The sequence below is a fragment of the Poecile atricapillus genome, chromosome 2 (genome assembly GCF_030490865.1).
Source record: "Poecile atricapillus isolate bPoeAtr1 chromosome 2, bPoeAtr1.hap1, whole genome shotgun sequence".
Classification (NCBI taxonomy): Eukaryota; Metazoa; Chordata; class Aves; order Passeriformes; family Paridae; genus Poecile; species Poecile atricapillus.
In genome coordinates this window covers 98,153,386-98,441,743 of record NC_081250.1, presented here as the reverse complement: position 1 = coordinate 98,441,743, position 288,358 = coordinate 98,153,386, and the positions used below count along the sequence as shown (strand labels likewise).

At 35.3% G+C, this 288,358-nt stretch overlaps 2 protein-coding genes across 2 annotated transcripts; one reads left to right on the top strand and one right to left on the bottom strand.

The window, feature by feature from the left end:
* Positions 1 to 88,739: 88,739 nt before the first annotated feature.
* On the bottom strand, positions 88,740 to 117,866 carry TMX3 (thioredoxin related transmembrane protein 3). Its single transcript, XM_058831862.1, has 16 exons — positions 117,790 to 117,866; positions 117,516 to 117,570; positions 113,074 to 113,113; positions 111,925 to 112,048; positions 108,418 to 108,463; positions 107,347 to 107,427; positions 106,393 to 106,492; positions 106,060 to 106,137; positions 104,104 to 104,170; positions 102,020 to 102,118; positions 100,028 to 100,085; positions 99,275 to 99,328; positions 98,896 to 98,952; positions 95,386 to 95,515; positions 93,155 to 93,223; positions 88,740 to 91,773 (listed from the first exon to the last, which is right to left on the bottom strand). Exons 1-16 carry the CDS (start codon positions 117,836 to 117,838, stop codon positions 91,507 to 91,509), a joined length of 1,374 nt encoding a protein of 457 aa, XP_058687845.1. The 5' UTR covers positions 117,839 to 117,866; the 3' UTR covers positions 88,740 to 91,506.
* A 32,951-nt stretch (positions 117,867 to 150,817) lies between these two features.
* Positions 150,818 to 287,428, top strand: CCDC102B (coiled-coil domain containing 102B). The gene is made up of 7 exons (XM_058831864.1): positions 150,818 to 150,895; positions 163,980 to 164,107; positions 166,304 to 166,924; positions 168,760 to 168,968; positions 173,504 to 173,612; positions 192,730 to 192,834; positions 286,847 to 287,428. The coding sequence occupies exons 3-7, from the start codon at positions 166,319 to 166,321 to the stop codon at positions 286,934 to 286,936; spliced, it is 1,119 nt and encodes a 372-aa protein (XP_058687847.1). The 5' UTR covers positions 150,818 to 150,895; positions 163,980 to 164,107; positions 166,304 to 166,318; the 3' UTR covers positions 286,937 to 287,428.
* The last annotated feature ends 930 nt before the right edge of the window (positions 287,429 to 288,358 follow it).

Below are 288,358 nucleotides of genomic sequence, written 5' to 3'. Positions count from 1 at the left end.
AAACCATCTGTTTCCTTTTGCTAGGAAGGTGACAGTAATCCCTCTTTGCTGACCAGGGTACCCTGTGAAGTTTTATTTACAAATTCAGCCCCTGGTTAATGAAACAAAAGAGCTATATTTATATCACTCTCATCTGAGATTCCTGATCTGTGACTTAACAATTTCAACACTCCCAGAGAGGATAGTGGCTAAAGTGATCTGTCTTTTTCGTTGTATAACAGAGGCTTGCAACTGCAAAATGTTCAGAGCCAGCCTTTTACAAGTACCCTGGTATCCAACTATCACCCATTTCAACATCAGAATTCTTTGGTAATTTGAGATATGAATGGGAAGAAAACTGCACAGGGATCAGTGCAAGTATATTCTTCACACTTGTAGAAGATTTCATAGTAAGTAACACAGACAGAAAAGGACTTTTTCTGTTTGGCACTGAGAAGATGAGTCTAATAGTCACCACAGTTGTCAGATTTTAATACTAAGATTTTTTTGTACATATGCTAAATTACTAAAAAAGTCTTAATTTCTTAAGCAAATATCTAAATGTCAGGATCTTCGGAGTACTTGAAAAAGCTTAAAAACAAAAGGTCTGGTTTTTTTTAAAGAAAAGGTTATCTTCTCCTCAGAGGAGAGAACAGGAACATGAGAAATTGAGTATTTGAGAAAAAAACTGAAACAGGAATTGTTGCACTTTGTTAGTAGCAAAACCATAAGACATTTTCCAAACACATTAACACCTTTGGCATTTTATGTTCTAAATGCCTAAGAAAACAATAAATTGATTTTGTGTTGTATTACTGCTGCTCAGCTGTAGGGGATGGCATTAAATCTCATTACAGATAAAATAAAATCGAAGTAATCTGTTTAAAATGTGGACCACTTAGTTGAAAGGGGAAAGAAAAATAAGTCCTAGAAGGCCCTGATGTCAGATACAAATCCTGCACCGGACATTTTACTATACGTTTGTTGTTGATGTAAACAATCTCTTTCCAAAGCTGTTCAGTTGGAAAATTATGTTCAGGGTCCAGCGAGACAGAAGTATGCTTTTTAGTCAACCATTTCAGTGGAGGAAATGGGCAGTGCATCCATATTCCTGACATGCTGATTTCTGCACATACTGATCAAAAATGGGACATCTGTTTCTGTATTTGTTCCAATATTGTTCCCAGGTAAATACAAAGTCCATGGTAATGAATTGATTTGGAACAAATACCATGCCTTTCAATTTGTCCTTCCCAGTTACATTGATGATATGTTGTTTTAAGATTAAGACAGTTCAGGATGAAATTTTCAGTCTCAATTTCATCATAAAGCAGAAAAACCCAATAGTGACTCCAACATAAGTCTCTGGTTTTTCATTATAAAAAAGATCAAATGACAGATACTTGGAACTTTAGTTTCAAGGTATTAACTATTTTACTTGCTTGGAGGAAGAATCTCAACTGACCTCCAATGCTTTAAACTAAGAACTGTCATATACAACCTGCCTTGGACCAGTGCCATTTAGTGCCTTATTAACAACCTAGATAATGTAATAAAGTGTCAACTACAAGGACAGCATCAGAATTCAAAGTTGTCTTGATACACAACAGAGTGATCAATGAGATAAACTTTGATATAGTTACTGTATTTTACCTTAGGTAGGAGGTGAAAACCAAAGCATAGGTAAGGAGGAAGCAGCACAGCAGGAAAGAAGCTATTGTAATGAGTGACAAGGGAAAGTCACTATCATCCCCTTTTCTAAACCTGCTAATTAATACTTCAGCATGATAACTACATATCCACTTAAAGGAATATCTAGAGGAGGTGATAAACACCTACATGAGCCACAAAAATTTAAGAGAACAAAGTGCAGGGATATTATCAGGTTGTTTGATTTTTTTGTGATGGCTATTTCACAAGCTATCTAGCAAAAAAAATAGAGAAATATGATTTCACAAAATAAACCCTAAACATAGTGGATAAAAAAGCTCTTACTTTTGTTCCACATCTCTTTGTCCAGTAGTAATTTAGTTTTGCATAAAGTAATTTCATGGTGAAGATTTTACTAGATATTTTAATAACGTCCTAATTATTAAAATAAGGTTAAATAATAGACAAGCTGTGGAATTCCCTTTACTGCAGAGTTGTTTTTTGGTTTTTGTTTTTTTTAAAGGAATAGGTTGTTTATTTGAAGAACTTAATTATAAGCTATTAAGACAACTAAAATAAAGCTTCAGCTCATTCCTGACACAATATACTTTCTGAATTCAACCAAGCCAGTTGAGGAAAAGTTTACCATGGAAGCCAAACCTCCCTTTCTTGCCCTGAATGGACTATAAGACCAAAGACCAGAATCCCTGGTTTCAATAAACCTAAGAATACCTTCTGAAGCTTCTGTCTAACTTCTCAAAAGTAAAAATCAGAATCTGACTAGTAACAGACACTTTTGTTTAATCCGTACTTTAAATACCCATAAAACTAATCCTTATGGACAAAGATATGCATCCTTAATGTTTGATTTGATTATTCAACTCTATTGCAAGAGAGAGTAGGACTTGACATAATGCCTAAAAATAAATCAATTTTTTGCTACTTGCAGATATTTCCAAGAGGACAGTTTAATAAGTTAAAGGAAGCTGTAAACCCAGACAAAGCAAAGTAAGTGATTTATTCACTCCTTCACCTTGGCAGAAAGATGCTCAACCACTTTCTGTAGAGCAGGGCCCCAGCAGCTATCATGGTTACTTGCAAAGACAAACTTCATATCTTCAAATGCCTTCATTTCCTCTTCCTTTGGCCAAGCCTGTCATGAAGCACATATCATGTGATATGGAATATCCCTTTGGTCAGTTCAAGCTGGCTGTACTGAAATCATACTTCCAGCCTTTGTGATGTTGGGACCACCTACCTGATATTGGGACAGAGCGAGAAAAACAAACAAACAAATAAACAAAGAATGCCTTGGTGAAGTCCAAGCACTATCCAGCAGCAGCAAAAACAGCAGTGTGTTATCATTACTGTATCAATCCCAAATTAAAAACACGGAACTACAGCACCAAACAGATGGCTATGAAGAAAATCTGCTTCGCCCAGACAGACTCAGTAGACTGTCACAAATAATTTTTAAAGCATTTGGACAAAGTCTATTTGGGATTTCGTAAAGATCTAGTATTTTTTAAATGTCCAATTCTCTTAAATTTCCACAAGCAATCTGAGCAAAATTAACTCTAGGTAAGATATCCAACTTGTATGAAAAAATGCCTCCAGCTCATTCTAACCAAGCTCTGGGACTTATTTGTTCCTAAAAGAATCAGGCCCCAAACATTGAACAGTTTCACATTATATGAAATCCAGCAATAAAAAAGTCTCACATCAAAGAGATAAGCGACTTAGGTTTTCGATATTGGCATTCATCACGTGCTTTTCAGGACAGAATAACTCATTAATAGTTTGACTGTGTGTAAATGGCCTAGAACAACATGTCCAAGGGCTTGCCTGTTGTGTTTCAGTAGTGTATACTGATGGTCAGATAATATGATGCACCCAGTGTGCTTCCATATCCTATTCATGTTGTTTTCTTATTCATGGTCAGAAACATGTGTTTTCTTCATCATTAAAGTGAAAGATTGCCTCTTAACCAAGGAAAACGGAAATGATGGTTCCAGTGTGTAGTCTAGATTTATTTATTTTACTAAGTCTGCAATTGTTAATGCCCATAGTCTCAAATCTACAGAATTCACCTCAGAAAAATACAGACAAAAACATAGAAAGAAAACCAGGAGAATCAGAATGCTAATATTCTTTGGTCAAATAAAGCACAGATTATTTACTACCACACATCATGTTTCATAATATATCTTCTATTCTATTTTCTCTCTAAATTTAAGCAGCTGATTTCTTTTTGAAAGTGTAAAAATCAGATCTATGGAAAGGGAAGTCTGCTGTTAAAGCTTTTTCTTATCACAAGAACACATTTGACAATGTATTGTCTGTTGCGATTACTATAAAGGTCATCTGCTACCACATACTTTGAACCCCAGATACCCTGCAGTAGGCTGAAAAAATATAAGCACTGCTATATTCAGACAACAAAATTAAATCATTGCAGCCATGAAAATCAGATAACATGTGATAAGTTTTTATGAGGATAATTTTTGTTGTTTTACTTCTTTTAGAAGTTTCAGATTGCTATCATTTTGTAACAAGCTGACCCATGAAGTTATCAAATGTGGTTAAGGTCCACTTCTTCTGAAAAAGTCTTACTAATTACAGCTTTTATCAAGTGTCCAAAAAGTATAATTTTTTTAGTAACAAAAAAAAAAAAAAGACAAAAAAAAACCCCTATAAAATGGCAATTACTTATATTTTCCTTTTTTGTAGTTCTATCATTTGTCTTCTGGGTTTCTTTGGCTCTTTTACAATTATTGCAATTGTCAGTTCTCTCACTTCAGAACATTCCTATAATTCAGAAAATTACTCTTCACTGTAGTGGCAATTATTCTTCTCTGGTTGATTTCTTCTCATTTGAGTAAATTTTAGTAGGTCAGCAAAGTTTCAGATTTCTGAAATTACAACTCATATAAACACCATTTGTTATCGTCATATTTGAAGACATTGGCTCATCCAGGCAAACATACACCATTAACAGCAACTCCAAAACACCAGATTAAGTAGTTCACAAATACAATAAAGGCTGTAAAAACTTCCTTTAAGATACACTTCAGGTATTTTGAAAACCTGTGTTTCTAGACAGTAAGCTTGTCAATCAAAATCAAATGCGTACATTGCAAATTATTAAAATTATAATAATATATAAAAAAATAATTTCATTTTCAGAAACATCTTCATCCAAAGAGCCTTTGCAAAAGAAATAGTTACTATTAACAAAAAATCATGAGAAATATTCTGTATGCTCAATAGTTTCATGAGATATCCTCTCAGCTTTGTGATGTATGGCAATTTTCTTGTCACAATGATTGTTCACAGCTGTGCTGTGAGTTTTCTACTTTAAAAAAGTACGATACTTTATTTCTTACACCACACTTCAATATCCAAATTTGGATCATGTAAATCTTTCCATTTTTGCCTTGGAAACCATCTCATTTCTATATATTTCCCAAACACATATTCACTCTTCATCTGGTGATATTTTTTCAATAATATTTATGGAAGTATGACTATTTTAATATTTTTATATTACACTGAATATATAAACTTTTTCAAACATTTTAATAAAAATATAAATTAATAGTGATAGACCAGTGTTAAAGTCCATCTAAATTTCACGATCTCATGTCGATGATGACAGTCATTATGAATCATCTTGCTGAAGGATGCATTTAATAGAAAATCCAAGGAAACAGTGGGTATGGAATAGAAAAGACTGTGGGGAACTATGTAGTTGGGAAACCAAGCATCCAGAAAAGTAAAGCATCTGGAACTATTAAATCACAGATTTACTTTAAAATATAGTAAATACATTTTGGAATAATAATGCTGCTTTTTACTTTGAGGGATGTCATTATCTGTAAAGCTATTGAAGGGAAAAAAATGAAAGTTCTTGTAAAGAAGGTATACTGGCATAAACACAAACCAGAACTGATGCCAAGTGTTGCCATATTTTTTGTCCTATTTTTTCTTTTATAGTTATTTTTCCAGTTTACTCACATCACAAATCCCATTTTTGGGCTGCCAGCTACTTAGATCTGTTACCATCAATCCAAGAGCCATAAACTATATGTGGGGAATACACAGTCCTGCCTATAGTGGACTTTCTTGTCCCAAACTATGCTCCTGCTACTAGAACAAACTCCCCAGTGACAGGGTACACCTGTATTGAGTAACAGACGCAGAAAGATCTCAAATGTTTCTCTCTTCTCCTAACTTTCCAGAACTACTGATGGCCATAGCAAACATATGATCCAATATGAAATTATTTTAAATCACTGCTTTCAAGATCCAAATGCAAATACAATACTTTACAATGCACAGATACTTGGGTTCATATCCGTGAAATGCATTTCCATATTCTGCCAGTTCTAGTTTACTCTTTCTACCAGAATGAAGGACCTGATCATGCAGCAATGGCTCATCTAACTGGGTCTTGAAGAGTGAGACACAACTGAAATCATTTGTAGTTTGCAATCCCATGAGAAGGAGGCTGGAAGAGCTTGTGACTTACTCACAAATGGATGATGCCAATCCATTATGCATAGTTCATATATTACCTCTTCATTGCAATATTTGTGGTTAAAACAGAAGTGGTGATGGAATTGGTACCATCAGGGTGTGTTCCCTGCAGATCACAGTTGTTGGTGCATTCCAGAAATGGCTGGCCTGGAGCCACATTGGCACATATCAAAAACTAGGACTGGTGCCTCCAAAATGTAGACTTAATAAGATAAACCCAAGAGAGCCCATAAAACTGGTTGCAACTCTATCCCAAGTAAGCTGATATTGTTTTGTTTGCAGTATGTCTAAAGATAAGAACCTCAACTGCCTAAGGAAGATTTAAGAGAATACAAACAAGGAGATAAAGATCTCAGTCAAGCAATATTTCTAGTCTATATTAGAATTAGAAAGAATGAAATGGAGCTGCCCTGAAGGCAGTAAAAATGAGATCTTTAGATATCAACAGATGTTAGAACACGTAATGGCTTTTTTATGATGCATTCTTTAGCACACATTAAATACTTCTACATAGCATTCAATTAAAACAGTGGAAAACTGAATATGCCAAAGCATGGGGTAATTACCTTGATGTAGCCAAAAGTCATTATTCTGCCCATAATAACGTTGAAATCAATGCAAATATAGGAAAAAAGTTAGTCAAAACTTAGTTGAGGCTCTTTTTATTTAGTAAAACCAGTTTCAAACTATATTTTTATTTCTCAACAGCTGACAAGAAGAATTTGCAGCTTACCATTCTATATCCAAGGCAAAAGTGATAGAGCCTAATAATAACCTGGGATGAAACAGTAACAGATAACAACGGGATGTGTGATATGTAAATTACAAGGATGACTGGAATTAAGATGTATTCTCCAACTAGCACTCAGATTTTGTTTTGAGAGATAGTGTGACAACACCTTTATGTGTAACCAGAGCAGAAATAGAAGTTATTTGGAAGTGATAAAGTAAATTCCTGAAAATGAAAAAGTAATACAGGTAGTCTTTGGCCTAGATAAGACATAGGATGATAATTGGTTTAGGATTTTAAAAGTGAAAAATAGAGATACTCACAGAATATATTTCAGGTGGCAGGAACACTGTACTACATCATTAATACAACATCAGAAAAGATAGCTTGAATTAGAAGGCAACTTCCACTTCTCTGCACTCTTGTAATTTATCTTTTGTCAATCAGGCCAAAACCCATTAAAATGCTGGCAATCTGGGAGATGACAAATATCTCTTCATTTTTAATTTTCTCCCTAACCCAGGTAGCAAAGAATTCAGTAGCAGAGATGAAAATAAAACCTGGATGATCAAATAAAAACTAGTTATGAGACACCACAGCTATGTCATGAGCTGTCTAGGAAAACAGATTTGTAATATGACCTTTAAATTAAAAAAAAAAAAAAAAAAAAAAAAAAAAAAAAAGTAAGACATTTTAATTATTGAGGTTTTTATGGGTTTACTATTTTTTAGACTTTTTTTTTAGAACTTTCATAACTTCTCTGCTGGAAAAGAAATTGCCCAATAATGCAAATGAGGAAAAAGACTAGAGGTTTGGTAGAAGCAAGAGGATGGGGAAAAGGCTGAATGTTGCAAGGTGCTGACACTGGGTAGGAAAAGAGAAGCTTCATAGACATGAAGCAACTCATGAGATTCAAAAATTTATCTGTCACTAAAAAAGGCTTTCAGGATTGAAACCCCCATGATCAGATCCATTCAGTGTCCAGGAGAAGGTGTTCTTTATACAGAATTTTAGCAGAATTTTGTCTTTAGGAGACGGAGCTACAAATGGGCCTTTAGTCCCACTAGTTTTTGAGGAAAATCTGCATTGCTCCTGAAAAAGCAAGAAGGTGAAGCCCTTAAAGCTGAGGTCCTCACAGTACAAAGATTTCTGCATTCACTAAATGGCATTCACTTGCAACTCAATTGCATTTATACAAGATAAAAATATATTAAAAGGTAGGAAGGAATATGATTGCTTCATGTAGATCTAAACCTAATTAGGCTAAATATGTATTGTTCTGAGCAGACAACAAATCCTTTCTGCTGGCCTGTATTCTGAAAAAATCAAAGCAGCAATATTTACATTTTCCATTATAATTTCTATTGCAATAGAAATGACAGAATCTATTAAGTGTGTTATACTGCTTATTCCACTACAGAAATAGACTCTGAATCCAGAAACAGAAGGAAATTTCAGAACTTCATTTCAGGATGCTGTAATGTCAGTTTTGCAGTATAGTGCTTTTTTTAAAGCAAAATTCTTTTCCCGTAAAAATATTGCAGGTGAATTATCTCTATCTCTTCCCTGAAAAGATCAGTTACAGAAGCCTTATTGATCTATGAGATTTTTTTGTATTTATCTGTTGCTTGGAGATTATGTCATCCTGATGTTATTTATTTAATTAATGACTGTGTTATCATGACAGGTGTTACTCCTAATTTCAATAAAATTGAAATAGGAACACTCAGCCAAGATTTCAACTCTGAAATACCAGCTGGCCATAACTGGGTAACACTGCTTCAGGTTTTTTAGAGAAGCGTCAAGTAAACCTGATAAACATTGAGTCAATACAACCTATTTCCCCACTGGTCAGAATTGACTGCTGTAAGATATTTTTAATATTGACTGGTGTAAGATATTATAATACCTTTTGTACAAGAATGGTGTGATACCAAAATCCTCAAGTATCCATGGCATTTAATTTACAGCTACATAACTTAATATTTCTTGTTGATGCTATGAGTTCTATGTTTAAGAAGTGAACAGCCTCTACTGGTTATCTGTACATGTCAACTGATTTTACTGTGTAACAGGTAAACCACAAAAGGAAGAAAAAGAACCTTCTTATTAGTCTAGAAAACATCAGAAACACTGAGCTGGGTGTGTTGTCATAGGAACAGCAAGACACCTAAATCTTTGTCTGTGGTTCTAAATGGGCGAAATGCAAATCTGTATTTTACATTAAAACTAAGAGTTAAAAAAACAGTAAAAAAGAACATAGGATTCAAAATTAAGACCTTTGTTAAGAATTGTCAGAACTGATATTGATAGAGTTCTTAAATTCATAAGGTTTTAAAACATTTGCAACTGTAGCCTGAAATCCTGTTTTGCACACTATCTATTTTCCTTCTATCATTCAATGCTAGGAGCAGCAAAGTGTAGACATAATCAGTTGTGCATTCATTTCTGGGTTTTGAAGGTGAATTTTCTGCAAAGATCAACAACGCTTCAACCTACCCCACAGCCTTCTGCACTGCCCTTTGTCTCTGCTCTGTCTCTAGCACTTGTCCCCACGCAGATTTGCTCTCCTCCTCCCACAGCCCCATCCAAGGTCCTGAGTCTTCTCTGCTTCAGGTCTGGTCAGCTCTCAGCCTCGTACTGTTTTATACCACACTTCACCATTTATGCTCATTTACTTCCTGACTCTTTTCCTTGCAATTTTTTTTCTCCCTTTTACTCACAAATCTGTCCTTTACTCCTTTACACCTTTTCTATCACATCCATCCTCTTACTCTTCATGCTCAGTAGCTATCAACAGCAGATGTTTAACGAAGACAGACTCTTACCAAGCCTTTTCAGCTCTTTTCCTCCCCAGCTTAGATGTTAAGAGGTCAGATGAAGAACTAGAAGGAAAAGGAACAAAAAGTCCTGGAAATGCCATGCAAGTCTTCTACATTCCTATCAACACTTATAAAATTATATTTTCTTGTAACTTAGATAAGTTATAAAATGATCTTTGTATGGGTAACAAATAAAAATTGTATTTTTATTATGTGACTAGAGTTGGGAAAGTCACATTATTTCTAATAAAACAATGTTTATTTTTGAGTTAAAAAAACTTTTTAAATGTAAATGTAAATTTTAAAAGTGAACTATTTTTTGTTTTTTCAGACTTGAATATAAGAATACTATTATCTTAACCTGCTCCTCAGAAATGTCAATTATTTTAATCTGAACTATTCCTTGAAATGTTCTGCAGATTTTAGAAATCTCCTCTTCAAAATGTCTGCTTGAATTGATTAAACTGTCAAAAAGTTGTAAGGAACTGAGAACAGATATCTATAGAGAGCATCAGAAAAATTCAGATATAAACTTTAAACAATTCATATACACCTTAATATATTAGAAATGGTCAGATAGCAAACAAATATCAACCTGGGAGTTACTTTCCTGTTATATTAGTTAGAAATATGATCAACAGCAAATAATGAACTTTGTCCAAAATTTTTGCGTGTTAAGAATTTATTAAAACTGACAGCTTTCCATGAGCCAAGAGGGGAAAGAAAACAACTCTGTGGTATTTTAATTTTGTCTATATAAACTTTTCATGAAGGCAGTGCAACACTTGAGAATTTATTAAGAGCAAAGAAGGAAGACTGCAATGGTATATTTCAAATCTGAGCAAAGTTCATTTGCTTCATATAGTTCATAAAGTTTCATTCAATTAACTAAACGGACTGCCTCTTGCACTGACAACAGAAGACTAGAATATGCTTGTGTTGACATGGATGGAAATGGTAAAGTATTATTAAATCTTAGTGTTTGGAGTTAGGCAGATGTCCTGTTATCTTTGCTATTCAATATTGATAATTTTTCTGTTGATTCTTTCTCTGGGATTACTGCTGCATGGCTGACCGATATTTTATTGTGTTCCTGTCCCCGGCACCTGATCAGCCCTAGACTTTTCATGTATCTGGGAAGAATAAAACAGGCTATGCTTAAATGGTTTGGAAGGGCAGATTATCCCCTGCTTCTGCTGAGGGCCAGAGAACTTCCTCTTTATGCCTTAAGCAGAGTTATCTATTTCTGAGTGCAGCCTCACAGGCAGGGTAGGAAATTCAATGCTCTTAGCTGAGTTACCAGAGAATCCCATACTCATTCCTCCCCTCCTCATTCCAAGTGGAGCACTAATTGACGTCCCACATGCTGGAAGTAACCAGGCTGTTACCAAAAGTGCTGAAATTCTTCAGCAGCTTTCAGAAATATTAGAAGTGTTAAGGAAAAGTCACGTAACAATGTGGTCATTCGGAAGGTGGCACATTTCACTTCAAACCACATAAATGATTACCAACACATGCACGTCATCTACTCTCTATTATGGTTCATTTAGCTAATGAAATGCTTTGGCAGCTAGTCATAGATTTGCAAGACAGAACATACTAACAGAATATATATTATAGAATAATGAGACGTTTTAGCACATAACAGATCAGCTGCACGTTGCATTTAATCCACGGGGGTTTCTTTTTACTATAATCTTATCTTATTGAACGGCAGAGGGTTCTATAAATATCTAAATGTCATCACTGCTAATTCTTTTATTGACAACCATTTTGCTAAGAAACACCACAGGTATTTATAAACTAATTTACAAAATAGCAAATGCCACAGACACCATGTGGTATTCATAATGTACTGTTATGAAAGCAGAACAAATTTGATTTCTTTAGCAGATGAAAAGCTGGCGGTGATAAGTAACTTTTGAAAAAAAGGAACCCAAAAATGCTAGTTTAAGTCATGAAAGATTTAAAGAAATATAGCTGCTATAAAATTAGCCTTTCTGGTGCCAAAAACCATTTAAAAAAAAAAAAATAGTTGCAATCACATGAAAAACAGAGTTTCCTGTTCTGTTTTCTACTTTCTAAACCCTCACTGTACCTGTGAAAATGAGCACAGGAAGACAGAGGGTTCTTCAGGAACCAGAAGTAGGTTTAAATCAGAGTTATTCCATGAGAGCATGGTCTCAACATGAGGAATGAGTTACAGTCTACAGCTGAAGCTCTGCAGCTCTTCAGCTCCCCTTTCAAAGTTTTACACCCTTTTAGGAGGCTTTTACCAGATCTGAGAGTCCTGGAGTGAGGATCTGTGTTGACAAGATAAAGACTTCTGATAGTGGAGACAGTGGCTCTTGGGAGTGGGCTTCTGGATCAAAAACTTAATATAGATGTTGTGAATCTCACAATGGATGAAACTACAATTGCTCTGACCTGTGCCATTATCCTATATTTATTTGTATCTGTCCCCAGCAAGTCTCAACAACATTTAAAGGAAGATCAATGCTGATTTCTGAAGAGGTAGATGAATTTATATTTAAGACACTCTCAGCCCAGAAATTGATGGTGCAGAGCCATGAAGGCACAGAAAGTATTATAAATATAATCTTCCTGTAAATATACTATTATTTTTTTATTATATACAAAATCATCAAAATAACTTTCCAATAAGGTATTTTGCCATTTAAGGAGAAATTAGCTATTTTGAAATTGTTTTTGTGTTGAATTTGTGTTGCCTTGTAACGAGATGCACAGTCTCATGTGGTCTGTCCTTTATCATCCAAACTCTCCGCATGGGAACACAAAAGATCTTGGATAAAGTCCAGGCTAAAGCTAGTGAAATCCACAGGGCATATTTTTATTAAAGTTCAAATTTTCCAAGTGAAGTCCACACTAATTTTCCTTGGTTGGAGTCTAAATCCTTGTGGGAATACATGAGCTAAGAAAACATACTCAGTCTTATGAATCCAGGACAGATTAAAAAGTTTAATATTATCTATAAATGAAAAAAAAAACCCAAAAAACCAATTGTTTAAAAAAAAATATAAAGCAAGGGTAGATGCATTTTGTTGACAGAGGTTACAATTCAGTGCAACAGTTCAAATGAATGAAGATACAATACTTAAATAGAAGTAATCAGAAAAATCACAGGCCAATATGTGACCTAAGAACACACCAGTGCCACTGTTGCCCCTTAAAGTAGTTGTTACTGGGAGAAGATTCTGGACACTGTATCTCCAGAGTGACCACATTTATGTTACAGTACATACAGTGGTATAAAGCAAATTTCTGGGAAAAAAACTTCAGGTGTCACACTGAATTATCCCTTCCAGTTAAGATGCAATATTAAAAAACAAACCTATTGTTCTCATAGTCAGTGTATTACTTTTTTAAATAAATATCTTCTGCCACCTTTATTTAAGAATATCAACTTTATTTCACATATCAAAACTCATTATATGCTAGTATTGTCATCTCAAATAAAAACGCTTCTATGATATCTTAGTCTGTTAGTTCATGTTTCATTTCACTTGAAAGGTAATTAATTATTATTTCAAATAAAATTTTTATTTTAGTTTGTTTTGCTCCAGAGAGAGAAAAACTAGGCACTGTTATGCGATGATCCAAGTTTGAATACCTTGTAAGATCCCTGCATTCTCAAGTGGAATAAATAGATAGTTCTCTCTGTAGGTTGCTGAGAAGAGAAAATAAAATCTAAAACCACATTTGGATTTCAAAATACTTTGAAATTTAAAGACCTAGCTACCAATTTAAAATATTTTGTCCCATGCAGTTCTGTGGAGTGAATAGAGCTGTACCCCTGCTCCAAGTTAATACCATGAAAGAAAATTAAAAATGGGAGTGGTCCAGCCTTTCAAACAAAATCTACAATAGTTTCCAGGCAACTCTTTAAATTCTACTGATTCTTGTACCAAGTAGTAAGAATACAATTTTGAAGTAGCACTTAAAATTTCAAAGGTTAAAAAAGATCAGAGAAACTTTGTTTTTCCTCCAGAAATGGGTACATATCTGATTTAGCATAAGTTCCAGGAAATGGAAGAAAACATCTAAGGAGCCCTATTAATATACTAGCAGGAGTGTTTGAAGGACAGTGTGATGATATGGAAATGGAGAATTTTTGGATGCCAGACACAAAGCTTGAAAATCTGCTCTGTGTCAGAAGCTGATCAAGACATTGTATGTGAGGCAAAAATACATTAAAATTAATTCTGCACCTAAAGAGCCATGTGAAAATCATTTTAGAGAAATAAAATGCATCTGTTGGTAGAGAGGGAGACTTTGTATCTATATTCGTCATAGTATCTTCTCTATCTCATTCATTAGTTAAAGAGTGTTCCACTATTTTAGGTCTGTACTGACATAGCTGTCTTCCAGTTCTAAGAAATATAAAATTTTACTTTTTACCATTTTACCCTGAAAGAAAGAAGATACATTCCTATTGTACTTTTGACAAAGTTAACAAAAGTTAACCAAATTTTGGCTGCCTCAGTGAACTATACTTCTTATGGACTTTGTTAAGTGCTTGATCATTTGTTTTAGAAAGATTGGTTTATTGGGGTTTTTTTTTTTCTTTTTTTTTTGTCATAACAATACAGTTCTGTCTTCACAAATCAAAGAATATTATTGTGTGGGATTTTGAAATCAGTTAGAGGGAAAATAGAATAAGATCTTAGGAAGCCAACACACCTTCTTCATACCTTTAAAATATCAAACAGGTTTTGAAAATTTCTCAGTAAATTTGAGTTATATTTTGTACATAGAAACATCAAAGAAATGTAACAGTGGAATCACTTATTATGTGGCTATGGCCTTGAGCATCCTAATTTACCTTTGAAGTTAGACAAGTTTGGACTAGATGATCCATAATATCTCTTTTCCCTCTTTGAACTCTTTTTTTCCTATGAACAGAAGCAGCAAAGAATATAACCAGAGATGGAAAACAACTTTCACATTTACAACATCTGAAGCCATTTTAATCTAAAAGTGTCATTTTTATTGCATAGGTGACTTAATAGAGTGAGGTTACTTTTTTTCAGATGAAACAGAATATTTGGTATTATTATTTGACTTATATGTGGGGATAGGTTAAGGGGTGATTAGGATGGTCTTAGGCTGACAGCTGAACTTGATGATTCTGTGACATTTAAAAGAAAATTAGAACTTTTTTAATGGGTAACACAGATCTTAAATGCCATAGGGTCTAAAGCTTTCAGCCATGTCCCTACAGGAAATAATGTAATTGTAAGGAATTGTAAGGAATTTCTGTAAGCATGCAGGAAGAACATAACCCAAAACCCAAGTGAAATTATGCATCTCACTGAGATACATATTGTTCTTACACCTCATCTTAAAGCTAAAGGCAAGCTCAAAGTAAATTAATTAAGATATATTTAACTGAAATGAGAATTTAATGCAAAAAAATCTAGGCTTCTGAGATTATAGTTATTTGAGAGTTTGGAGAGTGCAGGGATGTTTGCTTTGTTTTAAATACCTAAGAAATATCTTCATCTATGTCCTGATTCCACACATACACAAACATATTTACAGCTGTAGAAAACTCACTGGCAAGTGAAGCTTGTTCAATTGTATTACATGCACTCAATGTTATTCCAAACCCACAAAATAGTTTTTCCTCTCTACACAGGGTGACATGACCTACATTCTCCCAAGACATTAGTCCTTCTGATGCTGAGCACCTCCGAATAGCCACAAGCCTTAAGCAGAGCAGTGACACCTCATTTTGTGCACAAACCTGTGTGCATTTCATCTCCTTTTGCATTTGTATACTTTAAACCTTACTTTGTACATTCTAAACCACTTCAAGCTTTTCTTGATTAGCATTGATCAGAAAGGAGCATTACCTCCTGTGTGACTAACCTTTAATTTAGAAACATAAAATTAGTTGGGCATGCTCACCTTCTGAAAGCTTCCAAAGGCATTCACATCTATCAACTACTTAGGAAATTTCAGCATTATTTTGGATATAACCCTGGATCCTTGAAATTCAAGATGACATCTCTTTACTTGAGCTATGTAGACTAGATTTCCATTATAAATGCCTGAATCACATTTTAGAAAATCTCTTTTTGTTCCATTTAGCATACAGGTGATAAAAAGAGATTAGCTCTGTAACTCTGTTTCCTGTAAATTTGATAGTGGGCTTGTTCCTTCATTATCTTCAGTGTTTGTAATCATGATCTCAGATTAATAAGAGGCAATCAGTGTCCCCTCATAGACTGTCAATGGCAGGGCCAGAGTGTGGGATCCCTTCTATTCTGAAAATGAAAGGTCTGAAAAATCAGTGGGAAAAAATTCAGCTATACTTTCTGAGACAGAAACTTGCTCAACACAGCACTCAATGTCTGTAAACACATGTGCAGCTCCAAACAACTGCAAGAAAACCTTCCCTGAGGAATTAAACTTCTTGAGATTCAACATTATGGGATTTAGTATGTTCTGTGAGCACTGGCTGCTGAACTTCACATTCTGATCCTATGTCCTTCAAAACAGTTAAATCTTCTTATCTAAATATAATCATTTTATTCAGTGAATAAAAATTGAACAGGTGGCAAAATCCTTTGTGCAATATCAGCACAGATGAATAACACATCAGAATGCTTGGTTGTTAATGGCCACCAGATGTCCAGCGAAAGAAAAAAGCCAAAGACAAAAAATTATCAGCTCTGTAGTACTGAAGTCCTGTAAGAAAAACTTGCTGTTGTATCTGATAGACAAAAGAAAAAGAAAAAAAAAAAACAAATGAAGAAAAAAAAGTGGAAGTCTAATATCTAACAGGATCACAACAGTTGTTCAGTCTCATAGATTTTTGAATTAGGGGTAAACAGAACATTCCAATGCTGTAGGAAGCATGCATACTTATGTGTTTCACTCATAATCAGAAGCAAATAATTTGAAGTCAGTCTGATGGGAAGGAATCATTGAAAGGTAGAGCATTCACTCTTATTTTCTGTTCTTTCTGAACATCTGAGTCACACATTAAATAATCAACAAATATTTATATTAAAAAAAAGTTTAAAATGTGATTTTTTAAAATTACATCAGACAGAAATACTCTAAAACAACTGGTGATATTTATACAGAACAACCAGATCTCATTATAAGATCCCAAAAGACTGTGTGTATAGGACATGCTGAAATGGTGTGACACAGAACATGATTCAGGTAAAAGCTTTTCTTTTTATTTTCCCACACAGATATAAGAAAAAAAATAAAAATCTAATGTCTAATGTATTCAGGTTTCTTCCAGATGTCTAATTATCTAGCTATTAATAACTAAAATGGTCTCTAGAAACTGGTACTATGAAGCTGGGAATTTGACTTTATCTACAGAATTCCAAATTAAATAGTTAGGATGCTATAACAGGGATGTCCTAATAGGCTGAAAAGACTGATTTTTCTTTACTGTTTTCTATTCTTTCTTTCCTCAGGTAAAGATCTGAAAGGCTCTAGAGTAATACCAAAAGCCTGTGTGCTACTCTGCTTGCTATATAACATTAATACCTACACTTACACGTAAATCAGATAGAGGCAGCACCTCAATAGCATCCTCTGAGGAGCTCCTCTACTTAATTATATGTATTTGTAACCACTGATGTGAAGCTGAATGGGTTCAGCTGTGTGGACTCTGTGTGTTTTTTCCCTGAAAAGGCAGGGCTAGAGAACATTTGGCTCTATGTAGCAGAGTCTGTAAAATAGCTCTTTCTAAAAAACAGTATGAGATCATCTTAATTCCACTGGATGCTTTCCCTGAACCAATATTTAAGTAGACCATCTTTACCAACAGATACTTCAAATTCCTTTTTTTAAAAAATACTTTGGGTTTGCTCAGGAATTCAGAATCAAAAAGGAGTAAAAAGATTTAAGATGACATAGTTTCCAGACTACCAGTAGGTTGACAACTCTCTTAATTTCTCTCCCCTTCTGCAAGAAAACACAAATTGATTAGAACCTGATTTTGTTTCAGTAGCTCCCAGAGTTTAACTACAGGAGTGTATGAACTTTACATGAGTGATAACTCAAAAGATCCAAAATTTTAAATACCGTTTATTCCTTTTATTAATAAATGTTTTTATATTCTGAAAGATTACCCCAGCTGCAAGCAACAGCAGAAAAAATCCACTGTTAAAAATTACTTTGCAACCAGAAGCAATAAAATAAGAGTTTTCTTCCTGAGTTTTCTTTTTGAATGCAGTTCAGTCCTCAAGCATCTAAAAAAGTACTTTTAAATCAATAAAGAAATCCTTTATACTCATAAAATCAGGTTACAAGGCTCCCAAGAGTTCAATAGCATTAATTCCACACTCAGTTTTAGTATGTTCATACCATAGTACTCACCCAATATATACAAGTAATGCAAAAATGAAGTGTATTTTTAGGCTTTCTAAAAGTCATCTTCTCCTGATTTAGAATTACATGTATGGAAATGATTTTCAAAAAGGGTATTTCTAGATATATGATTGGTAATAGGTCACAATTTAAACTATAAAAGGGTTTGGTTTTTTTTAAATACACATCCAAGTAACATGGAAAGAAGACTATGAGAACGGAGATAAAATTCAGACCTTGCTTTCATAGCAACGTCGCTGCAGTAATAAAGGCATTTTAAGCTCTTTGTTCTGCTCAGATTTCTCTGCTGTTTGCAAGTATAAAGGACTATTTAAGCAAACTCTGCTATCAAAAATAAATGATGTATCTTCCACAGTGGGTGAGTGCTGAAGTACCACAATGCTGCTGTGGCTAAAGATTGCTGTCCTTAAGAACATAATTAAATTAAATGTGAATAGAGTAGTTAAATGGTTAGATAAGCTATGAAGATAAATCAGGTTAAAATTAACAGATAAAATTCTGCCTTTCCTAAAACACTTAGCTGACACCAAGGACATGAGCATCCCTTGTTTTGTGTTGTTCTTTACTGTCTCTTCTGCCTGATGTTAGTGAAAAGAAAGACCTTTCTTTAAAGACATAATTTAAAAAGTACCCAGTGGGACTAAACAGACTGTCTAGAATGGAAAAATCACAATGACTGCAACGATATCTCATATTCAGAAGCAAGATAAATTGTCAACAACAATGAGAAAGAGGAAAGACATGACACACAAAGATAGCAGGATTTTTGTCTTCCCTGATCCAAGTCCAATCATGCAAGTGTGGAGGGGAAAAATGACAACCAAGAAAACAGGCAGACTAGAACTAAAGTAAATAATATTTTTTTAAAGAAAAATTTAAAAAAAATATCTATAGCAGTCAAAATATATCCAGCTTTCTCCAAACCAGCATGAATTACACACAATAAAGCCATTTTTCCTCTTGGCTTTGGAGATTCACTTGAAAGAGAATCTGGACACAGCTAAAGGTACCAATTGCCTAAATTCAAGCAAGTTTTAAAAGAATTCACTTGTCAGTCTTCCTTCTCTGTCCTTTCATATCTAATTAAAAATCTTTCATGTAAGAACCTTTTCTTTGTGAACAGTTTGACTTTGACACTACAAGGATTTAATTTTTTTTGACTTCAAAGGACTTCACATGCTGACTTGCAATGTAAAGCCTAGTTTTATCCATAAACTACTAATATATCTTATCCACTGAACTCTGAGGATTTATACTTCTTTGTCTTTTGCTATACAAACAGCTGTTTTTGAAATGGAGCATGACCTGCTTTAGATTAATCTAATTGGGTACATTTTCATTTACTGTAGACTAATTTAAAGGGACTTCAAGGGTCCAGTTTCTCAGCTGCTTAATATCGGAGAGTTTTCAATGGAAATATGCAAATTATCTGTGTCTACACCCATATCTATAATAGAATTTATTTTTCACAACAGTTGGATTTTAAAGTAGTTATTTATTATACAAATGTTTTAAAATAGGACAGAGTTAAAATGAGTAAGATTTAAGTTGCAAGTATGTTATAAATTAGAAAGTATTTATCTCAACATTCATGTAGCTTTTTATAATTCAAACTTGAATAGCATTAGCTTGTTCTTCAGTGTGTTTAGGTCTTATGTTAATTATTAGAACAAGCTTCTCTGTAAATAAGGCTTATGGGAAAGTGCTATAAGTAGTAAGACACAGAGAAGTATTTCTTGTAAGCAAACACAAAGTTGAAAAAGTACATTTTGTATTGTTTTATTCTCATTTTCCTTATCATAGGTTTTTACGTATATGTTTATTTACCAAATTCCAAAATTCCGTAAAGAATGGGAAATGCAGTAATTAGTATGAATATCTATTTTAATGCTATAATTAAGCAAAACTGTAAAAAAAAATACACAAAAGAGCTGAATTCCCTTCTGATGGGTTTAAAGGGTAGGTTGATCTTTGTACAAGGATCACAGAACCACAGAATGTCCTGAGCTGGAAGAGACCCACAAGGATAAGCATGTCCAACTTCTAACTTCAAAAAGGGTAAAATAAAAGTTAAAACATATGTCTAAGAGCATCTCCCAATTGCTTCTTGAACACTGACAGGCTTGGGGCCATAACCATGCTCCAGGGGAATTTGTTCCATCCTCTCAGTAAAGAATATTTATCTAGTATCTAATCTGAACTTCTAACTGCAAATTTAGGCCATTCCATCATGTGACCAGACAGTAGAGATCAGCACCCCACTTCTGTCCCCATCATGAAGGAATTGTCAACAACAAGGTCACCCCTCCATCCCTCCAAAGTGAAGAAACCCAGCATCCTCAACCACCCGTACAATGTCCTCCACTCCTTTCACCATTGCTGCCCACATGGGGTCACCTCATTATATTCTTATATCCTACTTAGATTGTGGAGCCCAAAACTGTACAGAATACTCCAGCTGAGGCCACAGCAGTGCTGTGGTTTAGCAGGACAACCAGTTCTTTTGACCCATTCTCTGTATCTTCAGGATACAGTTGGCCCTTCTAGCTACCAGGGAAGGCTCACGCTTCATAATGAAATTCCCATCATGCAAAATCTCCAGATCACTTTCTACAGGGCTGCATGCATGTCTGGTATCCCTCAGTCTATATTTATATCCATATAAGTATACTTAGATACTTTGATAGAAGATAGATAGATAGATAGATAGATAGATAGATAGATAGATAGATAGATAGAGATATATAGATATACATACACAGATAAAGATATAGATAATATAATATAATATATGATATATAATATATAATATATGATATATAATATATGATATATGATATACAATATATAATATATAATATATAATATATAATATATAATATATAATATATAATATATAATATATAATATATAATATATAATATATAATATATAATATATAATATATAATATATAATATATAATGTATAATGTATAATATATAATGTATAATGTATAAATTTTATATATATATACAAATACTTATATATTACCAGAATTACACTGTCTCAGGTGCAGAATTCAGCATTTGTCCTTGTTTCACATGGTTATACTGTGAGGAAAAAGCTAATGTTGCTTTTAATTAAGGAGAAACCTGAGAGAATAGTATTTTCAATTACAGGTCATTCAAAACTATTATTACAAAGCAATTAAAGGCAAATTCTTTGAGTTCTTTCATGCACTTATCAATGGGAAATATTTCTCCACTGAAATCCAAGCTGAGGATTGCATTATCATGTCAGCCAGACAACTTCCTCTCTCAGGGGAGAAACTAGTAGCAGATAAAAAATAGGTAATAAGACAGGATAGATGGCTGCTTAGAGTGGGAAGCCTTCAGAAAATGTTAGAACCATTCCCCTTTTAATGCAATGAGTATTTTGCTAGGCAACAAACCCTTGTTACTCCTGTGGATATGTTAGGGACTTGGGGCACTCTCTGTCTGCAATTAACCATCCTACTTTCTGGCCACAAAATGGCTAAGCCAAAAGATGTTTGTAGTACTCTTGAGAGATACTTTTTAAAGGAGCTAGTTAATGAACCGTGATATGAAAAACAGTCTGAAAATTGCTGTGAGGTAAAAATAAAACAAATAAAAACCCTGACCAAACCAAACCAATCAACCAATTAAGAAAGCCCCAAACATGATAAGCTGAAAAATTCCTTGTGTTCTTGGCTAAAGCTCTTGCTTTCACATTCTTTCTCAGGAAATTATTACAATTTAGACAGCACCTATGTCCACAAATGTGATAGGGGTTACTGGTCAGAGGAATTTGTTTAGTATCTAAAGGCAATAGAGTCTATAGGGGCTTAACCCCAAATGAATCTTTAGACTACCGCATAAGCAGTGCAAAAATAAGAGCAGAAGAAGGAATTACTTTTTCACAGAGGTGAAAATGGGTTTTAGGTTTAACAGCTTGCAACAAAACCCAAGTCAGTGAAGAAAGTATCAAATGGTAATATTCTGGCTACTGGAAACTGAAATGGCCCTTGGTCACATGCAGCTTCTGTCAGCATTGAAGTCCAACATATGGTAGGCCAGATACAAGTGAAGATAAACAAGTTACTGCTTACATTTTCTTTAGGAAAAATCTCTTTCTAGCAGTTCATTGTTTGATAAACTGAAAGAATAATCTGAAGCATAATATAAGAGTTTGGAAGATCTTAATATGTCTAATATGACAGAAAGCCCTCAACAGAATGCTATTTTCATTCCTTGTTATTTTTCCCTTTTTGTTAAAGACAAAACAAGGCTCCATTTTACAACCATAAGGCGAAATTCACAATTTGGGTTCATATGCTGTGTGTAACTATTGAGTTCATCTGTAATTTTAGAAAAAGTTATGCACCTCTAAGAAGATTAATAAAGCATTAGAGTTTTTAAAAACACTGAAGAAACTGAAGTGACTTGCATTTCTTCACTCTTTTAGGATGAAAATTAGAGGACTTCATACACCACTTTAAGATTCATAAACACCTAGACATTTTTGCTTCAAATGTGTTTTTTGGCAGAAGAGATGAGATTGTACCTTCATTTATAAAGCAGTTGAGAGGAGAGTTTGATGGAAATAGTGCGGTACCTCACAAGGATTCTACTGAGCAGCACTATTCTCAACCCAAAGGCAGTCAGACCCATATTATCATCCTCTGGTGACTGTCTTAGACTCCTGTTTATGGATGATTCTGCTTCTCTCTTCCATTCAAATTTTGCTGTACTGGAAAGAAAAAGAAAGAAAAAGAAAAAGAAAAAGAAAAAGAAAAAGAAAAAGAAAAAGAAAAAGAAAAAGAAAAAGAAAAAGAAAAAGAAAAAGAAAAAGAAAAAGAAAAAGAAAAAGAAAAAGAAAAAGAAAAAGAAAAAGAAAAAGAAAAAGAAAAAGAAAAAGAAAAAGAAAAAGAAAAAGAAAAAAAAGAAAAAGAAAAAGAAAAAGAATCTGTAAAAGGATAAATATTGTATCAGAAGAAAGGAGCACAAGGTTCGTCAGTCTTTTTAATATCTAGCCTGATAACACAAAGGGTTAAAAATTAGATTCCCAGAGAGAACACCCATGTTAGCATGTAGTGCTGTATCAGGGTTATGGCTGTGAAGTGAAACCCTCCACTGACTCCCTTAGTCTCTTAGGTTCATCCCTGGAGCCATCCCTGGCACATGAGCTGGGCTCCTTTTGAGTCACTCTAAAGATCTGCTCCTGTTCTGCTGTGCTGCTTGCTAATGAAGACATAGCCAAATGCAACTCAAAAGCCAGATTAAATATTTATTTGGAGAATAGCTTTAATTCCAGCCTTTTAGGGAGGAAATCCCCTTAGAGATGGAAGGTGTGTGTTTGAACTACTCAAGATGAGGTAGTATTTAATCTGAATTCCTTTACAGCCTTACTCACTCTTACATTTCCCTTGTCAAAGGAAAGCAGCACTTCTTCAAAGGAAAGCAGTGGGGAGTACTGTGTTTCAGTGAAATTTAACTCTGCTGGCTTGCCCTGGTATCATCCTCCTCCCTCCACAACAGACACAGCAGAGCCAAAGCACTGCAGTACCAGGCCACATCAAAGCTCCTCACAGCCCAGCATCCTGTCCCCAACAGAAGCCCATAGGAAATGCTTTGGGAAGGGCATAATTATAGGACAGAAAGTAGTTCTTTACCCACTTGAAGCTATTTCATTCCTTTGATCATTATTACTGCCCTTTCCTGAACACTTTGAAAGTGTAATACTTTTCAGGAGATAAAAATACAAGAAAGGCACAGTTTAATATATTTCAGTGTTTTGAAATGAAGACATGGGGGTGTTTTTATCTTGATTCTTTTCCTAATTTTTAATCTCATATCTGCTTCCTGTGGCTACTGGACATGGAGTTTTACAAAAACTATTGATTACAATTCTAAGATCAGATTCTCAAATGGCTGGTTAAACTGCATCACTGCACAGGTGAAGCTAGGTTTTGGGACTGGAGTTCTCTTTACATCATTTCACACTCATCTACATTGACTTTCTTCTGCCATTTTGCCCCCAGCTAACTCAGGTAGACCTTCCACTGGTTCTCACAGTCTTACTCTCACTTTGAATACTTTACATTGTCAGGATACCTTTTCACCTTTTTTGCCATATTTCCCAAATAATAGCTGAATATTCTGAAAAGCATAGGCTCAGTGCAAATCTCTCTCTTGGAAAGCATGAACATTTATTCCTATGCATTTATTCCTATTTCACAGGTTTGCATGCTATTATTGACACAGGTAAGAACCTTTACTTTCAATCCAAGAATCTCATGTTTCTAGCTGTTAGTAGCTCCCACCAAGACAACTTTATGTTGCTTTACTTTCTTTATTAAGATTAATCCATTCTTTAGCTTTATGCACAGAAGAAGAAGTTTGGGCATTTAAAATACTTTCAGGACTGGCTGTAGACACAGCTGAAGTAATAAACTGTGTTTGTCACCAGACCTAGCTCACTTTCACCAAGGGCAGAAAGCTGGAAGCACAGCAGGTGGTGGCTGCCATCACAGGCTGCTGAGGCAGTGCCAGAGCAGAACAGAAACTGTGTTGGGATAGGAGCGATAGATCTGTCTGTCAGTGGCAGTATAATTCATACCAGGGATACATTGCTCTGAGATTTCTTCTGATTCATCTCTTAGAGGTCCCGCAAACAGCTGGACTAGAGGATCCTTGTAGGTTTCTTCCACTGAAATTATTCTATTCTATTCTATTCTATTCTATTCTATTCTATTCTATTCTATTCTATTCTATTCTATTCTATTCTATTCTATTCTATTCTATTCTATTCTATTCTATTCTATTCTATTCTATTCTATTCTATTCTATTCTATTCTATTCTATTCTATTCTATTCTATTCTATTCTATTCTCCCTTAGTGGTTGCACATTTTTGCATCAATGCAGCAAAGCACTGATGCCAAATTCTTTGGCAGAAAAATTAAATTTTACTGAACCTGCCTATGACTTTCAAGCTACTTCTTAGGCCACAGGAAAACAAAAACAAACAAATAAAAAAAAAAACCCAAAAAAAACCCACAAAGAAACAAAAACAAAAAAGAAGGAAAGATTGACTCTGTGATCACTTTTGGCATTTGTACAAACCTGTCTGTCTCAACATCTCATGTCAGACTTTGCAAAAGACTGTGTCTCTCAGTTTATCTAGAGAGCTCAGTATTATCAGCACAAACTCCATTTCCTACCTGTGCTTCCGAAATTTCATTTCCCTTGACCAGAAATCCTTTTCCGTAAGAATACACATCTGAGAATAAAAGGAAAAGCCAGAATCCCTGGAGAATTCAGTTTGGTTCAAATACCAAAAAATACTTTGAATCTTAGTATGGTCTTAAACTAAAAAGGATTTTTCAGTCCTCCATGCAGAAAGGATTTTTTTATTTCAAAGAGAAATAGAGTTTTTTGTCACATAATTTTTCAGAGCATCCAGACTCATCAGTTCCTTAGTATCTAACTTGCCTGTCAGTCTGTATCATACTCATCAAGAGCATCTGCTCCCACACTGCACAGAGAGAGCTACAGATTTCATGAACAGGTGTTTATTCAGTACTGAATTTATTAAAAAGGTGTTCTGTTATCAATTGATATGCTTCCAGCAACACCAAGATGTTTCAGGAATAAAAATACCAAGAACTTAATGAGAATTCTGTCTATAAGAGGTGAGAAGACTATGAAATGGGTCAAATTCAATCCTTGGCAACACTGGTTAAAAAGTATTCCTAGCAAATACCCAAAACCAGGGCAACAAAAGTTCTATTTGCTAATAATAATAATAACCCTTTGTTGCACAGTGTCTCAACCTACCTCATACATTAAGAATGCCAAGGGAAAATCCAAAGCCTTTCAAGGGTGCAAGAAAACTAGAGGAAGCCAAAATTATTATCATCCTTTCTGTAACACTTCTTATGAATGACAGTGGTAAATATGTAAGAGGTGTATAACTGGATGAAATTTGCAGATTAAATGACTCAAAATAAAAAGGGAAAACATAAACTGTATACCTGAAATTTTAGGTCAGGTATCTTCAGAATCCCACATGCTTATGCCCCCCCTTTTTAAGACAGAGTTTACTTTATACTTCCCTTAACCTGATGAAATAATAATATACATTTCACATAATACAATTACAAGAAAATGTGTATTTGTTGTCAGGATAAGAAAACTGCTTTTTTTTTTAGCACAGCAGGTCATGTTTATATTAATGACATGCAAAATAAATGAAATATTATTCCTTTTTTTTACATATACTCTAGAGCTCAAACCTAAACTACAAGAGATCTCCACCTTATATGGATCTGTGCAAAAGTCTGCAATCATGTTGATTCACAAAGAGCCTGAATTAAAGGCAAGAATATTAATCTTTGTATATTTAAATTTCCTTTGATGTGTAAAACAACATCCTTTTTTTTTTTTTTTCTGGCAAAAGACTGATACCTGTGGCAACAAAAAAATATGAAGTTACTACAACTGATAGAATCTCATGGAATTCTTGAGCAATTTTTTAATGAAAATATAGACACAAAGGTCTGTAGTTAATTGTAACTGTAATGAATATCCATTACAAAAATTCCTGTTGTGTCCTAACCACGTATTTGTTAGAAAGAGGATGTAAGGAGGACAGTAAAGACAGGAATAATTTTAATATGCCCACTTTTTGCATCTTCCCCTTTTTCTAACCGTATTTCTTCTTCTCCTTGTTTTTCTCTCACATTCATTTCCTTGTATAACTTTTCTCCCTGCCAGCCCAGAAGATATGCAGTAGCTAGCTTCCTTGAAGCAGGAATATTGTTCATAATTTATAATCTATTGGCATTGGAAGGTACGGAGAAAAAGAAAAGAGGAAGAGGAAGGGAGAGGGAAAGAGAGAGAGAACAGAAACACAGAAAAGTGAATGGTAGCCTACAATAAAACCAGTCATTTTTCTCAAGCTAAGGGAGAAAGCACAAGCCATCCAATAATGATGGGTCTTGTAGCCCATTTGTTGACCTTTTGAAATAGGGTGTAGTAAGCACTAGCAGGATAATTTAAAATATTAATTGTAATTTGGGGCTTGAAGCAGAGGAGAAGATGGAGGAGAGAGAGTGGCTCAGGTGTGACTGGTGGTCCTGACAACTGACACGGGGACTGAGAAATACCCAAGCCACATCAGTGCAGCCAGCTCCGAAATGAAACTCCTGTCATCTTCGTTTCATCTCCACCAGAGACAGCACTGCACTCCCTCCATTATTACAGTTCCCTTCTATCTCCTTCCAGATTGCTATTGCAGTTCATACCTCAGGGAATAATGCCACATTATTTTTCACTTTGTGGATAATCACCTGTCTCTTTAAATCAACATCAGGTGTCAGCTCAGGACCTTCACAACTTAAAAAAAGACCTTTTACTGAGTTGGTGGAAAGTAAGACTCATATCCTAGTGCTTAATCAGTTTTTTTAGCACCTGCTTTATGAAAGCAGCCTCACAGAAGAATCACATTTTCACCTGTTTTTATTGTCCTGACACCACATTTTTGTGTGGGGAAGCATCCTCCTCTGGCTCAGTTTGCTTTACTAGGACACACTGCACTGGGGCATTCACAGCTGCTGTTGATTTGCAAAACAATTACTTACAATGACAGCAAGGCCATATTTCTGTGGGGTTTTCTTTTCCCCAGTGATGTAGGGACAATTCTGGTTGGGATAATCCCAACATTTTATGGTTGAACATGTCTAATCAGAAACACAAAAAACCCAACAAAAAAACAAAAACAGGTGAAAATAACATCACTCCATTTTAAAATAATATTTACATGGCTATTATTCCTTCTAAAAAGAAGAAAAGTCTAGGAAGATGAAATCTGACCATTGAGGAAATACAAAATGAAGCTCTGTAGATGCAGCTAGGTAATTAGAGGGCAGACAGGAACCAAGTTCTGCTGGTTGGAGCATCTAATGGTTTAAGCCAAAACCAGCACAGAGAGCATTAGTTTTCAGGCACTGCCCCTGCCTGAGGCAACTCAGTGAGACCCAGGATCTGGCCACAGCAACAGAAGTTCATCCAAGAAGTCACACACTCATGTGAAGTGACGAACCAAGGTCAAAATGCTTATTTTCTCCAGGAAGGCAGACAGTGGAACCTCCTCTAGATCTGTATTTCACATCCTTTTTCCCTCTGATTTTACTGGTTGACAGAAATCCTTCTAGTCAACCCAGATAGATAAGAAAGGTGTAAGAGTGTGATTTCTGCCTTTATTTTATTAGAAATCACAGAGATTCATTGAGACAAAAAAAAAAAAAAAAAAAAAGAGAAGGAGAAAGAAGAAGGAATAAGGAGCAAGACAAATTATTAAGAGCAGGTTCAGCAATCACTGTATCCCTTTTGAATGGCTCATGATGAGCTGCACCTGTCCCATTTTCAGCTAAGAAGTATTTGAGATGTCTAAGAAAATGAAAAGACTGATAATGAGTGTATTGTAAAAAGGGGGGGGGGCATCATTTCAACAGATATGAGAAAGAGGAATTGGTGGATGACCTGTGAAAGGAGGGAACAGAAAAATTATAGGTGGTACAGATCAAGGGGTAGAAATCTGCAGATAGAGAAGAGAATTGAGGATAAAAAAAAATAAAGAAGAAACGGTAGATGAAACAGGCTAAGTGGTAAGACATGAGGAGTGGAAAAATGGGAAGATTATGTCACAACATGCCTTTGCTGGAGAGAAAAACATCTGTTGAGGTAATCAGAGCAGTTGTTGGCCACAGACACCTTGTTCTGCCAGATGCTAGGATGGTTCCAAGGGGTCTGTGGTGACACAGAAGAGGCTTGTGAGGGTCAAAGTACAACCCTTAGAGAAAGCACACTAAATCCTGCTTCATCACAGGGACAGATATAAACTAGAGAAATTAACTCAGCTTTTTTAACAGAGAAACTATTGGCATCTTTTGTGGCATTTTTCCTTTGGGTCCTATCTTTTCTGCTGTCTTTAGGGACAACAAAGGAAATTTACTTAATTTAATATACTTACAGTTGGAACAAACTTTTGATGATTTATTTTGGTATTAAGAAAAACTCAAACAATTAAACAAGTGCTTAGGGAAAAATCCTTTGTCTACCTTCCTCCTGTTAACTTCATTCCAACACCTCTCCTTGTGTACAAAAAACCCCTACTTTTCACAGTCAAATTTGAAATCAAGAAGCCTTTTATATTCCTATACATAGTCTGCTGTTAATTACCAGACTAAAATTGTTATCAATGAAAAGACTCATTAATTCCAACAATAAAGACTAAATTGAATGTTTTGCTGTATATAAGCAATAAATATCTATTGTTGCAGACCATACCTCTGTCCTATGTTTAACCTGCCAATTAACTACAGTAATTATGATTGATTTCAACACCCACCTTTCCTCTACAATTAGAATTAATCCTACTATAGAGCAGCTCATTAGTGAGTAACTTAGTGTGCCTGGAAATAATTCCCTTTTTGCTTACCTGAGTCTGCCTTGACGGCCAAGAAGAGAATTCCTTGTTATATTTTTAAAATGTAAAACTACACTTTTGGCCATATAGGTCAGTTTTGGAGGTGTTGCTTTGGGGGATTAGGACATCATCATTAAATTCCCTTTGGCACAAACAGCCTCAAAAACCTTTTAGACCTTTCACCCCTGCATTTATTTCTCAGAGTTTTAGGACTGAAATAATGAGAAAATAACAGTTTCTGTAAGATATATATGTATATAAGAAAAAAAGTCCAAACTACTGACTTTATTTTATTCGCTTACTAAATAATTGAAGAAGAGAAGGTAGTACTAGACCCACAAAGGCATAGACTCTGAGAAGAAATTAGATAGTTTTGGATGCTTAACAAGAGCATGAGAGCCTTTAAAGGAAGAAAATGTTTCCTAAGCAGGTGCCTTTAAACCAGTCTTGACCACAGGACAACTAATGTCAATAAAAGTCCAACTTCTGGAAAAGGTTGGTTGTTTTCCAAATTTCATGTGAAATGTTAATTTTCATTGAATTAGTTCAGTTTCTCTCCCTTTACCTTTTGATTTCCATAGCTGTTAACATACAGCAAGAGAGGGCAGATGTGAAAAGGAAGAGCGATTTCTGAAGGAACACTTTTTAATGCTGTGCAGTGCAGTTCAGTGCAATGTATGCACTTGTTTCCTTATCAAGGAAAACAAGACATCTGAATAGTAACAGAAATGTAGAAAAGCAAACAAACAAGTAAAAAACCTACTCCCTGCTATCCTGGGGCCCTGCTAGCGTTTGGAAGAAATAGATTTATTTGAAAAAATGTTGATGAACTTCCTTGGAAACAGACACCTGAGCCGAGAGGGAAGGGATTATACATAAACCAGAGCAAAGGAGGTGAAGAAGAAGGATTAGCAGAACTGAGCATAACCAAAGCAATTTACCCCTGACTGAATTTACTTTGAGCTACTTCGGAGAGAAACGCCATTGTGCTAACATTTAAGCCTTAAAGGGACAAGGTGTGCTTTTAAGCTAAAGTACTGTACAGATGCACTTAAAGGCTGTTTGCCAGTCAATTGCTGTTTAACCAGCTTGTTCCCTACATCACACAGTGAGTGCAAAAAACCTGACATATTGCCATGAAAAGGGCAGCCAGGCATTCTCTGGATATAACATATAAAACATAACCTTGGCTATAGAAACATAATAGTATTGTCTTTTGGTACATAGCTTCTACTATTAGTGGTCTTTTTGGTATCAGAATTACTCCTTGATGCACTGTTTTGAAAAGGTACATTCACCCACACACAGAACATAAAGTTAAAAAAATTCTTTAAAGTTTTATGATGTCCTGCTGACTAACAGTACAAGTCATCCTTATTTGCTAAATGACCAGGTTAGCTGCTAAATGACCTGCTGATTGAATTAGTTGTAATTTTGTTTTAAAAGCTGACATGCCACTGTTGCCCTTTAATTGTCTTAACACAAATTGCAGATGTTTTAATTACAAATGTCATAACAGCTGTCCTTCACCTTAGCTGCCCTACCCTTGTTTGACTATCTGCAGCCACCAAATAGTGAAATTCCTCACAGCCTCCACTGATTCCCTTACTCTGTTTATTCCAGTCCTCCAATTCTTCATTAACAGTCACTTTGACTACCTTAAAATAAGTCCAGGTTCTGCATTTTCACATGTAACAACTTATTTAAAATAACATGCTACCTTCTGCATGAGTTAAAGCCTTTCATTTCTACTTGGAGCACGATTAACAAAACTAAACACATACTTTTCAGTGTTGATAAGCAGGACAAAAGAGAAGACAAATAAGAAAGAGAAGAGGGGGTTTTAGGGATTTTTTTGTTGTTGGTTTTGTTTTGTTTGCTTGTTTGTTTGTTTGTTGGTAGGGAAACATATTCTGTGACATATGTTTATAACCCAGACCTGATGAACAACAAAACCGAAGAAAGATAAAAACATCTCTCACACATGTACACAGAGAGACTCACACCCAGTTTTAATAACAGGTGCCTCTGCTCCCATACGTTGCTCCTGGCTTTTTTTTATAATGCACAACATTGACTGTCCATCTTAAGTCATTCTTCATGAAGAGGAAATAATACAACTTCTTTTTATTTGTCATAGAAAGTCTTGCAAAATGACAATGGAAAGAGAATATGAAAGGTTTTCAGAGTCTGCAGTGGCATTTTCAGAGAGCATTTGTAAGTTTTTTCAGCTACAATCTAGGCTTTGATTCCTCATCCTTTTGGCAGTAGGGAAATTTCCCTCTTCTCAGGCTTCATGAGCACCTGCACTCCTGGCTTTCACAAACTATGGTATATATTGGAAATTTCAACTGTTAAAAATAAGGTAACACTACGCAAAAGAATATTGTTCTACATCTTTCCACTGAGATGTCTTTGGTCCACTATGGCCAGTTCTGGAAAATTTTAAAGTTACAGCATTACTTTCAAAGAGTACTGGAGAACTTTTCTATTTTTTGTTTTTCACCTCAGATTTTCAGAGGAAGCACATTTACTGGTAAGAAGAATTGATGCATTCACATTTATGATAAACACTGATATCTAGATTTTTCAAGTAGCTAATGCCTTTGATTTAAGCTTATCAACTTGACAACCAAGAAACAAATTTTCACAATTCTCTCTTAAAAATTTTCCTTAAAGCTGGTCTAAGGTATATAGTCAGCTATTTGGATCTCCACATGAGCTTGCCGAATTTTAAGCTCCAAAAATTTGGATCATATTACAACATACTAAATCTCAGCATTATTTGTCCTTCTATAATATATCTTTACCTACAAAATGTGTGTGTGTGTATATATATATATATATATATATGTATAATGGTGTAATATTGTCTTTAATCATGCTATGAATAGCCTCTAAGAAAATGCATTCACAAAAATAATTGTGATCTGTAAGAAACTCATGGAACAAACTTTTTGCTCTTTATTAGAGTAAAATAATATTCTTATCATATTGTTTTTTGATTAACTCTTAAAATTAGTCTGTGTGAAACTATTTATGCATTTTAATGACTTTTTTCCCTATGGCTATTCTTATTCAGAACAGGCAGAATATTTTAATTGTTTCCTAAATTTTTTTCTTATTATTTGTCCTATAAATTACATAACTAGAATAACAAATATTCTTTACTTCTGTTCTTTGTCTGCCTGTATTTTATTTAACATATTTCTTTAAAGAACAGTTTACATATAACTTTCATAGACTCTTATTACAGGGAGACAAAAATCACATAAATCTCTTCTCTAGTGAATTATAAATAATGTATAAATACTTTTATTTTCTATTTGGTTTGGTTTTTTGGTTTTTTTGTTTTTTTTGAAGGCTTGGCCCTATCAACTTTGTATGAGATGGCTTCTGCTGAAGCTTGATTTTTGAAAATATCATCATTGCTAAACCAAGCACACATATATCCACAAAATTCAGTAACTGTCAAAGTTTTGCCTAATTACAAAGGACCATCCAGATGCCAAAGCACTGGAACAGAGTCTACTAGAGGCAGCATCTGGTACTTTGGCAAACTAGGCTGGCAGATGGTTTTACATTTGCTTTTGTTACTATTTTTTTTACTGACATATCCTCTTTTTTCTTTCTTGACAGAACTTCATTTTAGAAAACTAGCCACTGTTTGAGTAGCCATTCTATTCTATACAAATATTTCATTGCTTTCAAATAAGTACTAAAAATAAAAGAAAGACAGAATGAAACAAAAAATACTGTGGTTCTGCATCTGTATTGTAATTACAGTGAACTCACCCGTGTAGTATGCATTTCTTTGTCTGTAGATATTGAATTCTGAATTCAGACATCATGATGATTTTTTTAAGCAGATAAGACGTATGTCTTCTTACAAACTATCTCACAATAAATTTGTATCTGAGAAGCAAGAGTAAGGTTCTAAAATGGGGAAATTTTATAAATTTCTATTTGCGTAAGAATTAAAAAAAAAGACATACTTTTATTTTTATTTTGAAAAATAAGCTCATTTATAGCTATGATGAACAGCTCCACACTACTGAGTTTAAATATGTCCAGTATTTTAGAGTGAAAACACTACATACTTCTGTTATTCATGTTCCTGAGCAAAAAGCTCAGGCCTTGATACTGACTAAAAAAACAAAAAAAAATATTGGATCTGGATTTGAAATCCAAAGCCTCACAGTGAATTTCTGCCTTTTCCAAGGAAGAAACAGCTAAGAGAGACTCCAGGGAGGAAGGAAGTCTGTTTAAGTGATTACAGGCCTATGTCAATATCTGAGATTTGCAAGAATCTTTAATGCCAACCTATTACTAACAGTGTTTGGCATCTGCAGTGCGGTGTGACATTTGCTGGTGGACATTGGTTTATCAAAAGTCATTTCATGATGCCTAAATACACAACTTTACTACTCAAATAGTAGTTACGTGCTCTACCAGCTATGTCATTAAATGTGTGTCTCTACTGCCACCTACCTGTGCCAGCACATTTAAAAATACCTTTAGAAACAATGAAAGCAGAAATAAGAGAAATGCCAGAGATCACCCAAAACTGCACAAAAAGACAGTGTTTTCCTGTTTCCTGCCAGGCAAAAAGGATCTGAATCTAGTCACATTGTTGCACAGAGGTAAAGCTTTCTGCACTGGCTTACCCTAAGTCTTCTTCAGTGGTTTTCATCTCAAGTCTTCATCTCATTTATTTCTCAGTCTTTCAGCAAAATCACAGCACTATACATTAAAAAAAAAGAGTTACTATACATAGATTTTATGTACTTATACATATGAGTAAAAGGTGATCTTAAAAAACAATGTAAAACAGAAAATAAAAAACCTAAGTGCAAATAATGATGAACCAAGTGAAAGGTGTAGGCAATTCTTATCCTTTCTTGAAAACAGAAAGCTTGAAAGAACATAGCAAACTATTATAGTAAGGGCAACATGAAGAAGGAAGCCACTTGAGAAGATAAAGTAAAATTCAGGACACAACGTGGCAAAAAAAGTGGAGAAAGCAAGTGAGGAAGCCCTCAAACTTGAGAGGAGTTACTGCCCTGATAATGATAGGACTTGGATTCACTACAGGACTGATTCACTTTGACTCATAAGGTCATTGCCAAGAGACCAAGCACTGGAGCAGTGCAGTGTGAATGATGTGGTAAGGTCTACAAACACAATGTGGTCATTTGCCAAGGCCAATGTCAGTACATTATGCTTGCTCACTGTTTGCAGAAGAGACATTTTGTTGCCTTCGGAATTTAAACTTCTTTTATGTAGGTTGATCAGCTCTGGGTCTCGAAAAGTTGAATATGTGTGAGAGTTTTGCCACCACTGTCCAAACATGATGACTGTTATACTGACGCTTCTCTTAATATTTTTCTTGTAAATAGCTGATAGAAAATGCACTATTTCAAAGCACAGCCAGAACAGCTATAGTTACTATTATTTTTTTTCCTTTACAATGTTTTTTTTCCACTGTCTTTTCATTTCAATGGAGAACCAATTCAAGCACTCTACTAAAGAAGAAAGAAAACATGAGAGAGAAACCATACCAGGTCCTGAGAACATTGCAAGTGGCTGCAGACTTTTCCATGCATGTATGAGGCCCTACAGTCTTTATGTCATCAGATAGGTGCCACATTTAAAACAATATTCCTGTATTACTTAACATATTATAATAATGTTGGCTGCAATTTACTTCCTAATGTACTTGCAATTGAGGTGTGAAAGGCTCCTGGCGAATGCATGTATTTGTTTGTGTGAGCTAAAGTTACCATGCAGATTTTGTCTGAGAAGATCCATATGAGAAAGGGGACGAAAACTTCTTGATCTCATGCCTGGAACATGTTGACAGTGAATGCCAATGACACAGTCAGAACTGTGAGCTTTTATTGTCACTGACTATTGACTGGGACAAAAATGACCTCCACTAGCCAGGAAAGTGACACTGCTTGGCAAGGATCACCAGACAGGCACTGTAAGGGGTGGCAGAGAGCACACCAGCCAGCATGGACCTGAGACAGAGCTCTGAAGCAGGAACTCACCGTGAGAAAGAGGGTGGATAATGCCTGTGTGGAACTGAGTGTCTGCCAGACGTTATCCCCATGGACTGTAGACAGACAGCAGTTCAGCCGCGTTGGATGATGTGAAGCAAATGCGGCCTTTCCGGGAGACATTCCCAGAGCAAGGCCAGGGCTACCCCATCTCCACAGATATATTAGGTTTGCGTGGCAAAGTTTCAGTTGTGGGACTGGGGAGGACTAAAGAGGTGGCTTCTGTGGGAGGCTGGCAGAAGCTTCCCCCGTGCCCAATGGAACCAATGCCAGCCAGCTCCAAGACAGGCCCACCACTTGGCAAGGCCGGCCAACATCAGCAGTAGTGTTTCTGGGATAACATAGATAAGAGGGAGAAAAAAGACGCAGTGCAGTAATCATTGGCGCCAAAGAGAAGAATCAGGGTACGTGAGAGGAACAGCTCTGCGGACACCAAGGTCAGCGAAGAGGGAAGGAGCTGCTCCAGGCACCAGAGCAGAGAATCCCCTGAAGCCCATGGAGACCATGGTGAGGCAGCTGTGCCCCTGCAGCCCATGGAGGACAGCAGGGATTCAGAGATCCACCTGCAGCCCACGGACTAACCCACACCAGAGCAGGTGGGTGTTAGGAGGAGGCTGTAGCCCCGTGGGAAGCCTGGACTGGAGAAGACTTCTGTTAGGACCTTGGCCTCTTGGAGAGAGGGGGCCATGCTGGACCAGGTTTGGTGGCAGGGCTTATGACCCCATGGAGAATCCACACTGTTCCTGAAGGACTGTACCCCATGAGAGAGACCCACACCAGAGCAGTTCATGGAGGTAATTGTCTTATGGGAATGATCCCATGTTGGAGCAGGAGAGGAGTGTGAGGAGTCCTCCCTTAGGAGGAGCAAAAGCAATGTGTGATGACCTGACCAGAACCCCCACTCCCTTTTCTTCTGCACCATTCAGATGTTCCAAGGTTACAGCTGTATCATCTCTGAGCCCAGTTTGTACACAGGCTTCAAACTCCCTAAGGGGTTTTGGGAGAGGTTGCAGAGGCAGAGACTTTAAAAGAAGGACATTGCAGACCATTCAGAGCAATTAGAACCTCTGATGCCTCCAAAACTCTGGATATTACCTTATATATTTACAAGTAAGCGTGAGGAGGAAGGTGGAAATCACAAGATATGTGCAGCACAGTCAAAGCGGGGTGAACTGATTGCTGTGAGATCTTTTGGGACACGTGGATTTCTGAACAGTCAGGTAGTCAGGTGACACCCTCTCTAGGCTGGACACAGGGAATTTAGGATGCTGCAGTTTGGACAAAAAATAAAATTCAAGAGTTCCAGAATGAGCAACACCATTTGGAAAACACACATGGCATAATAGGTGAATGAGAGCAGCTAATTGTGCAGAGCTGTAAGGTAAACTTGTTATTGTCTTCTTACTGGGAAAAAAAAATCTAACAAAAGCATAAAAAGAAAACAACTATGCCTCCATATTGTTTAAAAGCTATCATTTGAGATATGAAATACAGCATAAAAATTCATAAAGGTTTATTTGGGATATGCCTATTCCTCAAGGTATTTCTGTAATATTACTTTCAGTTCTCCTGGATGGCCAAGGGTGGTCCCCTGCAAAAGTCAGACACAATATTTGTGATTATTTGTGGGCTACACTTTGTGGAAATCCCAGCCTCCAAAAGCATCATCCAAGACTTCCTGAGGAAAAGGTTTATCTCTGTTCTAAGCCATTCACCTCAGGAGGTACAGCCCAGCACCAGCAGGGACACTGCAAACATGGCCATCCGTTGTAACTGAATGTTAGAATTAATCTCTAAGGGAAAAAGTCAAGCAACAGTATGATATATGTCATGTGCAGTATGATATATGTCTAAAAATTCAGAAATTAAATGGTATACAAAAAGAATATAAGATTTTTAGTCAAGTGTAAAAGGCTTCACCTTTAATACCGTACTATTAAAGCAATATACTTTTGAATGTTGTGTGTCTTTAAAATAAAAAATAAAAAAATTGAGCCTTTTACAAGGATTGAAAGTCCAGTTAGCTTTGACTTCAAATTATTCTGTTAGGTGTGTTAGCTGTCTGTTAGCTTCCTCACCCCACTGAAGTATGTAGAAAAGACAGAATATAAAAGGATCTCATATTACAATTTCCAGATTCTATATCAAATACCATATCAGCTTAAACAATATTATTATTCAGTACAAATAAAAAGCTCTTGCTTACTACTACATTATATCAACAACATATATCAACAGACAGAAATTCCAAGCTGCAGAAATGAGTAAGACTCCTACAAACCACATTATCACAAAAACACCATGGTTAAATCACCACCATTGTTAAAAACACCCAGGTTAAATCAGCAATTTCAATTCCATTCTTAGCTATGTTCCACCAAGGCATTCCCTTCACACCAAATGCGCAGAAATGCAGTGAACACTGGGACTATTGCACTTTGAAAAACTCAGCTAAACCCTGAATAACTATCTGAGCAGATGTTCTTGTTTATCCCACAGTATTTTACTGATTTAAAGCTTCACAGGGCTAGAAATCTGTTGATTAAGGCCATACTGAGTGGCCCCAGCAAGGGGGGAAATCTTAACAGATGCAGAATAACTCATCTGACCTCCTTATTACAAGGGATGCATGAGTAATACTGCAAGCGTATTGGAGAACGGAAGCATGGAATTCAGGCTTTCTCTGGCTGATGAGCAGTGCCTTGCTGAATCTGCCAGCTGGTGTGAGCTATAGGAATGAGAACAGGAAATATAGAAATATTCTAAACAACACTGCAGATCTTCCATCAGAACTGGACAACCACAACAGACCCTAAAGACCTTCCTGCAGGATTTCTTTTAGTCCTAATTAAATGTTTTTGGAATGCAGACCCAAAACTGTTAGTACTTCTCTGATTTTTATTTTTTTTTTCCCCCCATCTGCAACAATTTGTTTGTACATTTGTCCTACATTTGGCCAATCATGCAATTTTTGGTTGAGAATGGCATGGCAGCTGTGGCTAAAAAGACAAACTCCACTACTAACCTGTAGAAAGCATATGGACATTATAGAGGAAAGGGTGATGTATTGTCACCTAACTCACTTTAATATTAGCCAATATGTAGCAAAAAGTTCCCACCTAGTGCCAAGAGGAATGTACTCCCACCTTGTTGAACAGCTAGATATATAAAGCTGTTACAGATGGTAGGCAAACATCTGTCATGATGCCTTACCTACCCATTGTCCCAGCTCAGTCATTCTTTTCCTTTCTGTTCACATAGTGGCATTTGTCAGCATGAGAAGATAAAGTGCACAGAAGGGAAGGGCTGCAGAAGCAAATTTAATCTGTTCCTTCATCAGAAGAAAAGGAGATTTTAGGAACAGAATTATAGGAGGGAAGTTTCCACGGTTAAAGCTTTCATAATTAAAAGTTTCCATAGTAAAACCTGGATATTTATATGCTGACATTTGGAGAGTTCTGTCAGTTACAGAACACAGGAAGTCTATTTGATCTCGACCAACAGCCTGGTTTATGTAAAAATCAGATCTATGTTTTTTCATTATTGGGTAAGCTGAAAGATCAAGTCCTGTGTGTTTACTAGGTGGAGCTACTTTTCAAAATTAGCATATATTCCTGAAATGAAACCAATTTATAGCACCACAAAACAAACATGTACAGATTGCATGTGCAATTGTGCACTGTGTGGTGTGTAAACCCCATTTCTCACAAACCACAAGAGAGAAGCCAATTCCAGAGCTCCCAGCTGGGTCCTCACTCCCTCAGGCGACCTTGTTAGCAGCCTTCCTGCCAACTCAGTCCCACACTGCACACTCCCCAGTCCTTCTCCCTCTATTAAATACCAGGTATCCTAATGAAACACGGATTGCCCGTCAGCAGGGAATGTGAAGCATTGCTTGTCTTCATTTTATGCTTTAAACACATCATTTGTTTCGTTGCTTTCCTTCCCCTTCCCAGTCATTACCTGCTGTCATGTCATCCTGTCTCAATTCTTCCCTGATGCTTTATGTTTCATTGCTTTTCTTTCACCTTCTCTCCATGCTCTGTTAAGCACCTTGGCTGCAGCCAGCTAGAGGAGATACTCTCCCTCATTTTGTAGCTTAACCATCATCATGCCAAACCCCGTTCAGTTCCACTGGGTGCATTGGGATTAATAACCATTTGTTGTCTCCATGCCTTTTTTACTCTGCCACTGATTTAATGGAGAAAAAAATATGCTTTTACTGGAAGAAAAAATCCACAGCAAATTACATAATTTTGGGGTATATCAAATCCATTTTACTCTATTAATTGCAAAATATATTTTCATATCATTTCACATCTGTGCAAACTGCTCTGTTTAAAGGTGCTTAAAAATCTACATTGGTCTTAGGCTGAAATATCTAGAAAATCAGGGATGAACATGATAAATGTGGGAACTGTTTTAAGAGGATAGGAAATAGATTTTTCCTATATACATGGAAAGGCAAAAAATGAGAATACAATATATCACTTTTTTCCTTCCATCATGCTTCCACCCTCACCTTCTCTTGGCATGACATTATACTCAAAGCAGGACATGCAGTAGGTTCAGTTTCTCTGTAGTTGTAGGTGACCTCCTGTTTGATGATTCAACTCAGCTGCCAGTCTCAGTGGTATTTACATTCCAAAACAGAAGACTCTTAATATATGTCATGTCCATAAAATGGAAATATTTAGGGTGACGCTACACCCTGTAATTCCTGATGCTTATAAACTTGCCTGGGAAAGCTATATTAACTCCAGCTGTGCCTTTCTGGTGAAGCATGAAGGGGATTTTTGGCATGGATTGTTTATGTGTTGACAGGGAGTTCCCAGTGACTTAGATATGTGATCTTGACCTTAATAGTTTTTTGACCTAATTGTATAGGTTTAAGTGGTAAAGAAATGTAAGCCATATGGGTTTTTCCAAGTTTGCAGTAAAATGGTGTATATATGAAATACTTAGGTTCTTTCAGGTTCTTTCTCCTAAAATTCAGTTAGGGTAAGGAATTAATCTTGACAAAAATCACACAGGTTTGTGTGTCTCAGGAATTATTGTGATTGATAGGCCCTTAACTTGACTGAAATTATTTTTTCTCGCTGGAGTGTGAGTTCAATGCATGGCATATGTGGTGTTTCCAGTTGGTGAATGAATAAGTTTGTATCATTTTTCCACTGCACGCTGAGAGCACACAGCATGACATAGCCTGGTATGTAAGGAATTGATAAGGAAAAATCATGCCTATTCAAGCAATCACAAACAATTGCTTCTGCAGTTGCAGGCAGGGGAAGAACCTGGAAAGCATTAATGGAAAGATGTATTTCATTCATCTCATATTTTACCATGTGAAAGGGACGGTGAAACCAAATACAGAAAAAGAACAGCCCAGCTGACTGGGCAGAGGCCTTCAGGAATGTAGTGCTCAGGAGTGAGCACAATGCTCAAAAGTACAAGATCACTGTGTGACACATACACGTATGTTTACAGTGTGTGCATTTGCACTAGAATTATGGGACAGAGATGTGCTTTTAAAGCTAACCTCTCAAATCTCCATTATGCGCTTTGCTTTATATTCCAAAGTCATCTTGGAACACATGAACAACATTTCTTTTGTGCAAGATGACCTGGAAAATCAGCTCCACCCAGTCACATATACTATTGAAGCACATATTATTGGGATATTGGATTCTCAGCATCAAATACTCAGCTTTACCATTTCACTTGCATTTCCACACAGGCATACTTTTAAGAGCCAAGAGGAAAGTTTAGTGGGCACAAAAAAATGGTCCATATGTACTGTATTCAGTGAAACCTTTTCAGAAGTAGGGAGGCTAGACTGCCTCTTAGAAGGCAGCTCCTATTTCCTGATACTCCAGTACAGGTTTACCTGGAAAAGGAAGAATGTAAAGCATCAGTCATTTTATTCCTTGGGATTTTGTTTTGGTTTTTTTTTAATTCAAAATTACATAAACATATTTCGGTAAAATAGTTTGAGTAATTTTTATCTTACTGTTTTGTGTATTCTTTATTTGTCTTAATTAAATAGCATTTTTCCTGTACTGGGCAACTGCAATTTTTATTAGCAGAGGAAGGGCATTGGAAAGATTCAAAGATGGACGCACAGACATCTGGACTAAGTTCTTAATGACAGGGACATCCACAAACAAGTCCTTCTTAAAAACAGCAGGGATTAAAATTTGCTTGCATTGTGGATTTTTTTCCCCCTTCTTTCTGTATTTGTTTAAGGAAAATGGTTGCAAATGTTATCCAAGTGACTCAGACTCACTTATTCAAATAAACATTTGCAAATACTTCCTGCTCTCACTTGTTCTATGCATTTTGTTAGCAAAAGCATTCAGATTAGTCTGACTACTTGCCTGAGCACAGAAAAAATAAGCACTTCTGAGTTTTTTCTGAGTTTTCAAAAACATTTTTTGATGGTTTTGTACATTCTATGCAGTAAAACAGGTATATAAGTTTACATCCTCATATTTGCAATGAAACCTCTTATTTGTAATTCCTCGAGGGGAAGAATGGCTTTGTATTTCTTATTTTTGTAAGGAACTCTCCTGTATGGTTTGGGCAAAAATAACTAGACTCAGAGGAATGTTCAAATACATGTTATGGTGGTAAACACACCCTGTAGACTCTCCAAAGCACAGAGGAGGCACTACCAATAAAATGATCTTCATGAAGAGGGACTGTAACTAACCCCATAGGTATCCTGCCAGCAAAAATTAAAGCTCTAAGTTTGAATGAGAAGTTCTGTTGAAGTCACAGAAATCAAAAGAGTGCAATTATTTGCCTTCCTGAGTTTCATTTTATTTCATCTCCTCATGTATATATGTCTATTTGCCAAAATCCATTCAGAAATAAGTAATAGTGGGAACATTTTAGTAGCAACTCTGTTCATCTAAATGCTTTCCCCTACCTTTCCTGGTTTTACTCATTACTACTGTGCAAATTACAGAACTTACAGAGAATTTCTATAAATTATAAAGATCCTGACTATCGTGTTTAAATGGAGTAGCTTTACACTGCAGTTTCATAACCAGTTTAATATGCCATAAGCTAGCTCAATCATCAGAGTCATCCCACCACCCCCTCATTCCTGGGTGATTATTTCTCCACCCATAACCGCAGGCACATGGAGTCATACGGCCTTGCCATGAACTACCTCAGGGAAGTCATCTGAGATAATTAACCTGGGGAAAAAAAGCCAACAGCAAAAAAAAATAAAAAAAACTGTATTTAAACCTCCTCCTCCTTAAAGAATCTTCTTCAGCTGCCTGGTAGTGTTGGGTTTTTTCATTTTTTACAGCACAAGGGACAGTATTTGGGTCAAGAAAACACTGACAAGAATTTCAGGTAGTAGTGCCACCTTATGCAGACCTAAACTAACATGAAATGATGTCATCATCCTTCAGTCATTTGGAGTGCACTCCAAGGAGATATCAGCTAAAATGAATACTATGCTACTTAAAGCAAAATTAAAATAATCTGCTTAAAGAAAACCAATGAAATATGAAGTAAAAAAGCATATCACATAGACTGCATTTTATGAAGAAATGTTAAAGAGCAATGCCAGCATTTTTATCTATGGCTTAAAAAAAGAAGCAAGAATCTGTGAATTTTTCACATATTAAAAAATGTAATTAACTGTATTATTTCACAACCCAGATACTGTTTCCTGCATAAGTAAGAAAATACACAGGTACCTTGCACCATCAGAATTCACCTTAGCATTTGTGATTTTTTTTAATGAAATAAAGGTGAATTTCACAGTGGGTTAAAGTTCATAAAGTGAGACACTGACAAATGCAGGCACATACATGCAGAGTTCTGAGGACTTCTGCTTGGAGGCACTGTAATTCTGTATGTGCCCCAGTTTATTTCTTCAAACTAGTCAAACTTTGGATCTTGCACATCCCACTTGTCCTCTCTGAGCAGTGTGAGCAGCTGATTTGTACCAAAGCCAGGTCAAGATCCACAAGCTAAACATTCTTTAGCACACTTGGTACTGATAGCATTGATATTCTTGTAAAGTGCAGCTTCTGTTTTCTTTTAAGGGGGAGGAGATGATGTTAGCTTTTGTACTCTACACACTGTTGAATAGCTCATCCTCACAGGAGAGGGAAATATCCTTAAATAGCAAAATGATATACCACTTCATCCTAGTCTATTTTGTGCAACATATCTAACATATCTTTCACTTCTCAGTTTGAACCTCTGCTGCTGAACTGAGAGAAGTGTACAGGTCATGAAATTTTTGAGCTACAGAGAAGTGAATGTCTGAGCTGCCAAATGTTTAAGGTATTAGCCTAGGAAGAGAAAACCCCTGTTTTCCTCTCTGCACTCCAAAATTATCTTCTGTTTTTTCTTTTCTTAGACACTTTTTCAGTTACTGGGTAAAATATAGATGTGGTGCTTAGAATCAATGCTCCCTCCACCTTCTGGTCTATTCTGTATAAAACATCTATACTGTGAAATCATACTGTTTCTCAGCCTGAGTCACCTACAGCCCTCCATAATTTGTTCTTCTGATCCATAATCCCTGCTCTAGATAGTTCCAGAGTCCTTTGGCATGGTGAGTTGGATAGGATAATTTTGAGTCAGACAATTTCCTTTGTTCTCTGTGTGGGAATTTGTATTTATTGGTGTTTTTGGTTACATTTGGTGGATCTGAACACTAAAAATTCAGCACTGAGGCAATCTGTCTAACTGGAAAGGGTCTGCCCTTTCTCTTGCTGATTTCTGTAAATTATTTATACTGTACATAGGGGGCCTAAAAATCAGGACCATAGTAATTAATAATAATGTTTACTAAATAATTAATAATAATAATAATCACTATTGATACAGCCATAACAATAGAAGTGTCAAATAATTCAGAGTTTAAAAGGCAAATTATAGAATAAAGTTATGAGGAAGAGAAAACAAGGTTTATTTAAGAACTTCTGCCTTTCAAGCAGATAACTTCTTCAACAGAAAATGTTTTTTGAACACGTGAAGTATAAAATAAACTTCTTATTTTACCTCAAGTTCATCCTTCCAGAAGTTCCATTATATATTTTTTTCCTTGAGACACATTTTCTCTCTCAGTGTTTATTATGAGTAAGGCTGTGATATTTGTTCTTCACAGGCACACGTTAAGGTTGAAAATTTATTGGAGATAGAGATGTTAACATCTCAATGCCAAAGCTCTATGTTATCCAAATTTTCCATGGATTTTGTCAGTAATTAGTATTCTTCTGTGTCAATAAATCATTTATATTTTCATTCTCAAGCATAATTTTAGCCCAGAGAGAAACTGTAATAAATACTTATTATGCACATGATATATTACTAATGAAGAAGATGATAAATTGCTAATGGGAAAAAAAAAAGTATTATGAAAGCCTTGCTGAAATATAGGTAATAAATTACTACTATAATACTTAGAATACAATTTTCAGGTGATCAAACATTCTGATTAGATTTCATATGCCCTTTCTAGACACAGTGCTCATCCAGTAAAATTCTACAGGTTTCTTCCTGCTCCACTGAATACAGCAGGACTTCGGACACTGATATCTGTAAGAACCATGTCAAGCTGGGAATTAGTCAAGGAAGAAAGACATTTTATGCATTAGCAGGTTGTCCCATTGTCCCACACAATATCAGGTCTGAAATAAAAGAAAATTGTCCAAGGAATATTTAGCAAAATCAGTCCTAGGAAAAAAAAAAATGTGAGGAATGAAAATTCTGACTGGAGGTCAGCAGGCTTGTCAGGAAGCTGCTCCACGGAGGAAGCTGAGAGCCAAGTGTGACAGTGCTACCCGCAGGGCACGGACCTCACCAGCATGGGATCTGCTCCCATGGCTCCAGAGCAGGGAGGGCAGAGCAGGGCCTGAGCAGGGTCACAGCCACAGGATGGGCTGGCAGGGACATGGGGACAGGGATGAGCTGAAGCTAGGCTGGGGCAGTGGTCAGGGTCAGGAGTGAAGAAGTAGGAGGCTCAGGGATATCTGGCACCCAGCTCTGGCAAGAACAAGCTCTGCAGCTTCAGAGAAGACCAGGGTGCAGAAAGGGAGGACCTTGCCTCTCTCAGCCACTTGCACACAGCTCGGCTGCATGGATGCATGGTTGCATGGTTGCGTAGATGCACCAGGCTGGGCCCCAGCGCACAACCAGCCTTACAAGTGGGTGGGTGGATGAGAGAAGATTTGCACACAGGAAGGCCTTGAAATGTTATGCTGCTCCTTCTTGGGGTTTTAATCACACAGTCATCAGCTACACGGTAACATTTCCAGAGTGAAAGATCAGATATCAAAGCAATTAGAAGATGTCAGACAAGTAGAATCATCTCTCATATATATAAAATACAAATTCAAATTTCTTATCATCTCAAAAAGGAGAAATATTCCCAGTGAACCTGTCAAATACCTGTCAAAGAAAGAGTTTGACATTCAGTTCAACGATCTTGGATATAAGTAATACAAATTGGAGAAAGACTCACATTTTAATGCAAAAGCTTTAGTCCAGAAAAAAAAAAAAAAAGAAAGAAAGGCAAGGATTTTAACATTGAGATGTTAGGCAAGGTCAAAACTTGGAGTACAAGCTCTGCATTTCTAGAAAGCTCAAGTAGATTTCCTTAATAGCAAACCAAGTATATTCAATGCAAATCTTTACACTTTTGAGAGTATGTATATTCTACCAGACGTTAGAAAGTAGATGTCAGAATTTCTTCATTAAAAGAGGATATTTTAGCATCATTATATACTGACTTTAGACACTAGGAATGTCTACAGCAGGATACCAATTATTTCTTCCAAATAACTTACTTCAATGCTTTGATGAAGTTTGATTTTAAGGTACTTCACATTCAAGCTCTAAATACTTCATTATTTTAGTGTTATCCCTCAAAATCTTTTTTTAGACAAAAACACACATTTTGGTCCTGCTCCACAAGTCACTTGAGCTATTGAATCAACATACAGGATGTTTTCTATTTGGAGAAAAATAAAAAATACTTACATTAGTAAGTACGTTACATTACCTCTTTTGCCGTTTAGTATTACTTTAATCAAATTTTTTGTTATAAAAAAAATCTCACTTGTGTACTATTCTATATTGTTTTTAAACAAAAACAAGTAATTATTTTCTTCCAATCCAATATCACAAACCACCTAGTAGTTTTCCTTCTTTAAGCATCTGAGACATATGGTTTAGAATGAAAATGCTCATATTTCACTCTATTATCTTTTGGATATAACATTCACAGCTTATTAGCTAGGGATTCATTAAGCCATATGGTGAAAAGTAGTTTCACATCAGGTACAACTCAGTCAAATAATTAAACAGTTGCTTTGTTTTAAATGCACTTTTCTGTCCCAATGAGACAGGTGAAGATAATGCTTACTTAAACATTATTCTACTTAAGTACACTTAAAATAGATTCATATCCTGATTTGTAGTAGCAACTCAAATCCAAATAGATGTGTGCCCAATGTCATAATCTTTTAATCAAACACAACATTCTGCCAAATAATGAAGCAGAGCTCAGATGCCTCATTAAGGAAGAGCTCCTTTTCTTTTTCAAAATAATAATAGGGGTTTATCAGCTGCAATTTACACTTAAATAGTTTCTGACAAAACTCTTGTGCTCTCATAAATGCTTAGCAAAAGCATCTTAAAATTTGCAATCCAAATTGAGTTTGGCTCTTCAAGTTTGTTTTATTGATGCAAAAAAGTCTAGCTGTGTTAAGTATAGGTTGTCAAATTTTAAGTCCTAAGTGTCTGAGTCCTAAGATGATAAACAATTTGCACTATATCCAACATATATTGATGAAAATTCCCATGTTCTTAGCTCTGAAGGGCTTGAAAATTAAATGAAAATAAAAAGTACACCCTCCTTTCCATTATTTGCTTTTATATTGCAACAAAAATATTTGATGTTTTTATTCTTATTTTCAGATGTTTGCTGATTCACACAAAGAAAACCCCAGGTAATTTCACAATTTAAAATACTCTACAATTTTAAGAGGAGTTGAACTGTTTGGGAAATTCTCCACTCTAGAGATGTTAAGGAATTATTTACATTACAACTGAAAGTATAATCTTTTCACTTTTTAAGATTTATACACAAGAGATTTTAGATCCAGTATACCAATACATGTTTGTCTACACCTGTGAAAGGAAGAGCAGCCTTATCTCTATTGTAGCTTATTTTTAAACACAAGACAAAATTGAGTAGAAAAAAAACTTTTTTAATGAAAACACAGTCAATAAATCATGACCTTTAAAAGTTGCAGAACAGTATCATCCACACATTCAGAAGTTGTTTTATCTTACTCTTATTAGTACTATTAACATTCATTTACTAATACTTGTAGTATTAGTAGTTGTTCTACTGAAGTAAAAAAAAGGAAAAAACAAGTCAAAGCTACTCTGCTGTTCTATATAATCAAAATAATACAAATGTAAACTATTTAATATTTCCGCCACTTGACTTTGCATAGATATTCCCAGATTATTTCAAATTTGCTTTTTCTCCAGATATGTATCCTCTCTATTCAGAATACCTGTGTGTCCTAATCCTTTAGTCATGGCAGCAGTAGGCCCCATGGAGCTGGGGGCATCTGTATATGACTGAGATTCTACTGCACTGACTGAAAGACTGCAGACTGCTCCTGTGAAGAAATTTTATACACAATTAACATTTTTCTACTTAATATTACTTATGCAGATGGAAAGATATACATTTTGATAAGTATATTTCTAACTATAAAAATCGAAGGCAATACCTGACACAAGTTTTTTGCAAATATTTTCCCCTGTAAGAGGAATTCGAGAGCTCTGTTGGCCAAGATATAGAAGATAAAGATGATATTTACAAGCAACTCAAGTAATTTACATCTTTACAAATTAAATCTCCTTGTAGATAGCCACTTGCTAAACAGCAGCACACAGGCCAAGCTTTGAAAGAAAGCAACTGAGATGAATACATTTAAGACAGAAGAGGTTGAACCAGAAACTTTTACTGAGTAAACAATGCCTTTTCTACATAATCTCTGTAAAGACTAATGTTTAGGAGCCTTCTCCCTCATTAATACATTCATTTCCCTCTAAAATAAATGAGGAATATGATGTTATCTGTATGAAAAGTTTGTTAGTGGTCCAGACAAGGAACCAGGAAATCTTAGCAGGTAGTTTTCCTTCAGTTTTCCAGAGACACCCTAGAAAAAATCATTTAGCAAAGGAGTAGGTGGAGAAACTTTATGTTACGGGGATTATGGACACCACTCAAAGCAAGAGTTATATCCATCCCTCTGGGTGGGAATCAGAAGAACAAAGTTAAACCTTTCTTTTAGAGCACAACCAGCATCAAGTACCTGGGAAATTTATACCAAGACGTAGCTTCCTATCTGACTCTGCTTACTGAAACTGAATATGTCCTTTGCCTCCAGAAATGCCCTTCCCAGACAGACAGAGAAAATTACTGTCTCCTCTGTAATGGGAAACAGAAAGACAGCACCCTTCTGTTACAGATGGGAAAAAAGATTATATCATGGGAGAAACATAAGGAAAGCAAATCCTTTGGGATATTGATAATACACTTAACTGTGTCCTAGAATTTTGGTCTAGCCTGGAACTGTACTTGCATTTGGCGTTAAAGATGAGCATTAAAGTGTAGCTAAAATACAAATGATGTGGGATATTTATAAAATTTGCAGATATGAGTGTGTTGTATTCATTCTGAGCACATCAAGGATTAGATGATTAGATTAAAGGAATTTGGCCTGGAAATACCTAGCTTCTGGACCTTGAATTGGCTTAAGACTAATGAGATGTACACCGGCTTCAATGCAGATCTAACTAGCTCAAAAGTTGATATATATTGGGACATAAATCTTGGTGCCTCAAGACTTTAAAAAGAAGCATCAAGGCTCCTGCAGAGTTTGCATATCAACAGAATTAAGCAGTACCCATCACAAAAACTTGTTTGGGTCATTTAATGTCTAAATTTTGCCTTGTATGAAATAACCTTTCTATACCTTATTTCTGTCTGACCCATGGTCTTCAAATAAACTTCCTATCTAGTTTTAAAAGAGCACATGAAGTTTCACTGCAAAGTTTTTATAAACCAGGTCTCAATGAATCCTGTTTGTCATTCCTTCTGCATCAATGCTGTCCTTGGAAAATGGCCTCAGTCAGTGAGGCGGAGAAGTGCACTTTTAGTATTCAGCTAATATACAGTTGGGACCTCTAATGACTCATGCTATTATAAAATTGACTGAGATCACCTAAAAGAAAGAAACAAGATCATTAGAAAAACTTCAGTATTCTCCAATTCTTGTAATGCTTGTGCTCAGAAGACTGAATTCCCTATTAGGTACTCTGAAATGTCTAATGAAGGCTGTTGTAGCAATTTGGATGATATTTGCAGTTGAGGAGTCTCTAGCTATTCTAATTGTTCCACCTGTTTGAAAAAGAGATGAAGGGCAAAAAAAGATCAGAATGAAATTAACAGATAAGTAAAAATTTGAGATGAAGATGCTACATTTGGCTCTGTCAGAATTATAGAGTATTTCTAGGTCAGGGTTAATAGTAAGTATTCAGTTCTCTACTCAGAAACTGCTGTAGGTGACGGATTAAGTTTACTGGTATATTTTAATAGATTGGAACAGCAAGGATTCCTGGTAATATTTATCTCAAAGACCAGCAGTTTCTTATTTCTGATTACTCTAAAGCCAACTTGACATGTAGTCATAGTTCTAATGAAATTTGAGGTTTGATATTCAGAAAGAGGAATCAGAGAAAAAAAGAACCACAGACCATATTTTTTAAAAGGAAATGGTGTATATTGGTGGCATTTATTTACACATGAAGATTTTCCCTACTTTACACATAACTCCTGGTTTTCTAGATATTTATTTTTGTTGTTGTTTTTTCCAACTAAATCATATGCAGTAGTAAATGCCCTTTATCCAAACCCTGCAGCAACGATAGAATGTGCGCACTAAACATGTCTTATGGAGAAAATACCCATGCAATTCCAATATATGATGGCTAGCGAGCACACAGAAAGGTTCAGGTTGTTCAAATAAATAAAGCCATCTACTGAACACCATCAACAGCAAGTTTTCTCAGGAAAGAAGAAAAAGTTATTGTTAGTTGAAAAGTTAGACTTGTGTGACCAGCTAGAATATTACAAAACATAATTTAAAATCCAAATTAATGTGGTAGCAGACTTAATTATTTCTATAAACAAGTAACAGGATTGTAATGAGGGTTCAGCTGTTCACGTATGCTGTAATTGATCCTTGGGTTGGGAACAGTTTCTGCTTCCAGCTCTGCATTGGTATCTTGTATTAAACTTTTATTCTGATGTTACTCAGAGAAAGTTACTCAATCCAAATAAGCATAAAAGTACATTATGTAACATACATGACAGTTCAAAGACAAAGAAGAAGGAAGAACATATAAAGGCGTGGAAGAAATTCCACCCATCTAAGGCACTGAAGGAAAGAAAGAGCAGGGATACCTGTAAAGTACTTGAATAGGATTTCCTTCTACAAATAAAGACTTTTCCTTATAAAAACACTTCTGAAAATGCAGCATGAAGAAATCAATTTTTGAAAAGTCAGATATAATGGAAGTATACAATAGATGACATAGATTTGCTGCATAACAAATAAATAAATCCTTGTTTTCTTTTACATTTTGAATATTTTCATGTTTTCCTGGTCAGCATATTTAATTGCTTTATTTCTATACAATTCAAAGTATATATTCCAAAATACTTTGTTTTACTTTAACACTAAATAAAATTACTACAGTGTTTCCCTAATTTAATCTTCTTGTCTGATACAATATATAAAATTTAATTTACCTCTATAACTAATGCCTGGTAGGAAATTTGTTCATTGAGTTATACCTTTCAACATTTTTCTTGCAGGTAATAGAATATATAAAAATAAATCTCATTTAACTCAAGCACTTTATGGTATGCTGCCAGCAAATGTCCAAAGAAACACAAACCTAAAGCATTAAAAGTGAATCCATTAACTTGCAGATAAATCATAGGAACTTCTCATTTAAAAAATGATTTGTAAAGGTCTAATGAACTGTTGGGGATAAGAACTGAAAATTACCACATATTAGAGTCTTCCTCGTCTCTAAAATAAATACAATCTTATTTCAGTTGGACACAAAAATAAATTTCACTAGTTCCATTTATACTTTTAAATCACAGAAAGGGTAACTGTAACAATGCATGAACACCTTCTTTCACCTTCATCACTCAGGTAAAAATGTGAATACATTTCCCTCACTTAAATAAAATCCATGCCTGAACTGAGATTAAAATTAGAAATTTATTTCTGAACACATAAATATGACAGTACTGTATTTAATTTCTGGTGACTATAACTGTCATGCTTGAGTTGCCTTTTCATTCTCTAAAATAGGCTTCTTTATGTATCACACCACATTACTGAATACTGTTAATCTTCAGTATAGTTAATACATTAGGCAAAAAAAAAAAAAAAATTAATTTCTTGTGGGTTTTACTGCAAGAAAGTATATTTGAGACAGCCATTTTAGTCTGACTTTGCCAGTCATGGAAAAGAAAAATCACAAACAAACCAAGCCACCACAAAACAAACCGGAAATTTTGTGGAAATCTGAACCATGTTTCCTGACAAAGGAGCTAACTTATAAAATAAGTGAAGCCTTCCTTCCATAAACACTGAAGGAGATAATTTAAATTCTGTTGTTTTGTGGGCTTTTTGTCATTATTGGTTTGGGTGCTCTTTTTCTTTATTTGTCCATATGTTGTCCGCTCCCTGTGCCCTCGCAATGAGTAAGAGACTGTACAATGGACTTTGAAAGGAAACTACAAGCTACCTTTTGTTAATGCCATGCTGTATCAGACAACAACAGCCTCAGTATCATTTATTCAGTATTAGAATCATTTTGAACTGAAATGTTATTTGAGAATTATGTAGCTACCATGTACTATTAACACTTCTTCCCCCAAAAAAATCCTTTTTTTTTTTTTTTTCTTAAGTAAATACTGCCAGTATCTTTTCTATCACTTCCTCTGCCATCCAAAAGTTTGTTCATTTTGGCATTTCTGTAGATTGAGAGTTTTACAGAGCAAAGGAAAAGCTCACGCAACAAGTGGAAAGGTTTATTGAGAGTAGAGAGGATGGCTTCATTTTTCCTCTAATATCAAACTGAGTATTTCAGGTAATGTAAGAAATCTATAGATTTTCCCTAACTTCAGATCTTATTCTGAAGCCTTGTTTTCAGACCTTAAGGAAAAGAACAGGAAATTTAACAGAAATGGAGTGGAGGAAAGATTTCTCAAAGCAGTTCACTTGCAGAGATTCAGTCCTCACTTTTTAAGAAGTCTTACGGAAAAACAACAAAAAAAATGAAACCAAAATAATAGAATGACAGGTGGTTTTTAAATTTCTGTTTTTATTGTCAGTCAGGCAAAGAAATTCTCAGCACATATCTAACACAGACTATTGAAACTGCGTAAAAAAATCAAGTCACTGAGTTATGATCACTCAGCTACAATATCCAGACAAATCTTTCTTCTACCATACTCAGAATTACTATGCAGTTGATAGTGTTGGCATGTTCATAGCTACCATCGGACACCACACCTTTTCAAAATCCTCAGGAGGTTACTCAATCTCATCACATAGGGGCAGGAACTACAGTGATACTACTGAAATACTATTTATTGCTACATGGCTGAAGATTCTGCAGCACCAGCAAACTTACCTTACCACAAAACCCCACTAACACTTGCTACTAAAATTAATGGACTACTAGAGGAAAATAATGGAGGGATGGGAGGGGTTGTCAGTAACTCCTGACTCCTCATAAAATTCTTATGAGCAAATACAAAATTCAGGGATAGTTTCATTATGACAATGTGTAATTTCAACACCTAAAACACCTGGAGAAGGTTAACACTGCAACAGTACCGTCATCTGAGAAGACACAGTGCATTCTATTCACCTTCTTAACCTTTCATCTGGGAGGGTTGGGTGCTGGAAAGAAAGGATACCATCATACTTCCTTTTCTAAGTTCAGGTCTAGTGACAGACTTTTCCTAGCTATACTCAATCAAAAAGGCACAGCCGTGGAATTAGAGTTTTTCCTAGTGACCTAAGTGCTTACAAGGAATGCGAGAAAATTTTTGAAATATGCTATATGAAAAACAGTCAGTTGTGATAGCCAATATATTGTATTAATTATTCATCGAGCTTTGCAGAGTTTCTAACCTAACCCCTGGATTCCTGACACTAGGTCAAGAGTAGTAAAACTAAAATTATTATAAAAAAAAAGAAAAAAGGATAAAAAAAAAGACACAGGTAAACTCTTCAGCTGATTTGTAGAGATTCAGTTGCTCTGAGACCTCCACAGTTTTCAGTACTACACAACTAGAGAAGCAGAGTGCACGCAGAACTGACCTAAGCCACAGCAACGCTGGGGCTCAGGGGCCCAGTGTCTGCTAGGCGAGACATTAAGGCACGTCTGCTGTCACCTCTGCAGCATCCCAAGGACAGCACATTTCATGCAGGGAGAGAGAGATTTGCTACTAGTGCCGTAGCCCAGGGAGATCTAAGAAATGTGCATTGCAAAAAATCAAGAGAAGAGAGAGTGAAGGCACATCATTTATAAAACAGCTTGACTGAGCAAGTAAGTCTGATTTACCTGCACCGTGCCGCTATTGTCACGACGGCTCAGCAGGGAGCACATTCATTCGTCATTTCCACCGTACCATATCTCAAGACATACAAGTATTACATCGAATGCATCCCTCAGCAGTTGGCTCGCAGCCTGCTTTCTGGCACAACTCAAATCCATAGATAAATGCTCAGGAGCAGCACGCTGCTCTTCATCACCCTATTTCTAACCTCTTGTAAAGCATCTGCACGCAGGCTTTATTTCACCGGCTTTAGGTTTTCCCAGGTTACTCTCCATTACAGATATTTGCGTCTGAAATAGGTGAGAGTGCTCCTTGTGGGACTCCAGGGCCTGCGGGACCCTGCCAGAGCCAGGGTACTGCCCGAGGGGCACGACCCGGAGCGAGTCAGCGTGGCATAGGGAGAGGGAGAGGTGGAGCGGGGTAGGGTGCTGTAGCCAGAGCGGGACAAGGTGTAGGAGGAGCGGTTCAAGGAGCTGTACGGAGGGCGTGTAAGTGTGCCGTAGGTGGCACGGGTCGAGGAGTAGCCGGGGCGCCCCTCGGGGCTCCACAGCGATCGGGAGGTGGGAGCCCAGGTGGAGCCCAGCCGAGTGGTGGTGTCATAGGAAGGGCTCCACTGAGAGCCGCACAAGGAGCGAGACCCGGCGGTGCCCACAAGCTGGGAGATGGAGCGAGAGGTGGGGGCACAGAGGGAGCGGGCTGTGGCTCCTGCCAGGGGGCGAGGGGATGGGGAGCACGGGAGGCAGGCAGCAGCCGGCGAGTCCAAGGGCTGAGCGGCGGGCGAGCTGGCAGGGCGGGCCCCCGCGGCCACCAGCGAGGCGGAGGTGGGCGAGCACAGGGAGTGGGCTGCGGGGGGCCCGACTGGGCGGGGGGCTGGAGAGCACAGCGAGTGGGACGCCGGGGGGCCCACGGGCCGGGGGGCCGGGGAGCACAGCGGGTGGGATGCAGAGGCGCTGCCCACCTGCAGCACTGTCGGGGTGCTGCTACGGTCAGCGGCACGGGGCACTGGGGAAGGCACTGGGGAGCACATGCCGTGGGCCACCGCGGCACTCAGGGGTTGGGTGGACACGGTGGCCGCTGGGCCGCACGGAGGCTGGGCGGTGGGGGAGGGTGTGGAGCCGCAAACCACGTGTGAGATGGAGGCACCGGGCGCTGAAAGGGGAGTTGGAGGCTGCATGGGATTACCGATGGTGTGGACTACTGGGGAGCACATGGAGTAGGATGGCGGAGCAGACATAGGGACCGCCTGGGCGGCCCCACTGGGACTGGGGCCAGCCATGAAGTGGGTCAGCAACGCACTCACCGCATTATTCGCGGGGACAGAGACAGAATAGGACATCGGCCCCCCTCCACCTCCAGAGGGGTGTGTGGGAGCAGGACCTGTCTCAAACACCACATGAGGCATAGGCGTGCAAACAGGGTTGGATGCTGGGGCCGGCATGGAGCTGTACATGGATGGAGGCATTGGGGCACACGTAGCAGGAGGTACAGTCTCGCATACGACACGGAAGCCAGGATCGCATCCCATCTCAAAACCGGGATTGATGCTTGGATTGAAGCCTTGGTTGCAGATGGAATTGCATAAAGGATGGCCTGCAGGGAGGTACACAAAATCGTACACAGGCTGCCCCCCTGCGCTGCAGTTTGGGTTGCACACTGGGATACAGATATATTCACACATGGAGTTGAATGCAGGGTCTGCCACAGGGACAGGCCCAGAGCCGTTCATGGGGACGGAGCCGTTCTCACACACTGGGAGTGACCCGTTCTGGCCGATGGACTGGACACCATTGTGGCCTGCGGAGCAACACACTTCAGCTTTGGCACATCCCTTGCAGTAGGCAAACTTGTGGCACCCAAGGTTGGCCAGGAGCCGGTGACTGCCAAGCCTGTAAGGTGTGAACTCCACGATGGTCCGTGCCTGTTGGTTGGATGCCAGCGTTCCCAAACTGGAGTAAGACAAAGAAAAGAATTAGGATCCTAATCCTTAGTACTCAGAGACCTAAGCACTACAAGATGAGTGCACAAAATTAAGTTTGATTTGTTATGACATATTTTAGAAACTAACTGTTATGACAACTTTGTTATTCTTGTCTTCTTCCAAAAAATCCCATATTCTCTGTTGTGAAAAGTATGTTAAAAACTTTTGTCCCAAAAGATTTGGAAGACTCCCATAGTCAGTTCTGTAATTGGAACTGGAAAATCATTTGTGATACTGACTTGAATTCTTAAAAAATGTCGCACCCTTCTGCCTAAAAGGTGTATTTATTGCTTACCATTTCCAGCAGTTTGACAGGGCAGCTTTGTGGAATCCAGTTCATTACTATTCAGTGAGAACAATTCTTAACTTCTTGCCCTCAAAACTAGTCATACTTTTGTCAGTTCTCCTTGTCGTGAAGAGAAGCAATGCATATTAATGAACATCTACTTTTCCTAGAATGTTACAGCATCCTGGAAGTTTCCAGTTTCCTGTGATTAACGTGTTATGAGCTTAGAATGCATATTGTTATTTCTCACTGTCGTTCACTAATTGTTCCTATATGTGGTTAGTGCCAGTTCATGAATATTTAGAAGAATTTTATTATAAACTCAATAGGAATATAAGAGATGAGGGACCCAGCTAGTACTTCTTGTAAAGACAAGTGTGCAGACAGATATTTGATGCACCCACTTAAATTAAATCTTGAGAAAAATGAAGCAGTGTCATTCCTTGCCAGCTTTAAATTATGATCAGTTTTAAGAGGAGTGAGGCTTTTAATGGAATCTCAAAGTAATAAGAGGCAAAACGTCTTGTTCATGTGCTAAACGCCAAAAATATCAGAACTACTGTCTCTCTCAAAACCTATCCTGAACTTGCACACCTCAGTCACCCCCAATATTATCCCCATTTCAAGAACTGATGAACTTACTCAATGGTCATTGGCTCTTTGAATAAACCACAGCCTTCTAATGTCATTACACAATTCTTCATATCTTCCTGCAGAGGATTACAGAAGGAGATCTCTGCAGTACATGGTACTTTCAGTCTGGGTTGGCTCAGTAGCTATTTTTAAAAGAAACAAACACATTTTATGTTTTTTAATCCTTACAAAATTGACAATGAGGTAAATAAATGGAAGGAAACAAAATTTTAAAATAATTAATAATACACATTTCTTTCTGACTTGCTTCTATGATCTTGATACATTACTAAGTAAACTGTTTTACTTTAAAAGTCACACCAATCTTGCTATTAAAAAAAAGCAATAAGATAAAAGAAAAATGTAAAGTATTTCAAATTTATTGGCATTGTACTTAGGAAGTGGCAAATAAGAGTCCCCAGGTCTGTTCCTTAGATACCAAATTCCATAAAGTTTCTTACCTTTACAATAACAGGTGGTCTGTTGACCACAATATCCCTGCTCACCATCAGAACTTCTCCACATTCTGGGTCTGAGACAGCGACCACTTTCATAATGTTGTGATCACAGAGATAAGGTCCATATTGATTATATGATATACACAGCGGAATTTTTTTCACTGTAAAACAAATTTATTTATTTATTTTTCTGAATTTTTTTATTAATACTCTCACTTTCCTTCCTCATAAAGTTTAACTCACTCTTACAATGGCTTAATTAAATATTAAGTTATCATGGCATCTTTGAAAATAGACAGAAGTTTTCCTGACTTAGGGTGATTCATTGTTATCTTCAGCAATCAGTTTCACAGTTTTCAATTCATCTATCAGTGAATTTGCAAGATTAGTGGGTGGTGGTGATGATGATGATAATTATTAAGCAAAATTTGGAAATTGTTCCCTCCAGTGGAAATCTTAAAGCAATAATTAAAATATAGGCAAATTAAAGCCTCATAAAATAGAATTTTAATATCAGTATGAAATTTTGTCTTATGTAGTTTAGTTAAAGGGATCCTGTTTCTTCCAGAAAAAGACATTAACCATGGAAACAGGTTTTTATATTCTGCTACACATCTGCACTTCCCAGCATATGGTATGTCTAGGTGGTCTAAGCAAGTGTTTTACACTGGCTGATATCTCTTGGTCAAAGAAAGCAACAAAGCAACTGCTTTGTTGTTCTGATAGAGAATTGCAGATTTGCAGCTTTATCTTTGTATTGAGTATAGGGTCCAGAACTGAAATTTTAATGAAAGAATTTTTTAAACTATCATAAGAATCTCTAAACCTTGAGAAATTAAGGAAAGACTACAATTTACCTGTCACCATACATGTAGTATTGACATTGTGTTGATTTTTGAGTGATCACCCTAAAGGGAATTCAGCTGTCAATACTTAACACTGTACACATTTCACTTCCCACCACTGTTAGGAAGTCTCCACAAATCCTGAAAACTAACTATCTCCTAAAAAGAACAGGGTATTATAGAATTTCACCCTCTTACCTTCCCTTGGACCCAATGTGACATTCACACAGTCTTTCCAAAATTGATCCATTGGGCAACCGCTGTAGGTTATAATTTGTGCGCACAAATTAAACTTCAGGGTTTTGGTCTCATTACGCAAATTTTCAAGCAGCCAGTTCAGTTGGACATCTTCACCATACATTGGGCAGTTAGCCATCTTTAACCTCATGTTAACTCCAGAGTCACTCAGAAATGGATTTTTCAGAGATGATAACTCTCTGTCGATATGACAGTTTGAAGCATTGCAATACCCTGGGTGAATTCTTCTGTAAGCCCGGTAATAGGCTTCTTTGTTTTTCACAGAACCTGTTGAAGAAGATATATGATAATGAATCTGCTGGAGGCACAAGAACCCTATTATTATTCTACCCAAATAATAAAGATAATTAAATTTATTGCTTCTTCTTCCTGGAACCCAAAGTAGCAGGTTGTTGTAGAACAAATGTAGAACAGATAATGAAATACGAGATACAGCAGACTGAATGCACAGAAGAAAATAAACACCTCAGGGGGAAAAAAATTTAAAACCTTATTTTACTTTTAAGTAGTTAAATATAAAAATGGTCATGTAAATCTTAAAATGTATAGTTAGTACAAAACTCAAAATATAATTCTTTAAAAGGATAAGGGTGAATATTAGATGCTACTGTTCTCTCAAAAGACAAAATATACCATTAAAACAAAGAAACTATCGTTTTCCAACCGAGCAACCAAAAATAAACTTTAAAAAACCCACAGAGCTTGCAAATGTACAATCAGCTGTGATCTACTGTCCATTCCCTAATGCAATTTTGATGGTTGAACTCCTCCCATCTACTGGAATATGAAAATCAGTAATCCATGGCCCAAAGTAAGAACAGCAGAATATGCTAATACATGAATTTAGTAAGTTGGCATATTTTCTGACAGACCTACTACAAGAAGCAACAAGTAAGGTGTTAGTCCTAGGTTTAGAAGAATTTGTGGGGTTTTTTTTCAGATTATCTTGAGTCTGCCAATATTTTAAATTTCTTTAAAGGTGAGATCAAAACATCTCACATGATCAAAACATCAAAACATATTACTTAAAGGGCTGGAATGCATGTCCTGTGAGGAGCAGCTAAGAGTTTTGGCTTTGTCTAGTTTGGAGAAAAGGAGGCTGAGCAGTGACCTCATTGTTCTTCCTGTCTTCCTGAGAAGAGGAAGTGGAAGCGGAGGTGCTGAGTTCTTTTTCCTGGTGTACAGTCACAGGAAGCATGGGAATGGTTCAAACTTGTGCTAGGGAAGTTTTAGACTAGACATTAGGAACAATTTCTTTATTATGAGGCTGGTCAAACACTAGAACAGGCATCCTAGAGAGGTGGTTGATGGGCCATGGTTGTCAGTGCCTTAAGAAGAGGTATTTAATAGCATGTTTCAACTTTCAGTCCGTCCTGACATGTGAGGCAGTTGGATGAGATGGTCACTGTCGGCTCTTCCAGCTAAAATATTGTATCATATCATATCGTATCCTATCCTATCTTATCCTATCCTATCTCCTATCCTATCCTAATTAGTATGTGCTTTGTTCTAATCGTCTAAATATATTTAAAAGTTTTAAAATCTAAATCTTTAAAGAGAAAAGCATCTGCCTCTTTCTCAAAAATGAAAACACAATTTCAGATTGTTTTGCACATTTAAACACAGGAGAGATTACTTTGATACTTCCTCTAACCCATTTAATATGTTTTCAACATACCTAGTTCATACTTGTAAGCTCCAGTGATGTCTTCAAATTGCTCACTGCCAACACTCTTGGTGATTAGACGTTGTCCACATGGCCATGTGTCACAGAAAAATTTTGTTCTTTTGGCATTGTTTTGGGAAAGCCAGCCGACGTAGTTTGAATTTACTCGAGAAAACATATGATGACCATCATAATCCAAGTCCAGTTCCCCTTCCCTGATGCTTCGAACCCATGTAGGACCGCTGCAAGCTGAACCTAAACCAGAGAACAAAAATGTTATCACACATAATAACCCGAGTAGTAGGGAATCTCAGCAACATAATCGGAGGAAAGTGATTCCAACTATAGTAAAGTTACCTCTGCCTGTTTCCAGAGGTGTTGGATCCAGACACTGCCAGTCACCGCAGCACTGATTAATATCTCTGCGAGCCATCCAAGACTCATTCCAGCAGTGGTATCGCCTGTAGAATGAAGGAATATATGATTAAAGATGTCCCTTGGATTACCAAGGTTAATGCCTATGACTGAGGAAAACCATGCCCGTGATAATCTTTTAATCAACTGAAGATTTTGTATGTCTTAACACTGTTAATGATGTTTATGACAGGAGTGGTTTTGTTTGCTTTATATCACTCAGATTGGAAATATGTTCCAGAAGCCCACAGACCTGATTGCAAAATATGTTTCCTTGAGATGATAACATGACACCGCAGTTCTTTGTTTAACAGGAGTTAAAAGGTTTATAAGAATGAACCAATCCATTACAAGGAACATCAGGAGGACAACAGAAGATAAAAGTCCAAATTAATGATAAATTTTCCCTAGCATTTCATAATCTAATTTGCACTTTTGCAGCTTCTAAGTTTGATGGCCTTATTCTTTTTGGCTGAGAAGGACAAGTAGGAAGCATGGATTCTCACAAGAGGTGTTGATTTTTTCTTTTTTGAAAATCTACATTGAGTAGACAGCCTCTTTAGTAATTTCATGGTTTTGAAATGCATTATTAGGAAACTGAAGACCATAACCCCACTAAAGAAAGACATACACCAAAGAGAGACGCTGATCTGCTAAATTCATACCAGTTTTCCTATGAAATAACTTTTTAAAAGGGCAAAAGAGCTTTATATTTTTTCTTACTTACCATAGCTTGTCTTTGCCGCATAGGTTTTTACCAGTAGAGTCAAAAATCTCATTGATTCCAAGGGGATTCTCAATTGAGCAAGGAAAACAGAAGCTTGTGACAACACGGCTTGGAATTCCCAAACACCTCATCACTGTAAGAAAAAATTATGAATGAGTCACTACAAATCACAATTAATCAGGCAAATCCTTCACTTCTTTTATAAATAATTATCTAATATTCTAATTTGCAGTTATAGAAACACAGTGGACAGGAAGCAATATTTGGGATGCAGTATCTTCAAAATTCTTTTTTAGTTCTTGAAAAGCAGTTTGAAAAAAAGCCTAGCAGAAAGGAATGGTTATTTACTCTTTCATCTTAAAATAAAACAACCACAAAACCAGATGTTTTAAGTTCAAAAATCATTAACCTGATTCTGCATTAATAAAACATAATTTATTTTTTTTTAATAAATATTGTGGTACATATAGATTCATCGACAGGACTTAAACTTTCTTCACTCAATGTAGAAGCAGGTTCAATAGATAAATGAAGTTGGGACTCAGATCTTCTGTCTGTAGAGTTTAGTGCACTATTATCTAATCTTTTGCATTAAAAGGAAAATATAGCCTAATGCTTTTGTGTTTTGGAGGAGACGTTACTAGAGGTCTTCCTGTTCATAACTTAGTGTTTTTTCTCATCCTTCAAACATCACCCAAAGCATACATTTTGGCTCCACAAATGGGGTTGTACTAGATGACCTTTAAAGGTCCCTTCCGACCCCAACTATTCTGTGATTCAGTGATGCTGCACTTGCTCTGTGTTTTAACAGAAATTTCAATATTGATAACTGCATAATATGAAGGTCACAGAGAAGATGGAGCTACTTTTTTTCTTGCTCTTCAGCCTGTATAGGAATGCAAAATGTTGATAATAAAGACTGTATCTGGAGCATATTCTTTTCCAGTAAAATGCTTACAAGTTAAATACTTCAAGTAGTTTTTAAGGTCAGGGGCTTTTGATCCTTGTTTTCTCTCTTCTTTTATCTATAAACAAGGTAAGGGCAAACTGAAATATCATACCTGTGCACATTACTGAAGCAAGAGATCCACAGTACCCATATCTGACCGGCCTGCATCTGCCACTGTACCACTGCTGTAGAATAGGGACGCTTCCATTCCAGGAAAATGGCTTTGTTCCTTTCAGGTAATCATTGTTTTCTGGAATCTTCATGATACTATTAGTGGTATGGCTGCTTATCTAAAAAGAGAAAAGAAAAACAAACTTTTCAAATAGCCAACCATATGTTCATGTCCTAAGCATGTCTCAAAATCAGCAGAGATTAGCATTACAAGTTTAACTTTCCTGTGAATCTGAGCACAGGAAGGATTTTCCCTGCTCCTCTGCTGTGTTAGATTAATGTGCAGTTCATCCTTCTACAGTATAATGTAGTGTGACCTTATCTATTCAGAGGTCTCACACCCCACAGATCTTACCATGTGATTCACCACCATGCTGACATGCACAGGGTCATTACGCCAACAGTGGTCACGATCAGAGCCGTGATGGTAACTTGCACCCATATCTAAAATCTTCAAGCAGATATCCAGAATCCCATCTTCAAACTGAGGAAAAAGAGGTTAACATAGGCATCATGGTATGCTGACATTGCTAAAGTACCTTTCTTATCAATAATCTAGTCTTTTTCACTTAAATGAGCTGCCCTCTCTCCTCTCCTGCCCTTTTTTCTTTTATTCTTTTTTTTTTTCCTTTTGTTAAATCAAGCACACTGGTCTGCATGGTGTTGCCTATCTGCCCGAAGGAAAACCAAAGGCAAAACCATGAAATTTTTACTTATGTTTAACCAATGGAATAATTTTCCTTCAGAAGCACAATATTTGTTTCACCTGTTCCCAGAACATTCTGCAATTTCCCTCATTTTACTAGATAAAACTTTGTTCCGGTTATTTGGACTACAGTGAAATTCTCAGGCATTTTGGTTTGTGTGTGCATAGTCTGCACTGATCCTAAAAAGCTTTGCACTACAAATAGAGCATACATTTCTGAAAAAATACAAAAATACAGACAAAACTTCATTTTTGAGTATATGGATGACACCTATTTCTGAGCAAGTGTTAAAAAGTACCTGTCCAAAGTGCCACGGTCGAGAGGTTATGTGCTTGTGAACTCCTTCATACAGTATTCCATGTTCATTCAGAATGTATTCTTCTCTATGGGCCTGACTGTCCAAATACACAGGATCATCTGGAAAAGATGAAGAGCTTTCATTCAGACAAAATGTACCTTAATAGTACTTCTGTGTTTCTGCATCACTGGATCCCTCTTTCCTTTCCTACCCATTTTTGATTTATACTTTTAAGTATGTTGAAGGCTATGGGCTCTTCAAGCATTCACAGACAATTCATTCCTACTTAGGCCAGATAATATCTTTAAGTCTCTCCCTGCTGCAGAACATGTGAATGGAAGAGCTTGCAATTTATCTTCACACTAAGCTGTTCTACAAGTCAAACACTCAGCACATAAAGTTGTGTATCTGACTTAGATCAAATCAGCACAGACAATGTGAATATTTGTCATGTAATGATTTTGGAGAGGCCATACAGACTCCAGAATTCCTTGCTACCAGAGCCAGATCTACAGAATTTATTTTGTATTTGTACTACATTATTTTATAATGATAACATAGTATTAACAGAATTACAAAGTGGTTGAGGCTGGAAAGGTGCCTCTGGAGGTGATCTGGTCCAACCTGCAGCCAGTTTCCCAGCCCACATCCAGATGGCTTTTGAATATCCCCTAGGATGGAGACCACAACTTCTCGGGACACCTGTGCTAGTGCTCAGTCACTCTCACAGCAAAAATGTGTTTCTGATGAACAGAGAAAACTTCCCGATGCTTTCTATCCTGTCAAGACACTGTAAAAGTTGTGGGAAAAAATTATACTCCACCCCTACTACCACTAAGAAAACAAATCAAAACAATGGCTTGAGACAGTCTTGAACTTGGAGGAAAAAAATTAAAAATAACAAAATTAAATCTCTCCTTGATTCTCATTCTTTCTGTAACTACATCTTTTACGTAGCAGCTAAATAATAAATACGTTCAACAGCTTTACTCTTTTTCTTAAAACAATTAACAATCTTAAAACATCTATTTTTCTTAAAACAATATGATTATCACTAGAGTTCTTACCTGCACACCAAGGGTTAAAAAGGACATAAAAATCTCCAAGACACCGCTGATATGTGTGACCACAAGATGTGATTTGCATATTGAGAATATAGCGGCCAATGCAGACATTGGAGGGAGGAAACACACTGATACTGATGCATTTTGGCTGATGAACTTTGTAGGAAGCACTCCAACAGGTTTGATCCAGACATCTGCCCATTGGGAAGGTACATTTCGTCTCATTTGATTCACAGGGTCTGAGGCCTGTTCAGGAAAGTAAAAACCACTTCCATCAGACTACGAAACCAAGTACATGTAAAAGGGGAGTAATTTGCTTAAGGCATCATTTGCAAGGCGAAGCTCCCAAGGGTGGATTTCTTTTCCACTTGTCACTTCTCTAGCAGAGTGAGAAAACTTTGCATATTGGAAGAACTGCCTGATTTAGGGGTAGTCTTTTCACATGGAACATGAGTAGGTTATGGGAATATGAAGATTATGAAAGAAGTCTTTTGAAGACTATGGGAAATATTATTAACCAGCAAAGGGCTAGGAAAGACTACAGAGTGTTTGGGAGTGACTACCCTACCTGTCTCCACGGTGAAAACAGCCTGGTCCACGGAGTCATCCCATTCCCGATTTTGGAAACGAGCATAAAAGCTGAAGGCTTGCCCTCTCCTTATTATCTGTCTGTCAGTTCCGAAGAAATGGGTATTATGTATTTGACAGTTGGAAGGACAGTTCAAGTCGACTTCTCCCAGCTCAATAACTGCAGGAGAGAGAAAGGAGCACAAAGAAAAAGCCCCATATAATTAACTTCCCAACTCTGACTGTGGTTAAGATTAGGTGAAAGAAGAGACAATGATGAAAGACAGAGAAAACTCTTTCAAAATGCATTCAAGACTGCTCAAAATTCAGCAAGACTGAAATTGAGGCATACATCCATAAAAGTTCCTTTACAAGTTCAACACTTTCCTAGCTTGCAGATGGAAACTTGTCTAACTCTTTGATTTTAAAAGCTGTGCTACAAGTTCCATTTCTTTTAAATAGTGCCTGATTGTATTATAAATACCTGATGCTAAAGGACAATATTAGTGTCTCTACTTGAAAAGTTGACTTTGCATTGTAATATTCTCTCTGCACAATGCAACATACTGTCTACAGACAGTTACAGTTTTGCACATGTTATCATTTGAAATGTCTGGGTTTGTTTTATAAAATAAATCAAAAAGTCAATTGAAAAAATAAAAAACTTGATAACATGTGCATGTGTTTGAAAGCTTAAGTGGCACTCTAAATGATTTATGAAAAAAAGAGATATGTATAAATATCTACCCAAAACTTTAAATAATTTTAAAGATGCATGCAAATGTCTCAGTCTGTACTCCCAAAGTCATAAAAAAGTTTGCAGATATCTTTGAGGAACTTAATGGAAAAGGAAATATTCACAAATTGTGACATTTTAAAATGCTGACAATCCAGGTGCTGTGATTAGCTTGACAAAAATCTTGGCTGATTCCCCCTTAGGCATCCTGCCTGCATATCAGTCATTTCATAGGAGTAATTATGACACTGGTGCCAGAAGGATGGGTGGCAACATTCATCTTCATTTATTTGCATACAACTTTTTATTTTCCAAAGTTCTTCACTCTAATTGAAGACGATGGGAGCTACAGATTCTCAGCAGTTTTGGAAATTGTTTTTACTGATGTACAAAGTCTTGTATATTATCATAATTTTAAAGAGTGAAATTTGGTCCTGCTAAGCCTACAGAAAGATCTAACAATGCAACTTCTCTAATTACATGGGTACTTCACTGAATACAGAATTAATATTTAAGGGAAAATAATTTTTCCTATCCAGATCCAATGGTGTATCCACATGAGGGGACACTCGTAGCTAAGCCCTTGGGACCAGGACATTTTTAATACAAAAAAAGTGTAGTTTCCCAGGATCACATCTTGAATTAAATAATAATTTAAATTAAGCGAGGCAGGGGGGGAAGGGAAGGGGGCAGAATAGGTAGGGAAGAGGCAAAAAAAAAAAAAAAAAAAAAAAAAAAAGCATTTTTCTCTGATTTGTTTTCCTTGACTAAAAATAATCTTATTTCTCATCTAACTATTTAAGTTTGGTAATGCATTGGTCATTCAGATGCAACAAATGCAGAGCTGAGTGCTACCGATGATAAAAAAATGCACACAATCAACAGTAACCAAAAAATACAGGAGTGCATTATTACAGCATTATTGCTCATGAATACAACATACCTGCTAACAAGAAAGAGCAACAGAATTGAACTGAAAATCTCATATCTTAATGACTGTTGTCAACCATAACACAAAGAATTCTGGTCAAACCAAAAGTTCTTATAGCACACATGGCAAATTTCTGTGGTCAAGAACACTGAAAGAACCTGATCCTTGCCTGGTCTCTGGAGGTGTTTGTAAACCAAGACAACTACTCTTCATCTGCTCAGTAATCCAGCTGAACTGGAACATCAGGGAGCTGAGATATTACGTTTCCCAGGGAAGTTCTCTAAAGTCAGCCCACAGTTTGCTTATCAGATTTAAGTATTGCAACTGGATCACAAAGGAGCTAATGATTGCTTTCTTAAGCATAGACAGCTCAGAAAAAATACGAAAGGCAATTCAGTTTCACATTTCTTACTGATTTTCTACCTCTGGTAGAAACCTGACCATCAATACCAGCCACAGGTTTTTCTCTATCAATTCACATTTTTTCTTCATTTAAGACAGAATACTTCAGGTATCCATTGGAAGATAATTGCTTACAGTATGAGAATACTGAAACCTAGCATTCTGTAACTTATGCTGGAAATAAAATTTATTCTTTTCCATGCTATTTCCTGTTTTCAGAATTGGCTGTTGTTTCACTAAATCTTTTCCATAGCTCTTTTTCCTTCATAGTAGTTTTTTTCAAAAGTTGTTTTTCCCCTTTTCTCACTAGTTCCACAAAGAACATCCAAACATGCAAGTAATCCCTACACAAAAATATGTGCAATTTTTTTGGTCTGTACACATGATCATTTAATTATTTCTGTGTTCAGTCCTGGTTTAAGGGATATTAAAGTTTCAAGACACTTACCTTCCATTTTTCTTCTACATGTACTGGTATCTGAAGCACAGTACTGGTGGAGATACCAGCTCCTCAGCAAGACGCACTGCAAGGTCTGGCTGATCTCCTCTGCGAACCAACCTAATTTCCTCTCAGTAACACTTATATTCAGAACTAAGAGGCTGTCACACGTGTTGCATCAACAAAATACCTGTTTTAAAAGAGGCCCCACCCATGTGTCTACTGATGCTCATAAATGATTCATTTTAACTTCCAGCATTATTAGGGAGAGTCCTGCGGCTGAATGGAGGGAAGAGATCATGGCACCTATAGCACACTGCTCTCAGTGTCCCACAGCTTGCCCTGTCTCCAAAATACTTTAAAGCCAGGATGAATCTAAACACATTTCAGGGTTAGCCATTATTTGTAGCCATCCAAAGTTGCCAGCACCTACTCTTCCCTTCTGGCTAGACATCTTCAGACAGCTATGGAAAACAATAAGGCACACTAGGCTAAAGCTGAATTTACACTCTCAGAATATGGTAAACATTGCACATTTTTTGCGTAATATAAGCAGAAAGCCCAGCTTTCAGCAAGTCTGCACAGCACTCCCTCTAAGGGGAGATCAGAACAAAATGATCAGTTACAAACTTTTCCAGCTAAATTGTAAAATATGCAGACAATGTGCACTAAATTGAAGTTGACAATGAAATTTAACCTAAAAATTGTTTATACTTCATATGTATTTGCTTCCTAGCACACAGTTTTGCAGCTTACTTAGCTTACTCCACCTCCCTTCCCCTGAAATTTTGAAAACCATTTCCAACAGTACCTGTGAACAAAAGCCATGTTAATGTGTTAACACAAAATTTGTGCTATTTTATTTAGGTTCCAATCATATTTAGTAAAATGAAACAAAACAACCACAACAGTGTTCTCTTTGCACTCTCGGTGATGAATACTTTAGCCTGCAAATAGGAGACATGGACTGAAATTTCTTCTGGCAAAACCAGAATGAACATGTGGTACTAGTTTCCTCCTATCCTTATGCCTCTATGCCAAGCTTTACTCCATAAGCTATCTTTTGAATCCCTCAAAGTTATACTTTGGGTTGAAAAAAATCTAACCCTAAAATAAAACAAAAAATAACCCCAGACAAACCAAGAAAAACAAAACACAAAAATCATTCATTGAGAGAGAAAGATTCAGACACAACGACTGAAGTTCAGTGACTTGCATAACTGCCTGGATTCTAGACAGTGCTTTAAGAAATCATGGAATGAAAAAGCTTAGCAAACAGTGAAATAACTTAGTAAGCATAGCCTAACAGCTCAGGTATTGTGAAATAACTTCAGAGAAATTAAAGCAAAGAAAAAAATCAGCACATCAACAGTGGGTTTGGAAGAGAGCAGTTAAAAAATGTGTATGACTGATGCATATGAGAGTGAATTTAATTTTCAGTGTGCTCATATTTTGAAATTTATAAATGTTTGGCTAGTCAGAGACAGACATAAAAAAGTCTGAATACTAAGTATTTCAATCACCTCTCATATACCTGAAAGATTTCTTTTTCTTAGTATTTTCTCTTTGACTATTAAAATTCAACTCACTGAAAAATGAAAAATTATAAACACCACACTTTCATAAGAAATAATTTAGCAGCCAAACACACATAATCAACTTTAAATCAACCTGCAGAATTGGAATGGTAGTGGTCAAGTCAGCCACCAGAGACCTGCGTACAAGCAGATGCACGTAATAGCATCCAGAGAGCAGAACAGAAACATAAAGTTGGTCACAGTTTCCAAGAATATATTAAAATCTCCTCAAATACATCTAGTTCAACCTTCTGACTGAAATATCTTGGTAAATGAAAGCCTGTGACAAATAAAAGAAAACAAATAAGCATCAGTAAGTGGCTGCACCTGTGGGTTCAAAGAGACTTAATTAAACGTTTAAAATAATAAAGACCTGAATCAGGAGAAGAACACTTTCTGTATGGATATGAGTCACTGGCTTTAGTAAGTACGCTTGCTTAGATCCTTGAAGCGGCTTTGGTGCCTATCTGTCTCTGCAGGATCATTATATAGATGCCCAGCCCCAAAGCAAAGCCTCCCAGATACCCAAGTTCCTGCCTATCAGTGTCTGCAGAGCCATCCAATTGCTGCTGCCAGCTCACAGCTATCAGACTGGTTGCTCCTCTCACCCAAGCCCAGGCCTCATGCACCTAAAGTAAGAATCTTCAGCAAGGCAGAAAATCATAACACTGGCCCTCTTGATGCTCTCAGTCTGTTCTTACTCCTTTTGCCTACTAAGCCCTGCATCATATTCCTTGCATTTTTGTCATCCATGCAACAGGGCCACCACCCAAAAAAAGAGCCGTGGGAAACTGAGCACAAACAGGAAACACAGATATGGTTCAGAGAAAGGTTTTGCCTCTCAGTTTATGGCTTCTCTGATGTGTCCTGACTGCTGACTTCCAAGGCAGGTTGCTGACGTCTGTCCAAAGTGTCTCCTTCTGGTAGAAACTGTTCCCCTCCCTGCCAGACAGTGAGGTTGCCAAGCTGATGCTGATGATCCCTTGGTGTCAGCTGAGGATGCTTCCTCCTCTGACTCCATCTTTTTCCCTCACTTTCCTCAACTTTCACACAAGCTGTCCTCAAGGTTACTACAGTATCTTTCTAACACATCCAAAATTCTCTGACATGTACAAAGCAGATGATACACCTGATGCAAGCCTGAACATTCTGCAAGATAGCATAATTATGAGGATTTATACACTTCCAGAATTTAAGCCATTTAGGTTATTAAGTTTCTTTGACCTTGAAGTTGGCCTTACAACAGTAAGACTGCACTTATGTTTTACAGTAGGCTTGGAGATTTTTTTTTTAAATATTACTTATGTTGCAATAGACTGACATGTGATGAGCATTTACAAAGTCAAGTGGTGGGACTAAGGGTCCAAAACCTCCATAGTTTTCAATTGCCCATTAAACCACCAGGAAAGGGTGAGGATTGAAAAACAGGGCACTGCAATCACTGAAAAAAACATCTGTGAATGGCACTGCATCACTAAGATATTTGGGAACAATAGAGAGGTCGCAGTAATCAAGCATCCAAGCAAGGAATCCTTTCAAGAAAAAGGTACATAAATGACAGCTCAACAGGGGAAAAAGGAAGGAATCCGAAATTATGTGAACTGAGATTAATGCATTTTGGTGAAAGTGTCATCTGCTGGAAAGCTGGGATAACTGCAGTTGTTAAAAAGCATTTTTCAACTTAGGCATGTTTCAACAAGCAGCCCTGAAGTTCATTTCTTGTATTGGTCATATAATTGTATTCCTTTGATCACTGGACCTGGAGCTGATCTTATAACAATGACCGACAGCATTAAAAGATACATGTCAAGATAGTATATTTGAAATCATTCAGTAGCATCACCCTCTGCTCCTGGGAGTTCAGGAATATCCATGTCTAACAAGGAAAGGGGATAGAGAAGAAAAAATCAGATGCCACAAGTTAACTCTAAAATAAGCACATTTGTAAGGAATCCACATCTGACATTTAGAAGCTTCATATTACAAGGGTTACAGGCTGGCAAACTAACATGAAGTCTGTCACAGATCACACCCAGAGTTTCTTAAAATTCATAAATTAATTTGCAATGAAGTTGCCTTTCATTAAAGAGCCTGAAAGCACTGGCAGGTACTCTGTTAAGTGTAAACAAGCATTACAACATCATATTTACAGATGAATTAGGACAAAGAAATGCTTCAAATGAAATCTGAAACAAGAAGTCTGTGCGTTTTAAGAAGTACATGGCAGCTTTGTATTTCTAGAAGCTGGAGGAAATTACTAGCATTAAATAATTATAGGTGGTTTCTGACACAATGAAACCACCAGTCTTCATACAAAGAAACCAAAAACTCCTTCAAGGAAGCTCCCATCCCATCCAAGCTGGACCATCACTTGGAGTTCTGATGGAGCTACTTACTCTCTGGTCTCAGACTTTTTACTGGTTTTTCATTAACTGTAAGCCACTATTTTGCTCCATGCAGTAGGATGTGTTTTCAACGTCTGTGGTGCAGGTGAGGAACACACACACCTACAATGTTGCAGTATATTCAGAAAGGTCAATTACAGGACATGTACCTCATGACAGCAGGCAACATCATTTGTGCTTAAGGCATATTGTCAATATATTTAGAACAGAACCTAGGCAAAATGGTAAGCCATGTACCTTAATAACAGTAACAGGAATGACCAGGTTAACTGAATAGAATACAACCATAAACATTACATAGGTTTCAATTAGTAGGTAATAATAAAAAGAAAAATTTTATTTGTTTACCAAAAAAAAAAAAAAAAAAACCACCCAAAAAACCAAGGCCCTTTTCACAAACTGAAGCTAGAATTTATAGCTGAGTAATTTGCCAGGTAACCTACTCTAAGTACTGTAAGTTCACTTTCAAATGAACTTGTTCCCAACTATATTTAAAAACGGAACTGGAATAACCTAGCACTACTGTAAATTCAAACCTCAGCTCACTGAGCAGTAACTTTCCCACACACAGAAACCTATAAATCACCCAGCCTGTGATTATAACCCACCAGTCTAACTGCCCCAACAATCCAGTAGATACCATGGATCTGTTGCCTGTACAGGCAATCCTAATTGGAAGAGACTCAGTCTGAGCAGTGGGAGTTGAAAGAATAAAATGAGGTGAGACATTTACCAGGTTGAATCGTAGGCTCTCTTGAAGAATGCAAACTGGCTCCTATTCTGTTCTTTAATTTAAAGCTTTAGTTTTTAATGAAGCTTGTTTGTTGTTTAAAAATATCCATTTTCTTCTCTAATGCTTTTTTAGTAGAAGTTTATTTAAAATTTTGTTATATAGGAGTAGAGTTCAACATCTTGGGGCACAGGTCCAAAATACAGTATATTTTCAATATAAAGAGCTCTTGAATTCAGCAGGGAAGTATTTAATGTAAAAACAGAGATGAGGAAATACCTTTATTCTAGCAAACTGGGTTCAACACCTGTCTGATGTAACTTTCTCAAGATTTCTAAAATTTTCCACTCAGCTTATTTTGAACTTAAAAATATGCAATTATCATCTGGTTTAATTTTAAGTGGTTGGGAGTAGAAGACATATAAGTTAAAATTAACATGGACAGACTCTTAAGATTCTTGTCCCTTTCAGATCTCTACAGTAGATACCTTACACATATACACAATATGGTTTATAAAGAAGACAGTAATGTGTATGAAGAGTAAGGAAGATGTCTTGTATCAGAAATGCAAACCCAGATTTTTTAGTTGTTTTTTTAAACATATACAGGCACACTTTCTACAATAAGAAATAGCATATTAACTCACTTGTAGGCTCTGGTGTCACTTCGGGGCTATTTTGTCTGCTTGTTCAGGAATAATTAGACAGCAGGTTTGGGCAGACAAGCTAACGCATTTGCTGGAATACCAATCAATGGCATTGCTCTAATGGTATTTGCCTCAGCTTTTAGAGTCTTCTCAATAGTAGGGGATTAGCAATTAATTTTAGTGAAACATGGAGCTCTGTTTTCAGCAGTACAAGTACAGCACCAGACACAGAATAAAAAGTGTCAGAGGGGTAAGGAGCTGAAAGTGCTGGTTTAGATGGAGACGAGCAGTAGCACAGACCAAAGCAACAGCTATTGTTCCCCCTCAATGGAAGAATTTTTTTTTTTTTTTTAGCTGTGTTGTAGGTTCCACTCCACTTCTGATTGCTCATCCAACTCAAACCCTGCAACAGATTTTTACTTCTAGTTCATTACTTTGTCATAAGCGACAGACAGGTCACCTCAACCACTAATGGCAATGTATGAAAGGAGGTCAAAACATAAGTTCAGGACTGGCATGAACACAGCTGATGTCTCTCAATATAAAGCAGCAAATACTTCCAGCTCCTGTACAAGCGTGGCATACAAACATAATCTTAGAATGATGCAGCAAATACTTCCAACTCTTACATATCTAGCCATACAGATACAGATACAAAACACCAACACATTTCTTTGAAGGCCCTTGTCTCCCTTTTACTAGAAGTTCCTGAGTCAGTAGGCTTTCTTTTACTGCAATAAACATTCTTGCACTGCTTTGAGGTGTCTGTCTTTTGGCAAGAAGATCCTTGATGTCATATGTGGTGACACATGAGGTGTCATAAAGCACCTTAACATAGAGTGGTGCTAAAAATCAGATTTTTAACATGACCACTTCACAGTATTTTATCTTCTCTACAATAGTTTCTGATTCACACCTAATTTTATATTCAATAAGTTTTACTAAGCAAAATACCCATTAATATGTTCTATTAGACTATATAGCTGCTACCATCTTCAAAATGGAAAAATGCAAGAAGTGTTACAAGATTATTTTAAGAAAGGTTTAAGATTAAGGAGCTACCTTAGCTTAATTTATATTCTATATAAAGCTGTTATTCAGTAAGCTGTCGTATTCACAGTGCAAGTGTTTTTGGCAAAACTTTGTGTAGTTATTCTTGATTCAGCATTAACTTATACCATCAAAAGACATTACAGAATTCACAGGAAGACAGCTGTTTTGGTTGTTTGGTTAGAGATTTTTAGAAAGATGCAGTATATAATGTTATTATGCTCACTGGATTGAATTTTAAGTAAGTTCATTAACTGGGTTTAGACAACTGTAAGGTGTTAGTTACATCTTGCCATGCTCTGTTTTATCCTGAAAATTGGCACGGACAACTTGTTTTTGCAATTTTTAATGAAATTCCTTCACACATTGAAAAACATAGCATAGGACTGAATAGGCATTCTTTTACACCAAGATGACCAGTAATTCAGAAATTATTGGCTATGTACTGTTCCCCTCTGTACATGGGCAACTTCTCCTAATTCATCTGAGCAAAATTTCATGATGATGAAAGTAGTGGAATGACAACTTAATTGCATCATAAAAATAAGCAAGGAGACACCTACACACCCAGATATCACATACTTCAAGCAGCACCTTCCAGTTTTTCTAGTCAGATTTTAAATATGACTGCATTTTAAGGACGTACTAAAATGCTTTGGGCAAGTTTGCTACCTACAAGCATGGATTCTCTTCTTGCTGAAGTTACAACCGCCATAACCTTGGTTTGCTGCATTTTAAACTAATGCAGCTGCCTTTAGTAATGTCTTGGTCTAATCATGAGCTCAATTATGTTTAAAAGCTTTTCTTTAACATCAAGCTTCTCAGTTTCTGTGCAAAGAAACAGAATACTCACAAGTTCTATGACAAATAATTTTGCTACACTAAGAAATCAATAAGAATATCAGGTCCATTTTGTTGCTGGTTTCAAATACCACACAATATAGACTGCCATCCTAACATCCCATACAATAATCTGAAATGAGTTCTTTTTCATAAGCATACATCCAGCTGAGCAGTAATTACAGTGAAATGTGCTGTCATCTTTCCAAAGAATAGTAATTAAGGATATGAGCCTGGATGTCTTGTATGCTTATGGAAACATTTTTTCTTCCCAGCTAATGATCAGCCAAATAGTAAATCATTAAAAGGAAAATGACAAAGGGTGTGGGTAGTGTCTGTCATCAGCCTAGTTCACCAGCCCCAAACTTTGTCATCCTCCTTTGGAAGAGAAAGCCTGATGAAGCCAAAGTTCAAATTCTTTGTGCTTCTTTGGAGAAGAAAACAATATAGATAATTAATCTTGTTATTCTTTATTGGTAACAAATATCTTCCTCTTTATTGATCTGGGAAAACATCCTTGTATTAGACAGACTATTCCTATTATGAGGGGGCGAAAGGAGTCAAAACCATCTCACAGAAAATGTAGCAGTGTATCTATTAGTACTACAATAATTTAAAACACCACCTAAGATCTCCGAAACTGACTTAGAATAATCATCACTTTTGGCTTTCTAGCCAGACCAATTTTTACTGCTCACGTACTGATTGCCAGGAGGAATGGAAAAGACCTCCCAGGCTGCCACACTGCTCAGTTTTTCTGAGAACAAGAATCATTCCTGTTACATGCACAGGTAACAAAGTACCTAATGGACATGAAATCTGGAGCTTTAATGTCATGGCATCAAATAAATATTTAACAAAGTAACAATTACCAACCCTTGGTATTATTATTTTCTTTATTATTATTTTGCAATTAACACTACCAAATGCAACTGGTACCTTTGCAGTTTTTTGAGTGATACACACCAGTGTGTTATATGACCAATGCACCAGTAACCATAACGTTTTTTTGGGACTTAGGAGAACCAGACTCCAGATACACAGGAAAAGCTGCTTCAAACCTAACAGTGTAGGTGTGACTTTAGCTGTTATCTTCCAAATTATGAGTGACCTAATCCTAAAGCCCTTACTGCAAAGTTTTATCCTCTGCACAATTTCAGTGAAAAATCATTAATCACTGTTAATCAAATAAGCACTTTTTTTTTTCTCTCTCTCTAATCGCAAGTATGGCAAACTTAGGTGAGTTTAGCCTCAATGGGTGAACACGTTACAAAGCAAATAATTTTTTTTTTATCTACTGCTAATTTTGAACTTGTTCCAAAAAATAATTTTTAGAACATAAGACACATCAGCACAGAGAGAAAACATAGCAAAAACAGTGAAGATGATGACAGCAAAGCAGGATTGAGATATTATTGTTTAATTAAAAAACACTTCCCTTTTTTCCAAATACTCTGATCAATCTTTTTTTTTTCTTTTCCAAAAAAGTAAATGTCATCAAATCTACTAAAAACTATTCCCCTTGCAAGTATTTGTTTTTCTTCAGCCAAGCAATAATACATTTCAAGTTTTGCATTTCTTAAGCCAATATACTGCACACAAGCCACAGGCATGTTAAGACACAAAGAAACACGTAACATTTCATCAACTTCACCATGATGAAGCTGGTTTGTACATATTCCTGGAGTATTTTATTGCCCACATTGAAAAAATTCCCAAAGTGATATGGCTGCTATTCATACTCATAATATAAAAAATTTAAAACAGATAACCTTCCACAACAATATAATTTAAACACAACCCCAGTAAAGTACGATAAAAGATAGGACACAGGACAAGAACAATAATGGTTTAGGATGTTATGCAAGATTTACAAACAATGTAGTCACAATCTCCATTAAGCACTACGAGCAAGCTAATAACACACAGCCCGTGGTTTAATCCAAAGACAATAACCAGAGATATATATTTTTTCAGATGTTTGATGTTGGACACACAAAACTGTAATTATAGGGATATTCCCATTTAGCTGTGCGTAAGGAATGGCAAACACATTATAAAAGCCTCGTGCGCAGAAGGAACAGGACGGCAGCACCTCAAGAGCACGTCTATCTAACATTTGTCATTTACCACGGTCAACAAATCACTCTTGCAGAACAGGTTACACAATTGTACTGAAATTCCTCTGCTTTCATTATGGCATCAAAGAGCTTCCAATCTAGGAAAACATCAGGGCTGATCTGGATCTCAGAGCTTGTTTGCCACTATGGCAGTCTTTTTCTTTAACCATTTTTTTAATGGGCATATATATATTGTAAGTTGCATATTATATTAGGACACATAGACACTTTACCAGTCCTTTCTAATGCATTCTGTTGCCAAATTTTCTCCCTTTTATGCTAAAAATTCCAGTAGATTTTCCACACTGAGAAACAGATTTATTAGATCTTTTAAATAAGTAAATCAGATACATCCTTCAAAGTCTGCCTATACCCCTGACCAAGATATATTCTTATAGTTTTTCCCATACATATTCAATTAGTATTTATAATTTGGTGGAAATCATGACAAAGTAATGAACCATACTCATTTCTTTATAAGTCATTTATACTTTATTTGTAAAGTCATTTATAATCTGCTGAAAATTAGATAATTCTTTCCTGCACTTCAGTGTTTATTGATATGAATTTATCTTGTTCATATATCAATCCTTGTTTATATCATGAAAATATGTATTTAAATCTGTATCCTGTTACTATACTGACCTTTCAAAAGTATCTGTTCTGACAATCCATCAGTATGCTATAAAATTTACACAAATTTGGCTATATCTGCCAAGTTAACTTTCTGAAACATTCAGCATAGTCTTTCAAGTTCATTTAAAAACATACAGAAATTCTTGGAGCAAAAAGAGTAGGTAAAAATGACAGAAAAAATAACACTATTCCTCACTAGACATATTATTAACCTGAATGACTTTTCCTTAAGACAAATTTAAATAGATAAAAAAGTTTATTAAGAAAATAAAAATAAAAAGGTCTTCCATAAAACAGAAAAAACCGCATTATTATTATTATTTTAAAAAACGAGTGCTTGTTTCAACTCAAAGTTGGAATATAACTTCTCATTTTTTTTTTTAAGAATCACTATAAAACACAGCTTAAAATGTAATTTAAACACAACTGGAATAAAATGCCTTTTTTTATAAAATGCCATGATAAAATATAAAGTATTTGTTATATTGGAAGTGAAAATATGTGGCCAAATAAGGCATATATGGCTCTTTTTTGAATAATGTGATGAATTATTTTCCCATCATTAATCAGTTACTTAAGTATTAATTTCAAAAGAAACAGGCAAAGTGTAATCATATCTCAGCCAGTGCACAGTTCAGTTCCCTGGGGATTTTTTTCTTTTTTCTCCTATTAGTCAAACGGACACAGAAAACAAGCATTAAAATAGAAAATATTGGGGGATACACACAGGGAGTAAAAGTTTTATTGTCTTTCCAGGAATTCCTACACAAAAATCATACAGAGTTTATGGTCAGATTGCCAAAGTACCTAACATTTATGTTTTACCAGCACGATGAAGCTCTAAGACATGTTTTTGAAGAGCATTCAGGCACCTAAGTGGATGAGGCTCTTGGTTTCCTTTAAAGTGGTGAAGAGCTGCCTAAATATCTTACATATTGAACTACCGAGTACTCACAAAAAGAACTCACACTCTACCATTTTCAAGTATATTTGAATAAAAAGAAGTTGGTAGACAGCTCTAAAAGTTGCATTTTAGAAGAAAATATAGTGTAAGAAGTTCAGTTCTGTGACAATTCCATAATGCACCACATAAGAAATGTTTCTAGAACAGGACAGAACATCTTCATACTAGAAATGCCTACATGCATGAACTACAGTAGAGTAGAATTTCTACTTGAATTGAGTAGAATTGAGGAGAAAGATACTAAAATTACAAAATATCTAAATATAATCCACTTTGTTTTGTTGCCTGTGTCCCAAATACAGACTACTGAAGAGTATCCCGGCATGGAGAAAATAGCATATTCATGGATGAGTCACAACAGTAAAACTAAATGCATGGAGTTACAGTAGTCATGCTTCAGAAATAAAGAAAAATAGGGTTGAATTCTTTTTTTTGTTTGTTTTCTTTGATTTGGAAATAGCATCATCGACATTTTATAAGCCCACTTGGAACAGCACAGCAAAGTAATTTTCAAGCAAATGTACCATTTTAGGTGCATAACCTTTCTACAGAAAGGTATTATTTTGGATTACTCAAAAGACAGCTGAAGTGGGTAATCAAAGCATTTCTGAAAGCTTGTTTATAAAAATCATGCAAACGGCTTGCAGCAGATAATTTAGCTCTACAACTAATATTACAACTTTGACTCAATCCTAACTTAAACACATGGAACTATTTTAGAACTGAATCAAACCTGTGATTCCTTGCAGCAATGTAGTCCCTCTTCTGAGTAGTAGGATTTTTTTAACTGACAATCATCTTTCTCTCAAATATATATGTTAGCATTTTAAACAGTTGACCAGTTGACCAATTATACAAATTATTTAAATTGTTGACCAATTATTTTCAAACTTCAAGCATTAAAAGCCACTTTTGGGTTTTATTGGTTGACTTTAACTAAAGAGTCACAAAGTGACCCTTCTGAGTGGTGGGGATCATGAATAAATGCTAGAACATTGAAAAGAGAAAACATTAAAGGAAAAGAATTTAAAAGATTACTATTTGAATTTTCTTTTTTTTTTTTTTTTTTAATTTGTTATGCTTTTTTTCCCCCAATTGAATTATTTCAAAATATTCAATTATATTTCAGTTGCCTTGAACTAGGAAGACTGGTTTAGGCTGTTGATTATTAAGATCCCACATTTACACACAGATTCAGAGACTTGGTATTTACTAGTATTACTGTGTTAACAGAAAGAAATGGCTGGAAGATTAGGACTTGAAATCCCAATTAAATTCCATGGTCTGTTCTCACAAGCAACTGTCCATTACTGTCTAAATTTTTGTTAAAAAATGTAAAGTGTTAACTACAGAGATGTTGCCATGGCATTCTAAAGCTATTTTTAGTGGGGGAAAAAAAAAATATCTATATTTTCTCTATTAATCTCCCTAGTAACTGAATCATGTACTGTTAAAAAATTGAATTATACAAATGACTGACAGTTATAATCTTTTTCTCATTTTATTCATTAGTGTGATTTTTTCCCAAATCTCAGAAGACTTAAAGAATGGATAATTAAACAATCTTTTAATATTTCCCTCATATGAATATGTTAAACTGGAAAGACAAAGATATTAATTTAAATAGGCATATTATCATTGTTACCTGTTTGACAGTAACACCTGTGATCTAGGTATAAAATTTTATTTTATTAATGATGAATTTACTTTGAAGTTCTTTATATTTTGTCTCTCATTGGAATTTTCAGTTTTAAAGGCAGTTCAATTGTTTCTATGCTTCTGTTCACATATAAAGACATTTCATAGCAACTATGTAGCTATATGGAGTCTATAAAATTATAAATTTAGATTATTTACCATTATGCAGCAACTTACTCTAGAAAAGCATTTAAGGCATTGGCTGTTAAATGGAATGCAAAAGCAATGAGAGTGAAGTAAATTAGAATTCTGTTTCAACCAGTTGCATTTTAGGAAGTTGAAAGGGAGAGGTTATTTTGCTTTGAAGAATCTGTAGATAAACTTCTGTTTAAGTTACATATTACCTTAGTCTTTTATCTCCCAGGATCATGGTTCCAATATTTCAAGGAACCACAGTTTACCAGACCTCAACTACAGTGCTGCAGAACCAAGTTAATACATTTCTTTTTCTGAAAGACTTGGGGTGTGGCATAGCCTAAACAGCACGCTAAAAAATTTGAATATTTCAGCTCATTGCAGCAGACACGAATACTAGAAATTACATTAACTAGCAGTCTTAATACTAAGATTTAATGATTACAGGCAAATTAACTTCTGTGATGTTTGGGGATTGTGTTCTACAAGACAGCGTTTGCTGAATCATCATTTTTCCTGTTGCATTTCTGTAGGTTGCACAGAAATTTAGGGCTTGCACAACTAGAAGTTTGCTAACTTCTAACCCTTTTTTTTTGCTAACAATACCACTGTCAAACAAGCAATTAAAAAATTAATTATCTTGCAGAAAGGTAATAAACTACAGCGGTAGAAACATTTGAAAAATCCACAGAGATCTTAGAGTTCTATCCAAGCATAAATTATTTGGACTAAATGGGCATTATTCTTGTAAATACTATGTAAGAACTGGTCATATCTCAAACAAGGAAAACAAGATATTTTCTTTCTGAGAACTACTCTCATGGCTTATCAGTCTCATGGAACACAGTAGTTTGTTTCTAAGGTAGTTTGTTTCTATCTATGTTAACAAAGAAGGGGAAGGAGACAGAGGTCTCCGTGAATACATCTTGGCTATTTGAGAATCAGAGCACCCTTACAGTCGTCTGGAAAAACAAAGAACATTAGTTCTGCTCAGTTAAAATAGTTCTGCCAAGAGAACACAACTCTTAGAAAGTAACCATTGTGTTTTCCACAGACACTGTGGAAAATTAAAATTATTCCCTTGTAGATCACATCATCTTCTTTAGATTTCACTCAAAACTATAAAAACAGGAGACAAGGAAGAAATAAAAGGACTGAAGAAAAAACCAAAAGCCCACATTGCTTTTTAAATCTGAAAAATATATGCTCTGCATACATATTCTAATTAACGGGATATCAATTGCTGATCCTAAGATTAACTACATGAACACCAAGAGTAGCAGATAAGTTTGTTTCTACAGTAATTGTGGAAATTAATAAATGCCTAGGGAGAAAGTAGCTTGCAAGACCATATTTATCATCTGAGTTCATCACTGAAAGGAAGCCCTAAATCCTGCATTAACTGCAGCAAAAATTCAAAAGGAACAAATATGTAGAATAAAATTCTACAGTTTTCTGAATATAGGAGTGAAATGTGGTAATTCCTAAGCAAAAAGTTCAACGACAACATGTTTTCTGTAATGCATACAAATACGTTCAATCTCAAATCTGCAAGTTACCTGGAACAAGTTTTTATCTTATTTTAATAATAAAATAGCCCATTATTTTCAACTTAGCCAGTCAAAATTAATGAGCAAACCTATGTAAAATAGGTTAAAATATTGAGCATGCTGGACCACTAAGGAAACAAAATTCTTATGAAACAATGTGAGAGGTCACACAGTAGCCTGAATGAAGATTTCTAACTATTTATTGTTATAATTTTATATGTTTTTTATGTATATTTATCACTGCTATTATATAGGGAAGTAAATAACAAGGGATTTAGGAAAAAAAAAACTATGGGAAAAGGCAGGGGAAACAAGATAGTAAAAGAATAAGAATGCACAATACAAAAGGAGACAATGAAAATTAGAGCAATGGGAAAAAGAAGTGAAAGAAATCAAAATAAATTGCTAGATGTAACAGGCAAGTGATCACCTGACTGAAGAAAGTGGTCTTTTCAGTCACAAGGAGGGGTCAATGCTGTCACTAGCAGTCAGCACCCATCCCTGACCACTGTTAGTTAAAGGTGCCTTTTCTGTTTCTGTCAAGTTACTGGGAATGTAAAATACATAACTTTTGGTACTGTCTCCTCTGCTTATTCAAGGTTACAACCACATTGTTCTCATCTAACTTGGTGTTTCCAAAATGAAGGATTTCAGACATTTGAGGTTTTCATTTGACCTTCTCTTGCAACAGTCCTTAAATCTATCCAGCTCACAAAGCTCTTAGATTGTCATACAGAAAATTATACCAAAAATTTTGCAAGTGCTACATGCCAGATGGATTGGTCTAAAATTCCTTTAGTTGTTTTCTCTATACATGAAAGAAATTTTTCTTTTAAAATACAGGTCTGAAAATCCTGTTCATTCCTATAATGTAGCTCCTGTTTCTCTTGGTTATTTGCATAAGCAGTCATGCACAAATGAAATGGATTGCTGAGTCTGGACTCAGACTTCAGGCCTTTTATGGTTTGAAATGCACATGCCAAGCTATAAAGCAGAATTTGTCTACAAATGTATAACCCAGTGAGTCATCTTATCCCTGTGACAGTTCCCCAGAGTATCCCCACAGTTATACTCTGTACATCCTTCCCACTCTTACCCAGTTATATCCTTTGCAAAGATGCATCATGTCTAACATGACAAGGCTTCAGATTTTTCTTCTTCCATTTTAACTCTCTTCTAGAAAGGAGATATTAAGAGACATTACAAACAATATTACTTTACTACTGAAAGAGGGAACTTGGGATAGCAACCCACAGTTTCTTCATTGTAAAGACTTGGCCAAAGCACCTTTGTTTTCTGGAAGGAGCAAGCAAAGGGCAAAATAAATATCTAAACCAGCTTGTCATGAAATACCATTAAAATGTTTCCCACTCTGCTGCTTCCTGCAAACTCTTGCTCTCTCACACGCTGTCACAATGTTCTGTCCAAGGAGTTGTATTCACCTGGATCAGTTTATTGCTCCACTCACAGCACTGCTTTTCCAATAGCCTGGCTGGTCATAATTTGAAGGACAGCCTACAAAGGTATGAGGATAGAAACTCCTTAAGCCGGCACTGTCATTAAAGTTGCAGTATAATGAAACTATGGCCTAAGTAACTCACTTAAAACTGCACTTCACGTCAAAGGAAGATGGCCAGAAACTGAACTTAATGCTCCATGGCATGTCTACACTCTAATTGAAACATGACAGGGCAAGTTCACTGCCCAAGGACCAACAGGAACAGACCAACCTCCGTCTGTGATCATGAACTTGCTGTCCCCAAAACAGTGGCCTTGTCCCAGCTTCAAACAAGCATGCTTGGGCCTGAGCAGAGGAAATACCCCATAGGCTTTTGTGTCTGCTCACCTCTGCACCTCATGTATTCTTCCTCACCTTATGATACATCATCACAGCAATGCAATGATGACTTTTTGAAGCGTGTAGAGCGTCCTTTTCCCTATGCCTTCAGATGGCCATCAAAGCTGTCCACAGCAGCACACATCCTGGGTGTCAAAGCTGGGGCTCCTCAAGTCTCTGCTACCACCACTTTTCTGGCTCCTGTTCACTGTGGCCAACTTCTAACTCTTTTGGAAAACCACCATGAGGTGGTCCACACATGTGTTACACAGACTACCAAAGCTGTTCACCAGAGATGCTGCTTTGTGCGGTCAAGCTCCTACTCCTGGAAAATGGTATGGGAAAAGCAACTGGCTTGGAGATCAGCACTGCTAGTTCACACCAAGGGTCAACATGCAGGCATTCCTTCTTCCAAAGGGAAGTGAAAAGAACTGCAAGTGCTGTGGGAACTTCCCTTTTTCTTACCAACAAGTTGCATCATATCCTGACACAACTGCAGGCTCATTAACACTCTTTAAAAATGACTGGCACGGTAGAACAGCATATCATTTGAACATGGATATTACAAGCTTCATTATTTTATTATGCATTTACTTTACAACTCTTTCCTAGCCTCCATTGCAGCTAAACATGAGGAAGTGTCTTACTTCAAGATCACCATACCTTTAGCCCTTATTGAAAACTTCATTCCCTAACAAGCTTTGCTGCACATTTCTAGCCAAGATCGCACCTTTTACATGTAACAGTTAAGGATGTCAGTATGAAAAATTCCTCCCACCTCATAACCCCCATTTGCAAAACTAAAAGAAGGCTTGCAACTTCTCTTATGATTGTTTAAGTCATAGATAATCATTCTCCATTAAGTAACACACAATGCCTGAGTTGGATGAATTTTCCGTACATGGCTTGAGCCTTGCAAAGCTACGTGAGCAACTCAAAGTGTTATTTTTAGTGTATTTTAGCATTTAGATTTCTGACATCTGAAGCTGAGCCAGCTACAGCCCACAGAAAGAACCCCGTGCTTCTGAATTATGCTTGAATTCCAGGTGCTCTCTGGAAGCTGAAATCCAACACAGATTCACATCAATGCATTGACAGCTTTCCTAAGACAGACCACTTAAACTGTAACACCACATATGCAATGTGTAAAAACAGAAATATACTATGCTCCAGATTCATATCTTCATTTAAATCCTGTTCTAGAAATCAAGTATTCCTTACCATTCCTCTGCTAGAAATCCTTCTATTTTAAATCATGACAATGTGATACAAGAAGCTACCAGCTCCTTAAAGATCCAAAGAGGACTTCTCATATTCTGGTATTTCTGTCATTCAAAGGAACTGAGAACAATACTTCTATTTACCTTTTAGAAAGTACTACCTCTTCAACTCACTCCAAAACACTTTTGATCTTCTTACTTCACAGTAGTATCAGATAAATCTTAAGAACTCTCTAATGACAAGCTCACACCACAATATATTGAACCATCTCTTGCAACCCACAGCATTTTTGGATGGAATTGAAGCGTTTGGGGATTTCGTAAATGAGCCATGGAGACTAAAAATGTGTAATCCTCCTGCATTTGTTTTTAAAAAAGGTATTTTTAAAAGATGGGAAAGCAAGGGAGAAGATACATACCATGACAATGTCATCTCAAGTTTTAGCTCAATTTTCAAGTGTTTTATTTGCATAAAGCAAAATTTTGCATGAAGGCACAGCATAATTTATAATTATTTTGCCCACCAGGAGCCAGACACAGCTTTTACATGTTAAATCTGCTGAAGGCAATCTATCTCTTCCTGCATCTTAGAAGCAACTAATGCATTGGCAAGAGCTTGTCTAGGCCAACAAGTATTTCTCCAATCTTCTGCAGGAAATACCCTTAAATTTAATTTTCATAGTGACTGAAAAGAAGGAAGCCTTAGCTTTCTTCTCTTTTATGTAAAGAAGATTTCTTTTTTTCACAGTGGAATTTTATTCCTAGAAACCTTACATTTCTATACAGACCATCTACACCCTTTGAGATGCAATCTACCATAGGAGCACCCCTTTGCTGAAATATCTCCTGTTCTACCAGATATTTTGCCCAGGGACAGGAAAATTATTCTGATACTTGAAGATTTAAGTTTGTTGACAAAATAATCTCCAAAAGTGTCTTACAAAATCACTCTGATATTTTGATAGTGCTATCTGTATGGAGATTTTATTTTATTTCAACTTCAGTCTGCTTTCAGAAAATGTTATCAAATAGATTATAATATAGACCTTAAAACAACAGGATATGATCATATGTTGAACAGAATTGTCTGATCCTGCAAGAAGAACTAAGGAAAAGTGGCTCAACTAGCCCAATATGCAAAGTTAAGATCAAAAAAAGACATACTTTAAAAAAGCAAAGAGGAAATAAACAAAATTATCCAGTGGCCATCCAAAGCACCACTCTGCATTTCAATTTTTCAAGTACAGTATGCTGTCACAATATTCAAACAAATGCTTTTATAAAAGCATGCTTAGAAAAAAACTGGAAAAGTTACAGTCAGTTCCAAGTAAAAATGACTCAATGACAAAAGAAAAAAATAATTACTTTGGGAGGGGATTAAAAATTTAGGTACTGAAGTCATAAAGTCTTTTTGTTTTCTTTTAATGTTGTGACAAAGTTTTAACAGTCTATGAACAGCATATTGTCTGTTTTAGATTAAGAGTCAACATTTACTATTTAAGTAAAGAGAATAAAATTGCAGCCACTATTGCAGCATATATATATATATATATATATATATTTTAATTTAGAAAAACCCAAGGCACTTAAGATGAAATTACACATCCTACATTGTTGATTAGATCTTTAATTCCTGAAAGCATTAAGTCTACAGGTTGCCACCTTAGCACAAATTTAAGTACACTACAAATTGTCCTTCATTTAAAGCAGCAGTGCGACAACCTAAGACAAAAGAGAGCTGGGGTTTGGGCCTTGTTTTGTACAAATTATGACCATTAAAGCATCTTATTTTCAGTAACTTGGGGTGTAGATTTCTGTGGAAAAACAGCAAAAACTTCCACAAATAACCTTGATTTGGTAGTAATGCTGCTGGCTGTATGGCACACAAATTTAACAGCCAAAGGCTCTCTGTACAGTAAGTAGACAACAGAAGATTTCATTTGGAAGGACTTATACGGATACCAGTGGGAGTTTATGTTAAACATAGCTCATAGCACAAGACACTGGTATGAAAACATATGGCCTTCCTCCATTCCTTTCTCTCATTCCCATTACTTCTGTCTGTACATTTTCATTCCCTTCATGTGTCAGCCATAGAGCTTAGAAAAGCTTCCATCTCTTAACACAGCCCAAAACCACCCACGATTTTGGTCAGGACAGTCATCAACCCAGAGGAAGACTACGCCAACTGTGCAACTGAGCTAAAAAGAAATTCTATTCCTCTTACTCGTAATCACCTTAGAGGTTTCCTTGCTTCTCTTTTTATTGTCGAAAGCCACAGTTCTCCATTCAAAAAATGCTTTATGTAAAATACTTGCAGTCTATGGATCCTTGCATTTTTCTACTCCTCAGTGTATAAGCAGAAGGAAGTTTGCTAGCAACAGGAGATTTCACATCAACTGCTAAATGGTGCTTTGTCAGTAAACTGTATACAGGATAGTCACAGTAATCCTTTAAAACGGTTAAAATTTCAGAAATCAGAGAATTGTTTCAGGAACATGTACTGCCTATGCATCTTAGGAAAACCTCCCAGGAGCCAAACAAAGCATTCAGCACAATACTGTCAAAATTGTCTTTGCTGGTTCCAGCAATGTCAGGTGCCACAACTCTGTGTGATTCGATCCATTAGAGATGTGTTCAGTGATGAGAACAAAACTGCGGAAAATGCTTTGCTCCCTGAGATTTGAGAGCCAGTACCAGTCTGTCACAGGATAATGCAGCCTGAAACATCTGTAGTTTCAGGAAATTTCAACAGCTTAAGGGAAATACATTCTGGTTTTGCACCCTTTTCACTGACTTGAGCTTTTGGCTGTCAACAATTCTCCACCCTCCCACTCCTCCAAATACAATTGCTTCTCCAAACATGCTGACAAAAGAGGAACAGGGTAAATTAGTTCTGGATCAAAACAGAGCAAGCTGAAACTTTTATTTAAGCAATTAATGAGAATGAAGCACTTTTGTGCCATCTTCATCACATCAGATGTCTGAGAGAGCCATCCTCCTCCCATCCTTTAAGCAGTGAGCACCACAGTGTGGACAAGAGCTGCTAAAACAGCCCAGGTAAATAATGAAGCAGCATGAGGTCGTGCACGTCCAAGTGCCAAGACTACTCAAGTGCTTCCAGAAGGAAATGTAAGCTAGGACAGGATGACTCATGTTACAGAAACTCCTGTAGGTCTGGTATTTTAAAATCTCTTTTTCAAAAATTCATTTGTGTTATACTGCCAGAGTGCTCACTAAATCACAGACAAGCAAATATAAACTCCTACCTCTAGAGACTACTTTAAAAATCCTGCAGAATACCAGCTGCATTTCAGTACTGCAAGACTGGAGGCCTAAAGTACACTTACAACAAACATCCCAGGAAACAGCCATGTACACAACATGCAACATCTAAGCTTGACACTGTAAATTAATCCAAAGGAAACAAGCTCTTTTAAAACCTTTTTATTACAGAAAAACAAAAGGCTTACACTTGACTTAAAAAAAAGCAGCATTATTTTTTGAATCCAAAGTTATTACAGTCAAGTTGCTTTAAGAAACCTCTAGAGACTGAAGGAAAGAATAAAATGCCCCTCCTCAGACAGCATTCTAGATTATTTGTGTAACCACACCAAACTCCTTAATTTCACATCACTTCTGACACCCAATATATGACCTGTCCCTGTTTCTTCTCCCCATGACTTGTTCAACGTAGCTGAGGGAAGGCCTTGATGAAAACAACAGTACATTTAAAGTCAAATTTTCAACAGTTCAGTACATGTCTGGTAGATACTAGAGTTCAGAAGTGACCATACAAGCTTTCCTTCTAACTCCAGCTATTAAGTGCTACAGTTTGAACAGATCCAAGTGTGATCCATTTTTTCCACAATATTTATCATTATTCAGGTCCACATCTCAGAATATTTCCCAGCAAGTCAACTGGCTACTACTGATTATAAACACAAACAAAAATAACCACAAAAGAAGAAGGCTCCATGTTGAAATAGTTCTTAGCAGTGCAACAGAACTCAGGTATTTTTTTTTTCCTTTTCATTACACTCTAGAGAAGGAACAGCACCATTCCAGTGACCACTTCAGGCTTTTTTAAGTCAATAGCTGCAGGTTTCCAGCCTGAGCCAACACTATATAAGCAACTGATCTGTATGGAAATATTAAGAAAAGAGACAAAGAAAACATACTACTGTCTTAATAGTCCTACATTTTGGCTATCAGCACTGAGTTGTGCAGAAGTCCAAAGAAATTTACAGATTTTTCATTAAGTTTTAAAATTTTTTTCAATAAACAACTCAGAAGCTCAATACCATTAAACAAAATACCCCTTTCTAAACACATTTTTAAGCACCTATTCCTCACGTATATGCTAAACCTATACCTCTCAAAGGTTCTACAAAAAAAAATCAACAAAAAGCAAGAAAACTCAAGTCACTATGTACAACTGGTTATAATGACAAAAATTAAAAAAAGACAATTCATAGAAAGAAAACAGAAAAAAAAAAAAAAAAAGGAAAAGAAGAACCATATCAGATACCTGCTTCTCAGTGTTCTGTGACCTTATTTAGGATTTATCCTCCAAAAAAGAAAAGATTTGTATTCATAATCAGACAAGGAATTGTTTTAAAAAAATTCTTAATCTGTTTACATGTTATTTATACTGTTTGATAACCAAACTCTTTCAAATCAGAGATCTACTTAAGGTACTCTGCATGGTAACCTGAAGCCAGCTGTTACCATACTACTTAAACAGAAGAAACAAGTTTCTTTCCCACAGGGAAAAATGATGCAATACATTTTCCCTGGTTATGATTCTACAGCATCATCAAATTTACTCAAACACAGAACTTGTCTATTTAAGCTTACTCATGGTTACTACTTAAAATTCCTTAATTTAGTGCTACAGCATAGCAATTTCTTACATGATCAAGCTGCCTTATAAGGAGGACATAACATTTTGTATTATATAGTAATGTAGCCTTAAGGAAAAAAAAACGAAAAAGAAAAAAGGAAAAAAAAGGAAAAATCCCAGCATGAATAGTTTGAGGAGGAGCAATACAAGTTATGTTTTCCTGGTATTTTCCATGACACTGATGCCAAAGGCTGCTTTATAGCTTATCATGGGAGTGTTTTAGCCCTGAACACAAATTAGTCCTTTTCGCAGTCACAGGTTTGTATTAGAAGTGGCTTTTATGATGAAACAGGTAACAAAAATGTTTTATTCTGATCAATGTTAATATTAAGTTCCATTAACTCCCTCCTCCAGAGTAGGTAACAGTCTCAAACAAAACTACCTAGCTCAAAGATATATAACAATCTCAAGTAAACACTGTAAAATAAATATATACCTTTCAAAAAGCTTGTCATTAGAGAGTTATACAAATAGTCAGGTGTTCATATCGATGTCTTCCTTTACCAAGCTGTGCTGCAGATTCAGGAAACTTACAGGTCTTTTGCACTTTAAGTGTGCAAGCACTGACAGAAAGTAATTAACAGGCAATCATGTTCTAAAAGGTTTTTAACGTAATTTCCCAATATTTTTATCTGCTAAAGCACTAATAAACACTTAGCATATAATTCCCACATCCTGTATCTAGTAAACGTTCTTGACTGCTAATAATTATATTATTACATGGCAGAACGATTCTCCAATTCCCATATATATTAAATATAAATTTAATTTCAGGAAACAGAAAAGTTTGTTGTTTTGGTTTTGTTTTTCTTTTCCCATAATAATGTCCAACAACATGTGACTTCTTAGAAAACTTGTAAATTGTCTTCAGCTATCAGGCTCTGAAACATTTTATAGCTCTCTTAACCTTTCCTTGTTTTCAGCTTTAATTTTATGAGTTTTAATTTGATTGAGTGCATAGCTGGGCTATATCAGTAGCGGTTCATCGCATATAGTAAGGTCGAGTAACATCATCTCTTCTGGAAATGAACAATTCAAAACTCCTACAAAAATGGTGTAGAACTGTACCTGAAAATTTCTTCAGTTTAAATTGCTCTTTGTTAATCTACTAAGGACAATTAAGAGAACATCCATTTTTTTTCTGTCAATTTCTGAGAAAATGTGAATACATGCAAGCCAAAACTACCGTTATGCAGATAAAACAGTCCTCTTTCATGAAGATAATCAATAAATGACAACTGCCAATAAATAAGTCTGTTTTGAAATTCTAGAGAATTCTCTTGCTAAACAAGTTAGTCCTTTTTCTTTTCCATAATGTCTTTCTGTTTAAGCTCTCCATCTGAAAGTTCTGTGTATTTTCCACTCTTTTCCTCCTCTTGTTCTTCCTCACTGCCTTCGTCTGTGAGCTCCCGATCACCACTTTCCTTTTTAGCTCCCTCATGCTCAAATACCTCTCCCTCTGTATCAGCTGTGCAGATTCCGTAACACATGATGCTGATGACCCCCAAGGGTAACCCAAAGAGGAAGCATCCCAGCAGTGGTGAACTCTTGAATACAGACTGTTGAAAGAGAAAGTAAAAACCACTTTCAGTGAATATATAATGCATTACTTCTCTTATCACTCTGTGTATTTATTCAAAAAACATCCAAAATGAGAATCAGTATTTTTTAGAGGGATCATGGAATCAAGTAGGTTGGAAAAACCTTTAAGATCATCAAGTCCAACCTATGACATAATATCACCACCACCAAAAGCACAGCACTAAGTGCCACATCCAGTCTTTTCTTAAACACCTCCAGGGATGGTAAATCCCATCACCTCCCTGGGCAGCCCATTCCAGTGCCCAATCACCGTTTCTGTCAACAGCCTCTTCCTACTGTCCAACCTAAACCTTCCCTGGTACAGCTTAAGATTGTGTCCTCTTGTCCTAATGGATCTCTTGTTTTGGCTTTTCTGCTTGCTTGATTTGTGTTTTATTATTGTTGTTGCTTTGTGGGTTTTGTTTTTTTTTAATAAGGTTTATTTGCTTTCTTCTGCAAAAACAGCAAGGAGTCCTCAACTTCAACAATTTCTACTATAAGTTCACAAAAAATGACACAGAAGTTCAAATATTACAATATTGCATTGGGACAGTTAATGTTTACATGCCAACTGCATATCCCATGAATTCTTTGAAGCTTTAGAAACACTTGGTCTAAGAGTGTTAAAAAACACTTCGAAGAAAAATGTTTCATCTCTTTTGTCTTGTTCTCAAAAATCAGTCTGTAGAAAAATTCTAAAAAGCTTCCTGTTGAGGAGTAACTTAATGGCACAGGAAGAAGGAAACCTCAAAAACCTCAGAAACTGGTGGCTAAATATTGTACTTTCACAGAAGTTTGGAAGATACTCATTTAGAAACAAGTGAGTTTCAACTTAAATTCACAGCATAGGTTTATTTGCTTGTGCAGGACAAGTGAAGAAATGGATTTGTGTACATCTTCCCAACAAAATTTTGTTAAGCATAATTAACTGATGAGAAAGATGATAAAAATGTTTTCTTTAAAACGACACAAAGAGTAGTATTTAATCCCCTTATGCTCCAAGCAATTAAACCAACAATGTAACCTTCCTCAGAAGAGTGAAATTGTATCAGTTTCAGAAATGGATGTCAAAAGGGTCAAGGAAAAGATCTTGAATTCTCTCTGTTCTATCCCTTAATACATGTCAGGCATACAGAAGAGCAGTGAAAAATTAAGAAACAAAATATGTTGAATATTTATTACACATATTATTGAAAACTTTAATCAAGAAGTTAATTTGGCTTAAACCTATACATATAATATATATGCAATATATACAATATAAAACAACTCATATAAAAATAGTTCTAAAACCCTCTGAAAGTATTTGTATCCTGATTGAAAAGAGCACCATCTAATTCAATGAGAAATAAAACTCACCACTATAGTAGACTTGGCATCATAGATTATTCTCTTGATTCGTTGCAGAAGTCCATCACCACCCTGGGCCTGAAATTTCAAATGGAACCATGTCAAAACTGCGGACACTTTTCAGTTATGATTCCAAAAGTTCATTCTTCAGACCTTGCAATCTTAAGGCCCTTTAGAAGGAAATGAAAAGTAATTATTCTTACATCTCATGATGCCCAGACACTCCAACTTGCCAAGCTTGGACAAAGATTACTCAGTAGTCTCATGAAAAAATCTCTCACAATTGTTTCAAACAATCAGTGCCAACTTGGACAATGGGCTGACTCTCTCTCTTACCATAAAGAAACACTAACAAAAACTAGCAACTGTCCCGATGTAACAATGGTAAAACTGCAGAGCTCTTCTGAACTTTCCTGCAGCTGTTGAACATCCACTTAGGGATTATGACAGCACAGTTAGAAAAATCTAAGAACTAAGCAAAGAAGAGATATGAAGGTGTAATAAGTAAAACCTGCGTCAAGCAATGACAGACTATACTTACACTGCCCCCTAATTGAGCAGTGTTTGAAATAACTACGTGAATCAGAAGGCAATTTGTCTGCTGAACAGTATCAGTTTTCACCTTCCTTGAGTAGCCAGAGAAACAAACTCAATGTTTGGAAGTCAACTCATCAGCACATGATCTGGCCAAAACCCCTCAATAGCAAAAAAAATCCACAAAGATGAGACAGACTCACAAAAAGTTACCTACAGAGTCTTACAGAATAATAATAAAGTCCAGGTGAATAATCCAACACTTCCCAAGGAAGAGAAGGGGAAACAACACACATAAATTAATTTCTCTGTGATTCAGAAAGTCTGCATCCTATTAGTTGTTTACCAGCATACTTTGAAGACTCTCATTCCTCAACAGCTGCACAACTTCTTGGGCAGAGAACGCAGCCAAAGTAGTGCCATTTTATGTCTACAGAGACCTTAAATACAGACCAGCTTAAATGAAGTCATATCCTGTATTTTTGTATTGTACAGAGATGTGAATTTAGACTGACCTTTAATCACTCTAGCTGAGATACTGCAAACAAAAGATAGAAAGACCTAAGTGACACTATGGCAAAAAACACGAGGCATCACAAATGATTTTTCTCCAAGTAAAAAAAAAAAAAAAAACAGACAGCAACCAATTACATTTGTTGTTTCAACCAGAAAGGTACATACAAATAGAGTCCAAAAGTTGTTGATAAAGCAATGCACTTAAAAAACATTCAAAAAGTGAACAAAGAACCACCAAGTTATAGCAATACCCATAACACTGCAACTGAAAGCATGGCCAGTGAAGTCCTGAACAACACATAAATCCAACTATATCATGTTCTATATCAATCAGAGAGATTAAATAAACCCAAGTACCCCATATGACAAACATCTTCTGCATTATTTGCCATTACCAACCAATGACCTAAAACTGCTGGCATAATGTAAAGTGGGACTCAGCTAACACAGGAAGCACTCAACCTTTGGCATAAACCAAAAACAGGCTTCTCCCAGGAGGCAGCCAAATTGTTAGATATCAGCTCCCCTTTGTGGCAAAGCCTTCTTTCCCCAGAAGCATAAGTGAAAGTTCTGCTCCATGACCTCTTTCCTCATCCACACAACATAGTCCAATTTATGGTACACTGAGGGAAAAAATACTCAGAAATTATCCCAGTCACCAATTCCAGTTGTTTTAATTCTGTTATTTTAACAAAAGACAGCTCTTATTTTAATTTTAGAGGAGAGAGGAGTAAGCTTGTGTCCATTTCTAACATTCAAAGCAAGTATAACACAGTTTTTTGAATCTGAAGTTGTAATTACTCCAGCTATTTAATTTACTAATTTTCCACTGAAAAGAAAGGATGCAGTTGAATTATGCACTATAATTCAAAATTTTAAACAAATGCGTTTAATGCAAACCAGGAGATGAATAAAAATCTCTCCATCTACAACTGCACCAGTAAAAGGAATATCAAAAGAAGCCAGCTAACATTATGCTATAAACAAAAGCAAGCTTGCTTTGTACAACATGCAACAGCATGACTCCAGAATTTACAATCGCATATTCAGAGACAGCACCCAAGACAGTAAGACAGGACAGGAATATTAAACACATGCATAACTATCACAGTAACCAATTTTTTCCCTTACTTTAGCATCTATGGAAATAAACACTAACCAGTATATTCCAAGCCACTATGAAGACTTACTTCAGCTGTACCATCCAGGATATTGTTAATAAACTGAACCATGTCTTCTGTGCTCTCAATGTGCCTATCTGGTAGAAAATACTGCTGATTGGAGGTATTCAATACAACAATAGTAGGGATTGTCAAGTCACTGGAAACACAAAACAGAAAATTTCTATATTTAAAGAACTACCATATAAAATACTGCAATTCATATAATCCCTACATCATTTCAAAAGGAAATGCATTAATCTTCCTTTCATATTTGTTCTTCATAGGAATTCTTTAAAAACAAGAAAGCAAGAGAAAAGCGGGATACTTGGCATAGTATGGTATGGACATGAATGGTACAGGCATGTTTCTCATTAATATTATTTTCCTTCACATCTGTGTCAGTGATGCTGTTGAAGCTTTCAGCATTTTACATACCCAGAGCAACTGTAAATCAGGTACTTTATGACTTTCCAAATAGTAAGAGATCACAGCAGCCTTGTACATCAAATGCATTAAATATTTAAGCTCACAAAGGCAGACGTGTAACTCAAAAATGTAATCCCACACAACCATTGTCTAACTCATCACCTTTATCAATCAGCCTCTGCTGGTCAAAAGAATAAACCATGCCAAGCATAGCTTTTCTACAGCTCTTTTAGATATGGCTTATGAGGAACAGAGTTTTTAAAGAATTATTACTCTGCCGTTAACCTTCATGTGCATGTGCAATAAATACATCGTAACCGGAAAGAAAAAAAAAGGAAAAATGTTGGAAATTATCTCTGGACACAAACAAGTTTAATCTTCTGTTCACTGTAGCACCAAATTCAACATAAGATCAAGTTTAGGAAATTTTAATATTGCAAAAGTACACTGCTCAAAAAGGAAGATTTAAATACATTAAACAAAATCTCTGTAGTCTTTATCAATTTTCTACAATTCTGTCAGTAATGAGTTCAAGTACTTCCTTCAAAGCAGAAGCAATGCAAACCTTGTTTTTGTACGTTTTCACCCTTGTCTAATAGTGTCTCATCCACGTACCCTTGTAATCATGGAAAATCGATGACAATTTCAGTCTTACCTGTGGCTATCAACTGGTAGTAAATTATTTAATGAAAATACTGGTTATTTACTCAAGATGCCCATTTTTCATTGGAGTCACTGAAACTGTCCTAAATTTTCTCTCATTTTAGAGTTTTAATTCGGTTTTAATTCAAGTGCAAACATAAAAGTTAAAAAGTTTCTAATACTTATGTATCACAATTTTCTGAACTTCTAGAAATCTGAATACTTAAAGACTTAAAGACTCTGTTCCCACTACTGAAGCTGAAAGCATGGTGGCACCTCAAAAAACATAAGGGCAATTACAGGATAACAAAATAATGCCATCTTTTAAATGGAACTTTACAAAAAACAGCCAAATAACACAACTTTGTACATCGAGGCAGCCTGCAACATAAGAGTCACTAAATACAACATTTTCACTTAAAATTTTTATTCTTTTCTTACTAGGGACAAAGAAGAAATCTAAGTATAAGGTGCTCAAACCAAGTCAGGTGTTTTTGGAAGCATCTAGTAACAAGTTATCACTTTCTGCCAAAATATGCCCTCCCAGCCAAAACAGAACAAGTTTTATTAATTAGATGCAGAGTTTCTGTTTCATTTAACAGTCTGGTAACTGATGTTCTTGGATGTGGTTGTAGAGCAGCTGAAAGGTAACCTCCATATACAGATTTTTTACGCTATACAAAAGCTCACAAAAGCACATTTAATGTGTTACTTTCAAGAGCAGTGGAGAGTTCTACATACACCTATAGCTGTCAGTGATATTATACACCTTAGCTTATAAAAATTCAGTAAAATACTGAAAAGCATTTTTTTAGGTAAAATTTTAGGTAAAATTATGTATTTTAATTAAAATACATAATATTCTAATTTATTATTTTGTGCATGGTTTTAAATGTACTATTTCTAACCCAACAAAAGCATGTTCATACACTGCTGAAAAGACAGAAGAATTATAATGTCTACTAATGAAGTTACAGCCAAGTCCATAAATGTACTTCTGTCAAGGTCTAATTCTATCCCCAGAAACCATACAATATTTTGTCCTTTGTAAAGAACACAGAATTTGCTCCTATGTGCATCTCACATGGTAAAAAGTGTTTCGTGATACATTTCTCATTATTCGTATTTTTTTCTATTTCCACTTGCTGCCATCTGGTGTCAAACTGAAGCAGTAGCAATACTTTTTTTTTAAATTCAAATTTAACTCATGTAGCCACATGAAGAGCCACTACTTTGAACATAATTCACTGCATTCTTTTGCAAATTCCTACTTATGCTTGAAAGGCATACACTGGGTTTAGAAAATAATTCAAAGCCGGTGAGTACTTGAACCAGAACTTCCCATATACTACAAAGAATAAAGTTAGGCATTTTGCAGATTCACTTAAACAACCCAACCAGCCAGACCAGACTACATCACTACCACTCCAAGTGGCAGTTCTGCCTTCTTTCCCTTCATTTCCTTCCTCCCAGGCATCTCATGTCATCTCCCTCCCTTACATCTCTGCACATTCATGCCAGTACTCAGCAGAGTAGAAGGGAATAACATTGTTGAATCAGCAAAATAACTTCCCTACTTGCCCAGACAAAAAGCCAAACACTTTTTTGACAGATAAACAGGATGAAACAGCTCAGCAGACAGACATAAGAGCCTGCACAGGAGAAGCAATTAAGTGAGGAAGGTCTCACTTTTGGCAATTATAAAGCACTAGCTTTATAATTCAATCAAATTCATATAATCACATAATTTTAATGGAGAGACATTTGTTTTTAAATCAGGTCTTAATCTACAGACATTCTACAAAAATACAGACCTTGTGCTTTTGGGTCCACATGAAGCTTCTTGAATTTTTAGGTGCATGAGTGCTTAATTAATGTGTCGATCCCTGAGAAATGGTTTTGGAAAACTTACAGAATTGTAACACTGACTCCTGGTTTTTCTTTCTTTCAGAACTCCAAAGGCCAGAGGACAAGTAGTTAACTACAAATGTCAAGCAACTCAACTCTCTAATCATGCATTTTTTAGAACAGGATCATAGTAAGGGCAACTGGCAAGCACCTTGTTAAACCACTTATATTTTTCAAAATATACCATGTACATATCAAGCACAGACAGCATCTTCCATGCATTCTATGCTATTCTGAGAAAGTGCATTTCTATGCATGTCTTAAAAATACATCAAGAATGAAAGCCTCACAATTCTAACAGTTAGTAATTTAACAAAGTAAACCTAAAAGATAAGCTTTGTCAATCAGCATTATCAGTAAGCCAAACATCTAACAATAAACTATACATTTACACAGTTTAATTTCACAAATAACTGATATTATGGTACAGGCTGAATTCTGATGACAGTGAGTTTTTCTTAAGTCATGAAAGCCAAGAATTTTTTTAAGATTATTTTCAATTAAATACACTTGGTAACAAACACAGGAGAAGAAAGACTACTCAAATAAGAATTTACTTACTCCATTAGTAAACTATTAATGTAATCATTTCCATCCATATGGCCAAACTGGAAGTCCCTGTAAGAGAAGTGGTTAAAAATAAAACAATGAAAAAGTGGATTTCAAAATAGTGGGTTTCACCAAAAGTTCTTCCTTAAGTATTTTTCCTATACCTGAAAATGAGGGCACACACCCAGCAATGTAATTCAAAAAGAGTCATGATCTAGAACACAGCATTATGAAACACAGTCAGTTAATGAAATGGTCCTATTAAATATCAGTATAAAAATACAAAAGCAGACACTGTAATGTTTTTCACTTAGGAAAAATAAGTGACTACTGTCATAGAAAGATTAACGTAGAAGCCCAATTAAAACATCAGAGTACCATGTGTGCCTACCTGTGAAAGTGATCCCGATAATCTCTGGCAACTTCCTGAATAATAGACTTTAATCTGGAAGGAAAAAAATTGGCATTGATAATCCAGGATAAACTCTTTCTAAATACAAACAATAAACATTGAGATTTCTCCAGTATACAGCAACAAGGACTAACAAAAAACACCTTGTTCATCTTGCTTAGTTCCTAAAGGTCGAAAATAGCTACACAGTACATGAACAGTATTTTTTTTAGTCTGTCTATGCAATTGGAAAAGGACAAGGGAAGGTCTTGTTCCTCTCAGTCTCTTCAGCAAACTCCAACCCCAGCAAAAACATCTCTTCTTTAAAATCCCACAGACAACTAATATATAAGCATCACTAGCTTAATTTACAATGCAACTGAACTGAAGCACAGTCATATGTTTAAACTCACTGAGTTCATCTCAAAGTCATCCAAACTCAAGCACTTTTGTCTATGTTTAAAAGGTGACACAATAGCTTTTAAAAGCTATGAGATCACCATTTGCTCCAGTGATCTCATTAACAAATAGCAGAACACTGATATAGGAACTCCCAAGCATCTCAGTGAATACACAGGTGCTTCAACCAAGCCATAAATTAAGTAAGATTAGTACACGAAGTCAGAAATTAAAGAACATTTACAATTAAACCCACTTATTTAACCTGTATTTCTCAATATTTATGAAACATCCAAACTTCCCTATGTCATACCAGCACATTTCTCCCATAGTCACCAATACTCAATTCTGTACCTGGTATGTTCCACTGAAGAGTTCTTATCATCAATGACTGCAATAGCCACAAGTTTTCCTAAAATAAGGAATAAAATTATTGAAACCACTTAAAAAGAAACACACATACTCCAGTGGGAAATATGTCAACTTAGAAAATCAGGTAATCCCCTCCACAGACAGGAATTAGTTTTTAAATATAAACCAGCCTCACAGCCAAAGAGCCTCTACAAGCTGAGCATCCTGTGGTCTTAAAGCTATTGAAAATAAATTAAGATGGGGCTTAATGCCACCAGCATTGTATGAAAAGCCTATCTATAGAAAGAAGTTAAAAGGGAGAAAATGCAGATAAAAATTAATTTCCTACTCAAGCTGCATATTAGCATATACCTAAATATGAGGTTATGGAGATATGCAGCAATTACAAACTGATTCTAAGCAATTAAATCACTATTTTATGGATTTAAACGTTTGACAGCCCTCTGTCAGAGGATCTAAAAGGTCAATGCCAGAACATACTAATCTTTTCAAGATTTGCTTTGTGAAGTTTTTCTGATTAAAAGAAAAAAAAAAACCTCCAAACCCAAAGAGTGCTGTGGTCAATCAGATAGAAGTGTGTTAAAAAAGCTGGCCAAACTTTCTCCAGACCAAGCCCTTGCAGTTAAGAAAGCAGATCTGTTAACACTGCAGTCATCAATCAGACAAACCCAAGACTCCAGCGGCTGATTTTTCAGCTCTCTCCAGATGCCACAATTCACTCAAAATCCTCCCCACCAAGCCAACCAATTGCTCAGCTCCTACCTACCACCACGCCACAGGAAGCATTCCTCTCAAAAACAGAAAGTCACTCTCGTTCAAGTAATGCTGGGTTTTAAGGGCAAGATCTATGATTCATTCTCATACTTCCTTGTGAAACAGCAGCAGCTTCTCCCCATCCTACTTCTTCCACACATCAATTCTCAGTTTTTCCTCATTTCTTTCCACCCTAAGACACTACCTAATGACACTACGAGACAACTAATGACCTTTTAGACTGCAAAAGATGATCTAAATAAATTCCAAGTACTATGTATTAATACATAAAGCTCTTTAAAATAAATGATGGCTTAAGAAAGTCAATTTTTTTTTTTATTTGAAACTTGAGGAATTGTTAGTTAAAAATATAACAGGAAAAAATATGCTATATTTAAACAACTTGCAACGGCATTTCTGTAAGTAATTTAAAGTAACGGCATTTAAAATGAAGGTGTAACAATATTAGCTTCATAAACATGTAAGAAGAATATGTCTCTTCTTGAAAATAAACATTTTAAAGAATATGTTTAAAACCTGAAAGAACTCAATGTTGACTGAATGTAAATATTTTGAAATGGAATATAGATGATAAGATGTCTTGGCCTGGAAAAATCAACACTTACAGTATTTTTTCTGATACCTCAGAGTGTCTATACACCTTAAGAGCAGTACAACTAATTTGCCTTTTCCAGAGGTCACCTGGCTGCAAAAGTTTAATCTGGCCTGTAGAACTTTTGCGAAAGAAAAGCTGAAGTTTTCATTCATTTTTTATTTAAGTTTTTCCCCACTTCAATACATGCTTCCCTCCCTTTCTTTCTGCATCTATTTCAAAGATTCCAAAATCCACTAGATGTAAGATATCTGGACAATCTATATTTGATACTTATAAATCCAATTTTAAAATTCCCTGCATGTATTCCAAGAGGTAATATGCAACTTAGACAAAATATAAGGTGCTCTTAAATTAAAAGTCCTACTGATTTTTGTGACTACTACAGGATTAGATACACTGACTTTCATGTTGTGAGGAATGGACTTATGAAGACTGTGGATGAAACCTCTAGTCACAGGTCAGTCCAATATCAACATAATACTGCCACTATCAGCTCTACCCTGATATTAATTTCTGACATTTAAAAACATGTTCTTAGTACTTGCTTGATTTTTCTTACTGTTTAGTACACAATGTCAAAAAGTTTAGGACCAGCATCATCTCACCTGTATCTCCAAGTTCATACAGTGTAAAGCCATCTACATGAAGGTAACCTTGAAATCTTTCTCTGTTTATCCAGGATGACAAATCACCATCTTCATATTCTGACATTTTAAAAAAATAAAGAGAGAATTACATTTTTTTAAGAGGTGGGCCATCAGATTTGCTATTTCAGTAAAATGGAGGCAACCACTATTTTTTTTTCCTTTTTTCCCTTTATTCTTGTTAGACCAATTATCACACTTTTATGGGCATTTCAAGTTTGAAAACTTCTAATGCTATTTTTAACAGCTGAACAAAAAGTGTATTATAGAAAAGTGTGAAAAGTCGATTTGCTGGTTTTATTTTCTAAATCAAGGATAAACGATGCTGTATGAGAAGCTAACAGTGACCCAGTGCAGAAAGGAACAGGTTCAAACCCTGATTTTAAAGGGGTACGTGTGCATAACTTGTCTGGTTTCAAACAAGGTAGAGATATAAAAATACAGAAAGCAGTATTTGTGAGAGTCCTTAAATGAAAAATGAAAAGAAAGATCAAGAAAAATCAGATGCATTAAACAGCAGTGTGAACTTAAATGAACAAATAATCATGTATGACTGACAACCAGTTTTTACTGGTTTAAGGTAAGGTTTGAAGGCTGGTTTAAGATGCTAATGTTTTAACCTATTAAGAATTAAATTCCAATACATACCGTCAATTGACTTGTCATCTAAATCACAAGTAAAAAAGAAAAACATATATACACATATGTTGCATTTTATGTGAATAAATGCACCATAGTTAATTTGTTTTAAATCCTATTGCACAGACTGAAGTATCAAATAATTTCAGGTTAACAATTACCTGCCGTAAGGTAGCAGCAAGTAATTCCAAGCATAAAGCAACCCATGGATCCATTTCCCCTACTACAGAGAAGGAAAAATCCCAAACTAAAACACCAGACAGAGGTCACAGCACTGAAGTGCATTCTGCTAGAATGTTTTCCTCATAGTGAGCTCTTCAAATTTGTGCCAGTCGTAACAGTTGCACATAAAACCTTATTCAGTCTCTTACACTGCGTCTTCATGATTTGTTTGACTTCCAATAATGTTTCTGGTACATTATGAAAAAGTAATTTTTTTACAAAGTAAATTAAAAGCCTGAATTATTACAGCTTTTGCATTTGTTTTAGAAAATGTGGAAAAAGCAAGCAGGCTACAGAGCAAAAGAAGTGTTTCTCTGAAAAGCTTTCCTTCTCCAGAATTGCTAAAAGAGATAAAAAATATTAAATGCAAATCAAGGAGGCTATAGAGTGGATTTTTATCTGGAGGCATCAAACTGAAGACAGGTACATCTATTCTACGAAGACAAACAACACCCTTGATGGTCAACCAGAAATATTTTGCTGTGGTACTACTTATCCTAGGAAATTATACCAGCAGAATAATCTTCTGAGTGGCATGTTTTCAACTTAAAATGACAACCTGCATTTAAAACAATCTAAATCAAGAGCAGATGCTTTTGCAAATAAAGTGGTGTGCTTACAAGCCCAGGCTATGCAATGTAACTATGAGCGTGTGTACATGCTTCTAACATGCACGGGCCTTATGGTACAGTCTGAGCACAAAAAAATAATCTTGTATGTGGATATGCACACATGTATATAGCTATACAGGTGTACTGGCCTCAGGTACTGCAGATATACACTGCAGAAATAGCAGTGTTAAAAAACACTAGCAGCTTTGGGTGTCCATTCTACAGCGTACACAAGCCTATGTATATGATGAATTTGTACAGTGAGGGAAGAAGTAACTTTTCTAAGTACATTAATGCTTGTGAAACAGTAATATGGGGAGCTACATCTTACTGAAAGCAAAAAGCAAACATCATCATTTCTACTTCAGTACTGCTAAACCAAATTCCTTGCATTTTGTTGTGGAAGAACTAGTAATTTTTTTTCTCTTTTCCTTCATGAAGGAGCTGCCATTTATCCTAAAACTGAAGAATTTCCCAGCATCCCTACATACCCTTCAAAAAATCCCAACTCCTCCAGTTTCTCCATATATGCTTTAAATATCTTGTCTTAAGGTAATGTCCACTTTTACTTACCATCATAAACAAAGTAAGTTCCATCTTTGAAGACCATGACAGCAGGCAATTCAGGCAATGTCACATACTGAAAGAGTCAGGTTTCAATTAATCCATGGAAGATTAAAAGATTTTTAAACAAAATAAACCATCTGAAAACACGTAAATGTAGTTCACGGGGAAAATCTCTATGGACACCTAAATATTTTCTGTCAACATGTATTAAGATAATTTATCAATTTCTGTATATTAAAAGTAACACAACATAAATATATTTTTTGAGAGGTGGATCTCTCAAAGCATAAAAGAAACACGATTTTTACTGGTATCTGGAGTAGCATGAAGAATAGTTTATGGATTGGACGTGGACTTTAGATAAGAAATTGTAGCTTGAGGGTTTTATCAATCATGCTCTCAGTTTCCAATTTGTGATGTTGTCAGCATACCTGTCATATTGCTACTTCTACTAAATGGAAACTCAATTTTGCAGAGTAAAATAGTACCACTGGCAACATGTGCCACTAAATCTGGGCTATTTCCTGTGCTTCAGACTGATGGGACTATAAAGAAACAGCTTCAGCACACAGGGCTGCAAACAGGCGTATTTAAACAAGTAACAATAGCCTGTATTACCATGCTAAACATGGTATTTAAGATGGTCAGGAACATACTGAAAAAAAAAAAAGCTGTAGAACCTTTCTTCTTGGAACTCAATTTTATTCAGCTCATGTTTTTTGTGAACTGCCATAGGAAAAATACTGCATTTACTCCTTAGTCCTTGCTAGCATTCTAAGCTAAAATTTTAACAGCATTTGTTGATAAGAAAGAATTGCATCATAAGCTTAGTTTTGATCACATCGTCTGAATTTTCTGATTTATTGATATGTTTTGGAAATGTAAGGAGAACATCATTTCCAAATGACATGCCTTCTGTCATTCTGAATTACCTTTCTTGTAAAAGCAGTAATTTATAATATTATAGCTGATATGAATAAGCAAGAAGGTAGTCCCAGATGATATTTGTTCTCTTCCTTGCCCGAAACATAATTCAACATCTTTGAAGGACAAATCAATCAGTGTGCAGTTTAAAGTTTGCGAAAGATGCCTAAAACTTGGAACAATATTACCTAAGGTGACAAAACAAAGCCTAACAATGAACACTGGAATGCAAAGGCTCATTACAACTCTGAAACCTGTTCTATTTACGGTGGTACAAAATGCAGCTGCCTCAAAACAAAACAACAAACCAAATTATGCACGTTCTCTCATTAATCCCCAACTAACTTCAAAGTCAAAAGTTAGTAGGCATAGGGCAGTATTAGGTCCCACTTGGAAAGAACAATAAATGAAAAAGTCTTAAAGTTTGCTACAACAAATAAGCAACAATGGTTAGACTCACTACAGTAATACCAATTTTTTTTCACCCTTGTGATGAACTGTAAGAAATTTCCTTGTCACAGAATCCTCAAAAAAAGCAGTAAGAGAATTCTGTAGCCAGTGGACTGGACTGGCTGATCCCTGGGCAGACTAATGTGTTGATCAGCTGTATTGTACAAGACGAAAATAACTTGCCTCTTCACTTACTTCTGATTACTAGGTACCAGTAATTCATGCTACAAACCCCCTAATTAGCTATAAAAGTGTTTAGTGAAAGGACTGTTAAGGGCAACAAGTTTTGCATTGCCTAAAAAATCAAGTTATCTACTTTCTTGAGCAAGTTGTGTGGCTCATATCGAGTTCTGATTAATTTTATTAATATGACTGAACAAGTAATTTGGTCTAAACAATATAATGACAGATTGAAACTTGGGTTGTATTCTCTCCCTTTACCGAGTCAAACATTACATGTTTCAGTGTAATTACTTAGATATCTACCAAAGCCAAACATACGGTAAGAAGCCATCAAAACAGCAAAATTGCAGAGATGAGGAGAAAAATGCCATTTCTGAGGAAGCAGTAGGAATGGAAACAGCTTACCTCAGGTAGCACATCTTCTGAGGCAGAAAAAAAGTACGTATAAACTATTAGTTCTGAAGCAACCTCAATGTATTTTTCCTGAAAAAATACAAACAATGTTTTTTTTAATTTCTGACTTTTTAGTACGTGTCAAACAAAAGCTTTGTGACATACCTTATCTTTAAAGAGCAATTAGAAAACATGTTTATGGTGTAAGATTGTAAAAGCACTTTAATAAATGTAAAAATACCACCAAGAATTTGTTAGAAGCATGCATTTCAGTCTTTTGAAAGACTTTTAAAATTATTCCCTAAAATGCCAAAAGAAGTAACTTTACTTAATGGAGCTTCAAACCTTTAAAGGAGATTCACCACCAACATACACAAAAAGTACACGATGTCTCTTTTGCACATGCTCAAACATATGCTGGCTAGGAAGTGGCCTGATGAGAGGTCTGGAAAGGGAAAAAAAGACATAGAAAAATCTCTGTTTGTGCTACCTGAAAAACCCAAATAAATAAAAATTCACATGAAAATATCATACAGTTTTTGTGCTGTTTTTAAAAAAAAAAAATCCAAAAGGCAAATTAATTTAGTTTTTCAAGTTATTATTTTATACTAAAAGAAAAAAGAATATTCCCTCCCACCCTCCCTCCACCAAATAACATGTTATGTTCTTCAAACAGCACAATTAAACATGAAATTCAGATCTTACTACAAAACGCTGCTATGATGCCTTTTACTGGTCACAGAATCACAGACTGGGCTAGACTGGGAGGGACCTAAAAGATCATCTGGTCCAACCTGCCACCATGAGCAAAGACATCTTTCACCAGACCAGGTTCCTTAGAGTCCCACCCAAACTGGCCTTGAACACTTACAGAGATGGGGCATCAACAACTTCTCTGGGCAACTGGTTGCAGCGTCTTGCCACCCTCACAGCAGAGAGTTTACTCTTAGTATTCATTCGAAACCTATCCTCTTCCAATTTAAAACCATTGCCCCTTTTCCTTCCAGTACGGACCATGATAAAAACTCTGTCTTTCCTAGAAGATGTCTTTATATAGTGGAAGGCCACAATAATGTCTCTCCATTTGAGAAAATTCTGAGTGTAAGCACAACAGCCAGGAAATGTGGCCTTGGAAATAAATCATCTTAACTCAGCACCAGTCTCCCATGCACCTACACATTTAGTATATATAGTTTTTAACTTCAATATTTTGTTCTTTTTAAATAAGTCTTGACCCACCTCAAAGTCTCATGTAATTTTGAAGTCAGTAGAAGAAGTCTCTGAGAAGAGTATACTTACCCTGCCACTCTATTGGCAAATTCAATTATATCATCTTTGGTTCTAGGTCCTCTGTAGTTGTACGCCAAGTCACCTTTCAAGCTAGATAAATAGAAAGACAAAAAAAACCAAACAAACCAGAAAAATCAATATCTAAACTACATTCATACAAGTAAAATTTCTCAACCCTGACACGTTTACTACAGTCACCTTTCAGCAAGTGATAAGATGAAGATATAAAACTCAATAATGCAATACGATGGAATTATGGAATAAAAGCTTATTTACACGCTATCTGAATTACTGACTTGTTGAAATACTTAACATTCTTTTACACTTTTTTTCTTCCTAGTGCACAGCTATCATTTATTTTGTAAACAAACAGATCATTTAGAACACTTATTTATGACCATATTAAAAAGCCCCTTGAAAATGACAAAATACTCCACACTTAAACCAAACCAAACACACTCAACATTTATACTACTCAGGGGTAAGTCCTTGTAAAAGGAAAGCATATAAACTTCTTTAATGTTTTTTTTATAATTGAAATGTATCAAATAATCTGCAAAATCTTTCATATGTATGTATTAAGCTTCACTGAAGTGTTGGTCAGCTTATGGTACCCTGCTGAGAGAGGATGTAGCTTGCTTGCATCAGCAAAGTATTCAAGTAACTTTTACTAATTCTAACAAGCTTTCTTTGAATCCATATAGATTTAAGAAATTCAGAGGAATTTTCAATACCTCTGTATGCCATGAAAATTTTTCATCCTTAAAATTTATCAAGCTGAACATCTCTGCTTCCTATTTTGAGAAAACTAACTTGACAAGATTTATTATCACCTATTAGGAATATTATTTGCTTAAACCTGCTAAAATCCCCAGTATGTCCACAGTAAAAAGTACTCAAAACTACTGCGTCTTTATTTAATATGACATTGTACTGGACTATACATTACATGGGTTTGAGACTTCTAAATGGACAGGGCTATTTTTAAGTTTTGTTTTTATTTTATTTTATTTTATTTTTATTAGTTTTTAATTTCTTATTCTATCATTGAAATAAATTCGATAGGAAGGATCAACTTACAGCTTAATTGTTGGATAGCCTCGCACTCCAAATTCAGATGCAATACCTGAAAGAAATGCGTTAATGCCAAAGTGAACCAAGACTTTTTTTCCTCTCCTACTGTTTCTTTAAGCATGGTTTACTATTCACACCACATATACAAATAAAAAAATACCACTTAGCTCAATATGAATTACTTTACTTGCTTTCAAGGAAAAGCTTGCTGTTATTAAGCTACATCATTAAATTTTGGACTTCTGTCAGAGGTGGTGCAGGGTCCCAGGACAGCCTCCCAATTCATGTGCCACAACTCAAATGTCATGAGAATCCTCTGGACAGACATGCTTGGTCTGCTTTCACCAAAAGTAGCATGCATTGAATATGCACACACAATTGACTGAAAATATAAGAAGCGAAAATTAAGCATTGAGGATGAAGAGCTGTGAATACTAATGCTTTAAAGAAACATAGAAGACAATTAACTACTCATGTGCTAGAGTAATGGCTAACAAGAAGTGCAGTATCATACTTTTAAAATCATATTCCACACAAGTAAATGTCTATTGTCATGAAGATTACCAGAAGCAGACATTTTCTAAGCAGATACCTGCTGCTTACTAAAGTGGTAAAAAGTAAGACAACTGCAGAACTTTTTCCCCCACCTCAGATTTGCTTAAAACTTTCTATCTTGCTCCCATTGGAGGAGTACAATTTGCAACCACCCTTCCACTTGTGAACATAACATCTGCCACCTTAAACTACACTTTCCAGCAAATCCATTTTTTTCCAAATGTTAAACTACACAGTCTCAAAAAAAGATTAAATAAGTCTAAAATTGTGCCAATACTTGTGCAATTCCCTGTTGAATAATAACCCCTGACTCAAATAGAGTCCATGCTTGTTATAAAACCATTCTGAAGCTACCAAAGACATACCACAGCAAGCAGATGTTGGACATCTTGTGTGCAATGCTCTCAGTAAGAATTTAGAAATTTGGTTGTGCACCTGGATCAGATGCAAGTACCTGATTGCACAGCATTACAAATAAAACTAGCAATTCACCTACTGGCATCCAATCAAAGACAACTGTTCTAAGAAATAGGCATATGAGAACCAACTTGATTCTGACCCTTTTCTATTACAGCTCTACTACACAGAACTACAATGCATTAAAATGTGTATTAGAACATTCAATCACAAGAGCTGTCGTTTATTTCTCCTTGTACAGCTCTAGAAAAGACAATTTTTAATACTTTTTTTACACATTCCAGCCATGGGGATTACCAAAATTCTATCAACTTTGTGGAAATTATTAATTTACATTATCACCTCTACTTCTTGGTATGAAGAATACAGTACAGGCAAACAGCAACAATTGCATCACCCCTAGGTGTGATGTATTTCTCCTCTGCTCACACACAGTGGACTCCTGAGGCTAAACCCCCTGAAAATTCAACTGATACCACATCAGGTGACTGCTCTGTTGATGCAAGAGCTGTATCCTCATTCCACAGAGCTACCAGAGGCAATATTCACTGGATGATTTATATGTTCACCATATAAGATAAGATCTCAGCCCTCTGACATCAAGCTTCCCAAAGTTCAGCTCTTTCATACCACTTCATATTCCTATTACGAACACAAACTATGCAGAGCAAACCACTCATGTCCCTTCCTAGTGACACGTACACATTACAGCTGCATTTCCTTCTGACGTTTTCAAGACTGAACTACTTTGATTTCAGAGAATCTTTAGATTGAAAAGGTATTAAGCAGAGTTGACTTGAGTTTTTCATATCCAGATGTAAGATTTCCACGTTGAAAATGGAAGTATAAAACTATTTAAAAAGATTTATCATTACACCATGAAAACAGTAGCAAATCTGAGAACAAGAACTTTTCCAGGGCACAAAGGAACCCTTGCAGCTTTTAGTAATTTTTATATATGTAAAAATGACTAATATAACAAAAACATAGTACCAATTATGTTCTAGGTATAAAGTATAAGATTCCAGTAACAGGATGACAAATACAAATATTTCAAGGTAAGCTTTTATACAATTCATATGATTTAGAATTTTATACACTGGAATTTTTTTCTGGAATTTAAGATTTTTTACTGGAAATTTAAAGAACCATGAAATCTATTCCCAGTTTGGAAGTTACTTGATTGCATGAAATTGAAACTTCTAATTCTCCAGGTTTACTTTTCATAGAAAATAAGTATATTTAAGATGAAACATGAAGTCTTATTTATTTGGTTTTATAGAAAAGGATATAGACAATAAATTGGTCTTTGAGAAAAAATCATTTTAATCTCAAAAGACCAAACTCTCCAACATCTAAGTATCGGTGATGGAGAGAGATGGGGACAACTGACTTGGTGATCAGAATCCCGTTTTACTGTGGGCTACATAAGCTTATAAAATATTCTAGGAAGGCTACAATGATTGGGTTAAACACCATACAAGCATATAAACAAATGTATGCATATTTCAACATATGTTCAATCTTCTCCCTGTCCACAGGCTTGATTCAATCTTCTTGCCATCTTCAAAGCTCTATTTCCTCCTGCCAAGGCATTCTGGCTATCAGATCTCCTATGCTAATCAAGTCCAAAGTACTTTCTGATTTCACCATATCTAAGCATAGGAAAAACTGGAATACCACTAAGAAAAGTATTCTGCATAACATTTTAGGCATATACAACAAACCGGGACAATCAGATTTAATGGATATTACCTAAAAATACTACATGCATTTAAAAAATTTTATGACATATAGATCTCATTTGGGCCCCACTCCTCCCCATACATTTCCTTTTAAATATCCTCCTGGTTCAACATACATTGAAGTGTAAGTAAGAAACACATAAACACAAAGGAAGTACTGTTAAGCATTCAACAATCCTCTCATGTCTACCAAAACCACTTCTCTGAGTACCAAAGGTTTAGGGTTTTCTCTGAAAAGATCGATACATATGAAAGGCATCAGCAAAAGAAAAAAAATACTGAAAGTACTCAATTTGGTTCTTTGCGAAGACATTTACAGAGAAACATGGGAAGAAATTGGCTGAGCAGTGATCACTGATGTAATGAATTCACTTATCTCAGCAGGCTTTGTGTAACAGTTTCAGGACCGATTACCTGAAATGAGTAAGAGCAAGAACACAGGCACTCCTCCGGCAGTAATAGAAGGAACCTAAAACTGGATGCTCTCAAGAGACACACCACATAAAAATGCTTACATAACAGTACTCTAAGAGGCATATCAAAAGCAGATCTTTGAAAAGCTATTACCTTCCATTTGTCAGGAAGACTTCCCTACTCAAGCAGAAAAAAATGTGATAAAAAACACATACTACAGCAAGTTGTCACTTTTGGAAAGAAAAACAATCAGGAAATTTTTCTACAATCATGGTTTGCGTATTTGTGCTATGAAACAGAAGAACAATAACAAGAAAATAAACTAAGAATAGCTTCAAAACAGAGGCTGTGATGAAATTACCCCTAAACAAACCATACTTACTAGAAAAGGAAGTTGCATCCATCTTCCCAACTTTTACTGGAGAACCCATGTTTCTCATTTCTATGCCCACTTCATTCCACACAGGCTCTAGTTTCTTACAGTGGCCACACCAAGGTGCATAAAACTGAGAAGCAAATACATTTCATTAAAAAAAAAAATTAAAAAAAAAAAAAAATGTAGAAATTGATTCTACAATTAACCCTCAAATCATTAGCAAGACTTCTTTTCCAGTCATGGTACTCCTCATGTTTTAGTAAAATTGCAAGTTAGTTACAATGTTAGCATGACAAACAGCATTTATGATTTAGTCCTACTTTTAATATGAAAGCACAAGTTTGAAAAGAATACATAAAAATGCTGCAATATTATATGATTTCTTATTTAGGAATAGACTGCATGGTAACATTTGTTTTGAAAGTTAAAAGGTCATATAAATATCCAAACTATCCAGAAATACAAATTTGTCAACAGGCAGAAGATATCAATGTTTTGGTATAACAAGATAATGCCACAATTTAACAAAAGATTAATTTTGTTTTGCTATACACTACTGATAACTCCAAATTAGCACATATAGTTTTTCCCACTCAAAAATCACGAATCTGGATAATACAATTTTGAGAATTATAGTACCTATCTGGGTAAAATTAATACAATTTTAAGAACTCATTCACAAACAAGCTCAATGTTTTTAAAAACCCTTTACCCCTGAAGTAAGGAGCACTGAATCTTTCCAAATAATTTAGAAAACTAAAAAGGCTTTCATATATTTGATCTTCCAGTGCTAACAGAAGTCTAGAACACAAATCAACTGATGTAATACATGAAAGGAACTATAAAAATTCTCAACAGAGGTTATCACCTCCTGAGTGTGTTAGGTAATCTGCTTTCCTTTTTTAAGGACTGCAAAATATAGACTGAAGCCTATTCAGCAGGCTGTTCAGTAGTCTATTCAGCCTATTCCTGCTTCACCCTGAACTGCAGACAGATTGCTTATCTATCCTGTCAGAATTACTGCCATGAAGTTTTTCTGCATCATGTACAAACAATTTTCCAAACAATGAAGCAGCTTGACTACAGTGCATAGTGCTGTGCATTCTGTCTTTTGACTTCCACCAGCAGATCTTCCCGTTTTTCTTATATACTCACATCTACAAGCCAAATATCATCTTTACGGTTTTCTTTAAACCTAGAAAGGGAAAAAAATGAAATCAATAAATTATGTATCTGAAAATAAAATAGTGAAGTGCATGTGTAAAACAGGCAAAGACTAAAAAAAGGTTAGTATAAAACTATAGATACAAGATTTCTGTTTTGTTTCATTCTTTGAGCATGGAGAAACAGAGAGGATGCTTATTTTTTAGTATAATATTGCTCTGTACATGATACTACACATACAGCTGTGCCTATTAGGTTTCTCTAACTATTTCCTAAGACAAAAAAACAAAAAAAAACCCAAAAAAACCCAGCAAGAAATAAGAACTCGCATCAAAACACAAAGATTCTTGATTAGCATGTGCTATCTAGGGGGAGGAAGTATTTTGCAATTGTCTTAGTTATATTAAATAAAGTTGTCGTATTTTTATATATCAACTAATACAGACTCTTCGAGCATTGGTTTAAATTGTTAATCTCAGCTTTAGTATATGTAAACTAACTAAATTATCTTTAATATTGTGAAGCAACTTGAGCTCAACCTCCTTAAACATTCTACTATAGGTATGTCACTTTATAGTTCTATTGAAGTTGCACACAACCAAAAAACCAACTTCATGGAATAAAAATGGTCAAGTTATTGATAAAACTAAGCTTGATAAATCAGAGTTCTTTGGTACCTCCCAAAACGCTGCTTACGCATTTCGCTGTTGTCACTACACGATAATATGGATAACTGCATTAGTTAACTAGCTCTATGTAGATAATTAAATTAGCTAGAACTTTAACCTAAGGTTTACTTTTGTAAAAGACAGGCTTTATAAAAGTGACTAGGACTGGAACTAAAGTCACACGCTATAACATACATGATACAACATCCTTACTGCACCACTCTTCGTGCAAAATTAGATATTTACATATAATTATACAGCAAGTGTGGATCTACACTCTAAGATCCAATTAGTACAAGGTATAGCCCAACTTGTCAGTTTTCAATATGCAGCATGCCTATAAATGGTTGAAAAGCAGTAGGCAAAATTTATTATATTTCTTTAAAGTTGAATTTGTAATAGTCCATAATGGTCTTAACAAAATATTAATGCTGATACTGGCTTACTCTTTGACAAAAATAATTCAGAAATCATGAATACAATCTAATTACAGTGTTGAATGTTTGAAACTTAGAATTGCAGCACTTCACTGGTAAATTCCAGCCTATTTTATTGATGGCACACCAAGGCCGCAGTGCCTGTACAGCAGCAGGGAAAGTATTTGCAGAGACTTTGCTATGGAACTGCTAAAGGAAAGCAGCATTTTTAAGTCACAAAACTGCTTAGTTGACAACCTCACTAAAAATTCACCTCACCACCCTAAGCACTACAGGTCTAATGAGAGAACCAGTGAGAGCCCAGCATCTCCTGAAGACTCAAACAGAGCCACAGCTAACTTCCAATTACAATGCCAAATACAAATAATTGGCTATGATGCAAGAGGCAAAAAGTAGTTACTGAATCCTAAGATCCTAGGCCGTGCTTCAATTTAGAATATCACTTTTTCTCTGTATAGGAAGAATTTACAGTTAAATTTTCTCCTTCCTCTGCCACAGTACAACTGTTATGAGAAGTTGTAAAGAGCATTAAAGTACTGAAAAAGGTAGACCACAACCTGGCCAGCAGACAGAAAGAAAAGAGAAAGAGAATTAAACATCTGGAGGCTGAGCTTTCCAACAGAGTTTAATAAGTTTGACCTAATATGGTATAAAAAATACTGTAGTTTTTATAATATAAAATTTCAATGTATTTCTCATCTAAGCACCTATTTAACCAACTTGCACAGAAACTAAAATCTGAAGTTTAACAAAACCCCAACCATCAAACTCACTCTAGCTTTGCTAACGTCAATGATTAAATTGCTAGACAATACTGAGAAAGTTCAACACACTGCTGTGAAGAAATACAGAAATCTCTCCAAAAACGAACAATCATTTTCTGAAGATGCTGTTTGTAGGCCCTATAAATATGTTTTCCAAGCTCAAAATTTCAGTGTCTCTTTTTAACTGTCCTGTGCAATCCTCTATCAGCTAACACAAACACAATCACACTGGTGGAAAGGTGGTTGTAAGTGTTGCATGTCCTTGAATCAAAATTATTTGTCTCAAACCCGTACATCTTCCCAACTACATGATTAAATGCTGTCTCAGCCCCCACTTAAACCAAGCACCCCACTCAAACGAAGCACCCCACTCAATCATGAACAGTTAAAAGAAACCAGCATGAAGCAAAACTGTACACCAAGGTCAGAATTCCAAGTGCCTCAAAACAACCCAGCTGCTCTATCTATTCCTTGCTTCCCACTTGCACCATTTCTGATGCTTCTGAACCTGTTTTGAGTCACCCCACAGACAGAAAGACACTTCCTTTTTAATTCAGGTTACTAATCTGCTTCATTATCACACTAGAACAAGTTCACACCCATCACAAAATGAGTACTGACCTGAGGCAGCAGATCTGCTATCAGAGCAGCACAAGCCAAGAGGAACCACAGCTCCTTTTGTGCACCCCTCCTGCAGCCCAGCAGGGCACCTTTGTCAGCTCTGCTACTTGTTTTCCTTTGTCCTGTAATCTTAAAAAAGGAACCTGTGCCTCCTACTAGACCACACTGTCTACAACCACTAAAATTCGAACAGAACACAAAGCTTTCAGCAACAGCAGAACATTCATAATGTTTAGGCATCTATAAAATGGAAAACTTGAAACTTCACCAGTCACTGCTCCCCAGTTTGGAGCAAAATTAAACTAAAATTCAAATTGTTCAAATTAAACTTTAATTTCAATTAAATTTAAATTGTTTTCCTGACCTGTCTCACCACTTGCCAATCAGCTAAAAAAAATTAAAAAAATTCCCCACAAACCTTGTCCTGAACAATTCTCCAAGTCTTATTCTCAACTGCAAATACAGGCGTCTGTATAGTTTTGTAATCAAAAAATCCAAGTGTTCTAAAATAAAATTTCCTTTTATCAGTTACTTACAAAAGTTATGTGACAATATGTTTTAAAAACAAGCTTTGAAAATCAAGTCCAAACAGTTCCCATGCATCACCAGACACTGCCGTGTCTCTCCTGAGAACTCCTTCCATATGTTCCCATCCCCTCACCCATAAAAACACTATGCCTCATCTGATCTTATGATTAACAAGCAATATTGTAAAAATGTGACTGGTTTCCTCTCAGTTTAGCTCTTTGATACAATTCATAGTGGATTGAACCCTCATGAAAACATCACCTTTAACTGGCTGAATTTATCCCAAGGTAATCATCTAATGCCAGCTTCTCCTCCCCCGCCAGCTATTCTCCATATCTTCTTTTTCAACTCCAATAATTGTGCTGCTTTGTAGCACTTGATATAAACCTGCTAATATGACAAAAAAAACCCCAAAAACATTTGGGTAATTTTCTTGGGAAACAGCAACTATGGACCTATGAAACTGCTACAGCAAACCAGCACATCAACACTGACACTACACAACCAAGTTCATGGCAGGACTACCCACTTCAACTCCTGCACAGTCTCAGGAATAATTCTGTTGTTAAGGCACATTTTTACACAAATATTACTGGCACTTCCAGAAGCCATGAACTAGTCCTGCAGGCTTCCTTCTCTCTTCTGTTTCTGACAACGTGTGAATGCACGTTGACTTGTTCTCCCAAGCCCTTGTGGCAGCCATGCTGCAAACTCTAATGAAGACCTTGGTTAAATGCAATCAGCTTTCATTTGGGGCAGGCACCAACACATCATTGTATTTACCCTACCAAAAAGAAAGAACAAGCAAGGAAGCCCAAGAACACTTCTGGCAACATCACCAGCTTTAAAGAAGCTGCAAAATGTCACTGTTTCTCAGCTTCATTAACTGAACCTCCTTAATAGGTGAGACTGAGGAGAGACCTCATGGGAGTCTACAATTTCCTCAAGAGAGAAAGCAGAGGTGCAGCAACTGAGCTCTTCTCTCTGGTGGCCAGTGACATAACCCAAGAGGAAAGCATGAAGCTGTGTTGGTGAGGTTTAGGTTGAGTATCAGGAAAATACTTTTCATCCAGTGGGTGGTTAGGGTCTGAACAGGCTCCCCAGGGAAGTGGTCACAGCACCAAGCCCGACAAAGCTCAAAAAACATTTGGACAACTCTCTCAGGCACATGGTGTGATGTTTTGGGAGTCTTACGCAGGGACAGGAACTGTACTTCAATGATCTTTGTGGGTCCCTTCCAACAGAGGATATTCTATGATATTTCAGGCCACAATTTTTCTGTCCTTCCTGCAATAAAATAGCCACAGTCTTTTCCAGTGTAGCTTTCTTGACAAGCACACTATGCACAGTCTGGGGTCATGTTCCCCGTAAGAAGACAGTACCTCGGCAATTAGGCAAGACATCCCAATACTTACGACTCATCTAGATCCTCCACAAAACCCGCACCTGACGCCACCACATGTGCAACCACTGCGAGGCAAAGGAAAAGCGTTCCGTGAGTGATGTCCGAACCAACCCGGGGCGCTCACCCACACCAGCTGACGGGCTCCCTCCCCTCCTGGCCCCTCACGCCCCCAGCGCTTCCCTCCCCTCCTGCCACCCCAGCTCTGCCCGCCTCCCATCCGCACCGCTTTTCCCCCCTCTGCCCTGCAGCCCAGCCCGGCGGAGCTGACGCCGCCCGCCCGTCACCTGCCGCCCAGAGGAGGCAGCGCTGCCGCCCGCCCGGCACCGCTGCCATGTTGACAGAGCCGCGGCACGGCCGGAAGGGGAAGCGCCGACCTCTCCCCACGGCGCAGGCGCAGAGCCGCGGGCGGCGGGGCGGGCTCGGGGCGCAGCGGCGGCCGCGGCTCCGATTGCGGGTTCTCCTCGCTGAGGGGCGGGAGGGGGGGAAGAAGGCGTGGCGCCGCGGCACAGTGGTGGAACGCGGGGTGCAGAGACTCTGGCTTCTGCCCAGCGGGGAGAATCTCGTTCAGTTGAATCGGTGCTCTGCTTCTTTGGAAGGATAAGCCTCGTCCTCCCTCCACCTCCACGTGTGCCGCCTGTCGTGTTGCCGGCTGTCTGCCGTGGGGAGAGCTCAGCCCCTGCCCTGCTGCTGCATCAGCAGCCTTCCTTCTGCAGGGGCGGAAACTTTAATGTCCGTGTCATGTCCTCCTTCTTTCAAACCTGTTACAGTCTTCCCTACCTTCAGCTACAGTGTTTTTTCTGTCAATTCAGATCTGCAGGTCCTGGTAGGGCAAGTAGTCCTGCTTGTTTAAAAACCTCAATTAAAGCAGGTCTGGGATTGTTCAGCCTGGAAAAGACAATACTCGGGGGAACCTTATTAATGTTTGTACATACCTGAAAGGGGTAGCAAATAGACCAAGGCTGGGCTCTTGCCAGTGGTGCCCAGTGATAGGACAAAAGGGAATGGGCATAAAGTGAAACAGAGGAGATTCTCTCAGACCACGAGAAAACACTTCACTGCGAGGGTGATTTGAGTGCTCCCCACCAGCCTCCCACCTCAGGGATACTCATAAGCCACCTGGACATGGTCTTGAAGAACCATCTCTAAATAGTTCTGCCTGAGCAGAGGGTCTGGACCAAATGGCTTACAGAGATCCCTGCCAACCTCAACGACTCTGTGATTCTGTGATCTATCCCATTTCAATTTTGATTTCTGTAGTGTAAACTCTTATCCTTTCTCCCTATACTAGAATTACTTTCCTCAGCTGTACATGCAAATGTTTGAGATCTTTGTCGGAAAAGGATAGAATCTTTCCAGGGACCATCCAGTTCCTCTGAACTGTTTAAGCCTTTTTGCCTAATGATAGGATCTTTCATCCCTTTGAATAATGTCTACAAGCAGCAGACATTGAAGTTGCTTCATTTTTGGGCTGTTCTGCGTGTGTGTGCGCACATGTGCTTGAACTTACGTGGATGTAGATACATATTCTCTTGGCTACTCATTACCTTCCACACTGGGCCATACCTGGTCTGTTCACTTAATGCTTTATGAGTATAGTCTACTGGATTCATTAAATCCCCAGAGCTGTCCAAACCTTTGCAAAAGCCAACTTCCATATCATAGGCTGAGAAATAGGTCAAAGCCTGAGAGTATATGCAATAGCTCACATTAGAATTCTAAAATATCTGACTCTGGCCTATGGTAGATGTATTTTTTCCCTTCTCATATTTTACTGAAGAATTTTGCAATATTAAGATTACTTCACTTTTTTTTTTTTCCCCTCACGCCTCATCCTCCAGTGATGGGAGAACTAACAAGTTCCTGACATCTGTATTGGATAGACAGTGACAATTATTCACTGAATGCAGAGAATTTCTGTTCCACAGCATTTCACCTTCTGTTCACCACAGTTAGCTAAGTGGTGTCTGCATGCCTGACAAAATGAGAGATGGCATCTTTTTGATCCTAATCTAACTGCTGTCTAGACTGAGACAATGAAAACAATTTACTCCATCAATCCATTAGTAGAAAATCCATACGGGAGAAAATGGGCATAGCCAAGTAACTGTTAAATTAGTATAATCCTGTTCTCTTGTGCAGACAGTTCATGACTGGCTTTAAATAACTTTTAAAGGGAAATAAACACTTTATATAGCTTTGTAGAGATTTGAATGAAACTCTTTGTACACCCTCAAGGTCCTATTTATCAGCTTTGAGTTCAATTCTTTTTGCAAGTAATGGAATATGATTGTTCTTACTTTTGCATTTAGTGAGCTGAACCTGTCTCCTGAAAAAAAAAAAAAACCTTTACAGTATTCTTGAGCTATTTCATCTTGAAATTGAAGGAGTTGCTGTGTATTTACTTCTCTGTAACTAAATTTACATTCACATAGACAAGTCTATGCTATATTTATTTATACAATTTTTGCGGAAGCTTTACTGCATAAAATCCATATAAAAGATAGTGCTTGCACTGCAGCCAAGTAAAAGTATCGTGGGAAAAGCATGTAACATGCAAACCAAATAAGCTGGATAATGATAGATGACATCCAGAGACATGTCAAGGGGTTTTTGTGTTTTTATTTTTTCTACTATGGACATTTTGTTTGAAGAAAATGCAGGATTAATGTGTTACTATTAATAGATTATTAAATTCAGTGGAGAATTTTGTGCAGAATAGGGATGATTTAGTATATGAACTGAACAGGAGATATGAACAGAAAAAAAACCAGTGAAAGGTGAGAAACAAAAAGCACAAAGAATAATGTTGAAATCCTGGGAGATACTGTAGGAAAAAGTGGGAATTATAGGGAAATCAACAAACAATGAAACATTGGAAATTGAATATACAAGGGTTCAAAGACTCCTTCCAATCCATATTGTGTAGGATGATTTAATATTCCTGCTGTCCCATTTTATTTCAAACCTGATAGATGAGGAATTTCAACAAAGACAAGAGCCAAGCTTTGCCTTGTGACCTTGCCTCGAAGGGGGATTTGCAGAGGAATCTTGCTGTTGCAGGATTTTCAGTCTGTTCGTGCAGATTGTGCACTCTTCTTGCTCTGTATGAAGGGCTTAGAAAAGAATTTATATGTAACACTAAGTTATACAATGTAGACTTAGTTTTACTGGAATTTGTGAACTTTTGCTTGAAGAGAAATAATCCCTTTAAAATAATTTCCTGTCTAAGTTTCATTGACTTTGTAAATGGAATATCTAGGTTGATTTCAATACACATTTGCATAAATAAAATACTTAGAAAATTAAAATTCTTTGTGCAAATCTGTATTATTATACAGTGGATAACATATCCATGACACCATATTAAAGGAGACTTTCCTGGGGGAAGGGCCCAGGAAAACCAAAGGCAATGCAATAAAAAGGGTAACTTAAAATGAGGCATGGGGGAAGCATATCTTGACACTACTTCTGTCCCTGTACTGACAGTGCTAAACTTGTGGCCTGTGAGCTTGATGTGACTCACCAGAACAGTTATAGAATCACAGAATGGTTTGGGTTGGAAGGGAACATCATCTAATTCCAACTCCCCTGCTCTGGGCAGAGACAGTTTCCATTAGACCAGGTTGCTCACAGGCCCCATCCAGCCTGGCCTTGAACACTGCCAGGGATGGAGCATCCACAGCTTCTCTGGGCAACCTGTTCCATTGCCTCACTTCTGCCACAATAAAGAATTTCTTCCCAATATCTAATCTAAACCTGTCCTCTTTTAGTTTAAAGCCACCCCACCTTGTCCTGTCACTACAAACCCCTGTAAAAAGTCTCTCTCCAGCTCTCTTGTAGGTCCCCTTCAGGCACTGGAAGGTGCTATAAGGTCCCACTGGAGCCTTCTCCAGGCTGAACAACCCCATTTCTCTCAGCCTGTCTCCACAGGAGAAGTGCTCCAGGCCTTTAAACATCTTTGTAGCCCAAAGGTTATTTTGGCTTATAACCTGCTCTTGATGCCTTCCTTCATTCCTGAGAACCATGAAAACAGCCAGTGTCAAAATCTAGCAAATTATTTTTTAGTGTCGATACACTCTCAGCCACCATCTTTCTAGGCCAAGTCAAGAGCAGTTCAGGACATGTGTGTACTTCTTGCAGTGAATTAAGCTGGTTAGGAGTCTGATCCAAGCTTTTGTGTGTGCACCCATTTTTTTGTCATCTCAGGAACATTCATCTCCTCCTTTGCCTTGGGAAAAAATTCTATTTCTATTTGGCCAGAAAACTTGTGCATCCATTTTTTATGCTATCCCTCAGAATTAAAAGAGCAAAAGCTGAGGTGCTTGACTGTAGAGAACCTAAAATAACTCTAAAATTCCCACACATGACTGAGGACTGTCTTAGTGTAAGTATTACATAAATTAATAATGTCTTCAGTCCTAACTCTGTCACGCACATCAGCCGGTAGACTGAGCTTATTTTCTAGCACTGAAAGAACCAAAGAGTCTCAATTCTAGCGTTTTTTTGATGGTAAATAGCAGAAAGTCACATTGATGATAAAGAGATGAAGACAGGAAAGAGTGTTAAGAGAACTCACAAAAATCACTAAAATTCACATTACAGATTTCCTTATTTTTGATCTTTCATTAACTCAACTAGTCTTTTTCATCAGTTCACTGAAAGAGTCGAACTCGATGATCGTTCTGCATCCCTTCCAATTGAGATGATTCTGTGACCTGTACCATGGCACCAATCCTCATGTCCCCCCATCAATCCTCTGCAAGGCTGCTGTGTACGGGACCCCAGCAGCCAGAGATGGCAGCTCTCCCTGTGACTCACCAGGCTCACACCCTGCCTTTCCCATGGGACCCCTGGCCCTAACCGAGCCTTCCCCACTGCACAGCGTGGCCACAGTTCCCCCAAGGCCAGGGCACCTCACTGCCCCTTCCAATGTCCTTGTCCTCTAGCCAGGGCCTCAGTGGTTCTGGAAGGGAAGGCATTATCATGCTCAAGCCTCCACCCTGGCCCAGTGCTGTTTCCCTGGCATTGCCAGGCAGTGTTCAGGAGTTCTTAGTGTTCAGGAGTCAAGGCAAAAACAAGCCCTGTGGCAGAGGTGAGTAATGAAGCCTCCACCCTGGGCACACCTGTGCTGGCTCTGCCCATCCCATTGTACCCTGTGGTTGGTCTAGCTCAGGCCTCCAGGAGCCTTGGAAAGAACAGCCACAGCTCATCTTCTCCATTCTGCTGGCAAAGCAAGGCAAGGCAAGGCAAGGCAAGGCAAGGCAAGGCAAGGCAAGGCAAGGCAAGGCAAGGCAAGGCAAGGCAAGGCAAGGTGTGTTTTCCCCTGTTCCTGCTGACTGAGTTTTGCTGAAATGATATCCTGTTGTGAGACAGGCAGAGAGGAAGGGGGCACATATGGGCTATAGAGCACCTAACTGCTTTATTGTGGGTTACCCCAGGAGTGACTCTGACCTTCACCACTGTCTCTGAGTGGGACACCATTAAGAGCCTATCAACAGATGAGGTGGGAAACAGAAGATGGGAAGGAAGGCATGGGCAGAATGACAAGGTGAAGAACAAAGTGAATTGCTGACAGTTTTGCTCTTTCCTCTCCTTCTTCTTTGCCACCAGATTTTTTGTACAAAACACTCTGGCCATGATCTCCCAGCCTACAGTATTTTAGGGAGGATGAGAGCTGTATTGAAGCCCAATGCAGGAGAGGAGGATGCACAGATGTTAACCCTAGCTAGTGATGTCTAACTGAGGACCAAAAGGGCTATGGGTGTTCAGATTATGTACAAGTATGTGTGTATGTGGAAGGGAGGAATGCAATGTGGGGAAAATTACCTGTACATAATTTCTTCTCAAAGAAACTGTGGCTTGTCCCTTCACTGTATCAGAATTTCTGTTACCTCTCAGCTCCTGCATATTTATATAGGAGTCTAACGCCCTTCTTCTAGCATTGCTGCTTCTTATTTCCTGAAACACTGAATTTTGTCTTTTGGTACAGCTCAAAACTCAGTCCAATCTGTCAAATACAAAGGGAGACATATCAGGGGCTTGTATGAGGATTTTTGAAAATAATTTTCTTATAACCCTTGGAAACTTGCAATGGACCCTCTCTCCTCACTTGTAGCATTTGGTACCTGTGCCTTTGTAATCACTCATGATCCTATGCTTTTGCCAAAAATTTACTTTAAGAAGAAGGGAGAGGAAAGAAAAGTCTGGGTTTTCTCTAGTGAATTCCTGTGACTCTGTCCTTCAGGTAAGGAGACTGCAAAGTAGAACGTTGTGTTCCTTACCTGCTAACAGCTTGAAGAGTGAGGAGAAGGTTTTAATCTCTGTCTTTTTCACATTGATCTGGGAAGCTGCTAATCAGTTAAGAAATAGTTTGGTGATACAGCACGTCATGGACACTGAGTAGACATTTGGCTGCTTTTTTTTTTTTTTTTTTTTTTTTTTTTTTTGTCTGCACAACTCTTTTCCTTCGATACCCAGGGGAAAAAAAAAAAACAATTATCCAATTTCCCAATTTCAGTAGGTTCTGAACTGCACTTGCTAATAATACACTGCTCATTTATCTGTTTCAGAGGCTGATATACAAATATGATATACTGTACAGATTTTGAAAAGAGGTGGCGTCCTTCAGCTTGTGATAAATCCTGTTTGGAAACAATGCATAGATAGCTTCAAAGGGAAGCTTGAAGAATGGGAAAAGGCAAGCACACCTCCATAGCCTGTACAGCCCAAGAGAGGAAGCTGTGACCACTTGCAGCACCAGAGCAAATAACACCATGATTGTGGGCCTGCAATGAATCAGCTGAAGTATGCATAGGCCTCCGAAAAATATGCTTTTGTACTGTTTCATGTGAGCAACTACGCCCTGCTAGAGTGGTGCAGAGCACAGTACAGAGATTGGAATGCATCAGCTGTGTCAGATGTGAGCTCTGTGGACGTGAGGTGTCCTGCACAGCTCATCAGTGTGTCAGCACATCCTCCCATGCCTCTGCTGTCAGGATTTTTCCATCACCCTGAGTGCCTGAGCTCCATATATCAACTACAAGCTGACAGTGTCCCTGTTCTTGTAATTTACAGCTCTTGCCAGAACGTGGCACAAGAGACTGAAATGGACTGCCTTCCTAAAATGTTTGTACAGCTGCTGCGAATTCTGTTCTTCAACACCATCAGGGTTGTATTCCATAACGAGGGAAAGTTCTCCAGGATTTCTTATGGCACAGTAGTGATGTTTCTTTACACACACACAGCCAATGATTGCATATAGATCAGACTGTGTCTGGGTAATAGAAGGTATGGGGAAAAGGGCACAGAAATTACACTTTTGTAGGCAACAGAGTGATTCAGGAACTCGTGCTCATGTCAAAAAGAGTAATTAACAAAAATCGAATCTCATGGACAGAAAGGACAGCTTTCCTGCAATTAAACAGGAACAGTTGGTGCCATATTGAATAAGGACTCATAAATGCATAAATACATTTATACAGTTGGGCATGCAGCTGTGAGAGAATGGAGGAGATTGCTGGCTGGGAACATTTTGGGTGCGTGTGTGTGAAGGGAAGGGCAAGCTGGGCCTTGCTCTGGTGAGGCAATACCGTGCTGAGCACACACCGTGTCCCTGGGCCTTATTCCAGGCTGGCAGTAGCCACCAATCCCCAGCACACTGGGACTAATTCTCCACACCTGCCTCTGGAGACCCCATCTAGGCCTTTTCCCATCAAGGGAAAAGGAGGAAAAAAAGAAAAATGAGAGCTTGAACAGGAAAAAGAGGCATTGAGGAAGATGTAGGAGTGTTCTGATATGGACAAAATTTTAGAGCTAGGTTTGGTGGTTCATAGTAATACAGCCCTCACCAAGAACTTAAGAGAGGGAGAAAGAGAGGTCATGAAAAGCTGAGATGCTGTCTAATGAAGAAGGCAAACCAAGGAAGTTACATACTTTCTAATATTGCATCCAGTAGTATCCCTCAATGATGCTAGTATTTTTTGGAAGTTTTTTAGTAATTGTTTTATATACATTTTACTTCATTGTTTATTATTTACTAAATATATTTGCTATCATATGAAATGTGTTAACATCAAAATTAAGTTTAAAAAATGCTATTTCTGAACATTTACACAAAGATTTTATACAAAAAGTTTTCCAGCTATTCATGGGTTTTTGCTGTTATGTGAAATCTGAGAAAGTGTAGAAAAATATATATTTCATTTTTACTAATAATCCAAGAATTAATTTAATAATATCTAAATAAAAAGATATTCTGAAAGTATAGGAAAATATGTTTTTTCTCTTTAATTAGTTAGAGGTATTCTGTATTTTTAGAATATTCACCTACTTGGTATTTACTTGATATCAAATGGTTAAAATAACTGCTCACAATTAAGAACTGCTGTCAAAGACATGTTAAGCAGGACAATAATCTAAATAAATAATAAATAAGCGTTTCACATGTATCAGACTGCAGCAAGGAAGGGGAAAGGAGGATTTGTACTTTAATTTGAAAGTGATAAGTGCACATTTGTGAACAAATACTTCTTCTGTTGTTATATTTTTATGCACTTTTATAACTACATGCCACCTAGAGGAGTGTTTGTCTTTATGTTTAATACCAGTACTATCACAAACAAGGTTATCAGTAATTTCATCATTCAGTATTATTTTGATTGAAATATGCAAATTTATGCTGCTATAAGTGTTTATATCAGTACTTTTTTTTTTTTTTTTTGGTACAAGAATAAGCTATACTGATATGTTGTATCTTCCCATAATGACTTTATCTATGATTATGGGTTTGTACCAGTATGACTTTATCAGTACCTAAGTCTGTGGCATAAAATGAACTAACCAGTAACATATTTGTTATAAATCATAATTAAATTCAAATTAGTGATAAACTTGTAGTGAGATAAATTGATTTCTAATTAGAAGAACAGACACATGATCTGGTGCAGTTTGGGGATTTTTTTATGTGCTTTGCATAAGATTCCTTTCAGTTTTTACAAGGCACAACATAAAGCACAATCTGAATTAAAAGCATCATTTTGAAGATTTTAATACTGCTGACACTGGCAGTAGGCTTTGCCTGGTTGCATTAACATTTCACCTTTCCATATAACCCTAGTTTCTAAAACAATTTGAACTGATCACTAGAGATTTTTTTTGTTTGGGATTGTTTTGGGTTTTTTGGGTTTTGTTTGTTTGTTTTTTCCCTTGGGTTTGTGTGTGTGTGTATACATGTTGAAGATTTAAATTTTTTAAAACTACTTTTTAGAATAATTTGGTTTTTTCATGTATTTTTATATACATTCCTTTTATTACAGAGACACCTGGTGGTCTTTGGGTGTATTTACAAAAGTAGTATTTTCCTTTTTTATGTCTGGATCTACTTTAAAGTTTGCTTTATCATTTATAACATATCACTTATTTAGGATCTCCTATATTATGGGACTATATAATCTCAAAATCAGTCTGAGAACACTTACACGTTATCCAGTATGCTCTAAGTATTGATTCTAATAGCTGATCATGGGTATTTTTCTTGACTCTTTCCTATCAGAGCTATAAGGAGGAGAGATTTGAGCATATTATTGACTATGTGGTGTAAAAATATATTTCTTACAAAATTTAATTTTTAGAATAATGGGTGTTTGGGTTTCACATTTTGAGCATTCAATTTGTTTTGTTTCTGATTTGCCTGTTCTAAGAGATTGAAATGATGACCGAAATTATGTTAGAACGAGTTTAATGTCCCGATCAGTGTGTTAGTACATAAAGGAAATGGTTTCTACGCTAGAAACACTGGCAAGAACAGGACTATGCTACTACAGAAGAGTTTTAATAGTACTTCATGCATACAGCAGTTTCTAAGTAATAGGCAATTACAGGTAATTACACAGTATAATAGGTAATTACATGGGATGCTGATGTTAGATCTCTTCTCACACTGCTCCCAGACTGTCAGGCAGCGTCGATCAGGTCCCGGAGCAACACCTCTGGTGTTGCAGCAGCTTCTCCCAGTTCCCATGGCTGTAGGTGCCCTGTCACAGCAGTCTTGGCACCCACCCACAGCAGGGCCCTCCTTGCACAGCTCCAGCAGCTTCCTGACCTCCTTGTAATGAAGCTGGGCACGGCCACAAGCAGCTGCATTTGGGTGGACATGTGCTGTCATCCGGCCATGGCATTCGTAACCAGCAGCTAGGTTTGGATTTTAGGTAAAAAACCCCTTCCATCCACTCTTTCCTCATAGGCATGTTCTGCAAAGTTTCAAGTGCTAGGTATCTATTTTTTACTCATAGTGTTTTTGGTGGGAGACAAACTGATTTTTTGCTGCTAAAACAAACACTGTTCACTTCAATAAATACAAATAACATGGGAACATTCTTATCCAAATGTAGAATGTGCTTTTACAGCTTTTACCTTAGTGAAACAAAATTGCTGTTGTATTTTTGTTGGTAATTATCCTTGTGGGTTTTGGGTTTTTTTGTCATTCAACAGTTATCAGACCTGTGTCCATGATGTCATTTAATTAATGCAGTTTTTCCCTTTCTTCTTTTGTTGTTTTTTTTTTTTTTACAAAAAGTTTACAGACACTTTGAAGTCATTTTTGCAATGTTTACATTTACACTTCAGTTGAGGAGTGGTTTTCACATCTGAATTTCTGTTCTGCATAGTGCAGTGATTTTCAGTATGTTTCCACACTGTTTTGTTATAATTTGGAACTCCAAGAGAATAATTAATGCAAAAGAAATGTATGAAACTCTAGGGAGCTGTCCTCTGCAAGATTTGCATTTAGCTTTGTTATACCTTAATTTTTACCCTTCTGCTGGCTGCCAGAATGATTGCCTTTCACTGTAAGAACCAGAAAATATTCACAGTATTTTTGGGAGATACAGAGAAAATATAAAGATTTATTCAACAATATTTTCTTCCTAACTTGGCCACATCTTTTTTATAGCAAAAATATTCAGCATATAGGAGGCAAGAACAAGAAAACAAAAGAAAATATGCTTTACATTAATGTTAGTTAACATAGACACATAGCTGCTGGTATAATTCAAGTCAAAGCACATTAGTAATAGTGTGGTCAGATAAAATTAGAAGTATTCTTGATGTGCAAATGTTACCTGGCAAATAAAATCTTGCAGCTTGAGTCAGTACACAGACAAAAACTTTAAATTACACATGGACAAAATAATTAGTGAATTCTTGAGGACCCGATTCAGAGTGATTTAAACAAAGATTACTTGTACATCTTGATGATTTTTAGACCTGGCCTAGAAAACTGAATGCATGTATTTGTAAGTATTGCTTTTTTTGACATGTAAAGATTATTGCAAACAAGTAATCCTTTTGGAATTCACATCAAATTGTTTGGCAAGTTCTTCTTTAACTGATGGAACTGTGCAGAATCCAGGACCTGAACAAGCTTCTGTTATTGTCACTCAATAAGGAAATGTCTCCCCATGCTAAGAAATTAATGACTTACATGCTGCATACACTCTGAACCCACATTAAATGTAAAATAGAATACGCTTTCTCATTAGGGTTTTTTTCAGTTTAAAAAAATGCTTCATTGTTTCTTAGAACTAGTAGAGTTATCTTTCCCCTTTCAGACTTTTCAGTTATATCTGTATTTGACATGATAGTGTTCCTAGAGCAAAGGTTCCCTGCTGATAACAGCTTTTCTCTGATATCCTGATGACTGTCTGGTTGGGTGATGTCATGTAAATGATGGAACTTGAATGTCAGAAAGTTGGAAATCTAAAAGTGGAGCAGGAGCCATCCTCTGAGCGCCAGAAGTAAACAGCTTCCAGCCTCTGTGTTCATGGAACGCTCCATTTTCACACCTGATAAGCACAAAGTCTACCTGCACCTCCTTCATTACTGTTAAGTTCTAGAAGCAGCAGGTTGAGATGACCCAGGCATTACAGGATAAGTGACCATCATGTTCATCCACTCCTGGCACAGGGGCTCCTTCTGCCTGGCTACTGAGGAACATCCCAGTGTGCCAAGACAGACAAGGTTCTCTGTCCCAGGCTGGTCCTTGGCACTGTCTCTATTGGCCCTTTCTGTGACTAGGTTTGTGTCTCTGTAGCCTCTTGTTTATGGTTTCCCGTTTTATTCATTACTGAGTAAAGAATATTGAAGAAGTTTTTGATCAGATGATGATCTTAGTGAAGAAGACACTCTCCCCTTTCCCATGACCTTACACCAAACTATTTCTTATTATCTCTGATGCTGCACAGTCTGGTGACATCCTCCTGCAGATGCTTTGCTTGGTCACAAGAGCAGGTAGGCAAGGAGGCCAGCTTGTCCCAGTCTCAGCTAGAAGCCCCAGGCATCCATGAAGCTAAATCCCTGCAAAGCTGGAGCTCCTTTGGGAGCTCACTCTAGATCAAGGGCTCTGCTGTGCAGGATCAGTTCCTCCAGTGGAGTTTGGGAACTGTGCCCTATGGGATGTCACCACCACTGCTGAGCACAGGAAGGCTCTTCTCAACAGAGCATCTGCCTCTCCTTTCAGTGCACCCTTCTGTGCCAGCTGGTGCTTCTGCAGGCAGTGTCCTGTGTCTGATGGTGCTGCTCACCAGCCACACCAGAGCAGATCTGTAACAGCTGCTCATGAGGCCAAGAAGCAAATACACTGGTTATGGTTCACTGCAGGTTACATAAGAACTCCAGTCATGGCCTAGGGATGAAAGAGGTTGGTGGAGTGGGACTAATGACATTAAAGGGACATCAAAGTCTTCTGGGATAAATCATGTTCTAGTCAGCTAACACATGGTAATGCCATCAGAAGGAGTATAGCCTTTACAGAAGAGGAATTCTCTCTGCATGAATGGTCTGGACATGCTGAAGACCATGTTTCTTTGGTTTAGGACTTCCATGTAACATTTTCATTAATCAAAACAGAGCTGCTCTCTGATGATAAAGTTTACATGTTTACTGGATTCCATAGTTACAGGGAATATTTCAGATTTTCAAGTCTCTTGCTTCCTCCTTGTTCCCTTAAAGGTAACAGAACGTAGATTCCATAAAGAAAAAAAATCTTAGAAAATCTTAAAACATTTTCCTGATTTGGAGATGTGAAATCTGAGGCACATAAGAGAAACAGGTGTCTATGCATTACAGCTTTAAGAGATAACCCAGAGCCCTGTAACAGGACCATGTCAAAAGCCAGAACTATCACCTGGGGTGCTAAATCACTAATTGTAAGAAGGAGCCATTTGGCCAAATCTTTGGGAAATACATTGCAATGGTAGTAGGAGCCTGGAGTGTCTTACAAGGAAGATGTAAACCTACAAAAATTATACCAAAAGCTTTTTCTTCTGTGATGGTTGCACTGCCTTGAAAATAGTCACAGCATATGTTTAGAGCTTACATATATTGTGTCTCAAAATTAGTGACAAACACATTTGAAGCATGAAAACTATATTTTCTAGTTTGAAATACTGCATTTTGCTATATATGACTTCATTCTTATTGCACCAATGCTGGGACATGGACATTTTGCTTGTGCAGAGTCATAATAATAATAGTAATAGTAATAATAGTAATAATAGTAATAATAGTAATAGTAATAGTAATAGTAATAATAATAATAATAATAATAATAATAATGCTATTTTATATAATTTTTAATTGAAAAAAATTACTTATGTCTGTTCAATCAAGCAGACAGGTTTAGTACCTATGGAGCAAGTAAATTCTGGTTATTTATTTCTTAAATATTGATTCAATATAGGGTGAATAATGAGGTATCCTAACAGTTTTCAGTATTAATCTATCTGCTTAAAATATACTTTTAACAATTTTGAAATATTTTATATACTCAATTTAATTATATAATTAGTCTTCATTAAGCAAATCTACATTAATGTCTGAACTATTGACATAGAATGTAATAAACAAGCACTTGTATTAGAACCTGAGTTTTCATTTTATTTTATCCTACCAGGCAAAGCAGTTAGTTATTATTTAAAATTAACTGTATGCTCAGAATGTAAACTCGAAAGTGCATAGATACAAATTTCCAGTTATGTAAAGGATAAATGGACTGAAGAAAACAACTTAAATTAAAATAACATGAAAAAAAGGTCAAATTTCTTTTTTTTTAATAATTTGATATTTTCTGTTGTCCTGATACTATGAAAAAATCTGATTTTGTCCCTCACATGTGCAGAAAATATTGTAAATGAGACACTATCCAACACCTGCAGGAAGAATTAGGACAAAATGTAATTACAGCTGTTCTATAGCTTCCTTAGTCTTTTTTTGGTAACTCCATAGTTAAAATTTTCTACAGTTAAAATGGAAAATTATTTTGCAGTTTCAGGGTAAGGTTCCATACCAGATTAAATGTGAGTAAGAATAACTTTGTAATACTGACCACTGTAATTTTAGTTCCTATAGATCTCGTCAACCACACAAGAACAAAATCACTTAGTTCATGCAAGTTTATGCCAGTGTCACTATGCATATGATGACTACCACCCTTCTTGAATTGAATAAGTTTATTTGTTACTCTAGATCTGCACCAGTTACCTATGTGTCTTCTTTCTCCTTCTGATGGAGGGGGTTATTATACATTGTGTAGCATAGGCTGTAATATGCTGGCATAGTAAAAGAAAAAAAAAGGAAAAATTTTTTTTTTTTTAATAAAAACAATGTTATATTGCTTTAGATGGACATCCAAACACTTTTATTTCTTTGCAATAGTTCTGACATTTTGCTTCTTCAAGGGCTCTCTGACAAAGAGGACAATTAATTCCCAGGGTTCTTTTTGTCTTTGGTGAAATAGTTTCTAAATTGTGGATAATAGCAAACATCTGCAGAGCTCTATTTGTAGAGCCAACAGGATGCAAGTAGATTGTGGGGTGCTAATGTAATAGCTGTGATAAAAAACAGACACTGTATTAAAGAAAACCAGCCTCTTGGGCTGGTAACTATTATGATTTTCTGTATTATATCTCTCTGTATACTTTCCATTTGAGAAGGGTTGTCCTCTTTAAAAAGAGAGTCCCTGTATTATGTTATGCAAAGCTTTAACCATCTTACCTGCAGGACATCTTTCCCTGGTTGCAGACAGGCTGGAGAGCTGAACAACGTATTGTCAGGGCATCCAGAGACAGCCCGAACCTCTGAGACTGTGGAACACCAAGGGAGAGACCCTCATGTCACTGTGAGGGCTGGTGGCCCTGGGGAGCTGGCAGGGCAGGGGCTCCTTGTGGGGGTCTGTCAGGGCAGGGTATGTCAGCCAGTGCCTGTCCCACTGCCCCAGCACTTGGTACCTCCTTGGACCCATGGTTGGGCTGAGCAGGGCTGTGGGAGGTGGGGAGCAGCTCTGCTGCTGCAGGTGGGATTGTTCTGTGTGAATAGAAGGATGCAACAGAACCAACAGAGATCATTCTCTGTATTTGAAACATCCAACAAAACATAACATGGATTTTCTGCATCTTCAGCACTAAGCATCCAGTGCCATAATGTGATGGCCTTTGATCTGTCCTAGCTTTGTCATCTTCTGTTGGCCTGAGGTTGGATGCTTAGAGTTAAAATTAGAATTATGTTTTCCCATGGTTCAAAAAATAAGATTTGTTTTTCTTTGATGTAATCTGAAGGTATTAACATATAATCTGTCCCTTTTATGATTTGAGACACAATTAAATGTGCAAAAACTCAGTGTTTGCTAGACAAGAATTTTAACAGCAATCTAGAGAGATTTTTAGGTTTCCAACCTCACGTAGTTTGCATAAAAACAATTACAGGAGGATTTTCTAAATGCTGTCTCAAACTACCAACATTTCAAAAGTAACATACTCATCAGAAAAACACCTGCACAAGATACAGAACTAGATAGACCATAGACATGGAAAAAATATTACTGTTTTACATATCTGGTAGTGCACAAAAACGACACACAGCTGGACACCAGGGCGAGACCCTTAAGAAAAGCTTTCTCAGCCTGCTTTTTTACAGACTGTGTAGAAAACAGCCCTGTTGCCAGATGTTTTGTTGAGGTTAGATCTGTGATATCCCCTCTGGAATGATGGCCAGTTTGTAGCGAACAGCGTAACTTATGCCTTAGCTTTCCAGCATCCCACTGATTTTCACAGAACTCTATGTCCTCCTTCCAGGCTTTGAAGCTGTAAAAGAAAGTAATATTTTGTTGGCTGGTGAACCAGTCTGTCAACATCTTGGGACTGTAAATTATAGCATGCTTTCTATGGTTTGCTTGGATTGGCAGAAACTAGTTGTACACATGTCGGCATCCTGTGATTATTAGCAACAGCAGAAACTGGAAGAGCTAACATAATATAAGAGTAAATGAGATAGCTGCTAAAGATATTTTTGAGGGTTGCTGTTATCCTGTTCTGATTCTTCCGTTCATGTGAGAAGTTACTCTGCTTTTATTGACCTGAAAACATTATGTTCTGGCAGGCAATCATACAGTTATGATTGAATTTCAGGAATAAAAAGACCCTCCCAACATTTTTACTTATAGTCTTTCAAATTTATTTGCTTTTTTTGGCACTCTCTTTTTCTCCTATATCTGAGATTTGGGTTTCTGCACATTTTTTAAAGATTCTAATCTGACAGCGTCTAGGAGTCTGAATTCCATATCATCTGTCATTTACTTCCTGTGTGACACAGATTATATGCATTTACTTCATCTGCAAAGGCACTGAAAGTATTATTATCATAAGGTTGTTATGGGATCTGATATTTATAAAGGCTGCTCTAATCCCTTCCACTGAGAAATCTCATGAGAGAAAATTTATGCTGTTCAGATCATTAGCTCCAAAGAATATGAACATATAATCCAAACATCTAATTAAAAATTGCACTATGAGAAGATTTACATTGGCTATGAGTTAAATCAGTATTATATATGATCTATAGATTTTCCATGCATTAAACCAATGTCAATTTGAAAAACACTATTAAGGAGTTTAAGAATTTACATAGTGAAAGGGGAATGTGGAAGAAGTCGACACATTATATGAAAAAGGGATTTTTTTTATTTCTGTCATTCTTTTATCCCAGGTATTACATTTTCCACAATACCATTGTTTATAAAGTACAGTTTAACTTTTTTTTTTTTTTTGTATTTGTAATAACATCTGTCTTTATAAGTGTAGTTTTATCATTAAACCTCATAATATCATATGGATGAATTTAAAATATTCATGAACATCAAGGAAAATGTGAGAGATGGGTGCTCCATGGAAAATCTGAAGTAGGATTTAAAATACAGACTTTAATAACCTGCTATGCCAGAGACTTTCCTTGTGAGAAGTCACAGTCACTGTTTTATGGTCTTAGTTTCAAGAATGGGAAGCAGTATGCTAACATTAATTTGCAAGAATTTAGATACTCTGAGAATCTTATGTTTCCACCTATCTGCTGGAATTTCTTAACAGGATTTCATTAGAATGGTATGAATCACTTCATGCTAATTTAGATGTACTTTTATTTGCTGCTTACATTGAGAACATAGGTGCCAGTAACTGAAAATTAGTTTCTGTGTGGATTTTTCCACAGTAATGTTAGGTAGCTTTTAAAAAATTCAGTGTTCTATGGCTAGCATGCCTTAGTCCTCTTTATTTTAATGGAACATCCACACCAAATCCAAATAGATAGAAATGTGTTTCAGTAAAATGTTTTTTCACTGAGAATGCATGTCAGCAACAAAACTGTTGATGCAAAAGTTTTGTCTTCAATAAATGTGTCATGGGTGCAGAGAAAAGAGGGCTTAAATTCTAAAAATTGTATTACCTTGAATTTTTATAAAATATCTTTACTTTTTCAGTCACCAACTTAGAATTTTGAGATGGCTACATAAGGACATTTAGTGCTCTCATTTTCTCCTTTCTAAATTTCTGCTTTATATTTTTTCATTTGATTGTTAGAAATTTCCAGAAAATAATAGCTTTTGAGTTCAATGTCTCATAGGACAGGAAAAAGTTTTGCGAGCTGCACAATAGCCTCAGCATCCTTTCTTAGATACCATAAAACCCTCTTCCATCACTTCAGTTGGACAGCTTTCATCCTGAGACTCCAGCAAGATACAGCTGAGGGATTTTTTTGTTGGAGAACACATGTGACAACAGGCTAGAAGTAGTAAGCTCCTAGGTAAGGTGTTTGCAACCCCTCTGCAAACAGCTGAGTCCTCTTGGACCAGTTTTTTGGGGAAGGGCCAGGCTTCTCCAAACGGGCCGACCTGCCCTGCTGCTGCTTCTGTTGCTGCTGCTGGGTTATTGTCTTCCAGTTCCCTGGAGCTAGCAGGAGGGGAAGGTCTTGCAGTTTTACTCCGTACTTTAGAGCTGTGGAGCTGTTAGCTGTCGCTGCTCCAACAGTTGCACTTCCATCTGTTTTTACTTTCCATATCTTGCTTATTTTAGCTCGCCTGCTTTCTCACACCTCAACAAGAATTTTCTCAGTGAACCAGAGCCAAGGTCAGGCAGAGGGGCTGTAGAAACCAGGGACAGCTGAACCCTGCAGCAGAGAGTCACACAGCTACTAATGAGAAAAGTTACTGTGAGAAAAGTACTGGTATAGAAGCCAAGAAGGCAGTGAAACAAAAAGTCAAAGATGGGGGGAAAAAAAGGGCAAAAGAACATAATATAAATTTTTAAGACACTGGATGCATCAAATGACTATAATCTATTCAAAGTCTAGCTTGGAATTTCATGTCTCTGAATGCAAGTATGAAGTCATGACCAAGTATCAAGGTTTGATAAATGAAAGGTAATTGTCAAAGGTAACAAATACCAAGAATATCTTTTTAAATTCCTGTATGCAAGTAAGTTGATTTCTGTAATACAGTTTTGGTTTTCATTAATTTGTTTTAAAATATCCAATAAGAAGTGAATTGGAGAAAAATTCAATATTGTCCTGGTCTCGTGGCAGGTTCAGACTGGGTGTAATTCCTTGAACAGTTTTGTTCATCTTCACACTTCAGTGTCTGCTCACAGTGTTCATTTCTGGAAATGAGCTAGGCAGTATTCCTGGCTTATTAATGATATTATGTTTAAGCTTATTTTGACAGCACAAATGTTTTATATGCTCATGCAGTAACAGTGAGTTTTGATACCATAGTCTGATTCACAATGTATGAGGTACAATGTGTTCCACAGAATAGAAAAACATTGTTTGTTACTAAGTTTTGAGTCTGGTAAACACAATTATGGATAAATAATTTATCAAGTTACTTAATTGTTGATCAAAATTTCCTCGGTATCCTCTGTTTAAAACAAGTTGTTCTTAAACTGAAGTGGCTGTACCATTGTCTCAGATTCACTGGTCAGCTCCAATCAGGACTCTCTTAACTTAACTATAAAAATTGTTGGAATAACTGATATAGGAGCTGATGTAATCTTTTCCCATGCAGGAGCCACGTAGAGTCAATTTGAAACACAATTTGTTTCAAAATATCCATGAACGTCCCTTACAGAATGTAGCCATATAATTGAGCAAGAAACATCTTAAAGTACCAATATGTTCAAGTCCAGCCTTCAGAAGGTGACAGATGTTTTTCACATGGACAGAAATGTTGGCATATGTCCTGATTTGTCCCAGAACATTAGTTCTGCTGAGTCAGTTTAATTGAGAAATAAAACAATTTTCCATTTACAACATTTTCTCTTTGTATTTTGCCATGGTGACAAAAGCTGTCATGTTAGTGTAACTATAAGCAGGATTTCTTAGCCAAAATCCAAAAATATGGTTTCATACCTTATTGGACTTAAAAAAAAAAAAAATTAAGCAGTACAATTATTTTTTCAGAAGCAAGTATTTAATATTTAATAGAGAATGTTTGGTCAGATCAGAAAAAAAATATAAAGATAAATTGATAGGAAAATAGTTATTTAAAATATTCAATAAACAACAATATAAATACAAAATTATTCTCAAAAATTCTAGTTATTTCCATTACTCAATGCAGTTCAGTTTTGCAAGCTTTCAAATTATTTGTGTCACAGTATATGTGGAAGATTTTATCGAAGCAAAGATTATCTTGATTTCAGCAAAATTTTATATAGATAACATAAATACTTGTTAAATGTCTTTATTAGCTATATCTATTAAAGTTCTCCATTGCTTCTTCTTGTAGAATATTAATATTATTAGCAGAAAAAAATTAGAGCTAAATATGATTATGTGCTCACAGAAAAAACAAAAGAAATACCAGAAGAGCTTTTAACCTTAGTTGTAGTGCACTTCAGGAAACATATAAAGAAAGCCTGCTTGCAATCTTATCCTGCTTAATATTAAGATAACCTATTTTCTTTCTTAGTTGTATTCTGTTGACTTTTATGACCCTCAATTTGTTTCTGTGTTAGTATGGCAACTGACACATCATATATATTAGGTAAGAGATTTATAAAATCTATAAATGCATAAATTTTGAGTAAGAAACTATTTTCACAGGTAATTAATATTTTGTGATAGACATTTTCATATTGTTGGAAAGAATAGTAATCTTTTTGGGCAAGCTTTTTGAAGATATGTTGCCTCTCCCAAGATCTTCCATCATGTTTTCAAGTGATTATACATTTAACAGGGCTTTGATGAGCACTTGAACAGGACACCTCATCAGAATATTTATTAAAAATACAAAATTGTTCAGTGTCTTCAAACATTAAAAATGCAATACGTAGGTAAAGTAGGAACAAGCTCTCATCACTTGTTTTCTAGTTTCAGTTGCTGGCACTGGTTGACAGTAATTCCTTTGTTGCATAAAACATTAGCATGATCATAATATTTTCTACCTTTTAGCTTCAGTTAGGAGTTAAAAGGTTTCTATCTGTGTTCTTTCTGATTCAGTTTAAACTAGTCTTCCTCTGGCACAAAAAATATTTTATTTTAGTCATACATAACTCTCATTAAATGTTGCATGCTAGTAAACTACACAAGTACAAATTAACTGTGTGCTCAGCCCTTTATGAAAAAAACATGGAATGGGCTTTAGGAAGGGAAATTTTGTTGTGTATCTCCTTGGTTTCTTCTAAATATTGCACAAGTCAGAGAAAACAAAGGGGGATGTATTAATTGACTGGAAGAGGATTGGAATAGAGTAATTTTCCATCCTTGTGGAGAAATCTAGAGCTCTAGTGCAAGCCAGGCACCTTTGGCATTTTTTCCCTAACAGAAAAGCTCTTCAGTTGGCTGAGTCTCCTCACAGCTGCCCAGAGAGACCCACAGCAGGAAATGCAGTAAAAGCTAACACTAAAGCAGGTGTTCTCCATCAACATGACAATCAGACCTCCACGACATTATAATCTACTGAAAGCAGTTTTTCCAGTTTCTCTATCCTGAATAGTTTAGTTTTAAGATATCTATCTTTTTTAGATAGATAGTTTTCTCTATCCTGCTTGCTAATTAAACCTGTATTTTCCCATATTGCTCAGAATTTCAAGCTGTGGAAGACAATAGTCTTTCAGATCCGATAAAATTAGAATTTATGAAGTTATATAATATCTCTAAGATCATCAAATCCTACCAAAAACCTGACAACACTCTGTTCACCACTACACCATATCCTCAGGTGCAAGATAGAATGACAGAATACCCTGAGTTGGAAGGAGCCCTCAAGGGTTATTGATACTTTGACATCTCCATACGCCGTTTGAAGACATCCAGGGCTGGTGATTGCACCACTTGCATGGCAGCCTATTCCAGTGCCTGACCACCCTTTCAGTGAATAATTTTTTCCTTAATACCCAATCTAAACCTCCCCTGGCGCAACTTGAGGTCATTTCCTCTGGTCCTGTCACTTCTTTATTGGGAAAAGCAACCAACCCCCAGCTCAAGGCAGTTGTAGAAAGGGATAAAATCTCCCCTGAGCCTCCTTTTCTCCAACAAACGACCTCAGCTCCCCCAGCCACACTTCACAGGAAATACTTACCCTTCACATACTTCATTGCCCTTCCTCGTTCTAATTATACATGATGCTGAAACTGGAAAAATCAATAACTAAAGACAATAATAATTAATAACAATTTAATTTAGATTTCTAAAGCAGAATTTATTATTTGTTAGCCAGATCTCAGTTTACATAAAGGACAGTTTAAAGCCAAAAGCATTTAGGGGATTTTAAGTAAGCTGAGATCACATCTCCTATTGGAATCTAGCGCTTGCTAAAACTAATAAGGAGGGAAAAAAGTCATGTCAAAGATGAAGTGATTTTATTATTTCCTGCATGTTTTCTTGACTATGAAAGCCTAGTTTCAGATTTATGAATATTTTTTTATTAATTTGTGTTATCTCTGCCTTATAATCTTATATATTTTCCTTTTGTTTATACACACAACATTCAGGAATGATAATCAGCAGGCAGTAGGTTTCACCTCATTTTTCAGTGAATATCACCTTGCTGTCTAATGTATATTTTAGTATAAATTAAAATACTTTGTAGCCTGACTATAACATTAATTTAAAAAAAAATATGCCCACAGTCATACACATGAGTTTAGGGTCTTTTTCTATAGTGAACAGATAATTTTGTCTTAACATACATAGAAGAACACTGCATTTAATTGTGAATAAAGACTAGGTCAAAACCACACATAAGTTAAACTAGCAGATTTAACTTCTTCGGGCTGACCTCAGTGGTTCAAATCAGCCAGAGATAAAAAAAAAAAAACCAACAAAAAAACCCACATAAACATAGAAAACATGTGTATATAAAAAAAATGGGAAAAGAAATGTTTTATTTCTTAAATCTGTTCATTTAGTCATGGGACTGTTGACAGCCCATTCAGGGCTGCCAACAGATATACTTAGCCAAAGGCAAACTTTTACCACTTGCATTCTTTATTGCCAGAGGAATAAAAGCAAATGCTGACAAATTTAACAGAAAGCAGCATTGTTGATTTTTTTTTTCTTAAGAAAAATGTTATTATCTCCGGTGTTCAGAAAGCAGAATTATAATTGCTTTTCTAAACATCATATACATTAGATAAAATTATCACTTTCTTGAAAAGTTTTTTGTTTTGTGTGAGAAGCTACAAGATAATTTCCATTTTACTTGATCCTGTAATTCCTTCACAATACTGTCTACATTTCAATTTGTCTGCTTTACCAAAAAAAAGATGAAATAAATTGTCACTAAATCTTTTCATTGTAGTAAACTATATTGTTATAATGCAATAATATATCAAAATACCAGAAAAGGATAATGTTGGAGTTTTTTGGTTTAAAAACTGCTTGTGATTTCCTTTCTTACAATGTTTTTGTCTTTATTAGCTCTCTTGGAGAGTGAGCAGAGAGAAAGAAAACAAACAATTGAGCAGCAAAGTGCAGAATAGAAGCTGTATATTGAATATTTCTTAGTCTTTAGAGATATATCACAAGCAACCTTTTTATACAGAACCTTTGATCTTTCTGGATAAAAATCTCTAGATGTACAGATATGATTACAAATCTTCTGAAGCATTTCTGTAAGACTTTTTGTAATTAATATTTATTACTACATTTTTCAAGGCTATATTACGTGGAAAACTTTACTTATAACTTAGATTTCTAACGCAAGACAAAGTGATACTTGGTTAAGACAATCAATCACAATGATGTTGGCCTTAGCCCAACTCTGACAGGTGAAAACCTGATCACCTGTTCAGGTATAAGCAGGCCTTAGCTTTCAGTCTCTGCTTGTAGAACAGTAGAACTCAAGAATCTAAGAGGTTCAAGGCTTATCACTGTGATAGGCAGATGTTAGGCACCACCAACATATAAAAATAATTTTATCAGTAATCTAAGTATTCTTGAGTTAATCTTATATTAGTTTATAGACAGTTTCTGTTTCTAATTTGATATCTAAATTGGCCTGCATATTTCTTCTTCTTGCAAATTCATATTTTTTAAGCATGTTTTTCATTAACAACACAGTTTTTAGTGATTATTAAAGCCGAGTCCTCATAGCTAAATTAAGAGGGGTAGAGAACAGAACTCCTTTTGTGTTAGGAAATTATGTCTCTCAAATGTAGGCAATGAATGGAGTGGAGACTTAACAGAACAAGGAATGGAAAATCCTCACCAAAGAACAATTTCTGACTGTATACTTACACTGTTAGACAAAACTATTTTTGCTACATTACATGCAAAGATGCTGCTGTAAGAGTGAAGGGATCCTTACTTACAGATATTTTAATACATAAATATGGTTGATTGTCTTTAGTTTCTGCTCCTGCACACACAATTTCCATATATTATTCACATCTTCATTTAATTGTCACATATATTTGAGTGAGGGATTAAGTTACTAACATTTTATATTTAACCTTGCTCACATTATCTGTCTGAATTGCATTAATGAATGAAGTTTCCACAGAATAGTTTTTATTCTGTCTCTTTTGCTCTGCCCTTTTCGTCTCATTCGAAAGAAATGCTAGCCATCAACTTAGGTCAAGTTAAACAGTACAGAATGTATTTCTTTGGCTTATCTATGACAGGATCTTGGATATTGGGAGAGTTCATCCTTTCACTTCTGCTGGGCATTCCTGTGCTTAAGTATGATGGAAAGTCACTAAGAATAGAAAGGGAGAATTAGATTAAGCATAATACATTAGAGAGAGGATAATCTGAAGCAGTACAAAATTGTGACTAGTTTGCTAAATTGTTGACAAGTGTGAAGAAGTTAAACTTTATAATAAGGTGTTAAGAGAGAGAGTAAATATATTTTAATATATATACATATGCCTTTGTATTTGTTTAGGAATGATGAAGATACTTAAGTCCCTGACAAAACCAGAGCACAGGTAATAAGCAATGTGCTATTCCATTTCTGTAAAAAAAACTGTACAACAACATAGCCATAGAATTAGTCACAATATGAAATAACAAAGTTTAAAGTGGACTCAGGTTTCTCATTGATATATTCCCATTGAACATAACCATTCAAAATAAAATTCAGTCAATTCAGTAGTAATCTTTCCTGTGAAATGGATATACTTTTCAGGCTAACCCAGAGCAGTCCCTTGGATATGTGTTAACTTTAGGGCTCTCAAGAATATAGTTAGAATAGCTCCATCTACCAAGGGGCTCCTCATTCCTGAAGGATTATGTGGAAGAGTTTTTTTAGAATATATGTACTCCAAAAAGCATAGGCTATCTTAGGGGCATGACATTTGTGGCAATCTTGACCCTCAGATGTGTCCTTCATTATCATGGGCTTTCAGCTGTTAGACCATTGCTGACTGGCAAACATTGAATATTAGTAAGCCTTTGTAATTAAGGCTTTGACACTATGGAAAGAACCAGAAAAACTGTTAATTGTACTTTTAAAAAGAAGGTATTTTAAATTATCAAAAAAAAAAAAAAAAAAGGTCTTTAGATGAATGTCAGCTCTCTTTTACAAGCCCTTCAATTCATGCAGCCTATTTGCGACATACGAGTACATCCACAAACACAGTTCCTGCTGTCATAACTGAAAGTGATTTGCACCACAACTTTAATTCAAGACATCTGCCTGACACTCTGCCCAGACCATTTTTTTTTTTTTTATTTTCCCAATGTTCTTCAGTAATACTGTTGGAAGTAGATGTGTATCTTTTTTTTCATTGATATAGAACATATATATTTTATATATATGTAGAACATACTCTCTTATGTTGCATACAATAGTCTTAGGTGATTAATCATGATTTCTTTGAAGCTGTGGTTAATTTTTCTTACAATAAAATATAGGATAACAAGAAATAGAGTAAAAGTTTGCAAGAAGAGTCTTGCAAACCAAACCAACCAAAATTACACTGATCCTACCCAAAACAAAAAAAAAAATGGGCAGATGCTTGACTTTCTACATTCAAATGTGTTCTGGGTTCAAATTTCCATTTAATCCTGGGTAAGGACAACTGGCCTAATCAAGATAATTACAGGAATGTATAGAAAGATCTGAAATATGTTCTTGCTTTTCATGGCTTCTTTAACTGCTGTTTACCCAAAAGTAGTACTAAGACACTAATTTTCACCATCTCTGTGCTGCTGATGTTTGTCTTCATTTTGGACTACAGGAAAAATCAGAAACACATCTTTCTTCGGATGTTATTTATAATCTGATGATTCAAAGACCTAATTATTAAAGCTTCTTTTCTGAAATAGATACAGATGAAGTCCAGATAGTTAAACTTAAATAAAAACATTCTTTTTATTAATAACATACATGATTCCATCTTGCCAAATTTTGTCTCTTAAAGTGCTGAAGATACAAGACATTTTCGTTATTGAAAATGGCAGCCTTAAAGACAGAGAGATAATGTTTCATGTAAAAGTGAGTAAACCACTACTTTTTAACTCAGTAACTGTTTTGGGGTGATTAAGGTTTTTGTGGCAGTGACTGTTGATGTTTGAATATTGACTGCCAGCAGTAATGCTATCCTAGTAAAAGGAATAACTACTTTTAGATTAGATAGGAAAATGATGAATGTTCATCTACAGTGAAAAAATACTTTTTTTTTTTTTTTTTCCCCCAGAATGGGATAGGCAGTAGTACTAATTTAGACATCTTTCTTGCTTCAGGTATGGTCAGATCATGCTGCTGTTACAATCCCTTCTGTAGAGCTGGGGGTATACTTGTGGAAGACACTGTTATTCTTAAGATATAGGAGAGGGAGGAAAGAAAATGTTTTTCTAATGCTGTACTTATTAATATTACTCACATTCTAAGGATGCAGCATAGCATCTCATCCTGCACCCTTCCCAACAGGACGCTTGAAGATACATATGCTTCTTGTACATCTCATTGCAGTATTTGTCAACTTTTTCAGAAAAAAAACAAAACCACGTTTGTTATATAATTAATATCTGAGGAGGAAAAATTGCAAAGCCTAAGCATATAGAAGATTCATCAAGAAATACATTTCCCCTAAAACTATGAGGCTTCATAATTTTTATTTGTGTGTTGGACCTTTTGTATTTTTCATCAGAAATATATGTAGAAGTCACTTGATTTCTTTTATAAGAATGTGCTGATCAGTATGATTTATTCAAAATCATATTTTGGGGTTTGAAGGTGGGGAACTGAAAAATGATTCTGTGAAAATTGCTTTCAATCATCTGTGCCTTCTTTCTACCCACCTATGCAAGTCTTTCTAATCAGTGCATTTGTGGACAAATCTAGACACCATAGCAGCATCACACCTGCGTGCAGTTAATAAAGGATTTGGCAAGGTGACCTCTCCTTACTCTCATGTTACACTGAAGAGCAGGAATAACCATATCTTTTGATGTAATTCCTTTTAGTTTTTCATATCGAAATATCAGACTAGAAGCAATTTTTTCTCTTTCATTAAAAAGAAGAAAATTCTCAATTTATTCTTAATTTTATTTATTTTTAAATTCTTCTAAATTATGTTGCTGTTATTTCAACATTACATGACTTTGACATTAAACTGTAGCCATAAATATAAATTATGAATTTTTCATCAGATGTACCAGAAATTTGTAATGATATTTTTATTGAGACTTTACTTAGAAACTATTTTGCTAAGTTATTTATAAGGTATGGAAAGCGTAAACGTTATGTAGGCATTCAGTAGAAAATAATATGTATATCACAAAAGGAGATCAATTGTTTTTTCCTTTTTACTTCTATTTCTCATCTTGAAACTGCTAGAGTGTCATACTCTTGCAAGTTCCATAACTTCTTTTAAAAGTCATAGGGTAGTTTGGTTTGGAAGGGACATTTAAAGGCCATCTAGCCTAACCTTCCCCTCACAATGAGAAGGGATATCTTCAGCTAGATCAATTGACTCAGAGGTCCACCCAAGCTGATCTTAAATGTTCCAGTGAGAAGGCATCCACTATCACGCCAGGCACTCTGTTCCAGTGTTTCATCACTCTCAGTATTAAAAAAAACCCAAAAAAACCTCTTTCTTATATCTAGTCTAAATTGACTTTCCTTCAGTTTCAAGCCATTGCCCCTTGCCCTATCCCTACATGCTCTTGAAAAAACAACAATCAGTTGGTCAGAAGACACCTGGAATAAATTTACAAACAGACAAAATAACTGAAGTGGGTAGTCTTGATTTTATTTTTTTTCTTAACCAGAAATCACCGAAATTCTGGTATAATGTGGAAATAACTTGCAGTGAAGAGGAATCTTCAAATTTAGAGCCTATTTTTATAACCTGCTCTACTAATATTTTTGAGAATCAGTAGTAGCTCTACCAAACTTTTTGAAGTATAATTATATATAGTAAGCAATCAATTTTCAGGTGCTATACATTAATTTTCACTAGAGTGTAATGAGCAACAGAAAGTGAAGCTTATATTTATCAAGGATCTTTAAGCATGTAAGTAATTTCACCACAACTTTGCTTACCACATGTTTGCTACCACAAAATGTGCTGAAAAGTATTAATAGGCTAGCACATCAAATGTAATACAGTTATTTCCTGTTTCACTTCTAATAAGCAAAGAAGTTCAATCAGCAGCATAGATCTGTACAAGATGAATTATCTACATTTATATGCTAACACTGTGTACACTTGTGAATCAAAATAACTTGCACAGGCAAAGTCATAACTGAAAACTAACAAGCTGAGCAAAGTATTAGTCCTAAATAAGCTTCTTCCTGTTATGCTTTACCACTGTGCTGAACTAAAACTAAGATTTTTTTATTTTTTTTTTTTAAGTCATTGCTGTTAGGTGTTGCTTTTAAGTTTTATCATCTGTTTTAAAATTACTTAGCTTGGAGTGAAGCGTTACATGCATAGTTTTATTGATGAAATCTTGCCTGCATGTTGATTGACTCTGGCAGGACACTAGGCGCCAACCGAAGCCAATTTTTCGTTTCCTTTTCAACTGAACAGGGGACAGCAGATACAATGAAAGGCTCATGAGTTAAGGACAGGGAGAGATCACTCAGCAGTTACCACCAGGTAAAAGAGTGTTAGGGAAATTATTTTAATTTCTTACCAACCAAATCAGAATAGGGTAATAAGAAGTGACACCCCCACCCCTCTCTTCTTCTCAGGATTAACTTTATTGTTGAATTCTTCCCCCAGGTAGCACAGAGAGACATGCAATGGGGGCTGTTGTCAGTTCACCATGCATTATATCTGCTGTTCCTTCCTTCTCAGGAGGAGGACTCCTCACACTCTTGTCTATCTTCAATATGGGGGCCCTCAAAAGGAAGACCAACCTCCATGAAGTTCTCCAGCATGAGTCCTTCCCATGACCTGTAGTTCTTGACAAATTGCTCCATTGTCAGTCCTTTCTACGGGGTGCAGTCCTTCAGGAACAGGCTCTCCAGTGTGGGTCCTCTGGGGAGTCACAAGTCCTATTAGCAAATCTCCTCCAGCATGTGCTTCTCTCTCTGCAAGGCCACAGGTCCTGCCAGAAACCTGCCCCAGTTCAGGCTTTTCACAGTGTCCAGCCTCCTTCACACATCCACCTACTCCAGCATTGGATCCTCCACAGCCTAGAGCTGGATCTGTGGTCCACCGTGGACCTTGGCGAGCTTCTGGGGCACACCTTGCTCATCACCATGGTCTATGCCACAGATTTCAGGGGAGACTCTGATTTAGTGATCAGAGCGCCTCCTCTCCCTCCTTCTACTGACCTTGGTGTCTGCAGGGCTTGTTTCACTTATTCTCATTCCTCTCTTCAGGTGCAAATTGCTGTTGTGCAGGGTGGGGTTTTTTCCCTTGAACCGCGTTATCCCAGAAGCACTGCTACTATCACAGGTGGGCTCAGCCCTAGCCAGCATTGGGTCCATCTTGGCTCTGGGTGAAGTTTCTGACAAGTTCTGACAGAAGCCATCCCTATAGGGCTCCCCTCAATACATACACAACCTAAACTTTGTGAAAGCAAAGATCACTTGTTTAGAATATGTTAGAAGTTAAAAGAAAATGGGAGGAGAATGTTATCCCTTTATTGCATTTCTAATTTTAGAGATATTCTAGGAAATAATTACCCTGTGCCTTTTTCCTAGTCTGTCTATCAAATGGAACCATAGTATGTTTTCCTACACTGTGCATGAGATTTGGTGGAGTCTCAATTTTTGGTCATTTAGTTTAATTGATTTATCTCTTCTGTAACTATTTATATCTTTACAGGTTTGGTTTTTTTTGTTTTATAAGTTTTTTGTTATATATATTGTTTGGGCTTTCCTACTGCTCTGTAGAGATGGGATTCAAAATTATATGACTTTTCGCCTCTATTTTCTCCTTCTTGCCTTGAAGTTACCTTCTACGTCAAGTTGTCTTTTATGTGTCTCTATTACCTAAGGCAGCATGACTGGCTTGAGGTACAGTAAAGGGTGACCTCCTTATATTCAAATAAATATAATGACCTCCTTATATTCAAATTAAATGTGATGTTTATTGTTTCATTTGTAGGAAATTGTGTGAAATATTATGAAATAATAAGATTAAAAATTACTTCTATTAATAAAAAATAACTGGCATATATATGTGGTTTTTTAAAAATACTTAAGGAAGCCCAGTTTCAAAAGGTTACAATTTTAGTACTTCATATCCCTCTCCATTTTCCAATTTCAATTGTTGGAATGTTCTGGTTTATTGCCATTTGTATTTGAAGTGCTTTATTGTTTTTGGCTTGAATGATAATTTCTTATATCTGCTAAGGAAATTGCATCAATACAGTAAATATTGTAAACTTCCATGTTTTGAGAAAGACTTGCTCTAACTTTCCTCTGAGACAAATTATTTAATCTTCTTCACTGGCTCATTGATCCTGAAAAGGATCAGGTCTCTTCCTTTGTGATCCCCCAAAGGGATGAGTCTTGACATTTAAAAATTCAGAATTTGGCTTTAATGTTTTCTTAATATTTCTCTGTGGATCTTGGAATAAGCAGGTCAGGCGTGCTGCCAAAGTTCAAATGGACTCAAATTGAAGGGAGTCTATCCCACCCTAATCAAGAGTGCAACAGCACGATTGACAACTAAGGCCATACATGGAAACGTATGTTCTAGATTATTAATGCTGTCTATAGGCTTTATCATATTTTCTCAGTACAATATTCTTACAAAAATAATGACCAGAGTTGCTCATCATTCTCTTCGTGAGCATATATGAATGTTCTTAGTATGAACTAAGAATTGTTTACATACATGGAGTCTTCTAGGAAGACAATTCAACTCCGTATGTGGAGGTGATGAGTTAGCAAACTTGCATACTGGCAACATCTGTTCTGCAGTTATTGCAGTGACACAGCATCAAGGTAAATGGTCAAATGAGACTAAAAACCAAGACTATATTTGCAAATAAAGATACAAAAATAGCATGGTTACTTCCCAATTTTACTGTAATTTTTTTAGTTAAATTTGGATGCATTTTTAACAATGGTATAAAATCAAGATTCCTCCAAGAATTGCTGATTACAACAGAATGCAACAGAATAGAAGCTGAGGGGGGTTTATAGCTTTACTATTTACTATTGGTCCATTATACATAATTATTTTTTGTGCCTTTTTTTCTTGAAAGCATACAGTTTTCCTTCCCTAAAGGTAATCAAATAACACTTCCAGGAGTACTAGTTCCTTCACATGCTGTAATGACACTTTTTTCCTTTGTGCTTATTTATTTTTGAATGATAAATTCTCCATTACATATCTTCACTTGCATGACCAAGTTTCTTCACTTCCTTTCAGACAAAAAAAATGTGCATCAATTTCTTTAGAAACCACAAATTTTTTTGAATATGGGCAATAGAACAGCCTTCTTGGATGCACTCAGAGATCATAGCAAGTGAAGAATGGTGAAAAATGAATGGGAAATCTCATGAATGGGTTCAAATGTGAGTTGTTAGAAGCTTAAGTTATGATGTGTATATAATTTGATTTCTTAAAATGTGAAGTAATTTCCCTCAGTAGGGGTAATGGAATGTAGCCAGAGAGTGTTCTAGTGGGAGATGGGGTCTATTTAGTTGCTAAAGAGCCATGCAAGATGCATGAAGTAGCTGTTGCCTTATTTTATTGTTTGGATTTGGGTTTTGTTGGGCTGGGTTTTTTTTGTGTGTGTGTGTTTTTAATATGATGCAGACTTGTGGTTTTGTTTTGTTGTGGTGTTAGGTTTAGTTTGGGTTTTTATGCTTCAGTTTGGGATTGTTTTATGTGGAGTCATATTTTTTTGCCTTGGATTTTGTTTTTTTTTCCTTTGCTTTGTGGCTTTTGCTTGGTTTGGGTTTTTAACAGAAATGTATAGAGAGATTTTTTTCACCTATTTTACTTACGTCTTTTGGGAGACAATGTCTTTTGTCTCCTGGCAGTGGAAAAGATTTTATGAGTCATAGAAGAGTGGGAGGATGTGCTAGTTCATTTCCCTAAAATATTTTAAAAAAACTAAATTTGAAAGTCTTACTGTCAGACAACAGAAGGGTCATGCAACTATAGCTAATATTCCTGATGGAAAGACTACCTGCTATAATGCTGCTAAAAGTGTTGGGATATTAGCAGGGAAGTAGAGATATGTCCCTTAAAGCTAAAGGAAATCTGGCTTCTCAGTCTGAGATTGTGACACGGGAGTTGTCAGTATTCTGTACATTATGAGGGTTTTTTTTTTTAATGAGAAATGTTTGGCTTTTCACAGCTATGGCAAATCATCCCAGCTCTGTCTAACTATGTAAGTATGCCTTGAGGACCTGCCAATTAGGTAGCCTCTGATATCAGGCTTGGGACACTGGTGTCATGCTTTGTCATGTTGGTTACAAAAATGTTGGAGTTTGTATTCCAGAAAGAAATATTTCTTACCTTATATTTTAATATGTAACTGTAAATTTTAATGCAAAAAGAGCTTTTCAAAGTTTTGGGTGGTTTTTACGAACTTTCTTTGCCTTGGTCTTTCACCTCTCTGATAATCTAGAATATTCTAGTTTTTTCATAATAACTTCCAAGAGCCCCTGGCTAATTGCAGAGCTAATTATGAAAGTACAAGTATTTTCAAGGTTATATCATCCAGCTGAGTGAAAAACTAGTCTTATTTTAGGCTATTTAAAACTCAGGAGGGATGGCAGGAGCAGGTAGTGGCATAAGAATCCAACCAATTTGTATGAGTACTAGGACCTGTGCTTAAGTACTGTGATTCAAATAGCTAATTTCATTTTATACATAATTTCTGGGGGACTGGGATCACAATCTTCAGTTTAGAAAAGGAGGGAAAAATCAAAACTGAACAAATAATGATTACTGACAAACAGTATGACAGAAAGTTTTGTTTTGTATAAGTGACTTGTACTTAAAAATGTGGTTTTAGTTTTGATAATGCCTGACCAATGAGAATCTTTTTCAAGTTTCTGTGGAGTGGCCTTAATGCTGTAAATAATCCAATTGGCCAAGTCCCAGTACAGTGCAGATGAGAAAAGGATGCAGGAAATTCTGTTGTTTACACATGTGTCTGTTACACTGAGAAGCAAGAGAAGCCCAGCAAACTGAGAGGGTAAGGGGTCTTAAGCTTGTGGGTTTAATGTTTCATTTCTATAAATCTCTTGAGGGACAAAGTATGAGTTACTAACATGCTGATGGAAAGGAGGAAAACAGTCTGAAATGCCCAGCAAAAGTCCTGAAGATCAGAGTATTTGAAGTATGTGGCTAAGTTATGTCTACCTTGATTCTTCTCTTCATGTATTTTGCTACTTCTAAAATACCATCAAACATAATTTGTGTTTCAAGTGTAATAGAATTTTTACTTACTATAACCAGGTAAGTTTGTAAAATTTTCTAAGTGACAGTTTGTTAAAAAGTTGCTTCTTAGTTTTGATTAGAAATTAGTATAAATCCAGAAATTTCACAGATTAGAGTTTTACTACTGAAAACCTTTTTTAAATTACTTTGTGAAATGCATATGTAATGGCATAAACTAGTAAAACTTTGGTACCTTTTCGTGGGTGTGGTATTATGGATATAAGTGTCATGAAAATATTGTTATGAGTTTGCAGAAGTTCATACCACATTTTTTTGTTGGAAAGCAGTGTTTTCACAGCGTTTCTATTTTCATAAATTATGCAACTCAATAGTTACTTGTATAATCCTAACTTCCTTCAGAAAATAGCTGAAGATGGGATAAGAAAAATGTGTTTTTAGCTGTATGGTGTTATTCTAATGCAATGAAACATATTTTTTTGATACTATGATTTTTTGATACTTGACAAATATATTCAGTCTGTCATTATTTTAAAGGGAATTGTCAGAGATAGTGTGAGACATTGTGGATGATCCTTCAACAATGAGAACTAAGGTCAAATTTCAAAAGCAATGTTCATGAGTTTAATAAGCAGATATAGCAAATTGTACTAATGGGCTTCGTACTGACTCTCCAGATAGCTGCATTTTGTTTGTATTTGTTCTCACTGAGTCACACAAACATTTTATGAAGCAGACTGCTATAAATAATTGTATAGCTAGACTCCTAGTTTTTGGTTTAGATTTCCTGTGTTGTTAAAAAATTTACTTTTGTGTTTCTGAAAGCAGTTCTTTGCATAATATAATGAAGAAAAATGAATTTCCAAAATATATTAGGTATCATTAATAGAACTGGTCACTTCCACAGACACCTACAAAAAATTGAAATTGAAAAATGTGAAATTAGATATCTGAGGATGTTTTCTTGTGTATTTGCATGTAGCCAGATTTTAACTGAGGCCACTCTTTCACCTTAAATATAAAATACTAATGGCAACCTCAGGTAAATCTGAAAAATAAATCACTTGAAAATGAATGTGCTAAAGGAGATGTTAATGAGCAGGCTTAAATTACTGTTAACACAAGAGGGGTAGATATTGGAACCATTTGAAGTGTACAAATTTGATATTCATGGAATCATAGATTCCTAGAAAGGTTTGGGTTGGAAGGAACCTTAAGGTTCATCTAGTCCATCACCATGGACGTGGAGCCTCCCAGTACAGCGGGTTGCTTAAGGCTCCATCCAACCTGGCCAACATTCCTGGGGATGGGACATCCACAACTTCTTAGGGAAGCCAGTTCCAATGGCTCACCTAATCTATTCACTCCTACTCTTTCTTAGTCCATATTATGATCTTTAATTGACTGGTTCATTATGAAAATGATCCTTCCTGAGCAGTTTGATTCTCTGCTCATGCTAATTAAGTAATCTAGGTCTGATTTACATTGGGTTAAATAAGACTAGGTTTTTTACCAAGCCCATTCTTATTTAACATCAACACATTACTGGAGGAATGAAAGCTCCTATTGTTTTAAGTATTTTTTTAAATGTATTTTTAGTTATCTTGGATGTTTCTCCATAACTTTTGTAGGTGTCCATTTTTGTAAAAGGGATGATAACTTCCCTTCTGCCACACTGAGTAGTCACCAATTATTCAAATAAATTCTTCTCTTTTAGTGGGACTACATATTGGCCTACAGTGAGAGAGCACTGAGAGAATGAATAGTCCTGCTTCTCTATGTGTTTAAGTGGCATCTAGGAAACAACAGATGATACTCTGTGATTTATTTTATTTGATCACTCTAGTAAAAGTGGAATCCAGGTTAAAATCACAATGTGGGTTATTCCTTTGTTGGGGTCATCACGGGACCCCATTAAATCACACAAACATTAAATCACAGTCCTTGAGCTGTTGAAAGACATAGGATGGTGTTAAAATACTATACCGGTTAGGGAAAAATAGGAATAATTACCTATAAATGTCCAAATAGCAATATTTTTGTAAAGAACATTGTTAAAATAATTAATTATAGATGATACAGCTTTGAAAACTGTTCTGATAAAACCAAAAACATCTCCACAACAACAGAATTGTTAATTCTGACACAACTATATCAGAGTAGTTGAACCAGCCAAAAGGATATGCTCTGACCCAGAGAAAACAAAATATTCATGAATGTTCTTAATTGTCTACTTATGTGGGAAAATCACTGTTTCTAGACTCTGAGTAGTGTTTTGAAGAAAAATTTTTTTGTGTCCTAATAAGCATTGGAATGTTTTATATCTTAGTCTGAAACAAATCATCAGATATTTGTGATTAATTTTCCCTACTCCCAGTGTTATGAAATTTTCTTTAAAAATAGGTCATGTTTTGAATACGAAAGCATCATAAATGATTTCAACTCTAACAAGACAATTCTTGATCTCTCATATCATAAAGCATATGGTTTTAAAATACTGTCAAGATTTTTAAAAACCTGAAGAATTTCTCAGAGTAAGCAAGGATTAGAAATGAAACTTTTTCTGAGATATGCCATTGCATATTTATGTTTTATTGAAAATAAAATAAAGAAAAAAAATACCACACACACGCACACAAAAAAAAGAAAAAACAAATCACAAGCCCCCCAACTCAGTGGGTTTTGTTAGTTAAAAAAAAACAAACCTGTAAATGAAAGTGAAGCTATCCCATTCAAGGTCACTTTGCAAATGAGTAACATAGAATTGAGGTACAAACTCTAGAAAATAAACTTATGATGATTTTGTCTAAATAATGAAGCTTCTCTATACATTTGAGTTACCTCTACTGTTTGGATGAACATGTTTTAGCACTGCATCTGACCTAATTCTTGTTCAGTAAAGCGCTTCTCAGAATGGTTAATTTGTCTTCAGTTTCCTTTTTTTAACTTCCTTTTGAGGCTGAAAGAAGTCCAGCTGACCTGACCTATAGCCCAGTCTAAAAATGTGATAAAAATCCCACAGATATATGAAGTCCTCAGTTGTGTTTGGGAGTAGTTGATTTTATGCAATAAGAAACTACAGTGGCTCCCACAATGAGGTGAATTTGACTTTTGAATATAAGCAGATGAAACAAGATATAGTAGAATGCTAATATTATCAATAGCTAGGAAAGGAATTTAACCCTTGAGAATTGGACATGATTCAATGGTCTTTTGTCCTAATTGTGTGCTATAAGCTTATTTATTTGCAAATATTTGTGTTTCATATAGCTTAAGTTGCTTAACTAATACCCTGGATGAAAATCACCAACTGAATAAGATGTTTCTAGTTTTCTTGTCTTCTTTGACTTTAAACTTCCATCTGTCTTTAATGCTCGTAAAAACTTCTAAGACCAATTATGACTTATATACTCAAAGGCAGATCCAAGCTTATGGATGATGTGTACCTTGGGTATTATTTCCCTACATTTCTATAGTCTCCCCTCTTTCTGAAAAGTTCAGAGGAAATCCATGCAAGGATTTCCATGACACTCCTCTGTGTTGTGTTAAAGGGCTGCCTGTAAGTATAAGCAAGACATGTGTGCACTGGCTGAGCTCATATCCTGTAATAACATGCTGACAACTTCGATCAAGCTGAGTTTTTGAAAGTCTCTATTGTGACTGACTACTGGTTCTCTTGTAACTAAGCTGAGTGGTGTAAGAATCTACCTGCTTACCCTAGTTGTTCCTAGTAAAGTGAATGATCCTGTTAGCACTGCAGCTCATTTCAATGTGGGTTAAAAAATGTTTGTCATTCTAAACACTCACTGAAATTAACTTACTCTGGTTTTTGTGTAAACAGGAGGAAGACTCATGCACTCGGTTATTTTTAGTCGTAGCAGTGGAACTGCTGAAAAACAAACCAAACAACAAAAAAAAAATAACAACAGTATACCATTTTAATGTTATTAAGAACAAATTTTGTTGTGCTTGCAGAACAAGATGTCTATATTTTTTTCCATTTTTTTTCCATAAATCACAGGAAGTGTTCACTCATATCTTTAGCTATAAGCATTAAAAAATACAGTGTGTCGGTATAGTGAACTAGTATTAACTAATGAGAACCCTACTATTCTGAAGCTATTACCTGTTTCGAGTTTGAAAAACAGGTTACTCTGGTTCTAGAGAAATCTATGCTATTCAGAAGATACCTATTAGACTGTACCATAGCATAACTGATAGGAATTATTTTGTATTAATTTTCCCTTGCCTTATTTTAAATACACTCTGAATCTGTTCTCAATTGAAGTTTTTGTTAATATTCTGATTCATAACCTGTTTTTCCTAATAATAATTCAGACAATATATTCCACGGACAATACCAATCTTCACACAGAATCACTGAAATTAGATTAGAATTTAGGGGACTTGTCTACTTGTTTAACTCAGAATTTTACACTAGGTTTTGTAAGCCTGTTTGTAAGTAATTTACTCTGAAAGGATCTAAAACTTCATAGTTATCCTAATTACCTAGGAAGTTTATTTTGCCTTTTTTTCATTGATCATAGCCTAGTAAAAAGTGATAATCAAATCTCAAAGGGGAGTTAGCCAAGCAAACTGTCTCAAAAGCCACAGCTACAGAATTTGGTTGGGTTATGATTGGTTTAGCTTCTTCTTAATACTTAGTTCTTTTTGAGACTCTCTGGGAAAGCTGTTGTCCCTTCTCTGCGTGCATAATCTGATTATACAATATGTTTTTTCCAAGTGCAGTGGCTGAGGAATGAGTGTCAATACTACAGACTTGAGTGTATAAAAATATGGGTGAAATATTATGAAAGTTTGTGATCAAACAAAACATTCTTGGAGGAATGAAGTTACTGTAACTTATATTTAAAGCAGTACTTCAGAGCTTCTTTTGGCCTTATGGGTAGTAAATGGCGACATCTCTATGTACAAATATTTATGTTACCCGTATTTAACCCTAAGGATTTGAATACAACTTCAAAGATGTGAAGAAACATCAGCTTGTTGCTGTAAAAGACTTTGAAATATATTGCAATGATATGTAATCACTTGTATTACCCAGTAGACCTAAATCAAAGTAAGTATATAATTCTGGTTCTCATCTGAAGAAATAGTATCCAAACTGTTTAGAGTTTATTAAAATTGGCAGCCAAAAAAACCCAAAAAAGTGAAAGAAAGAGTAACATTTGTTTGTAATCTGTGACTAGCTTCCAAGTTGTTCTTTTTTATGAATGCATATGTTTACAGTATGTATATATAGTATGTAGAGTATGTATATAGTCTGTATAATATTATACAAGTTCTATTATATACATGTGTTTTAAAAAAAAAATTGAAACATTGAATAAGATTTTACTTTAAAATGGATACTTGGAGAGAAAATGGTAAAAGAAAAAAAGGAAAAACCATACATAGCACCACAGCAAAGTGGACCATGGCCTTTTTTCCTGCATCCTTTCACAGAGAGCATTTCAATTTGAGCAAGTTTTATTACCACCCCCACGCCACCCCACCACCTGCAATAATAAAGTAAAATATTCTGTGAAGGAAATCTTGTACTAAATTACTGCTTTTAATTATTGACACCTTTTGTCATAGTATAACTTAATAGAAAAAAATCACTTTACTTAGGGTTTTTATGCTCAGTGGAAAGAAATAAACACTCAGTTTTTAAAAGCTTTGAGCCATGTCAGCTATACCAGTCCTGGGGTTAAATTCTCCACGCATGGAAAATTTCACTTCATTTTACAGAAGCAACTCACACATTTAGAGAAATATATAATACCTCATGGTTAGATGAACCATGGTGTAGGCAATCATTTCAATAAAAGTATTAGTCCAAATGTAAAATTTTGAGAAACTTCATGAAGAAGTAAACGTTTCTTGCAAGACACTAATTGTTGCTGTTACCAGCATATTTTTTCTGGGTTGTTTCCCCCTGTGCTTAGAACTGACCTTCAGCCTGGGAAATATCTGGGAATGCTTGATTACATGGTTCATCCCTGTCCTTCATACACAGTGTTCTCATATTTGCAGTTTCTGTTGGCAGAATAGTTTTGGGGGATAAAGCCTTTTTTCTACTTTTTTTCATGTTCCTTACAGCTGATTCCTGACAACAGTGCAGAATTGCTGCTTTTAAGGCAGTTAAATGTTGTCACAAAAGGGGCTTCTTTCTTGTGGCTCTTCTGTACTTACATGGTCTTTTGTGACCCATTTGGCTAAAAGTTACATATTCTGAGATTCACAATTTGTGGTCTTAATTTTGTCTCATTTCCTGGATGTCATGGCACCATTGTTAAAACTGGGAGAAACAGACTTCTAGAGCACCTCAAGAATCACACTGCTCAGAGAATCATCTTAGGGGGAACCTTTGAGATCATCCCTCTTGCTCACAGCATCATATGAATGACTTCTACATGGCATGCTTTTGTTTCACAAGAATTTCTGTCACGCTAGAGTTTTTATTTTCTCTTAAATGAGTGGGACTGCTTACACCTAGAATTGTAAATCTTATTTCAAATGATTGAAATAGGCTACGGAAAAGGATAGCAAATGAGAGCAAACTGGCAATGTGACTAGTATAGCCAGCCTCAGGGTCACTTAGGGCTACTTCACTTTTTTTTTCTTTCTAAAGATATAAATTAATATATAAATTAATTTTTTTAAAGATATAAATGATATGTATACAATTTTACCCTACATGCTTTCATGTGAATTATTAAAACCTTCAGGAGATGCAAACTACTATTAATAATAGAAAGGATTCCTCCTCTGGAGTCAGAGAATTTTTGTTATCACAAGGGATACTGGAATATCAAGAAACAATATACTTAATCCTGTTGCATAGTATATAATGCTTATTTCTGCATTATGGTCATAGCTTTATTTCCCTTTGGTTTCTGGATAGTCTTCTAAAATAGAAAAAAGATTAAACCATTTCTGAGTCTTCCTTTCACTTACTGCTTCCTCCATGGATAATTGTCTTTCAGTCGCTATCTTTACTGCTCATCCTTTACCTCTTCGCCTGGGAATTTAGCTAGACATGAACAACTAATATAATGATGCACTTTCTGGGGGTACTTCAGAAATGCCTTGTCTGTCACAATGTTTTGTATCATAGTAAAATGCAATTTTCCCTGAGGAACTACTATTTTCCTAAAGTTACTTCCTAGCGCTTAACTTTTTAGGCCTGATAGAGTAGCTGGCAAACTTTGTTTATGGCTTTTTAAAAAGAAGGTCAAGTTGAAACTTGGGTCTCTGCTTTTGCCTTCCCTCTCTGTCATATTATTCCATCACATCATCTAGTGTTGATCAACTCAGAAGTGGGAACAGACTCCAGTTTTGCATAAATTCTACTATCAAGGGCTTACTTACATTTGGTCCTACACCTTTTCTGCCTCTGGAGTATTTTAGTGTCTCCTGGGATTAAATTTATTAATTTGTTTTCAAGGCAAAAGTGTCTATACCATAAAGAAATAATGAGAAAAATTGTGATATTCTGTGTTCCCAAGATTATAAATTTTGTCAGACCTATAAGAAATGTGGAACACTACTTAGCACTTTTCTCTTTACTGTTTCCTCTCAAACCTCTCCAAAAAATGTGTTTACATTCTTCAGTTCTATCTTTCTTTTTTTTTTTCTTTTTTATTTTATGGTAAAGCACTTGAGTCTTTATCCTGGCCTTTAGGAACTTTGATGACTAAATAACTTGGAAACTAAGATTTAGGCCTGACCTAGTCTCTTGCACTTAAAATATTGAGGCAGATGATATGTTGTAGAAGGAAGATGAGGTTGCATAATTTTAGTCTTATGTATCAGGACATTAAAGAATTGCCGCTGTGATTTAATTTTCTCTCAAAGAGACATTTAGCACATCATACTATCCAAATTGCTGTCTTAAGAAGACTAGATTTTTCCAGGCACTTTTAAGATTCCCTAATCAAAAATGCTCAAAACAAAAACAGTACCTCACTGAAATAAAACATTTCTCTTTGTGAAGATAAAAATGTAACTTTATACTTTGTTGTTTTCATAACATAACTGGTTTTAGTTACTGGATATGAGAAGGAAAGAAAACAGGCTTTGGAAATAAATTAGATCTTTATTGACATTTTTATGTTAAAAGGAAACTAGAGAAGTATGAATAGGAGGGAAAATTATCACATAACTCCTAATAGGAAGTAAACAACTAGTATTTTTTGTCTCTTCAAGCCATTTTTTGGCTGATTTTTAGTTATGACACATGTAAGGAACACAATGTTTGGAAACAACATAGCTTAAAAATATACTGTATGGTTTAATACTGTTAATATTTTTTTATAGCTGTGGAAACAAAATAAACTGAATCATCTTTGGCTATGCATTAAAAAATCTTGAAAAAACTATCTTTTAATTTTCATGAAGTAAGATAATCTGTATATGATGTCATGGTTTGTTTGGATCTCTCAGTTTTACAGCACAGTGTACTTTGTAAATGTAACTTTACTTTATGAGCTTATGAGCTCATTAAAAAAAAATTAAAAAAAATCCTCTGCCTCAAACAATGCCACCAAAACCTAAAGACATCAAACAATGGTGGAATCATCTTTGTACAGACTAGTCCAACACAGGAACTCACAAATTCATTCCCTAATTCACAAACTCTTTTATTTACAAGTTCTCTAAATGGTATTATTTCTATAAACAAACTAGTTACTAAGTTGTCAATGCCAGTGCTCGTTCTTTCTCCCCTATGGAGGAGTGACTGTCCCCCCATACCACACTGAAAAACACAAAGGTCTCATCAGTCAGTCTGCTGTTGGATCTGCTACAAAAATATTGGGGGTAAGCTTAGGCATTTTCACTTTCCAGCTCAGAAGTTTGGCCTGTAGCACTTCCACGAGTTAGCATAACCTGAAGGAACTGGCAGGTAGCTGCTTTTTGAAAATGCAGGAGTTGGCTGCAGGTAATATCAGCCCTTTATCCACTGAGTTCTATGTACAGGCTGCTCCCCCACTGACCACTCACATTGGCACTGCTCTCAGCATATGTCAGACTTTAGGATCAGCTGTATGTTCATTATTGTCACTTTTCTTTCCTCCAAGAGTTTTCCAAGTCATTGTGGTTATCCTAGCTTCAGTGTCTTGTATTATCAAGAAATTTATTTGGTAGGATTTTAGTATCAATTTAATTCAGTTGATATACCAATTTCACCCAATAGGTTTTGCATAATATCTCGTTAATATCCACGTCCTTTTGGCCAATGACTTCGTAGCCACTATGATAGAGATGGTTGCTGTAATCAGTACAGGTTTCATTCCATGCAGCAGTGTATACATTGGTTATGTTCAATGAATGTTCATTGTAATTAATTTTGGAGCTATAATCATAGGCTCTTGTACATAATGCAACCACATTAAGTGAAGGGCACTTTTAGTAAGAAGTAGGCTGGATTGTTTTTTAAGATACACAGCCGTGAGCAATGGTAGCTTAATTTTGTCCATTTACATAGATTTGCACAATTATTAGGAGTGTTTATAAAATAATTGCTGTGTATTTTCTCATTGTATACATATGCTGTAAGTATTCTGGGCCACTAGTATGTGATTAGTTCCCTTACGTGCCTGTAGTACCCCTTCCACCCTGTTGTTGTCACAACCATGTACAGCTTCATGTCCAGTGTAAACTACATGTAGGTAATTTCAGGTTAACTTTAGATCTCAGTGTTCATGGGACATTATCACCCGCTGTCAATACCTGTCCTTGTGATGTTGCAGATGGTATTCCTTCTTGTAACTAGTTTAAAGGTGTAAGATCATGGACCTGCAATACCTGAGTTATTCCAAAATGCAGGATCTGTTGTAGATAAGTTCTAAGTATATGTTCCAATTATCAGTGTTGCCACGGTGATGCAGGAGAGGGACACTTTCTGCAAGAGAAGACACTCAGGTCTTGGACATAACCCAAACCTCAGTTGTTTTTAACTTGTTGCCTTTCCCATTGCAAAAGGAGAGGCTCATGGATAACACCTGAGCTGAATGTTTAACTTCATTATATGGACTTCAGAGGATTTTATTTCTGTTTGAGCAAGATTTTGGGAAGCTACAGGTATGAATTCCTTATCTGTGGTTCTTCTTGTGAGAGTTTGTTACTTGTGTAGCCAGCTTACAAGCTCTCATGCATATGATTCCCACACAGTATTAACAGATCCCTAATTGTGTATTTTACACAATAAGGTAAAATAAAAAAAACTGGTTTAGTAGTTTATTCCATTGATCTACTGTCCCACTATTTTGAGATTGATGCAGTAGCTGGAAAATCCATTGTACAAGATTTGAACTAAACCAAGCTTGTCCTACTTTATTCTTAAAATGTTATTGATGCTAAGATTATATTTCTTTGGATAAGGGAGAAGTAGCAAGCAAACCACTGGCTTAAAGCAGTTGTGAGACCAGTGATAGGTTAGGCAGGGAATATACTCTGGACATCACTATTTCTGCTCCTGTAAGGATCTCTTTCCACCATTCAGGTGCTGTAATACACATGAGATGTTTCCCAGATTGTCTTACCTTCTATGAAGCTGGTAGAATGTTGGTGATGTTCTGTATCATTGTTTAAAAGAAATGGCACAAATACACAATTCGTTTCACCAGAACTTTTGTCACTCCTCTTTTTTGATATCCTGTCTTATTAGCTGTTGAAATAAATCCTATGACCTTGTGTGTCTATGCCACTCTTGTAACCAGGTATTTGTTCTGCCTCAGAGTTTTGTGCTGTATTTTTTCTAAACAAATGATCAGCCTCCTGGCTGCATGTTGCTAAGATTTTTAGGGTTTTGGTAACTAGATACAATTTTGTATGGGTATTATTTTAGTCTGAGCTATATAATGAATCACTTTTCCAGTGTGAGGTTTTTTTCACCATATATATCAATCATTTACTTGGCAGTATTTTTTCATCTAGGCACTGGATGGGACCCCTAAGGGTTATTAATTAAAACCAACTTTGCAACAGGAACAGACACACAAAATTTGATCTCCTTTTCTTGAGTTGATAGCTTGGTAGTTAGCAGCCCATAGTAAACAGCCACGTTTTCAGGGAGTGTGTTAAATCACTTCCTATATTCTTCCCATAATGACTGAGTCACCCCTGCCCATTTTCTGAAAGCCTTCTCTCTTTGTCAGGGTTTGTTGATGAGTGAACTGCAGCAATAACATGGAAACTTCTGACTTCTCAAAAGCAGACATTTTCTCTGAAGACAGAATTCCTAAAAAAAATACCTTAAAAAATGTTTTGCCGAGGTGTTAATAATTAAGAGATGTATAACTAAGGATTAAATCATACACTAAAAGGATGTTGAAATTGTATCTTCAAACATTTCCCTAACTACTGAACTGACTGAAAAAGCTGAGTCCAGTGAGCAGGTATTAACATGAGGAAAGTGCAATAATTATTTTCTCTCCTGGTGATTTCGTTAATGGTGCCACCAAAGGTAAATATACTGCTGTTTACCTAAAACAATAGGTGGCAAAAATAAATCAAGAGCTCTTCTCTTTCTTACTGATGTTCAGGATCATTAGGTAAATAGAAAAGGTTGCAATATAATTAAATACATTTGAGACCTATGTTCTTTGCCATGTTCACCGTGTGTCTTTTTTTTCCTCTGAGAGCTATCATCACTCTGTTCTCATCTATCATCACACCTCACTCACACGTCGCAATGAATGTTTCTTCATATATTTTGTTCATACTTATTTTAAATTATTCCATTAAGAAAAACAACTTTAAAAAGGATGTTGTGTTCCTTCTTCACTCAGCTGTTGGAAGTGGAGCTATCAGAAGGCTTCACTGATCAGAAAACCCCCATTTACATCCAATTCCCTAAGTTTATTTTATCCTTCCATCCAATTATCTTTCATGAAGTAATTATGTAGACTGAGCTCCATATGCTGTGCTAGCCAGTCTGTTGCTGCAAACTCAAGTCCTTTAAAACTAGCTCCACACAGTGATTTTTTTGTCGATTTTAGACTTGTGATATTTCTGATGTTAAGAGATCTGTGTCTGAGAACATTAATATGGACCTTTCTTCTTTGAATTATCTTTAACACACAAGTTAAAAATTATTCTTGTTCCCTCTGGAACATATATAATGCATAGATATTTTATAGATGAGAGTTTTCAGGGTTCAATGTAGATATAGGATGTTTTCTATGATGTGGTCATATACCAGAGAAGAGAACTATTATTTTTTTTTAAATACCACTGTAACTATAGAGCTGATTAAAGATTCAGTATCAACAGATTCAATACTACAACAGTCTTCAGTTGGACTCTTGGACTTGTTTTTATTATCATTTCAGCAGCATTTTGTGAACATGGAAGAGTAGATTGATATGAACTATAAATAAGGTAAGTCCATCCTAATCATCCCTCTGGAACTGTGAGATTTTTGACAGTTTCAGAACTTTTACAATAATCAACACATTTTTCTAATTTTTAAATCTTGGCTTCCTTTCAAACCCATATTTTAGTCCACTTCTTTAAAAATAGATACAAGCGCAAATCTTCATAATTCATACTTTTAATAAAAATCCTGTTACCTGCTTTACTTTTCCAGCAAATATTTCTATTATTTTTTGCTTCTATTCTGAGTCATCCAGCCACGGAAATGGGATGTGTTGAGATCTGTCTCTTTTAATGAAAAAATGATATTTTATTCTACCTCTTGCAGTCATGAGGGGGTATCTAAAAACACTGTTTTGATTAAATTTTCTGAAAAGGACATACAGAAGTCAATACAAATAGAAACACCTCCTTTTCTTTACCTAAGAGTGAGACAGCACTTCTATTTTCTGGAGGAGGAATGACTTCTTTTAATTCTTAATTTTTTTGAATTTTAGGTACAGAGCTGGGATCATCTATCCATACTGAAAAGTGCATGCCTATCAAAGTTCAGCCTATCATAAAATGATTAGAAATGTAAGGAACCACCAGCTTACTGTAGAAGCCTACTTCAATTATTACAGCTGTAAGTTTGATCTGACTGGCAGTGTCCCAGCCTCAAGAACACTTGAGCCATCACAGTGGAGGAGAGCAAGAATTCATGACCAATGTTTCATTTTTAGCATCCTGTAATCTGTGTTCATAACATTTCTCCAGCTTTGGAAACATTACTGAATGTCAAATGACAAAGTCACCTCAAACTTGTAACAAAACATCAGCAGCAGGCTACTCTGATTCATTAATAACTCTCAAGTCTTTCAAATTTTCTGTCAAAGAAAAATATTACCATTCTTATTTCTGCATCTTTTAAGATTTGTAAATTATGTTCTCCCTTCTCCAAGTTCTCCAAGTACTCCCTTCTCCAAGTTCTCCCTTCTTTAAGTGAATATGCAAAGAAGCTAGAAAAATCCACTGAAAAAAATACTGATTATGAAAATGTAATAAACATATCTGTAGATATCTACTAATTTGAGACAGATGCAAAAAAAGTAAGAAAAAATTAATGTAAGAAAAGTACTTCTTAAAAATCCAAAAGTTTCAATGATTTCATTATGTATTTATTACATTATGTAAAATGTTTTATATATATTATTATGTATCTAAAATTTACTGTGGTTTTGTTTGGTTGGTTTTCAATTAAAGCTTTAGGAAATAAAGGAATTACCACAGTCCACAAGTTAAATTAACAACTGACTGCAAGAGTTTAATATTTAGTTACTTTGACTCTATTTGGCCTCATACAAGATTGTGGGTTGCAATATCTTTGTATTTTGGATAAGGCTTATTCAAATTGAATGAATTTATGTATTTTGCATAAGGCTTGTTCAAATTAAATGACCTGGAAGTAGGTCAAGAAACAAGAAAGACAGCTTTGATGAAGCTTTGGCAGCAGCTCTGCTACATCTGTGTAGTGTTGTTGTGGGGGCTTGATGGTACTACACTAGGTAGTGATAATGAGGGGAACTGAGAGTCCTTCATTGTCCTTTTCCTCCTCTCATATCCGTCCTCCACTACAACAGTTCTGCATAAGCTTATAACAAATCGCAAATAAATGTCCTGAAAATCATGGAAAAGTTAAAAAACAACTGGCATATTAGAGAAAAACCTGCAAAAACTTCTATTCAGTTGAAATGAGCTATAACTGAATCATACTGCCAAATCTATCTACTTTTCAGTGTTTTGTTAGCAGCATTGGCCTTCTGCATTTCAAATGCAGGTGTTACCACTAATTGCTGTAACATATAAACATCTTTTTTTACTAATGGACATCACAATATAAAAGCAATTTCTTTTTTACTTGAAACAACTTAGTCTTTTATTGACGTTACAAGATTTTTAAATTTCTTTATTTGTTGAATTTCGGTTGCTTGGTTGCTCTGATTTGTTTTTAACATAACCAAGAAGAAAAAAAAACAAGGAGATATAAGTGGCTAGTCTCTGCAGACTGTCCACATCAGCATTTTCTGAGCACTGGGGTAGGGAAGCAATTTCTGAGAAACTGTTCTTCTTCTGGGCCAAATAAGTAATAAATAATCAAAAGATAAATAATGAAAAAGAATGCAACAAGATTTACTAGATGAGTCATACCACTATGAGGTAGGCTGTACAGTACAGGAAGATAGTGCTACACTTTCAAGAATACTATAAGAATATACTACCTGGAAATCTTCTGGAATGCAGAAAATAAAGCCCCCTATAAAAAATGCTTGATTTTTCTCTTGGAAAAAACGAAAATCCAAATGTCACAGGGGTTTTGATTTTTTTTTTTTTTTTTATGTATGCAAATTATAAGGTACGTGTTGCTTAATATAAAATTCCAAAGTCTGGGAAAGAAGTCAAGTGATTTGTGATTGTAATCCTAGACAAATAACATTCTCTTACTAGATATTTAATATATATATTGATTCAGTTCAATTTTGTCCTGAAGGAAGAATGCTTTTGTTCTGTTTTCTTTAGACTCAAACATTTTTGAGACTGCTATGATAATTTAATGACTCTATGCAAGCAAATCCTTGCCAAGTAATGTCTGTTTATGCTGTACCCAAAAAGTATTAAATAAAAGATATTTGACTAGCTATTTCTTGTTGATAAAGCACTTTTCTAAAATGTGAGCAGCATTATTAACTCACTATTGCAGCAGTAAAAACCCCAACTGTTGAAGGTTATTCATACGATATAATAAATTAAAAGCTGAATTATTGTCTGTCTTTGTCTTTTTTAGGAGTGAAATTAGGTGATGAATCAAAACATGAATTTAGACTCCACTCAGAAACAAATGGAAGAGACAGAGGTTTTTGGGACCCAACCAACAGAACCTGATAAATTAGATAGATGTTGGCAACCTGGTGACCATCTCTGTCATTCAAATATTCCATCTCAAAGTTTCTATCCAAATTCACCTCATTATGCACATATGAATGCTAGTTACAGCAGTGATTGGGAAATTTTTGAAGCAGTAAAAATTCAGGAACTGGAGGAAGTCAAAGCCAGAGCTGCCCAAATGGAGAAGACCATGCGCTGGTGGTCAGATTGCACTGCCAACTGGAGGGAGAAATGGAGCAAAGTTAGAGGAGAAAGAAATAAAGCACGAGAGGAAGCAAGACAACTGAGAATCAAATTAGACAGTATGATAAAAGAGCTAAGTGTGCTTAAAAAAATAAATCAGGACTTAGTAACTGAGAAAGAAAACTTAGAAAATGGAACTGCTTGGAAAACGGAATGCCATTGCTCAGAAATATCCTGTATTAAAAAGGACCAAAACCTGTCAATGTTTCTGGAGCCAGAACCTACAAAAGACTTAAACAAAATCTTCAAAATTCCTGGGGCAGAAGACACGAAGGAGGTAAAGAATGGGAAATATTTTTTGTGGTTCATGAAGAAGTGGCACAGTATGGATGTGCATGTAGAAATGAGATTTTTCAAGAATTTTGACCTAAATGATGCCTGATCCACTCACTAACAAAACCCTTTGGCCCCCTGCCTGCCCCCCCCCCCACCCCATCTAAATATTTCTAATACAGAAAGATACAGAAAATAATTCATAACCTTGCACTATGACTAGACATTTAAGGAAAAGAGGCAGATGGTTATAGAAAATAATTTACAATATTGTTTTGATTCTCTCATGTTTAACAATAACAGGTTAACTCTCTTATCAGAATTAACCACGTTTTGTATATGTACATTCTTTCTCTCCTTCAAAAAAGCAAATAAGGTTCTTGGCTTCTGAAATAAAATCATTTATTTCTCCCTCAACTTCAAAAGCAGGGGAAGAGGTAAGGCAATTCTTTTGAAAATTTGCAAGACTTTTTGTTTGAGCAATTAATATAGAATAAAAAAACTGAGTCTCAGAATTGTTTAAACAGCTCCTAGCTCTACACAAAAGATCCAGTTATATTCATCAAAAATTGAAGTATTTGTTCATGTTTAATTAACTTTAAATCTGTGCCTTGGAATGCACTGTGTAGTCTTCATAGACAGCACCATGAAAAAACCTTATTTGTTTTCTGATAGATGGCAGTCATTGTAGATATAGGTAATTTTTTTCACACATTACAGGAAAATGTTTTTCCCTGCATTGTTGAAAGTAGGAAAATTTTTACTTCAATTCAAGGGAAATTGCCAAGATCTTAGATCTGAATGTATTTCATTACATTCTTAATATATCTCTTAATATTAATGATACTATATTCCTATGAAATCTGGGAGAAAAAAAAAAGTAATATTAGTAGCAAGAATAAATTTTGCCAAAAAAACCCATGCCTTTCATATTTTCAGACAGACAAATGTACCATTGGAAGGAAATACCACAAAATATACTTTAACTATTTCTCCTTAGTATAAAATATTTTCCACTTGAAAACTGAAACTTTATATGTGAATAAGATACATTCTTATCTTTTCAGTTTCTAGTATTTTCTGACATAAAATTTGGGTATTCTAAAAATTCAAAAGAACAGATTGATGTGATAGATGATTGTCAATAAACTGAGATAAATAAAATGAGATTAGCTTTTAAACCAAATTCCTCAGATACGGTAAAGCAAATACCTTTCTAAGGGAAACTTGTTAATAAGAGACATTCAGTCTTTCTCAAAAATGTGTACTTTGTTTTTAATTTTTTTCCTATTTTGATGCTAGTTTTTCTTATGTTTTGCATGCAAAACATTTATCTTCAAAATAGATATCTATATACTTTGTTCCTTATGAAAAACTTGTATAAGCCTGCTTCAATGCACTTTACATAAAAAGTTTATGAGTCCATAATGTAGTTTCTCAATACATTATTTGTATGGATAAATTGCACTGCTGGTTTTATTAGTTCCAGGATTCTGTTTTCACCAGAGTTATAGCCAAAAAAAAGAAATGGAATATATTTCCTTAGTAAAGACATATTGGAAATATTTTGTATATGAAGCGTGTCATAACAAAAGCTGTTAGATATCATAAAATGACAGTTGTTCATTATATACATTATATATAATATATATAATATACTGACATTTTCTGCACCTTCTACCCATATACAGTCCAACTGCCCAAGATTTTACATATTTCCTTTTTTTCTCCTATGTTCCTTAAATGTCTAGAAGAGCTTTGGTAGGCCTGTCTATGGAACTATGTTAGACTTTTTTCTTCATTTATGTTTTTCTCAGGTGTCTTTTTTTTTTTCCTCAGGATGTAAACAAAGACCAAAACAATGACAATAAAAAAATCAGTCCAAAGCCTCCTGATTTCTTCCCCAGTGGACTTCCCAGCATCTATTTGGAGGAACCTAAAATAAGTTTGGACAGTACAGCTAAGACAACAGAGAATGATTTAATACATGTATCAGTCTTAAATTTGCATTTGGCTGAGATGAGAAAAATCTTACAGAAGGAAAGAGAGTAAGTGCAAAATATATCCAATTTGTGGAATTCTCATAGAAGGGTTGAAGACAGTTTCTAAAATAGATATGATGTTTGCATTTATAGCTCATATGTTTTAAGCTTTATTCATAGCTATTTGCAAGACTTCAATAAGAATTTAAAGAAACAATTCAGCATAATGTGTTTATTGTTTTCTTTGGGCTGTTTGTCATTTAAATAAGAGGTGTTCCATACAAATATGTATTTAATAGCAATTTGGTATAGATACAGTGATATCTAATGTATGTTATACCCAGTTATTGAAGTGCTTTGTGCATAATAATAAATTTTCATATACTCTACTGGCAGACCTTTGAAAGAATCCAAATGCAGAATGACAAAGGCTGTTTCTGAATTCAAAATATTTGAATCAGATGCAAAATGCTGTTAATCTTTACCTCTTCATTTGTAGCAAAGTCTGTGTTAAAAGCTGGTAACAAAGAAGGAGAAACACATTTATTGTACACTTATGTAGCATATCAAATTTGCCTCACATAAATTATTTTGGTATATTTTGGTGGCCTAAAAATTTTATGTTGTTTAAATGGTCAATACTGACAAAGATTGAATGTCACCAAAAAGGCCTTTGAAGAAAATATACAGCATGTGATGTATGATGACGTGGTAGCAGACTTCAGGCTGTAATTACAGGTGATGGTAATTTCAAAGTCAGTTGAAGTTAATTAGGAAATTTAAAGGAATAAAATTCCCTGTATATTGCAAATATATTCAACACTTTCAGTTCAGAGAGTCTGTAATGGTAAACTGTGTTGAAGAATTTCCTTCCTGTCAGTTTATTTCACATTTTCTGTCTATCAGTTTATTTCATAATTGTCATGTAGATAGTAAAAGTCTGAAGTAAAAAATCCTTTCAATTCCTAACTAATATTTAATGTGTTTTGTTATATGAATTAGATAGTTGTAGAAAGCATACAATAATTCTTTAGTTGAATCATATAGCAGAAAATGTCTATGCTCTCTCTCCTTAAAACGTATTTAGTTTTTCTGTGGCAGCAAATATATATGTGAATTAGGATACTGACACGTCACCTATTTTCCTGGGGTTGAAATATTTAGGGGCCTAGGTACTTCATTAACAATCAAAGTATACATACATATATAATAATTTTCTTTTAGAAATTGGATAATTTTTCAACTCACTTTTAGTCACTTCTCAGGAAAAACTTTAATAGGTTTTGGTTTGTCTGTTTGTTCACATGCCTCTCTAACCAATATTTAGCTGTATGTCAGAGAGACAGATTTTTCAATTTATGCCTAGATATGCACTGACTGTGGTATAAGGCAGTAAATTTACCGGCAGATGGTAAGAATTGGGGCACATCTATAGCATGCAACATGTGACAATGCAAACCTTAGGCATCAAAAATGCTCGCAGACCAGTGATTTCCACATAACAGCTGGGATTGGTGTAACAACTTCCTCTCCGGGAGGGCAGCATTTCCTGCATGCAGAGATGTTATGTAAGCAGACTATAGGCAACTTATAAGTATGAAGCAACTATATTTGGCAATGCAGACAGTAAATAGCTAGGAATAATGTTTCTGGGATAAGTATTATCATTGTCACCAGTCCCTTGAGACAGCTGATGAATCTTTGTTGGGCAGGCTGTCACCTGCTATCTCAGAAAGGGATACCACCTAGTAGAATTGGCTGATTTTGCTGAATTTCCAACTTCAGATTTCAAATTTTCTCCCTTTTATTCTTGCTCATGTCAGTATTTTTACTCATGTATTCTGGAGTTGCTAGTAATGACTATCTGAACAATCTCACCCCTGTTGCATTTTTTTACTCCCCTTATCTTGTGTGGCTCTAGCTTAAGTACTTTCTCACAGCTTCTTTCTCACAACTTAGCAATTTTCTCAGTGAACTCGAGCCAAGGACACACAGCTGTACTGCATCAAAACCAAACAGATCATAGACAGCTTGAACCCCAAGGCCAAAGGTTACTTTAGCAGTCAGTGTGATCTTACTCATACAGAGGAAGACTTCTCAGCAGTTTCCTGGTTTACATGCAGCACTCTGAACTCTTGACGGCATTTTTTTCTAGTCAACTTAACTTCTGCAAATCCAGTGTTTGAACTTTCCCCTGACTAAGTTACCTAACAGTTACCTAACTAGTAACCTTCTTGGTTTCCTAACTAATCTCTCCATAAGATGTTTTACTTCTTCACCCTGAGAGAACTTCTGTTTATTGCATTCTGCTCAGAGCTATCATCAGTAATGTTGACATAGCCTTATGCACACAGACCAGGTTTTGCAAAGGACAAAAAGAAAGAAGGTCTAAAAAAAAAAAAAAAAGTAAAGAAATGAAAATTTATGTTTTGACATTCAAAAATATCAGGCTTGGGTTTGCCTGATAAAATTACACACCAACATCCTCTACTTGGTACTAATGGCTCATATCAATTACACATTTGAGGTCCTATTAATATGAATGGAAATTACAAACCTTGTGAGTAGCTCAGCATTTTGCATAATCGTTTGCTTAAAATAGCTATCTTTTGTAATCTTTTGGATCAGTGTTCTCATCTAAATGTCTTCTAGTTTTAAGATCGTAATTTGTTCTTTGAACTTAAAAGTGTCTATTTCCTCTAAAACCAAAAGGCCACAGATTAGCTCAGTGCTGGTTGATAATACCAAAGAGGAACTGCATAAGACTGGCTGGGTAACACAGACCATGGATACAAAAGGCACTGCCTGAACCACAAGAAATCCTTTTTTTTTCTGTGAGGAGAACTGAACACTGGCACCAGTTTCCCAGAAAAGTTTCTGAGTCTCCATCCTTGGAGACATTCAAAAGCCATCTGGACATGGTCCTGAGCAATCAGTTCTAGGCCACCCTGCTTGAACATGGGGTTTGCACCGGAACACCTCCTCAGGGTCCCTCTCAATCTCAACCATTCTGTGTAATTCTGTGATTTAACTAGATAATGAGTTAAAATGTGTCATTATAAGATCCATGAAAAATTCTCTAAACCTGATTATTTTACCTAGTAGTAAGATGCTTCTGATGTCTGCTATATTCTTTCTTCCATTCTTTGTTTTCTTTGTTTAAATAGCAAACTTTATGTAGTCAGAATAATTTCTTTCAATTAGTGGTATTGGAGGGAGCTGGTCTCAAGAAGTACTGTAACACAAAACAAAGCTAGTGTCTTCTAAATAAGAAAAACATACTGGACATACCTCTTTTACTTTTCAGGTTAGATAATTTCTGAGGACTGTCACTGCATTCAGTAGGGTCAATAGGCTATTATTCAAAGTATTAGAATGTCATCTTTCATGCTTTCGCTTTTATTTATTAAATGTCCCACTAATAATTATCTTAGTTCCCCAATGAGGTCATGATATCATTCCAATGAAATATCCCATTACTTTGAGAGAAAAACTGTTGAGTTGAAATGCATGAAATACATCTTGCTCTATTTTGCTTTGTGAATAATAGTATTTATTTTATAAATAAATATAATAGAATATAAATATAAATAAATATAATGTTATGGGAGTTCTAGGTGTTTGCTAATATAAGCTGTGCAATATGCTAAATCTAGGCAGAAAAAGGAGATCCCTGATTCAAGAGCATCAGATTTAGGTATAAAAGAAGAGAGAAGATATTTCATTATAATGGATTGATTCATTAATGTAGCTTGCTGCCAGGATCTGAGTCAGTCCAGTCAGTGGCAACTTTTGCTAGCTCTGTGCAAGCAAAGAAATGCCCCAGACAAATTCCATCAATACACTTTGTTTTAATAGGTGACTATTTAAACAAAATTTTCAAAATATAGTTCTAGTAAGCCCAGCAATAATATCTTTGTTAAAATGGTTGAAAAATTCCATTAGCCTCCATTAAAATAGAAAATAACTACTGTGGCATGCAACAGTTTCTTTAATTGCCAGTATTAGAATTTTGTTTTCAACTATATCATATTTTTGTCATTGTACAGGCATAGTACTTCTGCACTAAATACATTTTCCTGAAATTCTTCTAGCATTTTCTTCCAGGAGAAATTTTTTGAAATGTGAAATATGCATATTTTAATAATGTTTTTTAACATTTAACAAAAATCATCTTTGGTTTCTAGTCTTCATAGTGTATATTTCCCCCTGTATAAATGTGTTTAATCTTCTATTTATACTAAATACAAGTGATGTAATACCTTTTCTTTGAGGATCTTCACTAATTGTGAAGAAACTGTGATAAATTAGGTAGCCTGAACCAGTAACTGAAGTCAAATTTTCTTCAGTTTATCCAAAAAATTTATTTCATTTAAAGTTTTAATTCTGTACTACTGGATTTCTGTTTTCTCTTTAGCTATTATTTTTGGTGAATCTTTTGGAATAATCATGCAATGATAATATAGGTTTTTAGAAAATCAAGATATACCATTGACAAAGGCGGCAGAATATAACTCAAACTACGAGAAAGAAATTCAAAGTAATTTTTCTTCTGTCAGCTTCAAAATTGTGCAATGCTAAATTTTAAAATGTTTTTCTAGAATGAATGTATTTCTGGAGAGAGAAATGGAAAAGATGGAAAATGAATTATTTCTTTGGAAATGGAAATATGAAGAACTGAGACAAATCAAGCTGGAAAGTCTGAAACAGGTATGTTAGCAGTACATTGTTATCACATGGAGTAAGAAAGAAAATTTAGACTCCTAATTTCCTGTGTTGTAACTGAGAGTAAAATTGTGTCCATGGTTTATGACTGTGATAAATGCACCATTTACTAATTGTTTATGAATGTGATAAATGCACCATTTACTAATTGTTATTCTGTGTACCCAGATGGAAGGGACCTGATGGGGGTGTGTGGATGCTGCCATGGCAGCACTGGTGCTCGGGAGCTGTGGAAGTGGCACTGGGATGGCTCCACTGGCTTCCAGGAGGCAGGTTCTGATGCCCCATCCCCATGTGTGGTGGGGCTGGTGGTCCTGATGTACAGCAGTCTGTGATCAGGGTCCAGCAGGGCTTGTGTTCAGAGAGAAAGGGCCCATGTGGGGTAAGGGGATGTTCAGGAAAGCCCTGCCACCCTTCCTGTGAGGCTGGAACAATAGAACAAGTAGAGGTGTAGAAATTGGCTGGAAAAATGTGTTGCCCCCATTGGCCCGGACAAGGAAGTAAGGCTGTGCAAGATCAGAGAAGGCAAAGAGATTAACAGGGTCTCCACAGGGACCCAGAGATAAGGAAGTCTGAACCACATGGGAGAGGCAGCCAGAGGCTGTGAGTTTCACAGTGAATAGAGTCCCACAGTAGGAGCACTGGAAAGATATGTTCTCCAGCAGCTGGAGGATGGCTCTTTTTCCAGATCTGCGGTTCAAAATGTTCTACTGGTGGTGAAGTAGGAAAAGAAAGCCATGACTTGTGAAGCATCAGAACCAGCTTTAACACAAGCCATGCATTAACATCCAGAGGAAGCAGTGGGTGGTGGTAGTAAGAGGCTTGCTCCTGTGGAGAAAGAAACCTCTTGTTCCCCACATGCTTTTTGGAAGGTTATGAGGCTTGCTGTGGGCTAGGATCCAGAACATTACAGAGAGATTGCCGAGGTCTGTCCAGTCCTTAGACTGCTACACTATTACTCATCCCCATGGGCAGCAGCTAGGGGTGTGTTGGGAATGATCACGAAGCTCTGGGGTTGAGGTCATGGGGACAGGTCTGGTCTCCTTGATCCTACCAGCTTTCAACTAGGAAAGGAGGCAATGAGAGATTTCAGACCACAGTGAAATGAAGAACAGGTGGTTGGCTGGAAAGCTCAGGCCACAGGTTGATAGGAGCAAGAAAGACTTCAGGAGTGATTAAACAATGTGAAGGGACACCCATCTTAAATGTTGTTAAAGAAATGCACACATCCTAGGAAACAAGCAGAGAGAATTAGAGCTGTATGTGGTTACAGAGCTACAATATTGTTGGAACAACTCAAATACTGTGCCAAGTCCATGCAACTGGAGTAATGTGAGGGACTTCCATAAATACTGGCAAGGAAGGGCTGAGGGCATGGAAGTTGCCCTCAGACCCATAAGCAGCTCGGGTCTTTTTAGGTCTCCAGAAGGATGGAGGATAATCAGACTTGTGACTCTAGGATCAGAGGAGAGGCCAGTAAGGGTGTCATTGTGGTAGGAGTTTGTTACAGACCACCTGATGAGGAATCCAAAAAAGCATTTAAAGAACTCAGATCTCGGAGTTGTAAACCCCAGTTCTTGTGGGTGACTACAGCTGCTAGAGAGGTAGAATAGCTGCTGCAATCAAAGATATTTCAGTGTGGTTTCATGAATAAATTCTTGCTGAAGGTAGTCAAAGGGCCAACAAGTGGTGGTGAATAGCTGGATCCGCTGCTGATGAATATGAAGAAAACTAGCTGGGGATGTGATGATGAATAATTTCCTCATCTGTGGTAATTTTGAAATAGCTGTGTTGGTCATCCTGAAAGAAGAAAGACAAGCAGCCAAGTACAAACCCTGAATCTAAGGAGAGCAGGATATTGTCTTAGTCAGGGAACTGCTGGGAAGGGTCCCATGGCAGGCAACTCTGATAGGTAAACAAAGGAGTCAACCAAAGTTGTCAGGCCTTGGAGTACAACCAAGGTTTGTCCTGCTACTCAGGAGAACAGGTAGGTGTATCAGAAGACTCATTTAGCTCAGCAGGGCACTCATGGTGGAGTTCTGATGCCAGAAAGCAATGTACTTTTACAAAGATCAGCCTTGAAGGAGTAATTTAAGAACATTGCCTGGTTGTGTTGGATTGGTGTTAGGAAACACATGTTCTTTTCATTCTGCATTCCTGACTAGAAGAATAAGAAATATTTGTGTTGCAGTTTACAGGTTTTAGCTTTCAGGACAATGGATAGAGGACCTCTTTGATCCAACAAAACTCAAAGTGCATGTCTATATAACTAAACATAGGTAGTGAATTTAAATTGTTCTATGAATTTGACATCTCAGATTTGGAATAATGGAGGGAATTTAATTAGTTTTCTTTCATGTTCTGGAAAGAATTCCAAGCAGTCTATTAAGTCTCAAGTTCTAGTTAATAGGTGATTCATATGCAACACAGCAACAAACCAGCATCTATCTTTCATATTTGAGTTTCTTTAGATTTTAGTTCTTTATTTTCTGCATGCTCATTAAGTAGGATTTTAGCTTGTTGTACTTGTGCAAAACAGAGGAGGTCCAGATTTAGTTAATAGCTTTTGCTTAAGAAATGTAATCTTTATAAAATACTTTATGGTGCTGTCATCAGGAATAGAACAACAGGAAGTAAAAAATTTTCTGAGAATTTGTTGGAGATAGATAACAATATTTATGCATGTGAATGCTTGCATATATGTGTTGCCGCTTTTTTCTTGGGAACATGCTCAATTACTTTAATTGCTAACTGGAGGTGATATTTTGAACATTCTGTTCATCTTCTCATATTTATAACATAAATCTCATTTTTAAATTACAGAAAAACACAGGTCTGGATGAATCTGACTAATGCAAATGAAATTATTTGTGTCAGTGGAGGGGGTTTCTGTAAGGGGAAACTCTCCCTCTACTGAAATAAACCAAACCTTGTGTGTTGACAACATGGATGTGAATATTACTCACTATATATTACTGTTGGGAAGTGGATGTTGGAACAACAGACAAGATTTTTGACAGTGAAATATTTAGAAAGTGAAATAAAAGAAAGTGCAGACATCTACTAGGCTAAGCACGGAGTCTGATTCCAACTTATATTGTCAATATTAAACCACAAAGGAATTACTAGATTAATAGCAGATCAGTCATTATATCTAGATTATTTTCATGTCCTTGACTAAATTAATCTGTAATTTCCTTGGGTAAATTGCCTAACAGTCCCACTGTGAATGTGAAAAAAAGTGCTTGGTCTGCAAGTGACAGCGCTACTGCAAATCAAACCACTTTTAGGAATGGATAGCTCTGCTAGCCTTTTGGAAGTTGAAGAGATTTTGGGGAATGTTAGAAGCTTCACAGCTGCCAAGACTTGATTATTAGTGCTCCCAATAACTAATCACTTTCTTGAATTACTTTCATTAAAAGAAAAGTATTTGCTTACCTCGGAATAAACTAAATATGGAAAAGCCTTGGTGATCTTGCTGATCATCATTTTAAAAAATTATCCATTCATCATTAATTTGGAAGTTGTAAATGAGTTTTCGAAGTATTGACTTAATCAAAAAAAGCAGTGAAGTGACAATTTATGATCATAGTAACCATGAGCATTATAGATAGCTTTGTGTGACACTAGCATTGATCTTGCCCTATTTGGGGTCATAAATTAGACCATTTTAACAGATACAACAGAATCTGCATTTGGTGTCATAACTGATAATTTCCTTTTTTGTTCAAAGAATTTTGTTCTAAGAATTAAAGGTTGTAAAATACTTTGTTATTTTCAAAATAGGAAAGCACTCAGTATAAAATTGCACTTATTGTTGTATTTACATGAGTATCCACAGAAAGGCAAAAATTTTTTGTAAGACTATTAAGTAAATAAAGGGTATTGACATTATATATACTTGCATTTAAAGTAAACTTTGTTGGAAAGAGTAGGAATCTAAGTTCTCTGAAGAAAATGAAAATTTTTAAACCTATAAGTTTACTTGTTGAATGTCCCCTGGAATGGGGTATCGAATTTTTCCAGATACAGTTTAGTTTATAGATCAATTAACCATCAGTCTGAGAAACACAAAAAGTATGTCTGAATTTGGTTAGTTAGGTCTTTGCACTCTGGAAAACAAAGCAAATCTTTGGTGTGTTGCTGTGATGTTTGTAAACACGGAATTAGAGTAAGCAAGGCTGTTGAAGTTTTAGGTTTTAGAATGATCATTTTATCTTATGTACAAAAAAACATTCTTTTTTTATAGTCATTACTAATCTTCCTCATAATTTTTTATCCATCTTTATAAATCCTGAAGGATGTGTTTTCTGGTCATTTAAGAGTTAAATAAGATAGAATATTTACAAAACAATTTTACATTATACTGAAAATAGTGGAAAAATGCATGTACTACTATATTCCACTGGTGTGCACTGTAGACTTACAAATGCTACTATAGGCAGAGACTTCTGTGTTGTTTAAAAGAATTTTCAGTTGGCTGAAGTACAGAATTTACTCTTACTCTATATTATCTAGTGCTTTGGTAGTTAATGAGGGAAATTCCTATCCCAGTTTATGGGATGTGAGGCAAAAATTACACTAATTGGTACTTAAATCTTTTTGGAACATCAGTGAAAAAAAAGTATACCTGGATAAAAAGGAGAACAGGCTAAATGAGCATTTTGTATATTTGGAAGAGACATTTTTGTTCTTCCACTTTGTCTTTTTTTACAATTGAAAGTAAGACACCAGCTATTGATTTTGCAATAGAGCCAAAAAAATCCCATCTTTTAACATATTTTAAAATAAATGTTTTCTATTCTCTCTCTCAGTATATAGATGTTTTACACTATATTACAACAATCTATGTATTGTTACTTAGGAGCATTTCTTTCTTTAAGAGACTGTAAATGCTTCCCTAGCTGTTGTTCCCAGGCGAAGGAAGCTCCACTGATATGAGTGAAGCTTTGGGATAAATCAAGTCTTCTGCTATCAGTGTAAACATTTAAATGCTCTTTAAAATGGAACAGCCTATTTGGAGGCTGAAGTTGCCGACATGTAGATCTTGTTAAGGACTCTGCACGATTTCTATGTCCTCCAGAAATCTTTATTCTGAAATTACCTTAGAGTGTGAAATTGCTTTTTTATTATTCATTTAGTACATATATGAAATAGAAAAAGTGATACTCATAACCTTACAGAAAATTTAGATACATATAGTAAGATCATCCATTCTGTCCCATACTCTTCATCTGACTCAAAAACACAGCTCTGACTGTCCCCTGAATCCTGCAGAAAACATAATAATTATCAGACATAACCCCATAGCCTGAACAGCTATACTGGCTACTGTGAATTTCTCTATTTAATTTCTTAGCTAAGATGCCCAGAAATGTTGAGTACTTTGCATGGTTATCATAGGAACAAAATTATGTACAAAAAAAAAGTTTATAGCGCTTTTATACACTAGAGAATAGCCAGTAGTCTATTTTAGTATGCTACAGGAGTTTTTATAAAGTTTGATATCAAGAAGCCTCAAGGCTGAGATTTAAAATATCATTAGGCAATTTTCTGTAAACAACATCTGAATTATTTGAGAATGCAAATTACTTTCTAGAATGGAATCTTGGTGCAGTTAATTTTCCTGTAATAAAATCTCATTATTTTTAGAGTAGGTCTAGAATTTTGAGTGTTCCTTACTGGTTTCATTGCTTCATTTGTTTGGAAGGCTGGTGGAATTTTCAGACTGAATGAAATGGGATGAAAATGGTGCTACGCATCTGACTTGTGGTTTGATAAAAGTACTTTAAAAATGACTTTCAATATACACTTTTTTTTCCTGTGTAAATTACAATAACTGACAGGTGGTTAGAGAGTAAGGAAAGAATTCTATATTGCTGCTTCAGCAGCAATTCTTGCAGAGTTAACTATTCTTTCTACTGTTTTCATAAATCACATCCCTGTTTATATTTAGTTTTATCTCTGGAAATTACATACTTAATGTTCTTAGTGTCCAGCATAAAGTATCGTTTGTCATGCTGCATAAAATTAAGATTCCATTTGATGTTTATTTCCCCTCTAATCTAATTTGGAAGATGCAGGATAAGTCTACAGTTTCATTGACTTTTTTGCTCATACTGGCTTCTGACAAGATATTTAATCTCCACTGAGTCATACTTGCCATAATTTTCTTTCTTCATTACACATTTTGCATTGAAAACACCAATCTAGACCATGATTTTTTTTTTTATTTAAGAAAAACTGAAATATGAAAAGTTATTTCTGTGAGAAAGTATGTTCAGAAGAAACATGTGTGTGCAGACTGAAATATATTTCTGCACACAGATTTTCTGTGAAGGAACACCATGCCAAAATGACACTGTTTGAGGAGATTTGTTTAGCCTGTTGTTCTGCCACTGGCAGAAAGTACAACTTGGTGATGAAATGAAGAAGATGAGGGAGGAATGTGCAAATGCACACACTTACAGACATGTGTGTATGTAATTTTTTTTGTATGCTTGTGTACATGAAGAAATCTTGGTCCTAGGGATTAGTTAAGGTGCTCCTTCCCAGAGCAGGGAGGTTGGATCTAGATGATCTTCGAGGTTCCTTCCAATTCAGGTAACTTTATGATTCTATGATTGCATCTTTAATGAAAAGAATTTTTCACAGTTCAGATTGAATGGCCCAAATTTATGACAAGGTTGCTTCTAAATAATGTATTAGTGTGGTCAGTTGACCATATGGCTCTCTATATCAGAAATTAATTCTTTGCAGTGTATAGTTTAAAAAAAAACAAACAAAAAGGCTTTTTAATATCTAATTTTTAATATATGTTTAGCTATCCTGAATTTACCTTTTGATATTATATTTTAGCATTCATTTGGTTGTTAAAGTAAATATTTCTGCTTGTGTTCTTGCTTGTTATTCAGCCACATAAAATCAACTTGGGCTGAAACTACTTGAAAAAAGTTACCAACCACTGAAGAATTAAATGTAACAACAGGTAGAATGTTGAAAATTGATGACATTGAAGGTATTGAATTAATTATTCAAGCATTTTGCTCTTAGTGATTCCGTTCTTTTTTTCTACCCTTACCTGGATAAGGATAGCAATGAGTCACTCAAAAATTAGCAATCTAATTTGGGAGGAGGCTTGATTGGGAAAACAGCCTTAGATAATTTTCTTCCATTGTTTTTGAAACAAAGCTTTCCATGCCTACATTGGTGAAGCACTGCATATTTCTTCAAGTAACAGAATGAGTGATACCTCCAAGTCAGTCAGACATCTGGTGATGTCAAGGAACTTTGCAACTGTTCCTAAACTGAGTAGTAACAGGTGATTAGGAATTGTAACAGAAGACTCTTCAGGGACACTTGTACCTTCAGAGTACCAGTATGATGTTCTGTTGTGGGTATGGCTCAGATAAAACAGAAGAGATGCCACGTAAACTGTAAGCAGTAGAACCATTACTACCGGGCACCTGGCACCAGACCACTGCTCTACAGAAATTATTCTATGTAATTACTTATCCGTGTCAAGTGACTAAAGCTGTATATTTCAGGAAAGGAGAGCTGTATGGAGAAATGTCCTATGCTATATTTACCTGAACTCTAAGCAGCAAAACACTTTTAAACTTCGTTGAACAAAGTCATCTCCGCTATTTCTTGAATCCTGTTGAATTTACAGTTCAGAAGAGAAAACAAGCTTGAATGAATACTAGTTTAATCTGTCCCTTTTATCATAGGTTGTTAATGTTTAAGGATAAAGCTCACTGCATCCGAACATGGCAACTTTTGGAATCTGGTGTATTATAGTGCAATTTATCTGTACTTTAAGTAACATTGGTATAATTGTCTGGTACTCATCAAGGAACCTTGATGCCATTTTGACTTTCCTGAATATTTCACATTATGTCAAATCAAACTTGAAAATTTTAATTAAATATGTTGGTATGGATGCTTTTCCTGCAGGAAAATAATGATTACAAATTCTAGTGCGGTTTCACACTCTTTAGTATTCTAGTAATCTGACATGTATTTATCTGTAGAGACCTACAGCTATAGAAAACATCCTATTCCCAGCATCCCTTGACCATTAATCTGAAAAGTCAACAGTCCTCATCTGTAAGATAAGTGAACTTGTGTAGTCCTAAGTTAAATGTAGAGGCTTTGACTGTTGCTGTCATTTTGATGTATTTCTGTTATGATTAATTATCAGTTACATTAAAAAATGTACTGTAATTTAATTTTAGTTAGTATTTTATTTTCCAATCTACCAATTATCATTCCTATTATATCTTTAATATTATTAATTTAATAATTTCATATTAAAAATTAAAATTAGGTTAAACAGTGTTCTGATCTGCAACATGTAATACCCATACAGTTTAGGAAACTCTTGAGACAGAGGACAATTTGAACTTGTTTTGAATCTTTCCTAATCATGCTGACCATTATCGATTTTCCTGTTTCCTTACAGTTCTTTATTTAGCCATATGTTTTTCTCAATTCAACAATATAAAGTGAGGATGGAAAGTTGGCTAAGAAATTGGTTGTAAGCAAAAGAGTTATTGACCTTCTGTACAGCAAATAATACTTCAAAAACAAACAAACAAACAAAACCAAATAAATATATTACCCATTGCATTATTTACTCTTTTTTCCCAGATGATTTTCTACATCTCTGCATTCATCTTCTTATGAAAAATCCCTATATTTTTTGAAGAAGGGTTATCATCTTCCTTTTACAATACTTACTAGAATGGCTAACAGTCTATTCTAGTTCCTATATTAATTACTAATAATAACTATTTAAACACACAGCAGTAGATAACTATTTGAAGTAACAGGAGGCAAGCTTTTATAGTCTGGACTGCAATTAAATTTGTAGGCTGTTTATTTTTAAAAATACCAAATATAAAAATTATCTACTGTAAATGATATATAAATTGTTATTGGTCTGAAAAAGTGAAAATTTAATTGGTCTGGTCATTTCTTCCAGTACAATAGAAGCTCATTTTTGCTTCCATTAAAGACTGTACATGTATTTCTACTCACAGGCATACAAATCTATTTTTCATCTTGCTATTAAAAAGATGTTTTGCACTAGTCAGTTTCAGGTCTCCCAGGGCTTAGTTTGTCCTTCTTATTTTGGGAAGAAGCTTTTTGCATTAGGTTTGAGTAGGAAAGACAACCAAAAATCCACATACATACATGGTCCCCTCCCCCTGATAAGAACAGCAGTAACAGAAGTAAGCTAAATACAGATCATAAAAATTCTTAAACTGGGAAACTTCAGTCTTGCAACAATACTTGAATGAAAAGGGAATTAAGCAGAGTTTAATAAGAGGTTTCAGGTGTCATTTAAAAAAAAAAAAAAAGAATCTCAGCAGGGGCCTATTCTACCTTCTTTTGAAATATAAACCAGAATGTCTGGAATTGAACTTTTCAGCAGCCAGTGAGGAGTCCTCCCCTCCTCCTCCCCCTCTCATAAAGCTAAGACATCAGTGGGGAAAATTAAGAGGTGAAAGTTTCTGCTTTCCTTCATATTTTTTTGCTAAGAATGCCCAAAATCATCTGACCTTTGAAATTTAAAATTACATTAGGAAAAATATTTACTGTGATCTTATGCCTAAAACAATCTTTGCCATTTACTTAGGATTTTTAATGCAGTTTGTTTATTCTATTACCACTGTCACCCCTGCTGTGTTGTCATAATCCAATCAACTGCAAGAAAAGCATGCTACTCTTTGTAAAGTAAAACAAATCAAACCCTTCATTGTAGATGTCAAGAGTCCAAGTTTTACCTTGTTTTTTAGTGAAACATAAATATTAAAGTGATTTTTTTCTTTTACTTTTAATTTTTTAAATTTTTTAAAATTTTTCTTAAGCTACAGTTATTAGATCAGTTGACTATTAGCTAATATAGGAAGTTTTGCTTCTTAATTCCCTGGACTAAAAATTTACCTCTCCGTGCATAGTAGCAAAAGGAAAAAGTAATTTGTTAGTACATTGGAATTCTCACTCTCTGCATAAGTGATGGCTTGTCAAGCTTTGAGAGTTTTGATTGGCATGTGTCCCTTATAAATTTCAAGCAGTATTTTCCAAATGATTTACTGAAATGTGAATTATTTCCTTGAATGAGATTAGAGAACATTTTAAATTCACCTAAACCACTGTATAATGTTTGTTTAGATTAATCTTGGTTAGAACTCTAATTATCTCTAGTCAAAAAAGGAAAAGTAGGAAAAGTAGTTTGATAATTTAGTCATGTTAGTCCCATCTCAAATATCATTTCCATTTAGGAATATAGCAATTTAGGAATATAGCAAACAGCATCTTGTACATGCTATTTTTATGTAAGGTCATGATTATCTAAGCATCAATATTTTGCTAAACACAACAAGAAGAAGATAATTTGAAGAGCCTGCAGTAAAAGGTATGCTGCAAAAAGATGCTCAGTGCATTCAAATGACTTTATATGTTTCTAATTATGGGAAGTACAGAAGCCACTTGAATCTGACTGCTTTTGTCATTATTAAGAAAAATAGCCTTCAAGTCAAAGGCTGCTTAAAGCGTGCCTAATATTAAAGATATGGTTAAATAGTACTTGAATTGTGTTTCAACCAATGTTTCAACTTCTGTTTCTGAAGTCAAGAATTACTCTGAGAACCACTGTCTTCAGATTTTTAAAGGAAAGAATGAAATGTGACTTATGGGCAATTTCCAGAAACCGGGAGAACTTTTGGAAGTGGTTAGTATTAAATAGGCTAGAAAAGAACCCAGATAGAAAGCTGATATTGGATAGTCTGAAAGACCACAGCAAAAGGGATCATTTAGTAAATTTGTAGAGTCAAATTACTGAAGTAAGCTAGTGAAGTATATTTTTGGTGCAGCTGAGTAAGTTACATTTGGTGCAGTTGCTGGTATATTTTATACCATGAGTGTTACTTTTGATGTACAGCAAGCCATAGAAGTAGGAGGGGAATATATCTGAACAGCAGCTAAAATGAGTAATACAGAGCAGGAGAAGTTGTGAATGATGCTGACAGAAATTCTGGGTGAGGTTCTGTGCCCCAGACAAAGTTTGTCTTAGGGCTGAGCAAAAGAGAATGCTCACAGATACTGTTTGAGTAGTCCAAGGAAGGTTAGGAGAGCCAAGTAGTCTGTACTGTGAGGACCTTTGTGGTGCGAGCCAGAGGTAAGGGCCTTAGTCACAGACAGAGGTGGAAAATAAAGGCCTTCTACTGTTGTCCATATTATAATATAGGTATAAGGTCTGCATGAAGTTATCTATGGCTTGGGTATATATAAAATAAGACAATATGAGTATTTCTTTCTAAACAACAGTAAAGGAAGAATGATTTGATGAATGATTGGTAATTTAATTGTAATTAAATTTTTTTTCAGCGAGTAAATAGCTGTCACTTACTGCATTCATCTTATGGGGGAAGAATTTCAAGGTAATTCTGGAAAATTCCCAGTATCCTGATAGATAGGATATTTGTAACTGAGAGATAATCTGAAACCAGCTGTAGGAAAAAAAAAAAAAAATAGTACTAATTATTATTGATTTTTTTTCAAAATATAGGAGGAGCAGATAATAGATTTCATATCCTTTTTTCCTAATTTAGAAATCTAGGTTTTCATTTTTCCTGCAGGGGCATTTATTCTGTCTGAGATGCAGCAAACAAGGTTCTGGTGGTGAAGGGGCAGTTATTTCAATGGTTCCTCATGTGGCAGCAGCAGATACCCACAAGTATCTCAGAGGACTCCCATGACTCCCTCAATGATCTCTGACAGGATGCCCAGAAAGTCAGGAAGAGACTTAAACCACAGCACTTTCAACTTCAGCCTGGAAAATGTCCTCACAGGAATTTTATCTAGGCTACATAGAAGTTCAGTCAATACCAATATAATTGACGAAACTGAGGAATGGTTCTTACCCAAATATTTTATTTTGAGGAATGCAAATATATGGCCTCCTACCTTTTGGACAATAAGAGGGATCCCCAACCAGAAATGGTGGTAGAATATTGATATATTCATACTAGCAAATATGAGACAAAGCTGCATCAAGAGTAAACACTGAGATGAGGCTGATACTTTGTTATAATTTGAAAGGTAGGTGAAGATGTTGATGTTTATTTTTTATTATTTTTACTGTTTTCATTAATTAAATTTTCATATAGAAGATATATTACTCCTCATAATTACCAAGTGTACATTTTCCAGTGGAAAAATAAAGGAATCTTCTATTTCTGTTTCTCTGAGCTGAAACACACTTTACTCATAACAAAAATAAAAGGTATTTGTATGGACTGGTAACGTAGGAGGCTTGCATTTTGAACTACAGATTGTTGCATTTGGTTCTGGAAGATAATAAAGTACATAGTTAATCTTTCATGTGCATTAGTGATTTGGCTGATCAGGACATGTGGATATGTTTAATATATGACCTGGCTATAAAAATGAAAACAGCATTTTTGTATTTGTTCATTTTAAACAGTGGGAGGAAGTCCCTTAGTTTCCAAGACAGCTCACAAATGGCTTAAGTCTTAACATTTGGCTTATATATTAGTAGAACACTGAGAATAGTAGAACAGCACAAAATCTATCACAAAAATAATCACACTCTTATTTGTTTTTAAATTAAAACATTTTTTTAAATAAAAACACTCATGCTTTTCTGACAAGCCTACAAGAATGTCTACTTGACAAAATTGTCCTTACAGCTTATGGCTATCAGATACTTCACTTACAGCATGTGTTTTTATATCTTCATTATAACGGTCCTTTCTAGTCTTAACATTTTTCCTATATAATTTTCAAACTTGTTTTTGACACATGAAAATGTTGACTAAACAAGCAGCTCTGTGTGGCTTGGTTAGACACTGATGGTACATTTCTCTAGTCTCAATCTTGTTATGAATTGGGATCACAATGAAGAAGGTTAACATACCCTGCTTGAGCAGGGATGTTGGCCCAGATGGCCCACTGTGGTCTTTCCTACCTTATCCATTCTGTGATACTGCAAGAAACTAACTTCCAGTATTTGTTTAGTCATCTTGTTTTTCCACATGAAAAATGCAAATATCTCTTGTTTGAAATGAGATAAAACACAAAAACCCTTCATAATTTTAAAGCAGAAATGAGTGCATGATGTGTTGGTATTCTCATTACTGATCTCAAATGTTTAGATAGGTAAAGGTAGTTCCTTGGAAGTATTTAATTATATACAAATAATTGGTGAAAGTTTAATTTTGGATAGGCATTATGGATAATTTTCTATGGTAGACATTGATAGAAAATGTGTTTCCCTTGAATGAATAGTAGATTCTCCTGAACAGGTGTTAATTTTAATGTAATACATAGTCCATATGAAATTTAACTCACTAGAAACTGATAAAAGCAGTGACAGATTCAGATGGAAAGAAAGACCTATATGATCAAAGGTAATTTTCTCCACCTGACTATGTTCCTATTTTTTATGCCTCTCTGCATATATTATTTCTGATTGTTTTAAAGTCTCATGCTTAAAACTTTTTATATATCTATGGATAACTTCTATTCCTGCATAAATCACTTCTGTTAAATTAGTCAAACACACAAAAGGGTTTTCTCGGTATGCAGACATGGGTGTTAGGAAAAAAACATACTGGTAGATCAGCAACTTTCCTTTTAATGTCAGCATAGTGCAATGATATCAGCTTGCAGCAGACTTCAGCATTTGAGTAGAACCAGGAGGAAGAAATATTTGATTACTAAATATGCTGGTGCTAGGCATTGTTATGAATCTAAGCATTCATTAAAAAGTTCAATTTCTTACAGGGCTTGGTGTCTCAAGATATTGTCAGGCACAATAACATTTATCAAGCTTTCTGTATAGCTGCTGATGGACTAAATGGTGTTCTTGGCAGACTTGCATACAATAAGAAAAAAAACAGAGTAAATTTTTTTTACTGTATTGAAGCATTTGTCAAATAAAAAGGTGGCCAACATTTGTCTTCCCTTTCCTTTGGAAGGAGTGCTATGGATTCTGGTAGTCTTTGATTGCACCTTTTAGATAAAAAACAAAAAGAATTCTATAAGATGTCAGACATACTGGAAATAATCATTGCAAAACTGCCCAGCATCACACATGCTAAATAATTTTCTTGCCAGCAAACATCACGCCTGTGTACAGCAGTGCTAATCTTGGAAGCAGGAAAGTTGATAAGTTTTCTTTAAGACCTTAGGAGCTTTGGCTGCTTTCCTCATGTTCTTACAGACTTCTAGGAGTAGAAATCTCAAAAAAAAAAAAAAAAAAAAAAAAAAAAAAACACAAAAAAAAACTTCTTTAAAACCCCACAAATCGGACTCTGCTATACCCCAACAAAATAGCAAAATAGCGGTTACTTTGCAAGTAACAAAGATTCTTGGAATTGTTTTCTATCCAGTTGGATATGATTGTCTTGCTATGTGAAATCATCTTCCTCTTACACCTTTCTCAAAGAGAGGTGAGAAGTGGAGTAGAACCATTGTCATCTTCCAAGTTCTGTAGATACAGTTGAACTAAAACTGGAAGTGACTTAGGAGAATCTGATTCATCAATGTAACTATTTTCTTCTCTTGTGTATCTCTTTGATGTTGCTTCTGGCTATATGAGTTTTTTTCCTGATCCTACAACTTTGAAAAAAAGAATTTTTTTCTCCCCATTGTGCTGAGAGACTATCTTTAAGCATTTGATACCATTACTTTCAGATGAACCTCTGATAAAATAACTTCAGACCCGGTACATTTCCATAATTCTGTTATGAATTGCAATGATGTTTCACAATGAATTAAATGAAGGAATGTGATACTTTTGCTTGATGTTTGTGTCATCTTCAGGCAGAGCTTGGTTTCAATTAATTTAATCCAATCCACCTAGGTGCCATATTTAAGGGAGCTGGATGTTTGCCATTCCTTCTAGCAGCTGAAGCACATCCCATACTTGATGACTTCTCCTAAGTTACCATTGTGAAAGGGCAGATTCTTTGTCCTTGCACTTCTTATCAATGTGCAATTATTTGGGAGATGGTTGGTAAAACTGCACAATTGTTGAATTCTTGGCTCTGGCTTTGAAAAGACTGTTGGATATGACATTTTTTGAGAGACAGTACCCCTGTCTGAGTTAAGCAAAGGAAAATTTGCTTCTTGTGCTGAGTTTTCTGAGTAACTGTGGGGAAGAAATCTGTAAGAATCAAATTCTTTGTGACTTTATGAAGATTTATGGTTATTTCAATAGGTTTTCTGTATTAGCAGGGTGCTATGGTCCTTAATTCATAATCAACTTGTGGCTTATTAAATTTTCAGTTTAATATACCTCTTGCTTAAATTCTGTAGAATAATTTGTAGCATAGATGAATGGAAATTACCTCCATGCACAACACAGTGAGGTTATCAAGAATGCTGAAAATATGTGTTCATTTATCTTGCTTTGGAACATGAAAAAAGGCCTGCATAGTCATTTTAAGGACGAAAAAAAAGCGTATTGATTTTAAATTTCCATTTTTGATCTGCACAAACCAAAGCAGATGTTTTGCATTTGTACTTGAGTGAGGCTGCCTGAGGTCAGTAGTTTAAACAGGAATTCTTGCCTCTCTGGGTCACAAGTCCATAGGCCTCATTCAGGTTGTCTGTAGATTCCGAGTATAAAAACAGATAGCATTAGAAGCTAATGATTTGCTGTGGATGTGTAAGGTTCAGGTTGGAAATTTTAAAAATAAATAAGTAAAGCTCTTCTATTGTCAGTCAAATCAGCTTTTATTTGAGATATGTAGGTAATCTTTCACAGAACATGCATTTGGTAAAGAAAATGCCAGTTTTGTAGAAGAAAAATTTCACGGGGAGAATTTCTGGTTAGATTGACAGTTTTTTATTTCTGACATCATTGACAAATCAGATTACATCAAAACTACAGGTTTTTCTTAACATAATGCTTGTGTTCTGTCCAACTCCATTTTAAATACTTCTTTAAGAAGCTTAATATCATAATTCTCTAAATACACTTTACCACCTTTTCCAAGTTTTATAGGAGGCTAACAAATTTTTTCTCTAACATAAAAAAAGGTGAAGGGTGTGTGGAATTTCTTCTGTTTTCTGTCTGAAATCATGTTGACTACTATATTTCATCTTCATCATATTTATTTCTGCATTCATTACACCTTAATTGTTGTCCTTTATCCTACTCTATCTTCTGGATTAAGGGGAAGGAGAAAAATCTTGTTTAAAAACAAAACTTTTGGAACCTCAACCACTGTTCTATTGCCTTAAACTGAACAAGGGCATTAAGATTTCCCTGCTAATGAACTGTACAAGGTGGAGTTCCTTTCTCTGTGTCTGTTTTTTTGCAGGGTTCTGCCTTTCATGTTAGTCATAAAATGGTGTAGGTTAGCTCTAAGATGTAATTATCCAGTTTCGAAAGGTCAGTACGCTGTACTTCATTTCTGCCATTCACCTTTGCAATTATCCACTTCATTGACTCTACCTTGACCTCATTCTATGCTTCCACCATTATTCTGATCTTCCTATTAAAAAGTAAAATTCAGTGCAAGTCTGCACAGATATTTTATGGAGAGAAAATATTCACATTTTCAGGGAAAATTAAAGATCTCAAGTTTTTTTTTCCCATGTTGCAAATTTTTTCTTAAGCTTTCATTTTTCTTTATAAATCAGAATCTGGAGTTCCACACAACAGCATCATACAGAATGGAATTTCCCTGTGGCTGCCTTGGGTTAGCTGTCCACTCCCAGCTTCATGTGCAGCCCAAGCCTCCTTGCTCGCAGGGCAGTACGAGAAGCTGAAAGTGCCTTGACTTAGTGTAAGCAGTGCTCAGTAACAATGGGAATTTCCCTTTGTTATCAACATTATTCTCATACTAAATTCAGAACATAGCACTGTACCAGCTACTAGGAAGAAAATGAACTCCTATCCCAGCTGAAATCAGGACTGTTAAATATGTAAATTTATCATAATTGCATCTTGGATGCAATGAATTGAACTTTTACAGGCAACGGTAAATAAATTTATCTTTGACATCAGATTTTCATGTGATAGTCATCTTCTGCTGAATTTCTTAACTGAAATTCAACCTTGGATGGTTTTGTGATTTCTCTCTATTTGATGTCTGACAAAAATGAATTTGTATTGATTAGTGTCAACACTGTGAAAAGGTGAACTTTCAGGCTTAGAATTTCAGCGGTATATTTTGGCAGGTGCTTTGCAAGAAGACAAGGTTTCTCATGTTCTGGAACTTTCATGGATACTGGTAATAATAAATATGCCTTCATATTTATTTAGGAAAAAACATGGAGCTTGTGATTGTAGTCCAGTATACTGTGTTCAAATAATTTGCATAACTTTGCTGGGGAAGAAAAAATATTTGCTGCTAAATAGGGGTATGTGATTCCTTAATTTCCAACTATTGTATAGAAATTCAGTGGATAGATTTTAAAGACCACATTAGGAACACACGAGCATCAAACATTTACTTGTGTGTTGGAGTTAGCAACTTGCAGTCTCTCACGCTGGAGCCTCTCTAATCGTTTGATGACCTGTGCCCAGAACTGCAGACAGTGCTAGAGGTGAGGCTACACCAATACAGAGCAGAGAGGAACAATCACTTTTACTGTCCTCTGAAAATCTGAATGAGCGTCTTTAACTTTATTTGGTTTCTAATTGTTTTTATTTACTCAGAAACAGTGTGGGAACAGACAAGTGTGCAATTTGATTAAGCTAGATAATGACATTGTTACTATTCACAGGATCATAATTATGTTTCTTTTATGCTGCAACAGCTCATTCTCTTTGCTCTACATGCAGTACCTTTTCATTATTTGCCAGAAATCGATTTTAGAATAAAAGTAACCAATAGAACTGAAAAAGTACACTTCTATGGCTCTTTCTAAAGCCCTGTTGGCACAGATATCCTGTTTCTTCAGTGAAGAAGTGTCTCACAATGTTTTCAGTCTCCATTTTTATCAAATAATTGATTTCAGTTCTCACAGAACTGAAAATTGTAAAAAGTTCTTAAAATTTTGACCTTTTTTAATATATTAACAATTCCCTTATTTTTTTCCACCTCAAAAACTGGAATCTTTTATTTTCATAGTTTTTAATTTATGTTAGTCTCTTTTAATCTCCTGTGAAGAACCAGCTAATAATAACAACTTGTTAACAGTAAGTCCTTGCCTATAATAGTCTTCTGATAAATGTTCCATTTCCAGGTACTCCTGATAATACCTGGTTTGTGTTATAAACATAAATCCACTTTACCATTTTTTCATCTGAAGTCTAAGAAGTACTTAATGCAGCTGTGACAAAAAATACTATGTGGTTGTCTCTGAAAATAAATTAGTTCTTTGATAATTACTCTATATGACTTAGTAATTTGTCTTTTTGTTGATATATTTAGTTCACCCTCTATGTGGGTTTGATGAACAAATTCATAAAGTTATGCTAAAATAGGATTACAGCATTAGCCATAAAAGATAATATTTCCCTTAAGACTATTAATCATAACCACAAGAAAAAGATTAGCATGAAAACTTAAAAATCTTTCCTCTGATTATGAGGATAACTGTATGTAGTACTGAAGATATACTTTAAAATCTCTTCATTTTAATGACCATTTATTTCTATCCTTCTAAATTGTAAATAGAAAAACATGCTGACTTTTTGTCTTTTGGGGAATAAAAAGAGAACTTTGACATTGTCAAGCCAAAATCAGTCTTAGTGTTATTTAAAACATTTCATTAATTTTTTAATACTATCTTTCCATAAATAGCAGGAAAAGAATAGTATTTTGTTACCTGCTACTCTATAAAAAGAATTATCTATGCTTTATTTTTTGAAGGCACATTTGATGAAAAATTTACTGTCTTGGTTATTTTCTTTTCAAATTCAAATATTTAACTTCATGAAACATGGGAAACTTACACCTTGGGCCGATTTCTGAGGTGGCCACCTTACTCTGAGGTGAAGCTATTAGCCTCACCCAGTGAAAACCAGGGGGTTTTAATCAGATTATTCCTCTTTCTTTTTCTTTTTGTTTTCTTTTTTGGTTATTCCTCCTCCTACCCTCAACCTTCCTAGCTGGAAAGAATGCAGTGCGAGAGTGCCTCTGAATGGGGAAAGAGAGAGCGACTAGAAGCAGAAAAACAAAGTTTGGAAGAAGAGACCAGAAAACAAAAAATGCAGGTAAAAGAAATCCAGGAATCTCTGGAGATTAAAAAAAAATAAAACAACACTAACTAAACTGAGTTGTGATCATTAAAATGCACAAAGTAGGTTTTTGGTTAAAAATAGGCTTATTTTTACTTAATTTAGTAGTATTACTTAGTTGGATTATTTAGGGAGCATTCACACCCAAAATTACTATTTCAAAATGTCAAAAATTGTCTCTAAAACAAGGATTATGCAATACAGAGAAACCCTTACTGCATCCAGACTTGAACAATTGGGCCTCAGTGGCTTAGAATTTTTGTAGGGTACAGAAAGAGAAAATAATACCTGTTCATTTTTAAAAGGAGCAGGGAGAAATTGCAAGTATAACAATACTAGGAAGCAAAAGTGAAGACTCAGAGGAACAAAAGAGGTTAAGGAAGCTTTGTGAGCTACTGAGTCCTGATGAAAATCAAAGCAGAAAAAAAACTGAGAAACAATTTCCATGTCTTGTTGAACATCAAATCTCTTCTTAGGAGAAGTAGAACTGAAGGAAGCACCCGCTCTTTTTTTTTTTTTAGTTTGTTTCTCCAAGGATCTGTTCATTTATTGTACTGCTAAAAATGACTTGATAATTTATTCAGAGACTCTTAGTCTTTATTTTATAGTTTTCTGTGCTGATAATTAATAGTATTCCAGAAGGCTCCCACTTTCACTGAGATTCTGAAAGTTCAAAAAAGAGAAAGGAAAAAGGCCCCCAAATCCACCAACCAATCACTAAATGTACATATCCCATGCTATGAGTTGCGTAGTGGGAAACAGTAACTTTTCTTCATTTGCCTAAATAACAAATAATTTTATCTAATTTACGTGCATTTGCTGTTGAATAATAACATTCTAAGTGACTAGATTTAGTTTAGTAACTAGTAATTTCTCTTGGGAAAGACTCAGAGAGAGGTTTTATACTTGATGTCTGCTGTTAACTGTGATCATAAGATTTTTCTGTTTCCATCATGACAAACAGCAAATGGAAGCTCATGCATATAAGGCTACCCTTCTAACCTATCTTACATAACAATGGGTTTTAGCTTTTCTTTACTACTATTTATTTTATGATAACACATACATATCACATCTGTATTTTCTTGATTTATTTGTAATGCAAGTAACTTGAGGTTGGAGATATGGACAGAAGGACATAAGGACAGAAGGAGACTCATCCTCATATGCTTAGGCATATTACCATATGACAAATCTCTTTTGCTTATATGTCTGTGCTGGCTTGTTCATTGTTGGTTTGGTTTTTCTTTTAAAAAATAATTAGTTGCATAGACTATTAGATATCTGTGATCAGCATTCTCTGTTAGTATCAGCTCTCTCCTTTAATAAAGCAACCCTAGATCTACCTTTATATTATTATCCTGATTTACAATAACTGCAAAACGTGGAATCACAGGACAAGTCTGACTGGAATGGGCCTCATGAGATCTTCAGTCCTACCTCCTGCTCAAAGCAAGATCAGCTCCGAAATCAGACTGAGTTATTCAAGGTTTTGTCAGTGAGGTCTCAAAAACATCCATGCTACTCTGGGCAGCAGATTTGTGATGGCTTGACCCCAGCTGGTAGTTAAGCTCCCACCTAGCCTCATTCACTCGCCAGCAATGGGTTGGGGGACAGAATTGGAGGGGCAAAAATGGGAAAAGAACTTGTGGATTGAGATAAAGATTAATAACTGGAAAGGGGGAGAAGGGAAAAGAAGGGGGGGAAAAAAAACGTGATGAAGAAGCAATCAACACCACCAGCAGACTGATTGCCTAGCCAGTCTCTAAGCAACAGCTGCTTCAGATAAAAACATCACCATGTCATTGAAAGGGACTTCCTTCCCAGGTGTAGGACTTTGTCATTGCTTAATTTCACAAGGTTCTTGTTGGCCCCTTCTTTCAGCTTAACAAAATCCCATCTACAGCCAAGGTTATTGCCTCTGCCTGCCCCACCCTCAGGAAAGAGACAGCAAGACCTTGATGGGAGCAGTTTGCCTCCTAAGCTGTGAATTGAGCATGTGCTGTGTCTCTCCATATTAGGCTGGGAGCCATGCCCTGTGGTGCCTCCACCCCAAGGCTGAGCTGTCTTGTATGCTTCAGCAGCATTTCCAGCCAGATCTCCTGATGGAGTCTGCCACAGTATCCTAAGCATGTCCAGGACTCCTGGCCTCTGGCTGCAGTGGTACCACAAAAAACACTTCTGTGACACCAAACACTCATTGACAAGATGAGTAAAATTAAAGATTAACAGGATTGAAATGCTGTGGCAAACCCTTAATGAGAAAATGGACTCTTCACAGCTGGAAAAAGTAAGGAAACAATCTTATGAAAAAAATTACTCTTTCAACGAGTTATCTCCAAGTCCGTCATGGCATTGGAGACCTGGTCAGCCATATCTGGAGAAGGTAGTGGTTAGCTGGCATATTTTTTAACCTTGCAGCTGCCCTTAAATTCAAAACAGGTGCTAAGAAAGGAGTTTATTTTTCAAGGATTCCAGCCTAACTCAATTTAGATAGAACCTGCCTACTCCTTTGTAGACACATCCTAATGTCACTGTTGAGCCTTACTAAACTCTCAGACTATTTCTGATTTTCCCTAATACTATAAAAAAACCTGAAAACAATTACTTTGACTTCTGGTTCAAGATCTTTTTATTTCTGGGATAGTAGCTTCAAGTTCAAATAAAATAGCATTATATGCACGGTTAGAGGAGTAAAAAATAATGACTCCTTTAATGTGAATGATGGTTAGATATCTAGGTCAGCAAAAATTGAAATTACATCTATTTAAAGGTCTATGTGCATCTTGATCTGAATGATTATGACTTTATTTAGCAAGTAGACAGGAGACATACAGGTAAATTTTTACAGCATGAATCACAAGCAAAATACAGTTACCTAGTATCTTACTTTTTTCCAAAACCTGTATTTGTGAGATTATTTGGATAATCCATTGTAGTTTAAAACAATATTCAGTGTTATTAATTGATATATATATATAGCTGATTCATACTTGTAGAGGGTATAAGCAAATAATGGCAACATTTTTTGTTTAGTAACAGTTTTAGTAGTATTAAAAACATGGTATTAATACACAAAAATTAAATCCTTACATGCTTTGACTAAACGATTTCATGTTGAGAGTAATCTTGCTCTTTAATATGTATACATACCTCCATAGGACATAGAATTTGTGCAATCTCTTGCCACTGATAGTAGTAAACCATGTAGATTGAAGTTTTGAACATAAAATTTAATATTAATTATATATTTCAAAAAGTGTGAATACTTAATGTTATTCTTAGCTGGGATTATGTTGGTCTAAAATGTTTCCACGTGCAGTTTTTAAAAGGTTAACTTCTGTTGTACAAGATGAGCAGAATTGATGAAACAATTGAGATCAGACATTGTTACTGTGCAGTTTTACTGATTGTACTTCTTGAAATGGAAAATACCATTTAAATTAATAGATGTATTATTTGGCTAATATCATGGTAACAAATATTAAAAGGACCTAACTTGTACATCTAGGAAGTTATAACATGAAGAAAAAAACACCTTGTTGATGTTATAAATACCCAAAACATGATGTTTATGGAAAAATATTTTCTCTTCCATCTGTGAACTTGAAACAAACTTATAAATTAATTTTGAGGAATAGTAACTATCCTTTTTTATTATCTCTAATGATTATGGTAAACAGCTGGCTATGAAATATTAAATAATGGAATATGTTTTGTAGTGGACCTGAATATTGAACTGTGGAGCTTGTGGATGCATAAACTACTTTTTTATTTTAAGTTTGATTTCTATCTGTAGTAAGATAAGGTTATCATGTGGTTAGCAAAAAAATAAAAAAATCTGTACATCCATGGACTTTGTTAGAAGTGCCTAGGAGCTTCCCCATACCAGACACAAGCAGCTCCAACTGGCTCCAAAAGAAAACCACCGGCCACAGCTGAGCCAGTGTGAGAGAAACACCCCTGCAGACACCCAGGTCAGTGATGCAGGAAGGGGAGGAGGTGCTCTGGGAGCCAGAGCACGGATTCCCCTGCAGCCCATGGTGCAGACCAAGGTGAGGCAGCTGTGCCCCTGCAGCCCATTGAGGTCCATGGTGGAGCAAATGGCCATCTCACTGCCCATGGATGACCCTGTGCAGGAGCAAGTGGACTTGCTCTGAAGGAAAGTGCAGCCTGTGAGAGCACATGCAGGAGCAGGCTCCTGGCAAGAATCTCAGCCCGTGAGAGACCCACTCTGGAACAATCTGCTTCTAAAAGACTTAACTGCATGGAAAGCTCCCATCCTCAATCAATTCTTGAAGAACTATGGCCTGCAGGAAGAAGCCATGCTTGAGCAGTTCATGAAGGACTGTATCCCATGGGAGTGACACTCCTCACTCTGATACAGGGGAACAGCATGAGGAAGAAGGAGAAGCAGTTGAGGATTTTGGAGATTGATCCATATTTTGACATTGTCCTTCTACGTGCATAGAGGGAAGAGGTAGTGGAGAAAATGAGTAAAGAAGTGATGTTGAGCCTGAGAGGAAGGGTGAGAAGGAGGATGATTTTAGTTTTATCTGTTTTTAACCATCCTGCTCTATTTTTAACTGATAATATATTTAATTTTCCCCTTGTCAAGTCTATTTATTCTTATGAGATAAATCTGAATTCATGAAACCTATTTTCCTTTCCATTCTGTCCTGTGGAGGAGAGGTGTGAGAGCAGCTGGGTGGGAATCTGGAATTCAGCCAAGGTCATCCCATCATAGTGTCAGAGGTGGGTGTGTTCCTCACGTTTCACAGGCAAAAGTTACTTTTTATGATGCAACTTCAATGAGATTGGTTTTCTTTGTATTTCTAAAATACAGGAACATTATCCACTGTCTCCTTTCCCTTAGATCCTCTCCTTTCCTCCCTTAGTAAAAGTGAAAGGGGTATTTCTTCCTAATTATATGAGGTATTTGATGATGGTTTGCTTCTATGCAGAAAATAATTAGTCTTCTGCAGTCAGAAGTCTTCCTTCCTAACAGTATCACTGTGTAAACTCTAATTTTTATGGATACGAAGTTTTGGTGTAGGAGTAGGTACAATGTGAGTGACATTCTTCCTTACTTTAACTAAAAAATTATAAAACTAGTAAAGGCTATAAGACTAAATTGATCCTCTCTAAATATATCGTTTTAGTTGAATAAGAAATCAAAGTTCAAATGTTCCCTTTTTTTTAATATTTAGAAAAATCAAATTAACAAAAATTCCAAAATAAAAATCCTCTGTCTGCACATCTCTAAAGAAGATGTTATAAAACAGCAATACTCACTTCCAGATTTTTTTTAATAAAGGTTAGACCACTACAGTAGCACACATTTGATGAAAGACAGCCTTATTAATCTGAGCTCCATAGAAACATATCACAAGTTATTAATTAGAACAGCTTTTGCAAGTACAGTTGAGAAATCAAATTTAAGAAGTGGTCAAGAAAAATAAATGGAGCAAGATAAGGTGAAAACTGCTGCAGCTGCATAAACATACCTTTACATTTTGGTTAAAAGACATATTGTGGCTTTAAGGCAAATTCTTTCATCATCCCCACTTGAATTGGTATTGCTTTAATTCAGAGTGATTTTGTGCACATTAATTCTTTCTAAAGTAAACCATGTGGGAAGTTCTGCTTCAGGTATTAACAGTCCCTAAGCCCTGAGAGAGTGGATATGGCTGGAGCATTGACAGTTTTTGGGATGGCCTAATGTCACATGTGGATTAAGGGCCACGGGAGCAGGAAAAAATCTGTGTTTGTGTGTGGGGCTCAACATTTGCTGCTCTGCTCTGTTTACCAACTTCTGCTGTGCTGAATTAGGGGTGTGAGTAGGGCCAAATGCAAAAGGAGTTGCAAACTGCTTCTTTGTCAACAGTGAGCACATTCAGAGAGTGTGCAGTGATCTGTCTGCACGATCTCTGAATGCCTGGGGAGTGCCAGATGTGTTTTGAGAGGGCACCACAGTACAGAGGAGGAGTTTTATAATTTGCCTAGATGATTAGAGAGGAATTTAAATACTAATGGCTTATATTAATTACCATGTGTTTCATTGCTGGTTATGTGTCATGGATCTCTTGGACTAAGTTTTTTATATATTTTTTACTCTTCATCAGAAAAAACATGAGAGGAGATGTAATTATGGTAATATTGTTATGCCCTTTGATGTTCATCTAGCACTGTTCATCCAGTGGAGAAATATATTTGTTTCAACAAAAACCACTGGGGCTGGTTGTTGCAATGATATAACAGTACAGGCTGCACAATTTGCTCCCCTAATGGATTTCTAAAACACAATATATTTTGTCAGAATTACAACGTACAGTACAGTTGTTTTTATATGTTTGTTTTCTAATTACTTCCTGGTGGAGTTCTCATTTAAATTCCTTAGAAAATTGATTAAACTGTAGAGCTAAAACTAATAAAAATAGAGTTTTACAGATATGTTTCCTCCAGAAAATTATGTTGATGTTTAATAAAAGAAAGGGAAAAAATTACTGGATTACAAGCTGTTATAGATCAACACTCAGCACTGTACTTTTCTCACCAATTTGTTCCCAGTTTCAAAGATATTTTACTTCCAAATTCCTGACAAGAAAAGCTGAAAGTCCAAGAACAGATTTAAAAATTAATCTGTCATTTGCACCCGACTAGTGGTATGCTTCTAATTTTTCATTTAATTTTATTATCACCTGTTTTCTAACTTCTTGAATGGGCCTGTAAATTGTAATGACACATTTTTCAAAGATTTTTAATTACACATTTTATCATGATGATGGAAACCAGAAAATCTATAAGTGTTTTTGATGCATGTGTACAATTAGCTATTCAATACTGTATTATTTCTTTTTAAAACAATGTTTTTATTTCACTTAAATATTTAGCATTGTTCTGTAGTTTCCCAATTGTATTGCACCACCTCCCTTCTTGTTTTTTCCAGTCAATTGGGAAAGCTTGCTTTAAAAAAGCAAGTTGCCTGTTTTATTTTTGCAGAGTAGCATGAGAGTATTTGCATGCCATCAGAATAAAATTTCATCTAGTCCTATATCTCATTTCTGACATTGACCAAAAATGTTTTATGTATGTTTAGAATACTTACTAAAAGCAACACAGGAATTCTCTCTCAGAGAACTGTCATGGCTTCTTAACAATTCATGTCTTAGTAGTTTCCAGAATGAGATCAGAGTTTTTCAACTCTAATGCTTCTTACTGAATATTTTTTTGTAATTTTTTAAAAATTATTTTTGAACACTTGTAAATTTTTAACATTCACAATGCCCTGCCATGAAAAATTATAATTTTAGCTGCACATTAGTAAAACATTTGCACTGTTTGCTTTACATCTACTTTTACATTTCCATGATACTGAAAGAGAAAATTAATTCAGTTCCCTCTTTCTTCACACCATCATTGATATGATCTTCCAACACCATGGAAACTGCTCAATTATTCCTCTCTTCTTTCCCTTCTTACTTATTATTTCCTAATTTAGTAACTAGGTATTTCGGTATGGAAGAGCCTTTTTCTGTGTCAACTAAGTTTCTCTAAGAATCACTGTAGAAGGCCTTTGTTAAATGCCATTTGAAGTCCTGCCTAGACCTCTGATCTAGCAGAGTCAATTTATTGACTCATCCAGAAAACTGGCGTAAGTTAGTAAGACCTAAGATTTTTTTGAATAAAAATTGTTTTTATTCTTCTTCAATAAATCATATTTGCCCATGCCTCATCTTATTTGCAATTAAGAATGTCAATATTAGTTCTTTCTGGGCTTTTTTATACCCTCTTGAAGCATTTTAAAGATTATCCTTGTGTTAACTGTTTTCTAGGCTTTTTGAATTCTTTAATGTCTGGTATCTAGTTCCAGGACTTTCTAATTAGCCTTTTTGTCTCTTTGATTTATTACAATGTTAAGTTTGAGACAGACCCTCTGATGTAATCCATACATATATACATACATATATATATATATATATATACATATACATATATATATATATATATACATATATATATATATATAAAGTACAAACACAGAATTATTTCCACGCTTCTCCCATGTGAATACAGAGGAAACTCAAGTGACTTTCTTGTTTCCTTAGTTTTTTATATTGTTTACGGAAATGTCAATAGACTATGAGGTTTCTTGCTGTTGATTTGTTAGAAAAAGGATTAATAATAGCTTTTATAATTTCTGAAAGTTGTTCCTCATATCCTATTTGAGTATTTTTAGTTATCTTTTTTAAAATACTACCAGATTTTAAGATCTATTTTTCCACCTTGTAAAAAGATAGTTACATTATTCATGTGATATATTTTATCTAGTTCCCTTATGAAATAACCACTGTAGACCCTACCCCAGAATATATGTATGAGAAACTAATTTAACTTTCTTCTTCTCTATTCTCAGACTTGAACATGTTTTCAGATTGTTCCTAAAATCTGTAATAAGATAGAATTCTAATCTTTAATTATCTTTTTTTCCCCATTTTATTAATTCCTAAAGTATTTTCTTGATATTATTGCTGTTGATAGAAGGTTAGGAATTTTACTCGGTTTTTTTTCTTATGTCTTATGATTAAGTTGTCATTTGGTAAAGAGGAAAATCTGCGTCCAAGTGTGTCAATGCTCTGTTCAAGTTTTATTCCTTTGAATTCAGCCTGTCAAATCTGAGTAATCAGTGATTAATCTTTTCAATTATATAGAAATTTTGGTCCTGTATGAAACATCTGAAAGCTTGTCTCAGTTGGCAAGGTACTTGCTACCATCACTGAATATTTTAAAATACCGCTGATTAAATTTCACCTTTGAAGTAGCAGACTTTCAAATTCACTTGTTGCAGGAAAAGGAGTTGGACTTATTTTTGCGGGGACCTTCTAACTCAGGATATTCTGCGATTCAAATTACTTTTTAAGAAAATTTTTAAAAATAGATAAAAAGTGGCTAATTCAGCCTTCAATTTGGGACATCTTTCAACAGTCTTGGAAAAAAAACAAAAGGAATTATTCCTCAGCAGTATCTCTTAAAAATGCGTACTCATGGATTTGAACATTTTTGACATTTGGAAATTTCAATTCTTTAAACAATCTAAGTTAGAGTAATCTAAGTCTAACTGGAAATAGTCTGGTATTTCTTCGTTAGACCTTATTTAAAAAAAAAAAAAAAAAAGAAGGGAAAAAAAAAGAGCACAATACTTTGAGGCTTAAGAATTTCATCGAAATTTAGTCCTGTGCCAAAGCAGAGAAGAGAAATAACAGCTTTTATTTTGTTATTATTTAAGGTAATTTTGTCAAGATTCAGTTTCTTAAAAACAGCACTTATTTGTGCACATTGGCGACATGTAGTCTCCTAATAGCATAAATACTTACCTATGGATCTGAACACCTCTTGTCTGACCTCATCCCTTCCCATATGCTTTGCTTTTCTCAGTTGAGGAATATTGACCTCTCTGTCTTTCTCTGTTCCAGAAAATTTGTGATGAGGGAAAATAATAGTTTACGTAAGATAACCAAAGCTATTTCTCTACCTAAAGGCAAAATCCTTTTTTTCTTTCTTTTTCTTTTCTTTTTAATATGTTTTGACCAGAATTTTATTTTTACTTGATGATGCTAAAGCTGTTCTTTTATTGTAGTCTAAAACTTCACTTCTTATTGCCAAAACATTGTGAAAGAAATTCCTTTTTTCATTTTTTTGGTAAGGGAATAACATCTAATATTTCTAGTATTTTTGTTTAATTATATTTGGGAAGTGAATATGCTAAAAAACAATTTCAAGACATTCTCAAGCTGTGTTGACATATAATTTCAAAGGAAAATAAATAAACTTCAACATTATTTTACCTATTATGTACAAGCAGAAATATCAATCGTGAAGTCATTTAGCAGGAACTCTTAGATACCATAATAAATGGTATCCAGCCATTTTTACTTCTTACTACTTACATTTCTTACTTCCAGCCATACATCTACCAAGCACATTTATTTTCACACTACCAAATGTGTAATGCAAATGAGTTGCAACCATGTTGGAAGATGCAATTTCCTTAGTGCCAGATAGTATACTATATTTAATACACTGTTGTACACCTTGCTTAAGCAGGTTGTAGACACTCTTACAAATGTTATCTTAGAAAACATTTTTCTCTCTTAGAGTTTGCAAGAGGTCCATGTAATTTTGCAAGAGATTAGTCTATGGAGACTGCTTTTTCTGATAGTGTTGTATAGGCATGCAATGGCTGTAAGTATTTAGAATCCAGAATTCCTCTTATGTTGTGCTTGTCTTATTTTGGTGTCAGCATCAAAACTGTATGTGAACCTCTACCCCAATATGTCAGAGGCACCCATTCCCCAAGGGAAGCAAAGCCAGGAGCTGAGCAGCACTTACTTTTGGTATCCAGCTGAGCATTTTGTCCAAGCTTTATTTAAGGTCCTTTCTAAAGGGGGAGCAGGGGCATGCCCTCAGCTATACTGCCTCTAAATTGGCCCAAAGCCCAGGAAGCCAAATCTCTGCCCTTAGAACCCCACTGTCCATCACTTAGTATCAAATGACTGTATCTGAATTAAAACTTGGCTAAGAGGCTATAAAACTGTTGAACAGGGATAGTTTCAGCCCACCCTAATTCACCAAAATATTAAGTTTCTTCTGTTCAAATTGATTAAATGTGAGCTAGTTTTGTTTTTTTTTTTTATTGTGTTTTTGTTTTGTGAGTTTGTTTGCTTTATTTTGGTGGGGTTTTTGTTTGTTTGCTTTTGTATGTGTTTTGGGGTTTTTGTTATGGTTTTGTGGTTATTTATTGTTCTGGTAAACTAATCAATTAATAACTTTTATGTCATGTTGAAGGTCAACATTGGTGATTGCTGACCTTCAACTGGAAATGATTGTAATGGGCTCCTGTATAGTTGAGTGGAAATACCTTTTACCAAATCTAATGGCCTAGAACTGATAAGTTTAAATCAATTACTCTACATTCACACTCTTGTGGTTTTATGATTACTAGGTGTAAAGGTATCTGCAGTTCTGAATTGCCTTAGACATTTACAACTCATCACACGACACACCATGACTGAAGAAGGTGCTTTTTTGTGAGAAGTAATATTTCCAGCTAACTAAGTGGAAGTGAATGCTTTTGGCAGTTCTGCATCCCTGGCTCCCATGGTATAAGGCAGATCAATTTACATGAAGAATATTGTTGGAAAAATCTGAAAGGTCATGGTACTCAGACATATATAATAGTCTGCCTTCTAAAAAAATCAATCTGTCTGCATTGATTAGGTGAAGCAAGCTATTGATGTTTCTGTTTGTTTCAGAAACTGATGGCTGTGCTGAGAGTAAACTTTATTTCCATTGACCTTACTGGGACTTCTTAAGTCTAATAAATAAATTATTTCATTTTATATACAAAAATAATCTTTATGATTTAGAAAATATTGACTCCAAAAATTAAAAACTTTTAGGAAAGTGTGCTATAAAGAGAAAGAACATAAGGTCCTAGAGTAAAATAATGAGACATATTTTAATTTTTTAATTCTTAATGAAACTAGATTTGACTCTTTTCTGTTTTCACAACACTCCACAAAAGACTCGTAGCTTATAAACTGCTCAGTTTGTTTCCATCAAGATGTAATAAAAACTTCAATAATGGTAAAAAATTGCAGTGTTCTCTCTGAAAAATGAAGGATAGTAAAGATAATACAAAGCCTTGAATGTTTATGGGGTTTTTTTTGATGAATGTATGTATTCCCTGAAATAGGAAGATAGAAATATTAAAGAAATTATATGCTCTATACCATTGGACTGCAATTTAGTATTCTGTTACTAATTGATTAGGTAATGAAGGATTAGAAAAGATATTTTTTGAATTTCTAATAATTTTTTTCACTATATAGTTAGTTCTTATCCAAGAACAAATTATTTTCTTCCAAGTGCTTGTTTTTCTGAAATGTTTCAGGTCATGAAATTTAGCCTGTAACTTATTTATAAAGAATTTATTACTAGTGACCCAAATACTTGATGACAAGTCACAAGAGGTTTTCAAGGAGACCTTTCCAAGTGTGTGGTGCTTACTAGCTTCTAAATGCAGATAAGTTAATTTCACTGAACAGTGGATGCAACTCACACAGAAATGTTAAATCAAATGCCTCAGGATATTAAATTTCATAAGAACCAATCAGGATCGTGTGCATGAAGCAGAAGTTTTACACTTTGGAATGCTGAAGGTCATACGCCAATCAAACAGAAGTTGTGAAAACTGGAGTTTATAAGGAGAAATGTCTGAAATAGTTTCAAATTCTTATTCCTCATATGGAAAAAAGAATAAAACCTCTGTTTTTTTCTTTGTGATGAAAACATGATTTGGCTCTGAAATCTTGGACATGATTCCCTAAATTGCATACAATATTTTGGAATAATAAAGAATGTTCTATATAATTTTCTATAATTTTATGAACAGGTATATTTATACTATGCATTTGTGTTTTGTTCATTATAAATATGTGTTCACAAACTGAAAAGATAAAATAGAATCAATTGATGAATAAAGACCCAAAATATCTATAATCAAAACAACGTGATTTTTAAAAAGGAGTTTTTTAAAAATATTGAAATATTGGTGTTCAATCTTGCAAATTTCACTTGTTCTTTGTATATTCTCTAAGTTATTAAATTTTCAAATACAGGACATTAATGTCTTTTCTCTGTCCTGAAAAGGATATAAAAATTAAATTAATTATGTTAGGATCACTTGTCATTATTTCTATAAATGGTCATACAAAACTAGACACAGAAAAAATTTTTGCTTATTTGAGGCTTCTTGTTTTGAGCCAAGAAGAAGAAAATGGAATTATCCTTTAAAATCACACAGCCCTAAAAATGATTGGAATTTTTTTTTGATTGAAAGAACATTCCACTTTGGGCTCTTTTATGAAAAAATAATTGTTAGCTGGTGTATTGTAAATGTACATTGTATTATTTTAAATAAACTTCTTTAGGGTTAGAAATGCTCCTGCATAGAAGGTAAAAATAACTTATCTGAAGAGGGGTGAGACAAGGAGGGAACAAAGTTTAGGGCTGGTTTTTTGGTTTTTTTTTTTTTAACCTAAAATATAGATATGAATTTAAAATTTTAATTTAATTTTAATTTAATTTTTTTTTTTAAATTAGCTGTGGTAAAAAACACAGCTATGTACATACACTCAAATAACATATATGGAATAATAGAATTAGAGAATCACAGAATGTTTATGGTAGAAAGGATCTTAATTTTAAGACGATTTAGTTCCAACCCCACTGCCATGTGCAGAGGCAATTTCCAATAGACCATTAGAGCTCCATCTGCCCTGCCTTTGAACACTTCCGGGGATGGGACCTCCACAACTTCTCTGGGCAACCTGTTCCAGTGACTCATCACTGCCACAGTAAAGGATTTCTTCATAATATCTAATCTAAACCTGCCCTCTTTCAGTTTGAAGCCATTCCCTCCTGCCCCGTCGCTAGACATCCTTGTAAAATTCTCTCTTCATTTTTCTTGTAGGCTCCCTTCAGGTATTGGAAGGTTACAGTTAGGTCACCCCAAAGCCTTCTTTTTTCCAGGTTAAAGAAACACAATTCTCCCAGTTTTTCCTCATGGGAGAGATGGGATAGCTGCTCCTTTCCTCTAATCAACTTGGTGGCCTCCTCTGGACTCACTCCAGTAGGTGCATGTCTTTCTTACACAGATCTGGATGTAGGGTTCCAGGTGAGGTCTCACCAGAGCAGATGGACAGAATTCCCTCCCTTGCTGTGCTGCCCATGCTGCTTTGGATGCAGCCCAGGACACTTCTGGCTTTCTGGGCTCCAAGCACACATGGCTGGGTCACATCCAGCCTCTCATCCACCAGCACCCCCAAGTCCTTCCTGGCAGGGCTGTTCTCAACCTGTTCATCTCCCAGCCTGTGTTGATGCCAGGGGTTGTCCTGACCCAGGTGCACCCCTTGCACGTGGTCTCGTGAAATCTCATGACCTTTGCATTGGAGCTTGTCCAGGTCCCTCTGGATGGCATCTCAACCTTCAGGTGGGTTAACTGCACCACTCAGCTTGGTGTCATCTGCAAATTTGCTGAGGGTGAACTCAATTCCTTCATCTTTGTTATTCATGAAGATATTAAATTACATTAGTCCCAGTACAGACCAGTATAGAAAATATAGTTTGATTTTATACTAATTATAGAAATAGAAACAAGAATGTTTTGTAGTGGTAGAGAATCATAGGTAAATTGTGGACCATCCAGTTCATGGAATGTTCCAAAACTCAGGCACATCTATGTGAACTCAACTTTCTTAAACCTTCAAGCAGTAAATCAGCATAAGAGAATCAGAAGTCTTTACAGGTGCTATTTATGAACACTAAAATAGATACTATGCAATCACTTGTCTACCTGCTGTGATCTCTTACCTACCTGATGCATTTTTCTTTTAACACAATAATTATTATAAATTAAGATATTCAGTATCTTAAATTATATGAGCCGTCTGTGTATAAGCCACTGAGCTGTGGATTTGGAATAGTAAAAGCAGGCTGATACAGTCCAGCTCAGATGTGCATGTAGGCTGCAGTATTTCCTATCTACCTTTGAACTGTGGACAAAAGATATGAATTTGTATTTTTCTTATTTTTAAACAGTACTGCTGGGCTAAGGAACTTGTACTGGGGTATTTGTTCAGTTTGGCTGCAGAGAAAGAGGTGCTGTTTCATAAGATCAGCTAAATTGATATTTAGAAATGTCACCTGTGATATGGTGGCCTTTTCTAATATATCCCAAGGTAAATATAACCTTTCACTCAAAATTTTGTTGTTGAAATTATGTAGTTGTATAGTCTGTTTCTTATTTGGAGTCTTTCATATTTAAATGATTAAAAAAAACCACCAACAACATGTTTTTAAGCAGATCTACCTTTTCTTTTTTGCCTCTAAACATCGATTTCTATTTATAAACATGTTAGAAAGCATGCCATTAACATGGTAGGAAATGGTTGAGCAGCATTTTAATGTTTGAACAATTCCCACTGAGAAGGGGAAAATAGGCCTTGCTAGATTGGACAAACAGGAATTTTTGATTTGAGAAACATATGGGAAATGGTGGAAAGCATATGTTCTAAATCCAGATTTTTATGATATGGAACTATCTTTCTATGCATTGTCCTCACAAGCCAAGAAGAATGCTGTGATAGTTTCATCTTTAAACTTTTTCACTTTTTCTATGTATTGTGTCCTCTTACTTTTCACCCCTGCTGCAAAACCAGGCATAAGTCACCTGATGACACCAGCAAATGTTGACAGGAAAATTATGCTGCTTTAGAATAGTCCTCAGATAAATTGCTCAGGAGACTTGTCAAAAATGCCTTACAGTTCTCGTAGCACACATATTAGAGTTACCTTCTGGGTGATCTGAGGGAAGAATAGTGCTCCATACTTTCTTTTCAAGATCAGAAATAGAAACATTACCGTGGCTTTGGATGTGCTCTGAAAATTACTTATTGTGAATTCTTTCCACCACACTGTACTAACTCAATAGCTTTTAGGAACATAATCAAAATTATATGGTTTTGGGGTGGTTTTTTTAACCCTTTGTGCCAGGTAGCATTTCCATGTGGTTACTGCAGAGATCTATTTTTCACAAAAAACTCACCCATGGATCAGCAAGAGAGAAAAGTTTATTTTGGAAACAAAAGCTTAATAAGAATATATTGTGTTAACATGACATACTAATTTGTATTTAGGACAACTGTATGAAATTGCTTACGCAAGTCAGTAAGATAATCTAGATGGGAATGTGGCTTTTGACTTTTCCATATGTATTAAATATACAGCAGCTGTGTGGAATTGGTAAACTGAGCTAGATTAATGTATGCATTAAATACATATGATGACATATGAAGGACTGTATTTACAGAAGGACTATTACTGGAAAAACATGGTCTTGTCAGTGTGATAGCACCCATCTCAAGATACAGTACAAGGGTGCAATATAAAACAAGCAACCAAAAAACATAGTGATGTTTTAAGTTAAGGTGGTCATATCTCTTCTCTCCCCCAGCCACAGAAATTATATTCAAGTGGTATTCAGAAGTCTTGTTCATAGAGGTTTGGTAGTGATCTTGTTCAAAATCCAAATCTTGAATTGATTACAAAACTTCCTAACTGAAAATCTGAGGATCCAAGACAGGTCCATTATGCAGATCTTCTTCATGAGACTTGAGCCCTGATTTTGGGAAAAGCAGAAGTCACACTGCAATGCTCTGCATTGTTGGTTTGACCTCACACTGTAAATTTGTAGTGAGAAAAATATATTGCCTACCCTGAATGTGCTCCTATCATCTGTGAACATCATACTCAATAGAGCTGACTTGGAAATTATGATTTGTTGTACTTATTTGCTAAGTAGGATATCTGTACTTGTTGCTGAGCACTAGGGCAATATGTCTACCTGAGAAAGGTAAATGGTAACAAAACCAGATTTTTGCTATGTAGCTTTCCTTCTCTGAATGCCCTGCTGTCTCTTCTTCTTCCTCCAGCTTTACAGGCTGAGCACAGCATGGTATGGGATATCTCTGTCCAGTTGGGTTCAGCTGTCCGAGCTGCATCCTCTCATAGCCTCTTGCCCATCCCCAGTCCCCTCGCTGTCAAGGCAACACAAGCAGAAAAGGCTGGGATTTTGTGTAGGTACTGCTCAATAACAGCTGAAACATCTCATGTTCCTACACTGCTTTGTTCAGTAATTCAAAATACAGCATTGTAGGAGCTGCTATGGAGAAAATCAACTCTATCCCAATAAAATAAGTACAGCTATGGAAGATTCCTTCAGGTTACACTGATCTCTTTTCTAAGGATGATTTAATGCTGTATTACTTTGCTTAAAAACAAAGACAGACATAATTTGTCTGTCTGAAGCATTTCTTTCAATAATTTATTTTACTTCTTTATGTTGATAGAATGTAGACAATAAACAGAAAGAGTGGATGAAACTAAACTATGTGAATGACATATACATATTTAATTATGCTAATAGAAACACTATCATTATGCATTTCTAATTGGACATTTTCTTCTAGTAGTTTTGTCAGATATAGATTCACAGCCTTTAGAACACCTTTCAGCTATAATCTGGAGGTGGACCAGGATTCCTGTACCCATCTTTATTAAAAAATAAATGTTCCATCTGCTCTTTTTTTGTACATAACATATGGTGAAAATAACAAAGTAATAATACCTAGGGGTAAAAGTACCATCTCTCTGTGTAGCTAAAGATCGCTGCATAATACTGTGAGATTCTGTTACTATCATTCCAATATGATGCAGAGGAAAAAAATATATATTTTATTGGTCTGTATCTATGGTGTTTGTGGTAATATCATGATCATGTTGTAGTAACATGAGAAATTTTGTGATTTGAACAGGATTTCATTAGAAAATAGCTAGTATAATAATTCTAGTTGAATCAGTCTTAGTAAGGGCAAGCTAAAGGAAACGGAGACTAGTAAATTAATTTATTACTGTTTAAATAGTAAAATGCATATTTATTTGATATATTTATTTTAATCTATTAGACGAGTAATTCTATCATGGGGTTCCTGATTCATCCAAGAACTCTTTTCCACCACACCAAAAATTCCATGCTCCTAATAAATAATTATGTGGGGCATCTCCATTGTCACATTGGTATTATATGTTCAGAATATAGCACAACAAAAGTTTAAAATGTTGATTAAATGAGCCTGATACTGAGGGGGGGAGGAGGGAAAGGGAGCTGAAATTTTATTTTCAGCTTTTCTTACTTTTTAGTAAAAATTACAGATTTTTGTTTTCTGTCTGAATTTTGTATTTTGAAAGTCTAACAAACTTGAGAGTGGTAATGACAGAATTTACAATAAAAGTTAATATGAGCTTCTTGGCTTGCTCTTAATTGGTTTCCTTCCTGTTTAACAATTCCTCTGTGATAAAATTTGTCTTTTTTAAATTATCGTTGTCTCTAATTACTTGGCCATATTTGAAGATTCACATTTACAACATGATTCCTTCTTTGCTTGCCATAGTTTTGTCTTAATTGCAATGTCAGCATTTCCTTTCAGGCACTTCTGTCTAGAAGTAAGATTGTTTCTTCTGATGTCAGGATTAAGAAGAAAAAAAGAAAAACAGTGCCAATTATTGTCCTTTTGTAGTATTTTAGATTTTTCTTTAAAATCTTTTTATTCTTTGTCTGTCTACCATCAACATAAAGAGATTCTATGAAATGCCAGTAGAGTTCATCTCTGTTATTTCAGTTGATACTTCACGATGTATCAAGAGCATTCGAAACACTTAATGGGCTTTTCTTCTTCTTAACAGTTCTGGCAAGGCGTTAAACCCCATCTCTTCCAGTGTTTTGAGAGACATGCAGTTGTCATGTAATGCAGTTTTCTGTAGGTGTGCAAAATTATTTTTCACATCTCAAGATCAGAAGACTGGAATAAAGCAGAAAACATCTGGTTAGGTCTGTAGTATCTGACAATTTTCCAAATTATTAGCTTAATAATAGAATATCCATCAAAAGTAAAGAAAGAAAAAATGTTGGGTTTTTTTTTTTTGTTTGTTTGTTTGTGCACCATAAATGGATATTTATGTTTAAACCAGTGAAGACATTAATTTTCAAACTTCATTTACTTCTTGAGCCACAGCAATAAATGCTTCATATGAATTTTTTCTGGGTTCTCTGATTTTCTTTTTCATCTTAGAGGGATTAGAAGCAGTATAAAAAATTAAGTAGTCTCTTCACAAACCTGATCCTTTTTGGGTTTTTTTCTTACTAGCATAGTAATAGGCATTAGAGAGGAAACCATTAATTAAATGCTGTTCAATTGTATTCTTCATTGAAAATTATCTATCACTCTGTTTAAGATTTGGACTTCACTACTGTGAGTAAACCATAGTTTGTTAGCATTGTTTTAAGCATAGTAAACTTTGAAGTTGGTCCTGATTTGTTTCTTCTTCTTCCTGAGTGATTGATTAATTTTGTGGAGTGGTTACAGTAGCAGACTAAGACAAAGAAAGAAAATATAAAATAATTAAAGGAGTTCATAATGAGGATATCTTGAAATTAGGAGGATCATATGAATTTGGTACAAATTCAGGAAGTACATCCACACTTTGGATTATGTTATAATACCAATATAAATCAAGGTTAGTCTAATTAAAGTCTAATTGTGTAATCCAAATAGGTAGTTACTATCTCAGTTACAATTACACTGATATTTACAGACTGAAATATCTATGTGATAAACAAAAGCTGAAGTATAAATACAGTTAAATTTGTGGTACATAAATGACTCAAGTTTTCTACTTCTCTGATATTTTGCTCATCTTTCTGATGTCAGCCCAGTATTTTAGGTTAGCACACATCCTCAGGAGGGATGGAGTAAGGGAAAGGATTACAGGAATCTATCTGTCCTGAACTTTTTAAATGAAGAATTTTATGATTGGTGGTGACTATTTGTTTTCTTCTCAGATTTGAGTCTGTTATGGGATTTAATTTTTTTTAATGTTTTCAAACACCCTGCCACTGTTTGACTTCTGTTTGTTGATTGCTACCTAAACTATGTTTGCTCCATTGTGAAGGCAGTTAGCAATTATTAGTTTACATTCTGAGATGGCCTCCTCCAACCCCAGTGTAACAAATAGGGGTAATGTTTGCTACTTATCAGCTTTATTGATTTGTCAGACCTTTGCCATAAATCATATTCACATTGCTAAACTCAATTCTGGTCAAGACAAGACATGAGATGTTGCACTGCAAAGTTAATGGAAATTCTGCGGCCTTCCATGAGTAAGGTCAAATCACTACGTGGACTGGCATCACCCCCACATTTTCAGTTTAAAATTTGAAATATATTCCATGTAGATACCCTTTACTGTGTGGATTTTTAAATTTGGGGTTTTATCTTTTGTTTGGCTTAGGGTTTTTTAGTATGGTTTTGGGGGTGGGGTGTGGTGGTGGTTCTGCTTTTAGGGCTGATCAGTTAAATTAGTTGGAAAGCTACTTGTTGATCCTCTTACAGGTAACTATAGCAAAGATACACTATAGTTTTTATTGTATTTAGCTGGGTTGGATTTGATGATGTTAAAGGTCTCTTCCAAGAAACTATGGAATGTCCCAAATCAAGTTGCATCAGACATCATATTTGCTGTCAATATATTAAAAGTGTTTGGGAGAAAAAGACTAATAAAAATTTAATCTTTGAACAACTGAATGTAAGATATAACTCAATATATAATACCAGAAGGAACCCTATGTACTTATCCATGCTCCTGTTCTTTAGAATATGCAAGTTTTGATGTTCTACAGCCTTACTCAATGACCATTTTTCCTTTCTTAACTTTTCATTCAAGGAGAGTGGTGGAAAGTGATGTCTCCAGAGATATATTATGAAACTAAACAGCTTCAGTGGAACAGCTTGCCTTTCTCACATTTTGCTTTTCCAGCTCCTACCTAATAACAAAACAAACAAAAAAATATCTCTCCCTTTGGTCTAAAATGCTTTCTTTCAGAGTGTACTAGCATTTAGTTGTTTTTATGTACCTTGTCCCACACTCCTGTTTCTCAGAATTCTGCTGCCTGAGGAACGTGGGGTCTTAAAAATTTTTTGCTACAGTACTGTAAATCTCTATAATTGAATGGTCTGAGGTCCACGGATTCTTTTGAAGGCAGCTTGTTTAAACCCATAGTTAACTATTTATAGTACATCCCAGCAGAGTCTGATCACACAGTGACCGATAAAAGCTGTGAAGTGGTTCGGCTGATACCCATAAGAGAAAGTAATTGACTTGGGAGTACAAGCAAAGGTTCATCTGGCCACAGATAATTCATTTTCTATGATATTGCAAAGATACTGCTTGAAAAGGAATTTGCTGTGACTGAGGTTAGAGAAAAAAAGTCAAAAGAACAAGTTTGTCTGAAAATTTAAGAGTGCTCATTGATAAATGTGGAAAACACAAAGAAAAATGGTTAGGAAGAAGTCTTGCCCACTAATTTTGGCTCTATTCCTATGGACTTGAATGGATGTAAACCTTTGAGCAATAATTACTGTTTTTAAGAGACAAATATGAGAAAAAATAAGAAAATAAGGATGTAATTTCAGTGTATATGCACTATTAGGTGTAAAATTTATCTCTGAATTGCTTTTCTGTGCCATTTCTGTTCAGAACGGTTGTAGGAATTGCAATTTCTTTCCCCAGTTTCTCTTTCCAATTCATTAAAATTCAAGAATTTTTTTGATTCAATAAACTGACAGTTATTTATGTCCTCTGAGCAGAGAGGATACTAAATCTTCTACCTTGAAAATCTTGGTGCTTGATGCATCAAACTGCTGTGGGTAGAAAAACTAAGGCAATGCTGCAACTTAGGTCATGTATGTTGGAGTCTGCCTGTTTCAATTTGCAGGTGTGGGTCACGGTACATCATAAATATCTGTACTGCAGTTTTAAAAGCTACATTGGCTGTTGAATTTTATTTTCTATTCCTGTGTGTCAGAGGATTGTATACGAGTTTTTGTTGTTTCTTCCTCTGACAATTGCTGCAACAGACCTAAAGAAGTTAAATGAAACATAATTGTGGATTCTGTAACATCTAAAAGGGAAAGGGACTCATAAGTTTACAGTATTTGCATCAGTAAATTTGGTAGAAGTGTAATGTTTTTGTCGGGGTATACTTCATGCTTGCTAAGCAGAATTTCTTATTTGGCATTTTAAATCTGTGGAGACCTGCCCTTGTTTAATAAAAGTCACATGTAAACTAGGAATGTCTCAGCTTGAATTCATTCACCGTGTAGATGTATTTGCTAATATAAAAGTAATACAGGCAACTGCCTTTTGACACAGATCAAAGGTATGTGGATTTGCTCAGAGATTTTATATTATGCAAAGAAGGGTAGTAACATCCATTTCTTACACTCGTTTGTGGACCGACAATTATACTGAGTAGTTTTCCTGCTCAGTGATTTTTGTTGGTCTTTTTGACATATCTGTTAATGATGCTGAAAACACCTCTGGGAATTAGGAGAAGTAATTATTGGAATTGATTAATAATACCTTAAGAAAATTTTCAGTGCCTCAAGGGCAGTAAATTGTATGATGATATGAGATTTTTATTTACTGCATCTACCAAACTGACAGTCAATAAGGATGGAAGATTTGGATGTAAACTGTATTTTATGCCTTTTATACCTGCCATGGAGAATTTTCAATCTTTGTGAGAGAAATGCACATAACTTATATCAATAAATAGACTATTTGCAGCGCTTTTATTTTTTATTTTTTTTTATTTACAGGACTCTAAAAATTCACTTTTTTTTTTTTTTTTTTTTGCTCCTGACCAAGCATGAAAACAATGATAATCCTCAACAGGGGGAATTAGAGGGAGGTCGCAACAGTATTTGCCATAAGTGTCTGCATGGCATAAATGTGACATAATATATTGTGTATAATTTTAAAAGGCATAACCATACTGCAGAGATGTTTCCAAAATTCTGAAACTATGAGAAGTTAAAGAGGAGAACTTCTAGGTGATCTCTGTAATGGTACTTCTCCTTTGCCTGCCCTACGTAATGATCTTCTTGCAGGAATTGCTCCTTAAAGCTTTGAATACAATTCCTTGTCAGTCATTAATGAGGTGGTCAGTTAGGAAAAAAGTGCTGGATTAAGCCTGAACAACATGTAGATCCTAATTAAACATATTTCTGTGAAAGTTCATTAATGGCCTGAAGGATCAACACAGACTGCTTGCTCTATCTCTAGCACAGCATTCATTCGGCACTACTTCGTATTTTGTGTTTACCTCAAATTATGGTGATTGGATATTTGCATCCCATAAAATTAACTGCAGAGTCAAAAATTTCAATCTTTCCAAACTTTAATAAGAATGCAATATGCCTAAGAGAAACACTTAGAAGATTAAATATTCAATTAATTGTTACTCAGTAGTTGATCTTAATCAGTGATTATTAATAGCCAATATTAGTGTATGAGTAGTACTAAAGAATTTTACTGCATTTTACAGTATCTAACTCGATGATATAATATATGAATAAAGATGCAAATCAATATCCATACAAATAAAGCTTATCTATGAGATTATGCTTAGTTCTCTGTGCTTTAGGGGTGTTAATATTGATTTATATTTACTCAATCTGTCAACTGCAGCTGAGAAATCATGCAAAGGTAAAAAATTATAAAGAAGAGATGACTATGAGTGAAATATGAATAAAAGTGCAAGAAAGATTTTTGGCTTGCTTTGGTGTTGATGTACTGTACTGTCAGTAACTGCAATAATCAGCAGGTCTCTGCAAGGTACTGATCTTTTTAGCATTAAACTTCTGGTTGTGTAGATAGTTTTGCTACTACAGTTGCTTTAATAATGGAGAATTTTTTTAATCTCCATGTTTATTTTGTGAGGGCTGCTGTAAAAACTCAAAGACAAATAGGATAAAAGAACAGAGGATTTTTGGTGTAACAGCCATATGCATGTAAATATATTTATGTTCTACCAAAGTAAAAAAAAGGAAGAATTTTCACTTTAAGTACTTTAGTCATACTGGGTTATATTCAGTAAAACTTAAATTTAGCTTGCTGTATTTCAATAGAAAAAATATGTAAAAAATAGAAATTCAGATTTAAAGTTTCTAGATTTTCAATGACTCTTTTTCCTTAAGAAATCAGTCTACCTGAATAATATTACAACAAGAATTAGCAGGAAATCCCCCACTATCCAAATAGAATAGGTTCTGAAATTACTATATTTTGGTTTTGTCCAGCTGAGTTCCACCAAAAGTTCTCCTAGGCAGAGAGGCAATTTTCAATATCTTGATTCTTAAAGTAATCTTATTTGCAAAGATGTCTCCTTGTTTTCATTGTTTTGATTTGAAAACAATTTTTACATCAAGTGAGATATAAAAATAATTGAAGTATTGATAAAGCTGCAAATCTGTAGGTTTTCAGTTGTAAGAAATACACGGTTCATTTGCTTTCTGCATATTGATCATGCTGGGAATATAAAAAGCTTGATAAAGTGACAAAGATTGCAATTTAAACAAAGGGAAATGAAGCTGAAAAACTAAGCAAGTCTTGGAATTAACATCAGCAAATGAATTTTTCCACATTCTGAATATTTTTTTTTTCTTTCATATGAACAGTGAGATACCAAAGTTGGAAATTAATCTAATCTGTTGTGAGCATTAAGAATATATTGTTCATATTTAAGAATATTCCAGACCAAAGTACAGCTGCTAAAAGCAAAGAACATGGAGAGCCTATCTCTCTAAAAGTGTAATTTTTCTATCTCATTTAAAAAGAAATGTGGAGAGAATAGTGACATCATCTTCCTGTGGTATTTAGGCTGGATACAGTTCGGAGTGCAGGCATTTTCAGATGCCATTCAAAGCAGTCCTACAACAAACTGTTGATAAGAAAAATGAAAGATAAAATTGTTAGAGTTGTGGAAACTTGAAGTATTGCCCTACTAACAGGTGTCTCAGGCAGTTTGGTCACAAGTATGTTTTTGGTTATTGACAAATAGCAGCAGGGCTACTGCTGATTATCTAACAATGGCTATCCTGAGAGAAGATAAATGATTCCATGCTGCTCTATCACCACCATTTCCATGATTACCGTAGGAACAATCGAATATGAGATATTGCTGACAAAACTGCAAACTGCAGCAGCAATCATTAACTTCAGGAAGGCTGAGCTTTGCACTTGATCATCCTCAAACTTAACAGTGGATATTTTTGCTTGTATTTGGTCATCTGTCCTTTTTCAGTGGGGTAATCAGGGGCTAAAAAAAGACTTGACATGTGGATTGTTGGATATTCAGGCTCTGCCTATTGGTTTATATCTTGGTTTTTTTCTGCTGGTGAATTTATGATTGCACATGGTCAAGTTTACTTGGCAGAAGCTCAGTGGAATATAATTGTGCAACACTTTTTATGTGAGAAGAAATGAAAATGAGATTTCATCATGCTTCTCATGATTGATGAGATTTGTAAAATAAGAGGGAGTCCAATTACTAAACGGTGTTCCAGGCAAAAAAAGATCACTGGGTTTCTCAGTCACTCCTGACTGCTAATCAATTTGTTGAGTGATGATTAAAGTGTTTTGCTTTGACCTAAAATGACTTAGCAGTTTGAGTTCTAGCTAAATGGCTCTTTTTGATAAGGAACTGCATTCCTATTCTGTATATAAGTTACAGTTCCCAGTTTTGAAATGAAAAATTGTGAATAGGTCTTTTAAGGATTTATAATTCCCTCCATTTTTTTACTTATTCAAACAAGGAATTTGTCATCTTCACAATACTTAAATAACTTTTTGTTCATGAAGGTAGGCAAAGAGGATGAAATATGTTAGATAAAATGAAGATATCAGTGTTTTCAGAATTTTTTTTCAAGATCTTTGTCCTTAACATTTTGCAATATTAATTTTCTGCTATTTAAAGGGTTGTTGAGACAATGGTGCCAAAAATACATTTTTAAATGTAGGTGATGTCGTGTCTAGTCCAGATGGTAAATCCATCTTTCTTAAATAACAGAAAAAAAATTAAAAATAACTAAATTGTGATACAAAATATTTTGGATTTTTTTTGGAAGAAAGATGCAAAAGTGCCAGAATATTTCTGATTTTCTGCCTGCACTTCTGAAGTTTTATTTAAAAATATATGGTTGTATATTGATTGTATTATTGTATTATCAATGAAGAACTCCAAGAAAAAAAAAAAAAGAAAATTCTGGTAGACTGTCTCCCATCTACAAGTAGACCAAATTTCATTGCAAGCTCTTCAAATTCATAAAAGTGATGCTTGGGTGCAATCCAGATTAAATTTTTTAGCACAGAAACATCATTCTCAATAGCCTTGGTAATGCTTTTGTAAGATTCGTCTAACAGTCTGATAAGAACATAAAAAAGTTTCATTTGTTTGGTCTGGGTAAAAAAATGCTGGCACATCAAAATTTCAAACTGATAACATCAAAGTAAGTAAACCTTTTCCTCATAATAACATACGAAACTCCTGAACCTACCATTTTCCAAAGTAGATTTATTATATAAAAGCTTTGTGCAGAAGTCAGGTATGATTCAAACACACAATTCTGGCCAAAATCCCAGATTAGATACTGCACCATTAAACCTGTTACTAGCCTAAAATACAGACTTCTTGTAAGCATCAGTATAGTTTGTGAAGTGATTCAAAACCAAAAACGTCTTAATAATCTTAAACAGGTTTATTTCAGCAAAAGCTAAATTTGCTTTACTTTTTATTTTTCCAAGCTGAAGCAAATTAGGACATATGCTAATTAGAGAATTAATATATGTTATCTTAGAGAGTTGCAGTGTCTTTGGAGAGCTCTAAACAAACTTCTGTAATGTTTCACTGGTTTGCATTTCCCTATTAAAACTGAAGAGAATACAATTGTAAATTTGTATAATTATTTTTTAGTTGATTTTCTTTTCTATTGATCATATTTAAAAGGCTGAGCACTATAGTTTAGGGCATATGGAAATCTATGAGTGTAGGTTTTGTACATTAAGAGGAAAAAGTCATATTCCATATTGTCATGGGGTGACTTTACCTTTAAGACAGCTTTGGGAGCTAAGGAAGTTGAAGCTGCTGGTGGCTGATGGGAGTCTTTTCTCCTGACCAATTATCGGTCATTTCTAGGAATTGACAGCAGTTTTGACCATTGAGAAGTGAGATCAACTTGTGATGTAAAGCCAGAGGTCTTTTACTCTCTTTGGTTTCCATCTTCTGACAAGGTAACAAGGCTCTGTCTCAGCCTCCTCCCCCCCCTCCAGGCCGGACGAGGCCGCAGAGGGCGGGGGGGGGGAGAGAAATGGAGCCGGCCGGCCTGGTTTAGTTTGTAGTTTCTGCTGCTGGACTGAAACCTGACACCATGAACATCTGCAGCTTTTCCAAGACTTTAATTCTTTTACTACCTGGATAAAACGTACAGACTACCCCTTTTCCCAGAGAGACAGAGAGAGAGACAGTCAATATGAAGAAGACATCATAAAACCATCAAAGACAGTGAAGAAAATAGTTAAGTTTTAGATGGGGAAGACAGAATAAGGAGATGCTTTATAAGCTGAAATATTTTTCTGTTAAAGCTATGGAGATGGACAATAGTGTTCTGAAAAAAAACTCCTTTAATTCATGACAGAGTATATTGGGAGGAATGGAGTGTTCAAGGTGTGGATTTTGAGCAAAAGGTAGAGTAATTGTGATACAGTGAGGTGCTGGAACAGAGTGAAGCGAAGGTTTGAAGCCTTGAGGGCAATGAGAAAACTGTTTTCCAGCGAAGCTCACAGAGACAGATGAAAAGAACTTTTGCCTTTGAATAACTCATCCTTAAAAATTACATCCCTAGACCCATTGACCCATACACACTTCAGAGTGATGTGAAATGGGAGGAGAAAATCTGATGACAGGATTTCCAGGCAGCTGGCATCAGAAAAATAGAAAACTATAACAGAAATAGTTTTCTTGTGAGAAACTCCATAGATTAGCAGAAGACTTCTGTTTCTCTACAAAGGCTGATGAAAAGAGTGTAGCAGCAATTGGGACTGTTTTAAACACCAAAGTTCCAAAGTTTTTTGTCTCTATGTTGTCATGCAAGCAAGGGAATGGTGGGTAGTGGGGGAAGCAGGGGTTTTCTGGAGGTTTATTCTGGTGTTCTTATTCTTGTAGTTTTGTTAATAAACTTTCTTTATTCCTTTTAAGTTTTAAGCCTGTTTTGCTCTTGTTCTAATCCATATCTCACAGCAAGAAATAAGTAAGTTTTCTAATGATTTTTTAGTTACTGCTTTAAAACCACGACACATATGTAGGCTGGTTTTAATTCACTCTTTCTGAATTTAACTGAATTTTTTTATGTGCCAAAAGAAAATACAGAAAGTCAAATGCAGAAAGCAGTATCCTGACTTTAAATTTATGGGAACATCTATAACAACATATAATACACAGACATTCTTGAAAGGTGCAAAGGAGGGGAGAAAGCTGAATTAGCTTATCCGCTGCCTAATAGTAGCAGAGTCAAGCTGTTCTTCAGAATACTTCATTTTGCCCCCAGGCACAAGTAGTGCCAGTATTCCCTCCCCACGTTTACTCTAGGTAGCAGAGCATTTTGGGAAACCACTCTAAGCAATGCTGTGCAGGAAGTTGGAAATGCAGAGCAAGCAGACTGTTTGCTTGTGGGGAAAAGACAATCTGTCTGTGCTCAGAGGAGTAACATCTCACTTTAGCAAGATTTATTGCAGCTTCAAGCTGAAACCAGTTTCTTTATACATATAAAAAAAGAGGATGTGGTTGTCTTGATCAAAGCACTGTTCTCAAGATTAATTGATCTGTGCTGTATGTTCGGTTTTGTACAGACTTGAAGAAGACAGGTAGCAGTTCCCTGCTTCAAATTTCTCATCAATCAAAACAGATGATACTTTCCTACTTTCTTAGCTTGCCATGAGCAAAAATACTTCCTCATAAGGGCTGTAGTATTGTGGGTCCGTAGTTCTGGAGAGTAACTTAAAATACTAGTATTCGTTACCACTACATACTTTCATAGTAATCTCACTTCTTGTGCCCTCTGCCAGGTGGCTGTCCCCTGGTTTGTTTGGATTTAGAGCAATTTGCCTGTGTCACGTAATTGGCTGTGACATTGGCTTTGCCTTTCATTTCTATGTGCATACATGGAAATGAAGTTTTCAAGTTGATTTCAGCTATACATCATTCGTATATGTAATTATATGAAAGCTGGTGCCTTTTTGCAACTTTATGTAATTTTAAAAAAAAACAGAAAAATATATGTAGATCTAACTGACAACAGATAAATACTTAATAAGCATCAGGAATATTTCTGTATTATATGATCATATGAGGTACATAAAAATTCTTTATTCGCTACATGATAAGGCATGTCTCCTTCTGTGCAGTGCCAAATATTTATAATGTTCCAATTTTCCATGCTAACCTTTTTGCAGATAAGTGCCATAGCTTGAATATCCTGAGAAAAACCCAGGTGATCTGCCAGCACAGAAGAATTTCTTTAATGAATAAGCCCTTTAATTATGTTCTCGTTCTGCTATATGCTCAAGATTGTAAAATTGCTGGAGAGAAGAGTAAGTAATTGAATAGCAATTTAAGTGTGAATTTATTAAATCAATTAGATTTACAAAAGTAATTTGAGACACAGTGCTGCTACGTTGGGTGCACCAAGTATATAAAAATTTAAAATAGATGCTTGTAAGTGCAGCATAGTTTCTAATGGGAATTTGTCTTGGTTATTATAGTAAAAATGATTGATTCTGCGTGTCTTGTAAAGCTTATTCTGTAAGTTATTCTTATCCTAATAGCACCTCAGAGGTAGGCCATTTCATTTCAGATTGCTGGGGAATCTCTAAGCATAATATAAGATTTTATAAACTCATGAAAATTTATAACAGTGATGGAAATATTTCTGTGCTTTTATTTTCCTCTAAAACAAACATATCTTCTGTATTAACTAGTTTGTTAAAGCCATTAATTTTTCTGCACTTGGAACTTCCATGAACATTATGTTAAACTTTTATGTATAATGTACTGTGTAATATTTTATGTGATACTTTAGAAAACTAAAGGAAAATTAATGTGTGTGATTTGATGGGTGTGTGTACTGTAACTAGCCAAACATAAGGAAAGAAAATGGTTACAAAGGCTTTTGTGTCAATTGCTACATTAGCCCTCCTAAAAGATCTGACCTCATACCATGGGGTTACCTGCAGGGTATCAGAGTGTGGGAGAACTATCAAAAACCACAAAAAATCTAACACAAGCAGTGTGACTCCTACTCATTTCTTACCTTTCCTGCCTTCCAAATGGTGGGAAAGGATATGCCTGTTCAAGCTTTCCTTAGTGTCATAAAATAAGATTCAGTAGATGCAAAATTTATTGTCTATAATGGAAGCAAGAGCTCATGATAAAATTTCATTGTCCCTCCAGTTTAGTGACCATCTTCTTCCTCTTCTGCCTCCCATAAAATACCTGTGATCCTTCAAATCATCACATTTCCTATCCCATAAGACTGTTTCCCTGCTTACTACCCAGAGGTACATGGTGCCATGAAATGCGGCTTTATTCTTCTCCGCTCTCAAACGTCCTTTGACATCTGATATTTTGAACTAAAGTCACTGTTTTTATGTTCCTTTTTCTTCTTCTTACATTACCTCCACCAAGTTACTTGGATATTTAAGATCTTATCCTTCTCTTATCAATCAATATTATAGTTTCCAGATTCTGTCTATTAATTTTTTCACTGCTCTCCTCAGTCTTCTGCATTCAGGAAATTTTCAGCCTCACCAGGAAAATTTCATGTTTGATTTACATTTATTGTTAGAAGAATTTTTTCCTGATTAGTCCATTGTGTACAAAGTTGAGGCTACATGTTAGTATCAACATCAAAAGGGGGTAGATGAGTGAATTAAAAAATATTATTTGCTAAAAAGTATATGCATATTCCTGTGACATTCAGTGAAATATCGTAAAGATCAAATCAGTAAATTAAACTGTTCAGATTAACTAGACCGATCATTTATTTAATTCAAATTGAGACTTGAAAAACATTTAGTTTAAAAGTGCAAAATTGAGTGGTTTAAATATTATTATCAATAGTTTATTTTGTCCACAGAGGATGGTCTCAGGATACTAATATAGGAAAATCCATTTATTATCTGCTTTTAAGGCAATAAAAGAGGAGTGTTTATAAACTACCACTATATTAGCTTGGGTACTTTCTGTATGGCCTCCTTGGGTATTAGACAATCATTTATGGAAGTAAAGTAATAAACCCCATGCCTTAAAATATTACAGCTCAATGAACATGGAAATATCTTAAAAGTCAGATACCTATGTCGTAAGATACAAAGTGTTAGAGAAGCTAATGAAAAAAGCTAACCTCGAAAGTCTTAGCTTTATTAAGGTTTTTGTATATTGAATTTATAAGCATAAAGAACAGTGAAATGTGGAGAATGGAAAATTTATAATTAAAAGGTTCTTAATGTCTGGTTGCTGGAACAACCAATAGGATTGAGCATTTTCTCTTGAATCTCAGAATGGCTTAGGTTGGAAGGGAGCACAGTTGGGTCATCTGGTCAAATTTTCCTTCTCAGCCAGGGTCATCCTAGAGCACATGGCACAGAACTGGATCCAGATGTGCCTTGAATATCTCCAATGAGGGAGACTCCACACCTCTCTGGGCAATCTGCTCCAGTGCTTGACCAACAGTAAAGTTCTTCCTTGTTTTCAGGTGGAATTTCCCATTCATCAGATTTTTATGCTCAGCCATCTGTGGTTGGCTGGGTAGTACTTTCCATCCTTGGGAAAGAGTAGCAGCAGTGACACTTAGGAAATTCAGCAATACCTGACTCTTTGCCAGCTTGGGGCATCAACAGGCAGAGATATGTCTCCAATATCCACAATCCCCACTCTCTGCTATCGCATTACCTGTGAGAGTAAAATGAGTTATACTCCAAACCCCATGGGACCTCCTAGGCCTGACCTCACTATTTTAAGCTAGCAGTGAGTCACCCCATCTTGCACCACCACTGCTCCATGCACCACCTACCCCAGGCCCTGCCCCTCACTATTTAATTATTAATAATTATTTGATAGAGCCATTGCCCAGCAAAGCTCGCAGGGTGTTATGTACTAAAGCACATGAGCCCTTCAGGTCAGCCACAGAGTGCTGAGGGTTAAAGCAGACACTGCTGCAGATTCTTTCCCTAAGGAGTCTTGTTTAAGGCTTCAGAAATATACACTGTCCTGTGAAGTAGACATGAAGCATGCTAGTCACCTTAGAGCCATTTGACCCTCTTAAAGAATTCACCAGATAGTGGGTGTAAAGTAAGTGATGGCTTTCAGAAAACTTTCTGGAAAATAACTAATGATATTGCTTATCAGTAAAAACCGGAAAAGTTTTATGTTCTTGCCAGAGTTTGGAGTAGGGGGAAGGTCTTAAAATTTTGTTCTGTTTCTGAAGGGTCAGTGATTTTTTTTTCACTTTTTTTTTCATCTGCAGTCTCAATGCACCAAAATCTGGCACCATTGTAGCTCAAGGAGACAGTAAATTTGATGGAGAATATAGCCATTTCTTTTTCATCTGCATATAAAATGGCCACAGATGAAAGAAATGTTTTCTTCTTATGCAATCCAACCAAACATGTGACCAATATTTTACTAACTAATGCATTTTAGGTGAGAGCTGCTACTTTAGGCAGAATAAGTATGAATTCAAAGGGTAGTTCGTACTGGATTTGAACTGACATTCTGTGATGTCAGATTTTATCCTCTAAACACAAGATATTTAACAGCAAGCTTTTAAATTAACATCACGCTGATGGCATGCTTGAAGCCAGGCAACGTATGGTGTGGTAGTATTGATGCAATAAAAATCCTGTCACTCTTGAGGCTGGTCTAGTAGGGAATTCCAGACATAAATTTGAGATATTGCACATTTCTCAGGGGATTGACAATTAAGAAGACACTTCCTTTCAAATTACTTTAACAGTCATGGCTAAAATCTTGCTGAGAGCAGTGCTGGGCCACAGCAGATGTGGTAAACATCACAGGGATCCTGAGAAAATGTGTGAAAATCACACTAATGAACTATGAAAATGTGCCAGCAGAACCATTTCAGGAAGCAGACCACCTTTTTTATTTTTCCTCTTCCCAGACTTCTTGGGATCTTCCAAATAGCTATGGAATATGGCTGAAGAAAAAGCATTACACTCATGGTCAGACACTTAAAGAAAATGTCTTAATGAATATTCTGACCATTGAAAAAGTCAAACAGACTGAGACAGACAGCTGGATCTCAACTGGAACAGGGGTGGTGGATGCTGTATAGGATTAGGAAGTGTGCCCGTGTTCTTCAGTGAAGCTGAAGAAAAATATTTTCAAAGATTACATCTAAATACACCAGAGCTGAGCTATTGATCCTGATTTTTGACAGGTTTTAATGACTGATTTCAATTTCAGTAGAATGTATGTGTGTACAGATTTGCATTTACCAAGAATTGCACAGCTCAAAATGAAATTACGATATTCTGGTGAGTGAATACTGTAATACAGACCATGCTGGTTTACTCCCACATAGCTTCTGCTCTTGCTCACTGTCTGGACACACACACATACACACAAACAAATCTTTGTATCCATGCATTCTCAGAGTTCTTTGTGACACTGAGCTGTGCCATGAAGAGTTTTGATAGAGATAAGTGCAATTAGTAGTCAAATTTTTCTGCTGCTGTCCTGTTGGTTTTGTTGCTGTTTTCATTATTTTTTTTTCAACCAAATGTTTGTTTCCTCTAAGGTTTTGGACTGCATATTGGCACTGAGCATTTCATGACTTATCTGTAGTCAAATTCCTTCTATGCTGGCTCCTCTGATAGGTAAAAAGGATATAATTCTTCGTATTTTTCACTGTTTTACCACTTCATATAAAACGACAGCTTGCTTTGACAGAAGGCATTCAGAAATGTTAGGAGATAACAGATCTAAGGCTATCATGATGGCTAATTATCACAGTCTAGATTGATGTAATTGAATCCCACACCTGTGAAACAGAAGAATGCAGTAAGAGCATTTCTCCAATTACTTGGCATGTCTGTACCATGCAGTATACTTGGCATTGCATGAAACATTTGCAAAACTTGAACAGATCAAAAGGTGTTCTTGCTGTAATTTTTAGACTGAAAGTTAGACACAGGTTGAGAAATCATTTCTATTTCGTCCTATAGCTATGACTTTTATGGTTAGTTTGCCACTTGTTTGTAGTACTGAAACACTCTAGTGTGAATAAAAGGTGTCTCTGCATGCCAATATTAAGCTCTGCCCATTTCTTCTCTTGTCAACTGGACTTGCAAAGGAGAGGTCACCATCAGAAAAATACAGTTTTATTCAGTCACCCCAAAAGTAGACACTGTGTTCCATATAATAAGGAAATTCTTTCTCTAGAGTGCATATTTTTCTGCTTTTCTGAGAATCAGTGATCTTCTGGGACTGATATTTTGGTGATTCCTAGTGACTCTTGAAGGTCTTGTGGCATTCAATGCATCTATGTAACATTAATTTATAGGTCCCTAGGTAAACAAAGACAGCTACCCTCGTCTGGACAATATTCTCACATCAATTGCAATGGAATGCAGAATTGATAAAGAGAATCCTAAAAATTGTTTTAGACATATTAATGCATGCATTTATAGCAGCTGATGAAATTTGCAGCAGGTAAACTATAGATATGTAGGGGAATTAAAACAATTTTTAAAATCATGTTTCGTCATTTAGAATTCACAGACTGAAATTTTGTATATTAGTTTTTTGCTCAATCAGTTTTTAATCTTTGCTTTTACTTAATCATAGCTTTTTACAAGACCCTGTTTTCTCTAAAGTGCTCTGGTTCTGTCAAAGAAACAAATGCAAGTATTTTCGAGTTTTTGGAGGAAATCTTGTCAACTTTGAGAGTCATAGATTCAATAACATATTTCAAGGTTCTTAGAGTATTCTATGCCACTTCTCCTGACAATATTGTCTGTATATATTTATCTGTGTGAGGTAAGGGAGGGAATTAAGCACCATTAATACTAAATTATAGAAGAATTCTAACTTATATTTGTAAATAATTAATATTACTGATAGGTGTCTAGTGTCTAAAAGAGGGTGAATTTTTTTACACCTTAGCTGAAAGGGAGTGGGTTGTGTGACCTTGGTCTTCTTAATGTGAGCTGGTAACTGCAATTAGCTGAAAAATAGACTGTATTCAAAAAAAGCCATTTACTATGTAATAACTATTTACGATAATGGTAGTATTTCTCAGTTACTTTTAATTGAATACAAACATCCATTTTTTCTTTCTTTCTTTCAGTCTCCAACTTTCCTGCTTGCATGAACGCAGCTCAGACTTCAAATGTAACTTTGGATACAAATAATGAAACTCATTTAACTTAATTTAACAGAATGGACTATTTTAGCATGCAGTTCATTTCATCCTAAAGTGGATGTTTCTGAAAATTTTTGTTATCTAACAAGTCACACATGCAACATCAATATAGTGGATGAGGCATGAGTATTCAAGGTCTAGAAATTATTAGTTCACTACACTTAGAAACTCAAACCAAATTTTATTCTGTTCAGTCATTACAAATGTCATTCTGACGTATTGTTGACCATTTTTGAACTACAGGAGCTGAAAATTACAGTAATAGATGGTGGAGATAGGAAATATGGACCATTTCTTTCATATAATCACTAATGTGGCTTTTTTTCAATACTGAGAAAAATTAACAGTATCGTAGTCAATAATAGTTCAACTTTGCAGCTGGTGGGGCAGATTTCCTCAAATTTTAATTTCAGTCAAGTTTAATTTTATTTCTGTTCTATGTTGTTTAGGATAACGGTCACTTTTTCTGTTTGCTCTTACCAGAGTGTAATGGTACTGCACATTTTTAGTCTAATGGTATCAAAACCCAATGTGATTAAAAGCACAGTGTTTGTTCTTAAGTCACTTTCACACATTTATAGGCTACATTGTTGTTTGGTTTTTTTTTAATTTTAAAAGATGGTTCCATCATCTGCTTCTACAAACTAAAAACATTAAATAAACCATACTGTCATTTTTCCAAGTACAACAATATTATTTCTGTCCAGGTGCCAACAACTAACATAAGGGAGGGATGGTATTGTCTCAATGTACATATATAATTTAATGTTCAGGAGCAAATAGCAGATTGTGCACAGGATTGGTAGGCTAGCACAAGATAATAGTGATAATGTCACAGTGGGGTTTTTTTAAATATATATTTCTTTTCCTAACAGGCTGTGCCATTGCTTACATTTCAAATACAAAAACATACATGAAATTATAAATACATTTTATTAGTACAAATAAAGCAAAAATATTTTTAATAATTATTTCAAAAGTCTCTCTCTAAAAGTCTTACCCTACATAGCAAATGTGGACAGATACAGCTTTAAAAAGTAAAACCTTACTTAAAAAGTAAAAGTAAAACCACCAATGTTTCATTATATTTTGTCCATACATACTGGAAATATTAAAATGCTTTTTTTCCCAGCAGTAATTAGATTCATTGGCATAGCACTTGATAAAATCTTGGGGTCCCAGTTGTGTTTGTTTTCTGTTCTTAGTTAAAAGTAGCTCCAAAATCTACAGCATGCTTACACCAAGCTAAAAATGGAGGATCAAGAAAAAGTAGGAAAACTGATATATGCAAAGAAAGTAACAGAATGGCTTGAAACTGAAGCTAAAAAACTAATAATTCTCAGGAAATCTTAGGGAGTTAAATTTTCAAAAGTTGAGGTATGTCAAAGTAGAAGTTAGTAGTGGTATACTATTCTATCAAAGCACTTGGCTGGCAAGGTTTGGAAAATTTATATATTTATTGGATATTAATCAAGGCTTATCTGAATTTACACAAGGATCAGACTAATCCATTGCTGATACTCATCTTTCTATATCCTTCCTCTATACACATATTTGCTTTCCTGCCTCCGTGTGCGTGTATGTATAAAATTTGAATTGTCTGTATTTGTATAAATCGTTGAAGATCTGAAAAGCACAACATGGTTTTAAGGTAAAATCTTAATGCTTTTTAAAATATATTTAAGTAAGCTTCAGCATGCATGTTAGTGTAAATCAGAAGAAGCTGATGTTTCTTCAAGTCTCAGGATTACTTACTTTGAGGAGAACCAAAGGAGTTATAAATGAAAATTTTTATTAAGAAGGGAATTAAACTATTGTTAGTTATCTAGAAAATTGTATTGGGCAGAAGCAATGCACATTTGTTAATTAACTTTACTTGTAAATGATTACTTAGCAGGGTTTTTTTTAATTTGGGTATAAGATCCTCATGAAGACTTCATTTTATACTTCTCTCAAAACAGACATTATGTGAAAGAAATCAATATTTTTAAATCTGTATGTGCAAGGTATTTATTCTTCCTGCTTCTTCATCTTTCCTCTTTCTGAAAATAATCTGGTTTATAAATGCTCTCACACCAGTCTCAGAGTAAAAGCTTCTTGTTGTTGCTGTTGTGAGTAAAGTGTCCTTAATAAGACCATGAAAGTAGCTGCCTTTCATTCTCTGCAAAATGGCTGGACTTCCATTATTACACTTCATTTCAAGGATCACTCTTCATTTAGAAGTGTATGGAAGTTCTGTGTTTGCTCTCTGAATTCATGGAAAGGGACTGGGAGAGGTGAATCACAAGCTGTATTTTGAAACCTGTAATAGTCCTTTTTGTAATCATAGTCATGATACAGTGTAAAGAAGGCCTCTCACTATCATTAACCTTGAGTATTTCTTTCTTATAAAGTGTGTAAGGATAAACATTTTCTTATCAAACAATATGACCTTTGTAAAAAAACACTGTGCATAACAAGATTTTCCCTTATCCTGAAGAATAAGTGTTATTTTTCCTTGAGCTTTTGTTAGGTTTTTCATTTCCTGTAATTGAATTTCTGACAGTCAAACCCACACAAAGACCAGACCAAAGCAAAGAGATTTCAAAGAAAAGATAGGAAATGGCAGTAATAATAGGAAAATATGTTGGGATGGTGGGCATTGATAGGATTTTTAGGTTTGTTTTGAGTATTTTGGAGTTGGGTGTTTTGTTCAGTTAAGTTTGGCTTTTTGTTTGTCTGTTTTAAGATCAAGCTCTTGATATATATATACCTGTGTAAAACCGTTAATTGTCTCAATTCAAACTTAAGCTGGAAGAACTAAACTTTGTCTCATAGCTTGCTTTTTCCACAATTTTCCTTAGCCTTAATGTGCACCTCACCACCACTTCAAGAGGTGACCCAACAGGTTGCTTGTCGTTTAGGTACACAAATGCAACTGCTCATGACTTCAGCTGTCACAGGCTGAAAGATCTTTAAAACTCCAAGTAGGAGAACAAGGATCACTACAGTCAGTAGTGGTATCTTTCCAGCAAAAAGACTCCAGTTGCAGAATGCATTAGGAGCCCTGTCTTTATGCTTTTTATCTTTTTATGTGTCTGCACAGCATCAGTAAAGCACAGTAGTACTTTATGAATGAATAAACATATATTTGGTATGCCTGCTCAAACATATTTTATTGATAGAGTACATGATGAAAAGTGTTTGGAGACCTCTATACTATACCTTCTCCAGAGGTACCTTCCAACTTCAGCACTTCTATGACTTTTTGGTTCTGAAATTAATTGGCACATTTCCTAGAAGTGTCAGGAAAGGGTTTATATAAGGAATAAGTACAAAATAATTTAACTTCCTTTTCTAAAGTATATATGTTGTGGTACTGCAAGTGCTTTTTTTTATAAAAATACCACTCATCTGGAACCTTTCTTATACAGGCTTCAAATCTATAATATTGTTCACCTATTGAATTCCCTGATTCTTCTTTCCGATCTTTCTGGAGTAATAGGTAAAACACAGAAAAAATGCCTACAATACTGGAAGAATATATTTTCCTATATTGCTTTAAAAAACCTCATGTAAAAGGAGAGAGAGCTTGTATTTTAAAAATCACATTTATTTATGTTCTTTTCCTTAACATAGTCATTTATCAGTGATTTAGCAAAAGCATGAAGATCTTGTTTTCACTTTAAATCTGAGTGGTAGGAATAAAGGGATAAAACTAATGCTAATGAAATTTTCTTTAGATAGCACTTAACCACAACATATTCACTGTTAATATATGTTGCACAAAGGAATTACATTTAATGGTACAGGCAGGATGTCTTTAACACACCACAAAACTACAAAAGTAGTTTGTTGTTTTCTGTTTCATTGTCAGGAAATTATCTTGTGTATTCAGATGAAATGTGGGATGTGATTATTTGTATTCTGAGACTCATAGGAAAATTAAAAGTTCTTAGTTTTTCTGAGCCTGCTACTTTTCATTTTTCTATATGATACATATTAATTTTCACCCCTCCTCTTAGGAGTACGTTTATGTAGCCATACCCTAACCTAGCAGGTTTTGAAGATATATTTGACATGCAGTTAATATTCAACCTGATTTATGTAGATTAGTGCAACAATCTGATGTGCTGTCAGATTTTCTCATTATTTTGTGCACTGTTTAGGACACGAATCATTGAAGTGATCAAGGCAAGTAAGTGTGATTCCAAACACTACTGGCAGTGAGTTGATAGTAAAGTCTACAATTTCAAGGATAAAGAGGTTCATTTTTCCTTTAGACTTGTTATTCTCAAGTGAAATAAATTTTATAATGCATGTTAAAAATATGTAGGACTCGAGTTTTGTATGTGAAATTATGTTTATGTACAGCTGTAGATACTGCTGCAAATAGTAATATTTCCTTGTTTCCAATGAGGTAATAGCTCATTATTATAGTATATTCCTGTACAATGGAGTGTGTTTTCTTTTTCTCCACGGCTGTAAATGTTTAAATCCTATCATGTGGTTTTGGACTAAATTCTTTACGATGAGTTATGAAAGCAATATTTTTCTCACAAGAGACAATAAAAAGATACTCCTTTAAAGATTTACATCAAAAATTTTTGCTGTATAAAAACACATACAACTGGAGTATGCATGCCGAATAAGGTGTTATCAATACCAGTTATTTATAAACAAAGAGAATGTTTTCTCCCCAAAACACCATAACATTGATTATAATGTAGCTATAAGCAAAGAGAATTTTGATGAATAAATTTTTTCTCTCAATAAACAAAATCAGAAAAACTTATATTTTTTAATCTCTGTTAGGACATTTTAGGATATTCCTCCATTAACTTATTTCTTTTGTGATTAGAAATTTTCATTTAGGCTCCACTCTGTGAAATGTCTTGTAGTTTGTTTTCTGAATGAGTAAATAATTGGGGTATTTTATTCATATTAGTAGTCACTGTAGAACTATATTTAGATTTCCAAAACTCCTTGTGTTACCAGGTTGTGTTTTCACTTTAACCAAAAAAAAAACCACAACCAAACACAAAAAAATTTAAGACTGAAAATGTCAAGAGTGATCTTAAGCCTATCTCCTGTACTTTCTGACAATAATCTGCATTTATGGATCCCGTGAGATTTGTGCTTCACAGAAGTGGTTGAATTGTCTTTCAAATACTGGAAATATGCTTAATTATCATCATTACTGTATTTAATCCCAGCAAAAAATGAGACTCTTTACACTTGAAAACTGGTGGTTGGAATGGTAGGGAACAGAGAAGAAAGGAATACTCTAAGAACTAAGAAGTAACAGAACAAGACCATTAAATCCATGGATGGAAAAGGAGATTGGCTAAAATCTTGCTCTGGGGATACAAGATGAACAAGTGGATAATGACTTCAACGTACATTAGAAGCAGTCTCCCATTCACAGATCCTGGTCCTTATGAGGACTTCAATCACCCCAAAATCTTCTGGTTAATTAATATTCAGTGATTTTCTCTGAGCTCTAGATTGGTCCACCCAGTTGACAGGAAATTGGGTAAAAATTCTAGAATGCCTGCATGGGTGAACAAGGAGCTCCAAAATTGTGGAAAAGGAATTCCACAGAGGGTGGAAGTAAGGGCAGGTAATTTAGGAAGCATACAGAGACATTGCCTCAGCATGAGGAGATACAGCCAGGAAAGGCAAGACCCAAGAGGAATTTAATCAGGCCAGGAATCACAAGAGCAGAAAGAAGGGCTTCTATAAGTGCATAGCAGACAAAATAAAAACTAAGTAGAATTTCAGTCTTCTACTAAATGGGGTGGGGGCCCCAGTGACAAAGGATATGGAAAAGGCCGTGTTCTTGAATTGTGTCTTCACCTCAGACTTTACTAGCAAGATCAGCTTTTAGAAATAGCAGGACAAAAGTCTGGAGCAAGAAAAATGTACACTTGCTGGAAGCAGATCAGTTCAGGCATTTCAGAAGAAAACTGGGCATACATAAGAAAACTGGGCATACATAAGAAAACTGGGCATACATAAGTCTCTGGGCTAATGGGATGTGTCCACAAGTCCTGGGGAGCTGGTTGTTGCCATTGTCAAGGCCACTTGATTATCTTCGTAAAACAATAGTGGTTGAGAAAGATGCTCAAGGACTGGATGATCTCCTGTCTTCAGGAAGTGACACTCCTCTCTTCAGGAAGGGCAAGGAAGAGGACACAGAGGACTACACGCCAGTCAGCCTGATCTTGGTCCCTGGAAAGGTGATAGAGCAAATAGCTTCCAGGCAAGAGCAAGAAGTTCATTGTGTGTAGCCAGCATGAGCCCTAAAAGAGGAACACATGCTTGGCTAGCAGGGAGAACCTGCTGAACCTGTTGGGTTAATTTTGTCAATACTAGGACCTGAATTGGAGAGATACACAATGCATATGCATTGCAAGTGAGGTGATCTTCATATTAAAAAATATTTGAGAAAAGAGAGTGGATTGCGTGAGAAATATTTACTTGTAGGTGTTTTATTCAGGCTGTTTTTTGATGGTTTTTGTGCTACAGGATTTTTTTGGGAAGTCATTCAAGGTGAAGCCTTGAAGCTTTCAATTGCAAATGAGATAATGAAACTCCTATTAGGCAGAGTCAAGACTCATAATTTTCAGATTTTGGTCTTGATTACAGCTTGGTTACTAGATTTTGTGGCTCCAAATGAGGAAAGACATAGTAAAGATGAATAATTTTGGCCTGAATCATGCAAAGAGGAAAAATGCAGATTAATCACTGGGAAAAAATGCAGTTTTTGATAACTTTTAATTGAGAAAATCTATGAAAGGAATAAAATTAAATAAATCATATTTTAAAAATTAAATTAAAATATTATATAATACTAAAAATATTTAAAAATTAAATTCTTTTCTTTATTCGTTTTTATTAGGATCATGGACTGCACTAATAGGTCATGTGAATGTGTGAAAATTGTCCCAAACTCTTGCATAGTTTCAACCCATCCCATTTATAAGATTGTGAGCTGTTATGGTAAAGAACAGACATGATAACAGCTCCATGCATTTCAAAATTATGTCTACACAGATATTTTTAGAAGAGCTGATGAATTCTGAGGAGAAGTTAAATGTACAGTGTCATGCTAGCACTTATTTGAAAGGAAACAATGTTCTCAGCCCAACAGATCTGAATTTTTTTCTGTAAGGTTCCAGGTGACAGAGTCAGCATAACAAGTTCAACAGGAACTTGCTCTGCACATACATGATTTCAGTTGAGTGAAAATAATTTAAAATATTATATGTAAACATAAGAAATGATTGTGTGATTTTAGACATTACTAAGAGGATATCATTTTTATAAATAATTCTGTTATCTTAATATCTGGCACTTCACAAGTCTCTTAAGATCAATATTATTCATTCAAAACAAGAAAAAAATAAGACATGTCTATACCTGGAATAGCACCAATAAATTGTCTACATTCTAGAATCATATATTGTTATAGGTGAAAAGATAAGTTGGCACTGTTTCTGGTTTTAACTTCTTTCCCCAAAAATAGGTAAAATTGTCTTTCATGGCCTGAGATAATACCTCTCAAATTTAGATCAATGTTATCTGAATAAACCTACTAGGATCAAACAGCAAAATCTCTTACAGATTTATATTTTTATCTTTCACTGACTTGAGGGCCATTATAACTTTATACCCTGTACATTTTAAGACAAATATTAGAAAAAAAAAAAAAGAGAAAAGAAAAATCTCAATGTACTTATTTTATATATTTTTTGTTCAACATTGCCATAAGGTAGACAGTTTAAATGTATAGTCAGTGTGGCATACAGTTTATCAAGCTTCCTCTTTATTTCAATAGCAGTATTCAGATGTGTGCAATAATAGTGCACTATTCTACATTTACAGTTTTGGTTACATTTTTATGGTAAAGTGGATGAAGATTTAAAACAAAGCAGTTGTTGCATGGATAAAGCAAGGCTATTTTCCTTGTGAAATCCCTTCCCATAAAAAGGGCCACTTTTGTCTGTGTAGAATTAAAATTTATTGTCTTAGTCTTGAACCATCAGTCCTTTAAAACAATATGTCTCACTTGAGAGAGTAATAGACAAATAATTTAAAACTGAAAAAGAAACTTTAGAAAGATATTAAAAGATTAATCAAATATTTTATTATATTTTGTTTTAGATAAATGTCATAAAAACTTCTAAGAGATAGTTGAAATTATAGATGTCACTGTCATGTAACAGATGATAAAGCACTTAATTAAGACTCGGAAACCTTGAATTCTCATTCTAGTTCTGCCATTGAGGCATCATGATGTCAAGGGAGTCACTTGTCTGTACTTCAAACTGACAGCCTTGAAAATAGATAATTGCATGTCTCCAGTCAGATCTTTTCTGATATACTCGTGTTTTACAATGTATCATTTCAATTTACTACAAGCCATGGACAAAACCAACTTAGAAGTAACAGATTACTTTTCTTTCAGAATTTGAATTCTCCAAATAACGATTATCAGTATAAAGTATAGTCCATCTCAGATGTGATATCAGGTTCTACTTTCCAATGTCTCCAGCCTGGCAGGTCATGCTTTAAGTCATTTTGGTGGTAATTCAAGATTCTTACTGTTTAGAAGATTGTGAGGATTTCTGTGAGAGTCAGTTTTTTAAAGATAATCTATTGAATGTCTAATCCTCCAAAAGAGGCACAGGGCCAAGGTGCTGACCATTTGCAGTGATTATGACCCATGGCTCAAAGGGTTTAATCAGTCTTGAGCCAAACTCTGCCCATTGGTTTTACTGAGATGATATGACTTCAACAGATGGCAGAATTTGTCTTGTCTTTTTCTGGCCTCCTTCCAAATTGGGTAATTACATTCTACATAACTACAGTTATGTACAGTTTCAGTTCAGTTCAGTATTTTTCATCCTCTTCATTGATGAGCAGTTTTCATATTTGAGGAACCTGTTTGGATTTTTTTATGGGTTCATAGATGATACTTTTCTACAGTTAAACCAGTATTTTTTATTTATAGCAAAGCAGTATGCTAAGAATCTTTCTACACAGAAACAAACACAATATAGGTTTTGAGAATCTTAGAGTCCATTTAGATTGTTACAGCTCTAATATATTAAAGTATGCCTGGCAACTGTGTTTATATAATGTGAAATGTATTGCCACTGTAAGAGCCACCACTTCCAGTTCTGCAAGCAAACTGAATTAAGGATGGTGTGCTTTGTAGTGTAATATAAATAAATCATTTTGCCGTCAAACAACGTTTATTTAATCTGAAACCCTCAAACAAACAAGCAAACAAATGAAACAAACCAAAAGAGAACAAAACAAGACAAAGCACTTTTTATTAGCAAAGTACTGTTATGTTCCAAAATGCACTGCTAATGACTGGCTTCACTCTTTTCATAATTATGGTTAAGAACAACAGATGTGAAACAAAAAAAATTCTGCTGCAAGTTCTAGCCTAAAAATAGTAAAACAATACTCAGAATAAATCATGTACAGAAAATTAATATCTCTTGTGAGGAAAAGTTTATGCATGTAAGCAAAGGCTAGCAGAGTACTTCCAAAAGTAGTTACAATGATTGCATATCTTACTAGAACTAATTCTAGATTTAGTGACAGCCCTGTTGTCATACCTGTTAATGTTACATTAGAAACACCCTTTTCAGAGTCATTGAAAAATTCCCACTCCTCTTTCTCTACTCTCTTATATAAATATAAAAAAAAAATAACTTTTGCTAAAAACTGCAGATTTGTGCCAAATTTTAGGTTATTGTGAAGTATGTACCCACCAAAAGTCCTCTTGTTTAACATTTACATTTAGTTGAAGCAAACAATATGAATTTGTGGAGTACAACATATGAGCTCATGGAGATATTAAGAATGACTACATTCCTTTCCTTACAGATGAAGATTCACTATAGTAAGGAATTAAGTTATATGCTGTATTCCCATTGGACCCATTTATCTGAAACTGCTCGGAAATTCACAGGATATCTTCAGGGATTCCAGAGGTCATGATTAGGAAAGACAGTTACATATCTGTAGCTTTCTTAATTACTTCTCTTTTAGAGAGTTGTATTCTCTGGAGTCCTTTACTGTGACAAAAGCATCTGGCTGGGACATGTTTTATTATTTCTGAGGGACTATGTTAACATGGCTCATTTTGTGGCTTTTGTCAACAATAATCCTTATGTAATAATAGATGGATCCTCCCAGATAAGTTCATGATGTTATCCTGGTGTGAGTAGAACTTGCAGTAAATGGATCAGGCATCCTTTGGATGAAATAAACTATTGGTCTATTCTGTATAAAATGAAACTTCCCATCTGCATTATGTGTAGGAGGAACTCTCTTGTACACTGAAAACTTACAAAGAGGAGACAATGTGGTTTCCCCTTCCACCAGCACAGTAGCCATTGTCACTAGTGTCACCAGTTGTTGCCAGTAACGTTCCTGCATGGTTGGACAGGCAGGTGAGTCATTCTACTTGTTGGGAGTTAATTTAAGAAATAAGGAGCATTTGAACTTTAAAACTAAAAACTCGTCCATTGCATCTAGACAAGAAGTTGGAGGTCGTCAAACAAACAATTTGTTTCCTGCTTCCTCTGTTTTGAGTCTGGTGAATGCCATACTGTGATAACTGATGATTTCCCCAACACAGCTGTGAATGGTTCTTTAAAAGACATTTATTTTCTTTAAAGTCTACGTTGCCCATGCTTATTTAATTTACTTTCCTTTTAAACAAATACGTTTCACTCTTACTGAGAAAACTGTAAAATAGCTAAAATGTTTCCTTTCTCTCTCCCATTCAGAACTGGCCTGTTTACTGGTATTGATTCTTAAGAAATTTTGATTCTTTTTTGAGAACTTTTGAGATTCTTTTCCCTTTTTTTTGGTATATCAGTTTCAATTTCAGTAGAACATGTTTTCAAGAATTGTGGTTTATGGCATTTTATGTAGTATGACAAATTATGAAAGACTTTTGCATTATCATGGAGAAAATGAGTCTTGGTTTGAAAGACAGGTGTCTGCTAAGGAAGGCAGGAACCTCCCTTGGAATGGAAAATGTAAATCCCCTCCCTGCGAATTATGATAATTTTGAAATTAACGGGGCTCTCAGGCAAAGATATGAGAATAGGATTAACAGTTCTTTACTAGTATGTATTAAAAAAAAACAAAAACAAAAAACAAACTACAACTTAATAGGAAAACTAAAATAAAATAGAGTAGTACAAAAAACCTACTGGCAGAGTCAGAATACAACCTGACACCCTGTTGGGTGTTGGAGTGACAGACGTGGTTCTGTTGAAGCAGTGATCCTGTAGAAGGTTCAGTGGTGGTGTAAATGGGTCCAGTCTCGCTCTGGGAATCCAGTGGAGAAAGGCTGGCCGCGGTGTTCCAAGTCTCAGATTATATCCAGGTAGGAATGCTTGGCTCCTCCCCCGTGTGGAGCATCTCACAATGAGGTGATGTGATTTTATCAGCCATGCAGTGACTGACTCAACGCACATTAACAGAAGATATCCCCCTGGTGGGAGGATGGGTTGTGGAAGAGATAAAGAACACTGCCCCACCTGGTTTTAACAGATGGTAACAGAATACAGACTTTTGGTTACATCTTGCATTGCAACCTAAGATTATGACATATTGTTAACCAAAGAGAAATAATTCCGTATACCAATCAATCACCGTCTTCTACTAGTGCCTTTGTCTAGAAAAGAATCAGAATACTTTACAAGGAGCTTGCCACTGGTTGCAAAGAATCTCCTGAATCAGAATGGTTTCTGAGCCATAATATCAACTCTCTCATTAAACTATTTTCCTGTATTTTATTAAATATTTTCATTATGGATATGTATACACATGAATACACTCAAAATTATTTTCATAAATATAAATTGAAGATTTTGACCCACCCGGTTATGCCTTTGAGAAACTTGACACGTTAGTCACTTTTCCTTCAAGATTCACTTTTTTCTTGAGACTAAGAATACCTACTTCAGTCCACCAACAGTGTCTGAAAGTACAAAGGGGTATGGAGCACGGAAAGCAGCTCAGGCTCAGTTCATTTTTTGATGACTCCTTTAAAAAAATAAATTATGGTTATATATTTATTTTTAATTTATCAAAACAAAAAAAAAATAAGAAAAAGAAAATTTCATCCATTACTAATTTTTATTGGAGATTTCATAGGGTTCAAATTACAGTCCCGTAATGAAAGTTATATGTGACCTATTTCTAAACCACCTCTGCACTATATTGCATTTCCAGTCTTGTGAATGTTTTATTGACACTGGAACAGAAACAGGAGAAATACATTAAGATAAAGACATGTCCTTGTCTGTCATTAAAAGGAAAAATGTGTGTTGTGTCCTGTTGTCCATAAATTGTCATGTAACATTTTAATAGTAGAATTTCAAGGTAGCTAAAACAACAGGATTTCTATGTATAGCCTGGAACATACCATACAATGGTATGCAATAAGACATGCTATAAGATCTGAGAACTTTTATTTCATGGATGAGAAGCAGAATGCTGCTCTTTGAAGTTAAACATTTCTAAAAGTGAAACATGTATATATATAGAGAGCAGCTTCTTGGATGTTCTGTTCTTGGATGTTACTTTGCACTATAATCAACATCAAAGTAAAAATGTACTTAGGATATTTAAAAATCAGTCTATTTATTTTAAGCATAGTGTTTTGCTAAATTAGATTCAAAAGCTGCAACAGTGCCTGGATTAAACAGACACTAAAGAAAATCTGCAAATTCAGTCTAGGCATTTGAAAAATATTTAGATAACATTAACAGTTGGGTCTCAACGGTGGTGTTCAAATGGGTAGATTAAGGGAAGATGCACTACATATTGATTTGCTTTCACAATATTGATTTGCAGTTCACAACAACAGTTAAAGTGACCTTTTTTTTTAATTTTCTGTTCTGCATCTGTGTTTCAAATCTGAAATGTTGGTTTTTAGGTCAGATGGATGTAGCAATGTTGAGACAAAGCACAGGCAATCAGTGTTGCTGCTGAAAGGAAAAAATCTCATTCTCCTGCAGAAGGACTTTCATGAGGGACATCTAATTATGCAAATTCAGATTGCACCTATATATTCTGTTCATAAATGTTTTTGGAGAAAGAAGGAGACAAATAGCAATGTGTTAGATCCAAAAGATTTAACATTTACTCCATTTCTAAAGATCCTTTCAGTTATTTGACCTACCTTATGAAAAAGCAGGTCAGCTGGCTATCTAAGGTTTTTTTTTAATGTCAGTTCTGCCAGCTGCATTACAAAAAGTGATCACCAAAAGTAAACAGTTAAACTCTTAATTGTAATATTCTTCCTGCTTTTGTGGGGCTACCTTCTCAGGATAGCTGAATGCCTATGTATTTAATAAACCAAGAAAGTGTTAACTAATATACTAAAATTGGCAGACAATTTAGTGGGGTCTGAGTGTACTTTTGAAAGAATCTGTAGATATTGGAAAAGCTCCAAACCACCTAGGAGACCTCTTTATTCATGTCAGCAGATGAGATTTTGTTTGAAAATGCAGGGTTGCAATAAAAATTTGGGCTACTGCTGGAGCTGTTCAGTTCCATGAGCTTTTAATGACCAGCTGTTTTGTGTATCCATGGTTACCCTGAATGTTAAGACATCCTTTTGAAAAAAAAATATTGGTATATTGCTCTTTATTTATTTTATACTGCTACATCTAACTATGGAACAATATTAAACAAAGATGTGTAATGGTACAGTACTGGTTTTGCCTAAAAAAATATATTTGTAAGATACGAATTATACTGTAATATGCACTTAAATAGAATTATTGCAGTTAAGCACTGTGTTTAACACTTGCCTGCATCTTCCTGTATACACAATTTTTTAAAATGTATTCCTACACTCCCAACTAGTCCAAGATATTTTCCACAATTTTCCCACTGAAAATGTCCTGTTGTTGCCCTGCAGTGAAGTAAAAGTTACTTAGCATCCTAAATTAATAGTAAGGAGAAGATGATTTATCAGAAAGTAGTCCAGAAACCTAAAAAATATGATAATGTTCATAAATGAAAATATTATGTTTAATCTGCTTCTTTCTGAGTCTTAAGGGCAGCCAGGTGAACTGCCTTCATGCATTTTAGAAGCAGAATCTTCACAGCTTCAGAAGACTATTTTATGACATCAATATTTTTTTGTCTTTCAATAATAGTTCTACCTAATATCATAAAGGTGCTTTACAGTATATAAGAAATACAGGTATTATTGATATTAAATGTCATTCATTTTTTATGCAAATCAGAACCCTTTGTGTACACTTCAGAGATATTTCCAACTTTGCCTTACATTTTTTAATTTTTTTTTGTGATTTATGTTTAAAATAATAGAATATTTAAAAAAATATATATTTTAATGCCCACTTGATTTAGTAAAATTATAGCTTCAGTTCAAGGAACTAGATTGCAAGGGACAAAGTTGACACACCACTACTCTTGCACATTGCTCTCAACTAGACTAAGTTTATAATTTTAAGTAAATGTTCACTGATTTAATTTGAAGGAGTTTTCATTTTCAATTTAAGCCAGTTTTTATTGACACAAGGTGTCAGCATTTTATCCTTTCCACAGTCAGAATCTTGACTGTGTAATTGTCTAATTTAGTGTCTGTCAATATTTTAAGATCGGTTTTCTCTTCAGTATTACTCAGAAACAGATTTTTGTTCCCAATAAAGATGTAAACCAGCCTACCTGTGATAAATTTGAGGTTTGGCATCAAAATGATGACACATTTATATTGGGAATGGTACTGAAGACTGTCTGAACGCAAAAAATCTGCACAAAACTAAAAAGCCTCCCTTAGATCTGCTGCGACTTTTAGGTAAAGGCAGGTCCTAGCTAAGTAGCTCTGAAAGATTCAGCTAAAATGTAGTGATGTTAAAAAGAAAATTAAAATAATCTATATGTGAAACAACCCTATAATACTCTTCCCATTTCTTATTATGTGTAATTATATATGTCTACTAGATAGGATATCTTCATTATGTTATGAAAGCACTATTTTCTGTTGGAGATATGAATGCAGCAGCTCTGAGTTATCAGTTGTCTGATTAGACCAGGATTTGTGACATGCTGTTCTCTGATGGTGACTCTGCAGTAGATCTCAGATCAGTCACTTCTCTGGTGATTCTCACTTCTTGAATCAATCACTTCTTCTCTTTTTTACATCCTCTCTTTGTCTCTTAATTTTAATTTCTTGCCTTTTTAGACTGTGAAATACTCCCTCTTATGCACTTCTCTAACATCTAGAACAGTTGGGATCTAAATTCCACTGTAATTTTAGCACTTCAGCATATAAATATTCCTGAAGGACTTTTAAAATCATTGGGGTTGTGATAATTACAATTATATGAAGTGTTTAAGATAAAATAACTTTCCTGAGTCAAAGCTGTAAAAATTTAGCCTGCTGAGTTCTGAAATATTTAGCGTGAAGTTTGTCTCAGAACATCTCTTCATTTTATTGTTGGAGGATGCTCCAAACCTGCTTTTCTTATTTGTGATCTTGGGATGAAAAAAAAAATTACAGCCAACTACTGTTTCAGCCTTTTTCTTTCTCTCTCGCCTTCTCCCCCACTGTTAGCCCTGTCTTGGTTTTCCTTTTTTTTTTCCTTTCTCAAATGCAAATTTCTGTTTGCGAGGAGAAAGAATATTGTTATCACTTCTCTCTGTTTTGCATAGTAGCTTACTGATTCCTCTACTTTACTGATGGAGTTTTGGCAGCAAGTATTAATCCCTTGTCCTCTCTTTCAGTCTCACTCTTTTGGTAGTCTTGTTTTGTGGGGTTTGTTGTTATTTTTTATCTTTGAGACAGACACGAAGCTATTAGATGTCTTTTGATACCAATGCTGTTGTTCGAAGGAATTTTGACTTTGCTGGAAGTTAGATAATGTAAAACTGATGTTTTCCAAAGTACAGAATTCCACAATACTCCACTCAGATACCAGGCTTCGAATTGCTGTGCCCGTGCGTACAATAAATGAAATGCTAAGCTGCATAAAACCAAGCCCTGTCAAGTCAAACGTTTTTGCCAGTTTTATGAATTCCAAATCAACCAACTGGGAACAGAATGCAAACAAAATATCCATATATTTTACTCTGCACTTGTTTAGACATGGTGGAAATGAGAATCTGTCAGGTAACTATGTGCACTGACAGTGTACAGTAAGAAGGAAGCTGCTTCATTTTTGATTTGGAGTAGTGCTAAGCATAAATAAAGGTCCTGATTTTTGAACTTTGATGTTTTATGTAAACTAGAATTTTGATATTTAAATGCAAACTATAAAATTCAGTTAGAAATTCCTCATTAAAAAAGAATAAAAAATCAACCCACACACAAAATACCCAAAAATGGTTAAATTTTGAAGTATTTTGTGCTAATCTTGCTATGGTTCTCAGTGATTACAGTATTACAGCACAGCAGTTGTTATATATTCAATCTTCTGGGAAGATTTAAATAATTAATTAATTAATTAATTAATTCTTTTAGTAAGAATGCCTTATACTTATTTTTGATAGTATCTTAATTTCAACATCTTGACACAGTCTAATCTGGATACATATAAATATATAGGGTCCCAAGGACCAAAAATATTTTGACTTATTCATTTCAGTGTGAGTTGTATTTATCTGTAGCTAACATTAAATTTGCTGTAGAAAAGAGTCCAAATCTTGCACTATAGAATAAATTATAACAATAATTATTAATTTTGAATATGTTTTCAAAATAAAATTTAAAAAAAATTCAAGAATAGTACAGTACCTTGTTACCAAATTCAGAGCTAGGTGAGCTAGGTGATATTGTAAATTGATCACGACTCAGTTTCTCTGTGCGTATAAATTTTCTGTGTGTACTTTCTGTGCTATATCTCAGTTAGAATAAAAATTAGAGAAATAAATATGTTTAAAGTTTACCTTTACTTTTCCCTGACTTGATGTCTTCTTTGTAATACTGACTCACATATTAATTACATCTATAAATAATAAAAATGATGGTTTTACTACTTTCACTAAGTACTTTACTCACAGGGTAAGATGAAAACCTAGAAACCATGTTTCTACTAAATAAAGTCAAATAAATCATAAATAAGTTATGTGTCTCCATAGAGAATGGGCTTTGTGGTTTTGCTGTTCATATGACAGATCACAGCAAGGTCAGGGAGTAGACTGTGTATCTCTCCAGGCATTTTATCTCATTTTAGAAAGGATTTTGATAGTAAATCATCCAGAAACACTTTTATTCCCATTTTCTCATTATGGCACTGTTCTGCCAACTTTCTTTGATAGCCAACCGTTCATTTATTTTTACATGTATATAAAATATTTTCCTTCCTTGAGCTCAGGGTCAGAGTCCATGAAAATGTATCTGTGAGCACTGGCTAAGCTGTTCCCTCTGTGATAATTCTGAACTTCAGTATAATTTAATGTTGGTGTTTGGTGTACTCTGACTCTCTCAGTAACTTGTTGCCCCTGTATCTTCATATATTTTGACTCTGACTTTTGAAATTCTGCCATTACAGTTATTTGAACTGTGTAATATTTTTAGGCAAATCATACAAAAATGGTTCAACTTGCCATACTTCACATTCACTTGTGTGAAATATATGTTGGGACCAAGTTTATTGTACTTTTCACAAAGGTGGCAGTTGTGACTTAGAGTCAGACTTTGGAAATAGCATTCATATCTTCATGGAGAGAAATTTTCAATAGAAAAACTTAAGAAATTATTATTTACAGGGGTTTATTTTAAAGTTGCTCAATTTATATGGCAAACTTTTGATGCTTTGAGACTCTTTGTAGTGGAGCCAGGTAAGAAGGTGGTGTCTTTATGTTGGCCTTTTTATGTGCAACATTTATTTTAGATAATTTTATAGAAAATATGTAATAATTTAGACAGAAACTGCCAAAATAACTCTTTTGCTAGTTGAAAATTAAATTTCACAAATTTCTCCATGAAAATATGAAATATTTCAGTGCAAAGTAGAGTGTTTTATTTCAAATTAATGATTTTTCCCTTTATCTCTGGGTATCTTATTCTTCCCATTTTGCTAAGTGGCATCTGCTTGGGTAACATTTCTGTACATTTGAAGTCAAGGGGGAAATAGCTGAGTTCAAATACACACTGTTGTATTTCAATAAGAATGACTGTTCATTGGAATACACTGAATTTATTTCTACTACTATAGGACAGTAACATGTGTTGTAGCATTAGAAAGGCATGAGTGTTCCTGTTTTCTTCAGCTTCTGTGCTCAGTCTGGACATAATTCTCAGGTAAAATTTTAGGAAAGAAATTTTTACACGTCATTTGACTTATCCTAACAGAAAAAAGTTTTTAAATTTACTGTAAGTTTTATAAAATATTGTCTTTAGAATTTAGAACTGCTGTTCAATTGTAATTAAAGTTCTGGTGAAAGATGGGGACATGCTGCCATGAAGCGGTGATATTATAATGAAAAATCATAGACATAGTGAGATCTTTCATGAATAAGTCAGACAATTGAGAACGGAAGTTCAATAATAAAAAGCAAAATACTTTGAAAATTAATCAAATACAGTTCTCTCTGCACAGTCAGTAGGCTGTTACGAATCTGTGGATTTTTATTTAATGTGAGGACAGAATATGGAATATTTTGTATTTCAAAGCTCTTTGTGATTAGTAATTGTAAAAAATAGAGCAGATTTTCACTGAATACACTTGATCTTCAAAATTTGTGGCTGGGCAGAGTAGGTGAGCATTGATTTAGATGCGTGCATGGGAGTTCTGTTTAACATTTGCTACAAATCTCTACGTGCAAACAAAGATCTATTACTAAGTGAGGCTTTGAAACACAATTAGCAGAAATTTCAACAGGAAAGAAACTTTTATTTCTATTATTTTGTAATTATGTTAGGGATGGGGTTTTCCTTTTTATTTTATTTTTATTTTTTAAATTTTTTTAACTGTTTTTCTGTCTTTATCGCATGAGTTGGCTGGGAAGAGTGCAAAAAGAAAAACCCCATGGTCTGCTGGCTAGGTTCTTTGTGACACAAAGGAATTAAAATAAAATCAAACTTAATCAAGCTTCATGAATGAGTAATCAGGTCGTAATTTAAATCTTAATTGCTTTTTCTAAGATTTTTTCTAAGATAACAAAGATATTTGAAATCATTTTTGCAATGAGGCAGCATTTACCAGAACACTCTCAGTCTGATAATGTTTCATGTTCCCTAACATGAATAATGAGTTGCATTTTTAATCCTTTGCAACATTTTATCTTTCATGTATCAAAATATTTACATAATTTTTTTAGAATTACATGGACAAAAAAGAATTTATGACCTTATGGATTTAGGTGCTGTGATGCATTTCCATGAACTATGCAATAACACAATGATTAAGCTGAATTGTCTCAGTAATGTTTAAATTTATATTCACTGTTCTTCTACACTTGAAATAATTTATTTTGTCTGATCCTGCAAATGATTCATCTTCTTTGCTATTGATCAAAAATAATTTAGCAGCGTAATTCTAATGAGGTATGGAGATTTTTGAGGTGTTCTGCCTTGAAAAAACTGAGTTTGCATATGATTTTTCTAAAAAACCCTCAGATTTAAAATTGATTTTGTGAAATTTAAGGAAAAACTGAAATGTCTTGTAAACAGAACACATGGATAATGAAAGAACATAATTTATATGGTGCTTGTAAATGGCAGAAAATGCCAATTTAAAGCAAATAAAAGTAATAATATAAATGTTTAACAACAGAAGTTTAAGGTTATTTCTGGTAATTCATGTGCCTTTCATATTCCCAATACCTTCTACTCCTAAAGTGACACCTTCTTTGGCATAAAAGAATAATATGGTGTTGTACAGTATATTCAGAATAGTTCAGGGTGCTTTTAAATTCCAATTCTAGCCCTTAGGATGAAGAATTCCGTAGACCTCAGTAACCATTGTTATTCCTTCATATTGTGCATTTACCACATTATCTCATATAATAAATGCAATAATCAGGGTGGGAGGGAGGGTGGTTCCCTCTTCTTCATGGTGATTTCTTCTTTGGGATTACTAGGTTTGTTTGTTTTCTATCACATCCTTCATAAAGCATTAAATGCCGTGGCCTTAGTTGCCAAGTCTGAACCGTATTTCACACCGAGATTTCCAGCCTCACTCTTTGTAGATCATTAGTTTCATGTAAATCTGCCCATTGCATATAAAACCAATGTTGCTTTTCACATTATGGCATAGCAATTTAAACATAATTTATTCAAAATGCTGCAAGTTCACACTTCTCTGACTTTTGTGTTCAAGATCTTCAAGTTCAATATTTGTTCTGGGCAGTACAGCTTGACTATTCATGGTTTCTTCTTGTTTTGGCCGTATGACCAGTGCTTCCAAAGAGTGGATTTTATTCTCATTGCTCTAACATATCAATTTGTTAGTTCACTGACAGATTTCTTTTACTGTTTGTATTTTTTGTGAAGATAAAATGGTTATAAGCAGTGAGTGCTTCAAGAGCCTTGTCTGTTCCAATACACTTTTTCGTGACTCTACAAGTTCAAATCTGTAGATCCAAGGCTGGACTTTATTATTAAAAATTTTAATTGTTTTTGTTTGATAGAATATCTGTATTTTGCTGTTATATTAAATAGTATTGGTTATTGATACCTTTCCTGAGAGCCTACTCTATCACTTCAAAAGACACTGATTCTATAGTTAAACTAAACCCAGTCCACTTCCAACAATTCCAGCTTGGAACAAAATCAGAAAGTCCATTTTAGGGTGCAGGTTCAAGGTTAGGCTGGCACATGAAATCACTGATAGAACAAACCTATTTCTTAAGTCTTCTCCCTTGGCTTTGTGCTACCTGCATCATTTCTGTGTGCCACTCCCTCCAGAAATGTGAATCATTGCCTGAGCCTGTGTTTATTCCCATTATTTCATAGTGAAAATACAGAACTCCAATTTCTTTGCTAATTTCATTTGAGGATTATTATTTCCATTAACATTTTTGCCTTATTTTTATTACAGGAACAAAAAGGGACTCTATTGCAGCAAAGATAACACCAGAAAATGTTTGCATTGTAATGTAAAATGTATAGAACTGGGACTGGAATTGTTTATTTTATTTTATGTGTCTGGTAGTGGTGGTGTATTTTGTTGTTTCTGTAGGACTTTTTTGGTAATTTCATTAGTGAGCCTGGGGCTAATGCTCTTAGCAGTAGATTTGACACATAGAGAAATGGCAACATAGGAATTTTGAGGAGATACTCTTAACTGTTGCCATTATATGGATAGATGAAGGATATTAAATGCAATTTTACTCTGAAACAGATAATTAACATACACTGTTGTATACTGTATCTGTTGCTCTTCTGAGAAGAATCCTACTTGTTGGTCAATATCTTTCTTTATTAATAATTCCTGAGTTATCCACCGATCAAAATGAGCCATCAGTGTTTCTTCATTTTTATTATTTAGTAAACATCAAGATACTTTTAAATGTATTAATTTTCTAAATTAGCTGTGAGTTTTTGGGTAATTAGCTGTGAGTTTTTCTCCTTCTTCAGATTTCTTCCCTATTGGACTTTGCTTAGTCCAATAACTATTGGAAATTGCTTAGGTAAAAGTGGGCATGTTTAGTAGTTCAAGCTGTACTTGTTAGAAGGTTTCACTGTTCTCTGGTTCTCCAAAAATTCTGTGAAGTCTGCAGTAGAAATTGAAGCACATCATGCCTTATCAGTCTTTCTTTGTTGTTACTTCCAGAAATGACTGAAGTCTGCAAGGCTTCTTGGCAAAAATAAAAATTATTCTGTTTAAAGAAGGCAGCTTTGTGAACACATTTCTCTAAAATGGCTAACTGACTGTTGCATAAAAGTAAATTCAGTTCAGAATATTCAGGAGAAGAGACTAAGAATTAAATAACAATTCTAGTAAAAGTTTTGAGGAGGGAAAAAAAGAAAAAGTCTTCATTTTTATAGCATGATTTTGTACTTTAAATTGCATTACACACTTTTTTCTTTTCTTTTTAAATTCTGTTTATATTGCCATTTTTCCTTAATATGAAGTAAGGATATATAAGCATATAATTTGATACATATAATAATTTATTTTCAGTTTTTACAACAGAAGATCTGACTATCCTTAGTAAATTATACTTCTTAACATAAGCAAATCCATATTCATGCCTTTTGTCTTTGGAAATTTAGATCCTCTCTCTTTCAGAAATTAATAAGGAAGATTATTGAAGTTCTGAAATGCATGCAGATTTTAGAGAATGAAATTATGATTTTTCAAACCAAATTAATTGCAACTGACACAAATCTGAGTTTAAAACTGATAGTGTTTTATCTTCAATCTACAAACATTGTACCTAAGCTAAAGTCTTTAGCAGTAACTGAGTTGTGAAACATTAATCATCTACATTTTTTCTATTATCAATCCAATATATTTCTTTAAAACAAATTAATTCATATATATTTGCACTTATTACACCTAATAATGCACTGGGTAGTCAATGTAGCTAAATGTTCCTAAGAGTCCCTGCTGGAGAATCCAGTATCATCTCTTATTTCTAATTAAAATATTTGGTAGCAAAAATCAAACAACGTGGTGTGTTTTCAAAACTTTTCAAAGTCCTTAACAACCATTACATTTTCATCAGAAGGAAAACTGAAAACTTGAGTTCTACATTTTAGTCAGACATAAATATTTTAGTTTCAGTAGCATTTTGGAATCAGAGAATAATTTATGTTGGAAAGGACCTAAGAAAAGGAGATCCAGCCAAGCCTATGCTCAAAGAGTTGACTTTGAGGATAAACGTGCTCAGAGTGAGTCAATGCTTTGATGTTTCCTGCAGCAGAGATGCCACAACTTATCAAGACAAGCTCTTTTTTAGGAACTTTACCTGTGTGCATTCAACAAGAGTTATCCCCCCAAACACGGTATATCATATCAGTACTGATTAATAAATGATTAGTAAATATTTTCTGAGGAAACAAGCACAGAGTGCTTCTGACATACCATATATCTGTATATTTGCAATAGTTCTACAGTAATAAAGCAAAGTTTTTGAGAGGATTCTCAAAGATTTGCAGAGAGTAAATGAAATAAATAAATTCATATCTATTTTAAGCAAGTATAATGCCATTGATTTAGTCAAAGCAACACATTTTTATCTCAGCCCAGGAACTTCTTTAAACCTTGTCAGTTGTAATCTCACGCTAAGTTTATTTTTGTTCTGTGTTTTTTCATCTACATATTTCTTCATTTAATGTTATTTTTTATTTATTCAAGACCTCTTGACTCAAATAAATAATTTTGATGATTTTTTTCTTGCACTGGTTTCATATTGGTTATGACAACTGTTGTTCATTAAATGTACCAAAAATATGAATCATTGTAAGGCTTCCAAGCCCAGTGCTATAAAATAAGAAGAAAAATCTTTGATAAAGAGGTGGTTTCACTATTTCCACATGATGCAAAAGTGAAATATAACTTCCCTTTTTCACAAGAAACTCTCAAATTTAGAGACAGATACCTGATACCACATAATGGGATTAGGGCTAATACTGTTTCTGTTACAGTCAGGAGGAAGGATATTTTTCTCTAGCATTGAAGGAAAGGGCAAAACATATTTGCTCCTATCAGGACTAGGGCTGGAACAAGAGGCTAGATATACAACGTCTCTGTTTAGACTTTTCTGTGATCAATATACATTCTCAGTGCCAAAGTGAATTTGTCTCTCAAGAGGACACAAAAATAAAATTCTGAAGTTTGTGTTCTGAATAAAAAAAATTACCTTGCAATCAAAATAAACAGACAACATTTCTGCAGGTGTCTGAATCATGAATGCTTACTGTACTCTTTTTCCCTGTAGTCCAAGAATGAATGTTCCATCTGCAAAGTGATTAAATGGATTTCATAGGTAAACTCATTTATGATTCCATTTTAATGGAGTTACCCTTCATTAGAGGCTGTCATTCAAAATTAATATGAGGATCTATTATTGAGATACCAAAAGTGAAGAGCTGAATGTCATAGTACTCATTTTTCGTAAGTATGGATGCTCTTGAAATGAGAATTGAGCACTGAGAGCAGATTGATCAAATACTTAGTTACATTTTTATGTCAATTGCTCCTGTCAGTCAAAGAATGGCAAACTAAAGGAGAAAATACAACAGAACAAATATTCAAAGCAACAAGCACAAACGAAATAATGTCCTTCCCTTGTCCTTTTGCTTATAACACTTCCACAATCATGGAGGAAGGGTCTGGGTTCATTGCTTATTAGTTTTCTTGGTTTGTTTTGTTGGTTTTTCAGTTTTTGGGGGTTTTTTTTTGTTTGTTTTTCTTTTTTAATAATAACTCAAACTATTGACTATTCAATGAATTCATATTTCAAAAGAAACAAATGAGCATTGAGCTTGTACAATTTTAGTGAGCTAGAAGACAGTTTGTATATCACCACTGGACTTAGATTTTAAACTAGAAATATCCACCTGACAGTGGAAAGAAAAAAAGAGAAAAGGACAAACATCAAGTACATTTGTATTTTCACTAAATACAGTGTGCAAAATATCTCTGTTAGTCTTTCTGATTTATTTACTGAGTTATATACATATCCCCAGAATGATATGATCTCATATATTACTTCCTAATGTAATTAATTTAATTTTCTACTCTTGTTCCATAGTAGATAGCTGTATTTCTGTTCTCTTTAATAAAAGTCTGTCTTGTCCTTCATATGTAATCATAGCTTACATGATATGACATGAAGTCATTCTTGGTGTGGTTCTTTTTTTAAGGAATGAATTTTTGTGTCCTTTTAAAACAAGTAACATCTTTTGCTGTCAGCTAGTCAAGGGGAGGAAATATTTCTTTGTAGTTTCTATTCTATCAACTCAGCTTATATTTTGTCAATAGTAACACTATTAAAATTTACATGTAATAATTAGTATTGTTTAGTTTGATCAGAGCATGCATCTGCTCCTGAAAATTATGATGCTTCAATTTTATTTTACAGTTTGCTCCTATTACAATGACAAACCATTGTCAGTAATTAGACTATTGTTTACTTCAAGAAAGTGGAGTAGTCATCTGCCTTCAGCAACATCTGTGTGCAGCTACCATCTGTTCTTCTCAGGCGGTCATGAAATACTGTCTGTAAATTTTCTTCCTTTCACTCTGTGAATGGTGTCGACAATTTCTTCAGTATTTGCTGCTAAGCAAAAAAACAACTTTCTGTGTATAAAGTTAATAAGAGATAGTATAATGTCATTTTGAAATATAGAAGACATTAAATCTTGGGAAATATGAAGAAGACAAAGGTCCACAGAGACCCAACAGCAGCCATCCAGTACCTAAACAGAGCCTACTGGAAAGCTGGACAGGGACTTACTACAAAAGCCATGTAGAGATAGGACAAGGAGGAATGTCTTTAAACTGGAAGAGGATAGATTTAGATTAGATATTAGGAGAAAATCCTTTACTGTAAGAATTGCTAGGCATTGGAAAAGGTTGCCCAGATAACTTGTGGGTTTCCCATTCCTGGGAATGTTCAAAGTCAGGCTGGATGAAGCTCTGGACAACCTGGTCTTACATGAAGGTGTCTCTGCCCAATGCAGTGAGGTTGGAACCACATCATCTTTGAGGTTCTTTCCAACTCCAACCACTGTATGTTTCTATATATATTATTATCTACTAATCTACAAAGACAATGATTCTATGACATGAAATCTAGTTTTCACTGTTGCTTTAGCCTTTTACAATAATTTCCACAAGAAAATGTGCACTAAAAGTGACATAAACTGAAGCCTTCCTTAAGCTTCAAATTTATCCCATTATCAGTAAAATTTAGTACATTTTTTCATCATGACAACCTCCTTTTAGGTTTATAAGGTTACATTTAGGCTATTGATGATTAAGTCAATGTATTTTTTCTCTTGAGGAAGTAAAGAATTATAATAAGGCCATTTTAACATGTGCATCTCATTTATATTTTTACAAAAGTCCCATATATGTTCAGAGAGACTGTATTAATCCTGGGACGTGGTTAATAGACACTGTAGAGAAGAATGAGCTACATTTTAACCTTAAAATTATTTGATTTCATAATTTTTTTTCAAAATATCCTTAAAACAACAGTAAATTCTGTTTTATTAGTGTTGAATTCCTTGCTATTGTCACAAAATATGCAAGGCAGAATTCTGTATAACCTCTGTACTGCAGTTTAGGATATATTCTGTGTCTGTGACCTAATTAGTGACGAGGTTGGGGATGGAAGGCTTTATGAACCTATATTTGTGGCCAGCCTCTTTGGCAAAATAACTTCCCAAATCCATTTGAGCTGGTGATATTTTGCATTTTATATCTGCTTTCTATAGCAAAATGTTCTTGTGGGTTTTTTGTATCATTGCTTGCTAACAAGTGGGTATATACATCCTCACTGAAAATGTAGAACACAAAAAATAATAAAAAAATAAAAGGAAAAATAAATGGGGGAAAAAGAGGAATATTACTAAACTGATTGAATGAAAATTCAAAGACTTCTTTCCTGAAGTTAAAGTAAGAGCACAAGGCAAGTACTTGATATAATTATTATCTGTGGTTTATATTTTGCCTTTATCCTTCTCTCCCCTCCACCCTCAGATTCTGAGTATTGAAGTGGAAATATAAAAAATATAGGATTATAGACAGGAAAAAGTTTGGTTGTGTAGAGCAGGATGTACATTTTATTACTTGATAATGGTTTCTAGCTTCAACAGACATAAAATCAACATCAACTATTCATAGGTAATCTGCATTTCTTAATCTAAATGCAAGGCTAGAAGTAAGAAATTCTGGGCAAAGGGATATGTCTGTGGTGGCCATTCTGGTTAGTCTTAATGTATTGTCAGTACTTTCCTTCCAGAAAGGTTATTTAACCAGGAAGGTTATTTTTTTTAAAAGACACATACATAAAAACCTGTGTAAACATAACACTCTGCAGTATTTTCATCAAAATTTATATATGCATTATTAAAGTGCTGCTACTTCTGAATTCTTGGCAATATTCATTGGGATACATGAAGGTTGATCTAGTGCCAAATGGACGTTTGTTTCAGGAAACTGGAAAGAAGAAAAATGCCCACTTAATATGTGAAATGAAATGTTAATTATAGTCAAGTTCTGCTGATTTCATAAAGCCGAAGTAACATTTTCACATCAGGATTCAATGAACATATATAACTAACGAGTAAAAATGTTATTTCTATTAAAGATTCTTAATAAACTATAAAGAGTAGATTGGAAAAATGATGGTTGTTCAACTTTATCATAAAAAAAAAGAAAAGCATGAGAAAGTTAATCTAATAATCTTTATAGTGACAAATCAATTTTTAAAAATAAATTTATAGGAAGAAAAGTCAGTATTTTGCTGATAAGCTGCAATTTTCTGCTTAATAATTATCTTTTAGGGAACAGTCACATTTTATTGAAATGACTAATTAACTCACTGTACTGCTGTGCTAATAGTGAGGGAAGCACAAATGAATATTGATAGTATGATTTTTTAATAAGAATAAAAAATTTAATAACAACATGTTCCCCGTATTCCACAGCAGCAATTTAAATGCAAATCTACAGTACAAAAATTACCCCCACTCTCCCCCTACACAGAAGGAATATGCATTCTGGCAAAGGACATTTTTATTCAGGAGCAAGCCTGAGAAAACAGACAAGCTAGTAGGGAGATATCAGTGTTAAAACACAGTTGATCAGTTCAACAGAGGGAGATTTCAAGCAGGGTTATCCTCCTTGAACTGAGATTTCAAAAGCTGTAATCCCCAACAATCTAATTTCCTGAGTTTTATGCTTCTCAACAGTTGCAAAACCCACTTGTCATTTGGAACAAAACTGGGAGCACAGATTTTTGGAGAACAAAAACCTTTTCTCTAGGAATGTAATAGATGGATATGGTACAGGACTAATTGAGGTCTCATTGCTCCTAACTGCACTTCTCTGACATAATATTCAGAACTTTTGCTTTGCTTAGCAGGTAATACATCATGCTCAGGGGGGCTACACAGAACATAAAGTAATGGCAGGGAAACTTGGGGTGATGGATATTTTTGCTGAGAAAGGGAACATGGAATAAATAGTTATGGAAAAGCAAATTGGAGATTTTCATCAGTCAGTATTTTTCCATGTCAAGTCAGACTTTGGTTAATCATGTACCTAGACTGATATTAATTTTGTAGTACTTAATTAAGAGCTCACACAAAACAGGAAGGTTAGGGTTATGTGGTAATTCAAGGAATATGTTAATGACAAATTAGAAGCGGTTTATACATTGTTTCAAGAAAGCAATATGCTATTTTGGAACAGCCCTTACCTTCTATAGAGAAGGACCTGGCATCCAAATTTTACATCCAGCTAGATATTTGAAAACTACTATCATATTTATAGCTTGATAACCTTACTTTGCTCTGGCATTTCTTATTTATAACTATGCAGTCCTCTAAATAATTCATACTGAATATTTGCACTTGCAAAGTGGAGAAAATTGAAAGACTTTGAAAGAAAAACTTTCTTCTAGGACCTTCCAACTACCAGAATGATGAAGGGAAAAACAGATACCAAACTGACATTTGGACATGTTAGTAGATGTAGTTCTACATCATGTATCCCTGATGAGGGAGGTTTAATCCCTCAGTCTTAGTTGTGTCATTGCAAAAGTTGCTAGCAAATAGCTACCTAGTATGGAAATTTTGTTTGGAAGCATTTTCATCTGAAGGATGAAAATAAATATTGTCTGTGGAATTTTTCAGATGATGTTATAAGTTTCTATTATTATAAGTAATTTAATTATAATTATAATTTTTATTATTATTCTGTTTTTTTAATGAAAAATTGTCCTGAATTCACTTTCATTCTCACATCATCTCTCTAGTTGAGAGGAACCCTTTTCTTTTCTTTTGTGTCTTGTTCTATTTCTCTTGATCCTGCTCCTCTCTGATTAGAGTAGCCATGACCCTGAAAACTGTGTTTTTTCTATGTGAATTGAAGCAAGAATTGATGAAGGGACTTTCAGCCTGAATTTATAATGGGAGTTATAACAACCAGTTTCTTCACAATGTTTCATTTTACTATAGCAGTTATAGCTAAAAGTACAGAGAAATTATTCATGTCAAAATTAAAACAAAAAATGAAGCTTAAAACTGCAGAAAGCAAAGAAAGCAAGAATTAGGTTTTCAAAAGGAACTGTAATCTAGGGCTAGATCCTTTAGAGAACTGGGAGCTGATAAAGGTAGAAATTAATACTGGAACCCAAAAAATGTTATGAATGATTCTGAAGGTCAAGAGGTAAATAAATGTCACGTCACATTTCAGAAAAATAACACTGACAAGCAAATGTAATCTGTTAACAGCCTCAGACAGGATCATACTAAATATAATATATGTGCTAATATATATTGTATTTCTTCCATTCAGCTCCACATCATTAGCTAAATAAGATTTATGTCTTTATAACCTTATCTGGAAAGAAGCTTTAAACTGGAATTTTGAATTCAATTGCATCCAGTGTTCTTAAACAATAGCTGCTCCTTTAAAATGTATTGTACCCTGGAATTTCCTGTGTTCCCATCCCCTTGTAATAGCTCATTAATGAGGATCGCCATCAGGAAATGATGGATTTGGTTCCTACTTTGCTCTACTCAGATTAGCAATTTAACTGTTCCGGCTGTAAAACTCGAAAAATAACCCTCAAATATTTGAGCTTCTACTTCAGTGCATTTCTCCAGTTTCAGTATGGTAACATTTTCTGTCTGTCAAATCACATTCGGCATGAATATTCAAGTACAGAAAATCACTTATTTTGCAATTAGTAATTGTAATAATGCATAATATAGAAAAATGCTCACTTCTACAGCGATTGGTCATATTTTTCAATCACAAAACAGTACATGTTTATCTTTTCTGCAATGGAGCTACTTGCCAGAAAATTAATTGAATAAATAAACAGAGACATTTTCATATACTGGTGTTCCATGACAAGCATTGATCAGAAGTTTGGCTGTATTTCATAATTTATCTAGCAGATTTAACTAGAGGCATGTTTAAGAGGTATTGTGGTGACTAAGAGAAAAACAAGAAATACACACTATTCCAGTCTGTATTGTGTCCCTTTTGGTTTCACACTTACAGCAGGTCATCTTCAAACCTCCTTGATTTTAGCCTTTAGAAAAATACTGATGAATAGACTCATTTGAGGTAAAATAATAGATTATATGTGAAAATACTCACTATACATTTCAAATGCTTTCAAACAATGTAAATGGTCAAATCTATACACGTTCTTTTCACTCTTTTCTTTTGATGAACACTTAGGCAAGAACCAATTTGTCCAAGGTTTTTGGATTCAGTTAGTGTTTGGACAAACAAGTTGAACATTTTCTATTGTATCATCTGTAGGAAATAAAGTTATGAAGGAAAACAGACTTGAATAAGGCTTTCATACTTACTCCAGTCTAAGTATAGCATTGCCTCCATGGGCTGTCTGATCTGTGTTGCAAAAGTCAGTTTAGGAAACGAAATTTTCACAACATTGGAAGACTGTGTATCCTTACTGACTACAGACCTTCTCGTCATAAGCTGATACCTTCATCAACAAATCTTTATGTAACATTCATCATATGTTCTGAGGCTTCTGATTTGAGGTTGAAATTATTCGTTTGTAAAGGAATTACCTACAACATCCATTAACTTTCCCATAATTGCCTTTCAAAAGCTGAAGACCTTTCTTAAACATTCACAGGGCTAAAAGAATGTTAATCTGCAGTTCTGATTTAGAGGATTTGGTTCTTTTTTTACGTAAGAGGTATGTGGGAATATCATCAGAATACAACGTTTTTTCTAGTAGTGTTGAGAAATTCTCATGTAGCCAATTGTTTGGACACATTAAGAAAAATCCATGGCAATATTTTATAAAGGTATCACTACCCTTGTGAATAGTCAAAATTTTATCTCTCTTGTATTGTGATATTTTGTTGGCTTACTAAATACTCTCATATGGTGAGCAATAGGCAGCCTTATGTGACTTGCAAAATCAGTTATGCATCTTGAGTTTTCAGTTAACATTGGCCTAAATCCTTGATTTCCCACTGTATAAGTTTCAGAGTGAGATTCTTTTATAAGCTGGAGCTCATCGTCAAACCCTGAACAAAAAAAAATAAAAATTAAAAAAGATATGCTAAGTTACTTTTTTTAATTAAGCATTTGATGACTAGGAATATAGTTTACATGAGTTATCTAAAATAAATATGATCTGGAATTCTTGCAATAAACAATGATTAAAATGTATGACTCAAAACTGTAGCTGCTGGTTGGCTTTCTTGTAATTCCCAAATGGTCAACTAAACCCAGAATGATGTGCTGTATGTAGCAGAGCACTGTATGATTACTGTCAGGAGTGACACCACTCAGCCTGCTGAGTGAGAAGGTTGTGCTTTGGGTTGTGCTCATCTATTCAACTGCCAGACTGTCTAAGTTATTATTGCTGAGTTTGGCTTCTTCAGATCCAAATGGTTTTGGAATAACTGGGTTGCAGACTTTTTTTTAATATTTTTTTATTGTCGATGTTGCTAGGTTTTTCTGTAACACCAAAAGCAACAAACCTCCAGCTCCCTTCACTTCTGAGGTTATGGAAGTATATTTACATACCATCATGAGAAATGCTTTTGTGAATTTGTTGTAGTTTTTGATCTTAAAAAAACATGACAGAACATACTGCAGGCTGCTTGACTAACTTCCACTATTGCCATCCTCTAGTGTTGTCTTATGGTCCCTGAAAGTTTAAAATTTCTTAAATTTTTATGCTGACATGAACAATAATGTGACTTGTGAAAAATATTCCTGGAACAAAGATTAAACCTAGATATAAACCATTTTAAGACAGGCCATTGAAGTAAGATTTTATTTAGGGTTATGTAGAAATACAAAGAAAATATCTTTAAAAGCTCATCCTATTCAAGATTTCAAATATTTTGAATGAACTTCATTGAAACACATAGAGAAAATATAACAAAGGGAAACAAAAAGCATTAAAAATAGTCAAAACCACTCTACAAAAGTAATATTATAGTTAAGTAACTTGTGTGGTTAATTACAGAATAAGTTATTTGAAGGGTTTAGGTGGATATTACTGTGTAGACAACATCCACCACTCACCCTACATTAACCAAACTGGTTACTTCATTGTAGCAGGAGATCAGGTTTGAAAAGCATGATTTGGCCTTGGTGAATCAGTTCTGGCTTTTCTCAATCCCCTCCTTCATCTGACTTTTGAGAACCTCCAGGAGCATTCATTCCACAACTGTCCCTGGGATGAAGTAAGCTTGATGTGCCTGTAATTTCCTGGATCCTCCTTCAAGACATTCTTGTTGATGGGGGTGATATTAGCCTACTTCTATTCTTCTAGGATGTCCCCTGACATCCATGACCTCTCAAAGATCATGGAGAATGGCCTGGGAATTGTGTCAGCCAACTCCCTTAACACCTTTGGGTAGATAATGTCAGGGCTCATCAGTTTTTAGAGGTCACGCCCGTGTAATCATTCGCATGCAACTCTTCCATCACTGACAGTGGCTCTGTGTTTTCATCAACCTGGATTTTTGTTCCCAAGGCCAGGAAGCCAACAGGCAAAAGTAAAGAGACTGTTGAGGACATCTACCTTTCCAGATCTCCTTTTTAACATCAGGCTAATGTTTTCCTTCTGATTTTGATTGTTATTTACATACCTGAAGAATCCTTCTTGTATTCTTTAACATCTCTGATCAATTTCTTCAATTTGAGCTGAGCTTTTGCATTTCTAACTCCATCTCTGGATACCCTAGTAATGCCCTTGTAGTTCTTAATGTGTTTTTTTGCACTTTTCCATGTCTGGCATGATTCATTTTTTTGCATTTGAGCAGACTCAGATGCTTTCAGCTAAGCCAAGGGAGTCTCTTGCTATACCTGCTTTCCCTTACCTTAAAGAGGATGAACTGTTTTTGTGCTGCCAGAAGAGTGCTCCTGAAAAGCTTCCAGTACTCAGTAACCCCTTTATTCTCCACGGAAGCTTCCTGCAGAATCCCTCCCAGCTGAGCTCTGCTCAAGCTGAAGTCTCCTCTTTTAAACCCAGAAACTTTTGTCTTAGAAATAACCTTCAGTGTGCTCAGCAGGATCCCAAAGTCCACAGCCCTGTGATCACTGCAGCCAAGGCTATCAATAGCAGAGATAACATAAAACAGGTTTTCTTGGTTTGTGATCAAATTTTGATTGAACTCTTAAGACTTAGTGGCTATAGTCTATTTCCATAAAAACAGCAAGTGAACAATAATAAAAGCAAACTGATTTATCTGTAATGTCTGGTTGTTGAGGTCTTTTTCTGTTTTTTAAAATAAAACATAGTTTTCTGTAAAGAGCAATTAGTGGCACAACTATAGCGTATTACATTTATTTTAAAAAATAATATTAGAAAGGCTTTCTATCTCGAGTTTATTAGTCAGTCACAGCGCAATTGCTTTAAGTGCATTTCTCAGTAGTTCAAAAATTGATTTAAGAAAACAGTCCATTTTCTGAAATATACAAGCAAACTGGAGTTGAAATTTCACAATTTCACAAAAACCTAGGGCAAGATGCCACATTAGATTGTGAAATAGCTCTCAAAGTTTTCTAAAACTAATATTCTCCAAGCTTCCTAAAACTAATATATCTCCTGTGTCCTTATATAAATAATATTTGATGGCAGACAAGGAGTGATTTGAATATATGAGGAACTGATATATGTATGTGACCGTGAGGAGCAGATATTCACAAAAACTAATATACATCAATGACAGTACCATCCCTAACCTTCCTTGATGAAAACCAAGTGGTCAGGGAAGAACAGGAGGCTAATTTTGGTCATCACCTTGTTATAATACTTTTTTCTCTCATTTTACTTTTAATTCATTCCCTTTGACCCAGCTTGTCCGGCTGGAATAAAGGTATAACCTGTCACTAAATCTCAGCTCCCTGAACAACCTGGTCTTTCTGGAAGGTGTCTTTGCCCAGGGCAGGGGAACTGAAACTGCTTGATCCTTAAGATCCCTCCTACGTCTGTGATCCTATGGTGTACCTTCTTTGTGATTTGAAAGAGATCTATTCCTTAGGTAAGGATTATGTTAGTGCACTTTATTAGCTACAGTTGTGAAACCGTCTTTCAAGTATGTAGGAAATTTGCAGGTCTTTAGCAAAGCTGTTTAAGATAGTAAAACCCTTGACAAACTCATAAAAATAATTTGGTCTTTAACCTGACAGCTGTCCTCTAACGTATTTTCTAGGAATATTTTGGTGACAATATCATGTACAGAAATAATTTGTTTAATTGATCACTGTGCAATCATGCAGAAACAAGTATTTACCTACATACACTTACGAATATTTTTAGTTTTGAAAAGTATAGAAATGATGTAGAAGGTTTCACACCAGCCATATGAATTCAGAACAGAGATTCATAAATGTTCATGACTGAAGATTTAGGGGAAATTTTCCTTTTCAGTGTGTCCTGAAAGTTGAAAAATCCCAGTTCAGCCAGATCAAGGCCAGAATGCAGAAACAGAAGGCTGCTAAGAGAGAAGTATTAACTCGTTCCTAGCTCTCAAAGCTCACATCAAGCTCTCTTCCCTCCCATCATGCTTCTCCCCTCACTCTCTCTTTCTTTCTCTTCCCCACTCTGTCTTTCTCTCTTTTCATTTCTAATTTTTTGAATACCATGGATTACCAGCTTCAGTACTGGTTATTTTCAGCTCTGGTGGCAACAGGGAAAACAGATTCCAGACCACAGAGTACCTAATTCAGCTGAGTTTTCCCTGTTTATGTAAAGCTCATGCAGACCTCAGAACCAGACTCATGCTGTCTGGTTTGAATGGTTGGTCATATGAATTTATTATGCCTTGACTGAGCCTTGTAAGTGCCATGTGTCTTGCCCATAAAAGCAAGAGGATGTATCTTTTTTGTTAAGCAGAAGTATAAAAGGGACACATTTCATGTTATTTAATCCCCAAAATTCCAGTGAGGCTTTCAAATATGAATTTGAGATGTATTAGATGAAGATGTAGTTCTACACTCTGGACATGACTCAGACATATATTCAAGAAAAACACTTTGTAAAAATAATGATTTTTTTCACTTTGTTATATGAAACTAGACTGGAGAGGGTGATTTTTAAAAATAACTTATTAAAAAGTGTACAAAAGTATTTGACACATTATGAGCAATGTAAGTTAGAAATTTGAAAGAATCTTAAAAAATTAAGATGGAAAAATTTGTAAGAGAAAGATTTTTGTTTCTGGAGGAAATAATTTAAACAGGTTGTTCCCTTATTAGTAGCACCTCTTTTTGGTATGAATAATATCCAAAGCTACTAATATTGTTTTTACCAAAAATTTTCAAAAGTGTTAACTAAAAATTATTTTCTTTGCAATGTAATGGTATTTGTAAAAAAAATTATTTGGTTTGCAAGTAAGAGGTCTTTCATTCCAGCATCTAGAAATGTTTTTCCTTAAGACACTAAGGAAATTCCATCATCTATATCCTATATATTTTTCTTGGATAAATTATTCTTAGCCAAAATTTCTAGAAGCTTGTGACTTAGAACAATTGCATAAACATGGAAAATAATCCAAATAATAGCATGCAGTACTTATGCCGATCTTATCTATTTAGATCTTGCCCCTTGTAATTCTGCATGAGATCTGGATTTGTCTCAGGAGCTAATGATGGGCAAAATACTTTGGCAGGAATGTGTCTGTATGACAAGTACTGCTTATTTTTGCTACAAAGAATTGAAGTACCATTTTTATTTCTTGCTTGCAGTATTTTCCACAGCACTGTTGACTACTCCTGATTATCCTAGATTGTCTGACTGAAATGAGATATTTATTTGCTTGTTGGCTCAGAACCTTCAGCAGTATTTTGCATCCCTAAAATTGGCATTAATATTGCCCATTGGCTTCGATAATTAAATTGTACACCTGTTCAAAAATAAGCACCAGATTGTTAATGATTCTTGGCCATCACACTGCCGGTCGTTTTCCAACAATATTTCTCTTCAAATTATCAGAACATTTTTGTATTCCTCTAATTGTGACATTAACTATTCCAAGTCTTCCATGGCAATACATGGGTAAAACCATAACACCAGTATTCTAAATCAATAACACTCTAGCTGAAGAGGGGAACCTGATGAAAGTAGGGGTATTATTATTAAGGATTTCTTTCATTAATCTTAAACTCATAATTTCTCTTAATAAAACATTTCATTTTGGTCATTTCTACAAAGATATAGCAACTTCGCATATAACTAAATCAGTGGAACTAGTTTTAGTAAATTGAAACCCATCATATAAAATCCTCTAAAAAAAATTGCTTATTATATTTAAAATTGTGTATTACTAAGTAACTATGAGGAGAATAATGGAGGCAGAGAAAAATGAAGAATAAACCTGCCACCTATGAATTTTATTGGTTGATATCTCTTTTTAAGTAATAGATGTGATGATACACTATCACTGTTTATATGTTGGAGTTTTATGAATAATCCCTTCTTGCAAATTCCTTTCCTAAATATGTTATTACAAGAAACATATTTCCTAAATATGTTATTGCAAGTTTTATGAGCTTTGTGTTTCATGTAGAATCTTTCTACCAGGTCAAGGCTTCATTTCACAAAGGGATTGTTGGTAAAAAAAGTACAAAAGGGACTAATAGAGTGTATTAGAATCTTTCCTTACCATATTATTATTGCCTGATTCATACATTTCTAGGCACCAGAAGAGCAGAAAGAGGAATCATTGGATACTTCCTGAGTACTTATACAAAAAATGTCTTTTGTTGTCCTCCACTCTGCAAATCTGAATTCTCTCTGTGGTTGCAGTTTAGCTTCTCAAGAATTGTTTTTTTTTTGTTGTTATTGTTTTTTGTGGGGATTTTTTGTGGTTTTTCATTTGGTTTTTTGTTTGTTTCCTTTGGGTTTGTTTTGTTTTGTTTTTTTGTTTTTGTTTTGGCATATAATATAATTAATCTTTGTTTTCTTGTAAATGCAGTTCCAACTTTCCTTCACAGCTGATTTTTGACCTGATTACTTGTGGTCTGTACAATCACTAGGACATGAACTATTTTGCTCTCTGTAGCATCTCATCCTTCTCAGCTGGGTCTCAGCTGTGGGCTTCCCAGACCTAGAAGCAAAGATTCAGCATCATGTCAGTGTCTGTTCCAAAGTGCCATCTGTGTGGTGCTCTGAAGTTGGTTTACTGCATCTGGCAGCACTTCTGCTTTTCCTGGGCTATGCCCTATTCTCACCTTGAAGAGCTGGAATCTCAGTAGCTGGCTCTGCAGAGAGTTGAGCATTACATTCAGTAGGGTCATATCCATGATATATTTTAATAGCTACTGCTCAGAGTGCACATCTGCTGTATGGCCAAAGGCAAATTGATGGAACAGTCCATGCAAAGCATCATAACCAGTAGGTCCTTCTCCACCTCCTACCCCTTTTTGATATGCACTAACTGACTCCTGCTGTTATACAGAGTACCAAGGAGCATTTTCCAGGGGTGGTGTTACTGATTTCTTCATATATTAAAGCCCCTGATTTTTTATCTTTGCTTCGTATTACCTTTCTCAAGTTCTTCTAATTAATATGAATGAAGAAAATACTGTTCAGACTATATGCATCATTAGACTGTATTCATGTCTGTAGGGAAGAGATTTACACCATAACTGGCAGATAACTTAATCATCTCTCTATAATGGTCCCAGAGGTCAGTGATTCAAAGTATGGCTGCATGCTGCACTCATCCAAAACTTGTATTATCCAAACTTTCTTCTTGGCTTGGAAACATATCTTTAAAAGCATTCTGAGGTGCCCTCAGCATTTCTTATATGCTTTGTTACCTTTCCTTTTGTCTTTGTTTTGACTTTCCCTGGAGTGATCACTGACTCCAAGTTTCATGTCCCACTGAGTAATAGCATAAATATTTTTTGTGTATAAAACTAAATGGGTTCCATTTTTTAGGACAAAACCAGTTTGAATAGATTTGTGAATACAACTAGTATTTCAGAAAAACTTTCTTACATCTCCTCCAGTATTTTCCCTTCTCTAGTAATGGATTCTCTTGTATTTTATGCAATCTACAGGCAGATTGGTGTCATCTGTGACAGCAAAATAATGTCCACATTGTCTTTATAGATCTAGCCTGAGGAAAAACTGAGATAATAGTCCTTCCTTCCTCCCATTAGAGTCAAAAGAAAAGAAACTCTATAAGGGAAAAGGAGTTTTCCTGATCTTGTAATTGGAAAAGCCAAGCTCAAAGAAATATCAAAATATTAGTTCAATGTAGTGAGGCCATAGAAAAGTTTTCTGTTACACATTATGAAGTAATTTAAACCTGTGTTCTCTAACAGTGCTGTGTTATTTTAATGACCTTAGGCAGCAGTTTTAGAAGGTACCACATTTCTATCCAGAAAAAAAAAAAAAATTAAAAAAAAAAATTGAGGTTTGTTACTATATGGAATTTTATCAACTTATGTGATAGCTACTGTCATTTACAGCACAGCAACCATGAATGACAGTAGTCCTGAGCTGCTGATGTATCTGCATTATAAGAACTGCCAGAAGCAGCTGGAGAAATATGACGGACTGGCAGCACATTTCATCATGTGCCTGTTTAACAGTGGATAAAATGAATGAGAAGAAAATAGTATTACCAAGAACATGAAGAATCTTCTCAAAAGCAGCACCTGTAACAGGAATTGAGTTTCTAGTATCTTTATCCTGACTGACCTCTGTTGTAAATCATTAGGAAGTGCCTTCAAGCCTGTGGCACCACTGTTACTAATGAGTACAATTTCAAACGCATTTGCAAGACTAAAAAGGTTTTGGAACCTCACATGGATAAAAACACAGTCAGCATACATAAATAAATTGTGGAAATGATGTATAATACTCTTAAAGGCAGGATTAAGTAAAAAGTAAATATCTTTTATTAAACAAGTAGATTATTCAATTATTTCCAATTAAATTTTAGTAGAACTTACATATATATATATATTTATATATAAAATGGCTGGTAGTTTCTGCATTGTGAGGAATCTTCATACTAAAATTATACTCGGGTTGATCAACATAGACATCTGGTATAGCTCTTGTGTCTGAAGACAGCTGCATTTCCAAACAAAATCATTTTGGAGGAAAACAAGTGGCATGGCTACATCTCCTTTAGGATACTCATACTGGAGCTCCTTTTGTTTACACAATGTTTACACTAAGTAATATACTAAGTATTGAAAAATTGAAAAATTTAAGAAATGTTTCACAAAATCTGAAAAATTCTCATTCTGTTCAGGATATTACTGGAATTCAATTAAGGTTTTCAAAATATTTTGAAAAATATTTTTATCAAAAATAAAACTTATTCAGGTTTTGCAGTCATACCTGCATTTGTAGCGAAAACTGGAAATAACAAGGGAAGTGATATTTCTAAATTCATTTACTCTTCAGCGAACTTGAAATTTTCATTTGAATTCTTGAAGAGAACAGTTTATTCACTGTATTTATATTTGTTTCATTTTTAAATCGGTGCTGTTTCTAATATTTCAGCTGATGGGTATCCCACTTTCCCTTCCCTCCTTGCCACCCTGAGGGCTCCTGAGCTCTGCCACAGGATCCTGCCTGTGCTATCCTGCACTTCTTTCTGTGTGCAGTCAGGACAGAATAAGTAAAAGTACATTCAGCTCAAAAAGGAATTGAATCTGGGAAAGAGTCAGCAGGCTAATGAGGGTGGCAGAACCCACTGATCCTGGTACTAAAAGCCCTCATTTTTAATAGATTAAACTTTTTTTGATAAATCAAGTGAAACACAGCAAAATCCATACTATTTGATAATTCCCTTTACAGACATTGTGCTGGTGTCAAACCTGAGAAATTGAATTTTAATATAGGGGTTATGTTAATCTTTTTAATATATATAAAGATAATGGGAAAATATCAAGTACGATAAGGCTCATAGTTTTAGAAAAATACAAAATACTACAAATGGTAGAAAATTTTTTAAAATTTTGTAATTGTACAATGATTCTCAAATTATTGGAAGAATAACCCATGTAATTTTCCTGAAAAAAAGATTCATGTACCTATAGATTTGTGTATTTTCTTCTAGTCAATTATCTGCTTTGACAGATTAAGATATTATCTGCGCTATGAACTTTGTTAATTTAAGTTGCTACAAAAGTATAATTACTAGCAAATAAAACTTAGAGGAAAAGGAAACTCAAACCATGCTACACTTTTTCCCTTAAACCATTTGTGCCACCCTTTTGCTCTTCCTCAAACACAGGATGTCATTTTTAATGAACTAGTTTTGATTTGGAGAAAGAAAACAGGGTAGTGGACAAATTAATACTACAGAGCTGTGTGAGCACATTTTTCAGCCCCTTCTGATTTATACTTCTAATTCTTTACTCACTTTTCCTTTGGAATTCCTTTTAAACTATTCAGCTACTATATTTCCCACTCACTTAAAGACATAAGACAATGACAAAAAGAATAAAATCAAATAAACAGCAGCAAAACATTTTAATTAATATTTTATTTATTAATTAATTGAAATGGTAATCAGAGGCACATTATGATACAATACAAAATGCAGATTTGTTCTTTTGAATATTTTATTTCAGAATATAGTATAATTTACATTTCGAATTTGCTCTAAAAGAAAATTCTGATCTTTATCCTTCAAAATCAATTAGTCTCTTTTGAAATACATGAATCAAGATTTCTGTTCTCTCAATTCTTCCCACTGTAATTTTAACAGTGTAACATTTACGTGTGGGGATTTGCACATTGGAAAGAACATGATAGCTTCATGTTCTGTCCTTTGGCTTACAATGAAAGGACGACAAGATTTTAGCTCCTGTATTCACTTTGGACTGTAAGCCAGAGGAGGACTTGGTGGCTATTAAGAAATCTGCAGCTCTCTGAAATTAATGCAAAATGCAATTCTGTGCAAGGAACACAGTTTTACTTCTGCATTTAGAAGGTTAAAAATATACTATGAACATCTGTAAACCAGTACTCATGAATGCTGAAAAACTCTGCTCCAGAACAGTAGCATGCATGTACAGTTTTTAAACAGCAGGAGACATCAATCTTGGTGTTCAGAATATTGGATGGGTCAGAATCTCATAAAGTAGAGTCTTATTTTCACAGTCTCCGATCATTGTTCATGTACCAAAAAATAATAAAAAAGCAAAATTTAAAAAAAAAATACATGTTATATGGCTTTGCTTAAAAACCTCTTATTTTTATAGCAACCTTTGTACCTGGATACAGTAATGATGGTGATGATGATAGCAACTAAAACTTCATCTTATTATATTGCACATTTGACAAACTTCCATGGCAGAGCTGGGAAGGCCTGAAGCTGTGTGTGTGTGTCTGTGTGTGTATATAACTGTATAAATCCCCTATTGCAGCCTCCATGAAAACACACATATTTGCTTACATTAAAATAGTACCTGAGTTTAAACTTTTTGACTTTAGAGTGCTGTAGAGTAGAGACTTTAAATCAGGTTAATTGATTGTTCTGCGGTTAGATACATACGTTTTGTCTTCCCTGTTAAAATGTGGAATATTCTGATCAAGCCTGCAGAAATCAATTTCCTGCATTGGAGACTCGTTAACAGTTTTGAAGAAAAATGCTTCATAGCTTTCAGTTTACCCGGTGTACATCAATCCTGAATCATCAAGTCATATAATATTAGCTAGGACTTCTTCTTTCAGCTGCAGAGAAACTGTGGAATCTGCAGTGTTTTGAGGCAGGTTCTGTTCTGTGTGTGCAGCACTCCCCCTCTGATATCCGCATGCTGAGATAGAAGGTCAGCAGGACTGGGCTTGACATGATGCAAAACAAAGGAACTGGGGGCAGAGTTAAAATAGGAAGGGCAAACAAGAGTGTCACATAGTCTGGGAAGGGACAGAAGGAGATTAGGAGCAGAAAGGGTGATTATCAGTGCAGATGTGAATAGAGATGCAATTCTCAACTATGAATGTAAGACTATATTAAATAAAAATTGGGTCCACCAAAAAGTTGTGTCGGTTCTTCACTTTCAGCTTATGAGATGTTTGATTTTTGCAACTATAAACTTGTAAGGATTTTAAGCAAAAGGCAAGAGGAGACCACACCCATAAGTCTTACCTTTCCATCATACAATTCCTCCACAATTTGAATTTTTCACTTTTTCCTTGTCCTCAGTGGATAATAAATTCTGAAGTTCTGTACCACTTCTATGCACACAAAATGTCTGCCTTTCTGTCAGTAACAATACGTTTTCCAAGAGTAAGGGAGGCGGAGAAGGCAGACAATGATTCAGAATGATGTATCTGACTAAACTGATCAATACCTCCATCTTTACTGATCATTACTGAATAAAATTAACTTTTTCTTTATACAGGATTGAAAGAAATAAAGTAGGTGGTTTTTCTGTATCAAGGGACTTCCTAACTTCCAGTCTGTGATCTTACAAGGCAACGATCCAGTGTAACTCAGTTCTCTCTTGAAAGTATATGAGTTATCTCCATGGAAGCGCAGTTTGAAAAGAATATATAAAATTTTCATTTCTTAAAATTAAATTTGACATCTGGGAATAAGGTTCCAGGTTTCTGACTATATGAAAAATGAATTATTCAAACGCTTACAGGGGCAGTGTTCTTTGATGTAGTTTAACCTTCTTTCACTGAGAATTTGCCTTCCCAAATAGCCATCAAATATTCAGTCAATATTCAGGCACTAATTACTCTGTGTTTGCTTTCTTTTTCCTTTTTTGTACTTAATACATGGAAGTTTTCGGTGAGAGTTAGATCATATTTAGATATTTACACACACAGAGAAATTAAAAATGTTTAAATAAAAAAAATTATAATTGTTCCATTCACCAACAGCATTAAGCAACAAACTTTTAGAGAAAGTATTGTAGTAATAATTTCAGTAATGCATCCTTCTAAATAAAAATGTATTTAAGGAGATTCAGGGAGTGACAAAAGGTGAAGGTTTCAATTACATACAGTTAGATACTTGGGACTTGGAACAGGCATAGCTGAAAGATGTAAAATATGATTGGCGTGCATGCTACAGTGTTACATCCTGCAGGAGCAGTAAATTACAGCTACAAATGAATATATCGTAACACCAGGAACATTGCTAAACTTTCATGCTCGTATCAAATTCAAAGTGGAAATTTCATTTAAAAGATGGGTCCCAAAAAGGATTTTTTCCCCTTAGCAAGGAAGTGTGAAGAATTGCATTTGATGCTGTTGCCTCTGCAGTGAAGATACTAAGTACCTTGAAAAGATATAAAGTTGGGGTTGTCTTTTTTTTTTGTTTGGTTGGTTTTTATAATCGATATGCACAATTTTCATAGCAGAGTTGACACTTCAAAGAGCTCTGAACCAGTGGGTCTTGGGAAATGAGTCACTTCATGGGGATTGATTAATTCTAAACTTCTAGCACCATAGCAAACCTTCCTCTAATCTAGAGCTTAAATTATTCACATTTTTGCTATAGCAAAGTGGCAGGCAGGAATCACAAGGATACTATTTCAATGAACATGAGCTATTATGTTGTCTTGTACGAAATGAATGTGGGAAAAGAATATTGAGTAATATATAACAGTTTTGTAAAGACAAGATCTTGCATACTTCGTCTACCTGGTTTAAAAATTACTTCTTCTATCTGGTTTAAAAATTCCAGGCAAAAGACAAATTGTGCAGTATCCTGATGCTATTATCTCTGCAAAATAAGAAAATACTAATATTTTTTCTCTATAGCTTTAAAATCAGTGTCCCAGATAACTTAAACTCATAATTACATATATTTTCTATGTTCTTCATTCTCAAATTGAATGTTTTTTCTAAATTGACATCAGTGATGAATTTATCTGAATGATGAATGAATGATCTGATAACATATTTGTTAAGACCTTGAATGACTTGTTTTCATTCATAAAGTCTATGAGAAATCTTTTGTGAGGTGCAAATGGAAAAAAACCTTTTTCCCAGGTCTTTAATTTATTTAAAAAATCAGCTAAAGAAATTAAATGATAACTTTTGATTACCTTTAAATTATTCTATATTTTCAATTTAATTGGAAAGTTTCTTAGCTCAGTTGCTTATCTTTTGAATGCTTTTACCTTTAGGTTTTTCAAACTAAGAAATACATTAGTGAGAAATGTTTTTGTCTGAGATTGCTAAAATTTCAAAAAGGAGGCTGATTTTGAGTGGTCATTTAATAAGATACTACTGTGTTGTTTGCATGCATACGTCTCTGAAAAGTTCTCCTTATCACTAATTTTTTAGTTTTCTCATGTTCAATAGAACTTACACAGAAGAAAATGTGAGGAGATGGTGAAAGGTGGATATTTAGGAAAACTTAAAGGAACATAACAGGAGGAGAGTTACCATGTCGTTTGAGTTGCTTACTGCAGTAGAACAGTGTTTGTTCTCTCTCTTAAATTGGAAAGCCAAACAAGAGTCTTTGGTCAGTGACCTGCTGAAACTACAACCTGCTTCTCTGCATTTAGCCCCTCTCATAGGAGGTTTTCACTTAAAGCATTAAAAGTTGCTAAACTCTTTGTGTTCATGATTTTATGTCAGCACAGAAGTAAATTTCAGCACTAGAAAAAAAGATTTAGTAATCCAATCATTCAAGTCCTTTTTAATTTTTTTTCATTGTGACTGACAATGTTCTAACGTCCACAATATCAACCACAGTGCTTCTTATAGGCCTGGAAAAGCTCAATATAGAAGGATATTTTTATGCTATGCTGATTACCTTCAATATCAGCAGTATATATATTATTATCTAATTATCTGAAAGGTTATTTTTCTTACATTATATTCTTTTGGGTTTTATGTCTGAACTAAATATTCACCTCTGTGAGCATTGGCATTTTGATATCATTCTATAAATGTTCCAAAAGGAAAAACTTGACATATGATTTCATGGGCAAGATGCATCCTTTCTATTTCAATCTGTTATTTAGAAATTATTAGGTCACTACTGGAGAAAGAGTTTGGCTAAATCACTAATAGTTTTTAAGGCAACAAAATATTAGATTTCAATATGTGAATGTATGTTCTTTTTTTCTTAATCTTTTTAATGAGGGCAATAACATATTTTCTTTCAATAATATTGAATTCTGTCTGAAACCTAACCTGAAGTATTGGATGATTTTCTTAAATATAGTACTAACTTGTAATTAAACAGCAAAGTGCTTTAGTGGAGATGATAAATACCATAGTCTTGAAATGTGATTTTGCAGAAGTTGTTTGAAGAACCATACAAGTTGCAAAACATTTATAAAAGAAACACACTTTTTTTTTACACAGCATTTGAAATATCAACTTTTCTGAATGCATGACTCTATGCTGAACAGTATAAATGTGTATCATGGATTAGATTAGCTAATGGTCTCCAGCAAGAATTTTAAAACATTTTCTATAGTCAACTGTGCATTTTCTAGTTCTTAAGATTGCTCAAAAGATAATTTTTCTTGACAGTTTCTGTATCAGCAGCTCTTTTCTTTATTCCTGAGAGCTTTAATTAAATCTTTTAGCTGTGCTTATCACTTCTTAGCACATATTTCAGTTATGTTTTATTCTGGGGGCCAGAAGAATCACTTTCTTTTAGTGTTCACACAACAATGTGAAGAATTTTTATTATATAGTTTCGTTCAACAACATTTCCAGAAAGTGAAAGCTTACATTACATACACTTTTTTTAGGGTAACATGTTTGTCATCCGTCAGTTCCATACTTGAAAGCCTCCTGCTGTGCTTTGCATTTACTGTTACTTGCAGAAAATACTAGTGTATGTTACTCATTTTTCTTCAAAGAAATTCCTGAGATGCTTTTAAGGAACAGATTTTGTCTGCTTTCCCACACTGGAGGTGTGTTTAAAAACATAGAAGCAGACAAAAAATGTGGATGATTTTGTAGCACCATTACAGATCTGCTGTGACTACTATTAAAATTTTATGGTAAGTCTCACACAACACAAACTAAAATTATTGAGAAAATTCCTCAGGGTGCAGCATCATTCCATCACAATAGTAGATGAACTGAAGTTAAATTCAGTAAAACTTCTTTATTTGCAATCACGAGACTAAACATGAGCAAATCATAAAATCAATATGTAGAATTTGAGGAAGTACAGATTTTCAATATTTAAGCAAAACTATTTATTTGACACACACAGAGCAGTTTCTGATTATATGGTATTTTTCACTTTAGAAACCAATTCACAAACATACATGTTGTACTGGAGTTTTAAAAAGACAAGTTTAAAATCTTCAGAAGCACTAAAACTTTTGTGGTTTGATATCGAAATGAAAAGTTAATGCTTCTATCTACTAAAAAGCTTGCAATTTGTTGCAGAATATATAACTTCAGAATAATTAAAAAATTAACTTGCATATTCAAACCAAGTAGATGCAATAGAAAAAAGAGAATGTGGAAAGTAGTATAAATTAAGTAATTAGAAAGTGATATAAATGACCAGGTGCTGGGATTTATTAGCAATAATGCACTTTGCAGAAGGGCCTGGAAGCCTATCATTTGAATGATTAATTATTTTCATAAGTGTTTCAAATATATACTTCCATATTTTAGAGTCATGTCCCTTTTAAGGAGGCCAGCTAAAGTTGGTTTCATAAGATATGAAAAATGAGATATATTCAAATAGGATAATGGGAAAATGTGGATTAAGAGGAGCAGAATTGCAAAATGGGTGCCAAATAGGCTAAGCTATGTAAAACTGGAGCATACAGCAAAAATTACAAGACTTGTGATTATTCCAATTTTATAAATTTTAATAAGGCAGAGTTTTGTTGGAGTCCAGTGCTAAACTAATCATTTTTAATTCTCAAGTGACAATTATGGAGATGTTATTTCAACATTTTTTAAGGCCATTTTTAATCTCAAAAAATAGAAATACACTACAATTATCTGAATTACTTAAATTCATCAACATTAACAAGAAATTTAACATTGATTGCAATGAAGTGTAAAGGTGATAATAGCCCAGAGTCTTCCTGGAGAGGAAAAATGTAATTTCACCTTTTCCTTGAAATCATAATACAGACAAAAATCCACTGGGATTTACTGGACACAGAGAAATCAAAATCTAAAATCAAAAAGACTGAATTTTTGTTTTCTTATGCTGCATTTTGCGACATTGGTAGTGTTTTAAAGTGAAAAAGAAACCCATCCTTATAAACCAGAATGCTTCTTGCTGGTCAGTGAGGATGTGTGTCTTAAATTCAGTTGGATGAAAAAAACCACCAGAAACAAAAAGTCCTCCAAGTTCTAGCAGAGTTCATTTCACATTACAACTCTTCTGATGCCACGTCAAGTTTGGGTCTGAAAAAACCCACTTGTTTTCAGATGTTCTGAATGCTCAACAGGGCCTAATGAGTGCAACAGAACAACACCACACAAAGTTCCATCTAAACTGGTGTCCTCTTTCTGGGATGGAAAAAGGTAGGTCTCTGCAAGACTTTGAGAACAAAGCAGGTGTCCCAGGAGCACCACACCAGATTCCAGGAAAATCAAAATCAAGGACTCCTCAGTCAGATATCTTTTAAGCCTTTTCTTCTATTGAATTGTTCAGTTGCTTTCTGCTCCCCTGTAAAGCTTTTATAGCAGTTTACTACAAGAGGTCTTAAGACTCGTGTTCTGTTAGAATTTATTCAGTGGTGATAGAGGTGGTGACCTGTTCCTATTCACTCCATCATATTCATCCTGTAGTTTTCTTAGTCACCTCTGCCGTTCAAGCCAGACTAGATATGTGTTAACATGTCTATATGGTTCTGCAAACCTTTCCTTGGTTTGGCAAGATTTCTTGTCAGGTACAGTAAATATTGTATTGATTATTCATTGTGTGGTTGTTTTATTGGATTAATTTAGTAGCATTATTGTGTGCCTCATTTTCTAGCAGTTCAAAAATTTTATTTTTTTTTTTGTACTTTACTGTTTCAGAGCATTGTTACAGTATCCCATCACTTTCCAAATTCTGCATAATGATCAACTTTTTTCTTTCAAAGAAGAGAGCAGCATGTTCTCACTGAATACAATGGGATAACTAAAAAAGCCATTAGTGGAATATTTCAGAAGTTTTCAACTTCAGCTCCTGATAATTTATTATTATTATTAGTAGTAGTAGTAATTATTTATAATATATTTATAATTAATATACGTTATTAATATAATATTAATATAATATTACATTATATAATTGATATATTAATATAATAAAGTTAATATTTATAATAAATTATATCTATTTGTAATCTACTTGTCTATAACTAATCAGAAGACCAGAAATTAGTTATTTCTGTATGACTTTCTTTGTTTTTTGAATGCTGGCAGTCTGATGATTCCTTTCACTGAATTGATCTCAATGTCACTTCACTGATCTCAAAATATTATCTTTAAAAATCCTGAACGATGAGGTGCAAAATTGTTTCTTGAGCCTATAACTCCAAATACTTCACTTTTAACTTTTATCTTTTTAGGCAGAGAAATGATAATCTATTTTTCTATATCCATCATGGTATGCCTCACTAAAAAACAAAAGAAGATAATCTATTTTGCTACCAAAATTGACAGAAGCAAGCAAGTATGGTCTGTCAACATGGGTCTGTCAGCATTTGTGGGGCTTATAGGCTTGTGCTTCTTTACTGTTACCTGTAAAATATTTGGCACTTATTTTTCATTTGTGTGGTTGTGCTTCAACTGTGTTCCAAAATTTAGAAAATCAATAGAGAAAAGTAGATCCAGCATTCTAATGTTCTTGCAGTTTCAGATTCATCACTGAAGTCTGTTTTTTCCCCAGACATAAAATTTTTAAAGCAAAACAGCATCTCACACTTGGAGAATGCAAATGTATTCCTCTTAGAGGCATTTTAAGTGCTTCATTCTGCAGATGACACTGCCACTAAAGAGCTTCTTTCCCCTCCCAGTACAGTTGCACTTGTCATAAAAAATTTTCAAGTGATAGTTGTGCCAAACTGAAAGACTGCAAAGTTAAAGCTGAGCTAAGATTATTCATATTCTTCGTATGTTGTTTCTAAATTTCTAAGTTATAAAGAGGAGAGGCTTAAGAAAACTTAGAAATTCTTACTAATGCTAAAAAGAGTTGTTCCAAAGAAATTACTTATGAATGCTCAGGACCTGTATTAGTTTTGTGAATAGACCTCTATGAATGTTAGAGATACATTGAGCTGTCAGTGGTATTTCTTTCACAATTTTCAGGGGAAAAAATACATTTCCCCCATCAGGTTTAGGAATAATTAAATGTTGTGCTCATACCTCTTCTTATTCAGAGGTAAATTAACTTATACACATACAGGTGTGTGTAACAAGCATGTCTCTATTTTCATGTATGATTGTATTATGCTCAATTTTCTGTCTAATATAACTTGAAAGAGTTGAGCTACTTTACCAAAATGGCAAGGCCAAACATTATTGCAATTTCACAGTGAATAATTCTAATACTCTGTGCTTCAGTTTATGCAGTTAATGTAGCTATAGTGGCACAAACCCGATCAAAACCAGCACATACAAGATATGAGCAGGATTCAGAATCACATGACAAAACAACTAGCTTGCTTGGTTTAACTTTTTGTGGTCTTTAAATTTAGCATAGCTCATGTATGTGCCTCTGAATTCTGCATATTCTATGGATCATCTTTATCTTCTACAAAATGCTGTAAAAATTCCTAAAGTCTATGAAAATCTACCATACAGATAATATTCTCAAATTGGTTTTGGTATTTCTGATCACAGTAGAATGATGCTTACTCTAAGTCCCCTCCTGTGATTCATAATTTTCAGGAACTAAAGAGAACACATTGAAACAGCTATTCCTGGTTTAAAAAAATAGCAGAAAGCTGGATTCTGTTTCTGGTCAGAGAAGACCTTCATAGCATGTCAGTCCAATATTCTATTGATTTTAATAAAATAAATAGAATTACAACCTTTTTTTTTTACTTATTATATATATATATATTTTTTTTTTTAAATAGCAATTTACAGACACCTGAAGAATAGTTTGAAAAGTTTAATATCTTTGGAAGTAGCAAAAAATTTAAAGATCCGAAAAAAACAAGGACTTTCAAAGCAACAGACAGAATTATAACAGTAACAAAATTAATTTATCAAAAAACAAGAAAAAACCCACAAGATTTCTGTATTGTTACTGAAAGAAAGAATGTTTGAGATATAACACCTTTTCTACTGTTAGAAGTTATAATTAAAATTTCAGAGGATGAGAAATTAAACTCAATTACACACAATTTGAGCTACTAATATTCCATCCTAATGTATATATGTTTGGGTGGGGGTTTTTTTAACTTTTAAGCATAAATGTGCAATGAACCAACAGTTGTGCATGCTCCCGCTGCTGAATGGGTCAAGTGAAGGTATTGGGTGTTTGGCAAGGAAAGAGTCTTGGACTGTTCCACTCGTTGACAGAGTGCTGAGAGGGATGTGAATGAGATTTACAGAATCATGAAGGCAGGAGATGAGCTAAGCATGGCTCTGCTGTTGGCCAAACATGAGAAATCGGGGTCTCTGAAGCCTGGGTGAGAGCAAGGATGACAGGAACAGCAAACAAAGGCAGCAGTTTCCACAGCCCTTTGCACAGAAAGGGACAGAAGGTGGAGACGGGAAAACAAAGGACACCTCGAGTCTCACCTCAACCCTGGAAAAGGTAACAACTAAATCTGGAAATCATTTCCAAGCATACCGAGGAAAATAAGGGCATTGTCTGGATCCAGAATTGATTATCTGAATTTCTGGGCAACAGGACAGTAAGAGAATCCTGAAAGCAGGATTAAGCAGGAACATATCCTCGGACATTCCTGATGCAATGATTCTGGATGCTAAAGGAGTACCAGAAAAATAGATGGTAAAACCACAATCATTTCATTATGGATTTTGTCCTGGCCCTTTTGTAATCCAGAGACACTAAAATTAGACTTTTCAAAGGAGTGTGAAGGTAATAGGTCAACTTATCCTGAAATGCATTGCAAACTAGGTGCATAAATAATGTAATTGAGATATGGAAATTTTCAGGCATCTTTTCTTACCAAAAAAACCCAAAACCCCCTCAGACTTAGAAAAGTATTATTGTTAATTTTTACCAGATCTATGAATAGTATTTGGCAAATACCAATTTGTTTCCCTAACACATTGGTAAATACATAAAACAATGTTACGAAAAATGGACAAGGGGAAAAAAAATGGCATGCTCTGTCTTATCTATTTGTATTTTAACTCATCTTTAACTGCTTTACTCTTTCACTGCTTTTTGTCTTTGTCAGCTTTACTGCCATTTTGGCATCAGAGCTTTCCCCCTGCTGTTTGCATAGATAATTTTACTGGTCCTGAGAGCCCTTGTACATTTTTTATCAGACATGGTAAGTCCTAAAATAACAAAACCTTCATGTCACCAGATTACCATCACCATTTGTTGCTTTTCACTTCAGCTCCCACATGATTTCAACAGTCAAAACCTTACAGCCACAGAACTGGAGATTAGTGCTTTGTGATATTTGAAAGCTGAGGTTCCACCTTCCGGTTTTATGATTCTCTAGCTGCATGGTATCTTTAACAGCTGGTGAGATAGCAGCTGCTATCATGTCAGAATTTGAAGCTGGGAGGAATGGAAGAGAGCAGAATGACTAATTGTAATGCACACATTCACGTTCTATCTCTAGCTTTGCAAGTTTTAGAAGAAATTCTTTCACTGTTACAAAGCTCGTAATCACAGCACAGCAGTTGTCTACGCTATTTGTTCCTACTCCAGCCGGTTCAAGAGATACCAGGCTTCAATACTGCCAAAGATGAGCAGTGCTTTGGGCAATGATCCAAGGCAGGACGTGGTCTATGGCATCACTCTCTAGTGCTTTCCAGAGCTCTCATATAATTTTCACTCAATGACTATAACTAGGAGGCATAATGTTGAATAATACCACAATATACTAAGAAATTTTTTCAGGAATTAAATTATTTATTTTCTTGAGTGTACATAGGGTTTTTTCCTTATTTTGAGGAGAACTTGATTTTCAATCTAAATATTAGCATGCTTTAGTGTTTTCATTGTGAAAAGTACAAAGAACCTCCCCAATATAATTCTGAAAATACCTAATTTAGTTTCATGACACATTTGGATGGAAAATAGAAAGTGAATAAAGGACATGGGGAGGAAAGTCAATGTCTGCTTCAGAGCTGTATATCTTTCTTACCTGGTGAGAGGAAAGCAATGAAGATGCATGCAGAGCAACTGGTAAAAGTTAAGAATTCTGAAAGGGTAAAAGGAACTAAATTGAAGCTGGCAACCATGTAATTGCTGGGAAGGGAAATTATCATGATTTTTATTGGCCTGGAGATTCTGTAGGTGAAGATATTATTGTGGCAAGTGAATCTTAATGTATTAAAAAATGAATAAGAAAAGGGTTTGTGTCAAGTGAACTTTCTTAGCCTTTATTTAATTCTTACAAAAATTGCTCACAGAAAATATTCTATGCAAATCACATCTCTTAAAACAGAAAGGAATGTATATATTATTTATATCTTCTTCTTTGTAGGACTAGAAGAGCTATTCCTGTGTTCAAAATCAGAAGGCATTTTAAAAAAAAGAACTAATAAAAGAATTAAAAAGAAATACTAAAGGATGTTATACAAGTGAGACTTCTTGTATCTACTTAAAAGTCCTAAACCAGCCACCTATACTATCTGCATCCTTCAATTTTCTTGATATCTCTCTTTCAATTTTTACTTTCAAATGTATTTAAATTTTGAGTGTTTGCAATACGAATGTAAAGCTTTGAATGTGAGAAAATGCTTAGAATAATGAGAAAAATGGCAAAATCAGTTTGTATTTAGCCTAAATGTATGCTTAGCAGAAGCAAAAATGCTGAAACATGCTTTCTTTTAAAACATAAGGAAATTTTCTGATATCTCATTGTAATATGCAAGGAATTAAATATTTACTGACAAAATTACATGAGTGATAAATGGAGATGGACATAGGAGAAAAAAAGCGTTTTCAGAAAAACTTTGAAAAATGTACTTTTTTCTCCATACTTTCATTGTAAAAGCAGATGATACTGATATTTTGGTTTATTCCAGGAGGTTCAAAGTATTCTTGTAACCAAAGGTGACAGGCCATTACTCCCCTATTAGTATCACTCCCTTAAAGGTGGAAATTTTACTTCTTGTTTTCATTTTGTTGGAGAGAATAGATTGAATTTTTCTTGTATCATGTAGTTGAAAGGAAAAGTTGTCTTATTTGGTCATCCCATAGCCTGCAATTGTCATTTCCTAAAATATTATGATTGAAGAAAGATGTTATCATTCAAAGCTATTATCAGCAAAAATAAATGACTGTCTAAGAATTAAAAATTTAAGAAAAGGAGAGGTTTTATTTTAATTAAATTATTTATTTAAAGGTCATTTTAATTCTTTGTGTGTGTCAGAATTATATGTCAAGCAAGAACAGCAAAATAATTATGTTATAAATGAGACTGATTCTTCTTTTGGAAAACCACAGTTAACAAGATCTGAATTTATTAAAGACTGTTCAAAGGAGTCCTTTCTTATTAAGTAGCCACTGAGTTGTGTTTATCCTCCATCATTCTAAAAGTTTTTAAAGTGGGTAACTTATTCAAAATTTCAGCACATCTACTGTGATACAGAAGTAAAGGGTTTGGTTTAGTAGGAAGAGTTTGATCAAAATATTAATTTAGTCATATTCTGTTTTAGGGAAAATATTACATATAATTGTATAGTGAATTTCAGTGGTACCTATTGTAGTACACGGTACCCAGAAATGTACTTGAGAAATTTATTCTGACATAAATTTTGAAGTTAAAAAGAGGTTATAATTATATAGTGAAACATAAACATTTTCTTGTAAGGAAAATAAAAGCATAATTTTTCACGAGTTCAATAAGTAAAAATAATTTCATCAAAAATAGAAAAAGATGGTCGGTTTATCTCAAAGGAAACACAACATTTAACATTTACAGAGAAAGTCATGCTGTTTGAGAGTACATATAGTATTTTTAGAAATTGGAATGACATAGTGGGTGAGTTTACAGTGGGTTTGAGTAATTTCTGCAGTGTAAAAATATGAAACCTAATTCTATATACATATGTTCACTCATGATCTTTCCCAGTCCCCTAATGCTGAATGGCAAATACATTTTAATTAAAGCAGAAGCTGACATAAATCCATGTTCTATAACTTGGGCGTTAACCTGTAATTCCACTTAGAATATTAATTATTTTATTCATAAATAAATGTCTAAAATTGTAGTTTAGTTTATACCAGTAGATGCTAGCTCAAGCTTATAGTGATTTCCTTCCTTAACTCATTTGATTTCATACCAGAGATCCCTTCCTTCTATATCCACACATGAAAATAGCTTAGCATAGCACCACTGTTGAGACAGTAACTGACAAATTGGAGTAGTTCTGAACTGAAATTTATTATTGATTATTACTAAGTGAATTCTCATGTTTTATATTTAAAAATTACATATCCAAGATATTAGTTATTTCATCTAAATTATTTGATCAAAACATTTCTGATGCAAGTGTTTGAGATTTTAGTGGTAAGGGCTCATTTTCTTTCTTATTTCATTTTCTATATCAAACTCATGATACAATATATTCCTTTTAAAAAGGCACATGAGGTAGTTGAGACTATTTGAGAATTGGTTTTGTTTTCCATAGGAGTCCTGAATTCAAATAGGAACATTGGTAGTATTGAGCTAGCGTGGCAAGATTCAGCTCATCTAAGAGGCATATAGAATCTGTAAATTCCAAAAAGAGAGATAGTGTGTTTTACAAATAACTTTCATCTTGTTTCTGGAAACTCGGGAATTCCTTAAACTTCAGTTTTTCAGGAATAAATGTCCTTAAAGGAGAAAAGTATTCCATACATCTTCATTTCCCTCTCCTGTCCACATGTACAGACAGATATTTATCAGAATATAGTCACTTTATATTTCTTGCTGTATTTTCTTTAACACTGCTACACTAATCCCTTAAGATTTTGCCTCTAATCTATACTCCCGAGAAATACTCACATCTGTCCTTGGGAAGTCATTATTGATTAAAACGAACAGCAACCTTGTAATGTCTCTCTGTAGAATCATTGTAGCAAATTGTGTGAGGATTAAATAAGATGACAATAATAATTTAAGTATCATGTGTAGCTGACTTAAAATAGTTCTATCTAGCTCTTCCATCTAATTAAGGTTTGGAAAGAATCCTACCTTCCATTAATACTTACTGTGCACTTGCACTAAAAAAGAGATTAATTTAAACAGCAGTGAAATTTTTAAAAACATTCTGTGGAGAAATGCATGCACAAACTATATTAATTGAGCTCTAAATTAGTGATGCTAAACAACAAAAGCAAGGAAATGCACTGTGAAGCAGGAAATGTACCATATGTTATTGTATACCTGGGCACAATGGGGACGCTATCTTAATGGTTCTCTTAATGTTTCTGTTGTACCAGATATTGGTGGACATATGGTATGCTGCCTTTTTATATGCTTGTGTCTTTGAACGATTTTGTTAGCTGACTTTGATAGCATTTTCTGTTTATCTTCTATTAGGAAAAGGGCTGTAAAATGTTTTGCTCCTTTATCTGGAGTTTGAAACCCATGCACTTTATTTTGTTTATTAATTTATGCTCCATTTTAAATTTTTTCTTCAAGTGCAGTTGCTTATTACTTTTATTTTTAAGCTTTCCATATCTTAGTCCCTGTCAGGCAGTAATTTAGAATACAGCTGAGTAGCCCTTCCACATGCAGATGGGTTTTGACTCACTGTCAGTGCTGGCCAAACAGATGGCTAAAGCAATAGCAACAGCTGCAGAGCTCACCAGGCTTTGCACAACCATGATAGTACAACCATGGAATCACAGAATTATAGAATCCTTTAGGTTGCAAAAGACTTCCAAGATCATTAGGTTCGCCAGTTAACCCAGCAACACTAAACCATGTCCCTAAGCATCATATCTACACATCTTTTGAATACCTCCAGGGATGATGACATAACCACATCCCTGGGCAGCTGGTTTCAGTGCTTGACAGCCCTCTGAGTGAAGAAAATATTTCCAATATCCTGGCACAACTCGAGGCTATTTTCCCTTGTCCTTTTTCTTGTTACTTGATCACTCATGCAACTGGCCTCTTCTCTGACTGCCCCAAGGAACCTCAACCAGCTCCAGCTGGCAGCAAATCTTCCCGTTTCACTTGGCTCCTAGTGCCCTTACAGATGAGGAACAAAATAGAACAACTTCTTGCAACATCATTTCCTGGATACCACGTGCTCTCATGTGGTTGGCAGATGCAGAATACCAAAGGGAAAGGTTTCCTGAATTTTTTATGTCCCAATCTTCATAAATGTTCACTTTTAAATAGGTTGTTCATTGCTTCTATCACATGGAATACACACATTGAAGTTACAGAAGTAGTCAGAGGAAATATATCATGTAGCAGAGAAGAGCAACTGGGCCAAATCCTTTTGACACACGTGTCTTATTCCAGTTATATGCTGGCAAAAATTCCCTTCATTAAAGCAGTGGTCTCAGGGCTTCTTACTGGAGGTGTTTGAAGACTGTTTAAACCAGTGTGGAAATAGAAGGACATTGTTGTACATAGGCTGGTCAATAGACACTCTTAAAAGACATTACATATCAGGGCTAGTCTTTTAAGTAAGATTTAGTAATTTCTGGCAAGTGTGAATACTTTTGTCCAAACATTCAAAGCTTACCATTCTAATATTCATACAGCAGTTTTGGTAGCAGCTCATTATATGTGTAGCTGCATTAGTTTAAATATGAAATAGAAGGCATAATGAAAGTCTTCTAATGTTTTATAGATGTCAATAACCTTACAATATCTAGCAATGCCAGACTAATCCTTTCTGAACTGTTTAAACAAAAAATATTTTAAAAACAAATTATTTTATTTGTCCTGAAAATTTACCATGTGTATTCCCAGGAAATCAAGAAAGAATTTAAGTCCATAGCCATGAGTTACACCTAATATTTTTTTCATACATTTTAGTCTATTTTCTTTAAATTTAATTTAAAACTTTTTCAGTTGTTAGTTTTAGTAATTCTATTTTTAGTTTATATTAATATATCTTTGATTAGAAAATGAATGGGAAAGGATAGAACTATGAGTAATTTTGCACAAGTATTTTATTAATTTATTTACCTAAATTTTTTTATAAGGCAAAGTCATTATTGGAAATCATTAAATTAAGGTAATTAAAAAGGAAACAGCCATCTCTTTCAAAAGGATTCCAGTAAAATTCAGTAACAGCAACCAAGCTGCTGCATAGCCTAGTCTTGTGTATCCAGCAGGGTGAAGAACTTGCCAGCTTATTGATTCTTACTGATGTAGGGCTTGGCAATCAGTCTGTATCTGGAATAATTAGTGGGGATGTTAATCAGAAGGCAGGAGCATCGTGGGGTCCCTGACGCTATAAACAATTACATTGCTCTGCCAGCTTAAAGGCTTTTACACTTTGGCAGCTTAAATGCTTTTGACAAGTGACACTGTTTTTTTTCTAAGAACATTGTTGTTTTATGAATAGTATGCAGGTTAGATTAGATGTGTGTGCAGAGTGGCATAACTGAACTGTCCACATTTCCAGGGAATGGATTAACAAGTGTATTACAATTGCAAAGAAGTAACTGGGTTCCATCACTGTGGTACAAAGTCTGCACATTTTGATAGAGTCTCAGGTTCCTTGACATTTTATTCAGACTTTGTTCACAAGACTATTGGGGTGTCAGTATCAGGAGTAAACAAATGTGTTTGCAGATTCCCTTTCCTGAAAACCTATTCTGAACACACAAAGAGGACAAGAAACACAGTAATTGCACCATGGCTTTTGGTAGGATTTGAATGAAAGAGCAAAGATGATATGGATGGAATTGGAGATATATGTCCCTAAGCTTAAAGCACAATAAATTAATCATGGATGAGATGAAAACAAGTAACATACAGACACAGTTTAGATCTGACATGATTTCCTCACTCTTACATACAGTCTTCTTGAGTCAGTTTGTAGTATAGCTACTTTGGGTGCACTTTAAAATCCTAAATTTTGATAAATCTCTGTTGTTCTGTGCAAGTCTGTTCACTGTGCTCTGAGTTCCCCAGAGTGTAATAGCCAGTTTCTGGCATGCAGGTTGAGTGGATGTTCTTGATCTGCTGCACATTGTTCTTAGGAATGTGATTTATCAACTCAAAAATTATAGAAACTTATATACTTTTAGCATGGTCATAGTTCAATGACAATATTTATAGTGCTTTTAGTATCTCCTTATTTTTATTAATTTAATATGAAGGTGTTCTGCCAAACTAGTGGCTAGAATTCTGTCAAATGAGGAGTTTGAGACCTCTTTTGACCTTTTAAACTGTTCCCTACTTTCCCTTCTTGCCGTAAAAAGACTCTTGAGTTGAAAGTATGTATTTTAAATGGATCTTGAATAGCAATAGAACTGAAGTTTGGAACTGCCAATCAGTAAATAATGGTTCCCAGTCATCAAAAGTGTAGCTTGCTTCTTACTGTAAAAGACAAGTCCAAGTAATTGCTCTGAAACCTTACACTTTTTCATTTCTTATTAAGGAATCAGCTGAAAAAGTATCCAATGTGTACAATACAGAATTATTTTCTCATCTAAATTCTAATGTCCCCTATTGAAACCTTTTTTCTTAGAAGAAAATTGATCTGCAAATATTTAAACTTGAACTGACTTTTCTGTTTCATGTTGTGTTCACACTTTTTTTAAAATTCCATTTCAGAGTAAAGAGGTGGAAGAAAGTGAACACGGGATTTGGGACCAGACAAAGTTCCTTGTTTGTTGTTGGAGATTCTACCACAACAGTGAGTGAAGATATGGGAGATCACCAAAAAGCCCTGCAGCTACAAGGCTAACAGCAAAGAGGAGAAGCAAACATTGTTCATAGAGACATACAAGAAAATTTCATTGAAGAAGGGCATGTCAGATAGATATAGGAATACTGTGTGCACTGTTTCTCTGTATTCCTGATTTTTATAAGAACCAAGGAAAATATGCTAGAGTCAGGATGCACCTATTTAGAAGTTATGTTGGCTATTGTCATTCCTTTCCAGTTGTTCTAGTTGTTTCTCTTCTAAAGCAAAAGGTGGACTTTAATTAAATTGTCCCATATTTTCCTTGGGGAAAAGGACTTTAGAATGTGCATGGTATATGAGAGAGGTTCACATTCTGCCCTGGGAAGGCATTGAATCTGAAATGGAAGTCAGTGGTTTGTTTCTTGTTTTTCTGGTGTGTTTTACTTTCACTGAAGTTCAGTAAAAACAGTGGAAAAAATATCTATATCACAGGACCCCCAGTTCTACCAGGGTGACGTGTATTACATTTTCTTTCATTAAAAAAAAAAAAAAGAATATTTTTTTAAAAAAAACCCAAATAGTATCGCATACACATTTAGATCAAAGAAATATCCTTTCCTTATGTGTTTCTTATACTCACAATTAAATTAATGCATCTCACATTTACCTTATTGTCTACATATCACATTTTTATTTAAATTTTACTTTATTAATTGTCTAGGTAAAAAGTTGCAAATGTCATGTAGGAAATAAATATGTTAAGATAAACTGGAAAAGGAGATTTTGAGAATTTTAGAAAATTCACGATTTATAAAAATGTCAGTAACTTTCAGCCATCAAGTGAGACACAAATTATAATTTTGTTTGCCATGTGCAATTGATAATGAGTATGTGCAGATTCTTTCAAAAGGATTGCTGTAATTGCTCAGCAATGTTTGTTTCATTCCTTATAGCCCTATAAATTGAACACTTACCTGAGGGCTCCAATTGTATTTAAAGCTATGTCCTTTCTAAGACAGAATTGTGAGATCTCTTGATTTCTTTTGCAACCTAGGACCATACAAAAAGTGAAAAGTATTAAAGATTATTGATTACATAGGAATCACATTTTTCTCAGGAACTGTCTGAGCTGAAGACGCTTGGAAGCTGGGAACAAAATGTTCTTATGACCCTCTCTGAGCTTTAGGCTGCTGCTGGAGATGGAGTGCTAGAGCAGAAGTATCTGTGCTTTGCCTACCTTTATACATTCTTAACCCTCTTTTGTGTCTGTAATGCTGAACTAATCCCAGCCATTACCCCTCAGGACACACTAAGGGATTTACAGTGAGGGAATTCTGTCTTTGTTGCTAATAGCCGATTCACAAATTCATCAACAAGGTACAGAGATACTGTGAGAGAATTTATTTTTAAATGAAGTTTCAACATGTAAAATTTACAAT

Excerpts from the sequence above, each read along its gene's own strand:
- TMX3 (XM_058831862.1), bottom strand. The coding sequence starts at position 117,838 with ATGGCAGCGGTGCCGGGCGGGCGGCAGCGCTGCCTCCTCTGGGCGGCA. Across the intron at positions 106,138-106,392 it reads GTGGTGAATCTCCTTTAAAG|GAAAAATACATTGAGGTTGC; the intron begins GTTTGAAGCTCC and ends GTATTTTTTCAG. Across the intron at positions 95,516-98,895 it reads ATTAATAGTTTACTAATGGA|TGACTTGACAATCCCTACTA; the intron begins GTAAGTAAATTC and ends TTGTGTTTCCAG.
- CCDC102B (XM_058831864.1), top strand. The coding sequence starts at position 166,319 with ATGAATCAAAACATGAATTTAGACTCCACTCAGAAACAAATGGAAGAG. Across the intron at positions 168,969-173,503 it reads ATCTTACAGAAGGAAAGAGA|AATGAATGTATTTCTGGAGA; the intron begins GTAAGTGCAAAA and ends ATGTTTTTCTAG. Across the intron at positions 173,613-192,729 it reads AGCTGGAAAGTCTGAAACAG|CTGGAAAGAATGCAGTGCGA; the intron begins GTATGTTAGCAG and ends CAACCTTCCTAG.